This window comes from Pimephales promelas, chromosome 15 (assembly GCF_988280905.1).
Source record: "Pimephales promelas chromosome 15, fPimPro1.hap1.1, whole genome shotgun sequence".
NCBI lineage: Eukaryota > Metazoa > Chordata > Actinopteri > Cypriniformes > Leuciscidae > Pimephales > Pimephales promelas.
Genome location: NC_142783.1, coordinates 23344308 through 23584994, shown reverse-complemented (window position 1 = coordinate 23584994; position 240687 = coordinate 23344308). Strand labels below are relative to the sequence as shown.

At 37.5% G+C, this 240687-nt stretch overlaps 6 protein-coding genes and 1 long non-coding RNA gene across 18 annotated transcripts; 5 read left to right on the top strand and 2 right to left on the bottom strand.

Annotated features, from left to right (window-relative positions):
* Positions 1–7165: 7165 nt before the first annotated feature.
* msrab (methionine sulfoxide reductase Ab) lies at positions 7166–54298 on the top strand. Of its 5 annotated transcripts, none has more exons than XM_089120397.1 (8): positions 7166–7409; positions 15275–15343; positions 16402–16521; positions 20147–20251; positions 28966–29072; positions 38001–38099; positions 47474–47594; positions 54195–54298. In XM_089120397.1, the coding sequence occupies exons 1-8, from the start codon at positions 7181–7183 to the stop codon at positions 54212–54214; spliced, it is 870 nt and encodes a 289-aa protein (XP_088976523.1). In that variant the 5' UTR covers positions 7166–7180; the 3' UTR covers positions 54215–54298. The 5 variants fall into 5 exon arrangements, with proteins under 5 accessions (XP_088976523.1, XP_088976526.1, XP_088976524.1 ...); XM_089120400.1 differs by lacking the exon at positions 54195–54298 and adding an exon at positions 47132–47232 and having other exon boundaries at positions 47474–47558; XM_089120398.1 differs by lacking the exon at positions 54195–54298 and adding an exon at positions 47129–47232 and having other exon boundaries at positions 47474–47558.
* Positions 54221–80367, top strand: e2f2 (E2F transcription factor 2). Of its 2 annotated transcripts, none has more exons than XM_089120396.1 (7): positions 54221–54448; positions 77027–77129; positions 77389–77608; positions 77874–78037; positions 78286–78398; positions 78930–79110; positions 79368–80367. In XM_089120396.1, exons 1-7 carry the CDS (start codon positions 54221–54223, stop codon positions 79637–79639), a joined length of 1281 nt encoding a protein of 426 aa, XP_088976522.1. In that variant the 3' UTR covers positions 79640–80367. The 2 variants fall into 2 exon arrangements, with proteins under 2 accessions (XP_088976522.1, XP_088976521.1); XM_089120395.1 differs by lacking the exon at positions 54221–54448 and adding an exon at positions 70074–70951.
* Positions 64326–66357, top strand: id3 (inhibitor of DNA binding 3). The gene is made up of 3 exons (XM_039673365.2): positions 64326–64779; positions 64889–64967; positions 65648–66357. The coding sequence occupies exons 1-2, from the start codon at positions 64489–64491 to the stop codon at positions 64940–64942; spliced, it is 345 nt and encodes a 114-aa protein (XP_039529299.1). The 5' UTR covers positions 64326–64488; the 3' UTR covers positions 64943–64967; positions 65648–66357.
* Positions 80368–86085: 5718 nt separating the features above from the next.
* Positions 86086–118952, top strand: asap3 (ArfGAP with SH3 domain, ankyrin repeat and PH domain 3). Of its 3 annotated transcripts, none has more exons than XM_039673762.2 (26): positions 86086–86499; positions 92484–92556; positions 100019–100164; positions 102258–102332; positions 102879–102928; positions 103089–103212; positions 104163–104248; positions 104544–104619; positions 106760–106846; positions 106948–107057; positions 107866–107935; positions 108563–108650; positions 111621–111669; positions 111990–112156; positions 112717–112850; positions 113218–113309; positions 113433–113613; positions 114236–114321; positions 114411–114526; positions 114686–114753; positions 115076–115180; positions 115471–115675; positions 115870–116089; positions 116778–116988; positions 117272–117400; positions 117562–118952. In XM_039673762.2, the coding sequence occupies exons 1-26, from the start codon at positions 86374–86376 to the stop codon at positions 117634–117636; spliced, it is 2949 nt and encodes a 982-aa protein (XP_039529696.2). In that variant the 5' UTR covers positions 86086–86373; the 3' UTR covers positions 117637–118952. The 3 variants fall into 3 exon arrangements, with proteins under 3 accessions (XP_039529696.2, XP_039529695.2, XP_039529697.2); XM_039673761.2 differs by having other exon boundaries at positions 86087–86499; positions 115834–116089; XM_039673763.2 differs by lacking the exons at positions 86086–86499; positions 92484–92556; positions 100019–100164 and adding an exon at positions 100621–101337 and having other exon boundaries at positions 115834–116089.
* A 1690-nt stretch (positions 118953–120642) lies between these two features.
* On the bottom strand, positions 120643–128506 carry trnp1 (TMF1 regulated nuclear protein 1). The gene has a single exon (XM_089120394.1). The coding sequence runs from the start codon at positions 128245–128247 to the stop codon at positions 127567–127569; it is 681 nt and encodes a 226-aa protein (XP_088976520.1). The 5' UTR covers positions 128248–128506; the 3' UTR covers positions 120643–127566.
* Positions 128507–172054: 43548 nt separating this feature from the next.
* Positions 172055–173869, top strand: LOC120471905 (uncharacterized). Its single transcript, XR_016146603.1, has 4 exons — positions 172055–172633; positions 173175–173247; positions 173379–173468; positions 173555–173869. It is a non-coding gene; the product is annotated as an uncharacterized LOC120471905 (long non-coding RNA).
* Positions 173870–179151: 5282 nt separating this feature from the next.
* Positions 179152–238798, bottom strand: rps6ka1 (ribosomal protein S6 kinase a, polypeptide 1). Of its 5 annotated transcripts, XM_039682070.2 has the most exons (23): positions 238597–238798; positions 232139–232183; positions 195283–195336; positions 191331–191447; positions 190222–190303; positions 189353–189433; positions 188402–188481; positions 188213–188319; positions 187661–187698; positions 187432–187574; positions 187252–187322; positions 186418–186506; positions 186136–186200; positions 185917–186019; positions 184310–184440; positions 183325–183450; positions 182851–182940; positions 181665–181823; positions 180794–180955; positions 180426–180502; positions 179712–179829; positions 179486–179623; positions 179152–179405 (listed from the first exon to the last, which is right to left on the bottom strand). In XM_039682070.2, the coding sequence occupies exons 1-23, from the start codon at positions 238657–238659 to the stop codon at positions 179283–179285; spliced, it is 2262 nt and encodes a 753-aa protein (XP_039538004.1). In that variant the 5' UTR covers positions 238660–238798; the 3' UTR covers positions 179152–179282. The 5 variants fall into 5 exon arrangements, with proteins under 5 accessions (XP_039538004.1, XP_039538082.1, XP_039538156.1 ...); XM_039682148.2 differs by lacking the exon at positions 195283–195336; XM_039682222.2 differs by lacking the exons at positions 232139–232183; positions 238597–238798 and adding an exon at positions 196648–196802.
* Positions 238799–240687: the final 1889 nt, after the last annotated feature.

Here is a 240687-nt window from a genome sequence, read left to right as displayed (position 1 = left end):
GACATTTACAAGATTACAAAGACTAAAGCTAAATGAGTTTAAAACCTAAACCTGCAGTATTTAAGGGTGAAAGATCATTATTTTAAACTAATGCAAGCTACAGCATGCAAGTGGGAAAAAGAAGAGGAGTGCACGTTGAGTGTGTGTATTGTGTTTCTTCGTTTTTGTGTGTCCCTGCTTTAAAGGTATGGTTATAATGCTGAGTTGGCCATTATATGTGTCTCAGGAGTGTGTGTGCCTATGGGCAATGCACAGATGTGTATGTGAGCGAGCACTGATGCATGCGTGTCTGTACAGAATGCTTGCTACATTTGGTAAATCCGGCAGCTATTGTGTTCGCCTCTGCACTAAAATCCATGCACACATGAAAAGAAAGCATGAAATGCACAGATGAATACAACAAAAAGTACAATTTGTTGTTAAATCAATACAATAAAGGGATATCTCACCTGAAAATGAAAATCCCGTCGCCGTTTATTCACCCTCATTTTCCAAACCTGCATGACTTTAGTTCTTCTGTTGATCACAAAAGAAGCAAATGTTGCAACTGTCTTGCAAAAGGGATTTTTCTAAATAGCTGCAACAGAATGTACAATTTGTTGTTAAATCAACACATTATATGCATAGTATATACATATGAAGAGTTCAGAAGCAAAAGCCTCTAAATGCCATTTGAAATTTTCTTCTTTAATGATGATTTTTATCAAACTTGTATATTAAGTTCAGTAATTTCACTTAAATAACAATTAATAGGTAATTATCATTGCCATTTAAGTGAAATAACTGAACTTAAATATACAAGTTTGATAAAAATCATCGTTAAAGAAGAAAATTTCAAATGGCATTTAGAGGCTTTTGCATCTGAACTCTTCATATATACATCACTTAAAAATAAAAATTCTGTTGCCATTTATTCACCCTCATGTTGTTCCAAACCTGTATGACTTTCGTTCTTCTGCAGTCCATAGAAGAGATATTTCTAAGAATGTTGCAGCTGTTTTTCAAAATATCTTCTTATGTCTTCCACAGAAGAAAGAACGTTTTAGAACGACATGATGGTCCTGGAATTTGAATTGTATAGGTGAACTGTGCCTTTAACACAATAGCCACGCATATATCACAGTCAGGTGATGCTCAGTTATTTCTATAAAATAGTATCCCATAGATGCTGTTTTGCTGTTTTAATTTGTCATATGAATGTAGCACTCAAGGTGAATCGTTGGCATACAGTGCAGGATGTGATACTAGTTATGGCGGTGCGCAGTGCGGTCTCCAGTGTACAGCTGAAAGCGTGAGCTCTTGGTCATGAGCACTTCATTGTGGATGGATCGATGCCCTGCTCTCCCCCTGGGTCACTGGTATCCTCCAGTGCCCTTAATATTAGTGGCAATTTCATTAGCTCTGACCATATCACTCGGATAGAGAGGGTGGCTGATTAAGTAGAAGTGCATAATTGTTTTTGTCCCATTGAAATGACATCAAATGGTGCTCTATTTTGCATTTCTTTCATACCTCAGATCATTATTAGTTCTCTTTGTAGTCAAAACTCTGGAATACTGCATTTGGAATGGGATCTAGCATGAAATAATGATGCTCCTAGACCCTACAACATGGCTTATTCCCCCCCAACCCCAAAAAAATGGAAAAAAAAAAAGAAAGCAAGGATGGGAACTTCTCTTTCTGTCTCTCTCTCCCTCCCTTTTCTCAATACGCCCCAATAGTCAGCCCAGCAACAGCACCACAGAAGCTCCCAAATACAACCCCCCTCTAACCGCCTCTGCATCCAAGTGACCCAGTTTCCACCCCCTCTCTAAAACAAATCACTCCATGACCCACTTCTTCATTTCGCACCACTTTAGCGTGCGCATGTGCTTCGCAAAATTATGCATCTGTCTTCGCTCTGAGGTTCAGAGGCATTTCATCTGTGCGTTTGGTTACAGAAAAATCCTGCTGGCAGTATAAAATCCCCTACATTAATAATAAACGCACTGAAGACTGGAGATTTTTCTGCCTTCTGTATGTGGCATCAGTATTTGCTTGTGTTAAAGACAGTTCTTCAAGGTCAGCATTGCCTCCTGTCCTGACCATCTCTAAACAGGATTTTTGCAATCACAATTATTTTAATCTGCAGCTTTTTGTGGTTCCTCATTGGATAAGTGCGTGATTTGTAATTAAAGTACGCCATCAACGGCTGAATTCTTTTCTGATTAATGTATGTGATACTGCTCGTACTGCTGATAATAAGAACATGTCAGTGAGACTGTCAGAGGCAGCAACAGGAAGGCAAATCAATTTTGCGGCCTATTTAAGCAGAGAGACGAATGGTAATTTTTAATAATCAGCTACGCTCAGACGATAGGCCACACATACAAACAGGCTCGGTTTATAAAGATTAATAGGTAAACATTTGTAATATTTAATCGTAGTGTTTTTCTGTAATGACAGTTGCGCACTGTCAGACTGTGGGGTAGAATTGATTCAGGTTTATTTTTTAATGAGCAGTCTCTGACTCAAAGGTGCATCATTTAAAAAACATGTGGAAAATGTGCATTATTACGCATCTGCGTAAGTGTGAGCGTGCCCTGCAGTGAATTAAAGGCAGTGGGTTAGATTGACCCTAACTGACTGGTGACACCATTACAGCAATGAATGGTCCTTAGTTAACTTCCTCCACCCCTCTCTCTTTCTTTTTCTTCTGATTTCTTTGGCACTTCAGATATAGATTTAATGTACATCTTGCAACTAATGAGGGTATTTAAAGTCATTTAAGCATTTTCATGTTATAGCTACTATGTTCAAAGTTTATTAAATAATATTTATACCCAAATGATCAAAATAAATTATGTTTATCCCATCACATCACAGACTTTGCACTGGAATCGGCCTTTCATGAGCTGATGGGTAAATCTCCCATGACACAATCACATTATGCACAGATGAGACGAAAATACTGCGTCTATTGTTTTGGCTTGGTTTATAATCTCTTTCTGAGCTCAATGCATTCATTCAGGAAGTTGCATGTGGATTCTGAGATTGAAGATGGGTGGATTTTTTGTTGTTGGTATTTTCTGCATTTACATTATACGGTTTGTGTTTAATATTTGTATTATATTCAAAACATGTATGTAAAATACACGCATTTTAATATATATATTATATAATAGAATTTATTATAAAATGTAAAAAAAAAATAATCACAGTTTCCACAAAAAAAAACATTAAGCATTTAATATTTTTCAACATTAACATTTGATTTCACCAAATCAGCATATCAGAATGATTTCTGAAGGATCATGTGACACTAAAGGCTGTTGAAAATTTAGCTTTGCGATTACAGGAATAAATTACATTTGAAAATATATTAGAATAGATGACAGTTACCGTAACCCTCAATCGGGTGGGGTCTATACGACCTCAATCGACTTAACAAAAAAAAAAGGTTCCCTTCATCTCAGTGGAATAAGATTTTGTGACTTTTCATACATTATCTATCTATACACACAAAAAAAAACCTGGGCTTGATTCAGTTGTTCTGAAGGTATGTAAAAAAAAATGTTTACACTTCTGGTCTTCGGGGTCAATATGACCCCACATTGAAATGAATGGGAAATGTAAAAAAAAAACTATATAAAAATCCAGCATAAATCTGAATTTTTTACACAGAAATGAAGGCCTAGTACTAGAGCATAAATGCAATGTATCATAAAAAAATAACATTTCATATGCTAATGCTAAAGCTAATGGTGCAGTTGAGGAATTGTGTGGTATATGGATAAAAAGGTACTTTATATCTCCAAAAACAAAGCATTAATGAATAGATGAGAAGTAAACAAAAAAATGATATATTATTTGTATGATTAAAAATGTATATATTTTTGTACAATTACTCAATCAATTGTTGGGGTCGTATCGACCTGAAGCCCAGAAGGAAATGAAGACCATTTGAAGGTTAAATTGTTATAATATTTCACAAATATAACTGTTTTACTGTATTTTTTGATCAAATAAATACAACCTTTGTGATCATAAGATTTATTTTGTACAATACACATACATGTATTCAATTTAAGAAAGCAGATCATAAAAAAGCATGCCTGTGTGAATTTGGATATATTTTTATAAAGCACTCCCATAGCGCTTCCCCCTTTTTCCTAGTGAATTTAAGAGACACTAAAAGCCTACAGCCACAGATTTCTGCACAAGAGCGGGGTGGAAAAGAATGACTAGAAGGGGGAGGGGGAGGGAGGCCAGTGGCATGTTACCAGATTAAACATAATCCCAGCACAGGATGCCAAACAAGGCTTCAGGTGAGCGAGGAGCTCCAACGGGACGAGAGAAGGGTGGGAGGAAAGACAGGTGGCCGGCAAGACAAGACAAGAGAAAGAGAGGGGGAGCTGTGTGCATGGATTTAACTAACAATATAATAATGCCCAATAGAATTGTTGTTACTTGGGAGTTAGAATCTGTACATGTAATATTTAGCTTCTTGGTAGTGGGTAATATGGGAAAGAATGGGCATGAAAAAAATCAAATGAATAAACGAGGGAAAACAGAAGCTGTGTTGCAAAGGTCCCTGCAGTGTTCATCACACGCAATGAGCTGCGGACAGACACTTGATTAGGGCTTTCGAGCGTGATTATTATATATTTATGTCAAAGCTGAGTTTTCAGCAGCCATTACTCCAGTCTTAAGTGTCGCATTATCCTTCAGGAATCAATCTAATAGGCTGATTTGGTGCTCAAGAAACATTTAATAATATTATAACAGTTGTATTGCTTGAAACTTTTTTTTAGGAAACCATGGTTATTTTTTCAGGTTTTTTTGATAAATAGAAAGTTTAAAAGATTTCTTGTTAAAAGCAAAACATGTTTTTAAAGGTCTTTAATGCATTAAAAATATATTCTGAATTTAATATCATAATAGTGACATTCCAGACCCCTAAATTAAATTGAAACATCTCTTAATATGGTCGAAAAATGAAGCATAGCATTAGAGGCAGGTCACGTCAGTCAAGCTCGCATCAGCTGACTCTCAGCTGATCCATGTCTACCTATAGGAATGCGGCGTATAGTTCCATTCAGTATTAAAGCAGATTTATAACGTTCCTCAGGAGCTAATTACCCTCCACTATCCCCTGCTCCTCCTCTCGTCCAGTCAGGACTTGGCCTCTGATATTCGATATTCCTCTTCTAATCAGACTCATTTTTCGAATTATGTTGTACATTACATTTTTGAACATTAAATATATCTCCAATGGGGGGTATCACTGCTCTTGCTGCTCCTGTCCATGCTAGGCTGCATGGATGGGAATGCCCAGAGTGAGCTATTCCCTCGATTTCAAGGGGGGCCAATCCAAACTGTATGCTGCTAACTGTCAATCATCCTTGACAATAGTGGTCCTGGCAGAACCCTCTGTCTACTACATGCGACACTTTTGAGCAATGCAAGTGTATCCAGAGATAGAAACAGAGAGAGAAAGAGATGCAGAATGTGCATGCAGGATTATGGGGAAGCTGTAATCTGACCATCCCATGTGGGGTAAGAGTGTCTTACTCAAGGCTGCTCCGGGGTAAATACAGCAAGGGTGGTGGGGTAGGGGAGGATGATATCTGCTAACCAGTTAACGAGTTCACCAGCTAATCCTGAAGTGGGATTGGGTGGATGCGGGCGGCCCTGGATTGGACACAGTGGTTGCAGTGTGACCTTCACGGACACACTGACGATACATTTTGTGTGAGTGAGGGGGCAAAGAAAGAAAAAAAGGATTTCTTTAGTGGTGACGCAGAAGCGTGATTTATTATTTTAATTAAGCATCTCACTCGAGTGAGACCAGCAAAGACACAATTATGCTAAAACACCCAACAGTCGACTGCCTCTTTTCTTTTTCATGTTAATCAGAAATAGATGTGTGTGTGTATGCCGTTAGCAGTCAAAGCTTAACAACACTCTCAAAGTGTGACGTAAATGCCTTCACAAAACAACATAATGTTTAAAACTAACCCATCAAAACTGCTGCCAAAAACACTATAGGCCAAACCCTTTAGAGATGGTCGTAATTAATCTCTGATTAACTCATCCTGTAAATCCATGTATCACTTGCGCTCACCTTTTCTGTCTTTGGATGTATATTTGAACTTTTCTATTACTTAACCTTTAATTTATCATTAACAAAATCCATATATTCAGCCCTCCTGCATCATATCAGACTTCTTGGATCTGAACCTCCAAGTATGAGAAGCGTCTGCAAAAAGCATAAATGCTAACGCTAACGAACAGTGGTAAATGGCCCTCAAACGGTAAGAATCTTTGTCTTTGATTCATCCCTCCAGTTTGAGCATGTATGATGAAGCCTAATGTTTATTTACTTCAAAAAACCTGAATAATTCCACATCTTTTACAAATGTTCTTGATGCAATGTTTAGGCTACACTATGCATGTATGTAGGCCTATCTAATGTATCCATCCATCCATAATTAAAATGTGGTTGAAACAACCCTGTCTAGGAGTAGCCTATTCAAACACACAGAAAAGAAAGGCTACACTTGCAGACATTACAGCTACAAATCTTGAGCTTATGGGATTCTGTGGATCACTGGTGGTCTGTTAACATTGTTCAATATTTTAAAGCAGAGAATATACTGTATTTGGATTGAAGGTTTAAGCACAGCATACATTCAGTGAATTAAAAGGTTAGATGATGACCTAAATTGACAATTTCGTGTTATACTGCTTTTTTATGGCACTGTCTTGAATTAAACGAGGAATTGAATGTTTAAGAAAGGCATTGCATCCTTTCTTTGACAGGCTAGGTAGTGCCTTTATTTTGACAATGGTACTTGAATAAAGCAGCCACTGCAATGGAACGGATAATGCAAGTATATACATGCACAGAAATAGCAATAATCATGATGAATGGATTCCAGATGCTAATTTTAATGTATGCAGCCGCACTCCTCTACGACTACGACAGTAGCCTACACAGATGCTCAGTTTTGCTATGCTGGCAGTCAGACGTGTGACGCTCATTTGCACGCCGAACTGCTATCTTAATGTGGATATTTATTTTAATTCAATTTCTTACCCGCACATACCGCACGGGAGGCTTTTGTGGCAAAGTCACATTAACCTCTGGCTAGTTAATATTCATCGGGCGAAGTCAGCCATCACTTGATGAATATTCATGAGGTGGGCGAGGCTGTCCCCTCACTCCTCCTTCAGGTCCATGGCGGCCGCGCGGACATGTTTATTTCTGCAAGCAGGAGCGCACACGGTCGTCATCTTCACCGTCATCGTCCTGCTGCTCGATTTGCGCGTGACAGTCGCTCAGCAGCTCAATATGGCGAACAAGAGCGTTTTGGTTGCCAAAGAGCGCTCACTGAAGGGCAGGGAGGAGAAAATGGTCGTGGCAGGTAAATTCTGTCTTTCGTGAAATTCGGCTGCCACGCTGCGGGTCATGTCACATGTGAAGGGACACTGATGTAAAAGCAGGTGGATGAATGTGACACTCGAGCGTTTCTCATAGAATAATCTCTCCTGTGGCACATTACATCCGGGACATCAGTGCATTCAAACAAAAACCATAGTAACCGAAATTCCGAATAATGCCACAATTAAAGTTACTTAACAATAATTAATCAAATGTCCTTCAAACAGTGTAGTGAAGAATTATTCCTTGTTCTGTCATTTTAATGTATTTTTTTTTCTGATGGAAGAGATAGCAAGTTACCTAATAGAATACCTTACCCAAGCATGTAGCTAATGTTTTTTCATTTCCTTTTGGGTTTTGAAACTTGCAATTTAATGATTTATATTTTTTATATACCCTAATAGAATTATTATACTAAAATGTAGGCTACTTCTTCACTTTTACACTTTTTTTTTTTTTAATAATCAAGAGATACAGTAATGTGTCCTTCGATCTTATTTGATGCTACTTTTTTTTTAGATAACTGTTATTGCATAAATTGTCTATATCTTTAAATCTCCATACCATTAATGGGTATGGAAAACACCAAATTAACAGTAACAAATGGTATTTAAAGTTATTAGAATAACATTTGATCTCACTTCATTTTACATGACTTCCATCACATTAATGTCATTGTCTTAAAATATATTGTAGGGAAGTAAACCAAGTAAAATCTGCATACCACCTAAATCTATGTATCTATTTATTTATTTACAAGTATTTAGATTAACAAAGGAAGATGGACAGTAATTCAAAACTACTTCACTATTAGTATTAATATTGTAAATAACCAATTTTTTTGTTATTTAAATGGATAAAAAAAATAGTTTAGTCCAAAAGTGTGTAATATAAAAAGGTTTGTATTCATTTTAACCCATTGGAATTATAGTCTATTGACATTTAATATTATTAATGTCAATTTGTTTTGAGGACATAAAAAGTAGTAAATTGTTGAAATGACCCAGAAATAATAGTTGACCTGTTAAAAAACTATGGTTACCATTTTCTTTTTGTCAGCAAAAGCTTAGAGGCTAAAAACAGAATAATGAGAAAATGTCTCTTTTGGATATTTGATTGATTCTCAGTGACGTCAAACTCTCATTAGGCTGGGAGGATTTGATGATAACCAGCATTAAAATGCTTCAGAACTAAACATTTAGTGTGCTAGTGAAGCCCACATTTACTTATTTTACATATATGATACTCTGCTACATTTAGATGAAAGGGGTCATACAAAATTCATCAGTTCTTGGCTTACTTGGCAGGACTGAGTTCTTGTCTTTTTAGAGTAAAACTCGGCACAATTGAGTACTAGGCACTCTCTGCCCTTATTCTAAAAATGGTTGTGGAGTTCCTCACTGTAAATAATCAACGAAACTCTGTAATCACCAGCAAACAATAAATCGGGTGACTGTGCCTTCAGATATAACCATGACAGTTTTGCTGGCCTGGTGCATCCTGGGAGTTCTGGTGCCCTAGCAGTGTCCAGGGGCCCATCTGTGCATTATGCGCATGAAAGCTCCGCCCCCGTCACGCGTTCCCGGCCCTTCTGTCGAAGCAGCTCGCTGTCACGGCATGGCGGAAGCTTCCGGGCCTCTGCATCCATGGGGGGTGGAACAGGGTTTTGGGGAGGATGATCAAACCTTACCTGCTGTTGCCATGCTGGCACAGCCTGAGAAAATGTACTGATGTCATCGCCACAGTCACGCCTCTCCATTTAAATGTCTTTATTAGCAGTTTGTTTAAATCTGACGTCAAAATATCCATTTCATTTGATGTCATCGAATGAAATCTCTAAAAAAAAACATTTTTAGTAGTGTATGTAATCACTTTACTAGCATGACTTGTGATTCAAACAGGCCGTATTATTCTTTTATGGAGTGTATTTCCTTTGAAATAATGCACATTTCACATCAGTGCCATTAAAGAGCAATTTCACGTGACCTTGGCAACAAAACTATTTCTGTAAAGAGTGTCTGGATGACTGCTACTGCTTTTCCATCACCTCCAGATACTGTCTTAGAAGTATTAAGCACATGCTTTTTATCCAAAAGAGCATAGAATACACAAATAGGAGGCTCGGCCAGTTGTGAACAGGTTGTATTTAAAAGCTTTGCTCAAGGGCACAGTGGTGAAAGGAGTAAAACTGAAATCAAAGTAGCTCTCCCGATCCTCAGCTTTCCCTTCCTGAGATTGAAACCGTAACCTTTCAGTTAGTGGCCGAGATTCCAAACCCTTACTTTACAATACACTGACCTTTTAGTATAAATCATGAGCTTTGTCATTTAAAAAAAAAAAAAAAAACATCTGTAATATAGACTGTTATTGGAGTCTTCATGCTGAGTAAAGCAATCTGGGAACACTTTTATACAGGCATTACTTCAATTTAGCATCATCAAGTCATTCAGAAAGTTGACGTTTGTTTGCTTAGGTTCTGAATATATTGTTTTTTCTACAACTGCTTATGTTTTGTCACGGGCATCAGAATGCTGGAGGTGTTCCACAGATTAAGTGCACTATCTTGCAAACTGTAGTGATGAGGGGGGGCCATTCTTCACCATAGCAACCAGAAATGGTTGCTTGGATACAGGTTTGAATAGAAAGTATGGTATGAATGCATCAGCAGTCGCCTCCAGGGGACATACAGGCACTTGAACTTGTCGGTGACTCCAGTGTCTCAGCTGATTGAAGTTGACCCAGCATGAGGTGCTGTTGCGTTCCAACAGAAATGGTCTTGAATATGCCATGTTTAACAATAACGTGGAAACCAGTCCGTTAAGTCACTTTTAGACTGATATTGCTTTTCAGAGTCATAAACTCAGCAGGTAGGCCTCCACACACAATATAGACCTTTTCCCCACAATACATTTCTTTATATAGTCATACTTGAACCAGGAGACATGTTTTACCATCAAGAAAATGTGCTTGGACATGGAATCAGGCAAATCAATATTTCACTCAACTAGTTGCATGTATAATAGGATTTAAGTGGGTTTTTTGCTTGAAAACCTTGATTCTATTGATTCTTTTGTGACTTTGAGTTGTCTGAACCAAAGTCCTAGATCAAACACCAGTGATATGCATCCAACCAATCCCAATTTATCCATATGGCAATGTTACTTGGACAAGTATTCCTTTCAAAAGCATCCGTTGACCACAGAAACGTGCTGTTATAGTCCAGATTAACATTGGATCGTTGGGTTACGAGAAAGTTGCTGTGTAAGGGGTTGTGAAGGGTCATTCCAATGCCAGGATGATGGATGGGCAGACTTTGCAGGAAAAACATGTAATACCCTGAGAAATAGTGTTGCAATTCTGCACGATGTCTGATATTTGACAAGACAATTGCTATTTCTTCTGTTTGCCGGAACACAATTCACCCCAAATTAAGTCCGTTCTAATGAAAGTTTTGGAGAAGAAAGGTCCTTTTTCCAATCTTGCCGCTCCAATAAAAAAGTCCTCTTCTGGTTCTTTTGTCAGGCTCACCCGCCTTCCTTTGCCTCACTTTCTTTATTCCTCTTTTTCCCTTTTGTTTTCGCTGTCCTTTTTTCGGCAGAGCGGTTGGTAAGGTGGTGTGGTGTTGGCGAAGGCGTCTTTTGGCACAGTCACGGGGCACTGTTAAAGGAGGCAGACTGGCACCTCCTGGAGCCATGCCAGAGCTCCTCGGGAGAAATACCCACTGCTGTGGTTGGTGTGTGAGTGTGTGAAAGAGAGATAGATAGAACAGGGAGAGAGAAAGAGAAAGGCATTATGGGAAGGTGGAGGGAGGAGGTTGGAGAATGGTAGAGAGAGAAAACTCTAGGTTTGCGGTGCCAGAGCTTTTGTGGATGTTGGTTATGTTGGCGTGTTCTTGGCTAGGTTCACTTCATTCCAGTTTGTTTGTTACGTTATTTTTTTTTCTTCACTGGATTGAGTGGCTGTGTGTTCATCTGCTGCCAAAAGGAATGAAGGAATGAGAGACAAAAAACGTGTAGCTCCTTATTTCCGCTGCTCTAATCTGTTGCGCATCCCTCGCTTTTATTCCTGTGCCCATTCCTGTCGTTATCACTCACTCTGAAATTCATTTATCTTCCAATTCTCACCTTTTTTATTTGGAAAATGTGTTTTTTTTCCTCTTTTCTTTTCAGATCCTCCCTCGCAGAAATTAGAAATGGCATAATTGTACGCTTGGCTGGCAGGTCAGTGCCAGGTGGTCTGTTCGAACATAGTGAGATTTGGCAAATGTGACTGTAGAGGTGTGTAATGCACAAGTCCTCACTTCGACAAGAAGAAAAGAAAGCTTCACTTATCAAGGTGACAAAACAAGCAGCTCTTTTTATCTTGATTTTTCGTAGCATGGCTTTTGCCTGCCTGTCTTTGTCTCTCCATTGTTTGCTTGTCATCTCATTTCCTTATGTTAAACGGCGTTCTTTGTTTTTTAAATATGCTCAGTGTGCAAAACAGTTTAAAGTTTCGCAAAAGAAACCAAATACACTTTGTGCTTTAATTCTGGTTCTTATTTTATTTGTTATTATATATTTTTTTAGTGGCAATGCCCTATTTAATTAGCATGATCATTTTTGGGTGAACTATTCATGTAAGATTAGGGTGTAGGACGGGTATGGTTAGGGGTTAGTTGTTAGCATAGTGTTGGCAATCAGCTCTGTGATTGACATGACCAGTGACATATTTAAAATCAGCTGTGGAGTAGAGTTTGCGTTGAACTGGTTTAGGAGGAAAAATATCACAATGTTTAATTAGCATGCTGTGCTTATCTGCACAGGAAAACCCTCTAAGGGAGTGTTTTGCTTCTTTTAAGTCCCTTTAAAGCACTGGCGTAACAGACAGCAATATGTCTTTGGCCATTGCATCGCGTCTTACAGCATTTTTTTTTGGGGGGGGGGGGGGATTTTCTTACATGGATTACGTATAGAACGAATAGTAGTCCCATGTTATGTGGATTGTCAGATCAGGAAAGAAAGCTAATAAAATGGAAAACGAAAGTGCGTTTTTAAATGCAATTCATGTGTTTTAGCACAAGGCAGCAAAGTTTGAATTGCTCAGTGGGCTATCTTACACAATACGTCCCATCCAGTGTTGTGCCTGAATGCGTTCATGTTTATATTTTAGTCAAATGTGAACTGAACGTACAGTTTTACTGAACGTTACTGTGAACGTGTTCATTCTGGTGTCTGTGATAAATGCTTTGTCAGTTTAACTTTGTTCAATCGGGTGCCAGATTTGTATTGAGTCTTCCTGGCGAAAACCTGGCAGTCTTTAATATCTAGCAAAGAAAAACATCCAATCTGGCAACACCAGTGGCCGCCGCGGCCACCGCATGCGCCATCAAAACAAGAAGCAGCATACGTCGACAAAACATCGAGGAGACGTCATATATGATCAGTTTTAAGACAAGGCTGCATGGTGAGGATGGGAAAAATCTTACATTTCTGTGCAAACTTTGCCTGCCAATAAAATAATTGCTGTCTGTGGTTGTGGCAATAATTAAAAAAATAAAAAATAAATAGCTCGGAACGGAAAAAAAGAACTATGAACTAGTTCATTTTTTGGAACCGTGAACTTAGTTCAAAATTGTGAAGTAGGAACTATGAACTGAACTAGTTCATTTTAAAAATTGTGAACTGAACTCCCACAATACGTATTAGTTCAGTAGGCTAAGATAGTATGGCAGGCCATTTTAGCTTAAATTGTACCCTGCCTTACTCATCGTAATTTCATTTTTACGAGTAAGAATTCAATTAGAGAGCTTTACAATTCAATTCATACTACCAGTTACAATTAGAGAGCTCTCTAACTCAATTCTCTCTAGTGAAAATACAATTAGAGAGCTCTCTAACTCAATTCTTTCTAGTAACAATTACAATTAGAGAGCTCTACAAATGAATTCTTACTAGTCATGTCTTCATTGACTTGCATTCATTTTTAATTACAAGAATTACAATTAAAGAGCTCTCTAATCCAATTATGACTAGTAACAATTACAATTAGAGAACTATCTAATTCACTTCTTACTAGTAACAACTCAATTGCAGAGTTCTTTAATTCAATTAGAGAGCTCTCTATTTCAATTGTAACTAGTAATGCAATTAAAGAGCTCTGCAAAATGCATTCTTAGTAACAATTCATTTTGAGAGCTCTCTAATTCAGTTCTTACTAGTAAGAATGCCATTGCAGAGCACTTAAATTCAATTAGAGAGCTCTGTAATTGCATACTTGCTAGTAACAATTAAATTGTAGAGCTCTGTAATTAAAAATGAATGGAAGATGACTAGAAAGAATTCATTTGTGGAGCTCTCTAATTGTAATTGTTCCTAGTAAGAATTGAATTGTAGGGCTCTCTAATCGAATTCTTAATAGTAAAAATACAATTACGACAAGTAAGGCTGGATACAATTTAAGCTAAAACGGCTTGCCAGAGTAGTCTTTTGCCCTGTTTACACTTGTCATCCACTTGTAATCGGATCAACGAAAATGCATAATACCAGGCGTAAACAGGGCCTTCGTCAAAATTAAAAACTTTTTTTAAATGAAAAAGTCTGTTATATCCATTGCACTACATCTAGCTGTTATTGAATGCAAAAGCCTATAAATAAAGTGCCTAATCTACAACATTTAATTGTTCAGGGCTTCTGATTAGTTGACTAATCTTTTGACTAAACTCCCCTACTAGTGGATTTTGAGAATATAGTTTGTACCTCATAGATTCTCGATTTTTTTTTTTTTTTTTTTTTTTTTTTTTTTTTTAACAAAATGTGAGATGTTATTGTCCTTGCAAAATATCATTGCTAGCTGGTTGTTTACTGCCCTAAATCAAAGGTACCCACCCCTAAGTCTCTATTATGTTCTGGTTTCTAGAAATGGCTTGCTTTCCTTCCTCAATGCACATCTATAAGGGTTTGTTGTTTCACACGTTTATGTCCGTCAGGAGAAAATCTGAAATCTTAGAAAAGTAATATCACACCTTTCCTTACCAGGAGAACCCAACCACAAAATTTGGGGCATCATTCATGTCTGCAGCCAAAGTTTAATACTTAGGGATTTAGAGCAATGCTACGCTAGGCTAACATTCATACTAAGCTTTTGCAATCAGTAATGGACAGATTTTCAGTATTCAGGTCATAATAATGTATAGTCTAAACTTTAGGAAGATTAAAAGGGGAATGGGGTGCATGTTGCCCTAAATGCACTATTGTGTGTGTTTGTTTGTGGGGCCATGACACATCTCTTCATCCATATGCTAATATTAGTGCTCTGTGTGTAAACCACTATCCTTTGCTGCCTGGAGATTTAGGTGGTAAATCACTTCAGTCTTCTTAGCTCTAATCCTCCCCACATCTGTGCCCCTTTTTTCTTCCTCTTTACTGCTCTAATTCCAGTATGGCACAGTTGGCCTCATCCATCCAACTCAGCAAACATTTTGTTTGTCCACCCTCTTTTTCTCTCTCTCTGTGGCCTAATCCACTGCAGGTCGTTCTGTAGGGCTTTCAGAGAGCTGGTGTTGCCTCCTTCCGATGCGTTCACGTCACTCATGGTTTGTGACCTTCTCTGGATGGTTTAGAGGTGTGTGTGTGTGTGTGTTGGGTGGGGGAGGTACAGCAGTGTAATCGGCTAAGTGTCTCCCACTGCAGAAACAGCAGCACTGATTCAGCTTAGCCTGAGAAGACCAGGCAAATCTGCAATAATCCTCACCACAGAAACCATTCTGACAGTCCCACCATCTGGAACAGTGCCACCTTGTGCACACGTACACCCCATTGATAACAGAACATTTATATTGCTGTGTTTCTCTCGCCTATGTTTCTGCAGTAAAGCACACCGCCAATGGGAACCCCACAGTGGAACCATTTCCTGACCGCATGGAGATGATCATGTTTGGTGAGTTTGGAGAAGATCATATTCCAGACATCCTTGGGTGCAATTAATACATTGCTTCTTAGAGTACCACTTGTGTCAGAGTGGTGGCTCATGGGAAACCTGGGTTTGAGTCCAGGCTGGGTCATGTTCCTATCTAATTTCTCCCCCTCTCTCCTCTTGATTTCCCGAGCCAATAAAAATGTGGCTAAGAGCCAGTTTAAATGAACAGATTCAATTGATACAGAACAGTAGTTCTGCTCCAAGACCTAGTAAGTTGCCTGCAGACAGCATCTAAGACAGCATTTTAACTGAAAAGGAACCGCGTATACACTACTGTTCGAAAGGAAATATTTTCTATTTTAATATAAAATGTAAATGTAATTTATTTCAGTGATGGCTTAGCTAAGTCTTCAGTGTCATACGATCCTTCAGAAATCATTGTATTAGGCTGATTTGGTACTCAAGAAATATTTTTTTTATTAATATCAGTTAATAAAAAAATATATATTTTTGTGAAAGAAGGTGATATATTTTTTCAGGATTATTTGATAAATAGAATGTTTAATTTATTTGAAATGGAAATGTTTTGTAGTATTTTAAGTGTCTTTGCTCTCACATCTAAACAATTTAATGCATTCTTGCTGAATAAAAGTATTATTTTATTCTTTCAAAATCTTAACTTTTGAAATGTAGTGTAAGTGCTATACATTGGCCATAACAATGGTCACACACATGAAAAATTGCTTTTCACACAAAGCATCTAAAGCTCGCAGTTGATTCCATTTGAGATTGATATTAGCATGGGACTATGCTAAAAGGTTATACTCTAATAAGCATAAAAATATATTTTGTTAAAGTTATATGAAAATAATATTTTAAAAAATAATAAAATGCCATTTTCAGGTTTTATCTAGCATTTTTAATTTTTAACGGTATCCACGTCTGTTTTTGACTTTTGTTTAATGTCAAACAGCTGAAGTTAGGAAGGCTTTATTGTGGAACCAAAAAGACAATTTTGTCTCTTTTTAAGTGAATCCTATAATTATTTGCCGTTTAATGTCTGTCCCTTTTCTGTTCAGGTATGGGATGTTTCTGGGGAGCAGAGAGGCGCTTCTGGAGGCTTCCTGGTGTGTTTTCTACACAAGTGGGCTATGCTGGGGGCTTCACACCTAACCCCACCTACCATGAGGTGTGTTCAGGTGAGTCTAACTGTTTGTTCACCTTCCATTTCAAAGAGGTTTCCCAACCTTAAGGCCAGCAGCAGCTTCACTGTATCCAAATGAATGCTTTGCTGCAGCCTTCGCCAAAACATTCCCTTCATCCGCAGTGAACTACCCAGAGTGCACTGCTCTCTCCTAGATCCGCAGCCCTTCCCCCTTCCTCTGTATGACCTACTTGTAGCCAGACAGTTCAGAAGAGATGAAATGGAGGGAGGGATGCAGCTGTGATGTTGCAGTTTCTCAACTGGTCCCAATGAGAAGGTTCTGACTACAGCTCTGCAGAGGGTTGGCTTCACACACACATTCTCTTTAAGTGTGTTGTTTTGGAGAAAACCTGAGGATGTCAGAACTGTGTATGGGTTAATATGTAGACAGGCTTTGTTATTTGTAAGAGTAGCAAACGCATATGCAGATGCAGTAACCATTTGCACAGTAAGTGCATGGTGTTTGAGTATAAGTCAAAAGTTTGGATTCATTTGACAGAATGGTTCTCATAATCTTAAAAACATTTTAAAGGTTTATGCTTGTAAGCTTGAAAATATGGTTTTATTGTTATTTATTATTTTATGAAATTATAAAATTATCATTGTGCCTTTTTTGTGTGCCTAAAATGTAAAAGTTTAAGACTTTATGAGATCTGCTTTAGTACAGTTTAACAGCATCCCAGAATTCACATCATGAAGTTCATCGGTATCATAACCACAAGAAATACAATCAAATACACTTACTGTAGTCAATAATGTTAAAAATGTTAAAAATGAAAGAAGTCTCTTTTGTGACTGCATTTATTATCAAAAATAGTAATATTGAAATATGGAAGCCATGATGATTTTTTTTCAGGATTCTACTTGATTTGAAATATAAATATTTGTACATATTTCTTTACTGTCACTTATGCTCAGTTTAAAGGGATAGTTCACCCAAAAATGAAAATTGTACCATGATTTACTGATCCACAAGCCATCCTAGGTGTATATAAAATTCTTCTTTCAGATGATTACAATCAGAGTTATATTAAAAAATGTCCTGGCTCTTCCAAGCTTTATAATGGCAGTGAACGGCCGTTTATGTTTTGAAGTCCATCACAGTGCATCCATACATGATAAAAGTGCTCCACGCGGCCCTGGGGGGCAAATAAAGGCCTTCTGAACCGAAGCATGATGTAATGATGAACGCGGAAGTGCAGAGGACAGAGTAAAACAAAACACCAGTCACGAATTAAAAGTCTAAAATGAGAATTTTTAAAGAGAAATGTCTGAGCAGCTATAGTTTGTTGCCCAGAATGTAAGAAGAATGTCACAAAACCTATAGAAATTAAACAACTGAATATAAAAAAGACAGCCATAATCATCTTCATTTTTTTACACTCCTACCACCCAAACAAAAGAAGGTGGTACACATACACATCTATGTGTATCCATTCATGCACATTTGAATCGAATGGTCCGTAAATACAAAAAAAAAAAAAAAATACTATACAACCATAACTGTATAACTGCCCAACAGCAATACTGCTTTAACAAACAGCACAACATAAATACTTACCATAAAAACAAAACTTTCATAACATTACTTGTGACAACGATACGGTCTCTCACAGATCACTAGTAAAGAGAAGTCGTACTAAATCGTCAAACTTCCCGACACGTGACCCTAAAATAGTGATCACCGATTCGCTGTCTGTCAGCCGCAAAAAAAAAAAAAAAAAAAAAAAAAAAATCTCATTTTGGAGAAGGAAAAAATCATGCCATGACTAACATCACTATTTTCTACTCAAGGAATTTGACAGAATTGTAGTGGAGTAAAAAGTACGATATTTGTCTTTCAAATGTAGTGAAGTTAAATCAAGTATCAAGTTTCCAGAAAAAATAATACTCAAGTAGTACAGATACTCAAAAAATGTATTTAAGTACAGTACTCAAGTAAATGTTTGTTACTGTCCACCACTGAAGCTAGTTATTTTAGTCGCTAAAGTTTTAAATATGGATATTTTTATAACACAAACACATCACTTTGCTTCAGAAGGCCTTTATTTACCTTTTGGGGTGTGAGCAAATCAAATGGTGTCCTGTGCTTGTCTGTGCAGCCAACGACAGAGCAGTTTGCATGCTTTGCTCAAACTTTTGCCATTGTATTAGAACTTGTTACACTGTTGTCACTTGCAAATTATGCATAAACCACATGGCAGCTCTGTGGGTGGAAACTTGCAGATTGGTAATAGGGGTGGTAATATTATAATAAGATCCCCTTTAGGGCTGGGCGATATGGCCCAAAAAAATTATCACGATAATTTTTTTTATATCAGTCGATATCGATAATTATCACGATATATGTCAAATATTTTTATTTATTTATTTATAAGATTAATAAAAACATTTTTTTAAAATATTTTATTTATAAGTTTAAAGGCAGATTTTTGTAACTAAGTGAAAGTTGTATAAACCAGAGTGTTAATTGTGTTTTTAAACTACTCTTTAAATTTATGTTCATTAACAAAAACAGTAACATCTGTTTTTTTTTCGTTGTTTTTTTTCCTATGCAACAACCATATTTTTATGTGGTAAAAAGTAATATTCTGACTGTTTGAGTTGTATTCAAATTAACCATTGGTCATCCAGTATCATGCATTTAGATCATGATAACCACAGATAAAACCAGTTATAGCCTAACTTAGCTCCTCACTATAATGGCATAACTTTATGGTTTCTGTATTTTTTTGTATGAAAAACAATAGCCTAACAGTTAAATACATTATTAAATACTGTACTTATATTCCATTAGTCATAATACATTGTCTACATTAATAATATTATACAATATATATGTATATCCCACATTTCATGGTGCAGGTAATATTACCAGGCTAACCTTAGAGTAAATCCATGGTAGGCTAAATGGATTCAGTATCAATTCAGATTCTGACTGTATCGTTGTACACAGTGTTTCTCCTTTTGGTCAGCGGTGTTTCATCGGCCTTTAAACTGGTTCAAACTTGACATTTGTGTTCTTCGCTGAACTCAAGTGCTTCTCACTGGATCTCGTGAGCAAAACGATCAGAGGCGCGTCTGCGTGAGCTCGCCTCGCGCTGCACTTAGTGCGCTGCCATTTGGACTTTGACCGGAGCGGATAAATGCTCCGTGTGGCGCGCGCGGTTAAACGAGTTTCGTTCCGTTTTTGACGCATAAACATTATCGAACGTTTATCGACCTCTTGATATCGTTTTATCGAGGAAAATTATATCGCGATAATTATCGTTATCGTTTTATCGCCCAGCCCTAATCCCCTTTCTACATCAGAAGGGGAGCGAAATCTGATTGGCTTATTTTTTGACATACTTGCCGAGAAAGGCTTACCAAAACAACATTACTGGGTTGTCACTTTTCCCGCCCACTGGTGAGTCGATTATAGCACTTAAACATGGAAAAAGACATATTTTCATGAAAGGTCCCCTTTAAAATGTTCTGTAAAAAAACAGACAATAATAGAGTCATTAAAATACTCAACATCCTTTTCTATAGCCATAATTTAATATAGACTGCAAAATCACTCAACAATTGCATAGTTCTATTTGTGCGTTACTTCTTTTTCCTGCCATTTTCTTTAGGTCTAACGGGGCACACCGAAGTAGTGCGAGTGGTCTTCTCTCCTAAAGATATCAGCTTAGAGAAACTTCTCAAAGTCTTTTGGGAGAGCCATGACCCCACTCAAGGTAAACAAACACACCTATTCCCTCACATCTACAAACATTCACTCACACAGATGTCCATAGAAAGACCCCTGGGTGTGAGATGCAGTGGTCCAAAAGCAAACGGCCTCATGAGGTTAAAACATGGCTGCATCTGTCTGTTCACACTGCCCTGTGCATGTGTATGTGAGTGCTGGATGGTCAGGATGATCTTGCGGGAATTGGAACAGCCTCAGACTGGCTATGTTAATGTGTCTGAGACCAATTCAGCCATGAGAGGAAAAGAGACATTGTGCATGTGTGCATTAGTGCAAGCGTCACCTATTCCTCCAATCCACTGGAAACAGACCAAATCCTGAACACACAGCTGATATTTGCCGTCTGTGTTGTCCTTCAGGTCTTCGTTTGAGAATATATCAGCCTTGCTGTCTGTTTGAAATCCAGCGCAAAAGATGAGACTCCAAAACCCTGATATATAAATACACAAAAATGAATTCACTCCATTCAGTTAATTGGTTGAGCTGAGAGACTTGGTGATCCCAAACAGACACATAAATAGATTTAAAGTTCTGTCTGTCGTAACAGTGTGGCTGCAGCATGAAGCTGTTGTTTGGCGCTCTGTGTTCAGTCACCCTGAAACAGAGAGAGAAGAGAGGAAGAGACACTCTTCTGAAACATTCATAAAGCCTGACCCTGAGGACCTGAAGCACACACACATAACTCTTCGGCTCTCCTTCATCGCTGAACTGTGGGACTACAGTCTCCGCTTGAATAGTTTATATGACGTCTGTGGTTCGTTTAGTCAGACCCTGTAATAACGTTTTTTGTTTGTATTTTTTCTTCATGGAAGGTACACGTATTCCGTTTGAAGGTCAGTAATGCGTGCCTATATATCGACACGCCCCTAAAAGTCAGAGTATGGTTTTAAGGACCATGGAGTGGTTTTATGTCAAATCATCAGCTTGAGCCGACATGATTACTGTGTGTTCGGTTCTGTGCCAGCTCTCTAATTCACATCATGTTCTGAAGGTGTTTGAACTTTAAAAAGTCACTTAGAACACCGTCAACCTGTCAGCCAGAACGCCCCAGAAAGTAGAGCGCAGAAAATTACTGCTAGAAGCCAGGGTTAGTTGTCAGAAATGGACTTCAAATGTGATTAAACATCTACCTTGCTCTGTTTTCCTTTACCTATGAGAATACAAGGGATGTGCAGATAACATATTTTCAAAATCGATTAGTCTGTGGGTTGTCCGAGCAATTAAATGACCAGCTGATCTTAAAGGGATAGTCCCCCAAAAATGTAAATCTTTCATCATTTACTCACCCACTCATATTGTTTCAAACCTGTAGAACTTTCTTGTGCAGAACACAAACTAATATATTTATAAGAACATTTAAGTAAGAATATTTATAATATCCAAACAACAGACTTTCATTGTGTGGAAGAAAAAAAAATCATACAGATAAGGATGACAGACTTTTCATTTTTGAATTAACTATACCTTTATGGATGTCTTGTATAATTAGACTGGCTTAGGAAGATGTCTACCCAACCCGATCTGATGCGTTTCTTAGGGGGTGTTTGCATAAGATCCATTCTTGCGTTAACAGAATAAAACGCTGAGAAGAGGTCTCAAGGTCCGTTTCTTTTTTAAGCTGAACTGTTTGTCTTAGAGATACATAGCATTTTACAAACTAGTGTAGACCAAAAAAAAGAACTCGCTGCCTTTTATTCCGATTCCAAATAACAATTAAAATAATTAAATTCTATCATTATTCTTGTACACCAACGAATATACATGACTTTTATAGTCATTTACTCATGAATAGCAATTTCCACCCAATAAAAACTGTACAGCCTGACATAACTACAAAATGTATATTCATTATAAAAATTAATATTTATCATTTTATTGCATTGTCATAGGCTAGACTAGTCAACCATCGTGACCGCACATATGAACACACATATTCACAGTCATGTGAGAACATGTCTTCTGCTTGTATGAAACTTACTCACCTGGATTGACATTTAAATGTGCACTTAGGCTGTGTTTCATGACCCTGCAGGAGTTTGGGTTGGGAAGCAGGATGACGAGCATGGCCCATGTGCGTGACACAAGCATCAGATTGTGTTTTTTAGCACAGGCCGCTGCACTGCAATTGGCTGTTGAGATCGGGAACATCTCTGTAGGCTGTTCATCCATGAATGCTTAACGCACACTCCATTTGTCCGTACCCGAACCCTCACATCATATCAACTATGAATCTGTGCTTGCGTGTGTGTGCGTGTTCGTCATTACTCTGAATCACGGGTAGAGATCTATGTATGTTGTGAAACTTTAAATGTGTGAGGTTTCATAGGATACATACATGCACGGTTGTTCCCGTTGCGCACAAAGACCTGTGTATTCAGCTGCTGTCTCACAGTTCAAAGGGTTCTGCTTTCAGCAGCATGATTTGGAATCGTCCAATCACGGCTGGGATAGCAACATCTACAGCCAATCAAACTCTCCCAGCACGCTCCTCTTCGTACCCCCATATTATACCCAGCAACACTTGCTCTGGCAGAGTCTTTAGGTCATGGTATTGAAAACGTGTGGTGGCTTCCTTAAACCCTACGCTCATTTTCTAAAAATATAGGCTGCATTTCATGCCGTCATGCTACATCTCTGGCTGTGCTGACAAAGATGGTACTGGAAGCCGAGGGTGGGGTGAGGCGAGTCAGGAAAACTGGGTTCCTGGATGGATTTGACGAACAGGAAATGACTGAAGCCAGTGTAACAATTATATCGCCTGTGGCAAACTATAGAATGGAGAAGTGCAGCGCGAACACACACATGAGAGAAGCACATACACGCTTGATCGCCTCAGCAGTTTGTTACTTCCTTGTTTAAGAAAGACCCCCCTCCCTCCCTCCCTCCCCATTCCCAGCGGACCCCAGGGCTCTCAGTATGTCTACAGGATAACAGCATCTTATCTTTTCTCTTCTCCTCCCCCATCTCCTTCTCCTCCATCTTTCGCTCCCCCTCTCCATCATCCCACCCGCATTTCCGCAGTGACTCCTCATTCTTACCCTCCGCTTTTATCTCTTAGTCACTTTCTTCGTTCCGCCATCCCTCGTTCCGCTAACAGTGAGAGGCAAGAGGGCGGGTTTCTCTCCTTCTTTGTCCTCGTTTTTCTGTCTTGCCACTTTCATCTTTTATCGTGTCATGATTTTTTTCTTGATTTGCAGTATTTATGTAGCTGCTGCGTCAGAGAGATGCGTTAATGCACGCTTCAAGGGGTAGAGACAAGATGGCTGACGCAGGCGCTCCAAAGCTACAATGTTTCAGGCCTGTAAACGTTAAATCTTGTTTTCCACCTGCCTTCAGTGTGTAACCTGTGACTGACTGACACGTTTGCTATCTATATTGAACCTTGAAGAGCAAAACATCAATACACAAGCTAATTATGTGCCGAAGCTGTTTGGATCTCTATAATCCCTCAGCAACACTTTTGATTTGTCATTGAAAACGAAGGTTATTGGGTTCACGAACACCGTTTTGTGCACAAGCCACCAAATGTGACAAAAAGAAAAGACCCCCCCTTCTTTTTGGGGTTCAGTCTGCAACGGGCACGTGCCTCTCGGGGGGTGACCTCGACCCCTGCCTCCCCCCGACGAGGGGGGCTCATTACAGTTTGTCAATCAGCTATAGGGGGAGGGGCTGACAGAGGTCATTTATGGAGAGTAGACGAGAAACGGTTGAGATGCTTCTTTCTGTTTGATGGGGAAAAAGGGCTAGAATTTGCTGGAAGAAAACATTGTTTTCTTTAAATCAAGAAACTAAGCCTATTTTTCAGGCATATTGGACCGATTTGGATGTTTTGTTGTTGCTTTTCTGAAGGTGCTTGCAGTTGAAACCTTTTTACAAATAAAAACGTTCTATTCATCGAAAAGCACCAAATCAGCATATTGTGATGAAGGATCATGTGACTGACGACTGGAGTATTTACTGCTGAACATTCAGCTTTGTCATTACAGGAATTAATTAAAATAAAATAAATAAAAAATCATGATTTTGCTGGAGGGTTTTTTTTTTGTTTTGTTTTTTTTTAAATAAAATAAAGGCAGCCTTAGTGAACATAAGAGACCTTTCTCAAATACATATACGTACATATACACAAATGCATATTCCCAAATGCTTTTGGCCACTTTTACTCATGAAATTATGAATTTCTATTACATTATCACTGCAAGTATTTAATAGTTCCGCACAGCTAGTCTAAAGATGTCGGCCAGCACAACGTAACATAAACAAAAACTAAAACCGTAGCATTGCTGTTTTATTTTATTTTATTTTACAGGCTATTTGCCTTTAAAATTATGGCGAAAGGAAAGTGTAGGGAGGAAGATTAGATTGAGATTAGAATATGACCGCCTACATTCAAACCTGCATCTCTGTGTGGACAATGGCTCTCAGTGTCATGAGCATGTGCACTACCCACTGTGCCATAGCCTTCACACTTCAGTTTGGTTTTCAATTTTTCACTGTTAGGCCTTGAATACCAACAGCAACAACGTATGTTTGCCACAGAGTATTTTACAGTTACGGAGCTAGTGTTTCATTGATATATAATTCTTTTCTGGAAGAAAAATGAGAGCGAGAGAGCATTATTTGTGGTGTGTAATTAATTTAAAAAAACATTTTCATCAGTCAAATACTAGCGGCTAGCCGGCTACATGTTAAAAATAACAAACACACGCGTATTAACAAACCATTTTACATTTACTACACAATTTAAACATGTATTTTTATTCGCAAAGAGAATTTGTGTGTGTGCGAGAACAAGGTTGTGTGTATATGTGTGTTACATAAGAGGTGTAAAAATAGACCCGGCTCTGCACCATTCCTCTTAGTTGGCTGCTCTCGCACGCACACTGCTTCACCGTACCCAAAGGGCACACACAACAGTGCTCTGAACAACCCCTCACACACATGCACACTCACATATAAGCCTGCATCATACACACAAACATAAATGCACAAACATACACTCGCCAAAACCCTGCAAAAGCATCACACATGCACCATCACAAACACATTATGGACATTCTCCATCAGCTTAGTAAACAAACACACAATAGCCAAACTGTTTTTATGTCTTCTTGTTGGCTTACATTTGAGCCTCCTTAGTGGGTAGAGTACGTTGTTTTATCCGCAGACACTGAGAGGCACTTCGGTCGTCAAAACGCGTAAAGCAATAAACCCATTCGACTGAGATTTGGAGCCATCAGTATGACACATGATTGACATTTTTTATGACAGCGAAAATGTAGCTTTTGAAAGATGTGGAGAGATCTCTGGAGTCAGTCCACAGACTTCATAATCCAGCCAGGCAGCCACACTGCACACACATGAAATGTTCGCCTCAAAATAAAAAATAAAAATCTGTGATTTCTAACTCACCTTCTTGTTGTTTCAAACCACCATGTTATTTTTTTCCACGCAACAAGATTCACCATAAAGGTAAACCATGTAATTTGTGTTATTTTGATTACGGATAAACTGCCAATTTCAAAATTCTGTACTGCTTTGAAAAGTTAAATCTGTTGTTTTAAAATGCTACAAGTGAATTTAGACTTAACTCTCATTAACTATTTTTATTATGTTTTGATTGATACTGTGAAGCTGCTTTGATCCAATCTATACTGTGAAAAGCACTATATAAATATACTTGACTTGACTAACTCTAATTTTATGGAAAAGATCTATGTAAAGATTATTTTTTAAATTATATTTTATGGTAGATCACTCAGTAGGGAGGGGGGCAATTGTGTTAGTTTTGTTTGTATTGTTTGCGGATGTATGTGAGTGGGTGGGTGTGCGTATATAGTTTTTTGGTTGAGCGAGTGAGGGAATGAGGGTGTGTATAATGTATTTTTTGTATATGTACACTAACCTTAAGGATTAATAGGAACACCATACTAATACTGTGTTTGACCCCTTTTCGCCTTCAGAACTGCCTTAATTCTATGTGACATTGATTCTGAAAGCATTCTTTAGAAATGTTGTCCCATATTGATAGGATAGCATCTTGCAGTTGATGGAGATTTGTGGGATGCACATCCAGGGCACAAAGCTCCCGTTCCACCACATCCCAAAGATGCTCTATTGGGTTGAGATCTGGTGACTGTGGGGGCCATTTTAGTACAGTGAACTCATTGTCATGTTCGAGAAACCAATTTGAAATGATTTGAGCTTTGTGACATGGTGCATTAATCTTGCTGGAAGTAGCCATCAGAGGATGGGTACATGGTGGCCATAAAGGGATGGACATGGTCAGAAACAATGCTCAGGTAGGCTGTGGCATTTAAACGATGCCCAATTAGCACTAAGGGGCCTAAAAGCTGAAGCTTTATATTGGACCTTCCAACGGGACAGTGATCCCAAGAATACCTCAAATTCCACCAAGTCTTGTTTGCAGAAGAAGTCCTGGAAGACAGTGGTCATCAAAGTCACCGGACTTGAACCCCATATCCAGTGGGATTTGAAGGTGGTTGCAAGATTTTATTGAACTGGAGGCCATTGTTTATGAGGAATGGGCTAAGATTCCTCATAAATCCTACCAAAAGCTGGTGTCTGGTTATACCTTTTGTTTATATCAGGTCATAATAACTGCAAAATGGTGTTCTACTAAGTACTAAAGATGCTTACCATGAAGGGGTTGAATAGTTTTGAGACTGCAGAAGTCATTAAAAGTGGCTTTTTAAGTTGAATTTGGGGAAACCATTGGAAACATTTGTTGTGTTGAGCTATTTTAATAACTTTTGTTTGATTTGTTCATTGCAAACAGCTGAAAGTCTGTAAATTTTGCCAATAAATCTGATTTGCAATGGGGGTTGAATAATTGTGTGTGTGTGTGTGTGTGTGTATTTATATTTGGTAACCATTGACATCTATTGTGTGGAACAACATGAAGGTGAATAAACAATGACACATCCGTGTTTCTTACTTGTAACTTGCGAACTACTGCTACTGTCCTCAAGCCCTTTTCATCTTTTCCTTTTCATCCACCCTTCCAAATCTTTTTTTTCTCCCCTCCTTCCTCGTCATCCCACCTGGAGAAGCCACACAAGTGCTGATATTTGAAGTGTCTGGATTGATCCCTGTCAGGATGAGGCTGTGTTTTCTTGTGTGTGTGTGTGCACTTTCACGTGCATGTACAGCTTATTCACTCACAAGCACACATAGTAAATCTTTCCTTTTCCCCCTCCTTCTAAAGCAAAGGGTGAAGCTTCTTGACCTCTGCATTAACAGAAATAGTTTTCCTGCGGGAGAGCTGTGTTATGGGGAGACAGAGACTGTGTGTGACATTTATGGAGTCAGCTTCTGCCCAGCTCTCTGCTCTCACCCTGTTTGTGCGCTGACAACACATTTGCAGTGTTCTCCACTCGCGGTTCATGTGTGGTTTGTGTGTGTGTTGAGAGGAGAGATTCTGTATATTATTCAGCTTGAACATGGAGGATCATCAATAATAACTAAGCACTGAGATGGAGGCTGTAAAAGAAGTGCTTCACTGTCACGGGTGGAGTACATTGAGTGCTCGCTGTTTCCTTTTTGTTTTTAACTCTTTTTGTGAGGAGAGCAATTTTAAAAAAGGGTTTTGATATACAGTGTGGCTCTAAAAATATGAGGGCACTTAAACCTCACTTTAAAAATGTCTGAATTCCATGTCATTAAATAACAACATGTTTTTTGAGCACCAAATCAGCTTTTTGGAATAATTTCAATAAAGGGATCATGTGACTCTGAAGACCGTAGTAATGATACTGATTTTTCAGTTTGGATCACAGGAATATATTACATGAAATATATCATCATAGAACACAGCTATTGTAAATTGTAATAATATTTCACAATATTATTACTTGTATTTTTGAAAATGCTAAATGCCGCCTTTGTGAGGATAAGAGACTTCTTTGTCTTCTTCTGACTTTTGAACTAAAGGTAGGCTATGTGGTCTCTGGATATCAAACGTTAGTTGATTATTTCCATAGTTAATTCTGTGTACACATGTTAACTTGTGGGGAACTGACTGTGGATCTACTAGATGTTTAAAAGGTTTTGCAAAAATGTCTCATTTTTGCAAAAAATCTGATTGTAAATGTTTGATTTGATATTGGAGTCTGTGCAGTGGCATTCAGACATGTGTAAGTGCTAATTAAGTGTGCAAATAGTTCTTTCTAGAAACATTTTCTATAATTTGGCTCTGTGATGTGTTTGGCGGCATTGATGACACAGGCCTCAGGGTCACAAGGAAGGTCAGTGATTGTCGCTTTGGCTTTGTAGGACCAGCCAATCAGAATGCAGTGTGTTGGCCTTTGAAGAGAGAGAGAGAGAGAGAGCTACAGAAGGCACCACACGGTAGAGAGCGCACAACAAGATGTCCGACATCCAGTTCTACGGAAAGATGGATGAGAGAGTAAATTCACTGTGGAGGTTACATGACAGGAATGCGCTGAAACACAAATAGCTTCCCATATTTTACCAAGGGGCGAATGAATCCAAGATTGCTGTATTTCTTTCTTTCTTTCTTTCTGTAACATCACAGTAGAATCGAATGTTGCTTGATAATGTTAGAAACATCATTAAAAATATTGACATATTCAGTGTATCTTAAATAACTGCAAATTCTTGAGGTGTGAGATTTTAAATGGGTCTAAATTATGTGTATATGTGTGTGTATTTTTTTAGGAATGGCACAGGGGAATGACCATGGCACACAGTACCGTTCTGCCATCTACACCTACAGCCCAGAACAGCAAGAGCTGGCCATGATGAGCAAGCATATGTACCAGGAGGTGCAGTATCTCGAAACACACACAAACTTTACATTGTATCATGTCCCTTTTTTTAATAAGTTAATGATATTTCATAACACTTCCCACTTCCCCCTTACCCCTTCCTAGCCCCTTCAAACCCTTTATTACGATTCTGTTATTTATTTACTATGATTATTTAGATATTACTTAGCTAAAATAAGGACCTATCATAGACTTTTATTGTTTTTATGTAAAGTTAAATATAATGGCTGTACAAATGAAGTTTAATCCCTAGAAGATAACTTTTTGCATTTTTATAAAAAAAAATTATTTAATAATTATTTTTACATTTGAGAATGTCCCAAGGGATGTAATTTTTCTAAATGATGTATTAGAGGGGGGATTCATGAGCAATTAAGTACATTATCGTTCAAAATCGTATCGTTGGTGGCCAGTAAGATATAGTTTTCTATTTTTGAATGTACTTAATTTTTATATCAAGCAAGGATGGATTAAATTGTTCAGGAGTGACAGTAAAGACATTTGTATTGTTACAAATGATCTATATTTCAAATAAATGCAATGCAATTCTTTTGAACTATGCATTCATCAAAGAATCCTGAAAAAAAAAGTGTCATGATTTCCACAAAAATATTAAGCAGGACACCTGTTTTCAACATTGATAATAAGAAATGTATCTTGAGCAGCAAATCAGCATATTTAAATGATTTCTGAAGGATCATGTGACACACTCATGTGATCATGTGGCCGCACTAACACAAATAAAGAAAACTTTGGGTGCCAGACTGGGTAAAACCTGTCAAAATTTAAATCAACCCAGGATAGCCAAAATGTAACCACCTGTTACACACTAAAATTATAGTAATAATCCCAGAAAAATTCAGTTCACAATGGATTCGTAAATTATATACTGTTCATAATAATAATAATTATAACACAAAAAAGAGAAAATGGATATAAATGAACAAAAACAAAACAAAAAAAGAAAGTTCAACACTAGCTAGTTCATTAGTTTTTAAAATCCATGCAGAAAACCTTGTGTCATGCACATTTGCAGGCAAGAAGCGATTAGATCGCGTGTCATCTTCGACACCTAGATAAGGCGGATAAGCAGCTTTGGCTTGTCTTTAGAACAGTTAGTTAGATTAGAAATCAGTTAGTCTGGAAGTGCAACGAATTCCACTTTGAATTCCAGATTGGCAAGCGGCCGTCCTTCCCCATTAATCCATCCATCACGATCCCAACTGGCAAACTTCTCAATACACAAACAAATGGATGATGCATATTTTTCAGGTACAACACACTTCCTTATATTCAACTTTCATCCGTAATTAACATTAACATAAATACTCCATTCATGCAAAAAGGAAAGTGAAGGTCGTGATTTGTGACACAGATTCTCTTCACTGTCACAGCTGGAGTAATGATGCTGAAATTCAGCTTTGCCATCACAGGAATGAATTACATTGAATTACTGTACATGTGAATTACATTTTAAAATGTATAATAAAGTTATTTTAAATTATAATAATATTCCACAAAAACAAATTATTGTAGTTTTACTGTATTTTTGATCAAATAAATGGTGATAAACCAAAACTCAGCCTTGGTGAGAAATGTAAAAAAAAAAAAATAAAAACAAATACCAACCAAAACATGAATGCTTTAATAAATTTAGTGTAGAAAATATAACCACAGATTTAGCCAATGATTTGCTTTTTCTTCCCCACCACATCTTCAGAAGCACTTTTGTCCTCTCTTCTCTCAAACTGTCCACTGTCAAACACTGACCGCCCACACCTGTCAGAAAGATGCTCATCTGATTGCCTGGACTGTTAGCCTGTCGAACTAGCGTGATGATGCTTTGTTTTGTGAGATGCAGGAGCTTGGGTTAACATCACCGTGGTACGCTTTGCTCCTCATGTCATCCGCCTTGCTTCTAGGGCTCAGATGTGATTTGGGTGAGAGGGGAATGAGGCGGTGGCAGGGAGGTTGGGTGACCCCTCTTGGCCTTGGCCTTGTGCGCATCAGGGGTGAAAGGTCAGGCTTGCGGGAGGCAGCTGTGGTTAAAGGGACGCAATCAGATCAGGGGACCGAAACGGACATGCTGTTGATGGCCCTTGTGACCCCACAAGCTTAAAATGAACACACACACAGATGTAGTGAGGACCCCACAAATTGCATGTCAGCAGGGGTTAAAATGGACCAATAACATTTTATGTGTATTAAAGTGTTTAAATTTATAATGTTTTAAAGTGTTCTTGCTAAATAAAGATAGGAGAATACATAGATGATTTGGACAGACATGCACTTATATATATATATATATATATATATATATATTTGATCAAAAATACAGGGAAAATTGTAATGTTTTATTAATAGTTTACTCCTGTGATGGCAAAGCTGAATTTTCAGAAGTTATTACTTGAAGTCAGTGTTACATAATGTTCTTAAGATGCTGATTAGGTGATCAAGAAACATTTCTTATTATTATTAATGGAGAAAACAGTTGTGCTGCTTAATGTTTTTGGTTAAAACGGTGATACTTTTTTCAGGATTATTTTTTCAGGAAATTTATTTTAAATATTGTTTTCTTATTTTATTTCATTTATAAATTTAACGCATCCTTAATGAATAAAAAAAAAGAAAAACGTTGCCTAAATAATGATCAATATAAGATATATATATATATACGAGAACTGGTGTTGATAGGATAGAACTATTGTTTAAATAGTATTGCAAATAAACTGTTCTAGAAATTCTATACGGCACGTGAAGTTGTACAGTAGGTGATATGACCTGAAACCTGATGACCTTTTGAATGGAACGAATGGCTCCGGATTGCATGAAATCTATTTTAATTATGTTTATTAAAAGTGCGACAAATGAAGAGTTCAGATGCAAAGGCCTCTAAATGCCATTTGAAATTTTCTTCTTTAATGATGATTTTTATCAAGCTTGTATATTTAAGTTCAGTAATTTCACCTAAATGGCAATGATAATTACCTATTAATTTTTATTTAAGTGAAATTACTGAACTTAAATATACAAGTTTGATAAAAAATCATCATTAAAGAAGAAAATTTCAAATGGCATTTAGAGGCTTTTGCATCTGAACTCTTCAAATATACTCTACTTTATAGCTTTTCCCTGCAGTCGATGCTTGTGCTTCCCTCCTGATCCTTTTCTCTCCGAGGGCAGAGCAAATCTGAAGTGGTTTCGAAGAGCAGCTTGGTTACATAAGCAGCAGTGATGAGATTAGACATGTTAGCCCAGAGTCTTGTTAAAATATTGAGGAATGTGCGTTTGTGTTCACGTACTACGGAAAAGCAGCACAGATTGCCTCGCAGTGGATAGTGAAAATGTTGAAGAGGGACAGTGAAGTGAAAGACAGGCGTGATGAGTGTGAAGAGATTGATGAGGCCTTTTTGAGGACTCTTCCATCAGGTCAAACTCAGGTGATGAATCAGACACTGACATCACATGCAGACAGGAAATGAATTATTAGCACCCGTTGAGAGTTGCACTCCATCAGAGTCTCTCAAAACTCTGCCATCAGTGAGGGCAGTCAGGGAGAAGGAAAAGCAGGAGTGGGAGAGGAAGAAACGCTCTTTTAAATGCCGTGGATGAGGAGAGGATGGGACGGGAGGGGTGCTGTAATAAAATGTAGGAATTTGCAGAACATCAAAGAGTTTTTATTCAGTAGTCAAAGAGAGCGAGAGGAGAGAGAGAGTGGAGGTACAATTCTGCTGCAGTGAAGCACTTTCTCTGAGGAGTTATTTTGGGGATTTGAATGGAAGTTTATGAATTTTCTTTGTTTATCTGTGCGTGTTATGCTGCAGACACCAACATTTCATTCATTTATTTATTTATTATGGATATGTTATGTTCTTTTTATGCCCCATATCAAATAATGTGGAGAGATATGGGGGGGGGGGATGCAATGCACAAATGGGATAAAAACCATTTTAAGGTAAAAATGTACATTTATTTATTAGAATATTTATATTTTGCGTTTTTTGTGCAATGCTATTGTTATTCCCACTTCAAAGTGTTATCATAATATTTATCATCCAAATAAAATTTAGTAAAATGTAAGATTTTTATGTAAAAAAGGGTTTTTTTTTAATGAAATTAATAGACCGTATTGATGTAGCACCCATATGCATTTTTTTTTTTTTTTTACTTCATTATTACTTTAGTCATGTTTTTCTTTGTTCTCTTTATAACCCTTGTAAAAACAATAAAAAGTTTTATGTAAAATTCTTTTTAGCTGACATTAACCAGTTAAATTCACAATCTAGTCAATTTTTCCCTATTTTTTCTTCGGGTGAAATATCCTGTTTTATTGTGAAATATGTCAGTTTATGGAAACCAAATGTGATTTGAATGTTGTTTGGTTCTGACTTTAAGAATAAAGGAAAACGATTTAATTATTTCGACCATGCTAGCAGATTTTGATAATGAAAAGAACCATGTAATAATCATAAATATAGTAGTAATTGGCTTAAATAAATAAGTTTTTCTTCAAAAATGTTAATCGCTAGTGATGCCTAGCTCAGGTTCCCAAAAGCGCTCTACCTAAAAACAAAATCTCTCTCTCTCTGTTCCATGCCATGGAATCTTAAACATATAGATGCTCATGCTCTCGCACTTTGATCTGTCTCCTCTCACAGGTCACATGACCCTCCACTGTCTTATTCCCTCTCACAAAATGCAGGAACAGCCAAGTATGACAAAATGGATTCCTGACTATATCTCATGCACACAGACACACACACACACATGCTTACATGCAGACTAAACATGGGTGGAGATGCACAGAACAGCCTTGGCCTGCCCTTTACACTGTTGTTTTTTGTTCGTTTGTTTGTTTGTTTTTTACCATTATTCTATCATCCTTTTGAATGTTTGGCCTAAAGTGAATCACATTCTCATATATCTCAGCTTTTAGCAGAGATTATATAGTCTAAAGCAGAAACGATACGCAAGATAGCTAAGCTAAAACACTGTCGGTTTCCATATTCAGATATTTTGCAGCATAGCTTTTTAGTTCATAGAAAGAGCTGCATTAATATTCATTATTTATGTTAAAAGTAGGACAAGCAGTTGCAGTTAAACGCACACAGGGACTGTGTGTTAGTGCGCACATGTAGATTTGTGAGTGTGTGTGTAAATAGTCTTATAAGGTAAGTTTGTGCCCAGAGACACACAGAGAAACCCAAATTAAATTCAGTCTAATGGGAATATTAAGGGAATTCTGGTTGTGGAAAAGCTATAATGAAGACAGTATATACACCAGCAAATAGTTGGACTAATAATAACATGAGTGTGTTTAAGGATGCAGAACCCCTCTTGTGTTAGTGGCATTAGTTGATTCATCAGAGTCACATGAAGCATATTCAGATATGCAAATGCTTATGTAATATATCACGCTCTCCTTGCACCCCCCCCCCCCTCTCTCTCTCTCTCTCTCTCTCTCTCTCTCTCTCTCTCTCTCTCTCTCTCTCTCTACTTGACTTTCCAGAAAAATGTTCTCCTCCATCAGAGAGACACAGACCTTGAGCTTTGGCCACCAAGTTTCTGTCACCTTTTCCACACAAACATACAGTTTTCCCAAATTGACACTTCCTTTGCTTTTAGTGTAGGCCTACACTATTTTAAATAATGTGCACAATTTAAAGGGTTATAAAAAAGGCTCAACAATAAAATAAAATAGATCTGTTGGCCCATCCAGGCCTACCAATGTACACTCTAAAAAATGCTGGGTTGTTTTAACCCAACTTTGGGTCAAATATGGACTAACCCAGCCGTTGGGTTAAATTTTTACATTACATTTTTAACCCAACATTTCAGGTTTGTCCATATTTGACCCAAAATTGGGTTAAAACAACCCAGCATTTTTTAGAGTGTAGGCCTAGCCCCCATAAGAATAATAATAAAAAAAAATTAAAAAAAACATTACATATATTTTTTGTGAAAAATATTTTTTCATGTGCCAGATGAATTAATTAATTAATTCAAGGAAAGTAAACCAATGTGCTCTTTAGAACCACATAAAAAGGCCTAAATGAACTAAATTAATTCATTTATTTAATGTATTACTTTTTTACGGGATATTTTTTTTATATACTTTACCAAAAATAACAGCATTTTATTTATGAGTCATTGTGATGATAATAATTATTATTAAAAATGACATTATAATTAAATCATAATTTAATTAATAATTTATTTTTCTCATCAAGTGTTTGGTCCTCTCTTTACACTCATCTTCCTGTTCACTGTAGCAAGTGTGTAAACATGTAATAATCCAGTAAAATCATTCTCAACTTTTTGCCTTTTAAAAATGTTAATTTTCACAGGCAAGATTTTGACATACAGAGCATATGGGGAATGTTGGCTTTATGTTGTTGTAGGTATCTTTGTTTTGTTTATGTCCCGGCTGTTGTTAGGATGTCAGGATGTCTCTGGGATGTTATGGTGCACATACAGCCTCCTTTGTTAGCTATTAAATCAGAAGTGCAGTTAATGCAGCAGACTTATGTCGCCACCTAGTGACTGAGATCTGAACCAGCATGTGATGTGATGACTCAAAAACCAGCGCAATAATTCTTTCCTCTTTTTCTTTCAGTTCTAGAGACGTGAGCTTTAGAAATACTGTGATTGATGTTCAAAGGTGTTTTGTTCTCTATGTTTGTACTAGTACTACCTAAAGCAATTTTTTTTCTGCTGTTGGAGTTTACAGAAGTGACCCCTAGAGGGAGACAGAACTTCAACCATGTCCCTAGTTTTGGACACTAATGGCTTTAAAGGAGTAGTTCTCTTTAACCTCCTGAGACCCGAGAGTTTGCCTGGTGTGCATTTTATAATTTTTCTTGCTATTTGGGACAAGTAGGACCTAATAAGTATAATAACTAAAATTTGTTTTTGTACAGGAAGTAGTTTTTGCATAAAATGATGTCCTCATGCAAGGACAGTGGGTCTATCTTAACTACTTGAGACCTGAGTTTTGGTTTGGTGTGCTTTTAGATTTCTTAGCTTTTTGGGGTTAGGAGGGAGCAAGAAATATAACCAGATATTATATTTGAACATGAAGCACTTTTTGAAAAAACAAAAAACAAAAAATTGTCTGTATGCACAGAAAACAATCAATACACCATTGTGTAAAAAAGTGCAAATCTATTTTTTTTTTACAGCATGAGCATTGTGCCTGAACATTTTTCATTGTTACTCTTGCATGCATAACTTCTGAAAATTGATATGGAAAAACAAAATAAATATAATAATGAAATATAATATCCATAATAATATATAATATCCACATAAAAAAAACATATCCAAAACAAATTGAAAATTTGATTTCTTTTTTTGCAATGCTCCAAAATTTCTGCTTCTCCAAACTAGAAATGTTCTTTTTATCTGTGGGAACAGTGGATCACACTTAACCGGTGTGAAAGACTGTGTAACTGTTGCCCCTGAACCCTCCATAGGCTTTATTCGTGCCCAGGAGAGGTGCACCATTGGATGCGCAATTCTAAAAATCAGCCCATCTTTTCCAGGGGATTTTTTGATTTTCAGAGCTCCACCACGGTGGAGATCGAGCAAGAGAGAGCGTATGTGTGTGTGTGTGCGCGCGATCGCGAGTGAGTGATGTGTGTGTAAGCGATAGCGAGTGAGTGAGCGAGCGAGAGAGAGAGAGAGAGAGTGCGCGCGTGTGTGTGTGTGTGCGAGTGAGCAAGTGTGTGTATGTGTGCATGCGCGATCGTGAGTGAAGCCCCGCCCCGTTGAGTGTGTGTGTGTGTGTGCGCGCTCGAGTGTGTGAGCCTGCCACAAAGCTCAATGCAACTACAAATTTTCATTTTTTTTGCAAGTTTCAACGAAGCTTAGTCCCAATGTCCACATATGGGGACATCAACTTTAGCAGCTTGGTAAATCTTTATTTTTACAAAAGTTTGTCAAATGTGCATGCCGTTTCAAACATACAACACTATTATGCATAACTTAACAAGAATCAACAATGAAATGTTATTAGATTGTTTACCTTGTGGAAGTTTTGGTCTGGAGTGGCTGCGTGACATGTGACCTGTTTTCTCTGCCATCTTTAAATTATTTATGTTAATTTTTTTTCTCTTCTGACGCCACCAGATGGCAGTGTAAGTGTCCTCGTTTGTGAAAAACATGTTCCAGTCACACAGAATTAAGTATTATGCTGCACAGAACCAAAAATGTGATGTCCCCGTATGTGCACGCAGGGTCTCAGGAGGTTAAAAAAAAAAAAAAAAAAAAAACTTTTGCTGATAATTTACTCACCCTCGTGTCATCCAAGATATCCAAGATATTTATATCAAAATGAATTAATCTTTTTTTCATGTCATTTGGTTCATTCAACGAACGAAATGAACAAATTGACTCGGGAAAAGTTTCGTTCATTTTGATAAACGAGTTCGAACAGGAGAGTCACGAACGTGCATCACAGAACAGAGCAACGCGACCATTTGAGCTTATAAAACTTAAACTGTATTTTTTTTTTTTTAAATGAGCGATCGTTTCACTTGATAAGACCCTTATTCATCATCTGGAATCGTTTAAAGCCCTTTGAACAGTTTGCAGTTTGCACTGAAACTGTCTTTTGGACGTTGAATCGTTTGGTTACCAGTAAAGTCCATTATATGGGAAAAAAATCCTGGAATGTTTTCATCAAAAACCTTCATTTCATTTCGACTGAAGAAAGAAAGACATGGACATCTTGGATGGCATGGGGTTGAGTAAATTACCAGCAAAAGTTTTTTTTAAAGTGAACTACTCCTTTAACATCTCGCACACAAGAAAGTGTTGTTTCAGTTCAAATCGAATTGCTTCTCCCTGGACTGCAATCAATTTTATCCTCTTGATATCAAGAATGTGTCATCATTTACGTCTCTTTCTCTTCTCTTCTGCTAGGCGCTGGCGAGGAATGGCCTGGGTAAGATCACCACAGAGATCCGAGAGCACACCGAATTTTACTATGCTGAAGACTATCACCAGCAATATCTGCACAAGGTGCCTAAAGGATACTGTGGGTTAAAGGGCACAGGTGTCGCCTGTTCTTTTGGAGGAGAAAAAGAGGAACTCTGACTCAGGGCACAAAGACATAATTGTCTTCTATTTTAAAGGGATAGTTTACCCAAAAACTTTGTTATAATTTATTCACCCTGTCGTAGTTCCTTTTTTTCTTGAGGAAAGTCATATTTAATAATCTTCTGAATAGCTGGTTTATCGTAATCTAGATCTAAAACCATAACAAAACTTTTTTTCATCACAAAAAAACTTTTACTGAATTTTAATGAAATACTTTTATTTATTTTTTTATTTCAACTACTTACCCAGCAGTATTTCTCATTTTTGGTAAAATTCTTTTAGTTAACTTTGGCCTGGTTTCACAGACAGGGTTTAGATTAAGCCAGGATTAGGCCTTAGTTCAATCAGGAAATTTAAGTAGCTTTTATAAACGTGTAAAGCTTTTTATAAACTTAAAATAAAAAAGCTTACACCGACTTGTCTACAAGCCTGTGTTTATCACTCCATTTTCTGCTGAATCAGTTTCTGGTTCAAACATATGGCTGAATTTAACCAATATTTCCTCTCGCCATTGTGTAGCATTTACGAAAGTTGACTGAGTGGATCAGGTTGTCCGAGCTGTGAGTGAGTGGAGGCTGGGACTAATTTGCAAATTAATGGGTCCAGGTAAAATGAAGCAACTGTGTAGTCGCATTTGAGATATTTTAAGGCATGAAGAAAGTGTTTTCACAGGAAAAAGCATTGAAAAATGCCATTTTGATTATCAAAGATGAGTTTTAAGGGGTACGATTATTGACTGCAGGGAGACTTGAACAATATAATAAGAACAAAAACCAAAAATAACAAAACTACTAAATTTGAGAAAAAAAAATATATTAAAACTATGATCGCATATAAATGAAGCTAAAATAATACTGAAACACAGAAAATGATAGTCACTCTTTTTCATGCAGTTAAAATAGGCTATAGCTTTTAAGCTTTAAAAGGGAGCACACCATTTCTCACCCAAAACTATTGTATCGGATGACTTCAGAAGAATATAGTGCACTAATTATATGGACTATTTCACTGTTCTTTTGGGTTCTTTTTGTAAAGCTTGAAAAGATCGGTGTGAATTACTCTTTTAATACGTGAGAGGGCTGTTTTGTAAGTGTATGTGTGGATTTTCCTGTCAAAATGTCAGTAGTCTCAGTCCAAAGCTAGCAGCAACCTTCTGCCAGTGATATTTCCTGAAGCTAAATCTTTCATACTGTCTGCTCTAGAGCATCTGCTCTGTGGCCCATTGCTGATCTCTATGGACATTATTGTTCTGCAGCATTCTAATACATCACCCCCGGATTTAAAATACAAAGGACAAATTCTGCCTCATGGTAACATGCATCACAACGCTTGCTTTGTGAAATCCAGAGTTTTTACAACCACTCGGAAAGGTGTACATAAGACATTTGTAAAAATAGAATTTAGCTTTTAGCTTATCCCAGTGACCTAGACCGGGCAGAGAGACAACCTGGATGAATGGCCAGTCATTATTATAGTTATTATTATTATTCAGGGAAAATTCTTTTTATTTCTCTGTAATTTTCTTTGTTGCACATGTCATTTTTTACCACTAGGAGGCAGCACATGTAAATATAAAAGGCATATCTCTGAATAAGTTCGGGAAAATTGTCGAATGTGTCATTTTTGTGCCATTGGCATCACCAAACAAAAGCAGAAATTACTAGAAAAGAAAGATTTGTCATTGCTTTACAAAGGCTTGTGAAGGTCATTTTGGCATGGACCCAATTTAAATACGTGGGACGTTTGAGAGACTTGGAAGCTGGAAAAAATTGTGGTTGGATGGCAGTTGGTTTCTAGATGGTTGTTACGTTTTTCTGGGTTGTTGTGGGGCATTTAGGTGTTGTAGCCTTAAAACTTTAGGGTGAGTTAGAGCAGAAACGACCAGAAGACATTTTTTAAAATGTATTTTTCTGTATTCCACAACATATGTCATACAGGATTTGTATGAGATGAGGGTGGGAAAATGATGACAGAAGTTTCATTCTGGTGTGAACTATACAAACCTGCTTCAAGTGGGTTATTGTAAATATGCTGGTTTCACACCACAGCTGTGTAAAGTGCTACACATGAGTCAGCTGCTCATTTTAGAAAATGGAATAGACCTTGAGAATATGCTGAGTCTGCTGACTGGCCTGACCAGAGCCGCATAATTACAATGATTATATGTTGATCTGTCAGACGGTAACTGCCCTTGTTTACCTCATTAAGTTGAATACGAGGTACTGACTTTGTTTAAGTAATATCCTTGACATGGTTTAAAAACTGTGTCAAGGGCTTGTAGAACCGTCAGAATGGAGGATTCTGGGAGTCTTATGTGGTGTGTTGTCGTCTGCTCCTCAGCTGATGATGTCACTGTTATCTATCATCTCTGGCTGTGTATCTGGGATGAGACACACACATGATTCACACAGCACCTGTATATGAGCAGACAGATTTCTGGGAAATGATGCATTCATCTTCACACTCCCACGTGTGTGCTATATGCACCTACCTGTTTTCACCGCCAGACATGCATAGGAGTTACAAACACACATTTCTGCTATGTATGGTTCAACGCAAACATTGGCGAAGGTCAGATTACCAAGATTTGTTAAACAACTGCTTTCTTTTTTTCCCTATGTAAATTGATCTTCATACCGAGGTCACAAAAAGTCGTTTGTACACTTAAGTCACAATTAATGGCTAAATTACAGTAGACATTTTCTTAGAAGTAACGTGTATATATTGCTGTATTGTATGAATATTTCATTTTTATTCTATACATATCAAATGTATTTTAACTCTTCTTTCCAATCGAACTGAATTCACGAGACGTAGTTGGTGCTTTAACATGATTTTAGTGTTAAAAAACTGCTAAGCATTTATAAGTTGTGTCCAATGGTGTTGTAAAATTGGCATGATAACATAAGGCCTAAAAAAACACTATATTGACCATAAAAGATGATGTGAAAAACTTTACAGCTCAAATAATGCACATGGTTTAACAGAAGAATTAATGCGAGTGTGTTTATAAATTCTAAACTCCAAAAATTCTTAAAGTTCAAAACTCCAATAAATTCTAATGATCCAAAACCTGACCCTTTTTACTTTCATTTTTTAAGAAATCTAAGCATTTTGTGTGTGTGTGTGTGTGGGGGGGACTGCTGTATATTGCATGTCTTTAGTTGAATTACTATGTCCAGTACAGCCACAAATCTACCAACATACACACACAGGTGTGGTGGCATGTTCATTGAACCAGACACACACACACACACATGTACACACACCCTGACACACTGACAAATCTAGAAAAAGCTTTTTTGTTGACCGCAGTCTGATTTCCTCTGCTCTATTTTCTCTTTTCTTTTCTTTTTTCTCTTTGTGTCTATCTCTTCCTGACACCTGTGTGTAGGTGTGGACCGTGGTGCAGGTGCTCTCTCTCTCTTTTGCTTTCTCTGCCTGTCTCTCTCTCTCTCTCTCTCTCTCTCTTACTCCCATTTCCCCCCTTCATGAGGTTATTTTGGTATGATGGTGATATTTTTTGCATTTATGCACATGTTTCTCACTGGCTTGTCGCATCGCTATAAAAATCAGTTTGACTTTGGGTATGTCCCCTTGTGGTTACCGCTGCCTGCCTATCTGATTGATCAGCGGGTGAAAAAGTGTGTTGATGGAAAATGGCCTCACTTGTATCTCAATGAAATGAACTATATGTGGTTCAGCAGTTTTACTCTCTTTAACTCTTTATGTGGCTGTTAGTGAACAGACAAGCTCCAAAATTAAGAAAATTAACAAAAAAAATAGTTGTTACATTTTCTGTTGTGCGTTTTGTGATATTATGTGATATGTGTTAGGTTATGTTATGATTTGTAATTTTTTGTGTAATGTTCTGTTTTGTGTTATTGTGTTTTGTATGTTTATTTGATATAGCCTATGTTTTCATTTTATGTTTATGACTCACTTAAAGGATTATTAGGGACACCATATACTAATACTGTGTTTGACCCCCTTTCGCCTTCAGAACTGCCTTAATTCGACGTAATTCTTTAATTCTAGCATCAACAAGGCATTTTCGCCCCCAGAGGACTGCCGCATACTGGATGTTTTTCCCTTTTCACACCATTCTTTGTAAACCCTAGAAATGGTTGTGCATGAAAATCCCAGTAACTGAGCAGATGGTGAAATACTCAGAACCGGCCAGCCTTGCACCAACATCCATGCCACGCTCAAAATTGCTTAAATCACCTTTCTTTCCCATTCTGACATTCAGTTTGGAGTTCAGGAGATTGTCTTGACCAGGACCACACCCCTAAATGCATTGAAGCAACTGGCATGTGATTGGTTGATTAGATAATTGCATTAATGAGAAATTGAACAGGTGTTCCTAATAATCCTTTAGGTGAGTGTATTGTATGTTATATGTTATGTTTTGTTATATGTTATGTGTTATACATTATATGTTATACGCTATACGTTAAACAAATGCTGTATGTTAAACGCTATACGTTAAATGCTATAAACTGGGCCATTTTTGTGAGGCATATCCATGTCATAAAGTGGCCTAATTATTCAGAATTCACCCTATAATTATTGTTTTTATTGATTTCAAAATTATGTTGATGTCTTATTTATAACAAATATTAATAATAATTTATTAAAGTTTATCAAAGTTCACTTTGAAAGAATAAAATAAAAGAGGAAAGTCAACAATGTGCGGATGAATGTTCTTATTATTGTCATATATATATATATATATATGATAAATACACAAGGACTATAGAAATATATCTTAAAAATATATTTAGTAATATTTTTTTTAAGTCAATGCCAGGTGAGGCCAAAAGTTTAATTTTGGAGCTTGCTTACAAAAGATCAGCTACTCTTTCTGTTCTCTGTGTCTGTATTATTCCTCCCTCTGTCTCTGATCATATTGGTGACTTTGTGCAACAGTATGAAGGCAGTGAGTGTGACAGAGCCAAACTGTCCAGGTGCAAGTGTCTGACTCCTCCCTCTCACTTACACACACACTTCAGCACAGGATGAAGACACTCGGCAGTTATTTCTGTGTTTCCTTCCAATCTGATGGAGTTTTGGTTCCTTGCCACTGTCGCCTTGCTTTTGGCTTGCTTTGAGCTTGCTCAGTTGGGGTTATTTATTTAGTGTTTAGCAATGTTGTTGATCTGTGTTGTGCTACTTACATGTTATCACTGTGAAGCTGCTTTGATACAATCTGTATTGTGAAAAGCGCTATATAAATAAATGTGACTTGACTTGACTTGACTTTCCTGTCTTGGGTCTCTCTCACACACACACAGGTGCAGTGGAGAGTCACTCAGTGATGAGGCCACCAGCCAGTCACATGCACGTGTGTTTTGCGACCGGACACGATGACACACTTTGATATTTCCCTCCCACCCCCAGAGAGAGAGAGTGTGTGTGTGTGTGTAAGAGAGAGAGAGAGAGAGGGTGGGTGGTGCTGTTACTACAGGGGCAGAGGTCAGAAATCCCTATAAGGGAAGATGTCTAGAACAGAAGAAAAAAAATAAAGGCAGAGAGAATGTGAGAGAGGGAGAGACACCGGTGTTCCACACCGCCCACATCTCGCAGATGTGCTGCCCGGAGAACAGTGAAGCTTACTGGGCAGCACAGAGACAGCAGTGTGCCCTCAACACACACACACACACACACACACACACATACGCGCTCTCGCGACCAGGCGTGATTGCTCCATTAGAAGGTTTCTCAGCTGTGGCCGTTTCTCACACACTCGCATACAGCTGCGAACACACAATTATAGCCTACTTTGACCCTCACGCACAGACGCTCGCTCGCTTACGCACAGACGCACCTTTCAGTCTATAGTTCACATCCCCATCAGACCCCTGGGTATTTTGAGAAAGGCCACAGGCACATATAAAGCTTTTTGTAGTCATTTAGGTCAATGGAACGCTTCGTCCAATGCTGTCAACCCATCAACTGATGAGTAAACAGGAAGAAGAAATGTGAGAGTGATAGATAACAGGGTTTTCGTGTTCACGTCGACAAACTTAATCTCATTAGAACATCAGCAAACTCTTCAGATCGTAGATAAAACTCAGTACTGGACTTTTCAGAGTTGTCAACCTTTATCTTCTTTCTTGAGTTTCAATAACGCTCTTTTTGATAGTAGATAATTTTTTAACTGCTTACACCCATGGTTCTCAACCAGAGGGCCTCAGTATAACTTTAAAATAAAGAAAAACAAGAAGAAAATGAGCTAAAATAACAAAAAGAAAAAAAATTCTTTAAAGAATTATACAAGTGTGAGTTCTAGACTTGGAAAAGTCATGTAAACAAATAAAATCTTAATGTAATGTAATATAAAATGTAATATACATTTTTCCAGTTATGGCAAGTTTTAAAATATTTTATCAGGTATAAATTGTGAGTAATTTTTTTTTTTTTTTTACTTGAAAACCATGAATCGCTGGAAAAGTATTGGGGGGGGGGGGGCCTTTGAATATTTTTGTGGACAATGGGGGACCAATGGAGTCAAAAAGGTTGAGAACCACTGAACGTTTTATTGCTCAAAACTGACTAACTAACAAAAATTAATTTAACATGTTTATTCAGCGATAGTGTAATATCCTTTGGTGGAAACCACATCCACCGTTCTGGTGACTGATTCATGTATAGCCTACATGTTCAAACTGTCAGATCCTTCCAGAGAAAGATGTTCAATCAAAAGATAAAACAGTCATTCACTTTCACATGATTATGATGTTTCTTCTAAAATGAAAATGTCGCTTTAATAGAAGTGTAGGCTATTGTATTTCTTTCATGAGTGGCTCCCTTTCAATTCATGAGTGTGATAAGCTGAACGTCACATGACCAAACAGGAAAACAGATCTCGTTGCATCCGCTTGTCAGAGAAAGAGTTAACGTTAACGGCAGTACAAACTGACGGCAATATACTTTTTAGGAATCAGTCTGCATATGCAATAGACGATTTTTATGCTCATCTATGCTCGCTCCTTTGAAGATCTCTTAGAAAAATGGCTCAATATTCAAAAAAGCACATTTAATAAACCTGTATCAGAAGTGAAGTGACCCTTTTTTATTATTATCATTATTTTTTACAAAATACAGAAGTTTGTTGCACATAACCCCATTTGGATTCAATTGGCCACACCTGACAGGAAGTTGAACTGGACAGGAAGAGGAAGTTAATTTATCAATATAATGAAATCCCTATAGCCTTAAACCTTCAAACTTCAAGTTTTTTTTAAGGTTTGTCATGTCAGACTTTTCTTAGTTCGAAATTACATTTATAGTAATTTCAGTTCATTGTAATTCTACTTCTACTTTGAACATATTTGAACATTTGATCCTAAATTGGATGAAGTTTCTTATTGATCTCTCCTAATTTCCAGAAGAGACAAATGTGAGATTGCTGTCTTTTTCAGCAGATTGTTTTTCAGCAGATCTCAAACCTGGGCATCCTGTTGTTGTGCGATCCGCTCTAGCCCTGTAAAAGGTATCTAGATGTTAATATCAGCACAAAGAAGTGATGTTGTTTTTACTGCGGTTAAACAGGGCTCTTTCACTGCACACACACACTCACTGCAGCAGGCCACAGAGCGCAGAATGCAATACTGCGTGGGCGAACATCACTGTAGCTTTCAACTGCGTGGGACAGACAAATGTGTTTGTATCTATACGTGTACATGTATGTGTGTGTGTGTGTGTGTGTGTGTGGGTTTCTGTGCGAAGGACAGGTTGAGAACGGGTGCAGAAAGTGTATTTCTCCAAAACAGCATCTTAGTTTGCCCCGCAGTGACTCATTTCCATTTGCTTTTACTCTGCACCTTGCTACCTCTATGCACGCACACACACACACAGTTAATGGGCATGTATAGTTTTTGTTTACGTAAACCTAACTATAATTACTTTAGATTAACCCATCCCTAAATGCTAATCTTTATCCATGAATCGTTGTTTTTCCAAATATTAGTCCCCAAATGATTATTTTCATTAAACCCACAATCATGCAACAGAGTCACATATACTGACTTTTAATCTCTAGTTCTCACACACTCTACATACAATAATAGCCACAGACAATCAGTCATTGCTAACACTTTACCTTAAGGTTCAGTTTGTTAACATTATGCCTTTATCATAAACTAACAACGGACAGATTTTTTACGGTACTTATAATGTTACAATAATGTACAAATAGATTTTAGTTTGTTAATCCATGTTCATATTAATAATGTCAATTTTTACTACTTAAGGTTAAAAAATAAGAGACTTATTGTAAAGTGCCTCATCTTGATTCTGTGTGTACTCAATTAAAAAACACACACACATTAGCAATTACAGGCAAAGAATCGCAAGATTGGTCTCTGAAGAACTAGGGAATTTATTTATAACATATTTTACATAGTAAAATATTATAAACAAGCTACAGTTCTGTCCTCTTGTAGGTCAGAAGGCATGCTGAAAGCATTATCAGATTAGCCAAAATAATTGAAAGGGAACATTTACTGGGGATGTAGAAATTTGTGAATGATGAGTATTTGGAAATGAATGAGCCTGCTGATGAGGGACCTTCCTTACTGTGTCATATGATGCTTGCAGGGAAAACCCATCTATGACCTTTGCAATTTCTGTTACAACAACTCAACAAGGATCATAAGGTTTGAATGAAGGGTATATATATATATTTCTGAACTGAAAATTATAATGTTAATTATATATATCACGTAAAATGATGTCACCGTCCAGCTCAGTTCAGTTCTCATCCAATAGTGTCAGTGTAGTAAAATCAGTAACATTGCTGAATTTTAAGTGTGCCCAACTAAGCAAGCCAGAGGTGACAGTGAGCACAAATGGAGAAAAAAAAAATCAGATGAACAAACGTGTGTTTATTTACATGATTTAACTCCAGGCTGCATCACAATTCAGATTGTGGATTTATCTTTCAGAAGATCTCATCCAGTTCCTTCTGCATCACACCAGAATCTGAAGGTGGGAGGAGTTGAAGCTGTGCAGAGGACTTGTGTGGTGTCCATCTTGAGACAAAACAATGGTACTTACATACTTTAAGATATGTCAGTGCAAGTTGCTTTGAGCTGAAACAGCTTAAACTTGCATTTTAGTTTGGGACTGCTTAAACCTTGTCTGTGAAACCAGAAGATAATTTTCTCTGTGTTATGTCTGTCTGTCTCTCTCTCTGTTTCTTTAGGAGCTCTCCTATGGAGGCTCAGCTGTGTTTATTTCTCAGACAGAGATCTCACTGATGAATGTTTCTAACCTGGTTACTTTTATAGACTGATAAGAGGCAAGGAGGATCGGTTTTTTGGGAGGAAACCACATTCGACATCTCTCCCATGCAGCTGCTCCCAGACACCCACTCTTCCTGCAGGAGTGCATGTGTTCAACAAAGAGCTTGTAAGTCTACATTTTCAATTTAGTCTTTAAAAAAAGGCACAGTTTCACAGACAGGCCTAAGTCTAAGCCAGGATAAGGCCTTAGTTCAATTAGCTTTTATAAACGTGCCTTTAAAGAAAACGTTGCTGATGTGCATCTTGAGACAAAACAACGGCACCGACATTTTAAGATATTTCAGTCCAAGTTTCTTTCAGTTAAAAAAAGCTCAAACATGCATTTTAGTCTGGGTCTTAAGCCTTGTCTGTGGAATCGGACAAGGCTTAAGTAAATGTTTGTCCCTTAAAGCCCATTTTACTAAAAAAAAAAAAAAAAACTGTGGTCATGTCATCAGAACAATTTTCTTACAGTATAGAAATTTAAAGGTGCATTCAATAATTATTTGCCTATTAAAATTTTACAAAGAATAATAATATTGATGAGAAATTTCTTTCTAAAATATGAGGTATGTAATGTACATCTATATGACTTTAAGACATTTAGTAGCTTGATAAAAGCTGTTTTATTTTACATTGATCTTGCATCTTATGTAGGCCACTAGAGATTACATGATTATTGACACTTTTGCTCAGCTAATAAATGAAGGCACTGTGTAAGGACTTACATATACATCCATACCACTAGGTGTCACTATATACGTATAAAGATGTGGCAGAACAGTAAGAGTGGTATGCTAGTATGCACTTCAAATTCAGGCTGGTGCATTTGTCATAAAACCCTGATTCGGAGTTCACCTTTAAACATCATCTTATACATTTTAAATAAGCCTTTTTTACTTTAAAGTAGAAACTACATCAATCAAGATACCATATCAATATGAATGAAGCCTCTTAATACATTCATCAAACCCTAAAGATGACTAAAAGGCAACATTAAAACCACAGGCACAAATAGCAGTACCCAGAAGGCCACACGAGTCTGCTGGACAGGCTCCAGGTCTGCAGGTGCACAGCGAGATGGAAAGACAGACAGATCAGAGACAGGGCATCTATTTTTTTTAAACCCTGACCTTGAAAAACATCCGGTGACAAAATACTGGCCTGACATCTTGTGGATGGAAAACTTAGAGGTGAGTGTGTGACCGCACTCAATGTGAGGTTTTGAGAAGGCATCATGCTGTTTACACACATACTCGCAGGGTGTCTCTGTTGTGGTGGGCCGCACTAAAGTTTCCATTCCGACGAAGCATAATTTCCTGGGCAACAATTCTTCCGACCACGTGATCCATCACGTCCGATTGACTTGTGTTGTACACCTGTAACCTTAGCTTGAAAAGTCTTGAGCAGATCTGATTCCAGAGCAGATATGATACCAGCACACATAAGCAAAATCTTTTGCTTGCGTTTCATTTATCAACATCGAACCTTTCCTATATGCGTACGTGTTTCTGTTTTGTGTTTGTGCATGCTTATGTCTTCTTTCTTAACTCCTACGTGATGAGTGAGTAAGTATGAGCGGTACAGCGTCAATAGTGTGGTAAGCCACAGACAGAAATAGCTGATGTACTTTTTTGGTGTACTCTGGCCTGGGTCTCACCTGTGGGAGAGAGAACAGGAGGTAGAGGAGCTTTACTTTAAATGAAAATAAATAAATAAATAAAAAATAATAAAAAAAGTATTTTACCTGGTTGCCAGGACAAAGATTTCTCATTTTCATTTTGTTTAACTTGACGCACTAAAAATTAAATAAATTTTTTTTTAAAAATAATAAAAACACGAAATTAGTAATATTAAAAACTAAGTTGAAATAATAATTAAATGAATAGTATCTCAATTATATTAAAATAACAGTAGCACATACCTTATCATAAAATAACCCCATCACATTTAGAGTTAGTTTAGTAAAAAAAAGAAATGATCCTATTGTGGAGAAAGTTTCAAACTTAAGGCATTGTAGATACACTACAATTCTAGGTTAATTGTTTTAACCCAATTTTGGGTAAAATATGGACAAACTCAAAAATGTAATTTAAAAATGTAACCAAATGGCTGTGTTTTTCCATATTTGACTGCATTTTTTTTAGTTTACTGACATGTAATCATACTTTATCTCTTGGTACACTAAGAGATAAAGACCCTGACATGTAACTAAATGTGATGGGTAAAATGAAAGATTTGACATTGATTTGTTATTTATTTATACTGTTTAAATATTGTATGTTAAAAGCTGGCATGCACAAATGACAAAGAGCATTGCACATGGGAAAGCACCGGTTAAACTGATATATTCACATATTATCCTCTCATATAAGTGATATAAATGTGAACATCACCATATATGTCAATAGTGTGTCTTATTGATCTAATCCAAATGGTCAGCTGGAATAGTATGAGATTTACAGAGAACACCCCAGAGAAATTAAAAGTAAAAAAAAAAAGAGAGATGAAATGTAAAGTCCACTGAACATTAGTGCCACAACCAGCAGATATCAGACTTTCCACTAAAGGTCCCCAGGCGCTGGTACCCACAAGGGAACGTGAGTGAGTGCAAGCACCTTCTCCTGCCGGCATATAGTGGCATCATTCTAAAACTGGTATTAGGCATTTCCTGCTGGGTTCGTTGGCGGGTGGAAGTGTGTGAGTGAGTGTGTGTGTGTTGGAGTAGATAGCACCTGGCTTGCGCAGCTGTGGGTCTCCTACTAGCGGGGAGCAGGAGGAGGGGAATGAGGTCCTGCACTGTCACAAACTGTGTGTGTGTGTGTTTCATATGTGCATCTGCTCAATTCGATATCAGTTGCCAAGCGCTGAATTAATTGTAAAATAAACCTGAAGAATCTATTTCAATATCTTGAAAATAAAAAAAAATATATGTTTTATATTCAGCAAACTTGCTTTGTTTCTCTTGTGGTTAACACAATAAAAGAGCAAACTTGTTATTTAGTTACTAGTTTCTTCCAAAGGTGTCAAAGTTTACCTTGTGATTCAGTTTGCCCCTGCTGGTAGATGCAGTAACTGCATGCTCTGCGAGCAAAAAGCAGCTTTCTCCATTGACGGCCTTTCAAGTACTGCCGTGTATTTGACAAAAAAATTATTTTTATTTGCTATAATTAATTTTTGAAGGTCTACAGTATTTGAAATTGTGGTCTCGTGTTTTCCCCTGTTTGCTGCATTCAATGGCACAGCTTATAGTTGCTATTGAAGACTGTTTATCTATAAATGGGAATTCTAACTGATAGCTTTCTCCAGGTGTTATAGAGATCCTTGGTTATAAAGACAGACACAACGAGATTATGATGGTATTTAGTGTTCCCTCAAGGCTACATCCCCCATTTGGTTCCTCTTTAGGACAGAAAAGACGTTATTTCATCACCAGAGAATTTGTTTGAGTTGTGCACATCTCTACAGGCATTTCCCAAGTGTGCTAGGTGGGTATTTAAACGGTTTCTTGCTTTAAGATCCATGTTGAAGCTATATGCAGCACAAACAGGGAAAGTGATTTGTTGTTGGCATGAAGAGAAACTGTATTTTTTCCCTCTCTGTATGAGTCTGTAGGAGTGCTACAACCTTGACTGAGACACTCAGCATCTGTTCAGTGTCCTTGACTCAGATTATCTCCCAATAAGTGCCTTGAGCTTTTAATGATATAGTCTGATTCTCTTTCACAGTTTTTTGTTTTTGGTTTTCATACATCATTATTATTTATGAACTGCTTTTAATCATATAGCTTCAAACGCAATGTGTATAACATGTATTTGTGTCACTGGAATTCTGGATGAAAACTGAAATGTTTGTTGATGCATCTGTTTACATGAATAATGTGCAATCTGTGAATGTTTGACAGCTCTGCATGTATTGGACTGCCAATAGAAATCCACTAGTCACCTGTAGGGGGCACTTTGGATCTTGGAAAAGTTGTTTGGAATGCTGCGGAGAGCAGAGAACATGATTTCTTGTGTGGTATGTATGTGGAAACCAATCAGTATTAAGATATTCTGAGGGATTTCTTGGTTGGTTGCTTCAGAAAACAAAGGCTGAGTCTATTTAAATGGTTTGTAGAAATTGAGAACCCCATTTTACTAATATATCATGCAAATGGACAATCAGTTATATAAGAAAACTAAAGTGATGAATCATTTGTCGAAAATTGCAAACACACCAAGTGGAAGTGACTTTTAGAGTTATAGCATATAGCTCTCACAGACTGCAGTGTCAGGATGGTGTTGTCCTGTCGCGTCTCTTCTGTTTAGTTTATATATCACAGTTCAGAGGAGCAGCTACAAAAATCCATCAGGAGTAGGTCACATGACAGGTTAAAGGTGAGAGGTTGGGTTTGACCAGTAGGGTAAAGAGGTCACACTTACAACACGACTGTGGCCTCAGGATATTCTGAAACCTGTGACGGACCTAGCATGTAAAATGAGCTCATACAAAAACAGAACCACCAGTTAAAGATTAAGTGTAAACTATGGGGAAATAGCTATGCTTCAGTCAAGACAAATGTGTGTTAGCTCGCAATGTCTCTCAAGTGGTAAACAGTTATTTAGCTTTTTTGTTCAACTGTATTCATCAAATATTTGGAATATAATTTATGGATGCATTTGAGAATTTTGCAAATGTAGGTATATGGGAGAAGCTGTTAAGTTTATTTGTTTGTTTGTTTGTTTTTTTACAACAAAAAATTACCCAGGAAAAAGATTAAGTTCATTAAACACATTTTCTTCAGGGTTGTCTTAATGGGAAGCTGCCATTATGGCTTATAGTTTTTCTATATATATATATATACAAATTATATAAAAGCAATTTAATGTAAAATGGTTTGGAAAAATAGCTTTATATATAATTGTCTCTTGCCTGCATTTAGACTAGTGTGGTTTTATTACATTCATTTGATCAACAATGACCAAGCTAACGAAATGATTTCTAAGGACATGTTGCTATAAAATTCCCATTAAGATATAAAAAAAAAATGTTGTTTCTCAATGTTTTCTGAATGCTCAAAAGTAAATTTACATTTAAGTACATCTAAAAAAGTAAAAAATAAACGTTTGTCTTGGTCATGGGCAGTGTTGGGTAAGTTACTCTAAAAAAGTAATTGATTACTAGTTACTAATTACCTCTTCAACAGTGTAATTAGATTACTGTACTAATTACTCTCTCTAAAAAGTATTTAATTACTTTTAATTACTAATTACTTACAAAATCCCATATTAATCTCAACCAGCTGAATAATACAAGGATAGACATGAATCTGTTTTAAATCTTTCAAATAAATACTATAAAATTGCATGAATTATCCTTAAACTGACCAAGGTGGAGAAGGTTATAAAAACATACTTTTTAACATCAGACAATACATTTTGATGTTAAACCCACTATTGTTTTATGTCTGATCTCATGACATTTCACACTTTTTTCATACATATTTTACAATAATTCATACAAATTTGTACGAGTGCGGTCGTAATATTTAGACGGCTCATAAAATGCATACGAATCGCTGTGAGATCGGATTGATCCATACACAATATTTCCCTCAATTACATCAGAAGTAACTGTAATTAAATTACAGATAAATGAAGAGTAATCCCTTACTTTACATTATCAAGGGAAAAGTAATTAAATTACAGTAACTAATTACTTAGTATTTAGTTACACCCAACACTGGTCATGGGGAACGTTCTGAAAAAAGTAGCAAGTAGTGACATTTAAAAATGTTAAGACAACGTCCAACAATGTTTCAAAAGGAAAAATCCCACGCATGATGATGTATAAATAATTTTTGGTGCGTCTTAAAGACATCGATAACTTAAACAAATGTTCTATTAACATAACTGAAATCAACATGCAAAACTAGCATTTGTGTAATTTGACTTTGGTCTTTGCTACTATATTACCATGGGACTGCCCTATGTGTCAAATAATCTTTCATTTAGTCTAAAATATCTTGTCAGTGGAGAGAGTCAGTTGCGTGTTTCTATTGCTATTAGTTACTTTCGTAAGTTACTGACAGCCAGATTTGCAAGCTTTACCTCCTCTTTGCTTTCAGTAGATTTACCAATTTTTAACAGAAACACTAATTCATCTGTCGTCCAAAAAAGCAGTGTAGCATGTCAGACAAACAAGATAAGGTCTCATCTTGACCAATGAACGACCTGACGGGAGGAGACAGGGAGGGAGAGTTCCCGAACACAAGGACTGTTTAAGATATATTGACATTTCAGGAGAACATTAGTTCAAATTTGAGCTTAGCTCAGTGAAGGACAAGTTTAACTCAGTTTTGTTTTTTCCCCCAAAAGCTATCCCACCACCGTTGGCACAGAACTGAAAATGTATTGATGTGATTTTTTTTTATATAGATTAACTGTATCTATCTATTTATCTATCTGTTTGTCTGTCCGTCCATCCGATATAACTTTTAACTTAACTTAAAGACGCTCTGCTTGTTTTTGCTGCAACATCATGTTGTGACCTTCGCAGCTTGTGGAAAAGATTCTATGATATTAGGTTGGTTTATTATTAAATCAGGTAATTAAATATGTTTTGTACTGTAAATTTAATTTAAATCTGTAAAACCTAAAATGTTGCTACCACAATCTACTGTAAATGTTCTGTTCTGGCAGCCACAGCTTTTTACTGTAAATTTCATGGATTTTTTCTTTTACAGTTGCGACAGACACTTTTTGAGCTCTCATGGCTGGGTCCCGTTTCCCCTTATCAGTAAGAAACGTGGAAATCCAACACCTCACAGCTCCCCAACAGCCACTTGCGACTTCTGATCATCCATGCCCGAGGGCCAATTTCACAGCTGGCGATCACAACGACCAAATGACTCCAATTCATCTTCTGATCTCCTCGGTGGGAGCAGATGAGGCGAGACATGGAGGAAGGAAAGTCTACGGGATTACGATGATGTTTGTGGTATTTAGAATTTTCTGTTTTCCTGACACAACTAATTTTGACCTTTCTTTGGGTCATTGGAACAAACTATACTGGTCTATAACTTATAGCATGTACACTTAGCATCTCATTTTGACCTCATTTTTAGTCTCACTTCTGCTTTCTAGTTTAGACCTCAAGTCTAAACATTGTCTCATATAAAAAGCACACACATGTTTTGAGAAACAGAAAAGGAGACTACAATAGACAACTGGGGGCAGTTGACTATAAGTCGACAAACACTATAAGTCTCATTTTTCACTTTCACTCACACATCTTAGGAAGTACTACTACAACAAATGCTGTTCATTCATATTACCAAGAACAAGCACAATAGGGCAGCAGTGGTAATTCAGGGCCACACTTGGTGCATAAAAATAACATATAATATAGATGTATATATTATTAAACCAAGCAAAAATTACATTTCTTTGTATGAAAAGGACATCCTTGACCATTTGATATTGATTTGTGCATGCCGTGTTCCGTTAATTCTATTTAAATTCATTAATTTTTTTAAACCTAATATTGTTTTGACCTAATATTGTTTAATCAAAATGTCAAAAACTGGATCTTCAGTAAAAAAAAACAACAACAGACACCTCAATGGTGATGTATGCCTCCATTTTTGAATGCAACACAAATCTCTAAATTTGGGCTAATCAACAACTAATGCATAGATACAAGTCCTCGCCTCAAAAAGTTTTTCTTTTTTGTTTATCCGTTACACTCAATTGTCTAAAATCTAAGATTTTATATATTACCTTTAATTTCTATTGTACAGATAAAAAGTGAAGTGAAAAAAAAAAGGTTTTAGGGAAAATAATTTAGTTTGAATGAGCTTTTGTTTATGTTACACTTGAGCTGATTTTGCTCATTTTGTTCAGCTTAAAAAAAAAAGAAACTCCGAACTTTATACTAAACAACATATATGCCTGCATGCGTGCAAGTGTGCGTGTGTGGTGTGACTTTTTGGTAATGCAGTTGCCTGTAAAACAAAGATGGAAAATCTTAGAGAGACAGAACTTGCAGCTGAGGTTAAAAGAAGTGTGTGTGAGTGCGGATGAGTGTGTTATTAATGCCCTGGGTGCTGCAGTGAGAGCAGATACTGGTTAGCTGCTGTGGTTGCGCTCTTGCAGTGGCAGGAAACAACCCAACCTGTGATCTTTGCAGACTCTAATGGAAAATTCACTCAAACAGAAAAAAAAAACGTGTGTACGTTAAAGTGCCTGTGTATGTGACGGAGAGTGAGAACATGCTGCTGTCACCTAAAAATAAAGGTGTTATTTATTTGTTTGATTGTAAAATATGCTAGAGTGCTATTTAAAAGCCATTGAAGCCTGCATTCATTAACGCTTCTTGCAGTTTCGCTTTTTTCTGGGGTCTTGTGATGTCTGCTTTTACGGTTCCTAGAATTATGTATTTTGTAATCACAGCCATTAACAGGCTGATAGAGATCATCTACTTCATCTGGAATTACGCAAAATTATATGCGCACACCTGACCTGTGTGTTTGTCTTTTGTTCTTATATTGTCTGATTTAAGTGGTAATGCTTGACTGTTTTGGGGTGTTGTCTTGCTGAGGAAGGGCAGAAAAATACGCGTGTGTGTGTGTGTGTGTGTATGTGAAGTGTGTCTTTAATATGACATCTCCAACAGCTGTGTATAATCTCCCAACACACTCACTCACACTCTTCCCATTCCATCTCCTGTACAATGGAACAAAAGAGCAGGAACTGCCACTCTCTCCCCACCGTCCAATCAAAGCCGTTATTATTTCTCGGCGGAACACTCCCTCAGGAAGTGCCATCTCCAAAACACACCAGCTGTGCATCTGTGCTATTATGGGCCATTATAAGAGACAGAGACACAATAACACCACAACATACAAAATACCATATCTGGGCCATTGTGCGTACATGCTGCATTAAGGTCCCCGTTGCGCGAGAACGCTTCCCTATGGTTCCGTCGAGAGCAACGCACCCGGCTCTGAGACGACATCTTGCACCGCTCATGACTTCAGCTCAAATTGCCGCACAAAGCCTGGGCCAGGTGACGGATAACCTCTTCCAGATGTTAGTTAGATGTCATTTAGAGGTTACGGTAATACAGAAGCTGCAGCGAGGCATAAGAATCACAAATCATATGGTGCTGTTTTATGGGGTGAAAGTGGGTGTCTTATTCTCTGTCTTCAACCTTAAACAATCTTTCGTCTACCACCCACCTTCCCAAAGACCACAGATGAGATTACGGCAACCCTCACTGGACAGGCACTGCTGAATATGGAATATGTAGCCAACGGCCATTGCTTCATAAGCAGGTGCAAAACTCCATAAACGTCTGAAACAATTGACTGTTCTCATATGTTGTATTTTGAAGAGCCCGTTAGCTATTCAATCGCATCTCTACAACAGCCACCTTTTTGGGCGGGAAAAATGTGCCTGTTGTGACATTTCGGCAAAAATATGTTGTTTTTTTAATATTTCGCGTCAGTAAAATGCTCCATTTACATTTATTCATTTAGCTGATGCTTTTATCCAAAGCGACTTACAATTGCTGTATATGTCAGAGGTTGCACGCCTATGGAGCCACTAGGGGTTAAGTGTCTTGCTCAGGGACACATTGGTGTCTCACAGTAGATTCAAACCCTGGTCTCTCACACAAAAGGCTTGTGTCTTATCCACTGCGCCATGTTCCGTGAGAGGTTCAGTTTTATTCGCAACAGATGAATGTGAATCTGGCCATGTTTTTTTGTTTTTTTTACATTGGGTGTTTTATGTATTGTGGCAGTTCAGAAATGTAATCTCTGATGAGTAGCAATAAACTCTATTGTGTTTGTAAAGAACGTACTACAAATAGTGTTACACTAACTGATAGTGATATAAAGTCTGAGAAAATGCATTTGCTGAAGCAACCATTTAATTTTAGCTTGCTTCTACAAGTCGATGAACTCTTTTAAAAGCATTTCATCATGGGAATAGTATCCAAGCGTTCCAGAAATGCCTTTCGAAATGTCGATGTAAAAGTCAAATATTAGTTTACAAATCATGCACTATGGTAAAAGTGTTTTTCTAGAACCATGCAGAAATAAGTCTTTATCCATAATCTGAACCTATAATAACAATTTGTTTAGAAACGTTTTACCTCCACTTTAGTGGTCATTTCAGCTGTATGCACAGGTACATTTTGGGAGTTTTGCAAGATATATAGGGCACATTTTTTCCTATGAGCCGGATGTAATTTACACACATTTCATTTATCTATCCATTTATCTATGTCTTTTTTAGTTTATTTCAGGTCGGGTCACCTTTAAGACTTCAGAATATCAGGCCCCTGAATTCAATTACACATTTATTTTGTTCCAAAATCTACTGTACCAAGAGGCAACATTTTAAGGCATCCTATTTAAAGGCTCATGAAACAAAGGCTGTTAAAAAGTTCTTAATTATGCTGCATAAAATACCTTGTTATGACTAAAATGCATTCCTAGAATGGGGAGATACCAATCACATAAATCCTTGACATCAGCCTTTCAATACAGCATAGAAATTATGAGAAGTGCCATAAACTGAATTTTTATTTGTTTACGACTTTGTTTTTGCACTAAAATTGAATGCTCACCTTAAAGCAAGTCAAATATGAATTATAATCTTACATATAAACTTTAAGTACGGAAAGGTATCTATTGATAGATTCAGTGTAATTCAAATGTATATTTTTATGCTTAAGATTATCGGTTACCTTAGCAACACCAATTGAAATAAACTGTGCCAATTGAGTAGAGCCTTCTAATTGGTCACTTATATGACAGATGACAGCAAGAATCCCCCACAATGCAGTAGAGAGCAACATAACTAATTTCACACATTTTTCTAAACTAATAAATAAACATTTTAATGTTCACATGTAAATTCTGCATGATTACAGCGTTTGCCTGCTTTTCATGCTCTGTCTCTCCATCGTTGCTGATGGTCAGACCTATGTAGACGTCTGAAAGCTGATAATTAACTCAATCCGTTGACACAGGTGAGCATGGTTATTTAACACCCATTACAGAACAAACAACTCACACACAATCCTGCAATTAAACATGCCTCTTTATCACACAAACTAAATCCACACACCCAAACACATGATCACATTTACACATTATCACACCCCAAAACACCCATAATCGGCCGATCTAAAACTCATAATGCAAATGATTGTTTGTTTATTTGACATGTTTCACACTGAGACATTGCGGGAGAGTTTGTTTACTGGAGTCGTTTCTCACTGTGAATCTTATCTTAATTACTCTGTCCTATACGGCCTCTTCGCGAGTCAAAGGTCATCAGCTCTCTATCTTAAGCACCCCCCCACACCACCACAACTTCAGACAGGGAATGCTGAATCGACGTAAGCTTAGCTTTACCACATCCCCCATAATCTCGTCCGGTCACCCTGACATTAGCTAGAACACAGCCACGTCAAGTGCTGATGACCTCTTGAGCTTTGCTGTTGTTTCTGTGTTAGCTGCTCTATTGTCTCACAATTATTAACTAATTAATGCAGTGACCTTGAATAATTATATCATTTATCTTCTGTTCTTATCTAAAGAGTTTAAACAGTGGTTTGAAGGTTAAAATGAGCAAATTTGTATTTTTGTGAAAGGATTTGAAAGAAAGAATCTAAAAGCATATATATATATATATATATATATATATATATAAGGTCAGTGTTCTTGAAGGGTTGTTCCAATGGACTATTAGTTTACCCAAAAAAAATTTCATTCTGTTGAACACAAAAGAAGATATTTTGAAGAACGTTGGAAACCAGACAGTTGATGTTAGCTTTTTACTTCCATAGTATTTTTTTCTTAGTATGGAAGTCAATGGAAGTCAAAGTTCTTCAAAATATCTTCTTATGTGCTCAACAGAAAGAAACTCTTTCAGGTTTGGAAAACCTGAGCGTGAGTAAATGATGAACTATCCCTTTACGTCATTACAGTAATTAATATACACTGGTTAATAATAAGAAAAAAATGTTTATGAGCACCAAATCAGCATTTTATAAGTGATTTCTGAAGGAAATCATGTGACGACAGAAGTAATGATGCTGACAATTCAGCTTAACATCACAGGAAGAAATTACATTTTAAAATATATTAAAAAAGAAAACAGTTGCCTTGGCGAGCATAAAACTTATTTCAAAACATTTTTAAAAAACTTCTCCTCTGCTATTACTATTAAAGCCAATCAAATTTATGCATATTCAGATAAGTAGGTTTGACATTCTGAAAAATACATTTTCAAAAATTAAAAAAAATAAAGTTCATTTGGATTCCAAAGAAAGAAATAAAAGCATGAGTTTGACTGAATGACGGTCGATCAGTTTTTTTTTTTTTTTTGTGATAAACTCCTTTAAACATGTTTTAAATATATTTCTGTATGCACCCTCATCACTGATCTTTGTTCACAAATCAAAGCCCTTTAGCAACAAGCTTTCTTGACATCTCAGAGGATGAGAGGTTAGTTTTGTCTGATTAGTCGACTGTCTATTCTCCATCAGTGTTGAAATCAGGTCAGTTATTGTGTGTGTGTGTGTGTGTGTGTGTGTGTGTGTGTGTGTAGCATCTTGAGGAACATGGAGAGGCAGTGACCTGGATTGGAATAGCAAAAGGAGGGAGACCATGTGTCAAGAAATCAGCTGTTTGTTTCTCAATGACTCTTTCACATCATCTGTTCATGGATCTCAAATGAACGTGTGAATGTGTACATAATATATGTGTGCGTACACATACTTTGAGGTTCAAACCCAAAACAACTCTATGACATCAAAGCATCATTGACCCAGAAAGAAATGTGTGCACATTGGATCTAATTTACATGCAGATACTCACGGTAAAACTGTCTGCAAAGGACATGAGGGCTTTTGGCCTCGGTTTATCTCCCCGAGTTCTGTCTCGCTGTCTTGCCTTCTTTTATCCTTCTTTCATCCCTTCTCTTTTTCCCTTGTTCCTGTCATACATCCAACTCCTGTCTCAATCTGTTTTTGTAGTCGGTGCATATGCTGTGTGATACTCATGCGTTTAACCCCAGGATAAGTCCCTACTGTGTAGCCCTACTTAACCTTGGAATTACAAACATAACTCGTTATATATATTTTAAGCACTCTTTCACTGGTTTATGGCTTAAACACTGTGCATTGTCCATGAGACAATTCTTTCTCTCTTCAAGAGATCTCAAAACATTAGGATCGTCAGGCAGCATGGTCATGGTCCTGCATAAGATAGATAGATAGATAGATAGATAGATAGATAGATAGATAGATAGATAGATAGATAGATAGATAGATAGATAGATAGATAGATAGATAGATAGATAGATAGATAGATAGATAGATAGATAGATAGATAGATAGATAGATAGATAGATAGATAGATAGATAGATAGATAGATAGATAGATAGATAGATAGAAACTTAATAATTTTTTTTAATTATTAATTAATCAGAGAAGGTCGAAATTTCTCAAATAAAAACTCTAAAAACTTAAAAATAAAAAAAAACAGGGGAACTTTTCCAGTTTTGACAATGTCATAGGCCTACTACAGGATATATCCAAAATGTGTTCTTTATTTTTATTTTTTCACATCAGTGACGGAGTTCTGTTCATATGTCATTCATTCTGTAGTTTTATACACTCGATATCACGCAAAAGAAGTCGCCACTCTTTTTTTCTGTGGAGAATTCTCGCGGTTTTCGTCTTCCCTCCGTGATCCCTTATTGCCATTGGACAAATAGAGAGGCTTTGTCGACGAAGAGGGGAAAAACGCCTTGAAAGATTTTCTTTGGGAGTGATGAGGGTGGAGGGGGTGGAGGGTTGCGCTAATTATGCACGGCGATTGTTGATGGCTTGATTGTGTGCGTCCAGCTGCACAGAGGCGCGGGGGCGAGCAGAGGGCGGGGACGCGGAGCAGGGCAGACTCACTGACGCCAGTCGCCACATTCTCCCATGCGCTGAAAAACAGACCCGATTTTACCAGACCTGATCTGTAGACTGTAGACACCGCGCAGTCACGCATTACTAAACAGAATGAGAATGAAATACATCCACTTGAGTCCTGTTGAATCATTCAATAGGCTACATGGAGTGCTTAATGTAGTTTACATTTTGGTCTAAATGCTGCTGTGATGATAAGTGATCAAACGGCACGTCAGGTCAGTGCACGAGGTATGTGGTGCATCACGTGATTAGGGCATAATAAGGGGCTTCATTCCAGTTTAATGTGCTTTATTGGTATGACATAACTGCATATTTGTATTGCCAAAGCAGTGCAAAATAAGTCAAATTAAACTAATAAAAAATTGCAAATGGAGTAAAAAAATAGGCATTTTATCAACAAATAAGATAAAATAATGGTGTGAAATGAAATAAAATGTATATTTAAATTTAAATTGTACATTATTTGTTTTATTTAGAAACCAATAAAAATGGTTACAACAAAAGCCAAAGTATCAAGGTTTGCAGAAAGACATGTCTGGAACATGCAGTGAAGCAGATATATAGCCTTCTTATACATAAGTAACCTAACCGAATTTGATTATAATATTGGTTATAGCCTAATATTACTTAGGCTATAAAAAACACAAGGAGGACAATAAAATGTTAAACCCAAGGCAGTTCACTCACTGTCCTTGTCCATATTAGGCAGCAGACACATGTAGGCTATATTATCGCACTACATAATGCTCAGGACAAAACAGTGGCTTCTCCAAATCAAACATTTAGGGAGTTGCTCAATATCAGCAGAGATGATGATGGTCTGTTTTCAAACTTGTTTAAAAAAAAACACTGTTTGGGGGGGCGGGGGTCATACTTCCACTTTTTGCTCTCACACCCACATATTTTTTTTTTCATTCTTTATTGAAATTAATTTGTTGAACCCAACCTTCAGATGCCTGCAAGAAAGGAAAAGGCTGAATTTGTTGCATTTGTGCAACAAGGCCAGCATCAAACCCGCAAAGAAGCACATCTATCCGGTTGCTTGCATGCATATAGCTAAAATAAAAGGTGTGAATAGGTCAGTCACCACTAATAGACCGGCGATTTTACGCCATATTCAGTTTTTCACAATCATGCTGTCATGCTGTAATGTTATAGCATTGCTGTCAATCATTTAAGTATTGCAACCTTAGACCCGATATTGGACCTTATACTTATTAACGTAACCGACTGAAGCTCACTAGGCCTATCTGTTCCTCAAAGCCTTGTTTTCATTTATAAACTTGTCTCATTTTTAAAACTGGTTTGAACATGACAAAATATGTGCTACAATTCAAGCAAAACAATGTTTTATTTAAAAACTTTTATTTCAGTCAGAGAAAACAGAGCTGCTCTTTGTATTAGTTTAACTAATCTAGCCAGACTAAAAAGCTTTACACACGGAAAAACTCTTCGCTGAATGTAAGTCCAGGTGTGCGCAAATAAATTGTTCGGACAAGTCTTGTGCGAGCGTTTGGGGTGGGTTTTTATAGCTTGATTGACAGCTGGACTGACCAATGAGAGCGGCTCGTCGGCCGAGACTAGTCTTTTGCAGATGGGGTGCGCGCTGGTGCGCGTGAATGGATGACGTCGGGAGCCCGGCGCCAGGCTGTCTGGGACTCGCGCGTTAGATCAACACAGCTGGAGCGGCACAGGACACACAGCTGGCCCGCCAGCGCATTCCTTCACAAAAACAGCACTGTGAGAAAAGAGGGGACACATTTTGATGTAAACTAAAAATGCGCTGGGTTATAACTGGAACGAGAGTCAGGCTATAGTTTGATTTTAGCTTGCGAAGCTTCCTTTTCATACAAACAAGAGTAATGAGAGCTAGTTATGATCTATTTATAGATAACAAGTAACACTTTTAGAATGCATGAAAACCGCGCGCACATTGGTTTGTTCCAGAGTTTCCTGAGTTGGTTATTAATATTCTGTGATCGTGAGAATATTAGGAGATGTTTTATTTTTATTTTCAAGATTGGGGGATGAACAATGAACTCGTTTCTGCATGGTTTGACTTTGGTTGATTTTACATAGAATACATTTAAAGTTTTTATTTTTATTTTAAGATTAACATGCAATTCAGATTTTAATTTTAGGAGGTTGTTTTTTGTACGCGGGCCTTAAAATGTGTCTTGTGTCGATATTTAATCTCATTGCATGTGTCTCCTATGGGAATGAATTGCCGACGCCAGTTTGTCTGCAGGTCACGGGAGTTGCAGATTTAGCCTATGGATTTTCTCCATATCATGCCTGACAGAATGGTCATTAGATAATTATTATTTTCCTCCTATTTTGTCCTTTATGTTAAAGATTAAGAGTGTCCACTGGCCTATATATAGCCTATTTATAAGCTTTAGCCGGTTATCTCATTCTTATCATTTGTATAACAAAATTGAATTCTGAAAGTAATTTCAATTTCTATTTTCTTAACCTACAAAGAATCAGTAGCCTATACACACAAGCAGAATAATAGCATAGCCTAATAATAATAACGTATAGGCTATAGCTTATAACATATGTGAACTTTAAAATAAGTTATTATATTTAATCTAGGCTACTGATCCAGCTGCGTTTAGGTTCACTGACCCTAAATTTTGAATCAAATCCATCACTGCAAATATATAGCCTATTTTTTAGGTATTCTGACAGCTCTTCCTTATTCCACCATTTTGATGATTGACGTGCCAACGCTTCCAATGACAAGTTAGTCATTTACATAGGGCGGAGCCTTTATGTTCATACACCTTTACTATTGGCTGAGCGGCGCATGAGGGTTTGTTTATCTCTGGAGGGGGCGGAGCTACAAGAAGCAGCTCTTTAAATGCGCTGGCTGCTCGTCCACACGTCGTTCAATGAGCGCGAGACGTGAAAGGAGTCAAACATTGGATAACTATCAAGCTGGAGACATAGTTCATCTCACTATCCAGACGAAGAACATCTTCAGACATCTCTACAGTTGGATTCTACCTGCAATTCAGACGTGAGATCCAGAATGAAGGCTATCAGTCCCGTTCGCTCACTCAGAAGCTGTTATGAAGCGGTGTGCTGTATCTCGGAGCAGAGTCTCGCGATCAACCGCTGCAAGAGTCCCATTGAGGAGCTGTCAGACATGAATGACTGTTACTCTAAACTCAAGGAGCTGGTGCCCAGTATCCCTCAGAACAAGTCCGTGAGCCAGGTGGAGATTCTTCAGCATGTAATAGATTACATCTTCGACTTACAGATAGCGCTGGAAAACGAGACGGACACACAAAACACGCCTGACATGTTCATGTCAATGAAGGTGCGCGCCACATCATTTATTGTCTATCCATTATTATGCCTTAGCTATATTAACCAGTTAAAAGTGCATTTGAATAAATATAAACTTTGCTTGTGTTTTCCCCCTGTAGAACTCAGAGATGACCCGTAATTTCTCCAAAGAGGATGGAGCTATGTGCCATTAGGACAGAGTACTGACCACGGTCAATGGTACGCTTCTGTTTCTTTATTCTATTATAATTTCACTTAAATAAATTAATCAGATGATGTTAGGTTGTAATTCACACTCCAATGGAAACAAAACTAAATGAAAATTCAATCAAGAAACGGTCTTGATCTGAACAACCTATTGAAAAATCAAAAACCAAATTAATCTTTGGAGATTGAACAAGGTCTTACTGTTTCATTATAGGTTCTTCAGACCAGCATTGTAGTTCTGAGTTCTTTAAAGATCAAGTTCATTGATGGTTTTCCAAAATAACACAAATAAAAAGTTCTTTTTGGAACCTAAACAGCATCTCCTATGGCATTCAACTGGAAAATCCTTTATGGTTTTAAATGGAACCTTTATTTTAAAGAGGAAGTAAATCGTTAAAGTTGGTTAATTTTTAAGTTAAAACTCATGTTTTTGGAAAATATTATAAAGGACAACATATTTTGTCAGACAACTCTCAGTGTCAGGTGTTCTAATTTCTTTTGGTCATTGTGCCAATGAGCAAACAAGCTTGGATTCCCCTATCAGCTCTAGCAAACCAAAGTTTTCCCTTTGGCGCCAGACTGTCTGCAGTCCGCCTGAATCCACAATGTGTGTGTGTGTGAGAGAGAGAGAGAGAGAGAGAGAGAGAGAAAGAGCTCTGAGTTAACTTTTCTCCCTCTCATCTATGCTGCAGGTGCGGGATAGAAACTTTTCTCCTCCACTTATGGAAGAAAAGAGAGTGAAGGGGTGAGCCGGGTGAAGGAGTGAGGCTCTATTCAGAGTGTGGGAAAGCAATCTGCGCCCCTCTCAAGCTGTCTATTCTTTGGTCACTGGACACTTGAACAAACCAAAGCTGAGGAGTTTTGAAGATCACAAAAAAGAAAAGCCCTCCAATTTTTTTCGTTAATCATTCCTGTTTTTTTTTTTTTTTTTTTTTTTTTTTTTGTGTGGCAACAATCAAGCATTGTATATTTTGAACTGGCTACATTCCTGACTATTTGGACCAACTAATATCTCTTCACACACCCTTCCTTCCCAGCCATTCTTGGATATACCCCCTCCCTTTCTTTTTTCCTGAAAACTTTTCCACATTTCAGCATGATCACAGTTTGGTCTCAGTGAGCTTCTCGATCACTGGGATGATGTACATATTATGCTTGACGGGAGTTTTTGTTTTATAGGGTGGGAAGGGCCTTGGGCAGTGGGAATACAGACGTGGATTAGAATTTGAACTCTATAATATAGAGTGGATTGTATATGTTTGTGGGGATTGTCTATTTCTACAGACTGTCAGATCAATGAGTTTCATAAACTCATTTAAGAGTTGTTGTTTTTTTGTTTTGTTTTTTGTTGCTTTGTACTCACTTTTTACACAAAAATAAATCATATATGAAAGTGAGCAAATATGTTGTTCTGTATTTTTTCTTAACTAAATGGCGACTTTTTTGCTGTCTTAAAAGCTTCAGGTATATCACATCTCATCTCAAATATACTGAAAACACACAAAAAAGTTTTCTTTAAAAAAAAAACAAGAGTTAAAGTGATTCCCTCCACTCCATCTCCCCTATAGCTGTTTATATGGTTTATATATTATTGATATGAAATCACTGTCACTTTAAAGACTTCTGATGAAATAAGCTAAAGAGAAAGTTTTTATAAAACTACATACAGGTAAATGCAAGATAAAGTGAATAATAGTGGTTAAAAAGGTCAAAGTACAGTGCATCTGTCAAAAATCTTTCCAGATAGAGTCACTGTGGACTTTTTTTGTGTTAGCATATGAACTGTTACAGGCCTACACAACAATGTCTAAATGTGAGTCACTTGTATTTAAATTTAGCACAACTGTCATCTTGAGTGTCTGTAGTCTCTTTTAAAAAGACCTTTGCCCACAGAACTACAGTTCAGTGCAATAGTGCCCTTTTGTCAAACTTTGATAAGCACTATTCATTTAATTTAATCTGGCCTCCAAGACAGAGTGATTATGGTCTTGAGCGTCCACACTTACGATTTGTGTGTTGAGTAAGCGATCTATAATGCGATTTGTAGGACGCTTTCAACCATAATAGTTCATATAGCGACATCCAGTGCTCAAAGTGATAATCACATAGGCCTACATATGCGTTGTTGGCACCGCAAAAAATGAACTGGCGCCATCGTGTGGCTTGTATGTAAATGAATAATAGGTCTGCACGTGAATGAAGTATAACTATATTGGCTAGAGGCTATAGTTGTTGCACTTTTAATTCTATACAGTAGATCATTTCACCTGTTGCTCCCTTTCAAAGCACATTTCGTGTTGACCACGTGCCCAATCACAGGGTCACACTTACTGCCATATTCAATCTAAATTTAACCGTCAATAATTTTTACCCATCTGTGAATGTATGTCATCAGCACAGTTTACAGTGTTCACGTTTGCCCAACCGGGCTATAACATAAATACGATAATGTATAGATAGACCGCTTTTCTTTACTTATTTGGAAACAAAATACGTACAAAACGCTGCTAGCAACATTTGACCCCAAACTGAGATAGGCTAGCCTACGTATATGTTTAGTAGCCTAACATTTCAGAAGTATTCAGTGATGCTTCATTATTATGTCAGGAAAAGCTGCTAATAAGGCAGGCCTACAAACAGGCAAAGCTCTGCACTTAATTTCTGTAATACTGTATTCTATCGTTCAACTGTGTGTGTTTTCTTTTGTTCAAATAAGTATATATGTGACCCTAAATCAGAAATTTATTTTTTAACCCCTGTCTCTTATTTCAGAAGTTTTATTTTATTTTTTTTTATTTTTTTTTTTCAGAAGTTTATGGTTCTTGTTATAATTTGTTGAGTGCCACAGTGATGACGTATTTTTGTACGCCAACCCGGAAGTTATCATCAGCCAGTTATCCATTGGCTTTTGGATTAGTGCCTAAATGTTCTCACACGTTTCACAAATTAACAGAACTTTTATGAATTGTTTTATGAAACGTGTGGGCAATAAATGAATGCCTATCATTAACCTTCTGCCAACTTTCAGACGTTTTTTTTTTCTTTTCTTTTTTTCATATTTCCTAAAAGTTTGATTTAATAGTTTAGAATAGCTCTTATCACGATGAGGCCCATGGAAGTGATTAGATGAGTTTTAGCCTGCCTCTCCATTGCCCCAAAAACCAAGAGTATTAGCAATTTGTTAGCAATCGCCCTTTTCAAGACAAAATATATCTATTTTAAATCACAAGGGGATTTTACTGATTTCACTTTACTGCTATGTCCATGTCTCTCCAGAAGAGGGCGCACTAGAGCAAATGTCACGAACCTTCTCAACACAATTTTGTGTTCATTGAGTGGTGTGTCACATGCTTAGTCCGAAGTTTTGCGAACATATGAACGAATATAAATAATCATTTACTTTCAAGAACTCATATTATAGACGTATCTTACAGTTTAATAGTTTGAAACATTAGTTTTCTAAATAATACATGGCATCTGATGTCTAATCTTTTTACTTAGCTTGTATCCTTAAAAGAAAATTTGGAAAAGAAAATGGGCCCCAGCATATTGCCCTCCCTTTTAAGTTGGTTTGATAATACAGCATTCACATAAAAATAAAAAACATTTCCCTTTGAATGTGATTATGTGAGGCCTTTAAGACATTTTAGAGCATTTTCTTCTGAATTACAAAAAAATGACCCAAGTCATTAATTTATGTCAAATAATACACATTAATGAATTAACTGAAATAAATTCTCAGTTTGAACAATTCTGACTGTTACCAATGAAATCAGTTTCAAAGGCCACAATAAACAATGCATAAGTAGCCTAGGCTACCACAATAAATGCTCTGTTAAAATATTTAAAGTCTGCTCCTACTCCTACTAGACTGAGACTTAGTCAATGGGGCCCATTAAACGTTCTCTAAAATATCTTCTTTTGATGGCATTTTCATTATTCAACAGGGTGATTAATTACCATGTGTACCTTTTGTTGGCTCATTGTAAAACATTTTTCATTGTGAAGGGTCATATTCATCCACAAAGTCACGGAACAAGCAAAACAATGTTTTTTTCACAAAATTCATGCTGTTTTTTTTGTTTGTTTTTTTTTTTTTACACTTAGCCTACATTTACATTTAGTCAATTTGCAGGCACTTTTATCCAAAGCGACTTACAAATTAGGACTAAATTAAAGAGAGTCATTGTGAAGAGGCAAAAACAACACAAGAAGTGCTCAAAATATAAAGAACAGGTTGGTGCTTGCAACGCCAAGATCATGGGTTTGATTCCCAGGGAAAGTAAGAACTGATAAGAATGAAGGCTAAATGTGTACCTTGAAATGCAATGTAAATCGCTTTGGATAAAAGTGTCTGCCAAATGCACAAATGTAAAAATATATCTTTCTATATATTGAACCATATGATTAATATATTGAATTTGATCATTTATCTCTTGTTATGTGTATGTGCGGTTATTAGCCTATATGTTGGTTCAGTATGTCATATTTATTTTGTACTTTTATTTTGTAAGAGCTAGGAATGCCATTGCTTTGCCAAAGGTTATTTGCCTCTCCTAAACTACGGCCATGATTGGGCAAATGGCCGGGTGGGAGAGTCTCAACAATCATCTGAAGCATGGTGGGGGGTTCACTCTTTGTGCCAGACGATAAGATCCTTTCAAATGTTAAGGTTCTTTTCTGTGGGGTTGTTTAGGGCTTTAAATCTCTTGTCACCTTTCATGGAGTCAGGCCACGCCAGAGTCAACTATTTTCCATTTTGTTGTTAAAAAAACATTGACATTTAAGATTAAACGATGAGAGTGATTCATTTGGAAACCATGGAAATACAAAGGGCATGCTGTAAAGTCATCTTTCAACGTTATTATGTGTGTAAATAAATGCTGATGATTGTTGTATGTGCTATTTTTCATAGAACAAAAGTGTATTTTAAGTGATACGAGTTCATTTGTGAGCAAACCGTTCGTTTTTTCTATAAAATGAAATGTATTTATATGAATTATATCTATGCTAAATCCAAAAATGACTAGGATATGTTTGATAACGCTGTTATTGTAATGTCAAGACCCTTCACAAGAGATTAAAAAATACGCTGTCTCTTTAAGAGGAAGAACGCCAGCCACCAACTGTTACATGTAAATATATTCAGAATCCGAACGAGTGAGGCGTGCCAGCAGCCAATCGCTGAGCGTCTCCAACCGCGGGAGATCCAAATTTCGCGGGACGTAATTTGGCGCTAAAATACCACTCCTCTGTTGAGCTGATGTCAAAGCAAAGCTTCTCTGCCGGAGAGGGATTACACACACACAGGGACGTTTCCCACCACTGCCGGCTTTACGCAACAACAACGAAAGGAACATTTTCCAAGCTTTGCTTACCTTTTAAAGGTAGATTTATAAAACTGAATGACCCGGGTACGTTTATATGTTTGACTTAAGTTATTTGCAGTATATTAAGACAGTAGTCTCTCCACTTCCACTACAACAAAGGACCCCTGTGAGTGAGTTTTGTGTACATCGGATTTTATATTTGTGTTATTTTCCACGCATCATTTATTTACAACTTTAACAGGATTTATTATCCTGAAGTGCATATCGTCTGTAGCATTTGCAGTCTTTAAAAATATAATTACATAATCATTTTGACGTTTGACTCCAGTAAGCTAGAGACGCGATTTGCCTCATACAATAGTTTATTTTGCGTCACTTTCGCGGGTTTTCGTGCGCAAAATGATGCGGATACCCAGAGGGATTTCTCCTGCTTCTGGGAGAGGTGCAGTCTCTGGACTCTCGTGCCCGCAGAAGAAAATGTTCTCCGCGGTGAGGACGGATTTTTTCAACACTGGACTTGCAAGCCCACCGTCGAATCTGGTACCGACTGGATACTTCACTCAGATCGGGAACACAGCAGCTGCGGAGCAGAGAGCCAACTGTTTGTACGCGACCCCCCACGGGCCCGAACCTAAGCCGACGCGGATCTCTTCCGGGCGGCTGCCGGTAAGCCTCTTTCCATCGACACTCCAATTCTTGCTATTACCTTATGAATGCGCATGCATGCTTCCTGTTTCATGTCCTAGTTCAATCATGAGATGTACTAAAACGCGGCTACAGTCACAGTGTGAAATTCACGTTCTACAGCATTAAAAACTTCCCGGCCGTGTCTGGCCTCGGCAGGGAGTTTTATTTGTAAGTTACCGTCATCTCTAATGTATACTGAAAATCTGTCTTTTCCTCATGAATGAATAAAGCAGGCCAGTAATGTGAGAACATAACAACTTATGTATATTTCAGTCATGGCATTAGGATAGGACCTTTAGCTAAGAGTGTGGCAAGCCATTTGATTACAAAGCCATTAGCCATTTGACAAGCCACTTTCTTAAACTTTTACTTTAAAATAAGTTCTTATCGTTTTGCTATTAGTCACAATATAAACCTTAGTCTACTTAATTTTTGATAGGAAGAATGAATACAAGGAGGAATATAAGTACAGTGAGTTCAAATGCCTTAGCATACTGTTTAACAACTTCCCATTTGTTTAGCTGATGAAATATCTTGACAAAAATTCAGTTGACAAAACTATATAATGCTGTGTTTTGAATTTACATATGACATAGGTCTTTTATACAGTCAAATCAATCACTCTGAACCCTGTTTTTAAATGTGTACAATTCAGTATACAATACTATCTACCCTGACAAGGCCTAGGCCTATATTCCCTGGTTCCATTTAAAGAAAATTGCTAATTTATGTAATTTTAATTCTGTAGAAGTCTGTTGTTCAAATATCAACATTACGAATACTCTCTACTGTTTAATAAATTGATGGTGTCTATGAAAACGAATAAATACTAGTAGCTAGCAGCTAAAGTATCAGTACTGGTGCCTAATTAATCAGTATTAAAGCTGAGATCTAAACCTACAACAATCAGAATGCACAAGTCAAAAGATAATCATTTATATCTGAAACACTGATCACCAATTACAAAAAATGTGCAATTTGTTGGCTGTGGGAAGCGCATAGTTGCCTTGGTTGGCAGTTATTGGGAAAATTGCTAGTAGTAGGAAAAGTATTTTTTACCAGAATTTAATGAATAGCTACTAGTGAAATTGAGGGGAAAAGGCTTTTTCCTATTGCATTACTTACTTGTAAATGCAAATAAGTACTAGTTACATCAAATTAGACAGTTTAATTATTTTTATGGAGTAATTGTTTAAGTGGCTTGCCATAAAAGGGTTTTTTCAGGGGGGGAGGTGGTAGATTGATGGGGGAAGGGTGCTTTACAGCTTCTGGACTGGACATTATATTATATGGTTCATGCCTAATAGTAAAGCGGGGGAAGGGTCCTCAAAGCTAAAGCCAAATGTTTAAATGACCCAGGTTCATTAGACTGATCCGCAAACTGGTCATGTATTTGTTTGTGTTAACTCTTGAATTCTATTGCTTTTATTATGTAGCTGTATTTGTATTTATCACTCGATTTCCCCCACCCCCGTGGCCTTGCACACCTGTCTCACCATTCATCCTCACAGAAGCCCAACCTGAAAAGGTCAAAAAGGTCAGAGTAATTGTTCCAGGAACTGCCTGTGTCGAACTTCTCTCTGTGTTGCTTGCTGCTTCCAGCTGATAAACAAAAGGGATGATCACAGACTCACACTGCAAAATATGGGTTAGGGCTGATAACAGACTGGGCGACGCCATCTACATTGGAGGACTGATATACATGCCTCATAAACTCTGACTTTCTATTATAATAAGCCTGTCTCAGACTGCTTCTCTAGGTTTGAATTAATCCGTTGATCAACCTAACCATAACCTCATCACTTACGTTAACAAATCAGGCCTTGTCCCAGTGCTTTCCCTGATTCCATTTTTTTTTTTTTAATCATTCCAATTTCTTTTACCTCTTTTCTGGAAGCTCCATATATGGCATCGTTAACTACTTCCAATTTCCTTGTTTCAGTTTTTCACACAAATGTGCAACAGTTATATCTCTTGCTGTAAAGAGTTTCACTTTTGTTCTCTGCCCCTTCTTCAGTTTGACGTAAAGGACACACCTGAAGCTCCCATTACTGTCCTTAGACCTTTTTGAACGTTTACTCTAAAAACTAAAATTGTGAATTCCATTTAACAAATTTTGTAGAAACTTATAGAACCCTTGAGCCTCAATTCTTTAAAATGACTTGGTCAACATTAAGTTATAATTTACCCATCCAAATATAATTGACCTATCCTCTCCAAAAACACATTTGTGGACTTATTGTAAATGAGTTCTGATCAATGTTGCATTTTATTCCAAAGAACAACAAAAAATAGTTTGTCTTCATAATTAATCATTGTGTAAAGGATGTTTATCCACCTTTTTTTTCAATGTGGAAGTAAGCCAGTTCCTGTGTAAAACACTTAAGACACATTACAAATTACACTGTAGTGTTCACTGTATAAATGACATGTAGATTAATCTTTGTTAAATTTCGGCAAGCTCCAAAGAATGAAAAATAAGGATTAGAGAACTATACAATAGAGCCAAACTTTGAGGATTGAAATAAGGTCATGGAGATCACTAGGTCTCTGGTTCACTCCAAATCTCACGTGTCCGAGATCAAATGATCAACCAGTGGTCTGTGATCACCATGTTAACGAACACATGATTTGGCTTTGTTTCCTGAGATCCTTGTGAAGCCCTCCCTCTCTTCCACCCCCACCGCTTCCCAGAGTCCCTCAAGCCATTTTATCTCATTTCATTCTCTTAATTTACCTATTTCACCCTGTGGGGCCTCCGGTAGCCAGGTGTTGCATCAACAAGGTGGGTGATGGGCCTCAAGCTGTTTAAATTGTGTAATTTAGATTGCACTGCATAGACCCATCTGCCCATGTTTTGCATTTCAAAGTATCATCCTCTTACGCCCTTTTCATCTGGACTTCCCCTTTAGCCTTTACCTGTGTCTCCCTTTCGTTTTGACACCTCGAAATACCTCACTGACGCAGAAGGACTTTTATCGCTCTTACAGTTTGAGTAATAGTGCCTGTGTGTTTGGGAGTGGCACAGTTTGCAGGTCATTTTTCTCACTTGTGTCTGCCGGCGTACAGAAACCTGTTCTTTTCAGGCAGATTGTGTTCGTTAAAAACCCCTCTAAGATTAGTTGTAAAGTTACTCAATAACACTGTTTAGGAATCTTGATTTCAGTTAAAACATAAGTTAGTTTAGCAATAATGAGTTATATGAGCGTATAAAGAGAGATCAACCAATATTGTTTTTATGACTTCATACTGATAACTGATCATATTTTTATACTTAAGTATCTGATAGCAATTGCTGTAATGAGCAAATTATGGTTGGATTTTTTTAAAACTATGATAACTAAATATAAGCATTATAAATATTTCAATTATATTAAGTTATTTTTCTTAACCTATTGAGTTGCTAAGATCACATACAGACCATAATGGTCACCGCATGCTGCTATCAATTTAAATTCTTGAAAAGCATTCAAGGTACACACAGATACAATGTGCAGGAAGATATTGATTCTGTATGCAACACACACACACACACACACACTCTCTTGTGCTATCCTCTGTATATACACTGCGGTGTGTGATGTTGGCTTACTCAGTGGATTTGCATATCTTTAGGAAACTGAGCTTGGAGCGGTCCCACCAATTTCTGATATAAATCAGTTTATTAGCTAGTGGTTAATTTTTTTTTTAGTAGGTACATTAAGGCTAAGCCTGCTCCCAGATCAGTGCTTTATAAGTGAATGATTTGGCTTCCACCCCATCCGCTCTGAGCCAGCATTTCTCACTTCTCATTTCCCACTGACACAGGAAATGGGCAGAACCAACCACAAACTCTTACAGACATGAGATGCTGCTGTTCTGAGAAACAGAACCACACAAAGTATATTTATTATACACAAATATATAAGTATTAGTCATTACAACAACAAAAAAGAGAGAAAGAAAAGTAAAAAGAATGGAAGGGGGAAACCAAAAAAACCAAAAGATTGCGCTCCTCCTCTCCCTCAACCACATGCTCGGCTGCTCCAGATGTCAGTGACAGGTGTATATGTTGTTCAGGTCAGGACAGTGCAAACATTTTAGCAGATGCTCGTGCACGCAGGATAAGTGAACTGTTCTCAGCACGTGCTTAGTGTCTATTGCAGAAGTGTTCTGTCTTGGGTGATCTGCAGCCCTGAATGGCATTGGAAAACAAACAGGAATGTGTGGAGGCAGGTTTACCCGTCAGTTGGCTTCTCTAAACCAGTTCTTTGTGGAGTTGGGTTGCTGAAACAAGCCCTTCTGCCCGGTGTGGAATGCTAAAGATTTTAGAAATGTGTTATGCTCAGATTATTCGCTCCATAAAGGTTTTAATGGTAAAAGGTTTGAATTATTACAGATGGTCGTGTCAGGCTCAAAGATAAATTTAAAACCGTACTAACCAGAGGTTCACAATATCAGGTTTTTTGTTAATGTGGTTATGTATGTTAGACTCTGTTTAAATTTGATTGAGATCCTTTTTGGGGTGATTCAATCATAAATGGAGGTATAGTCCAAGACACTTTGCAACCTGATCAATGAAGCCACACTCAAAAGTTGTTAAAAACATGATCACTTCTTATTTTTAGTACAAATGCTTGCATTCTGACTTGTTCCAGACAAAGGGCTGCCTACTTGCCTTGAAACCAAACATGAGGGGTTCAAAACGGAGTGGACTACCAGCTATACACAGCGTGCTAACCGCGAAAATCCGCTGTATTCTAACAATAACTTAGCTCTCCTTATTAGCTAGGCTCCTTGCATGCTGGCTAATAACATTTTTTAAAGCTGGGTCTCCAACATTAACAGCCCTATGTTGGTGAGAGAGAGTGTGAGAGAGGTAGTGCTGTGGCAATGCCCCTGGGTGATCTGCAAAAAAAAAAATCGAAAATCAATGTGTGGCGATCAGCGTTGATATTGTGGCGGGCCGCCACAAATAAATGAATGTATGGGAAACTCTGCCCTCTAATTTAACTGTCAACTTCCTCGGGAATGATTTATGTTGTGTTCAGTTCTATATTGGAAGTTTCCAGGTCTTTTATTTTCACTTCTACCTTTCTCAGACGTGAGAAATTTACATTCTCAGGAAAATAGCCGTTTATCAGTTGATCGTTAATCGATCGATAAGGAATAACGAATTAATAAAAAAAATTGCGTACCTAGTTTTGTTAAATCCGTCCCTTTCTCAGACTGATCTCATGGAGTAGCGTGTGTATGACACGCCAATTCGTATTTCCATTTTTGGCGCGCTATCAAGACGCATAATCGCCTTTCAGCGTGTTTATGAACGCCGTTGACTTAACGTTATATAAATATATGACTTACCTCAACCCCATCCCTAAACCTAACCGTCACTGGGGTTAATGGCATTTATGACTGGAGATTTGACTGCGTGTACAGACACGCGGAATGACGCAGACGTTAATGGCGTAGACATATACGCATACACGCGGATACACGCGGATAGCTCAAAATGCGTAGAGATAACACGCCACCTGACTCGAAAGTGGCGTATATGTTTACGCAAAAGTCATGATGTCATGTTGCCTTTCTTATAATCGACGGCAAGCTCTCATTCCAGTCTGCCTCCATCTAATCAACAACCAATGGATTGAACCAAGTCTTCCCCCTACGTTTATTTTCCGATAATCCGTTTTATTCGGATGTATGGCACAATACGTGAGCACTTCCATTGCATTGCAACTTTGCCAGTTACACGTTTGCTGATATGTTCAAAAATTGACTTTGTGTGAATTGCATTAGTCGTCATTGCATTAGGTGATCATCTCAAGGAAGAGAGGACTTTTTTTTTTATTATTATTATTATTATTTTTTTTTTAGGATGGGAACACACTTCTTCCTTAAAACTGAAAAAAAGTTTAGTTTAGCAAATGTAATTTCACCTTCTTAGAAACCAAGTAGACAATGCTAAACTCAGAGCTATGTTCATTCAGATGATTTAGTGAAACTACTTTTTGAAACTTTAAGTTTTAAGGCAGATATAATGAACATTCTCTTGTTTTCGGTCTTTCTCAGGCCAAGAGGAGACTAGATCTGGAAGAGCCACTTTATCTCCCAGAGTTCTGCACACCAAAAGGGAAGGGAAACTCTGCATGTGCGAGGGCACCAAGCCCTAAAAGTGAGTACAACATAATGATCTACAACTAAGCACTGTTTAGACAAATGGAGATTTGTTGATTCCAAGACCACTGTTTCCATATGTTGACTGAGGGACCGGACGTTTCTACCTGTTTTAGGGCCTCTCATCATAATTGGTTTGAAAAGTAAACACACCTGTTTAATGATCTCTTGCTTTTCTAGTAGGAAGTGCAGCTGGTAATACTCCAACTCTAACTACAAACTAAAAGAATGGCTCTATTGTATCTCTCTCTCTCTAGCTCCCAAGTCTCCAGGGGAACGTACCCGTTATGACACTTCCCTCGGTCTGCTGACTAAGAAATTTGTGGGCTTGCTGAGCGAATCGGCTGACGGGGTTCTGGATCTGAACTGGGCCACAGAGGTTCTAGAGGTTCAGAAGAGACGCATCTATGACATCACCAACGTTCTGGAGGGAGTTCAGCTCATCCGCAAGAAATCCAAAAACAACATCCAGTGGATGTGAGTGTGTTAGATGTTCTGTAAATCAGAGTGATAAATGCTCAAATTTGATTTGACTGATTAAATGCATGACATGAACTCTAAGATGGTGTTGTATTCCATTCTAAATGGTCCCAATTTCCGGTTTGACAACTTGATTTCTGAAGGACATTGTGAAAATTATCAGGAATAAATTGCCTATTAAAAATGAAAAACGCTAATTTATATAATTATCATGGTTTCTTCAGTTTCAAACAGTATGTTCTCTGTATGTTGTGTGCTTTAGGGTCAGTGGTGTGTTTGAGGGCTCGTCCTGCAATTCAGAGAAGACCAGTGCTCTCAAGAAAGAGCTTTCTGAGCTGGACAGGCAGGAGAAAGCTCTGGACGACCTCATTCAGTCTAGCTCAACACGGCTACGAGAACTGACAGAGAACAAGGACAACCAAAGATATCCTTTCATTGTGTGTGTTTGTGTTTGTTCTCTGAAGAACTGAGGAGTGGTTTGTCGACTTCACGTTTGTGTGCTTGTTCATACATGCTGTTCAAACAGCCAAACACTACAAGGCTTAGATATCGTCCTCTTTTTTTCTCTATTGTGTGTCATTTATAGTTCAGTTAATTTGTAATGCAATAACTGTCAGTCATTTTAAAACCAGTATTAGATGTCAAAGCTGTTTGTCCTTAACTCAAACTCACATTAGGATATGTGACCCATCAGGACATTCGTACCATAACCAGCTTGAAAGATCAAACTGTTATAGCTGTGAAGGCACCGTCTGAAACCAAACTGGAAGTTCCGGAAGCATCTGAGGTCCGTATTCGTCTTTCGTTTCACACTGGACACATAAGCAGTGCATATTTTTTTTCAGGGGGACATGTTAACGAAGCATTCACAGTGCACAAACAATCGTTTCCCCGCTGAGTCTATTTTTGGTGCGCCACTTATGCTGAAAAAGTTAACATGTAAAATAACAAATTTCACTATAAATCATACAAGTGAAGTGATCCATGTTTCACAATATGACATTGAGCGCTATTCAAAGGCTTGTTTAAATGATCAAAACTTTAATATTATTACATGTATTTATAATGTATACAGCATGTTATACACGTGTGTGGGACAGTAGGAGAGGAACACTTTTTTAAAAAAATTTTATTTATCTGCTGATGTGATTTTTGTTCTAACCCAAACAGAATCATTTAATATTGTATTATTAAATTCTTAGAGTTAGAATTCAAATTTCGTAACCAAGAATTGATGATTTATGACCCACCAGATGTTTAAAACTTTGTTAATACTGCCTACAGGAAAATCTCATCATTTTATTTTTTTCTTCACTAGGGCTCGCTGCAGATTTACTTGAAGAGCAAGAACGGTCCAATTGAGGTGTACTTGTGTCCTGAAGAATGTTTGGAGGACGCTAGTCCCATCAAAAATGCCACTCCCAGAAAAGATTACCCACAATCCCCCTGTGCCTCCACACCCTCCATCTTCCCACCTACCAAACCCCTGGCAGTTGAAGGTGAGACAATTACCAGGAACTTATTACTACTTATCACTTTCAAAGCAAAACAAAAAGTGTTAAAGTATTTTGGAGCCAATAACAACAGTTTACTTTTAATGTTTGAGTTGAATAAGATCTAGTGGGGGACAGATGTGTGCAAGAGTTTAAGAATAAAGAGCTGTGTATCTAAACCCATCTACAAAACCTTGCTACTAGCTTTTTGATAATCCTAGCTATCAAAACACAAGCTGAATGGAGTCCGTTTCGTTGTTCAGGTTTGCCGTCAAAGCCTCAGCAATCAATGACGGGCACAAGCGAAAGCACGTCCCAGCTCGATGTGGAGGGGATTCTGGATCTTCCTCCCAGCCTTCTGCAAATCACCGAAGACCAGCTACCCGGGTTGGCCTTCACATCCGACACCTCTGGGCCTTTTGTTAGCTTCTCTCCTCAGCTCAGCCACGACGACTACCTCTGGGGTCTGGAGGATGGAGAAGGCGTATCTGACTTTTTTGACACGTATGATTTGGGAGATTTGCTTAAAACATGAGGCATCCGGTGGAACAGAACAACTGACGGCATGCATGTTCAATTGTAATTAGTTTAATTCAGATTCAGATCCTATGAAGTTTTAAAACACTCCTTCACATTATGACAGATTGAAGTTCATATAAAATGCACTACTGAATTGGCTTAATTGGTTCTCTTTCTACTAGACAGTAAATTTGGGATGAGGCGGTGTTTTAATATTTTAATACTGTAGTTATTAGAACCAGACAATATTGTCAACAAGCACCCACTAGAGGAGATTCATGTGTTAGGTTTAGTAGACTATGAAGCCATTTTTTTTTTTTTTTTTCTGTCAGCCATATTATGCCTAGAGTAGGGTGTTTGAGAAAACAAAAATCAATTTGTCTTGTGGTTTAATTATTTAAATTTAAGTTAAATGTTCACCTGTTAGCATTGTTTTTAGTCATCGTTACTTAATTATTTACCTAAACGAAAAAAAGGCCTATGTATTTGCCTTGTCTAAGTATGAGCTAGTAATTCTTGAAAGAGATGTATGAAACTCAGGTCGTTTTAAAGCTTTTCTAAAGCTTTAATTATTGTAGTACTGTCAAACATTACCAGCAGGGGGCGGTGTGGTCATTTTTTTTCTTCATCTGTCACCAAACAAAGGTGCTTCTGCAGATATGTAGACTAGTGAATATTATAGACTAAAGATTTGAGAGCTTGTATGTAGTGCGCCTGCTTCATCGTCAGACTCAACTTGAACCAGAGATCTGAAAAACTCAGTCATTCAAATCATTTCAGTTAAGAAACAAGTGCTCAGATTTTAAGAAATGGGTGCTTGTCTGTTCATTCTACCTCCATCTTTTTAGTTTTAGACTCTGGTAATGCCTTGATCTTGTAACTGTGGGCTTTCCAATGGCACTGAATAATGATTATGTAGAACTACATAATGCCTCAAGAAACAGGATTGTACCCCTGACACGTCTGTGTATTAAAACCTCAGGGAATGTCCAGATTTGGCAGCTGATTTCCAAATCATTAATTCAAAGTGATTTAAACTGGTATTTTTTCAGGTCTGTTTGATGGCTGTAGAATCAGTTTTTCCTGAAATTATGGTAATGGAGTTCTCAGGGTTCACTTCTCCACTCTGTGTAGTTTAGGGGCCTTTAATATGATCTGGCAGAAACCTTTGATACTGTTTGAAGGCTGAACTGCTGGGAATACAAAGCGAACTTTGTTTCCAGGATTTTTTTTTTCTTCCCCTTTTGGAGTTGGAACTCTTGCCACACCTGAATGGTAGGTTTTATAGCTCCAGAGACATAGCAGAATTGTATCTGGTTAGTGTAGAAAAACACTTACTGAAAACACCCATCTTAAATGCAGAGCACATTTGAGTTGGGAAAACAATATGGAAAAGGTTGATTTTTACAACTATATAACCATACCCAGTTCTGCAGTGAAATTATTCTTCTGCCCCAGACTAAAACTTGTATTTAGCATCATTCTAGAAAACATTTGTTTAGGGGTTGGGGTGGGTTTAAGAGAAGTTGTTAATCAGATTTGATTAACTTGTATATGCCTTTTGAATTGTGTACAAAAGTTTTAGCTGGGGTTTGCTTCATGCAACTGTCCCAAATGTGGACAACTGTCCTGTCCTAACAAACTTGAAAAATGTGCGTCTGTATATGCATGAGTGTATTGAAGTGTGTACTTAAAGTTTGCAGTTTTGTGCATTTGATTGTAGTTTATAGTGGGGGGTTTTCTCGTTGTTTGGGATGTTTTTAAATAAGCATTATGTTTTTTTTAAATTGTACAGAATGATAATTTTGTATTTATAGGTTTTGTATTTGAAGGAAAATGGTAATTGTCTCAGGATATGTCATTTTTATAAATACCGTCTGTTAACTGGCAGCACTTAATATTTGGTATTGTGTGTGTGTGTGTGTGTGTGTTTAAATTAATAAAGTACTGGTATAAAGTTCAAAGTGGTATTTTATGTATACAAGCATTTTCTGTTAAAAGTGACAGTTTTGCTCTTGTTACGTGCAAACAAACGTCCACATGGATGTATGCAGGTGCAGTAACACTATTTTAGCTGGGACTGCTTTTTTCACAAGACGGTGAGCTGCAGGGTTCACCTGCACAGAGGAACTGCCATGAAGATGAGTCAGTGAAAATTGACACATCCAGACGGACACGACACAGACTGATAAATATGATGGATTAACGACAGCAGAAATTCTTCATTCCAAGTTTAAAAATATGATGTTACACAAACGCAACCAGTGCCATCACAAAACATTGTTATAGTTTTAAAATCCTTGCTTCTGGTTAGTAAATAAATAGCTTTTAGAATATATTCTACTGTTCAAAAGTTTAGGGTCACTATGATTAATACTTCTTAATATAAAATTTATAAATAAATAAAAAATCAGCAAGAAAATGTTTATTTGATGTGATAAAAGGTTTTATTTTCAAATAGATACTTTTTGTTTTACCATCAGGAATATATTGCATTAAAAAAAAAAAAAAAACCTTGGTGAGCATACTTCTTGAGGAAATGTTTTATTTTATTGTCACATTTGGGACTATTTCACATTCATGTGTCACAGCCTGTTGCTTAAGCATAGATTCGTTTGAAGCCATTTATGTGTTATGAGGCGATGACAGTCAAATCTCTTGCCAGTTTCATTTAGGTACATTCTGACCTGCCTCTGCTTTTCTAATTCACTTAAGCTGCATCATGGGAGACCACAGAGATTTTATATTAACACAATTGATTTTTGTGCTCACTTTTTATAGATATTGGCCTCTTTTTATTTGCCCCAAAACAACTGTGTAATCTAATATTTTAGCTTATCCAAAATAAGTAACCATAAGTGACTGAACATATTACTGAAATCAAATGTTTAAATCTAATTTACATTTAAAATATGTACAATTTTGCTAATCTCAAATATGGCTCCTCTTCTCAAAGACATTGTAATATTGTGGTTCAAAATATGAATGACATTTCCCTTAAAGGGATAGTTCACTTTCACTCAAATTAATTTTTGATATGTTTTAGCTTACCTCAAGGGCATCCAAGATGGTGTCTTTATTTCCATAGTATTTTCAATTTAGATTTTTTTTTTAGGTCAAACCGTTCTTGTTTGTCAGTCATTTAATGGAGGTATATGGGGTCCAACTCAAAGAGCATGCACAGAGAACTTATTTATCAAAAATTGATTTCAAAGTGAACTATCCCTTTAATTATTCAGTGAAAGCTTTTTCAAAACAAAAATAGATGGATATTTGTTTATAGGGCAGAACTATGTAATTGTAATAATAAAATTCCTGTCGAGTCAGCACAACCTTAATTAAATTGCAAGCATCACACAAGATTTCCAGAGGAGGATTTCGAATTTCCCCAGACAAACTGTCACACCCTCACAGAAAACACATTTATATCCTTGAAGTAAAACAGTAACCGTCTGTAACACCAGACCAGTCTGTCATTAAATACAAGAATTGCTACTAAACTGGTTTATAAACAAACTGTGATGAAATGAGACTTTTAGGGAGGATCTATGTCATTTTATGACTAGGCTGGGTGGTAATTCTGTGTATAGGGAGTGTTATAGTTGTTTTTATGTCTTCATCACATTTTAGTTTGAACTGTTAGCCATGCTAGCTTAAGTCTTGCTCTAGTTATGTGTAGAATCCCACTATCTAATTCCCTCTAAGATATAATTTGCTATCTTCTCTCTTTTGCAGTTTTAATGTAAACGTGGCCTCCCTGGGCTGACAAGGCAGGATAAATGATCCTTCTCCTGTCCTAGAGTCAACAGAACTTGGCAGTGTGGATGGGAGGGGCTGCTGTCTGCTGGGAATCCTTCTGGTCTGAGCTGTAACCTTTCCTGGAACACGCCTCAATGCTAGATCCAGCCCCCAGACACATGCTATTGGCTGATGGAGAAGAAACATTACAATGGTGGACAGACAAAGCCCAGTAAACATGCAGCACATTGTGGCCACAGCAATTTTAATGGTAGTGAGGTGGACAAGATGAGAAGATAAATAGAAAGGGTGGCCCAGAGGGCAGACTAGACCTCGCATAATGAAGCTACTGAGAAGTTTTTCATAAATGGCTTTTTCAAACTTTCTCTCATACACTGTAAAAAATTTGGAGTAGGATTTACTTGAAAAAACCTTGCTAAACGATCTCACTCAGAAAATGCTAGTAAATTTACAAAGATTTGCCAAGTAAAAACCTAAACATATTTATCAGTAGCTTTAATTAGAAATCTTTAAGTTAAATTTACTTGGAATGTGGAATTAAGTAAACTTTACAAAAAACAAGTAATTTTAACTCGGCTTGTAAAAGGTTGATTAATACTGATTTCCTTTGCCTTTGTATTACATTTCACTAAAACAATTTAAATCTTGAATTTTATTAGTCATTAATAGTATGTTCTTTACTTAGATCATCTAAGTAATTTATATATACATCATGTCAGACTTTAAGCCTTATGTGAATGCAAACACCTCAATACTTGGTAGACAATACACAATGGTGGTAACATTTGATGGATCGTTTTTGTGTTTGAATGTGTCGTTTTAAGCAAAAAAATTATTTGAAATGTCACAAAATGGCAATTTACTAATACTGAAAACAAAAATCAATGATAAAACAGTGTAAATACAGCTGGAAACTAGTGAAAAATGAGCCTCATTAATTATTCAAGGTCCAGTGCATGATGGGAACCCCAGTATCAGAAAAGTTGAGTAATTTTTACTTAATTTTATTGAGTTGATATTACACTTTCATTTATACTCGCTTGAAATAAGTACTGATATGGAATTTACTTAGTTTTTTAAATTCTTGCCTGAACTAACTTTTTCAAGTAAATTACATTGGGTTTCTTCACTAGTATTTACTTAACCAAAAAATCATTTTTTACAGTGTACTTCCTTTCTCTCTTTCACCCACTTTCCTTCTTCTCCCCCAGAGTGACGTCCACGCAGTTAAATGCAACATCTCTGCTCAGACCCTTTCTCAAAGAGAGGCCATAGCCAGGGGGAGAAAGAGAGCATTGTTTGGCCACAAAACCACCATTACATCAACAATAACTCATGACAGAAAGAAAACACTGTGTGAGTGAGGGAACGCTTTGGGTTTGGGGGGATGGGGTGTACTTTGCAGAAATTAAGGTTACTAAACCAAGTTAACTTCATTAGTTTGGGTTTAGTTATTTTATATTTTGAATGTTTAGTAATTTGCATGTCTGAAGTCAGCCCAAACAGTATCAACCCTTGTTCATTGTAAAATGACTCCATTTAAAAAGAGACATGGATTCATTTAACTTAATTGATTTAAAATTTTGTCTAAATTCTTAAGGAAAAATAAGAAGAAATCAAAAAAACAAGATAGCAATGCTATCTTCATGCAGACAGAGTCTGATGTAACTGGCCTTATGACTCTTTAAACGGTCTGGGGTGTCTTTACATGCTTTTATTTGCAACTATGAGGAACAAAATGCATTATGCACTATGAAATTCTTGTACATTCCAAGGGGGATAAAGTCAGAGCTGATACCTGTCCAGCACATTACATCAGATGTAATAGTATACTGTATTGTTAGAGGCTGATGGGGTGTATACAGCTTTTCAAAGGCTAAAGGAAGAACCAGTAAGCCTCCATCATAAAGGTGGATGAAACATTTCTCAATATCTGTCTTATAAAGAATGCGTGTTATTCAGGACACCATGGAACATAAGCACAAAGCACTGCTGCTCTGGAGCAACAAAATGCACTATTCAATCTGTCTTTTCAAATATTAAGGCTGCAAATGATTGGATAGGGTGCCAATTAGTGAAGCAATCTTTTGATGTTGTTTCAGGGGTGGGTTTCATTTAAACTTTTGACTGCAACAGATGAAGCGTGTTTATTCTTGCACACGTAGTGTGTATAAGGAAATGGCTTATCTGCATTGTCACCTGAATAAGAGGGAAAGTGCGCGCTCAATCCCTTTCAATGGCACCACCATTTAAGGTCTGCTGATTGAAGTGCACAATGCACTAAACAACTTTATATAGGCTACAACCAGATTACAAATACAGGAAAGCAATTAAAACATGTCCAGACAGAGTTACTGTATTTGCATATAATGTATTAATATGTACACTCACTAACCAGATTTCAAAGACAATATTTCATGTGAAATTACATATAGAGGTGTAGCTACTTAGCTACCTCGTACTTAAATGGGTCAATTAGCACTCTTTAATTCAAGTAGCCTTTTTGCATTTAATATAAATTTAAACTATAATACATGTGAATTTCATTGTAATTAACATAAGTGTCCAAAACATTACATTCATTGATGTATGTTGTTTCATTCTACCAGCCACAAAATGAATCTTCTATTCATTTCGTCAGTAAACACAAACATTCCCACGTGATGATGGAATGACTCCCGTCCCTCCCCTCTCGCTCACAAGCTGGACGCGGCACGCGCTATTGAACGCTCGCGCGGCACCAACAGAAAAAAAGTAGACCGAGTGCGCGCAGTGAAACTTTACCGACTCTCTCACACGGCGGAACACAGAGAAGATCCACGTTTTCGCCCTTGGTTGCAGCTATGAAACGTTTATTTCCCCATCTTTGGCAATCACGCTTACTTGTGGATATAAAGCATTTAATGGAGAGGCACTTTGCTTGATACTTTGCACTTTGTTTTGCTGGGATTTTTCTGGGATTTTAAGTTCATCGGTTGTTTCAGTTAAAACATGCCGGAGAAGATAAGTATCTCGGATTTTGTTTCTTTGGCGAAAGAGGACCTATCGTCCCCGGGAAGCTCTGGATTTCAGTCTAAAATGAGCGACTGTCGGAGCACCGTGGCCACACTCGAAGAGGTAAGGGTGTTTACCTGTGTGTGTGCAGGTGGTGGAGGAGGACGACACCTGCGTGAATCCCTGTTCTTCAATCTATGTGAAAATCTCTTGACACAGGAAACGTTTTACTAGTACTGATTTCAAGATCTTCTAATATGAGAAAGATGGTATTATTTTGAATTTAGCCAAACTTAATGAAAGTTTTGTTAGTCTGCAGTTACTTCGGAGGACAATAAAACCTGTCATCTTTTTAAAATAATGAAATTGTTTTCAGTCAGGGCGACCTTTTGAGACGTGTTGTCTCTTTTAGGACACCTGTGTGAACAACAGAACTGACCTTTTGCCTTTTAGTAACCTGTTGCTAGTGAATTTTTTTCTAAACACTAGTGGTTTGAATGCATCATTGCACGTATGGGCTCGTGTTGTGGTTAGGAGTCAGGGGATGGCACAGGAGTCACAACAAGGAAAACAAAGATTGTTTTAAGAGCTTAACTTGCTTAGGACTTGTTGCAGTGAATAACACAGAATAACCCCACAGTTCTTAACAGCTGCATCATTCATTCATTGAGGAATATTGTTAATATAGAGTATTAAAGAGAGGTTGGACTGAGAACAGTACAGGTCTTATAAGCCTAATGTGGGTCTTTTGCTGCCAGCTCATCTTTAGGCATTTGTGTGGAAATTAATAGAGAATAGAGAAACTCTGCAAGTAATAACACTGGGCATGTCCGAACAGTGGAAGCCTTTCTTTTATTTCCGCCTTTTTCATGGGAAATGCTTTAGGAACTGCAGTTCTCTAGAGCAGTGGTTCTCAACCAGGGAGCCGGGACCCACTAGGGGCCTACTTTTTTTCAAGGAACTAGTAAAGTAACACATTACTTTTAAATTTACAGTAAATTTTCTAATTAGTAACGCAAATTACTTTTTCACATTTTTTGCCTGACAGCTCTCCTGTCCTCAAGTTGAGAAAAATTGTAAGTGCAGAGACGTTGTGTGTGATGGTCATTCTAGACTAAATGTGAGCATGCATTTATTCATCTCACTTGTACAAAAAAGATTCAGTATTCGTCCATTATTGTCTTTAATTTTAGCCCTAGGAAAAATAAGGTTTTACAGTTGTCATATTGGGTTAGCACCTCTTACAGTCCTGGGATTTTAAGTATCCCCAACACCGCTTTCATTATGAATTTATTTAGACTAGTTATTTAGATTTTTGCACATTACTATGCCAAAACACAGTGATAAAAACTACAGCATGGATTGTGGGACAAAAAATTGGTTATTTACAGGGTTTTATTGTTGTGCAATATAATAATATAATTTTCATTTTGACCCCCCTCTACAAAATAGTGGATTACTCAGTAAATATACATCCATGACATTTAATATTTTGACTTTCTTTTTCATTTATGTATTTCTTTCATCAGACTCATCAATTATCAAAATCAAATTTTTTATCTGGGGACCTTTGGTTGAGTCAACCCTGAATGACCCATATTAAAATGATCTAACTGTAATCTTAAAAAAAAATGCTAAAAAAAATCACAAAATCAAGCTGTAAATTAAAAATCTTAGTTATTTTTCCCTCTCAATAACTTTTTATTGAAGAACATAAAGTTCTTAAAACTTCTGGAATTACAAAATTAGTTGTGGTTAAATAATTTAATGTCAATACTCTCAGCAGAAACCACTCATTTAGAGAGATCACTTTAGCCTCGTTCAGATCCAATTTTTGTGCATATCCGATTGAAATTTATTCCATATTTATGAGTTGCGTGATATACAACCGGTATTTGCGTGTCATAAAGTCAGAATTGTGACTGTGAGATAAACTCATAATTGTGGGAAATCTGTCAGAATTGTTTGATAAACATATATGTACTGGCGACGGCCCCGGGGACAATCACGATTACCTTTCAATTTCATTGTTTGGGAAAAAAGCAGCTTGGACATCCTGTCAGATGAAAGTTAACCAATTGTGTCAAACTAGTTTGGAATGACATGATGATGAGTAGACTTAGTTTGGATGTAATGATGCAGATTTGTATAGAATTATGCCTTTAAGCAGCAATTGGTTATTGTAAAAATATTTTTTGTTATTTTTTTATGATTAGCACAGTAAGAGAAGACTGGAAGTAAACTTCATCTTTCCTTAAATAAGGCAGAGATGTGTGGTAGGGTTTTTTTTTTTTCAGGATTATAAATTCAGTCCTCAGATCCTGCTGGTGCGGATATGTCCAGATTACTTGTGCAAATATATCAAGTTGTGATTGTGTTACAGTCTTTTTTCTACAGCTTTAAAGTGGTGCTTAATGCCTAGGTTCAACATATGTTTGTGTAACTGAGTGTGTTTTCAGGAAGGTCAGTGTCTGAAGGCTTGTTTGGCATTGAGAGACAAAGTTTGTTTATGTTTCCATTTGCTGAAATCCTGGCTAAGGCTGGCAGTATGTTGAGTGATCTGGAGGAGGAGGCCACTGATAGAATAGAAACCCCTGGAATTAAATAGAATTGATACTTGAATTAAAATATAAAACTTTGTTTATGTTTTTATTTATATACATGTGTGTGTGCATGCAGATATGATGTGTCAGACTAATACATTTATTTATAGCTGTCCTCACTCCCTTTGAGCGTAGTACAGATGACTTTCTCGGCTGCTAACAGAATCACATATCTAGTGTCATCAGTTCACTGGGGCTACAGTGACGGGTGCTAAAGAGTTTTGGCTATAGGGCAGGGCTGTCCAATCCTGCTTCAGGACTCAGGAGGGTCACTGTCCTGCAGAGTTCAGCTCCAACCCCAATGAACCACACCTGAACCAGCTAATCAAGGTCTTACTAGGCGTACTAGAAACTTCCAGGCGTGTGTAGAGGCAAGTTGGAGCTAAACTCTGCTGGACAGTGGCCCTCCAGGACCAAGTTTAGACACCCCTAGGCTAGGCATTGTGTTTAAGGGGCAGTGAAGTCTACAAAGTGCCCTAAATGTTGCCATTCTGCTGCCTCTCTGGAGCTCATAAGGTTCCTAATTATGATGTCAGTATTTATTGTTCCATTAATGCAGACGTATGGAATATTTTTGTACTGATGTTCATAATAACATTATTTATAAGAATTGGCGGAAAATACTGGATTATGATCGAGCTTCTCATTGTAAAACATTGTTCACTACATTACAAGGCACTAAAGAACAGTATACGAGTACTAAAGTTATCTAAGGAGACAATACATTTTTAAGAGCATTACAATCAGATGATTTAATATTTTTTTATTGGTTTTTAGCTGGCATTATCTGGCACAAAAACAGTTAGGAGCAGGTTTGGAGTTACAGGATAAAACGCAAATTCACTAAATTTGCTAAATTGTGTACCCAATTCAAAAATTGTGATGTACAACAGCGTTTCACTAGATATGTAACTACAAAAAAAAGTCAAATGCTTCACTGGGCCTTAAAGCCTTAAAAAAAAACAGTGAATCGTTTTAGTGATCAGTTTGTTCTGATGGTGAATCAAAGCAATTTTTTTTTTGTTTCATGAAACAATTTGTAAAAACAAGTCCTCTATTTATCATTTAACATCCAATCATGTGGTTTAACTCATCCCCAAACCCACACACAATTTTTGAAGTCTAGATATAATGGTCATGAAACTTTTTTTAGGACACTTTCAAATGTGTTTATTACGTAGTTAAAATGCATACCTTCTTTTTGGATGGCACTAGATGTGTATGTGGGAAGTGTCCTTTGAAATGTTTTGTCCTTCTTCTGTTTCATCAATGTTGTTTAGAGAACACTTGATGAATCGTTTTGCCAAAAAAAGAAGAAGCACAGCTCTGCTCTGGGTTTTCCTCATACTAGGAAACTAACTCGTAAGTAAACTGGAGAAAATAACACAAGGAAGTAAAATAGCACCAGGAAGAAAAAAAATACATATTAGCAGAACATAATGTTTCTTTGGAAGAACCTACATGCCCAGACACCTTTGGGTATGCACAAAAAAGCTTTTTCTTAAAAAAAGAAGAAGAATTTAGATGTATTCTGATAGTAATGTAAACAAGATGTCAATTGTGCCATCTGTCTAAAAGCATTTACCTAGCTAATGTTTAGTGTGTGAGATTCTGTTATACATCACTGCATCCCATAAGTCCATGTGTCTGGAATGTTGCCCAGAAAAAACTACAGACAGAAATAAAACGGAACAGAACCAAAGAATGCTTTGTCTTGACATTGATTTATTAAGCACTGATCAGAGATCAGACTAAACAATCTCTTACAGACAGCAGCAGACGTCAGTATGTAAACTCAAGATGGTTTAAAACTCCTTCATTGTGGGGTTACACCTAGTCACTTCATGCGTTTTCTGTGGTCGGGTGGCTGAAACGACCAGGTGAAAAAATCCGATCACTCAAACCACTTCATGATGTTTAAGAGCATTCCAAACGAAACTGGACAAGTGTGTAAATGCATCTGGTTGTTGAAAACAAATATGTAAATTTAGTTCTCCTCCCAAAATGTAAAAAAATAAATAAATGTGTGAAAGCTATTTAAGGGCGTTTTCACACTTGAAAGTCCGCACCAAGGTTCGAACCAAAGTTCATGTTTTGATACATTTTATACTTTCAGAAAGTTTTAGTTTGGTTTCACACTGTTATAATGCGAGCGAACTTTACGTGACATACTTGGGTCCTGTCTATGTGGGCTGCATCTTGACATTGATTGGTTTGTAAATGGACGTGCGTCTGACGTCAGTGTGTTGTCAATTCGGCGGGTAACTTTGACAACATGAATGAATAGACGCATATCGTTGCAACTATATTGTCATTTTTATGGCATAATTACCTGCGGCACCAACTATACACAAGGCTAGTTCAAATTCGCAAAATGAACGTCCTTGTCGTGCGAACATTTTATCGTCGCTGGCAGGAATTGAGGAAAAGACTGCAAGTTGACTTCTTATTGTCATCAGACCATACTTTAATTAAAAACCTGGTCTCCTCATCTCCCCATGTGCAACACGGCTCATTTTTCCTGCCACTTTCTTTTTTTTCGGCTTTTTGGGAACCACCAGAACTTCCTGGAAAAAGTCTGAAAGTCTGAACCATACATAAATGCTTTCACACTATAAACGAACCAAACCTTTTTTCAGTTTTATCCAGACCTAGACTACCTCTTTTTGTCGGACTAAATTTCATCTGTTTGGTCCGAACCGTGGTCAGGGGGAGGTTTCACACCTAAAATTTTGATTTAGACCAAACTGAAAAGTCCGTGAAAGTGTGAAAGGTGCCCTAAGACATAGCCAGATATGAATCATCAAACAATCTAAAAGCAGTGAGACTAGATAATGTGACCAGTCTCGCCTATTGCGGTCTTTGATCTTGGAATTGGCTGATGATAAATAAAATGACGTTCATATCTGTTGCTTTCGTTGATGTAAACTAAAAAAATAGAAGATCTGATTTATATCCGTTTTGTGGAGACACATAAATGGAACCGTTTTAACAAATCAGATAGCTATCCCATCAGTATAAACACATGAAGTGACCAGGTGTAAACAAGCCCTATGATACATTCAAGTTTTATGTTTACATTCTGAGAAGACTCTTTCTGACCAAAGAGGTAAAACAACTGATGTGATCCTAGTAGACCAAATCCCTCAATAAACCACTGATATTTGAAATCAGACAAAATTCCCACGGAGGTGTGCCTGTCTCCTGCACTAATTCTTTACTGTAAATAGTGTCTGTTCTGAGTCATTAGGAGATTGTATTTCGTAACGCTTAATTCACCTGTGCCTCACAGCTCTCGGTTCTGACATCATCACAGCAGCCTGACACGTGATAGAAAGACTGCTTGACAACTATTCTGATGTTTTTCCTGTAAGAAAAGTCGAGTGTTGCCCCGCAACAAGATAAACATGTTTGTGTTTTTGTCAATGATTAATTTGAAGAGTGTATTTGGTGTTGATGCCAGTGATGAATTTCTTTTTTCTTTTCTCTGTTGTTTTACCCCAGTCTCTAGAGCAGGACCAGATGTCTCTACAGAGGATGAAGAAAATTGTGAAGGCCATCCACAACTCTGGACTCAGTGAGTGCAGTCTTATATTGTTGGCGTTTCTTTGTTTAATTGTTTTGTCTAGTACAGTGATTCTTTACTCTTTTGACTCCAAGGCCCCCATTGTCCACAACAATATGTGAAGGCCCAAAACCATCTCTTAGTTTCTGTCAATTGAATTGAGGATTCCAGAAGTTTTAAGAGCTCAGCTGAATGTTCTTCAGGGATCCCATTCTTTTTTTTATCCAATGAATTTAATTTATTGTTCATAATTTACTGGATAAAGATTAAGGGTAATAATTTTTATAAAAAAAAAATTTACACACAATTTCTTCTCGATTTTAGATTTGATTAATTTACGTGACTTTTCCATGTCTGGAAATCACTGATGATGCTGATGCCAACCAGAGAACCACTAAAAATAAGTAGGAAACTTTAGGAAGTCTGGTTCACTATCACTCAGTATTTAAGCCTCTCAGACTGTTGCATCACCGTCAGCTCGTGATGGTATAAACATGCTTAATTAAATTACGTCAGATGTTGAAGTATTTTAAAGCTAGCAATATTTGTGAGAAAAAAAAATTAACTAATTTCCCTAAAAATGCAGTGAAGTCATTCTTAGTCTCTCTCTCACTCTCTCTGTCACACAAATGAAAGATGACAGAAGTTGGGGCCCAGACTTGCATTGACTTTGACAAAACTACTAATCTCGATAAAAAGAGCAGGGGCCTCATGCATAAAACTTTGCGTAGATTTCATCCTTAAAGTGTGCGTACGCACATAAGGCAGAATTTGCGTACGCACAAAAGTTTTCAGATTTATAAAACCGTTCGTACGCCAGAACCTGCGCAGAATTCACTTTATAAATCCCAGTCAGCGGGAGATTATGCGCACGTGCGTCTCCTCCCCGAAATAACCATATATGGAGATTACAACGCCTAGTTTTACTATGCATATCCTCATCTGCATATCATTTGCATATGATTATTCATCCACGTGATACCAAGTTTAACGGTACAAGACGTTAGGAAAATATGAAATGCGGATGTGCCGTCACATTATTACAAACATTTTTTTTTTGTAGCCTATATCCTTGCCTTGTTTTTGAATGAATAAATCAAATAGTGTTAAATACATTTCAGAGAAAGTTTTTCTCAATCTTTTCCACTGGCCAAATAGTATTTTTAATTGATTTATATTTTAATGGATAATGGAAGAGATTTTAATGGAAGAGATAGACATGGTTGTGCATTATTTGCACGAAACAGTTTTCTCAGACAATCTGTAGTTAAAACATTAAAACACAGCATGCCAGAAGAAAAGTGTTCAAAAGCAATGTATCCACAACAAATAGGTCTATTTCTATTTATTGAATATATATATATATATATATATATTGTAACTTCTCAGTAGGCTAATGATTTCATGTAGTTTAAGAGTTTAACTCCATTAATGAGAATGGCATATTTAATCTAAATGTTTATATCAGAAGTAAAACATAGTACCATTCTTTTATTTATTTAAACTATTATTGTGAATATGGACTGTATTTATGATTTGGACTCATAATGAAGATTTACGGTTTTACTCCATCTGCCGTTAGATTATAGGCTATATGTGCGTCAGTTTCACTAAACGGAACGCGCGTGCTGGCGCGGTCATTTAAGAAGGGATGGATGTTTGCTTCAAGTGATAGGTTTGTGAAATTATATTTGTATTATCTTTCTGTAGATGTATAATTTTCTTTAGATTCTCTGTCTAATAGTGAGCAAAAAGACATTTGACTCCAGCTCACCATCGGTGTCGCCAAAACCCATAATCTTCTAAAAGAGTGCGTACGCACGGTCAAGAGCATCCTTACGGTGCGCACTTATTTACGCCAAGTTTATTTTTTATAAATCCCGATGTGCACGTGGAAAAATGCGTACGCATATTTCTATGCCCATTTTGTGCGTACGCAACGTTTATACATGAGGCCCCAGATTTCCTGTTTTTTACACCGAGTCAGGGTGTAGAAAATAACATCCATTGAAACTTTGCTTCACTGTTATTTAACCTTAGAGTTTTCTTTTGGTCTTATAATGACCCTACGCTGTGTTAAACATTCAGTTTCGCAGCCTTTCTGTCCATCCTGCAGAATGACGCGTGTGGCTACAGGTTACACCTCTGTTGTCACATGATTTGATTGTTCAGTGTCTTTACCAAACATTGAATGCAGGTGAATATCTGTGTTTACATCTGCTCCTTATATCTTAAAAAGGAAATTGCTCCACACAAACCTGGCCAGTATGCCATTTATAATGTTGGTGCTTAAAAAAAATCCTGACTGGAATGGTCATGGTTTCTGGGAAGCATGTCTCAGATCTGCCTGCTTCTTATTTTTGAGGGTGCGTGCCCCATTTCTCAATTCTATGAGTCACAGCTTAGTTAAACACAAAGGAGACCCCACATGTTTTATCATCTCCCCCATCATGGTCTCTTTCACTCTTTCTCTTTCTTTTAAGTGAAGTCAGATGTCTCATTCCGGTAACATTACTGTTGAGGGGGCTCAATTTCCTGCCCCTGTGTTTTTGCGGTATAACTAAACTTACTAGTTTTGGAGTGAGTCCTAAACTGAACCTGATGATTCACCCCATCCCTCTCGTTGAGCCAAGATATCGTTGTTTGTGTGAGAGAAGTTGTGAATGCTGTTTTCATATCAGTGATTCAGAATTAGTGGGTTTATCGGTTCTGCATCAAGCAGGTTTTACTCTTTACTCATCCTGGTTAGAAACCAGTGTTTGAGTCCAGAATCTGTGGAGATTTTTGGGCCGAAAACATCTGTTTTATTAGTAATGTTAATAAGGTCACTGTTATATTTGGGGATATAAACCAGAATAATTTGAATTTCCTTGTTGTTATTATTAATAAAGTCATTGTTATTATTCGTTTAATTTAGTGTGATACAATTTTCCTTATTTTGTTTTTAAATTGTCTTTTTGATTTAGTTACGTTTTCAGTAGGTTTCACTCTATTATTGTTTCAATGTTGTTTTTTAGTTTTCAAGGAACTGTTTTTTTCTCTTTAGGTTTAGTATTTTAGAGTTGCCAACATCATTGCACTAAATAATTTTAAAATGTTTAATGGCGTAAAATTTCTCTGCATTCTGGTGTTCTAGCTATTGTGTGAAATTTTCATGTTTAATTCAGGTGGTTTGTAAAGGTTTGATTTTAAAATATACCATGCCCTACCATAGCCATTGATATTTAGTTAATTTTCCGTTAGTTTGTTTTTCTAAGTTATGTATTTGCTCCAGAAATCCCCTAAACGGAGTGATTTTTATGAACGATTTCACTGCAGGAATGACAGGAGACTCCCTACAGGTAATTTAGAGAGCTGTATTTAGTATATACATGCATCTGTCTGTAACCTAACAGTGTCACAGTTTAAAACAGAGCTGTTGGCCGTGGACTAAATGTTACACACACTAACACAGATGTGGCAGGTGCTTTAAAGTCTTGATCTAAGGGTAAATTTTCTAAAATCCTACCATTTCTGGAACCGATCAGGGTCTTATACAAGAAATGAATTAACAATACAAATTAAAATTGTGTGTCTGAAAGTGCTCACAGATGCCTGTTTAGAGAGAGTTAAACTGTTTCCAGATCAGGTAAGGTATGTCCCCTGAGTGTTGGCGGCTGCAAGTAAAGTGCAGTATTGTTGAGTCAGACTTATTCACTGGAAAAACACTTGCTGATTAGTCCACAGAAGAGGAAGTGTCAGCTAGACATTCGATTAACCAACTACAGAAAAAAAAATCCCCTTGGTTTTTGTCATTTTTCGGAAAGTGCTGCTAAATTTATCCAGTTGTTTTTCTCCTGTCTAGTCTTGAAGAAAACATTTTTATTCCAACCCAGATTAAACCAGATCATGCAAGTGTATTTATTAAGGAAATTATATTAAATTCCCAGACTATTTATAGAGTGTGATTTCATGAAATCAATAGGCTGGCATGCCGATTTGTCCTGTTTGTTTTTTGTGGTGTCCTTTTGTACAGTAGAAAGGAAATTATTCAGATGAAATAGGATCAGGATCCAACACAGGCCTGATTGAACCTGCATCTCCCACTTTAGCATTTAACCATCATGTCTGGAGCATGTGCGCTAACTACACAGCCATTGCTCAAACCTCTACTGTAGGATTTAAATAAAGTAAAAAAAAAATGTCTTTTTCCATTATTCTACAGAAATAATGCGATGTACACAAGTGGGACGGTTTTCTGGATCAACATTCTTTATTTTTCATGGAACGACTTTCCTATTACAAATCAAAGCCCTGACCAACCCCTAGAATGCGAGGGTAAAATAGCTAAAATGTCATGTTTAGCTGTAGCGCAGTATGCTAATTTCAGGGACGTTCCCTTTGAAAGCACAGCATGTGTTCCCACAAATACTTGTGATCATCGTTTTGGCTTTGCTTTGGCTCTTATCTAAGTGTAGGATCTGCCCTCAGTGTCGCTCTACCTGTTTATTTTATAGCAGTAGAGCTGAGAGCTCCTTGATCTGTAGTGCAGTCGGAGCATGTGGTGTGTTTTTAGTATTTTTGCCAGGAGCTCACTGTGCTTCAGCTGGTATTATTTTCACTGCTCTTTATATCAAAATCCTGTTTTCCTCTATTCATTTGATCATGCGGTGAGGTTTGTAAGGTCACACGCTTTCAAAACATTGATAAAGGTTAAAAATTCATGACAAAAAATTCAAGAGTATAGAAATTAGTGTTTGTGCTTGCATTAAATTGATCAAAAGTGACAGTGACAAAAATGATGTACAGTTATACTTTAAAGGTGTCATATGTAACTTTTCTTCTAAAATGAATGTTTTTTTTTTTATTGCCTGAGTGTGAAGAGGTTGTAATCACACATTACAACCAACTTGTCGGGTTTTGCTATTACCTCTGAAGGCCAGTATTCCTACTTCTATGGGAAGTCTCCGGGTCGGATTTTCTGCGAAATCCATCGGATGTGACGTGCATGTGTGCTCCCGAGCCTCTCTCCTTTTTATATACCGTCTATGCAAAGGCACTGTAGCGAATGACATGAAGTCTGATAACACATTCTCCATCACAAACTCCACAAAAATATAAAAAACAAAACAAAAAAAGTATCTGCTGAAGCTCGTCAGGCCAAACGTGAATTGGATCGACTAGGACGAAAACACGGATCAACATCGGCAGAGCGTTTGAATTATGGAGAGACCTCCGCTATTTTTATTGTGATAAATTACAAGTTTTCAGATATGCTGAAATAATTGTAAACTGTAATGAAATAGCAAGGTAAAGTACAACATTTACTTCATAAACTACAACACTAGATCTACTGTCTAACGTCACTTATCCCACTACTATCATATTGTTTATAATACTCATTTCTAGACACGTTCAGTACAGTAATGTTACTTCCTACGATCTTACTGTAACACAGAAATGGTTCAGCCTAGTTCACTAACCGTTTTCGTGATCATATTATACATTCATCTATGTTGACATTGCTGCTTGATTGTGAAAGATACACCAATAGTTAGTGAAAAGCCTTATGCTAGATAACACCCATAGACTGTAAAAAAGGATAATACCACATGCAAGGTTATTATAGTTTTGCATTTTTCATTAGTTTTTATTTTTATTTCGTTTTGAATTTTTGTTTTCAAATTCAGTTTAGTTTTAATTAGTTTTAAAAGTGAGTTTACTAGTTTAGTTTAGTTTCTATTTTTTGAAAATGCTTAGTTTTAGTTTAGTTTTTATTAGTTTTAGTGTTAGTTTTAGTTTTTTTTTTGTAATTTGGGTTATTTGTCAGGGGCAAGGTTGAAAAAGGTCAGAAAAAGAATTGTGTAATAATAACTCAACACAAACATACATTTTTAGAAATATCTATTCACCATTAAAACCAAATGTATAGCCTACAATGTGAAATTCCTTTACTGTACCAACAATCTATTACAATTTCGGTTACACTTTATTTCGATCACTTTAGACATTCTACTAATTATAAGTAACTTTTCAACTACATTTCAAGCAACTCTCATTAGAGTATTAGTATATTATAGTAGACTGTCAGTAGACTGTTAGATTATGGTTATTGTTAGGATTTGGGTTAGGAGAATAAGTTTACTTGTAGTAGACAAGTTACTTATAGTCAGTTGAATGTCTAAAGTGGACTATCAAAATAAAGTGTTACCGAGTAGAATAATGACATAACATTATTTAATATTTGAATCACAGCTTATAGAGTTTTGACATCGACAACCCAGCAGCATTTTACCTCAAAACTGCAACTAAGTCAGTTAACTTTTTCTAACGAAGGCTGAATCGCTTCTCGGGTCGACATTAACACACTGACAGAATTGTATTAAGAATTTATATTATTTGTACACCACCTTTTAATGTGTGATTGTGTAAAGATGTTCATGATGAGATACCAACCTTTCACAAACTTGCTTTCAACATTGATCGAACCCTCGTTGGCTCGTTTTCACGGAGACGCGGTGTGTACTGCATGGAGGGGGAGGGGCTGTGTGTGTAGGTGTGTGTGCGCGCGCGTGCATGTGAGAGAGACGGAGGGAGAGCGTTACAGGGAAATGAAATGCAGTTGAACAAATACACTGCGTGTTTTAAATAACGTTAAAATTAAATGGCATTGACAAAGACGAAAACTAAGGACATTTGCTCTATAATTTTATTTTATTTTAGTTAGTTTTGCAAACAGACATTACAGTTTTAGTTAGTTATAGTTTTTTTGTAATGGCTCGTTTTTATTTTTATTTCAGTTAACGACAATGTTTTTTCCCATCTAGTTTTCGTTTTTTCGTTAGTTTTCGTTAACGATTATAACCTTGACCACATGTCGGCTACATGCAGTCAATGCAATGTTATCATGGTTCGAGCATGGAGCATTAGTTCAACGTCAAGCTGATAGTAGCTTATTATTAACATTGCAGTGGGAGTTTACGTGAGTTTCCAGCATGTTGTCTGATGCTTTCATGTGTTTCGATGTGTTGAAACTCTCAGTGTGGCCGTGTACCGTCCATGAGGGCTCACTCTTGTGTTCGAGCATGCACAAGATCACGAGCACTCTTGTAAAAATTGGTTGCATTCTGAAACATCACAGATAGATGCTGCTTAAAAATACATATAGCACCTTTAAAATATTTTTATACTGTATTTTTGTTCAAATAAATGCAGTCTTGGTGAGAATTAAAGACTTTCAAATTCATAAAAAAAATCGTATTGACCTCAAATTGTCAATGGTAGTGTCCCCCAGTCAATTCCTGATGGATAAAATCAAGTCCCACCCTACATTTGTTTTTTATTCAATATCCTGTTTCACATGGAAATGTCACATTATGGAGAAGAAGTGGGCTGCAAATGCAGTTTCGTTTTGACTTCTAATATATCCTGTTATCTGTATTACGGTCAGTGACATGATTGACTTGATGCTGATTGTGTGATGTTGTGTTCCCAGATCATGTGGAGAATAAGGAGCAGTACATAGAAGTTCTGGAGAATCTAGGGAACAGTCACCTGACACAGGATAATAACGAGATCTCCACAGGCTTCCTGAACCTGGCTGTGTTCACGCGAGAGATCACTGCACTCTTCAAGAACCTGGTGAGCAGGATGCCATCTTGAGTTAAAACTACAAAAACACAATAAAAGGGGCATAATACTGAATATTTTTTATCCTATTTTTTTAAAGGCCAGTACTGTACAGCAGAGAAAACAGTTATACTGCATTTTTTTGTGTATATATATATAAAAAAACTTTCAGACACTCAAAACACTGAAATCCCAAAATACTGAAATCCCTTTTAGTTTATTGCTTGTCATGTTTATTTGTTCCCCTATATTACTTTTTATTTGCTTGTATGTTTTAAAGCAGGGGTGCCCAATCCTGCTCCTGGCGATCGACTGTCCTGCACAGTTCATCTCAAACCCTAATCAAACACACCTCAAGTAGCCAATTAAGGTCTTTAGGATCACATTCAGCTGTGTTTGATTAGGGTTGGAGATGAACTGTGCAGGACAGTCGATCGCCAGGAGCAGGATTGGGCACCCCTGTTTTAAAGCAATATTTACTGTAGTTAGTTAATAATTCTTAACAAACAATTTTCTTTGATTTATTAGTCATTTGGAATTATTGTAAAAAGTACTTGTACAAGTAATTTAATGAAAATGCACAAAAACGTTTTATATTTGAAGCTGGTAAACTCGAAACAATACGAAATAAATGTAGATCAATAATGTTTTAAAACTGATTCTCAGAAACAGAATCAGATCAGATTGTGAGGTGCCTAAAAATTCCCACATCCAAACATCATCCATCCTGCTCTCTAAATATCAATATTGGTCAGTGAAAACCACATTGGTCATTGACAACCACATTGGTTGACCACAAATTTAGTTATTTAAGAAACATCTTTCAGTTGCAGCAGAAAGTTCAGTGAAGCGTAGATGGGTAATCACCTGTATAATTCAAGGCCAACATGAAGAGTTTCCACCTTATTTGAGAGAAAAATATTCAAGTACTGTCTGACTTGCCAGTATTATTCAAAAAGCGCCTTGTGTGTGTCTGTGCGGCTTGTCATCTCGATATATTTCTGAATAAGAAACAGACTTCCAGCTGTACAAAGTACACAGGGGACCGGGAGAGGTAGTTTTGTGTTTGTGTGTGCATGCACGTGTGTGTGTGTGTGTGTGTCAGCAGGGGTTCAACAGCTGCAGGCAAGGGCCTCTCAAACCACAGAGCCCGGAACCCTCCCACTGATAGTTTCCATGGAGATGGTAATTTATACCAGACCTGAGAGCATGAGTGGACAGCGTCTGACCACTGAGCTGTCAATCAAACAATCACCAGAGACATGAACCTAAGCTTAAAAAATAAAACAGAAACTCTGCTAAGAAAATAAACTCCATTTGATTTAGCACCCTTGTGTGGGGGCCATAACTTTCCCTCAGTCAAGCCCATTTTTCATATTCATGAAGATTTATATGTATAACATCCATTTTGCAAGGTTATAAATCCATATCCTGCACCATTATGGAGTTACTTTTTTTTACATTCATGTATGTAGCATAATATGTCTTTAATCTTTAATGTTGAGTGTAAAAGTGTGTGGCCGATATACTATATATATATATATATATATATATATATATACACACACACACACACACACACACACACAGTGTATAGAAAGGTCAGTCTGTGGCTATCAGATCTCTTTGTGGCTTAAAAATCTATTATTGTCCCATCAAGTACATGTGCAAAATGTTTCATATGTCCAAAAAGGCTTTCCTTGGTTTGAAATGAATCATCTGATTCTTCTCTCGTCCTGGTGTGGGTTTTCTCACACATTCTTTCCTAAGGAAGATTTATACTTGCACAGCACTTTAATGTGGTTGGCCAAGGAGAAATCCCAAACACAAGTTTTAACTTTAGCTTTTTTTGGTTTGCGAGCATTTGTTCCTACAGACTGGATTTTATAGAGAGGGTTATGACTTGCCAGGTGAAAATGTGAGCACTCACTATTGAGAAGGGAGTCAGTGTTTACATTAACATTTAGACTACATACTGATCGACTTTCAAATGTTAACGTAAGTTTCTTTTTGGTTTCTGTCTCAGTTCCATTATTTTTGCAAATCTGATTGCTCTTGAGTGTGTGACTGCCTGATTTTATGTGTTCTTTCTGTGTGTTCTGTAGGTGCAAAACCTAAACAACATAATTTCCTTCCCTCTGGAGAATGTGTTGAAGACAGAGCTGAGAGACAGCAGGCTGGTGAGTGAAACAGACACCTGCGTCACGCAGCATCATCATACTGGACCAAATGTGTCAAAAACGTCACCTTATACCCCAGCTTAGTATAATTGAAATCATTTAAATGGCTTCATTCCTTTGAAGAGACCACAATAATGTGTTATGTTGTTTTGTTCATTGGATGAAGTGTTGTAGCTATCTTTGGCATATGGCTTGTTTTTATTGTGTTTTCTAATGTCAGATACGTAATAGCTGCACCACACCTTTCTTTATGTTTAACCTGTATGCTGAGTGGAGATGTACCGCAGCACTCTGGGATCAAGTTTTGATACACACCCTCATATTATTGCTTTCACAATATTAATTTTCCACAATGAGGAGGAGTGGCCTTTGCTATTGCGTGAAGTTTTTAGGGTGACACAAAGTAAACGTTATCATGAGTGTGATTATATATCCAAAAGCACTGGGTGTTTGTGTGTGGTGTATATATATATATATATATACTTATATAGATGTATATAAATATATATATATATTAACATTGCCTTCCACTTTTTTCTCTTTCAGGAGCTGAAAAAACAGATGGAGAAAAGCTGGAAGGATTATGATGCAAAAATGTTAGTTTTAGAGTCAGATTTTTCTCCTGTTAGTACACAACTTCCTATAACATTTAGTACAAGACCACCACTTGGTTTTGTTTGAAAGACAAATCCAGCTGCTAAACTTGAGTTTCATTGCGTTCTTTTCCGTTTTTCCTTATTCATTTTGTCTTTTCAGGGGGAAGATGGAGAGAGAAAAGAGGGAAAAACAGAAACAGTATGGGATGATCCGATTGGAATCGTCAGACAGCGTGGAGGACATGGAAAGAGAAAGAAGGAACTTCCAGCTACAGATGTGTGAGGTATATGAGTCTGTAGGAGCGTGGCCAGTTAACAGACTATGAAACGTGTGCAAAATGAACCTGATCAAGACCACATTGTGTGCACGTCTCAGGGAGAATAAGTGCGGTTAGTACAGATGTATGAGTGTGCCTTAGCAGGTCATTCCTGGGTTACCTCAGCTTGTTAACCTCTCTGTTGTGTTAAACACATTCTTTGCAAATTTTGTAAGTGTGTGGCTGTGTCTGAAGTCACCTAAAACCAAGAAGCTTTGGGGTGTTTTTTTGAGAGGCAGTCTAGTTTGAGACCACAATGTGATCATGTGTGTGTATCTGTGGCTATTGATGACCTCACTCCACATGTCTCGGTGGCAACATGTCCTAGTTCCATATACTGTGTGTGTGGCAGTTAGCGGGAAATTTGTGCTACGCTGTTTGAACCCATCTGTGGTAACAGAAAGAATAAGGAAAGAAGTGAAGTGGAGGAATAATAAAAAGAGGGGGATTTTCAGTGTCCTGCAGCACTCCCTTTCCCAGCCACAGAGCTCCAGATGTCTCCACTTTGCTCTCTTTTTATAATGGAAACATGCGTTATTTCTTCCAAAACTGACTGACCATGTGACAGTCATTAACTCTATATGCATAGAGTAAAATTTCATCTATTTGAATGGACTGCTTAGACACAGAAAACGCAGGAGTTTTTGCCTTTTCCACCTCTGCAATGTGTGTACTAAAACCTCTCAAAATATCAAATATGTTTAAAAATCTCTGACTCGATTGAATCATAGTCTGAAGCTAAAAAGTGGTTTATACACTGTGATTTTTTTTTTTTTTTTTTGTTTTTTTGTTATATTTGTATATTTTCACAATTTATAGACTGAGTCACAATGTTGGGAAACAAGAGTGGAACTAACCTTTGCTTGCTGACAAATGACTTGCTTTTTTTTTTTTTTTGCTCTTTCTCTGTTTGACAGTATTTACTGAAGATTCAGGAACTGAAAGTTCGTCAGGGTCCTGATCTGCTGCAGAGCCTGATAAAGTACTTTCAAGCCCAAATTAAGTACGTCTGAAACTAATTCACATCCTACAGGAGCACCAGCTTTCTTTTCAGATGCAAATTTACTCTAAATTGGCTTTGGTACAAAACTAGGCTTTTTACACTATGCTTAACCATGTCTTAAGTCCCCTTGTAATACTAGGTTCAGTAAATGAATCACAGACTAATATGAATAACTGTACTGTAAAGACTTAATCCTGCTCCTCACTCAACAGTTGAATTGCTGTGGCTTTGTGGGTGTGTGTATTGATGTCATTGAAATTTGAGATGGCTAAACACTGCTATTGTGTGTTCTCAGTTTTTTTCAGGATGGACTGAAGGCTGCAGAGAATCTTGGTCCATTTGTGGAGAAGTTAGCTGCCTCCGTACACACGGTAATAGACTTGTCAATCCCATTATCTGACAGATTCAGATTTCCAAACCTAAATATTTACAATGGGTGTTTCAGGAATATCTCATTGTATTTTAAAATGTTAGTAAATTTTTGACTCAAGTTTTCACTCATGAAAAGCAGCTCTAACTAGGTTGTTTGTTTTGTTTTCCTCTTAGATTTAGAGAGGTGATGAGTAGATATAATGGCTTATCTTGTTTGTTTTTTTGGATGATGCAGAAAGACAGATCATTTTGGTCAGACACATACACACCTCCCATGTTTTGAAACGGATCTCACTTCTCATGTTAGTCATGACCCGGTATAGACGTAGCATAGAATAAGAATCTTTAAATTCCTTCCAAGGAAGATTATCACTTCACCATTGAGTTTGAAAGTTTCTTTGTTTCATAAATTTCTTTCTACTTAAAGGGATACTCTACTTTTTTTGGAAATAGGCTCATTTTACCACTCCCCCAGAGTTAAACAGTTGGGTTTTACCATTTTCGAATCCTTTCAGCCGATTTTCTGATATTTAGAAAAATATCAGTAACCAGATAGTTTCTGGTCTCATTGACTTCCATAGTAGGAAAAAAAATATACTATGGAAGTCAATGAGACCAGAAACTGTCTGGTTACTGATATTCTTCTAAAAATCGTTAAAAAAACGGTAAAACACGAGTGTTTAACTCTGGGGGAGTGGTAAAATGACCCTATTTCCAAAAAAAGTGGAGTATCCCTTCAATATCAGGTAACTTTTTTTTTGTTAGTGCTAATACATTAGCTTTGTTTTTAAAAAAAAAAAATCATTTTCATTAAAAAGCAGCCCATCTCAACAGTATTTTAAGACATCATAGACTGTTTCAAAAGTAAGCAACATTTTTCGTCTTTAAAAATTGTCATTGTATCTTCTATAGAGAAATTTCAATGAGTACTGAAAAATGTTGATAAAACATTAAAAGTTCATTATTTTCTCTTTACATTATGTATTTTTATGGGTTTCACTTTATTTTATTGTGACAGTTACATTGCACTTACAGTTAGGGTTTGGTTTAGGGTTAGTTACTTTTAATTATGCACAATTTTCTGTTACTGAAGTAAGTACATGTACTAACTTGTAACTATATCACCTAAATTTAAAGTTTAACATTTTTATGCTAATTGGACTATAGCACTAACAAGCTAATGTTGCTTAAATGAGTCACTTTGCACTACACAGAAGTATGACACACAAAGTGCGGTTTCATGACAGTTCGGATACTCCCTTAGAAACCAGCTGCCTATGTAGACACTAGGCAGTCGATGGCAAGGAAAGTCAAAGTTCTGAAGACCAGCTATTATATTAATTGCATCCAGACTGTTTAGATTTTACTCATTTTAATCTCCCTAAAGAATACACCAAAAATCTGTTGTAAAACAAACGTTATATTCAGTATTAATCAGTTGATGTTTCCCTGCTGCATCATGGACCCTGTTCTGCAAGTCTTGTCTGGTCATGGTTGTAAAGAGATATGATCCGGTCTAAAGTGAATATCACACAACAATCACAGCATTCATTAAATTATATTTCCTGTATTAAAGTTTGTCATTTTGTTGTTATTATGTGGAGAAGAAGGCAGGATAGGGCATGTGGAAATGATTTTAAGATGATCTTGTTTAATAGCAGATCTGGTTTGGGTAACTTTTCTGAAGGGACATTTCTCCCGTTTCAACTTGTCCTCCTTTGATCATAACAAATCACATGAAAGGAAGTGGAACTCAAACAACCACAAGCATGCTTTCCGAGAGGAATTATTTCCTTTAAAAAAAGAAGTATTTAATGGAAATTGGTAGAAGAAATTGCTTGAATTTTGTTCTGGGGGCCAAAGCCATCATTTCAACAGGACCAAAAATCCAGGACTAAACCAACACGGTCTGAAAGCAATGCAGAATTTCTGGCTGTGTTGGTTTGGTTCTGGATTTCATTACAAAATGGAGGGATGTATTCCAGTGTAAGCCTGTAGTCCGTGTCATCTATAACTTCTCCGTTATCAAATGTGTTTTTGTTTGTGTATAATGTGTTTGTGTATTAATTTATACCGATACCAAGACTGGTTACATTGCAATACACAAAAGCAAGCCACTTTTCTGATATTGGTTCACAGGTTCGTCATGAGCAGGACGAAGAAGTAAAGCAGCTCTCTCAATTGCGCGACTCACTCAGAACACAATTACAGGTGGACGGCAAAGAGGTAACTTTTAAAATAAACTCCCTGAATTCATTACTTCTTAGTTTTAAAGACTATATTTCAGTTATTGATGATGATAATTATGTTGTTCTGTGTCATTACAGGATTTTCTAAATAGGAAGAACTCTGGGCATGGATATAGCATCCACCAGCCTCAAGGCAATAAGAAATATGGCACAGAGAAATCTGGATTCCTTCTTAAGAAGAGCGATGGGTGAGTTAAACGTTACTGTCTACTTCCCAAAGTTAAGAAGGTCACAAACTCTCCCCCAAAACAACAACAGTTGGAACTATTTATTTTTTATTACTTGAACTTATTCAAGTTTTTCCAGACATGATGCAGTTTTCAGCTCCTGTTTGCATTTAGTCACATGGGGTTGAGTTGTATGTTCCTCAGGAAACAGTCTCCACACAGCTTTCAGTGTGTGTAATGATATATATGCCCCTATTTTTAAGCTGAGAGCAAAATAAATGAAGGAATGACTTATAATATCCTGAGAGAGTCACAGATAGTTAGCAGCATAAAGCATCAGTTTGAGCTTTTGGACTTCAGGCCCACAGCTGTGTGTGTGTGTGTTTATCTCAGTGTTCCTCTCACACAGATGTTGTCAATTAATGTGGTTTAGTTTCTTGCTGCTCTACAGTCTTACTTACACTCTCACAACACACACATGCCCACATCCACCCAGAATACTTGCAACTTTACTAGTGGGCTGCTGAGCCAATAGAATTAATTTACTACTAGTTATTTCTGCTTTCATGATTTTTATGGTAGTCTACCTTATACATTTTTTTTCGATGCCATGTGCACCCAAATTAGATTATTTCTGTGTGAGCTTTTATATTGGTATAAAATATTGAAAATTCACATTAATACATTTTCTGTTGACTCCAATTACCCCATTGTTATTTCAAAGCATATTTTTAATGTTTATTTGTACTAAACCTTTGATATGGAGGTATGAAGGCAATATTGATGTTAATGTAAATTGTAAAAGGGATTCATGATCGTTGTGTTTCAGGATCAGAAAGGTTTGGCAGAAGAGGAAGTGTGGGGTTAAATACGGCTGCCTCACCATTTCTCACAGCACGGTGAGATTTAAGAGAGACAAACACACAGCTCAACACCTTCCAGTTATACATACTACTTTTTATAATACATCAGTCTTTGAATCTGATTGGCTGCGGGGCATTACAAAGTACTCTAGATTAACTTTTTGTTTACAACCCTTCTCTATAAAATCCTATGGCTGAATCATTCTAAACGGTAATCATGGCCACGCCACGGTACTCTTGCTTGTGTGATTATTGTGTAATTAGCACAAATAGTACACCAACATTAGTTATAAAACACTTTGTTCCGAGAGTCTCTAAAGTGGTTTTTGAGATTCAGGACATGCTATCAAATTTTCCCATGCTGGGACAAGTGATTTACTATCAGAAGCACAAACTACAGGCCAAATCGCATATAGGAGTTTCATCTGGTATCATCCACATCCATAAAAACAAAACTTTTGTCTGTGTGTGTGCTTCCAACTTCAGTGATTTAGCAACCGTAAACTTTGTAAGCTTTTACTCACATCTCTAGCATTAGTCCTGCACACACCACAATTGCAAGTGAGATTTGTTTGCATTTGATTTAGTGAGTGACCACATACAGTATTCACTATGTAGTGAGAATGCCTTTCGAGCATGTTATAACTCTTCTTTCTTTCTCAGATCAATAGACCACCCGCGAAGCTCAACCTCCTGACATGTCAGGTGCGACCCAACCCTGAGGAAAAAAGAACGTTTGATTTAGTTACACGTAAGTTGATCTCTGATCTTTGACCTTTTTAAAGACTGTAAAACTTGGGAATTGAAAACTAGCTTACTATTTAATAAATAGTGTGCAGTATACAGTGTATACTCTAAATTGTAAATGAAGCTGTAGACATTGTTCCATGATCCTTTTTTATAACAGTAGTAGGGATGGGTACCGAAACCCGGTATTAAACGGGCCCCGGTACTGAATTTTGAAAGACCGCTGTATCGATAAGCTCGGACGTTATCGGTTCTGCTGTCGGTACTGGAAAAATTATTTATCATTCCTAAAGACGTTATCTTGAACATGTTTATATCGCCAGCCTTTTCTATATATAAACTATATTTTAATTAAACCATTTGTCTGTGATGCAAATTTGAAATTCGCAGTTCAGAAGAGAGAGAGAGAGCGATCTCTCACGCAAAGCCACAGCACGCGCAACACGACAGCCCTTGCTTAATGAGTGACAATGAGGACAGAACTAAACATTCAACGTGGTTACACTTTAGATTTGGGATATTATTCTAATATATTTTGTATTTCGGCTTCCAAAGATTATAAAAAGAAGATATTTGAGATGAAACCGTTAAAAAACAAGACGCATGATCTGTCCAGCTTAACTTCCTTTAGCCTACTTCACAGCACTGCGGAGCGCTGTCAGTTCTTCCTATTAGGAAGTTCCCAAAACCCAAACGTACCGTCAGAATCAGCACGATTGGCGATTGTTGCAAAATGCTGTCTTCTACTGTTGAAAGATCAAAAAATGGCTATTAAAAACACAAAAGCCTGCGCAAGAGACGCTGTTCACGACTGCAACGAGACAAGAAAAGTAGCCTACACTTTGGGCTTCGTGTGTCCTTAACTATCAAATATACATAAAAATGTCAAAATGACCAGCTCTGAGATTCACTTAAACAAAGTTTATTCACTTAAACACAATTATGTCTTAAATGGACGTAAATAATAGGGAGAAAATGATGGTGCTTCAGTTACCGATTAGATTTGCTCTCGGTCTTAAAGGGGCAGCAGTCTAATAGCCTAAACCTGCTGACGATTCAGCCATTAATGCAAATCAAACAACAAAAGGCAGAGAAAATCACTCACAGCTTTTGAATGAGTAACTTTAGATTTAATAAGCATTAATCTCTCTATGATAAACTATACAGTGCTATTTTATATTTGATTACTAAATTAGGTTTCTTTTCAGACAGAAACAATTACCTGAAAAGATATGTTAGTACACCTTCCTGAAATTAAAGCACTTTGTATATAATTTGTATCTTTGATTAATTGTATTCTTGTGTTTGTACTTGTTTTTTTTTTCTTATGTGTCCTTTTTGTATATAAAACAAAAAAAGCCTGCACACTGCTGCATAACAAAAATATATTTTTCTTCGTTTTGCTTTTTCTATTTTACATTTCAAAATATAGAGTTTAATTATGTTCTTAATTCTTAAAAAAAAAAAAAAAAAAAAAACACCAAAAAGAACCGATAAGAATACCGTTAAAGTACCGGATCGATAAGCGGTATCGGTAAGAGTAGTAATACCGATAAAACCTTAACGATACCCATCCCTAAACAGTAGTTTGCTATGTTGCTCTCACACAGCTTTATCGGATACACTAGTAAATACAAATTTTAATTAGAATTTTAATTTAATTTTAAATTATTATAAAATTACTTATTTTTTTAAAATTCTGAGTGTCTATTTACACTGAGTGGTAGTGTTGGGAATAATGCATTACAAGTAATGCAAGCTGCATAATCGGATTTCTTTTTCAAGTAACTTAACTAATGCATTACTTTTAGATTTACATCGAGTTTTTTCAAGCAAGTAACACAAGTTACTTTGTTTTCTTATTTATTGACTGTCATCTCTCCTGTCCCAATGCTGAGAGAAATTGGACGTGAGATGCAGAGGCGCTGTGTGAACATGATGGTTATTGTAGTTCTAGACTAATTGTGAGCATGCATTTAGTTAACTCATCTCACTTGGACTAAAACAGATGCAGTATTCATCTAAATTAATAAAAACAGTAACATGTAAACTTAAAATATTACGCAAACCTGCAATAATTAAATATTATAGTACAAATAAACTTTTTGTATTTAATCTCACTTTGTTAACCAAAGTTTTTGCTGTTGACCTTTAGATAATTCAATTCAACCATACTTATAACTTAAGCAAAATGGCTTTAGACAAACGTCGCATTTGTGTTTAAAATTTTTTGGGTTAAAAAACAAACAAGTAAACCCAGCCCAGGTATGAAAAATTAACATGTTACTTTCAATAAAAAGTTACTAACGCAGTTAGTTTTTGAAAGTAACTTTCCCCAATACTGCTGAGTGCAAATAGCCCGCCTTGTTGGCAAAGAGTAAATGGGCTAAGTAGCATCAAACTACTATTTACACTGCAAAGAAATTACTGCTATTTTCACTTAATTGCAGATACAATTACATCTTTATTCACTTCACTGGAAATCACATTGCATTGTGGGATGTGGAGTGTGTTTTATACTTGTACTATACTAGTTTGTTTGCTTAATATGTACAGTGTGTACACATACAGTAGGAATAATAAGAATAGTATGCTGTTCTGAAGGTATCCAAGGACTAGCCACGTATGAAATGAACATGCATGGCTGGAAATAATTCAGTGCTGATGGCTTAACCGACCTGGATGTGATGCATTCATGGAAATCTGATATGAAATATAGTATGCTAAACCTGACGAGGCGTTTCATGCATGTAGGTGTTCAGTAGAATGTAAATAGTTTTGAGAAAATAGGTGTGTAGGTGTGTGTAGATCATGAAAAGCAAGTGTATTGAGTGCCTAGTGCTGACCATTTTTTTTCTCTGTTTATTTCCTGTTGATAAGGATGTTTTTCCATGGTTTCCTTACTGCGTCAGAGGTCCACCTAATGCAAAACTCTATATATCTCTTTTTTTTTTTCCCTTTGTTTTTCTTACAGACAATCGTACATACCATTTCCAGGCTGAGGACGAGCAAGAATGCATGATGTAAGTCAGTGCAGACACACATACACATACCCGTGCACAGAGAAATCTCTACTGCGTACCGCAGAGCAGCATGTACAGACATGCTGGATCAAAACCTGCTCCTCAAGACGAGAGATAGAATAAAAAAGAAAAAGATAAAGACAATGAAATGTTAAAGACACAACGGATGTATCTGAAAGGTCAATATTTGTTAGGCAGACATCTGAATATATTTTTTGTGATCTCTCCATCAGTCTTCCTGTTATCACTGTAAAGCTGCTTTGTAATAAGCTGTATTGTATAAAGTGCTATATAAATAAAGGTGACTTGGCTTCCTCCAGATGGGTGTCTGTGCTGCAGAACAGTAAGGAGGAGGCCTTGAACACGGCTCTAGGTGGAGATCAGCTCCAGTTTCAGGACAGCGGTCTGCAGGAACTCGTCCGAGCTGTCATCTCAGGCCTGAGAAACCTGCCCGGCAATGAGTCCTGCTGTGACTGCGGAGCCCCAGGTCTCGACTAGAGGATCCTAATGCCTTTATATACTGCTTGATTTTGGCCATTCACACCAAACAAGTTTTTGCATTCCATTGCATTGCATTTCCATAGTTTTTCTATCTAAACATGCTAGACGTGCATGCTTGATAGTTGCACTCACGTCTTTTGTAGAATCTTGCGCATGACACAGCATTTTAAAGATGCGGCACTCAAGTTAAAATATGTTCTAATCTATACCTAGTTTTTTCATTCCTCTGCCCTGTGCCTCACATTTTTAAACATGAGATGCCACTTACAGTTTTACTTACAGTTTTTCTATATCAAATCAAAATGATGATTAGAGAGAGAGAAAGACCTTTAAGCCGTATTTATGTTTGCATATGTATTTTTTATTTGATTTAGTAATTTGTTTAGTTAAATATTTAGGTAATGTATAATTATTTTCAGCAGAATTACTGCATCATCATTATGAAGAGCTCTTGGGGAAAAAAAACAACAACATTTTATTAGTCTGCAAAAGGTCTTCAAGATTGACAAAGACATGTTTTGAATAAAGTGTAATGTGCTGTTTTAGATCCCACCTGGCTCTCCACTAACCTGGGCATCCTCACCTGTATCGAGTGTTCAGGAATCCATCGTGAGCTCGGAGTTCATCATTCACGAATTCAGTCTCTCACTCTCGACGTGCTGAGCACCTCTGAGCTTCTGGTACACACATACACACACATATATATTTATACATTTCATATATTTGAAGAGATTATTTAGCTCAGTTTTCTCTCTGAGTCCATTATTGACTTACTAGCTGCGCTTTTACTGTTGTAAAAATCTAATTTTTTACCCATAATCCTCTGGGACTGAGTCAGGAGTTACTCTTCATTCTCATCTGCACATTTGTACAGTATTAACATTTTACCTCTGACAGTAAAGCAAAATAATACAATTTACAATTATAGATAATGCAAACTACCAAACATCAAGCTGGATGCAATGTATGCAATGTTCAAATTTCTGTTTGTTAGTTTTTTATGTTTGCTGCAAACATCAGTTTATTAATTTGTGCTTTGGTTCACAGTTGGCAGTGAGTATCGGAAATGCCAAGTTTAATGACATCATGGAAGTCAACCTACCCAATGATGCGATCAAGCCCCTCCCAAAAAGTGACATGTGAGTCCTAGTGTGCTGTTCGGATATATTGCTTCATATTATTCATAAAAAAAAATATTTTGTCACTTTACCAGTAGCTCAGCCTTGTCTTAAACATATTTTGCTTTTGTTTGTGCATCTCAGGACTGCGAGGAAGGAGTACATTGTAGCGAAGTACGCAGAGCGCCGCTACGTCCTCCCAAAAGAACACTCTGAAGTGTACCATGTGTATGACACTGTGAGGAGCAAAGACCTCACATCACTGCTGCAGCTCTATTCAGAGGGAGAGGACCTGTCTAAACCAGTGGCCACACCTGACGGACAGGTGAGACCACTCAATCCCACCATACACACACATACACCGCAAAATCATCATGTTTAGAAACATGCTCTTGAGATGTTTTGAACTTTCACAAATGTCCATTTGTCATATAAGACTCCCTGTGATAAAGTTGAATAGATGTTCATTTCTTAATCAGTTTGAACTGTATAAACAGAAACAAGACATCTGTGTGGTTTGATGTCATTAATCACACATCATTCACACTCTCTCTCTCTCTCTCTCTCTCTCTCTCTCTCTCTCTCTCTGTAATTCTGTATTCCATCTCCTTTTTCCGTCTCTAATCAGATTTCCCCTCTCCTCGGCCCACTCAGGAAGTGAACACAAGCCGTGTAATGACTGCTGTGCTTGTGTTTGAGTTTGTTTTGTGAATGTGTGTGTGTTTTTTGGCTGAAGTCTCTTTTCTAAAACAGAATTTGACTTGAATGATTCAGTGACTGAATCACCAACGTTTTAATTTAGCACACACATGTACTCACAATTAGAAAATTGCAGTACACCAACTCACCGTCTAATTCATTAATCTTCTCCATCGCTCCTCATCCAACAGCACACGTTTAGCTGAACAGCAGCCAGTTACTTTATCTTGTTCTCTTCTGTCTCGCAGGACTTGAAGGAGACTGGTCTTCACTTAGCTGTGCGCATGTCTGAGAAGACTTCTCTGGCTCTGGTGGATTTTCTAGCTCAGAACTGGTGAGAGAAATCTGCTAATGTCACACAGATCTGTCAACACACAGTAGGATTTCCATCAGCTGACCACTCTATGTGTGTGTGTTTCTCAGTGGCTGTCTGGAAAAGAAGACGGCAGAAGGAAACACAGCTCTTCATTACTGTACATTATATAACAAAACTGAGTGTTTGAAACTTCTCCTCAAAGCAAAGGCTACTTTGCACACAGGTATAAAATAATATATACACACAAACTCAACTATAAACATGATGGATGGATGAAAGCATGAATGGATGGGGAGGTGGATGGATAGATAAACAGACATATAGAAAGGTTAGACCAACAGACATTTGATTGGACCCTTCCATTGTTCTTATTGTCCTGTAGTGAACTCGGCAGGTGAGACGGCTCTTGACATTGCCAAGAGATTGCAGAACATGCAGTGTATCGAACTGGTAAGTATCATATATTGTATGTGAGCGTGTGTTTGTAGAGATATTATCTCTAGGTTGATTTTTATCCTGTTTAATATCCTGAAGTCTCATATGACAATGTTTTCACAAGAAACTCCCCCAATCCTGCATATAATAGTATCATCACGTAAAGCAAATACAATGTTGGCTAATGAAGTACCGGGTTCAGGAAACTGACAATAAATAGAGAGCTGTATTTGAATTTTTGGATTTGCTCTCTCTAATAGGACACTAGTGTGAAATATCAGTCTTGTAAAAAGTGAGTCTCTGGAATTTCTTACATTTTCTCTGTGTGTATGTTTAGCTGGAATTGGCCCACAATGGGAAGTTTAACTCTCAGATCCATGTTGAATACCCATGGGAGACACCACAGGACATGTATGACAGTGAAGATGATCTGGACGAAAGGGTCTGTAATGACATTAACTATTTCATACAATATGCATTCTTCACTATAGTATGTACAGTGGAATTTTTTTTTATTTTGCATTTTTCAAATTTAAAGATAAAATAATTGAAGTCATAATATTTCTTTGTTTTAAAATGTACAGAATCCTAATGAAAAAGCCATGTTCAGGTTCAGCAATATGACAAATAATTAACATTATGAATATATGAGTGAATCAGTAGATGATAATAAATAAAGTTAGATCTTAGTCTTCTTTGTGTTTTATAATAATGTTCATTAACTTTGTTTAGGTGAGTCCCCATCCTAAGGGCTCACGGTCTTTGCTGCCTCCTACTGGCAGTAATGGGCACTGCTCGTCTGCATGGATTCTAAATAAAAGCAGTCCAGCCCGGACCTATGAGAACATTGAATTCCTATATGAAAATCCACCCAACAACAGCGCCCCCACTGGTGGCTCCATGCCACCTCCTTTGCCAGTAAAAGCAATACAGAGAGGTGAGATAGTGCTTATCTTTTGAAACCTCCATTTTGGAATTAGATGTTCTCTGAGAAGCTGAATTGTACCTCAAATGCATATAAGAAATGTATAGAAACGCTGCAAGTTTATTCCAGACAAACCACAGCAAGGTCAAAGATAAATTGTGTCCCCACAGGTCGTTCAGATCCTCAGATCTCGGTTTCCATTCCAGAGACTCACTCCCCCTACCGCCAGAGTTCCCACCCCACAGGCTGCTTTCAGAGAATCAGCACCCAGTCGCCTGTGACCGAGTCCTCTGGACTGACATCAACACGCTCTCACACCATTGGACCGTCAAAAGGAACGAGACAGACGGTGTTCTGGGAGGGGCCTTTCTCGGGGGCAGAGGGCAAAAATTCCACCTCACCACAGTGTCAGAGAGGACCCGTCAGGTTAGTCACTCGCTATGTCTGAGTAGGTAATATATTTGAATTTGAATTTACTATGCGACCGAAGAGTACGCTCTATATAATATGAATACAGGTAGTATGAATGAAATTTGGACATACTACATCCTCCATGTTACTTTCGTGTGACCTACCAGTTTGGACATAATACTCTTTTGGCGTACTGTTTAGTAGGGAAGTATTCAATTTTGGACGAAGCAACTGTAATCCTATACTACATTTATATTATAGGGCAAGGAGTTTCCTCATTATTGTATTACTTTTTTTGTATGCAATTACATATAACAACTTAAACACTAGTTAGAAGTTGCTGAAAAAAAAATTATGTCATATAAAATGTTAATGAAATATAATGATAGTGAGAATTCATATGATTTACATATGAACATCTACTAAAATCAGTGTAGCATCTAGTAAAATCTGTATTTGTTTATGAGTGTGGGTGGTGATGGCGCAGTGGATAATACACATGCCTTTGGTGTGAGAGACCTGGGTTCGAATCCACTGTGATACACCAATGTGTCCCTGAGCAAGACACTTAACCCCTAGTTGCTCCAGAGGCGACATATATAGCAATTGTAAGTTGCTTTGGATAAAAGCCGCATCAGCTAAATGTAAATGTATGTGTGTAGTATTCTGATTTGTCAAATATAATTCAAATGTTTATCTGCAGCTCTGAGAAGACGACCTCGTATCGCCGCACGAGTAGCGGGAGTCAAGGGAAGAGTTCAGCTCCATCTCCTGGGAGTGCAGGCAGTCAGGAGGAACTCTACTGCAGTCCAGTGGGCGGAGCTCCCAACCATTCACCTCCACCAGCTAATGCTAACAACAGCGCCACGGTGCCAGTCATACTGCCGCCACCTCGCTCACGCAAAAATGCCATGGTAATGTTTACATATTATTTTTCCTTGTATTTGTTTGTTATCCCTTCATTTGTGAACATGAATTTGTAAAAGCTGGAATCCACCACATGACTTTTGCCCAGATTCCACAACCCGAGTTGATTGATTTCACAGCATAGTGCGCACAGACTTATAGCTTAAGACTATGATTCCATCCAGTCATTTGTCATGCATCTTCTAGCAATGAGGTGCATGTTTCTACATGAAATGGTTGTGTTTGAAAGTTAGTAAGGTTCTCTATGCTGATATTTTCTCTGTGTGTTAGATCTCATTAAGGGAGAGACCCAAGAAGGTCAGAGCGTTGGTTGACTGCAGATCAGTTGGTGCCAATCAGCTGGCTTTCTTTAAGAATGAAGTCATCATAGTGACAGCAACTGATGACCCACACTGGTGGGTAAGTATACATACTACCTCACACTGACACGCACACACACACACACACACACTCTGTGTTTACCTGGCATGCTTTTAACAGCCTTTACGGTAACTGTGAATACATTTTCCATAAATGGTTCAAATTGATGTTGAGACATCACTGCACTCTTTTCCTCCTAGATGGGCCATATCGAGGGAGAACCTTCTAGAAGTGGCTCCTTTCCAGTCAACTATGTACATAAATTAGGAGAATGAGGTAAACCTCCATGAACACTCACATTACACCATGTGGAACTAGTCTAGACTGTTGCTTTTACCTTCAGAAGCACTAGACCTAGAAACTGTGGAGGCCTGAAATGCACTTAGAAGATGAAAGACTGGAGAACGGCATTAGTATGAAGTGCTGTAAGATGATCCACTGATCATTTCAGTGCTGCTCATAACGTATCTGAGCTGATTATCTGGACTGAAGGTTTGGCAGGTACATCATGACTCAAGAATGAATGGCAGAAAAGGGATGAAAGCCATCCAGGTTTTGAAACTCCTCTTGGCTTTAGTTGTTTAAACTAACGACAGCACTTGTTCTTATTGATATTGAGGCATTGAATGTGTTCTTGGCGTTTGAGGTCTCGCCCAGAGAGATTGTCGCCCAGACTCGGAGGCACTGGACTCATTTTCTGAAGCTCATCTCTGGATATTAATTTATACCATCATGCATTATGAAATGCCATTAGTTCTGGCCAGACACCAGGTCTACCAGACAGTGAGTTAAAGGATGATGTATTTGGTTTCGTCTGTCGTCTCTGCACCGACGTCTCCTATTGCTGCTGATTCCCGGACATCCAGCCCTGCACTGGGAGATAAAGCAACTAGTATCATCAGTTGAAAACCTTTAGACTCCTCGCATAGAAGATCAGGATGTTATCCGAGTGTTAAATGACAACACATGTTCAATACGTTTTGACTGCAGAAAGTTTAAATTGGTTATTTTTCAATCTCAGCACGCAAACAGTGTGTATTGTATTTCATTCATGTGCTTTTCGAGTTTCCATATTTCATGCTAATGTTCAAAAATCAAGCTTTGCCTATACAAAACAGAAAAAAAGTTGTACTTGTCTCTCACATTTAAGGTTTTTTCTGTGTTTGTATTGTTATCGGACAGCATTATTATTATTATTTTAATGGGGTCTCCCTCCAGCCCGAGGTGGTTCATTGCAGATTTGGGACGTGTCTCGACCCAGCAGACTGTATAAATGTTTGATAAGCTGAGAGCACACAACAGATGTTTTCCCTTCTGCCATCTCATTGACTTCTGTGAAGCATTTTTCAGGCAGAGATGAACGTACGTATGTTAGAGGTCCAAAACGGTTCAGCTCACTTTGTGTTTTAGGAAAGCAAAAGGTAACGTTGTGTAAATACACTTGTTTAACTCAACCGTTTTGTATCATTGTAACTATATTATTGTGTCACGCTCAGTCTGTTTAGGACAATTTTTTTGTTTCCTCTGAGATGTTGTTAAGCATCTGTTTCTAAGAACTGAAAATGACAATTAAATGTTTGAAAACTGTAAACATGTGTTTTCTCTGGGTTAAACATACACTGGATTGCTAAACCTTTGATATGACTGGTTGTTCGTCTAGATAGAAGAATGAAGTGCTTTATTACAGAACATAAAACAGTACATTTTCTGAGAGTAGATGGCATAACTTTTTTGTAGAATTTAAAAGCCCTCTACAGTGTCAAACACATGGAGACTTACTCCTCTGCGTTTAAAAAAAAACAACCCTGGATTAAGAATGGCATCTTGTTGCAAAAGGATTATGCAAACACATTAAGTGTGTGTGTGCATGTGTGTGATCCATATTAGTACCTGTCTATCCTGGATGGGCCTAATGGATGATTGCCAGCACTCTTTACAGATTAAAAATCATTAGGTAGTATCTGACTAAACTGTTGCATAATTGACTGGTGTTACGTCATGGTCAGTGCGGAGTGATGCATAAAGTTTTCAGGTCAGTCTAAAGATGTTCACTGCGATGGCTTGTGAATGAGGACCACACTTGTTGAATGCTAGAGTAATCTGTCATTTGTCCCACTGCCTCCAGTAATATGAGGTTTTACATAGAATTCAAAACAAAAGTGTTTATAAAAAAAACCCCGTAACAATTCAGCTGTTCCAATGTTGCTTCAGTGATGTGCTCTCTAATAAGAGCGGGCGGCAGTGGCTCAGTGGTTCATGTGGATTGTCTACGAACCAAAAGGTTGGTGGTTCAATCCTCGGTTCCACCTGACCAAGTGTCGAGGTGTCCGTGAGCAAGACACCTAACCCCAGCTGCTCCCGACGAGCTGGCTGGCGCCTTGCATGGCTGACACCGCCGTCGGTGTATGAATGTGTGTGTGAATGGGTGAATGTGAGGCAAATGTAAAGCGCTTTGGTGGCCATTAGGTCTATGAAGGCGCTATATAAATGCAGTCCATTTACCATTTAAGACAATATGGTCGGGCCCTCTGAAATAATATATATATATATATATATATATATATATATATGCATTCATTAATGTGATATAAAATCAGATTCTTTTTTTTTTTACTGATACATCAGGGCTATTATAAAGTCATAGTTTTTGCCATTATAGGTTAAAAACATTATATGCAAGGCCTAATGTTATGTTGTTATGCAACAACATTATGAGTGCTTTACTAATCTTTACATAATACTTCAAATTAGGTACAGATGAGTGCTCTTTTACTTTTCAGAGCTTTAATCTTGATCACTAATGTTGTATATAAAAGATCTTGAATCTCTTATGCAATTTCTGACCTTTTTTTTAAGGATATTTTTACTTGTACATTATAAATTATTACTGCAGATTTCTCAAGCGTGAGGTTTAGATTCTGACTCTGATCACACCGAGGAAAACAAACCGTATGAAACCTCAATGCGGTTTTTAATGGGTCATATGCCTAATATGTAAAGGTCAAATGCTTCTGTCAGATGAACTGACATTAGCAGTCTGTGTTTCCTCTAATGCTGATGTCTGTCAGATTGCCAGATGGCTCATGGAAAGAAATGAGGCCGTTGGTACTGATTTCAGCAGAAATCGTTCCAAGCTGTGCTGAATCAAATGTTTCTTCCGGTCCTGTTGTCCTATCAAATTCTGCTGAGAGACTGAGTGTTTAAAATAGTCACAGGCATATAATTAGTTTCTCTTCTTTTGGCGTAAGATGAGAATTTTCCTAGGCAAATGGACTCATTAAAACAGTCAGCAAAAACGTTTTTAATATTAAATATATCATCAGCAAATGTACAGAAGCATGTGGAATAGTTTCCATTTCCATTCATTTTTTTCATCAGCAAATACAATGGAGCAAAAATCCAATGAGATACTTCAGCATACAGTGACAATAAAAGTATTCTGTTAGACAATAGTCAAGGGTTTTAGAACTGTTGGAACTTGTTCTGTGAAACAACATTAAATAACAATAATTAGCCTACAGAATAGGCCATTTTTAAAGATTGCAATAGAACTGCAAAATAGGCTAGATAAAATCAAAGCGTGATACATTCTTATGATGTTCTAACGTCTTCAAAAGAATACAGTCAAAGGTTAAATTTGTGAACCCACTTTATTCATTTATACTGTAGCTCAGTAACGGCCTTTGCTATGTTTGACTCGTTTCAATTGAAATTGACCTTATGCACAGCAGCATGCACTACTTCCTGAACTTAAGCCAGCTCCTTGTTTCCTGTCTGCCATTATTGGCCGAACTTGATTAATTCAAGTGTGTCTGATTATTGTTGCCATGACTACTGAGGTCAGGCACACCTGGATTAATCAATTTGTCCAATAATGACAGACAGGAAACAAGGAGCTGGCTTAAGTTCAGGATGTAGTGCAACTGTGCATAAAGCCAATTGTCCCCGCGAGTCACGACTCGAAAAGAGCCCAGCCACTCGCCGTGCACACCCCAGGGTTGGAAATTAACGGGGCTTTGGGACAAAAATGGAAGCACTTTGTTTTTGCTCTAATTCGCTAAAGAAAATAGTTCCAAACAAATCCACAAGAGATTCATTGCGATTGCGCATCTCAGAGCAACACAGTGGCTGCATCCGAAAGAGAGTTTGCAATGATTCGTTAGAATGAATCCCCATTTTTTAGTGTATCAGTAAAAATCATGAAAACAGTGGCTGCATCTGAACACGCATACTTCCCTATATAGTAGCTAACTTAGCCTAAGTAAAAAAAAAAAAAAAAAATCACAGGGGAGAGCAGGGCACAACCTAACGCTTTTAAAGTTTCTCAGTTTGTGTAAATCTTCTTGTGGTTCAGAGTATTTTTTTTTTCCCACATTAATTTCCCACGTCTAGTACAATTATGTGGTTTTGTTTTATTAATACTATATACTTTTTTTCTTGATATACCCAGAAAGAATGGAAGTGAAATGCGACAACATGCCTCATAGATGGGGTAAATTGTAACGACTATGACAGCTTAAAATGCTATCTAATCTAATAAAAATATATAAAAGACAATCTAAAATATTTTCTCAATAAAATACATTTATTAACTTTTTCATTTAAAATAATGGTATTTTTTTAATAATTAAAAATAAAATCATTTTTGAGTTTGACAACAAACGCACCAGAAAACAGTTCAAAACATAATAATAATTAATAATTTCCGAACATTGACTCTCAGTCTTTATGCACCTTTTTTCCATGTTTTCTCAATAGAATTCATAAAAGTATAGAATAGCAGTTAATAGTCCATTCCCCACGTGTGCAACTGGGATTTAAACCCCCTGCTAGCAAGAACCATATCAACTGTTAAATAAATTGCCAAAAAGTATACCCAGATGAACTACTACTTCCGGCGAGATTCTAAAGTGTGCACATTACTATCCCATGAGGCATGGAAGTGAAGTGACGTAACTGACACTTGATAATTACAACATGGCAAATGTAGAACTTCTATTGCCATGTAGAAGGCTAAGCAGATTACATTCATACTAGAACATACGTTTTTAAGTGGCCATAAAGTAATTGCTTATTCAAAATAATTTCCTACTCAAGAGAGCATGCGATTTCAGACGCAGCCAGTCTCTTTTCTCGCTTTGTCTCTGAATGAATCCGCCATTTTGAATGAATTGTTAAACTGAATGATTCAATGACTCAATTGTTAAGACAATGATTTGTCAGCACCTATTGACAGTTTTAGTTTTATGTTAATATTTATATCCCGTAGGGTATAATGTCACATATAATTGATTTTTTCAATATATATATATCGTGCACCTGTGGCTGATAAAATCATACCTGAAGTTCTCCAAGGTGTTCGCTGAGGAGCTGTGAGTGACAAGGTTTGAAAGCTGTTTTTGTTTTCGGTCGTGATTGTTCATGCGATTCTGGGGCTAGTTGCATAAAAATAGCCATTAAGCCATGACTATGTTGTTAAGAACTACAAAGACCAACTAGCAACTGACTTAAAAAAGTTACAAATTGGATGACTAACTTGTAAGACTAGCGATTTGTGCAACCGGCCCCTGGTTAAGAAGAGAGAATGTGTGGATAGGGATAGATAGAATGCGTTTATAAATAAACTATTTAGTGTGAAATATGAGATAGCATTGTTAAATATAACAGAGATAATGTCTTTTTTCCCCCTCATGGGGCTGGGGGGCCTACAACTGTTTCTTTGAAATGGGTCTCCTAATTGCAAAGGCCGCTGTGAGCATTACGATTTCATTAGCTTTAAGTAATTTTACAGCTGAGAGAAGGAATAATGAATCGGCTTATCTAAATAAGTACAGTAGATGTGACAACAAAAGCTTGATATCCAACAAAACTATTTTTTACAAAGATTAGTGATACCAACCTGATGAAAGCCTGTAAGGATGGGATCATAACTGTAGACATGGACACAATACTTTACATTCATTCTGCAAGTGGGTCAAGATCTTTGGGAAAGCTTTTCTTTTAACATTTGTCATAGCAAAACTCATAAAAGGTGCAGTGCAAAAAACAGCTTGTGAGAGAGACTTCGGCTGAGGTGTCTTTTAACCACACTGTGTAAATGAACTTCATATGTACAGTCAAGATAAGGCATTAGATGAATGTTTAAATCTATATAGCTTTTGAGAACATACAGCCTACAATTCACGAATACCCGTGAGAAATTATTCAACTGGTCATCTGGTAATATTGCTGGATTTTCTACAAACTAGAAACCCTTACAAAAACTGACCATGGTAGTGGAGACTGTGAATGACCAACACAATCTCACGACAATTCGTAACTATATTTTACATTGGTGGCTATTCGTACAATCTCATTCGTACATTTTCGTACATCGCGGTTTAGGGGCGTGATTACAGGTGGTCCTTAATAATGAGATTTGTTTGAAAATCGTACGTTTTTGCACAAATCAAATTGTACAAATTCATACGAAATCGCCCCCTCGTAGATCGGATTGGAATGTTCTTGATTTAATGATTTAATTTGCAATGCTTTATGGGATTGTAGTTCTTTCCCTCATTAAAGTCTTTAAGTACACAGTTTTCTTAGTTTGTGTTTTTGTCCAATTTTCATATACGTTTTTCCTTCAAATTAAAGTTTGTGGTTCACCTCGATAAGCTGGTGTGGTTTATGGCTTATAACTCTTACATTTTCAAAATTGTCAAATTTTGTCAAAAAAAAAAGTGTCAAAAAAAAAAAAACAGAATGAAAAAAAAAAATTCCAGAGCCAACACCACTGAAAAAAATGTCGACAGCCACTGTTGCACTCTATATTAGGAAATATCAGACCGCTGAATAACGCATTTGACCAATCAGAATCAAGCATTCCAGAGATCCTTATGAAAAAAAATGCTTTTAAAACATTTCTACACTGTTCAAAACAGATTCCATTTTTTTAAACTAGGTTTTTTAAACTGGTTACCATGGTAAATGTTTGTATAGGGGAACTCATTAGGATGGGTTCATAACATCTTAGATCTCCATAGATATATACACTAGATGTCGCCTTGAAGTTCTAAACATTCGTCAAAACCGCCGCCATCTTGGCGGAACAGGGGTCTTGTCATATAGGAAGTAGTTAGGTTTTTCTCTGGACTCAATGATAAATACATGTCTGACCGTTGGAATGAACCAAAAATACTAATCACATTCATGACAATTTATGGTCAATTTATTTCCGTTAGGCCTTTGCCTACATTGACGCTTATGAATTAAAGAGGAGAGGCTCACCTGTTCCATGATGGCGACTCTATTAATGCATTCCTTCCAATGAACTGCCGTAGCCAAGGCGTAATCTAGTGTATTATGTCTATGACATCTTTCCAACAGTGATCGCTAACATGTCCTCACAACAGAGGCTTTCATCACAACAACTTAGTTTGGTTAGCAGTTGATATGTCGCTGAAGAACATTACATGCATTTTCATAATCTACAGCAGCCAACCTTGTGTCCTAAATCTAGTATAATGTACAGCTGCCTAAATCAATGCCCTCCAAAAATAAGGGAGATCAGCGGAACCATTAAGGACACCCAGATGTTCTTTCATTAAAGAAATGCAAGTAGCCCTTGAACTGAGATTCAGTCACCTCTATAATGTTTGCTTCACACCTGATCAAACTGAATAGACTGGTCTGACTGCAGGCCCGTCAAATGACATAGGCAAAATCGAACTGCATCACACACAGATGCGTAGGTCAGGTGTCACGCAGAGAAACAAAAAGCAACATTCATGCAGTACTATTTATAGAAGACGAGTGTTTTGCAAATGGACCCTGTTAAAAGACATTGTAATAATTGTAATCACAGCTTTTCAATTGAATAATTAGTGTTACAAAAGAGTAAATAAATGCTTAAAATCTTACTTATAGATTTCGGCAGAACGCTATCTCATAATACAGAGTCAATTTAATGTAAAATATTGTGACTAATGAACACGATTATTACTAACCTTTTTGTTATGTTTATTTAATAATTATTAAAAATAATTATATACTGATATATTAATATGCAATAATTCCTGTATTTTCCTGATATGATGCAGCGAGTAGAGTGACTGTTGAGGCAAGATGCCAGGTGCAGACTACATTCTCAGTGGTGATGGAGTCCTGCTGGCTTACCCTGCAGTATAGCATACATCTCTCCGCTGAAGGAAAGCTCATTCCACTCACTAAAGAGCTACAAGGTTAGCCAGCATCACATCATTTTTTTCTCTATAGCCCAGAATCGTCCAGCCTTAACTGGTTCAAGCCAAGAATAGCAGTCTCCTGTGTTTTGCTGAAGTCCCTGAACGCACTCTGCTCAAACAAGGCTGAGCAAGAGCCATTTGCTCAGAGAGAGCGAGAGAGAGAGAGATGAAACGCAAAAGAGACAGGAAGTTTCCATAAGGACAGTTGCACCAAATAACTAGCCAACTTGATTATAGCAACCTACATGTAGAACTGCTTTTAGTTTGTATTCATTATCAAAGGAGTGATAAATGGCTGTGTCTGAAACCTGAAAAAAGCAGCATTTGCATGTAGCATACGGAGGTAGGAAGGCATCATCAAGATGCCTTCATCTGGGTGGTTTTTGAATGTCTTCGCTTCCTATGATAATTCACAGTTCTGCGTGTGTGGTTCGGGGATTGGTGGAAAGACTGAAAATGGTCTCTGATGGAGTGGTTAATAATCTATGAAGGTACATTCATAACGTATGACTTTTCTGGCAAGCAATAGGCATTTGTAGACATTAAATATTTGTTTGGTTATCTCTCACAAGATCACAAGAATTTGTTCTTGATCATTTCATATGAAATGATGCTTTAGACTGAAACCCTTGGCATGTCCCGTTATATATATATATATATATATATATATATAAAAACACTGCCTATGATGTCACTGACTTCGGACACATCCAGAATCTTTCTGCTCACATATTTGAATTAATTCTAATTAGCGTTCTGCAGAGAATGTAATCACACAGCAAGTATCTCAAAATGTCCTCCGCCAGTCATTCATGAGCTGTAGTTTTGTATGATCAGTTGATGTCAAATACATTCTGAAGGTAATGAAAGTCAGGTCCTGGTTGCTAGGCGACAAAAGGACCAGAGAGGCCACAGATGCAATGCTGACAGAGAATAGAAAGAGAAATCACTGCTCTTCTCCATCCACACAAGCCCAGTGGGCACCCTAGACGTAAAAGACGAGAACACTGGAGGACCAAAGCGCATGTCCCCAGTATCTGTGCACAAATCAGACACGTACAATTCATCTGTCCCTTGGCACTTTAAGAACTGTTCACACCAAGGATGATAAAATAACTATAGCAATGAAGTCCACACCAAAGCTAAAACGATAACATCACACAGGAACAATATAGTTGGAATCACCTTAAGAGTGATTTTTTTTCAGCAAATCCGAATCCAGACGACTTTAAAGAGCTCTTTATGTGCTTATCATAAACAAGATATTATTTAGTAAGCGATTTCTGAGAAACACTGATATTTGAAATCACCAAAACAAATACACCCTTACCCAAAAGGACACACCCCTATCTTGATAGCTTCACCACCAAATCCCTGAACACGTTTATGCGACACAGGCACCTCCCCCCTAATGAGTGTATACGCCCCCTGCTGATTGGCTACAAGCTGCTCTTTCCACTCTCAACAGCACTTCTCAGAAATCGCTTACTGTACCTTTAACATCCATTGGTGTGGGCACATATATAGTTAGTTGTAGGTATTGTTATTGGTGTGAACAGACCTTTAGCCTAAACGCTTCACCTTACTGCAGTTGGAAGAAGTGAGTTCTTCTGGATGAATAGCACTCTTGTGTCTCCTCTCTGACATTCTCACGTTCACGCACAGCAAGCGACATGAAGTGTAACGCATGCACAGAGCTCTAAACATCAGCAAAGTTCACACACATTAAAGCAAATCCCCAGCGTCTTGGTTGTTTCAAGCAGCAAATACGAGGCCAGCGTCATTTCGATGGGCTCAAATTAAGCACCACCTAAGATCCCAGTTAACAATATTTACAGACAGCAGACGTTTCAGCATTTCCTGACTAACAGGGAGTAGAAAAAAGAGAATTGGACATCCTTGTATCTGGAGATAGCGTTTGAGTTGTGACGTGTGAGCAGTGAAGGACCATCTTGCAAGTAAGCCGCGGCTGTTTAGTCGCTATTTTAGTTTGACAGGCCAAGGGAGGCACGTTCTTAGCCCCAGCATGGAGGAGAAGACAATGGTGGGTTTGTGCCGTTTAAACCGCAATCCTTTTTTCAGCCGCTGTCCGTTTTCCGCCACGTATAGTTCGCCCTGCTGGGCGGCAGCAGTAATGCGCGCCACCAGCTCCCCGTGTTCCACCGCCTCCTGCTCGGAGCGCACAAACACCTCCCTCAGCTCTTCCAGTCGTCTCTCCATCTCTCTGATGACACGCTGGCGCTCCTCCACCTCCAGGAGGCGTCGACGAGCTGCCTCGAACTCCATACTTGAGCTGGGGGTAACCAGCTTGGACGAGGGTGCCGTGGCACTTGCAGAGGGGGGCTCGGAGCCTGTCTGTCCAGCAGGGAGTCTCCGAAAGTCCCCCATGGAGATGGATCTCCGCTGAGAAGATGAGGGCAGGAGGAGGTTGGATGAGGAAGAAGAAGGGTGGACATCCATCGTAGACGGTAGAGAAGAATCCTGCTCCGCATCGCTGTCCGAGTTCTCATCCTCATGCTGGTGCTTGTTCATATTTGCGCACGGCTGCTGCAGTTGTTTTCTGTCGAGGTGCGAAATGCTCTTACTATTCTGTTTGTGCTGCCTTCTCCGTCGAGGGAGAGAGAGCTCAAGCACCGTTTTGCTGCAAGTGAGACGCTCCATTCATTAATAAGACACCAGCCACCAGCGCTGTTAGCTCACACTGGAGGAGCCTCGTCACACTCTATTGGACAAAGACACGCTGACTTTGCCGCAGCCGATTGGATGCTCGCCCTCTGTATTCCTGCCCACTCAGCATCCTCTCTTTCCCCCTCTCTGTCGTGACGTCCCTACAGATGTCTATGTCAGCTCAGGCAATGAAATTTTTTTTTTAACCATCACTGCTTAATCATTCCCTGTTCCCTCCCTCTGTGTGTTGCCTGTAGCAACACAGCTTGATCCATCAGATAGTTTGTAGGAAAGCAGAGTTGACTGCCTGCCCCACACACACTCATACACATTTCCGTCTCTTGTTCTCTTTGAAGTTATTCTATCTTTCTGCATCTCTGTCGCAATTTTCTTCCCCCGCTGAGGTCATAAAAAGCCAGAAATGCAAGATCCTTCGCAAATGCAACATTTCATGAGCTGCTGTTGCCAAGCAACAGATTTTGGCACTCATGAATCATGAGTTTTATGTATACTAGTGTAATGGCCGTGCAAAATCTGTTTTTGTTTGTTTTTGGTAATTGTTGGTTTGGTATGTTTGAGTTGCTGAATAGTCTAGGCTACTGTTACACTGAAGCCTAAACTCTGAGAAAACGATAAGCGCACCAGAATAAAATATAATATTCAGAATTAAACAGTGTAGCTGTTTTCCACAAATTAATCGCTACTTTTTCAAAAAGAATCGCTACTTTTTCAAAAAGACTAATTTAACAAAATAATAATCCAACAAATGTATAATAATAATAATTTTACAAATGTATAATAACACTGTAATAAATGTTGATATACATTGTAATAAATAACACTAAAATATTACATTTTTATAAATGTATAACACTGTAATAATTGTAAAATTACATTGTATCAAACATAATTATATTGTAAAAATGTATAATTATTACATTGTAATAAGTGTATAATCACATAGTAAAAAAATATAATTACATTGTAATGTTTAATAAGACTAACAAATGTATAATTACATTTTTGTTTACAATATTTTTTTTCAAAAATTGCTACTTTTTGTAAAAGAATCAAAAAGTAGCAATTTTTACATTGTAATGTTTAATTAAACAATTGTAATGTTTAATTGTAATTAAACATTACAATTACATTGTAATGTTTAATAAGACTAACAAATGTATAATTACATTTTTGTTTACAATAATTTTTTTCAAAAATTGCTACTTTTTGTAAAAGAATCAGTACTTTAAAAAAAAAAAAAAAAAAAAAAAGAATTGCTACTTTTGCTCAAGACCCGGCCTTCTTTTCCATTTATCAGCGTTGCGGCTCTGCAGTAGCGTATATTAAAGCTGCAGTCCGGCATTCTTCCTCTTAGTCGCCATCTCTGTTCGAAATCTGCAATTGCAGTAATTTGCGTAATTATCAACTTTACGTGAGTTCTACTTCAACACCCTCGACACGGCACAGCGCGGACGAACACAATGTTTGAGGAGACTGTGAGGCTGTCTGTCACCGATGTGGTTTCTGTCATTCAGACTCACAGATTCTTTTTGGAAGTATGAGACACATGAGAATTTTCACCAGGAAAAAAATTGTCGTTTGAACCTTTCTGGATCCGCCATCAAATTGATAAGTTTAATTATATCAAGTGCTGTGAGAAAAGGTGTAAATCTCCACCTCCAACATCCTCACACACAATAGCCTACTAGCCGAGACTCCAGAGCTGAGATATTGAGATACCACGTAGCATTTATGCCATTATAAATATCCCAATATCTCAGCTCTGGAAGGGTCTAGAGCCTACATTTTTGCACTCAGGTCTAAGTCCCATGGCCCTCTATCAGAATCCAGAGTTTCAAGAAGATCAGAGAAACTCTAAATTTTGACTCCGAAAAAAAAACGACAGTGTTACTTACCCCTTTCGTTTTTTTTTTTTTTTTTTTTTTTTTGCGAAAAAATAAGTTTCTCCAATCTTCTTGAAACTCTGGATTCTGATAGAGGGCCATGGGACTTTTACCTGAGTGCAAAAATGGAGGCTCTAGACCCTTCCAGAGCTGAGATATTGAGATCCCACGTATAAGCTCTGGAAGGGTCTAGAGCCTCCATTTTTGCACTCAGGTCTAAGTCCCATGGCCCTCTATCAGAATCCAGAGTTTCAAGAAGATTGGAGAAACTTATTTTTTCGCGCAAAAAAAAAAAACCCAGGGGTAACACTGTCGTTTTTTTTTCGGGTCGAAATTTTGAATTTTGATATCTCAGTTCTGGAAGGGTCTAGAGCCTCCATTTTTGCACTCAGGTCAAAGTCTCACAGCCCTCTATCATAATCCAGAGTTTTGAGAAGATTGGAGAAACTTAATTTTTCGCCCGAAAACGGAAAAAAACGAAAGGGGTAACACTGTCGTTTTTTTTTCGGGTCGAAATTTTGAATTTTGATATCTCAGCTCTGGAAGGGTCTAGATCCTCAATTTTTGCACTCAGGTCAAAGTCTCACAGCCCTCTATCATAATCCAGACTTTTGAGAAGATTGGAGAAACGTAATTTTTCGCCCGAAAATGAAAAAAAACAAAAAACGAAAGGGGTAACACTGTCGTTTTTTTTTTTCGGGTCGAAATTTTGAATTTTGATATCTCAGCTCTGGAAGGGTCTAGATCCTCCATTTTTGCACTCAGGTCAAAGTCTCACAGCCCTCTATCATAATCCAGAGTTTTGAGAAGATTGGAGAAACTTAATTTTTCGCCCGAAAATGAAAAAAAACGAAAGGGGTAACACTGTCGTTTTTTTTTTCGGGTCGAAATTTTGAATTTTGATCTCTCAGCTCTGGAAGGGTCTAGATCCTCCATTTTTGCACTCAGGTCAAAGTCTCACAGCCCTCTATCATAATTCAGAGTTTTGAGAAGATTGGAGAAACTTAATTTTTCGCCCGAAAACGGAAAAAAACGAAAGGGGTAACACTGTCTTTTTTTTTTTCAGGTCGAAATTTTGAATTTTGATATCTCAGCTCTGGAAGGGTCTAGAGCCTCAATTTTTGCATTCAGGTCAAAGTCTCGTGGCCCTCTATCATAATCCAGAGTTTTGAGAAGATTGGAGAAACTTAATTTTTCGCCCGAAAATGAAAAAAAACAAAAGGGGTAACACTGTCGTTTTTTTTTTCGGGTCGAAATTTTGAATTTCGATATCTCAGCCCTGGAAGGGTCTAGAGCCTCCATTTTTGCACTCAGGTCAAAGTCTCACAGCCCTCTATCATAATCCAGAGTTTTGAGAAGATTGGAGAAACTTAATTTTTCGCCCGAAAATGAAAAAAAACGAAAGGGGTAACACTGTCGTTTTTTTTTCGGGTCGAAATTTTGAATTTTGATATCTCAGCTCTGGAAGGGTCTAGAGCCTCCATTTTTGCACTCAGGTCAAAGTCTCACAGCCCTCTATCATAATCCAGAGTTTTGAGAAGATTGGAGAAACTTAATTTTTCGCCCGAAAACGGAAAAAAACGAAAGGGGTAACACTGTCGTTTTTTTTTCGGGTCGAAATTTAGAATTTTGATATCTCAGCTCTGGAAGGGTCTAGAGCCTCCATTTTTGCACTCAGGTCAAAGTCTCACAGCCCTCTATCATAATCCAGAGTTTTGAGAAGATTGGAGAAACTTAATTTTTCGCCCGAAAATGAAAAAAAAACAAAAGGGGTAACACTGTCGTTTTTTTTTTTCGGGTCGAAATTTTGAATTTCGATATCTCAGCCCTGGAAGGGTCTAGAGCCTCCATTTTTGCACTCAGGTCAAAGTATCGTGGCCCTCTATCATAATCCAGAGTTTTGAGAAGATTGGAGAAACTTCATTTTTCGCCCGAAAACGGAAAAAAACGAAAGGGGTAACACTCTCGGGTTTTTTTCGGGTCGAAATTTTGAATTTCGATATCTCAGCTCTGGAAGGGTCTAGATCCTTCATTTTTGCACTCAGGTCAAAGTCTCACAGCCCTCTATCATAATCCAGAGTTTTGAGAAGATTGGAGAAACTTAATTTTTCGCCCGAAAATGAAAAAAAACAAAAGGGGTAACACTGTTGTTTCTTTTTTCGGGTCGAAATTTTGAATTTCGATATCTCAGCCCTGGAAGGGTCTAGAGCCTCCATTTTTGCACTCAGGTCAAAGTCTCGTGGCCCTCTATCATAATCCAGAGTTTTGAGAAGATTGGAGAAACTTAATTTTTCGCCCAAAAATGAAAAAAAACAAAAGGGGTAACACTGTCGTTTTTTTTTTCGGGTTGAAATTTTGAATTTCGATATCTCAGCCCTGGAAGGGTATAGAGCCTCCATTTTTGCACTCAGGTCAAAGTCTCGTGGCCCTCTATCATAATCCAGAGTTTTGAGAAGATAGGAGAAACTTAATTTTTCGCCCGAAAATGAAAAAAAACAAAAGGGGTAACACTGTCGTTTTTTTTTCGGGTCGAAATTTTGAATTTCGATATCTCAGCCCTGGAAGGGTCTAGAGCCTCCATTTTTGCACTCAGGTCAAAGTCTCGTGGCCCTCTATCATAATCCAGAGTTTTGAGAAGATTGGAGAAACTTAATTTTTTGCCCGAAAATGGAAAAAAACAAAAGGGGTAACACTGTCGTTTTTTTTTTCGGGTCGAAATTTTGAATTTTGATATCTCAGCCCTGGAAGGGTCTAGAGCCTCCATTTTTGCACTCAGGTCAAAGTCTCACAGCCCTCTATCATAAACCAGAGTTTTGAGAAGATTGGAGAAACTTAATTTTTCGCCCGAAAATGAAAAAAAAACGAAAGGGGTAACACTGTCGTTTTTTTTTCGGGTCGAAATTTTGAATTTTGATATCTCAGCTCTGGAAGGGTCTAGAGCCTCCATTTTTGCACTCAGGTCAAAGTCTCACAGCCCTCTATCATAATCCAGAGTTTTGAGAAGATTGGAGAAACTTAATTTTTCGCCCGAAAATGAAAAAAAACGAAAGGGGTAACACTGTCGTTTTTTTTTCGGGTCGAAATTTTGAATTTTGATATCTCAGCTCTGGAAGGGTCTAGAGCCTCCATTTTTGCACTCAGGTCAAAGTCTCACAGCCCTCTATCATAATCCAGAGTTTTGAGAAGATTGGAGAAACTTAATTTTTGCCCGAAAATGAAAAAAAACAAAAGGGGTAACACTGTCGTTTTTTTTTTTCGGGTCGAAATTTTGAATTTCGATATTTCAGCCCTGGAAGGGTCTAGAGCCTCCATTTTTGCACTCAGGTCAAAGTCTCGTGGCCCTCTATCATAATCCAGAGTTTTGAGAAGATTGGAGAAACTTCATTTTTCGCCCGAAAACGGAAAAAAAAAAAAACGAAAGGGGTAACACTGTCGTTTTTTTTTTTCGGGTCGAAATTTTGAATTTTGATATCTCAGCTCTGGAAGGGTCTAGATCCTCCATTTTTGCACTCAGGTCAAAGTCTCACAGCCCTCTATCATAATCCAGAGTTTTGAGAAGATTGGAGAAACTTAATTTTTCGCCCGAAAACGGAAAAAAAACGAAAGGGGTAACACTGTCGTTTTTTTTTTCGGGTCGAAATTTTGAATTTTGATCTCTCAGCTCTGGAAGGGTCTAGATCCTCCATTTTTGCACTCAGGTCAAAGTCTCACAGCCCTCTATCATAATTCAGAGTTTTGAGAAGATTGGAGAAACTTAATTTTTCGCCCGAAAACGGAAAAAAACGAAAGGGGTAACACTGTCTTTTTTTTTCAGGTCGAAATTTTGAATTTTGATATCTCAGCTCTGGAAGGGTCTAGAGCCTCCATTTTTGCACTCAGGTCAAAGTCTCACAGCCCTCTATCATAATCCAGAGTTTTGAGAAGATTGGAGAGACTTAATTTTTCGCCCGAAAATGAAAAAAAACGAAAGGGGTAACACTGTCGTTTTTTTTTCGGGTCGAAATTTTGAATTTTGATATCTCAGCTCTGGAAGGGTCTAGAGCCTCCATTTTTGCACTCAGGTCAAAGTCTCACAGCCCTCTATCATAATCCAGAGTTTTGAGAAGATTGGAGAAACTTAATTTTTCGCCCGAAAACGGAAAAAAACGAAAGGGGTAACACTGTCGTTTTTTTTTTCGGGTCGAAATTTAGAATTTTGATATCTCAGCTCTGGAAGGGTCTAGAGCCTCCATTTTTGCACTCAGGTCAAAGTCTCACAGCCCTCTATCATAATCCAGAGTTTTGAGAAGATTGGAGAAACTTAATTTTTCGCCCGAAAATGAAAAAAAACAAAAGGGGTAACACTGTCGTTTTTTTTTTCGGGTCGAAATTTTGAATTTCGATATCTCAGCCCTGGAAGGGTCTAGAGCCTCCATTTTTGCACTCAGGTCAAAGTATCGTGGCCCTCTATCATAATCCAGAGTTTTGAGAAGATTGGAGAAACTTCATTTTTCGCCCGAAAACGGAAAAAAACGAAAGGGGTAACACTCTCGGGTTTTTTTTCGGGTCGAAATTTTGAATTTCGATATCTCAGCTCTGGAAGGGTCTAGATCCTTCATTTTTGCACTCAGGTCAAAGTCTCACAGCCCTCTATCATAATCCAAAGTTTTGAGAAGATTGGAGAAACTTAATTTTTCGCCCGAAAACGGAAAAAAACGAAAGGGGTAACACTGTCGTTTTTTTTTTCGGGTCGAAATTTTGAATTTCGATATCTCAGCTCTGGAAGGGTCTAGAGCCTCCATTTTTGCACTCAGGTCAAAGTCTCACAGCCCTCTATCATAATCCAGAGTTTTGAGAAGATTGGAGAAACTTAATTTTTTGCCCGAAAATGGAAAAAAAACGAAAGGGGTAACACTGTCGTTTTTTTTTTCGGGTCGAAATTTTGAATTTCGATATCTCAGCTCTGGAAGGGTCTAGAGCCTCCATTTTTGCACTCAGGTCAAAGTCTCACAGCCCTCTATCTTAATCCAGAGTTTTGAGAAGATTGGAGAAACTTAATTTTTCGCCCGAAAATGAAAAAAAACGAAAGGGGTAACACTGTCGTTTTTTTTTCGGGTCGAAATTTTGAATTTTGATATCTCAGCTCTGGAAGGGTCTAGAGCCTCCATTTTTGCACTCAGGTCAAAGTCTCGTGGCCCTCTATCATAATCCAGAGTTTTGAGAAGATTGGAGAAACTTAATTTTTCGCCCGAAAATGGAAAAAAACAAAAGGGGTAACACTGTCGTTTTTTTTTCGGGTCGAAATTTTGAATTTTGATATCTCAGCCCTGGAAGGGTCTAGAGCCTCCATTTTTGCACTCAGGTCAAAGTCTCACAGCCCTCTATCATAATCCAGAGTTTTGAGAAGATTGGAGAAACTTAATTTTTCGCCCGAAAATGAAAAAAAACGAAAGGGGTAACACTGTCGTTTTTTTTTCGGGTCGAAATTTTGAATTTTGATATCTCAGCTCTGGAAGGGTCTAGAGCCTCCATTTTTGCCGAAAATGAAAAAAAAAACAAAAGGGGTAACACTGTCGTTTTTTTTTTCGGGTCGAAATTTTGAATTTCGATATCTCAGCCCTGGAAGGGTCTAGAGCCTCCATTTTTGCACTCAGGTCAAAGTCTCGTGGCCCTCTATCATAATCCAGAGTTTTGAGAAGATTGGAGAAACTTCATTTTTCGCCCGAAAACGGAAAAAAACGAAAGGGGTAACAGTGTCGGGTTTTTTTTCGGGTCGAAATTTTGAATTTCGATATCTCAGCTCTGGAAGGGTCTAGAGCCTCCATTTTTGCACTCAGGTCAAAGTATCGTGGCCCTCTATCATAATCCAGAGTTTTGAGAAGATTGGAGAAACTTCATTTTTCGCCCGAAAACGGAAAAAAACGAAAGGGGTAACACTCTCGGGGTTTTTTTCGGGTCGAAATTTTGAATTTCGATATCTCAGCTCTGGAAGGGTCTAGATCCTTCATTTTTGCACTCAGGTCAAAGTCTCACAGCCCTCTATCATAATCCAAAGTTTTGAGAAGATTGGAGAAACTTAATTTTTCGCCCGAAAACGGAAAAAAACGAAAGGGGTAACACTGTCGGTTTTTTTTCGGGTCAAAATTTTGAATTTCGATATCTCAGCTCTGGAAGGGTCTAGAGCCTCCATTTTTGCACTCAGGTCAAAGTCTCACGGCCCTCTATCATAATCCAGAGTTTTGAGAAGATTGGAGAAACTTAATTTTTCGCCCGAAAATGGAAAAAAACGAAAGGGGTAACACTGTCGTTTTTTTTTCGGGTCGAAATTTTGAATTTTGATATCTCAGCTCTGGAAGGGTCTAGAGCCTCCATTTTTGCACTCAGGTCAAAGTCTCACAGCCCTCTATCATAATCCAGAGTTTTGAGAAGATTGGAGAAACTTAATTTTTCGCCCGAAAATGAAAAAAAACGAAAGGGGTAACAGTGTCGGGTTTTTTTTCGGGTCGAAATTTTGAATTTTGATATCTCAGCCCTGGAAGGGTCTAGAGCCTCCATTTTTGCACTCAGGTCAAAGTCTCACAGCCCTCTTTCATAATCCAGAGTTTTGAGAAGATTGGAGAAACTTAATTTTTCGCCCGAAAATGAAAAAAAACGAAAGGGGTAACACTGCCGTTTTTTTTTCGGGTCGAAATTTTGAATTTTGATATCTCAAATCTGGAAGGGTCTAGAGCCTCCATTTTTGCACTCAGGTCAAAGTCTCACAGCCCTCTATCATAATCCAGAGTTTTGAGAAGATTGGAGAAACTTAATTTTTCGCCCGAAAATGAAAAAAAACGAAAGGGGTAACACTGTCGTTTTTTTTTCGGGTCGAAATTTTGAATTTCGATATCTCAGCCCTGGAAGGGTCTAGAGCCTCCATTTTTGCACTCAGGTCAAAGTCTCGTGGCCCTCTATCATAATCCAGAGTTTTGAGAAGATTGGAGAAACTTAATTTTTCGCCCGAAAATGGAAAAAAACAAAAGGGGTAACACTGTCGTTTTTTTTTTCGGGTCGAAATTTTGAATTTTGATATCTCAGCCCTGGAAGGGTCTAGAGCCTCCATTTTTGCACTCAGGTCAAAGTCTCACAGCCCTCTATCATAATCCAGAGTTTTGAGAAGATTGGAGAAACTTAATTTTTCGCCCGAAAATGAAAAAAAACGAAAGGGGTAACACTGTCGTTTTTTTTTCGGGTCGAAATTTTGAATTTTGATATCTCAGCTCTGGAAGGGTCTAGAGCCTCCATTTTTGCACTCAGGTCAAAGTCTCACAGCCCTCTATCATAACCCAGAGTTTTGAGAAGATTGGAGAAACTTAATTTTTCACCCAAAAATGAAAAAAAAACAAAAGGGGTAACACTGTCGTTTTTTTTTCGGGTTGAAATTTTGAATTTCGATATCTCAGCCCTGGAAGGGTCTAGAGCCTCCATTTTTGCACTCAGGTCAAAGTCTCACAGCCCTCTATCATAATCCAGAGTTTTGAGAAGATTGGAGAAACTTAATTTTTCGCCCGAAAATGAAAAAAAACGAAAGGGGTAACACTGTCGTTTTTTTTTTCGGGTCGAAATTTTGAATTTCGATATCTCATCCCTGGAAGGGTCTAGAGCCTCCATTTTTGCACTCAGGTCAAAGTCTCGTGGCCCTCTATCATAATCCAGAGTTTTGAGAAGATTGGAGAAACTTAATTTTTCGCCCGAAAATGAAAAAAAACGAAAGGGGTAACACTGTCGTTTTTTTTCCGGGTCGAAATTTTGAATTTTGATATCTCAGCTCTGGAAGGGTCTAGAGCCTCCATTTTTGCACTCAGGTCAAAGTCTCACAGCCCTCTATCATAATCCAGAGTTTTGAGAAGATTGGAGAAACTTAATTTTTCGCCCGAAAATGAAAAAAAACAAAAGGGGTAACACTGTCGTTTTTTTTTCGGGTTGAAATTTTGAATTTCGATATCTCAGCCCTGGAAGGGTCTAGAGCCTCAATTTTTGCACTCAGGTCAAAGTCTCGTGGCCCTCTATCATAATCCAGTTTTGAGAAGATAGGAGAAACTTAATTTTTCGCCCGAAAATGAAAAAAAACAAAAGGGGTAACACTGTCGTTTTTTTTTTCGGGTCGAAATTTTGAATTTCGATATCTCAGCCCTGGAAGGTACTAGAGCCTCCATTTTTGCACTCAGGTCAAAGTCTCGTGGCCCTCTATCATAATCCAGAGTTTTGAGAAGATTGGAGAAACTTAATTTTTCGCCTGAAAATGGAAAAAAACAAAAGGGGTAACACTGTCGTTTTTTTTTCGGGTCGAAATTTTGAATTTTGATATCTCAGCCCTGGAAGGGTCTAGAGCCTCCATTTTTGCACTCAGGTCAAAGTCTCACAGCCCTCTATCATAATCCAGAGTTTTGAGAAGATTGGAGAAACTTAATTTTTCACCCAAAAATGAAAAAAAAACAAAAGGGGTAACACTGTCGTTTTTTTTTGGGTTGAAATTTTGAATTTCGATATCTCAGCCCTGGAAGGGTCTAGAGCCTCCATTTTTGCACTCAGGTCAAAGTCTCGTGGCCCTCTATCATAATCCAGAGTTTTGAGAAGGTAGGAGAAACTTAATTTTTCGCCCGAAAATGAAAAAAAACAAAAGGGGTAACACTGTCGTTTTTTTTTCGGGTCGAAATTTTGAATTTCGATATCTCAGCCCTGGAAGGGTCTAGAGCCTCCATTTTTGCACTCAGGTCAAAGTCTCGTGGCCCTCTATCATAATCCAGAGTTTTGAGAAGATTGGAGAAACTTAATTTTTCGCCCGAAAATGGAAAAAAACAAAAGGGGTAACACTGTCGTTTTTTTTTGGGTTGAAATTTTGAATTTCGATATCTCAGCCCTGGAAGGGTCTAGAGCCTCCATTTTTGCACTCAGGTCAAAGTCTCGTGGCCCTCTATCATAATCCAGAGTTTTGAGAAGGTAGGAGAAACTTAATTTTTCGCCCGAAAATGAAAAAAAACAAAAGGGGTAACACTGTCGTTTTTTTTTCGGGTCGAAATTTTGAATTTCGATATCTCATCCCTGGAAGGGTCTAGAGCCTCCATTTTTGCACTCAGGTCAAAGTCTCGTGGCCCTCTATCATAATCCAGAGTTTTGAGAAGATTGGAGAAACTTAATTTTTCGCCCGAAAATGGAAAAAAACAAAAGGGGTAACACTGTCGTTTTTTTTTCGGGTCGAAATTTTGAATTTTGATATCTTAGCCCTGGAAGGGTCTAGAGCCTCCATTTTTGCACTCAGGTCAAAGTCTCACAGCCCTCTATCATAATCCAGAGTTTTGAGAAGATTGGAGAAACTTAATTTTTCGCCCGAAAATGAAAAAAAACGAAAGGGGTAACACTGTCGTTTTTTTTTCGGATCGAAATTTTGAATTTTGATATCTCAGCTCTGGAAGGGTCTAGAGCCTCCATTTTTGCACTCAGGTCAAAGTCTCACAGCCCTCTATCATAATCCAGAGTTTTGAGAAGATTGGAGAAACTTAATTTTTCGCCCGAAAATGAAAAAAAACAAAAGGGGTAACACTGTCGTTTTTTTTTTCGGGTCGAAATTTTGAATTTCGATATCTCAGCCCTGGAAGGGTCTAGAGCCTCCATTTTTGCACTCAGGTCAAAGTCTCGTGGCCCTCTATCATAATCCAGAGTTTTGAGAAGATTGGAGAAACTTCATTTTTCGCCCGAAAACGGAAAAAAACGAAAGGGGTAACAGTGTCGGGTTTTTTTTTCGGGTCGAAATTTTGAATTTCGATATCTCAGCTCTGGAAGGGTCTAGATCCTCCATTTTTGCACTCAGGTCAAAGTCTCACAGCCCTCTATCATAATCCAAAGTTTTGAGAAGATTGGAGAAACTTAATTTTTCGCCCGAAAACGGAAAAAAACGAAAGGGGTAAGTAACACTGTCGGGTTTTTTTTCGGGTCGAAATTTTTAATTTCGATATCTCAGCCCTGGAAGGGTCTAGAGCCTCCATTTTTGCACTCAGGTCAAAGTCTCGTGGCCCTCTATCATAATCCAGAGTTTTGAGAATATAGGAGAAACTTAATTTTTCGCCCGAAAATGAAAAAAAAAACAAAAGGGGTAACAGTGTCGTTTTTTTTTCGGGTCGAAATTTTGAATTTCGATATCTCAGCCCTGGAAGGGTCTAGAGCCTCCATTTTTGCACTCAGGTCAAAGTCTCGTGGCCCTCTATCATAATCCAGAGTTTTGAGAAGATTGGAGAAACTTAATTTTTTGCCCGAAAATGAAAAAAACAAAAGGGGTAACACTGTCGTTTTTTTTTTCGGGTCGAAATTTTGAATTTCGATATCTCAGCCCTGGAAGGGTCTAGAGCCTCCATTTTTGCACTCAGGTCAAAGTCTCGTGGCCCTCTATCATAATCCAGAGTTTTGAGAAGATTGGAGAAACTTTTTTTTTCGCCCGAAAATGGAAAAAAACAAAAGGGGTAACACTGTCGTTTTTTTTTTCGGGTCGAAATTTTGAATTTCGATATCTCAGCCCTGGAAGGGTCTAGAGCCTCCATTTTTGCACTCAGGTCAAAGTCTCGTGGCCCTCTATCATAATCCAGAGTTTTGAGAAGATTGGAGAAACTTAATTTTTCGCCCGAAAATGAAAAAAAAACGAAAGGGGTAACACTGTCATTTTTTTTTCGGGTCGAAATTTTGAATTTTGATATCTCAGCTCTGGAAGGGTCTAGAGCCTCCATTTTTGCACTCAGGTCAAAGTCTCGTGGCCCTCTATCATAATCCAGAGTTTTGAGAAGATTGGAGAAACTTAATTTTTCGCCCAAAAATGAAAAAAAACAAAAGGGGTAACACTGTCGTTTTTTTTTCGGGTCGAAATTTTGAATTTCGATATCTCAGCCCTGGAAGGGTCTAGAGCCTCCATTTTTGCACTCAGGTCAAAGTCTTGTGGCCCTCTATCATAATCCAGAGTTTTGAGAAGATTGGAGAAACTTAATTTTTCGCCCGAAAATGGAAAAAAACAAAAGGGGTAACACTGTCGTTTTTTTTTCGGGTCGAAATTTTGAATTTTGATATCTCAGCCCTGGAAGGGTCTAGAGCCTCCATTTTTGCACTCAGGTCAAAGTCTCACAGCCCTCTATCATAATCCAGAGTTTTGAGAAGATTGGAGAAACTTAATTTTTCGCCCGAAAATGAAAAAAAAACGAAAGGGGTAACACTGTCGTTTTTTTTTCGGGTCGAAATTTTGAATTTTGATATCTCTGCTCTGGAAGGGTCTAGAGCCTCCATTTTTGCACTCAGGTCAAAGTCTCACAGCCCTCTATCATAATCCAGAGTTTTGAGAAGATTGGAGAAACTTAATTTTTCGCCCGAAAATGAAAAAAAAAACGAAAGGGGTAACACTGTCGTTTTTTTTTTGTGTCGAAATTTTGAATTTCGATATCTCAGCCCTGGAAGGGTCTAGAGCCTCCATTTTTGCACTCAGGTCAAAGTCTCGTGGCCCTCTATCATAATCCAGAGTTTTGAGAAGATTGGAGAAACTTAATTTTTCGCCCGAAAATGGAAAAAAACAAAAGGGGTAACACTGTCGTTTTTTTTTTCGGGTCGAAATTTTGAATTTTGATATCTCAGCCCTGGAAGGGTCTAGAGCCTCCATTTTTGCACTCAGGTCAAAGTCTCACAGCCCTCTATCATAATCCAGAGTTTTGAGAAGATTGGAGAAACTTAATTTTTCGCCCGAAAATGAAAAAAAACGAAAGGGGTAACACTGTCGTTTTTTTTTCGGGTCGAAATTTTGAATTTTGATATCTCAGCTCTGGAAGGGTCTAGAGCCTCCATTTTTGCACTCAGGTCAAAGTCTCACAGCCCTCTATCATAACCCAGAGTTTTGAGAAGATTGGAGAAACTTAATTTTTTGCCCGAAAATGAAAAAAAACAAAAGGGGTAACACTGTCGGGTTTTTTTTTTGGGTCGAAATTTTGAATTTCGATATCTCAGCCCTGGAAGGGTCTAGAGCCTCCATTTTTGCACTCAGGTCAAAGTCTCGTGGCCCTCTATCATAATCCAGAGTTTTGAGAAGATTGGAGAAACTTAATTTTTCGCCCGAAAATGGAAAAAAACAAAAGGGGTAACACTGTCGTTTTTTTTTCGGGTCGAAATTTTGAATTTTGATATCTCAGCCCTGGAAGGGTCTAGAGCCTCCCTTTTTGCACTCAGGTCAAAGTCTCACAGCCCTCTATCATAATCCAGAGTTTTGAGAAGATTGGAGAAACTTAATTTTTCGCCCGAAAATGAAAAAAAAAAACGAAAGGGGTAACACTGTCGTTTTTTTTTTCAGGTCGAAATTTTGAATTTTGATATCTCAGCTCTGGAAGGGTCTAGAGCCTCCATTTTTGCACTCAGGTCAAAGTCTCACAGCCCTCTATCATAATCCAGAGTTTTGAGAAGATTGGAGAAACTTAATTTTTCGCCCGAAAATGAAAAAAAACGAAAGGGGTAACACTGTCGTTTTTTTTTCGGGTCGAAATTTTGAATTTCGATATCTCAGCCCTGGAAGGGTCTAGAGCCTCCATTTTTGCACTCAGGTCAAAGTCTCGTGGCCCTCTATCATAATCCAGAGTTTTGAGAAGATTGGAGAAACTTAATTTTTCGCCCGAAAATGAAAAAAAACGAAAGGGGTAACACTGTCGTTTTTTTTTCGGGTCGAAATTTTGAATTTCGATATCTCAGCCCTGGAAGGGTCTAGAGCCTCCATTTTTGCACTCAGGTCAAAGTCTCGTGGCCCTCTATCATAATCCAGAGTTTTGAGAAGATTGGAGAAACTTAATTTTTCGCCCGAAAATGAAAAAAAACGAAAGGGGTAACACTGTCGTTTTTTTTTCGGGTCGAAATTTTGAATTTTGATATCTCAGCTCTGGAAGGGTCTAGAGCCTCCATTTTTGCACTCAGGTCAAAGTCTCACAGCCCTCTATCATAATCCAGAGTTTTGAGAAGATTGGAGAAACTTAATTTTTCGCCCGAAAATGAAAAAAAACGAAAGGGGTAACACTGTCGTTTTTTTTTCGGGTCGAAATTTTGAATTTCGATATCTCAGCCCTGGAAGGGTCTAGAGCCTCCATTTTTGCACTCAGGTCAAAGTCTCGTGGCCCTCTATCATAATCCAGAGTTTTGAGAAGATTGGAGAAACTTAATTTTTCGCCCGAAAATGGAAAAAAACAAAAGGGGTAACACTGTCGTTTTTTTTTCGGGTCGAAATTTTGAATTTTGATATCTCAGCCCTGGAAGGGTCAAGAGCCTCCATTTTTGCACTCAGGTCAAAGTCTCACAGCCCTCTATCATAATCCAGAGTTTTGAGAAGATTGGAGAAACTTAATTTTTCACCCAAAAATGAAAAAAAACAAAAGGGGTAACACTGTTGTTTTTTTTTCGGGTTGAAATTTTGAATTTCGATATCTCAGCCCTGGAAGGGTCTAGAGCCTCCATTTTTGCACTCAGGTCAAAGTCTCACAGCCCTCTATCATAATCCAGAGTTTTGAGAAGATTGGAGAAACTTAATTTTTCGCCCGAAAATGAAAAAAAACGAAAGGGGTAACACTGTCGTTTTTTTTTTCGGGTCGAAATTTTGAATTTCGATATCTCATCCCTGGAAGGGTCTAGAGCCTCCATTTTTGCACTCAGGTCAAAGTCTCGTGGCCCTCTATCATAATCCAGAGTTTTGAGAAGATTGGAGAAACTTAATTTTTCGCCCGAAAATGAAAAAAAACGAAAGGGGTAACACTGTCGTTTTTTTTTCGGGTCGAAATTTTGAATTTTGATATCTCAGCTCTGGAAGGGTCTAGAGCCTCCATTTTTGCACTCAGGTCAAAGTCTCACAGCCCTCTATCATAATCCAGAGTTTTGAGAAGATTGGAGAAACTTAATTTTTCGCCCGAAAATGAAAAAAAACAAAAGGGGTAACACTGTCGTTTTTTTTTCGGGTTGAAATTTTGAATTTCGATATCTCAGCCCTGGAAGGGTCTAGAGCCTCAATTTTTGCACTCAGGTCAAAGTCTCGTGGCCCTCTATCATAATCCAGAGTTTTGAGAAGATAGGAGAAACTTAATTTTTCGCCCGAAAATGAAAAAAAACAAAAGGGGTAACACTGTCGTTTTTTTTTTCGGGTCGAAATTTTGAATTTCGATATCTCAGCCCTGGAAGGGTCTAGAGCCTCCATTTTTGCACTCAGGTCAAAGTCTCGTGGCCCTCTATCATAATCCAGAGTTTTGAGAAGATTGGAGAAACTTAATTTTTCGCCCGAAAATGGAAAAAAACAAAAGGGGTAACACTGTCGTTTTTTTTTCGGGTCGAAATTTTGAATTTTGATATCTCAGCCCTGGAAGGGTCTAGAGCCTCCATTTTTGCACTCAGGTCAAAGTCTCACAGCCCTCTATCATAATCCAGAGTTTTGAGAAGATTGGAGAAACTTAATTTTTCACCCGAAAATGAAAAAAAAACAAAAGGGGTAACACTGTCGTTTTTTTTTGGGTTGAAATTTTGAATTTCGATATCTCAGCCCTGGAAGGGTCTAGAGCCTCCATTTTTGCACTCAGGTCAAAGTCTCGTGGCCCTCTATCATAATCCAGAGTTTTGAGAAGGTAGGAGAAACTTAATTTTTCGCCCGAAAATGAAAAAAAACAAAAGGGGTAACACTGTCGTTTTTTTTTCGGGTCGAAATTTTGAATTTCGATATCTCAGCCCTGGAAGGGTCTAGAGCCTCCATTTTTGCACTCAGGTCAAAGTCTCGTGGCCCTCTATCATAATCCAGAGTTTTGAGAAGATTGGAGAAACTTAATTTTTCGCCCGAAAATGGAAAAAAACAAAAGGGGTAACACTGTCGTTTTTTTTTCGGGTCGAAATTTTGAATTTTGATATCTTAGCCCTGGAAGGGTCTAGAGCCTCCATTTTTGCACTCAGGTCAAAGTCTCACAGCCCTCTATCATAATCCAGAGTTTTGAGAAGATTGGAGAAACTTAATTTTTCGCCCGAAAATGAAAAAAAAACGAAAGGGGTAACACTGTCGTTTTTTTTTTCGGGTCGAAAATTTGAATTTCGATATCTCAGCTCTGGAAGGGTCTAGAGCCTCCATTTTTGCACTCAGGTCAAAGTCTCACAGCCCTCTATCATAATCCAGAGTTTTGAGAAGATTGGAGAAACTTAATTTTTCGCCCGAAAATGAAAAAAAACGAAAGGGGTAACACTGTCGTTTTTTTTTCGGGTCGAAATTTTGAATTTCGATATCTCAGCCCTGGAAGGGTCTAGAGCCTCCATTTTTGCACTCAGGTCAAAGTCTCGTGGCCCTCTATCATAATCCAGAGTTTTGAGAAGATTGGAGAAACTTAATTTTTCGCCCGAAAATGGAAAAAAACAAAAGGGGTAACACTGTCGTTTTTTTTTCGGGTCGAAATTTTGAATTTTGATATCTCAGCCCTGGAAGGGTCTAGAGCCTCCATTTTTGCTCTCAGGTCAAAGTCTCACAGCCCTCTATCATAATCCAGAGTTTTGAGAAGATTGGAGAAACTTAATTTTTCGCCCGAAAATGAAAAAAAACGAAAGGGGTAACACTGTCGTTTTTTTTTCGGATCGAAATTTTGAATTTTGATATCTCAGCTCTGGAAGGGTCTAGAGCCTCCATTTTTGCACTCAGGTCAAAGTCTCACAGCCCTCTATCATAATCCAGAGTTTTGAGAAGATTGGAGAAACTTAATTTTTCGCCCGAAAATGAAAAAAAACAAAAGGGGTAACACTGTCGTTTTTTTTTTCGGGTCGAAATTTTGAATTTCGATATCTCAGCCCTGGAAGGGTCTAGAGCCTCCATTTTTGCACTCAGGTCAAAGTCTCGTGGCCCTCTATCATAATCCAGAGTTTTGAGAAGATTGGAGAAACTTAATTTTTTGCCCGAAAACGGAAAAAAACGAAAGGGGTAAGTAACACTGTCGGTTTTTTTTTCGGGTCGAAATTTTTAATTTCGATATCTCAGCCCTGGAAGGGTCTAGAGCCTCCATTTTTGCACTCAGGTCAAAGTCTCGTGGCCCTCTATCATAATCCAGAGTTTTGAGACGATTGGAGAAACTTAATTTTTCGCCCGAAAATGGAAAAAAACAAAAGGGGTAACACTGTCGTTTTTTTTTCGGGTCGAAATTTTGAATTTTGATATCTCATCTCTGGAAGGGTCTAGAGCCTCCATTTTTGCACTCAGGTCAAAGTCTCACAGCCCTCTATCATAATCCAGAGTTTTGAGAAGATTGGAGAAACTTAATTTTTTGCCCGAAAATGAAAAAAACAAAAGGGGTAACACTGTCGTTTTTTTTTTCGGGTCGAAATTTTGAATTTCGATATCTCAGCCCTGGAAGGGTCTAGAGCCTCCATTTTTGCACCCAGGTCAAAGTCTCGTGGCCCTCTATCATAATCCAGAGTTTTGAGAAGATTGGAGAAACTTTTTTTTTCGCCCGAAAATGGAAAAAAACAAAAGGGGTAACACTGTCGTTTTTTTTTCGGGTCGAAATTTTGAATTTTGATATCTCAGCCCTGGAAGGGTCTAGAGCCTCAATTTTTGCACTCAGGTCAAAGTCTCACAGCCCTCTATCATAATCCAGAGTTTTGAGAAGATTGGAGAAACTTAATTTTTCGCCCGAAAATGAACAAAAACGAAAGGGGTAACACTGTCGTTTTTTTTTCGGGTCGAAATTTTGAATTTTGATATCTCAGCTCTGGAAGGGTCTAGAGCCTCCATTTTTGCACTCAGGTCAAAGTCTCACAGCCCTCTATCATAATCCAGAGTTTTGAGAAGATTGGAGAAACTTAATTTTTCGCCCGAAAATGAAAAAAAAACAAAAGGGGTAACATTGTCGTTTTTTTTTTTCGGGTCGAAATTTTGAATTTCGATATCTCAGCCCTGGAAGGGTCTAGAGCCTCCATTTTTGCACTCAGGTCAAAGTCTCGTGGCCCTCTATCATAATCCAGAGTTTTGAGAAGATTGGAGAAACTTAATTTTTCGCCCGAAAATGGAAAAAAACAAAAGGGGTAACACTGTCGTTTTTTTTTTCGGGTCGAAATTTTGAATTTTGATATCTCAGCCCTGGAAAGGTCTAGAGCCTCCATTTTTGCACTCAGGTCAAAGTCTCACAGCCCTCTATCATAATCCAGAGTTTTGAGAAGATTGGAGAAACTTAATTTTTCGCCCGAAAATGAAAAAAAAACGAAAGGGGTAACACTGTCGTTTTTTTTTCGGGTCGAAATTTTGAATTTTGATATCTCAGCTCTGGAAGGGTCTAGAGCCTCCATTTTTGCACTCAGGTCAAAGTCTCACAGCCCTCTATCATAATCCAGAGTTTTGAGAAGATTGGAGAAACTTAATTTTTCGCCCGAAAATGAAAAAAAAACAAAAGGGGTAACATTGTCGTTTTTTTTTTCGGGTCGAAATTTTGAATTTCGATATCTCAGCCCTGGAAGGGTCTAGAGCCTCCATTTTTGCACTCAGGTCAAAGTCTCGTGGCCCTCTATCATAATCCAGAGTTTTGAGAAGATTGGAGAAACTTAATTTTTCGCCCGAAAATGGAAAAAAACAAAAGGGGTAACACTGTCGTTTTTTTTTTCGGGTCGAAATTTTGAATTTTGATATCTCAGCCCTGGAAAGGTCTAGAGCCTCCATTTTTGCACTCAGGTCAAAGTCTCACAGCCCTCTATCATAATCCAGAGTTTTGAGAAGATTGGAGAAACTTAATTTTTCGCCCGAAAATGAAAAAAAACGAAAGGGGTAACACTGTCGTTTTTTTTTCGGGTCGAAATTTTGAATTTCGATATCTCAGCCCTGGAAGGGTCTAGAGCCTCCATTTTTGCACTCAGGTCAAAGTCTCGTGGCCCTCTATCATAATCCAGAGTTTTGAGAAGATTGGAGAAACTTAATTTTTCGCCCGAAAATGAACAAAAACGAAAGGGGTAACACTGTCGTTTTTTTTTCGGGTCGAAATTTTGAATTTTGATATCTCAGCTCTGGAAGGGTCTAGAGCCTCCATTTTTGCACTCAGGTCAAAGTCTCACAGCCCTCTATCATAATCCAGAGTTTTGAGAAGATTGGAGAAACTTAATTTTTCGCCCGAAAATGAAAAAAAAACAAAAGGGATAACATTGTCGTTTTTTTTTTCGGGTCGAAATTTTGAATTTCGATATCTCAGCCCTGGAAGGGTCTAGAGCCTCCATTTTTGCACTCAGGTCAAAGTCTCGTGGCCCTCTATCATAATCCAGAGTTTTGAGAAGATTGGAGAAACTTAATTTTTCGCCCGAAAATGGAAAAAAACAAAAGGGGTAACACTGTCGTTTTTTTTTTCGGGTCGAAATTTTGAATTTTGATATCTCAGCCCTGGAAAGGTCTAGAGCCTCCATTTTTGCACTCAGGTCAAAGTCTCACAGCCCTCTATCATAATCCAGAGTTTTGAGAAGATTGGAGAAACTTAATTTTTCGCCCGAAAATGAAAAAAAACGAAAGGGGTAACACTGTCGTTTTTTTTTCGGGTCGAAATTTTGAATTTCGATATCTCAGCCCTGGAAGGGTCTAGAGCCTCCATTTTTGCACTCAGGTCAAAGTCTCGTGGCCCTCTATCATAATCCAGAGTTTTGAGAAGATTGGAGAAACTTAATTTTTCGCCCGAAAATGAAAAAAAACGAAAGGGGTAACACTGTCGGTTTTTTTTTCGGGTCGAAAATTTGAATTTCGATATCTCAGCTCTGGAAGGGTCTAGAGCCTCCATTTTTGCACTCAGGTCAAAGTCTCACAGCCCTCTATCATAATCCAGAGTTTTGAGAAGATTGGAGAAACTTAATTTTTCGCCCGAAAATGAAAAAAAACGAAAGGGGTAACACTGTCGTTTTTTTTTCGGGTCGAAATTTTGAATTTCGATATCTCAGCCCTGGAAGGGTCTAGAGCCTCCATTTTTGCACTCAGGTCAAAGTCTCGTGGCCCTCTATCATAATCCAGAGTTTTGAGAAGATTGGAGAAACTTAATTTTTCGCCCGAAAATGGAAAAAAACAAAAGGGGTAACACTGTCGTTTTTTTTTCGGGTCGAAATTTTGAATTTTGATATCTCAGCCCTGGAAGGGTCAAGAGCCTCCATTTTTGCACTCAGGTCAAAGTCTCACAGCCCTCTATCATAATCCAGAGTTTTGAGAAGATTGGAGAAACTTAATTTTTCACCCAAAAATGAAAAAAAACAAAAGGGGTAACACTGTTGTTTTTTTTTCGGGTTGAAATTTTGAATTTCGATATCTCAGCCCTGGAAGGGTCTAGAGCCTCCATTTTTGCACTCAGGTCAAAGTCTCACAGCCCTCTATCATAATCCAGAGTTTTGAGAAGATTGGAGAAACTTAATTTTTCGCCCGAAAATGAAAAAAAACGAAAGGGGTAACACTGTCGTTTTTTTTTTCGGGTCGAAATTTTGAATTTCGATATCTCATCCCTGGAAGGGTCTAGAGCCTCCATTTTTGCACTCAGGTCAAAGTCTCGTGGCCCTCTATCATAATCCAGAGTTTTGAGAAGATTGGAGAAACTTAATTTTTCGCCCGAAAATGAAAAAAAACGAAAGGGGTAACACTGTCGTTTTTTTTTCGGGTCGAAATTTTGAATTTTGATATCTCAGCTCTGGAAGGGTCTAGAGCCTCCATTTTTGCACTCAGGTCAAAGTCTCACAGCCCTCTATCATAATCCAGAGTTTTGAGAAGATTGGAGAAACTTAATTTTTCGCCCGAAAATGAAAAAAAACAAAAGGGGTAACACTGTCGTTTTTTTTTCGGGTTGAAATTTTGAATTTCGATATCTCAGCCCTGGAAGGGTCTAGAGCCTCAATTTTTGCACTCAGGTCAAAGTCTCGTGGCCCTCTATCATAATCCAGAGTTTTGAGAAGATAGGAGAAACTTAATTTTTCGCCCGAAAATGAAAAAAAACAAAAGGGGTAACACTGTCGTTTTTTTTTCGGGTTGAAATTTTGAATTTCGATATCTCAGCCCTGGAAGGGTCTAGAGCCTCAATTTTTGCACTCAGGTCAAAGTCTCGTGGCCCTCTATCATAATCCAGAGTTTTGAGAAGATAGGAGAAACTTAATTTTTCGCCCGAAAATGAAAAAAAACAAAAGGGGTAACACTGTCGTTTTTTTTTTCGGGTCGAAATTTTGAATTTCGATATCTCAGCCCTGGAAGGGTCTAGAGCCTCCATTTTTGCACTCAGGTCAAAGTCTCGTGGCCCTCTATCATAATCCAGAGTTTTGAGAAGATTGGAGAAACTTAATTTTTCGCCCGAAAATGGAAAAAAACAAAAGGGGTAACACTGTCGTTTTTTTTTCGGGTCGAAATTTTGAATTTTGATATCTCAGCCCTGGAAGGGTCTAGAGCCTCCATTTTTGCACTCAGGTCAAAGTCTCACAGCCCTCTATCATAATCCAGAGTTTTGAGAAGATTGGAGAAACTTAATTTTTCACCCGAAAATGAAAAAAAAAACAAAAGGGGTAACACTGTCGTTTTTTTTTGGGTTGAAATTTTGAATTTCGATATCTCAGCCCTGGAAGGGTCTAGAGCCTCCATTTTTGCACTCAGGTCAAAGTCTCGTGGCCCTCTATCATAATCCAGAGTTTTGAGAAGGTAGGAGAAACTTAATTTTTCGCCCGAAAATGAAAAAAAACAAAAGGGGTAACACTGTCGTTTTTTTTTCGGGTCGAAATTTTGAATTTCGATATCTCAGCCCTGGAAGGGTCTAGAGCCTCCATTTTTGCACTCAGGTCAAAGTCTCGTGGCCCTCTATCATAATCCAGAGTTTTGAGAAGATTGGAGAAACTTAATTTTTCGCCCGAAAATGGAAAAAAACAAAAGGGGTAACACTGTCGTTTTTTTTTCGGGTCGAAATTTTGAATTTTGATATCTTAGCCCTGGAAGGGTCTAGAGCCTCCATTTTTGCACTCAGGTCAAAGTCTCACAGCCCTCTATCATAATCCAGAGTTTTGAGAAGATTGGAGAAACTTAATTTTTCGCCCGAAAATGAAAAAAAAACGAAAGGGGTAACACTGTCGTTTTTTTTTTCGGGTCGAAAATTTGAATTTCGATATCTCAGCTCTGGAAGGGTCTAGAGCCTCCATTTTTGCACTCAGGTCAAAGTCTCACAGCCCTCTATCATAATCCAGAGTTTTGAGAAGATTGGAGAAACTTAATTTTTCGCCCGAAAATGAAAAAAAACGAAAGGGGTAACACTGTCGTTTTTTTTTCGGGTCGAAATTTTGAATTTCGATATCTCAGCCCTGGAAGGGTCTAGAGCCTCCATTTTTGCACTCAGGTCAAAGTCTCGTGGCCCTCTATCATAATCCAGAGTTTTGAGAAGATTGGAGAAACTTAATTTTTCGCCCGAAAATGGAAAAAAACAAAAGGGGTAACACTGTCGTTTTTTTTTCGGGTCGAAATTTTGAATTTTGATATCTCAGCCCTGGAAGGGTCTAGAGCCTCCATTTTTGCTCTCAGGTCAAAGTCTCACAGCCCTCTATCATAATCCAGAGTTTTGAGAAGATTGGAGAAACTTAATTTTTCGCCCGAAAATGAAAAAAAACGAAAGGGGTAACACTGTCGTTTTTTTTTCGGATCGAAATTTTGAATTTTGATATCTCAGCTCTGGAAGGGTCTAGAGCCTCCATTTTTGCACTCAGGTCAAAGTCTCACAGCCCTCTATCATAATCCAGAGTTTTGAGAAGATTGGAGAAACTTAATTTTTCGCCCGAAAATGAAAAAAAACAAAAGGGGTAACACTGTCGTTTTTTTTTTCGGGTCGAAATTTTGAATTTCGATATCTCAGCCCTGGAAGGGTCTAGAGCCTCCATTTTTGCACTCAGGTCAAAGTCTCGTGGCCCTCTATCATAATCCAGAGTTTTGAGAAGATTGGAGAAACTTAATTTTTTGCCCGAAAACGGAAAAAAACGAAAGGGGTAAGTAACACTGTCGGTTTTTTTTTCGGGTCGAAATTTTTAATTTCGATATCTCAGCCCTGGAAGGGTCTAGAGCCTCCATTTTTGCACTCAGGTCAAAGTCTCGTGGCCCTCTATCATAATCCAGAGTTTTGAGACGATTGGAGAAACTTAATTTTTCGCCCGAAAATGGAAAAAAACAAAAGGGGTAACACTGTCGTTTTTTTTTCGGGTCGAAATTTTGAATTTTGATATCTCATCTCTGGAAGGGTCTAGAGCCTCCATTTTTGCACTCAGGTCAAAGTCTCACAGCCCTCTATCATAATCCAGAGTTTTGAGAAGATTGGAGAAACTTAATTTTTTGCCCGAAAATGAAAAAAACAAAAGGGGTAACACTGTCGTTTTTTTTTTCGGGTCGAAATTTTGAATTTCGATATCTCAGCCCTGGAAGGGTCTAGAGCCTCCATTTTTGCACCCAGGTCAAAGTCTCGTGGCCCTCTATCATAATCCAGAGTTTTGAGAAGATTGGAGAAACTTTTTTTTTCGCCCGAAAATGGAAAAAAACAAAAGGGGTAACACTGTCGTTTTTTTTTCGGGTCGAAATTTTGAATTTTGATATCTCAGCCCTGGAAGGGTCTAGAGCCTCAATTTTTGCACTCAGGTCAAAGTCTCACAGCCCTCTATCATAATCCAGAGTTTTGAGAAGATTGGAGAAACTTAATTTTTCGCCCGAAAATGAACAAAAACGAAAGGGGTAACACTGTCGTTTTTTTTTCGGGTCGAAATTTTGAATTTTGATATCTCAGCTCTGGAAGGGTCTAGAGCCTCCATTTTTGCACTCAGGTCAAAGTCTCACAGCCCTCTATCATAATCCAGAGTTTTGAGAAGATTGGAGAAACTTAATTTTTCGCCCGAAAATGAAAAAAAAACAAAAGGGGTAACATTGTCGTTTTTTTTTTCGGGTCGAAATTTTGAATTTCGATATCTCAGCCCTGGAAGGGTCTAGAGCCTCCATTTTTGCACTCAGGTCAAAGTCTCGTAGCCCTCTATCATAATCCAGAGTTTTGAGAAGATTGGAGAAACTTAATTTTTCGCCCGAAAATGGAAAAAAACAAAAGGGGTAACACTGTCGTTTTTTTTTTCGGGTCGAAATTTTGAATTTTGATATCTCAGCCCTGGAAAGGTCTAGAGCCTCCATTTTTGCACTCAGGTCAAAGTCTCACAGCCCTCTATCATAATCCAGAGTTTTGAGAAGATTGGAGAAACTTAATTTTTCGCCCGAAAATGAAAAAAAAACAAAAGGGGTAACATTGTCGTTTTTTTTTTCGGGTCGAAATTTTGAATTTCGATATCTCAGCCCTGGAAGGGTCTAGAGCCTCCATTTTTGCACTCAGGTCAAAGTCTCGTGGCCCTCTATCATAATCCAGAGTTTTGAGAAGATTGGAGAAACTTAATTTTTCGCCCGAAAATGGAAAAAAACAAAAGGGGTAACACTGTCGTTTTTTTTTTCGGGTCGAAATTTTGAATTTTGATATCTCAGCCCTGGAAAGGTCTAGAGCCTCCATTTTTGCACTCAGGTCAAAGTCTCACAGCCCTCTATCATAATCCAGAGTTTTGAGAAGATTGGAGAAACTTAATTTTTCGCCCGAAAATGAAAAAAAACGAAAGGGGTAACACTGTCGTTTTTTTTTCGGGTCGAAATTTTGAATTTCGATATCTCAGCCCTGGAAGGGTCTAGAGCCTCCATTTTTGCACTCAGGTCAAAGTCTCGTGGCCCTCTATCATAATCCAGAGTTTTGAGAAGATTGGAGAAACTTAATTTTTCGCCCGAAAATGAACAAAAACGAAAGGGGTAACACTGTCGTTTTTTTTTCGGGTCGAAATTTTGAATTTTGATATCTCAGCTCTGGAAGGGTCTAGAGCCTCCATTTTTGCACTCAGGTCAAAGTCTCACAGCCCTCTATCATAATCCAGAGTTTTGAGAAGATTGGAGAAACTTAATTTTTCGCCCGAAAATGAAAAAAAAACAAAAGGGATAACATTGTCGTTTTTTTTTTCGGGTCGAAATTTTGAATTTCGATATCTCAGCCCTGGAAGGGTCTAGAGCCTCCATTTTTGCACTCAGGTCAAAGTCTCGTGGCCCTCTATCATAATCCAGAGTTTTGAGAAGATTGGAGAAACTTAATTTTTCGCCCGAAAATGGAAAAAAACAAAAGGGGTAACACTGTCGTTTTTTTTTTCGGGTCGAAATTTTGAATTTTGATATCTCAGCCCTGGAAAGGTCTAGAGCCTCCATTTTTGCACTCAGGTCAAAGTCTCACAGCCCTCTATCATAATCCAGAGTTTTGAGAAGATTGGAGAAACTTAATTTTTCGCCCGAAAATGAAAAAAAACGAAAGGGGTAACACTGTCGTTTTTTTTTCGGGTCGAAATTTTGAATTTCGATATCTCAGCCCTGGAAGGGTCTAGAGCCTCCATTTTTGCACTCAGGTCAAAGTCTCGTGGCCCTCTATCATAATCCAGAGTTTTGAGAAGATTGGAGAAACTTAATTTTTCGCCCGAAAATGAAAAAAAACGAAAGGGGTAACACTGTCGTTTTTTTTTCGGGTCGAAATTTTGAATTTTGATATCTCAGCTCTGGAAGGGTCTAGAGCCTCCATTTTTGCACTCAGGTCAAAGTCTCGTGGCCCTCTATCATAATCCAGAGTTTTGAGAAGATTGGAGAAACTTAATTTTTCGCCCAAAAATGAAAAAAAACTAAAGGGGTAACACTGTCGTTTTTTTTTTCGGGGTGGAATTTTGAATTTCGATATCTCAGCCCTGTAAGGGTCTAGAGCCTCCATTTTTGCACTCAGGTCAAAGTCTCGTGACCCTCTATCATAATCCAGAGTTTTGAGAAGATTGGAGAAACTTAATTTTTCGCCCGAAAATGGAAAAAAACAAAAGGGGTAACACTGTCGTTTTTTTTTCGGGTCGAAATTTTGAATTTTGATATCTCAGCCCTGGAAAGGTCTAGAGCCTCCATTTTTGCACTCAGGTCAAAGTCTCACAGCCCTCTATCATAATCCAGAGTTTTGAGAAGATTGGAGAAACTTAATTTTTCGCCCGAAAATGAAAAAAAACGAAAGTGGTAACACTGTCGTTTTTTTTTCGGGTCGAAATTTTGAATTTCGATATCTCAGCCCTGGAAGGGTCTAGAGCCTCCATTTTTGCACTCAGGTCAAAGTCTCGTGGCCCTCTATCATAATCCAGAGTTTTGAGAAGATTGGAGAAACTTAATTTTTCTCCCGAAAATGAAAAAAAACGAAAGGGGTAACACTGTCGTTTTTTTTTCGGGTCGAAATTTTGAATTTTGATATCTCAGCTCTGGAAGGGTCTAGAGCCTCCATTTTTGCACTCAGGTCAAAGTCTCGTGGCCCTCTATCATAATCCAGAGTTTTGAGAAGATTGGAGAAACTTAATTTTTCGCCCAAAAATGAAAAAAAACAAAAGGGGTAACACTGTCGTTTTTTTTTCGGGTCGAAATTTTGAATTTCGATATCTCAGCCCTGGAAGGGTCTAGAGCCTCCATTTTTGCACTCAGGTCAAAGTCTTGTGGCCCTCTATCATAATCCAGAGTTTTGAGAAGATTGGAGAAACTTAATTTTTCGCCCGAAAATGGAAAAAAACAAAAGGGGTAACACTGTCGTTTTTTTTTCGGGTCGAAATTTTGAATTTTGATATCTCAGCCCTGGAAGGGTCTAGAGCCTCCATTTTTGCACTCAGGTCAAAGTCTCACAGCCCTCTATCATAATCCAGAGTTTTGAGAAGATTGGAGAAACTTAATTTTTCGCCCGAAAATGAAAAAAAAACGAAAGGGGTAACACTGTCGTTTTTTTTTCGGGTCGAAATTTTGAATTTTGATATCTCTGCTCTGGAAGGGTCTAGAGCCTCCATTTTTGCACTCAGGTCAAAGTCTCACAGCCCTCTATCATAATCCAGAGTTTTGAGAAGATTGGAGAAACTTAATTTTTCGCCCGAAAATGAAAAAAAAAACGAAAGGGGTAACACTGTCGTTTTTTTTTCGTGTCGAAATTTTGAATTTCGATATCTCAGCCCTGGAAGGGTCTAGAGCCTCCATTTTTGCACTCAGGTCAAAGTCTCGTGGCCCTCTATCATAATCCAGAGTTTTGAGAAGATTGGAGAAACTTAATTTTTCGCCCGAAAATGGAAAAAAACAAAAGGGGTAACACTGTCGTTTTTTTTTCGGGTCGAAATTTTGAATTTTGATATCTCAGCCCTGGAAGGGTCTAGAGCCTCCATTTTTGCACTCAGGTCAAAGTCTCACAGCCCTCTATCATAATCCAGAGTTTTGAGAAGATTGGAGAAACTTAATTTTTCGCCCGAAAATGAAAAAAAACGAAAGGGGTAACACTGTCGTTTTTTTTTTCGGGTCGAAATTTTGAATTTCGATATCTCAGCCCTGGAAGGGTCTAGAGCCTCCATTTTTGCACTCAGGTCAAAGTCTCGTGGCCCTCTATCATAATCCAGAGTTTTGAGAAGATTGGAGAAACTTAATTTTTCGCCCGAAAATGAAAAAAAACGAAAGGGGTAACACTGTCGTTTTTTTTTCGGGTCGAAATTTTGAATTTTGATATCTCAGCTCTGGAAGGGTCTAGAGCCTCCATTTTTGCACTCAGGTCAAAGTCTCGTGGCCCTCTATCATAATCCAGAGTTTTGAGAAGATTGGAAACTTAATTTTTCGCCCAAAAATGAAAAAAAACAAAAGGGGTAACACTGTCGTTTTTTTTTCGGGTTGAAATTTTGAATTTCGATATCTCAGCCCTGGAAGGGTCTAGAGCCTCCATTTTTGCACTCAGGTCAAAGTCTCGTGGCCCTCTATCATAATCCAGAGTTTTGAGAAGATAGGAGAAACTTAATTTTTCGCCCGAAAATGAAAAAAAACAAAAGGGGTAACACTGTCGTTTTTTTTTCGGGTCGAAATTTTGAATTTCGATATCTCAGCCCTGGAAGGGTCTAGAGCCTCCATTTTTGCACTCAGGTCAAAGTCTCGTGGCCCTCTATCATAATCCAGAGTTTTGAGAAGATTGGAGAAACTTAATTTTTCGCCCAAAAATGAAAAAAAACAAAAGGGGTAACACTGTCGTTTTTTTTTCGGGTCGAAATTTTGAATTTCGATATCTCAGCCCTGGAAGGGTCTAGAGCCTCCATTTTTGCACTCAGGTCAAAGTCTTGTGGCCCTCTATCATAATCCAGAGTTTTGAGAAGATTGGAGAAACTTAATTTTTCGCCCGAAAATGGAAAAAAACAAAAGGGGTAACACTGTCGTTTTTTTTCGGGTCGAAATTTTGAATTTTGATATCTCAGCCCTGGAAGGGTCTAGAGCCTCCATTTTTGCACTCAGGTCAAAGTCTCACAGCCCTCTATCATAATCCAGAGTTTTGAGAAGATTGGAGAAACTTAATTTTTCGCCCGAAAATGAAAAAAAAACGAAAGGGGTAACACTGTCGTTTTTTTTTCGGGTCGAAATTTTGAATTTTGATATCTCTGCTCTGGAAGGGTCTAGAGCCTCCATTTTTGCACTCAGGTCAAAGTCTCGTGGCCCTCTATCATAATCCAGAGTTTTGAGAAGATTGGAGAAACTTAATTTTTCGCCCGAAAATGAAAAAAAACGAAAGGGGTAACACTGTCGTTTTTTTTTCGGGGTGGAATTTTGAATTTCGATATCTCAGCCCTGTAAGGGTCTAGAGCCTCCATTTTTGCACTCAGGTCAAAGTCTCGTGGCCCTCTATCATAATCCAGAGTTTTGAGAAGATTGGAGAAACTTAATTTTTCGCCCGAAAATGGAAAAAAACAAAAGGGGTAACACTGTCGTTTTTTTTTTCGGGTCGAAATTTTGAGTTTTGATATCTCAGCCCTGGAAAGGTCTAGAGCCTCCATTTTTGCACTCAGGTCAAAGTCTCACAGCCCTCTATCATAATCCAGAGTTTTGAGAAGATTGGAGAAACTTAATTTTTCGCCCGAAAATGAAAAAAAACGAAAGGGGTAACACTGTCGTTTTTTTTTGGGTCGAAATTTTGAATTTCGATATCTCAGCCCTGGAAGGGTCTAGAGCCTCCATTTTTGCACTCAGGTCAAAGTCTCGTGGCCCTCTATCATAATCCAGAGTTTTGAGAAGATTGGAGAAACTTAATTTTTCGCCCGAGAATAAAAAAAAACCGAAAGGGGTAACACTGTCGTTTTTTTTTCGGGTCGAAATTTTGAATTTCGATATCTCAGCCCTGGAAGGGTCTAGAGCCTCCATTTTTGCACTCAGGTCAAAGTCTTGTGGCCCTCTATCATAATCCAGAGTTTTGAGAAGATTGGAGAAACTTAATTTTTCGCCCGAAAATGGAAAAAAACAAAAGGGGTAACACTGTCGTTTTTTTTCGGGTCGAAATTTTGAATTTTGATATCTCAGCCCTGGAAGGGTCTAGAGCCTCCATTTTTGCACTCAGGTCAAAGTCTCACAGCCCTCTATCATAATCCAGAGTTTTGAGAAGATTGGAGAAACTTAATTTTTCGCCCGAAAATGAAAAAAAAACGAAAGGGGTAACACTGTCGTTTTTTTTTCGGGTCGAAATTTTGAATTTTGATATCTCTGCTCTGGAAGGGTCTAGAGCCTCCATTTTTGCACTCAGGTCAAAGTCTCACAGCCCTCTATCATAATCCAGAGTTTTGAGAAGATTGGAGAAACTTAATTTTTCGCCCGAAAATGAAAAAAAAACGAAAGGGGTAACACTGTCGTTTTTTTTTCGGGTCGAAATTTTGAATTTCGATATCTCAGCCCTGGAAGGGTCTAGAGCCTCCATTTTTGCACTCAGGTCAAAGTCTCGTGGCCCTCTATCATAATCCAGAGTTTTGAGAAGATTGGAGAAACTTAATTTTTCGCCCGAAAATGGAAAAAAACAAAAGGGGTAACACTGTCGTTTTTTTTTCGGGTCGAAATTTTGAATTTCGATATCTCAGCCCTGGAAGGGTCTAGAGCCTCCATTTTTGCACTCAGGTCAAAGTCTCACAGCCCTCTATCATAATCCAGAGTTTTGAGAAGATTGGAGAAACTTAATTTTTCGCCCGAAAATGAAAAAAAACGAAAGGGGTAACACTGTCGTTTTTTTTTTCGGGTCGAAATTTTGAATTTTGATATCTCAGCTCTGGAAGGGTCTAGAGCCTCCATTTTTGCACTCAGGTCAAAGTCTCACAGCCCTCTATCATAATCCAGAGTTTTGAGAAGATTGGAGAAACTTAATTTTTCGCCCGAAAATGGAAAAAAACAAAAGGGGTAACACTGTCGTTTTTTTTTCGGGTCGAAATTTTGAATTTTGATATCTCAGCCCTGGAAAGGTCTAGAGCCTCCATTTTTGCACTCAGGTCAAAGTCTCGTGGCCCTCTATCATAATCCAGAGTTTTGAGAAGATTGGAGAAACTTAATTTTTCGCCCGAAAATGAAAAAAAACGAAAGGGGTAACACTGTCGTTTTTTTTTCGGGGTGGAATTTTGAATTTCGATATCTCAGCCCTGTAAGGGTCTAGAGCCTCCATTTTTGCACTCAGGTCAAAGTCTCGTGGCCCTCTATCATAATCCAGAGTTTTGAGAAGATTGGAGAAACCCAATTTTTTTTGCCCAAAAATGAAAAAAAACAAAAGGGGTAACACTGTCGTTTTTTTTTTCGGGTCGAAATTTTGAATTTCGATATCTCAGCCCTGGAAGGGTCTAGAGCCTCCATTTTTGCACTCAGGTCAAAGTCTTGTGGCCCTCTATCATAATCCAGAGTTTTGAGAAGATTGGAGAAACTTAATTTTTCGCCCGAAAATGGAAAAAAACAAAAGGGGTAACACTGTCGTTTTTTTTCGGGTCGAAATTTTGAATTTTGATATCTCAGCCCTGGAAGGGTCTAGAGCCTCCATTTTTGCACTCAGGTCAAAGTCTCACAGCCCTCTATCATAATCCAGAGTTTTGAGAAGATTGGAGAAACTTAATTTTTCGCCCGAAAATGAAAAACAAACGAAAGGGGTAACACTGTCGTTTTTTTTTCGGGTCGAAATTTTGAATTTTGATATCTCTGCTCTGGAAGGGTCTAGAGCCTCCATTTTTGCACTCAGGTCAAAGTCTCGTGGCCCTCTATCATAATCCAGAGTTTTGAGAAGATTGGAGAAACTTAATTTTTCGCCCGAAAATGAAAAAAAACGAAAGGGGTAACACTGTCGTTTTTTTTTTCGGGGTGGAATTTTGAATTTCGATATCTCAGCCCTGTAAGGGTCTAGAGCCTCCATTTTTGCACTCAGGTCAAAGTCTCGTGGCCCTCTATCATAATCCAGAGTTTTGAGAAGATTGGAGAAACTTAATTTTTCGCCCGAAAATGGAAAAAAACAAAAGGGGTAACACTGTCGTTTTTTTTTTCGGGTCGAAATTTTGAATTTTGATATCTCAGCCCTGGAAAGGTCTAGAGCCTCCATTTTTGCACTCAGGTCAAAGTCTCACAGCCCTCTATCATAATCCAGAGTTTTGAGAAGATTGGAGAAACTTAATTTTTCGCCCGAAAATGAAAAAAAACGAAAGGGGTAACACTGTCGTTTTTTTTTCGGGTCGAAATTTTGAATTTCGATATCTCAGCCCTGGAAGGGTCTAGAGCCTCCATTTTTGCACTCAGGTCAAAGTCTCGTGGCCCTCTATCATAATCCAGAGTTTTGAGAAGATTGGAGAAACTTAATTTTTCGCCCGAAAATAAAAAAAAAACGAAAGGGGTAACACTGTCGTTTTTTTTTCGGGTCGAAATTTTGAATTTTGATATCTCAGCTCTGGAAGGGTCTAGAGCCTCCATTTTTGCACTCAGGTCAAAGTCTCGTGGCCCTCTATCATAATCCAGAGTTTTGAGAAGATTGGAGAAACTTAATTTTTCGCCCGAAAATGAAAAAAAACGAAAGGGGTAACACTGTCGTTTTTTTTTCGGGTCGAAATTTTGAATTTCGATATCTCAGCCCTGGAAGGGTCTAGAGCCTCCATTTTTGCACTCAGGTCAAAGTCTCGTGGCCCTCTATCATAATCCAGAGTTTTGAGAAGATTGGAGAAACTTAATTTTTCGCCCGAAAATAAAAAAAAAACGAAAGGGGTAACACTGTCGTTTTTTTTTCGGGTCGAAATTTTGAATTTTGATATCTCAGCTCTGGAAGGGTCTAGAGCCTCCATTTTTGCACTCAGGTCAAAGTCTCGTGGCCCTCTATCATAATCCAGAGTTTTGAGAAGATTGGAGAAACTTAATTTTTCGCCCAAAAATGAAAAAAAACAAAAGGGGTAACACTGTCGTTTTTTTTTCGGGTCGAAATTTTGAATTTCGATATCTCAGCCCTGGAAGGGTCTAGAGCCTCCATTTTTGCACTCAGGTCAAAGTCTTGTGGCCCTCTATCATAATCCAGAGTTTTGAGAAGATTGGAGAAACTTAATTTTTCGCCCGAAAATGGAAAAAAACAAAAGGGGTAACACTGTCGTTTTTTTTCGGGTCGAAATTTTGAATTTTGATATCTCAGCCCTGGAAGGGTCTAGAGCCTCCATTTTTGCACTCAGGTCAAAGTCTCACAGCCCTCTATCATAATCCAGAGTTTTGAGAAGATTGGAGAAACTTAATTTTTCGCCCGAAAATGAAAAAAAAACGAAAGGGGTAACACTGTCGTTTTTTTTTCGGGTCGAAATTTTGAATTTTGATATCTCTGCTCTGGAAGGGTCTAGAGCCTCCATTTTTGCACTCAGGTCAAAGTCTCACAGCCCTCTATCATAATCCAGAGTTTTGAGAAGATTGGAGAAACTTAATTTTTCGCCCGAAAATGAAAAAAAACGAAAGGGGTAACACTGTCGTTTTTTTTTCGGGTCGAAATTTTGAATTTCGATATCTCAGCCCTGGAAGGGTCTAGAGCCTCCATTTTTGCACTCAGGTCAAAGTCTCGTGGCCCTCTATCATAATCCAGAGTTTTGAGAAGATTGGAGAAACTTAATTTTTCGCCCGAAAATGGAAAAAAACAAAAGGGGTAACACTGTCGTTTTTTTTTCGGGTCGAAATTTTGAATTTCGATATCTCAGCCCTGGAAGGGTCTAGAGCCTCCATTTTTGCACTCAGGTCAAAGTCTCACAGCCCTCTATCATAATCCAGAGTTTTGAGAAGATTGGAGAAACTTAATTTTTCGCCCGAAAATGAAAAAAAACGAAAGGGGTAACACTGTCGTTTTTTTTTTCGGGTCGAAATTTTGAATTTTGATATCTCAGCTCTGGAAGGGTCTAGAGCCTCCATTTTTACACTCAGGTCAAAGTCTCACAGCCCTCTATCATAATCCAGAGTTTTGAGAAGATTGGAGAAACTTAATTTTTCGCCCGAAAATGGAAAAAAACAAAAGGGGTAACACTGTCGTTTTTTTTTCGGGTCGAAATTTTGAATTTTGATATCTCAGCCCTGGAAGGGTCTAGAGCCTCCCTTTTTGCACTCAGGTCAAAGTCTCACAGCCCTCTATCATAATCCAGAGTTTTGAGAAGATTGGAGAAACTTAATTTTTCGCCCGAAAATGAAAAAAAAAAACGAAAGGGGTAACACTGTCGTTTTTTTTTTCAGGTCGAAATTTTGAATTTTGATATCTCAGCTCTGGAAGGGTCTAGAGCCTCCATTTTTGCACTCAGGTCAAAGTCTCACAGCCCTCTATCATAATCCAGAGTTTTGAGAAGATTGGAGAAACTTAATTTTTCGCCCAAAAATGAAAAAAAACAAAAGGGGTAACACTGTCGTTTTTTTTTCGGTTGAAATTTTGAATTTCGATATCTCAGCCCTGTAAGGGTCTAGAGCCTCCATTTTTGCACTCAGGTCAAAGTCTCGTGGCCCTCTATCATAATCCAGAGTTTTGAGAAGATTGGAGAAACTTAATTTTTCGCCCGAAAATGAAAAAAAACAAAAGGGGTAACACTGTCGTTTTTTTTTTCGGGTCGAAATTTTGAATTTCGATATCTCAGCCCTGGAAGGGTCTAGAGCCTCCATTTTTGCACTCAGGTCAAAGTCTCGTGGCCCTCTATCATAATCCAGAGTTTTGAGAAGATTGGAGAAACTTAATTTTTCGCCCGAAAATGGAAAAAAACAAAAGGGGTAACACTGTCGTTTTTTTTTTCGGGTCGAAATTTTGAATTTTGATGTCTCAGCTCTGGAAGGGTCTAGAGCCTCCATTTTTGCACTCAGGTCAAAGTCTCACAGCCCTCTATCATAATCCAGAGTTTTGAGAAGATTGGAGAAACTTAATTTTTCGCCCAAAAATGAAAAAAAACAAAAGGGGTAACACTGTCGTTTTTTTTTCGGGTTGAAATTTTGAATTTCGATATCTCAGCCCTGTAAGGGTCTAGAGCCTCCATTTTTGCACTCAGGTCAAAGTCTCACAGCCCTCTATCATAATCCAGAGTTTTGAGAAGATTGGAGAAACTTAATTTTTCGCCCGAAAATGAAAAAAAACAAAAGGGGTAACACTGTCGTTTTTTTTTCGGGTCGAAATTTTGAATTTCGATATCTCAGCCCTGGAAGGGTCTAGAGCCTCCATTTTTGCACTCAGGTCAAAGTCTCGTGGCCCTCTATCATAATCCAGAGTTTTAAGAAGATTGGAGAAACTTAATTTTTCGCCCGAAAATGAAAAAAAACGAAAGGGGTAACACTGTCGTTTTTTTTTCGGGTCGAAATTTTGAATTTCGATATCTCAGCCCTGGAAGGGTCTAGAGCCTCCATTTTTGCACTCAGGTCAAAGTCTCGTGGCCCTCTATCATAATCCAGAGTTTTGAGAAGATTGGAGAAACTTAATTTTTCGCCCGAAAATGAAAAAAAACGAAAGGGGTAACACTGTCGTTTTTTTTTTCGGGTCGGAATTTTGAATTTTGATATCTCAGCCCTGGAAGGGTCTAGAGCCTCCATTTTTGCACTCAGGTCAAAGTCTCGTGGCCCTCTATCATAATCCAGAGTTTTGAGAAGATTGGAGAAACTTAATTTTTCGCCCAAAAATGAAAAAAAAACAAAAGGGGTAACACTGTCGTTTTTTTTTCGGGTTGAAATTTTGAATTTCGATATCTCAGCCCTGTAAGGGTCTAGAGCCTCCATTTTTGCACTCAGGTCAAAGTCTCGTGGCCCTCTATCATAATCCAGAGTTTTGAGAAGATTGGAGAAACTTAATTTTTCGCCCGAAAATGGAAAAAAACAAAAGGGGTAACACTGTCGTTTTTTTTTCGGGTCGAAATTTTGAATTTTGATATCTCAGCCCTGGAAAGGTCTAGAGCCTCCATTTTTGCACTCAGGTCAAAGTCTCACAGCCCTCTATCATAATCCAGAGTTTTGAGAAGATTGGAGAAACTTAATTTTTCGCCCGAAAATGAAAAAAAACGAAAGGGGTAACACTGTCGTTTTTTTTTCGGGTCGAAATTTTGAATTTTGATATCTCAGCCCTGGAAGGGTCTAGAGCCTCCATTTTTGCACTCAGGTCAAAGTCTCGTGGCCCTCTATCATAATCCAGAGTTTTGAGAAGATTGAAGAAACTTAATTTTTCGCCCGAAAATGAAAAAAAACGAAAGGGGTAACACTGTCGTATTTTTTTCGGGTCGAAATTTTGAATTTTGATATCTCAGCTCTGGAAGGGTCTAGAGCCTCCATTTTTGCACTCAGGTCAAAGTCTCGTGGCCCTCTATCATAATCCAGAGTTTTGAGAACATTGGAGAAACTTAATTTTTCGCCCGAAAATGAAAAAAAACAAAAGGGGTAACACTGTCGTTTTTTTTTTCGGGTCGAAATTTTGAATTTCGATATCTCAGCCCTGGAAGGGTCTAGAGCCTCCATTTTTGCACTCAGGTCAAAGTCTCGTGGCCCTCTATCATAATCCAGAGTTTTGAGAAGATTGGAGAAACTTAATTTTTCGCCCAAAAATGAAAAAAAACAAAAGGGGTAACACTGTCGTTTTTTTTTCGGGTTGAAATTTTGAATTTCGATATCTCAGCCCTGTAAGGGTCTAGAGCCTCCATTTTTGCACTCAGGTCAAAGTCTCACAGCCCTCTATCATAATCCAGAGTTTTGAGAAGATTGGAGAAACTTAATTTTTCGCCCGAAAATGAAAAAAAACAAAAGGGGTAACACTGTCGTTTTTTTTTCGGGTCGAAATTTTGAATTTCGATATCTCAGCCCTGGAAGGGTCTAGAGCCTCCATTTTTGCACTCAGGTCAAAGTCTCGTGGCCCTCTATCATAATCCAGAGTTTTAAGAAGATTGGAGAAACTTAATTTTTCGCCCGAAAATGGAAAAAAACAAAAGGGGTAACACTGTCGTTTTTTTTTCGGGTCGAAATTTTGAATTTTGATATCTCAGCCCTGGAAAGGTCTAGAGTCTCCATTTTTGCACTCAGGTCAAAGTCTCACAGCCCTCTATCATAATCCAGAGTTTTGAGAAGATTGGAGAAACTTAATTTTTCGCCCGAAAATGAAAAAAAACGAAAGGGGTAACACTGTCGTTTTTTTTTCGGGTCGAAATTTTGAATTTCGATATCTCAGCCCTGGAAGGGTCTAGAGCCTCCATTTTTGCACTCAGGTCAAAGTCTCGTGGCCCTCTATCATAATCCAGAGTTTTGAGAAGATTGGAGAAACTTAATTTTTCGCCCGAAAATGAAAAAAAACGAAAGGGGTAACACTGTCGTTTTTTTTTTCGGGTCGGAATTTTTTTAATTTTGATATCTCAGCCCTGGAAGGGTCTAGAGCCTCCATTTTTGCACTCAGGTCAAAGTCTCGTGGCCCTCTATCATAATCCAGAGTTTTGAGAAGATTGGAGAAACTTAATTTTTCGCCCAAAAATGAAAAAAAAACAAAAGGGGTAACACTGTCGTTTTTTTTTCGGGTTGAAATTTTGAATTTCGATATCTCAGCCCTGTAAGGGTCTAGAGCCTCCATTTTTGCACTCAGGTCAAAGTCTCGTGGCCCTCTATCATAATCCAGAGTTTTGAGAAGATTGGAGAAACTTAATTTTTCGCCCGAAAATGGAAAAAAACAAAAGGGGTAACACTGTCGTTTTTTTTTCGGGTCGAAATTTTGAATTTTGATATCTCAGCCCTGGAAAGGTCTAGAGCCTCCATTTTTGCACTCAGGTCAAAGTCTCACAGCCCTCTATCATAATCCAGAGTTTTGAGAAGATTGGAGAAACTTAATTTTTCGCCCGAAAATGAAAAAAAACGAAAGGGGTAACACTGTCGTTTTTTTTTCGGGTCGAAATTTTGAATTTTGATATCTCAGCCCTGGAAGGGTCTAGAGCCTCCATTTTTGCACTCAGGTCAAAGTCTCGTGGCCCTCTATCATAATCCAGAGTTTTGAGAAGATTGAAGAAACTTAATTTTTCGCCCGAAAATGAAAAAAAACGAAAGGGGTAACACTGTCGTATTTTTTTCGGGTCGAAATTTTGAATTTTGATATCTCAGCTCTGGAAGGGTCTAGAGCCTCCATTTTTGCACTCAGGTCAAAGTCTCGTGGCCCTCTATCATAATCCAGAGTTTTGAGAACATTGGAGAAACTTAATTTTTCGCCCGAAAATGGAAAAAAACAAAAGGGGTAACACTGTCGTTTTTTTTTTCGGGTCGAAATTTTGAATTTTGATATCTCAGCCCTGGAAGGGTCTAGAGCCTCCATTTTTGCACTCAGGTCAAAGTCTCACAGCCCTCTATCATAATCCAGAGTTTTGAGAAGATTGGAGAAACTTAATTTTTCGCCCGAAAATGAAAAAAAACGAAAGGGGTAACACTGTCGTTTTTTTTTCGGGTCGAAATTTTGAATTTTGATATCTCAGCTCTGGAAGGGTCTAGAGCCTCCATTTTTGCACTCAGGTCAAAGTCTCACAGCCCTCTATCATAACCCAGAGTTTTGAGAAGATTGGAGAAACTTAATTTTTCACCCAAAAATGAAAAAAAAACAAAAGGGGTAACACTGTCGTTTTTTTTTCGGGTTGAAATTTTGAATTTCGATATCTCAGCCCTGGAAGGGTCTAGAGCCTCCATTTTTGCACTCAGGTCAAAGTCTCACAGCCCTCTATCATAATCCAGAGTTTTGAGAAGATTGGAGAAACTTAATTTTTCGCCCGAAAATGAAAAAAAACGAAAGGGGTAACACTGTCGTTTTTTTTTTCGGGTCGAAATTTTGAATTTCGATATCTCATCCCTGGAAGGGTCTAGAGCCTCCATTTTTGCACTCAGGTCAAAGTCTCGTGGCCCTCTATCATAATCCAGAGTTTTGAGAAGATTGGAGAAACTTAATTTTTCGCCCGAAAATGAAAAAAAACGAAAGGGGTAACACTGTCGTTTTTTTTCCGGGTCGAAATTTTGAATTTTGATATCTCAGCTCTGGAAGGGTCTAGAGCCTCCATTTTTGCACTCAGGTCAAAGTCTCACAGCCCTCTATCATAATCCAGAGTTTTGAGAAGATTGGAGAAACTTAATTTTTCGCCCGAAAATGAAAAAAAACAAAAGGGGTAACACTGTCGTTTTTTTTTCGGGTTGAAATTTTGAATTTCGATATCTCAGCCCTGGAAGGGTCTAGAGCCTCAATTTTTGCACTCAGGTCAAAGTCTCGTGGCCCTCTATCATAATCCAGTTTTGAGAAGATAGGAGAAACTTAATTTTTCGCCCGAAAATGAAAAAAAACAAAAGGGGTAACACTGTCGTTTTTTTTTTCGGGTCGAAATTTTGAATTTCGATATCTCAGCCCTGGAAGGGTCTAGAGCCTCCATTTTTGCACTCAGGTCAAAGTCTCGTGGCCCTCTATCATAATCCAGAGTTTTGAGAAGATTGGAGAAACTTAATTTTTCGCCTGAAAATGGAAAAAAACAAAAGGGGTAACACTGTCGTTTTTTTTTCGGGTCGAAATTTTGAATTTTGATATCTCAGCCCTGGAAGGGTCTAGAGCCTCCATTTTTGCACTCAGGTCAAAGTCTCACAGCCCTCTATCATAATCCAGAGTTTTGAGAAGATTGGAGAAACTTAATTTTTCACCCAAAAATGAAAAAAAAACAAAAGGGGTAACACTGTCGTTTTTTTTTGGGTTGAAATTTTGAATTTCGATATCTCAGCCCTGGAAGGGTCTAGAGCCTCCATTTTTGCACTCAGGTCAAAGTCTCGTGGCCCTCTATCATAATCCAGAGTTTTGAGAAGGTAGGAGAAACTTAATTTTTCGCCCGAAAATGAAAAAAAACAAAAGGGGTAACACTGTTGTTTTTTTTTCGGGTCGAAATTTTGAATTTCGATATCTCAGCCCTGGAAGGGTCTAGAGCCTCCATTTTTGCACTCAGGTCAAAGTCTCGTGGCCCTCTATCATAATCCAGAGTTTTGAGAAGATTGGAGAAACGTAATTTTTCGCCCGAAAATGAAAAAAAACGAAAGGGGTAACACTGTCGTTTTTTTTTCGGGTCGAAATTTTGAATTTTGATATCTCAGCTCTGGAAGGGTCTAGAGCCTCCATTTTTGCACTCAGGTCAAAGTCTCGTGGCCCTCTATCATAATCCAGAGTTTTGAGAAGATTGGAGAAACTTAATTTTTCGCCCAAAAATGAAAAAAAACAAAAGGGGTAACACTGTCGTTTTTTTTTTCGGGTTGAAATTTTGAATTTCGATATCTCAGCCCTGGAAGGGTCTAGAGCCTCCATTTTTGCACTCAGGTCAAAGTCTCACAGCCCTCTATCATAATCCAGAGTTTTGAGAAGATTGGAGAAACTTAATTTTTCGCCCGAAAATGAAAAAAAACGAAAGGGGTAACACTGTGGTTTTTTTTTCGGGTCGAAATTTTGAATTTCGATATCTCAGCCCTGGAAGGGTCTAGAGCCTCCATTTTTGCACTCAGGTCAAAGTCTCGTGGCCCTCTATCATAATCCAGAGTTTTGAGAAGATTGGAGAAACTTAATTTTTCGCCCGAAAATGGAAAAAAACAAAAGGGGTAACACTGTCGTTTTTTTTTCGGGTTGAAATTTTGAATTTTGATATCTCAGCCTTGGAAGGGTCTAGAGCCTCCATTTTTGCACTCAGGTCAAAGTCTCACAGCCCTCTATCATAATCCAGAGTTTTGAGAAGATTGGAGAAACTTAATTTTTCGCCCGAAAATGAAAAAAAACGAAAGGGGTAACACTGTCGATTTTTTTCGGGTCGAAATTTTGAATTTTGATATCTCAGCTCTGGAAGGGACAAGAGCCTCCATTTTTGCACTCAGGTCAAAGTCTCACAGCCCTCTATCACAATCCACAGTTTTGAGAAGATTGGAGAAACTTAATTTTTCGCCCGAAAATGAAAAAAAACAAAAGGGGTAACACTGTCGGTTTTTTTTCGGGTCGAAATTTTGAATTTTGATATCTCAGCCCTGGAAGGGTCTAGAGCCTCCATTTTTGCACTCAGGTCAAAGTCTCGTGGCCCTCTATCATAATCCAGAGTTTTGAGAAGATTGGAGAAACTTAATTTTTCGCCCGAAAATGGAAAAAAACAAAAGGGGTAACACTGTCGTTTTTTTTTCGGGTCGAAATTTTGAATTTTGATGTCTCAGCTCTGGAAGGGTCTAGAGCCTCCATTTTTGCACTCAGGTCAAAGTCTCACAGCCCTCTATCATAATCCAGAGTTTTGAGAAGATTGGAGAAACTTAATTTTTTGCCCGAAAATGAAAAAAAAAACAAAAGGGGTAACACTGTCGTTTTTTTTTTCGGGTCGAAATTTTGAATTTTGATATCTCAGCCCTGGAAAGGTCTAGAGCCTCCATTTTTGCACTCAGGTCAAAGTCTCACAGCCCTCTATCATAATCCAGAGTTTTGAGAAGATTGGAGAAACTTAATTTTTCGCCCGAAAATGAAAAAAAACGAAAGGGGTAACACTGTCGTTTTTTTTTCGGGTCGAAATTTTGAATTTCGATATCTCAGCTCTGGAAGGGTCTAGAGCCTCCATTCTTGCACTCAGGTCAAAGTCTCGTGGCCCTCTATCATAATCCAGAGTTTTGAGAAGATTGGAGAAACTTAATTTTTCGCCCAAAAATGAAAAAAAAACAAAAGGGGTAACACTGTCGTTTTTTTTTCGGGTCGAAATTTTGAATTTCGATATCTCAGCCCTGGAAGGGTCTAGAGCCTCCATTTTTGCACTCAGGTCAAAGTCTCGTGGCCCTCTATCATAATCCAGAGTTTTGAGAAGATAGGAGAAACTTAATTTTTCGCCCGAAAATGAAAAAAAACAAAAGGGGTAACACTGTCGTTTTTTTTTCGGGTCGAAATTTTGAATTTCGATATCTCAGCCCTGGAAGGGTCTAGAGCCTCCATTTTTGCACTCAGGTCAAAGTCTTGTGGCCCTCTATCATAATCCAAAGTTTTGAGAAGATTGGAGAAACTTAATTTTTCGCCCGAAAATGGAAAAAAACAAAAGGGGTAACACTGTCGTTTTTTTTTCGGGTCGAAATTTTGAATTTTGATATCTCAGCCCTGGAAGGGTCTAGAGCCTCCATTTTTGCACTCAGGTCAAAGTCTCACAGCCCTCTATCATAATCCAGAGTTTTGAGAAGATTGGAGAAACTTAATTTTTCGCCCGAAAATGAAAAAAAAAACGAAAGGGGTAACACTGTCGTTTTTTTTTCGGGTCGAAATTTTGAATTTTGATATCTCAGCTCTGGAAGGGTCTAGAGCCTCCATTTTTGCACTCAGGTCAAAGTCTCACAGCCCTCTATCATAATCCAGAGTTTTGAGAAGATTGGAGAAACTTAATTTTTCGCCCGAAAATGAAAAAAACGAAAGGGGTAACACTGTCGTTTTTTTTTCGGGTCGAAATTTTGAATTTCGATATCTCAGCCCTGGAAGGGTCTAGAGCCTCCATTTTTGCACTCAGGTCAAAGTCTCGTGGCCCTCTATCATAATCCAGAGTTTTGAGAAGATTGGAGAAACTTAATTTTTCGCCCGAAAATGGAAAAAAACAAAAGGGGTAACACTGTCGTTTTTTTTTCGGGTCGAAATTTTGAATTTTGATATCTCAGCTCTGGAAGGGTCTAGAGCCTCCATTTTTGCACTCAGGTCAAAGTCTCACAGCCCTCTATCATAATCCAGAGTTTTGAGAAGATTGGAGAAACTTAATTTTTTGCCCGAAAATGAAAAAAAACAAAAGGGGTAACACTGTCGTTTTTTTTTCGGGTCGAAATTTTGAATTTTGATATCTCAGCCCTGGAAGGGTCTAGAGCCTCCAATTTTTGCACTCAGGTCAAAGTCTCGTGGCCCTCTATCATAATCTAGAGTTTTGAGAAGATTGGAGAAACTTAATTTTTCGCCCGAAAATGGAAAAAAACAAAAGGGGTAACACTGTCGTTTTTTTTCGGGTCGAAATTTTGAATTTTGATATCTCAGCCCTGGAAGGGTCTAGAGCCTCCATTTTTGCACTCAGGTCAAAGTCTCACAGCCCTCTATCATAATCCAGAGTTTTGAGAAGATTGGAGAAACTTAATTTTTCGCCCGAAAATGAAAAAAAAACGAAAGGGGTAACACTGTCGTTTTTTTTTTCAGGTCGAAATTTTGAATTTTGATATCTCAGCTCTGGAAGGGTCTAGAGCCTCCATTTTTGCACTCAGGTCAAAGTCTCACAGCCCTCTATCATAATCCAGAGTTTTGAGAAGATTGGAGAAACTTAATTTTTCGCCCGAAAATGAAAAAAAACGAAAGGGGTAACACTGTCGTTTTTTTTTCGGGTCGAAATTTTGAATTTTGATATCTCAGCTCTGGAAGGGTCTAGAGCCTCCATTTTTGCACTCAGGTCAAAGTCTCACAGCCCTCTATCATAATCCAGAGTTTTGAGAAGATTGGAGAAACTTAATTTTTCGCCCGAAAATGAAAAAAAACGAAAGGGGTAACACTGTCGTTTTTTTTTTTTCGGGTCGAAATTTTGAATTTCGATATCTCAGCTCTGGAAGGGTCTAGATCCTCCATTTTTGCACTCAGGTCAAAGTCTCGTGGCCCTCTATCATAATCCAGAGTTTTGAGAAGATTGCAGAAACTTAATTTTTTGCCGGAAAACGAAAAAAAAAACGAAAGGGGTAACACTGTCGGTTTTTTTTCGGGTCGAAATTTTGAATTTTGATATCTCAGCTCTGGAAGGGTCTAGAGCCTCCATTTTTGCACTCAGGTCTAAGTCCCATGACCCTCTATCAGAATCCAGAGTTTCAAGAAGATTGGAGAAACTTATTTTTTCGCAAAAAAAAAAAAAAAAACGACAGGGGTAACACTGTCGTTTTTTTTGTTTGTTTTTTTGGGTCGAAATTTTGAGTTTTAGCAATACGTTCGAAACATCAGTTTTCATAAAAGAGTAGGCGAGAAGTTCCCGGATGGCTTACTCTATCCACCCAGATTTTTGAGTGCTGTCCAATGGGTATTCATGATACTCATTTATCCCAGGAGGCCACGCGAGAGGATACGTCAATATCAACATCGCGGAGATCAGCGACGCGGTGGTTTTCAAATGTGAGTAAACACGGGTCCATTGTGTTTAAATCGGATGTGTTAAACTACTTTAGAGTAAACATTTTAACTGTTGAAGGTCTAAAGGAGTTAGACAGAATAGTATAGTTGTGATTTTGCTGTAAACACATGTTTTATTATGTATAGGTAACAGGGGAGCTCCAGTAACCGTAAAGTTACTTTTCCAAAGTGGATTTACATAACCATACATCTTAAACACACTTATTTAAAATGTCTATTTACATCAGGAAGGAAAATATTGTATAAGTATTGCAGTTGAGCACATCCCAACATGAAAAATACATGTGTGTGCTATTATGTAGGATTATTCACTGTTGTCAACACTGCTTACATTAGACAAATAATGTGCTGTAAATAAACCCATCTATAAAGTAACTAAACATGATATATATTTAATTTGTCCCTTATTAGTGTTGATATATTGAGGAACATTTAAGTTGGATTAAAAGTGAGTTAACACATCAACCTCAGCATGTAAATTCAGTGTTGAGCTCATAATGTGAATCTTGTCTGTATGTTACAGGGACAGAAGAACACGCGTGTTTATCCGGTGGAGAGAGGCTCATGATGCTGAATGCTGTCATCAATGGCTCTGAGTGAATATACTACAGAAATGGATAACAAAATCTATTAAATGTTAAGTTGTAGTTTATTTGAATGATTGTAATTTCAAACTGACAAATTACAACAATACCTTTCTGAGTCTTGATTTCTGCATTTGCTGCAGAACTTTTGTGGTGGAGCAGGACCTGCAAGGAAAGATGATGGCAGCATTTGTTGGGGAAAAAAGGTTTCAGGGATTTTACTCAAATATAAAGTAAGGCTATTTTTAATACATAAATCAAATGACATTGTGTTGTTAAAATGACTACTTTTGTGTAATGTTTGTGAGCATTTTTGTAGGATCTGAAAAGTCTGCAGACTGGTGTGAGCACTGAGGATGAGGAGCCCAGACCTGCATCCTGGAAGTGGTGCCATGGATGAGTCCCTCCATCTGTCCACCTGCCCTTATGAGTTCCTCCATCACTCCACCTGCCCTTATTGCCTCAGATTGTGAAGCGCAGCAACAAGCTCCGGCACGAAGGCACAGTCCCTTCTGGTGAATTCATCAGAATAAAGCCGCAGAATGGGAACCACTGTGTTGAGTCAGCAGTAGGATGTGGTGTTCAGCGGCAGTAAATACATGCTTGTAGTTTGAATAAAGCTTTGTTTCATGTGTTGTTGACTTGTATATGCATTTGTTTATTGTGATGGTTACTTTTATTTGTTCTTGTACTCATTTATTCATGTTTCTTATTGTTGTCAGTATATAAAATTTAATTAATGTATGCATTAATTCATCGATTGACTGACAATTGAGATGTTTCACTGCATTTAGCAATATAAATGAATTCATGCATAACTGTCATATGACAAAACAAATTACATTTTGCTTGTTTTATTAAATTATATTTTTATTATATAAAAAAGTTATATAATTAAGTATTGGTCAGCATTTAATATTATTATTTTGTTTAGGTTTTGGGGTGGGCTAACAATGCAATTCATTCTGAGGTAATATTAATTTTTAAGGAGTGATACTTACATTTTTTGAGTATAAAATCAACAGTTTTCTCCAAAAGAGATCTTCGAGCAGCTGCCGGTCTCCTTTGCAGACATTACTCCTCTTGGCCATGGGACTTGGACCTGAGTGCAAAAACAGAGGCTCTACACCCTTCCAGAGCTGAGATATTGAGATCCCACGTAGCATTTATGCCATTATAAATATCTCAATATCTCAGCTCTGGAAGGGTCTAGAGCCTCCATTTTTGCACTCAGGTCTAAGTCCCATGGCCAGAGTTTCAAGAAGATTGGAGAAACTTATTTTTTTGCACAAAAAAAAAAAAACGAACGTGTTACCCCTGTCGTTTTTTTTTTTTTGTGCGAAAAAATAAGTTTCTCCAATCTTCTTGAAACTCTGGATTCTGATAGAGGGCCATGGGACTTAGACCTGAGTGCAAAAATGGAGGCTCTAGATAAATATCTCAATATCTCAGCTCTGGAAGGGTCTAGAGCCTCCATTTTTGCACTCAGGTCTAAGTCCCATGGCCCTCTATCAGAATCCAGAGTTTTGAGGAGATTGGAGAAACTTATTTTTTCGCACAAAAAAAAAAAAACCGACAGGGGTAACACTGTCGTTTTTTTTTTCGGGGTCGAAATTTGGAGTTTCTCTAATCTTCTTGAAACTCTGGATTCTAATAGAGGGCCATGGGACTTAGACCTGAGTGCAAAAATGGAGGCTCTAGACCCTTCCAGGGCTGAGATATTGAGATACCATGTAGCATTTATGCCATCATAAATATCTCAATATCTCAGCTCTGGAAGGGTCCAGAGCCTCCATTTTTGCACTCAGGTCTAAGTCCCATGGCCCTCTATCAGAATCCAGAGTTTCAAGAAGATTGGAGAAACTTATTTTTTCACACACAAAAAAAAAAACCCGACAGGGGTAACACTGTCGTTTTTTTTCGGGGTCGAAATTTTCAGTTTCTCTGATCTTCTTGAAACTCTGGATTCTGATAGAGGGCCATGGGACTTGGACCTGAGTGCAAAAACAGAGGCTCTAGACCCTTCCAGAGCTGAGACATTGAGATCCCACGTAGCATTTATGCCATTATAAATATCTCAATATCTCAGCTCTGGAAGGGTCTACAGCCTCCATTTTTGCACTCAGGTCCAAGTCCCATGGCCCTCTATCAGAATCCAGAGTTTCAAGAAGATTGGAGAAACTTATTTTTTCGCACAAAAAAAAACAAAAAACAACAGGGGTAACACTTTCGTTTTTTTTTCAGGGGGTCGAAATTTTGAGTTTCTCTGCTCTTTTTGAAACTCTGGATTCTGATAGAGGGCCATGGGACTTGGACCTGAGTGCAAAAATGGAGGCTCTAGACCCTTCCAGAGCCGAGATATTGAGATACCACATAGCATTTATGCCATCATAAATATCTCAGCTCTGGAAGGGTCTACAGCCTCCATTTTTGCACTCAGGTCCAAGTCCCATGGCCCTCTATCAGAATCCAGAGTTTCAAGAAGATTGGAGAAACTTATTTTTTCATACAAAAAAAAACAAAAAACGACAGGGGTAACACTGTATGCACTTGATTGTGCATGTATGTATCCAATCAAGTGCATTGATGAAACATACATGGTGCAGAATAACATCAAAACACATGCCAAAGGAAATTAGACATGTTTCTTGTGCACTTAATGATGCACATGAATTAGCATGACATTTTATAGGCCAAAAATGTGTATACTGGTTTAATTTACTTTTGTGCACAATTGTCAACTTTTATGAAAATGACATGTAAATGAAACCATGCAAGTTCAGTGGACTTCTCACAAAATGTTATACCATGTTAAAGGAATATTCAGAGTTTATAGAAATCAGCACTGATGACATGATTTTCTTCCTAAGCCATTTGTCTCAAAATGACAAAAGTTTATCCAATAACCAAGCCAGTGTAACTAGCAATGTTATCTTTCTGTATTTTGATGTGTGAAAGATGCTTAATACTATATTAACACCTGAATATCATGCATCACTATCAGACTGAATAGAGGCAGGCAGAATAGTTTGTAGACTGTTCATCAGAAAAACTCTATCCATTTCCACAGACCACCCTCAATCTGACACCAAGTCTAACCAAGCTTAATGTGAAACCAGCCCAAATCATTACAGTGATGCTGGGAAGAGACTGCAGTGGTGGCTCAGATCTCAAGGACACTATATAAGTAAGGTGAAAATCCAACATCTCCAGCTCAATAACATGCTTCAAAACCCACTGCAAATTAATAATTCAAAAATCCAAGGAAGGATTTATAAGGAGCAATAACTGACATTGTGCATTTGAACGTCTTTAGATACTGTCTAGTTTCAAATACAAGAGAAAAATCACTGAAAGATATTAGTGTTATCTGAGCAGGAGATACTTTAAAATGTGCAAGTCTGCAGAACAGATAACAGCTGTGATAAATAAGGAGCAAAATCGACATGATAAGCCCCCCTTTTTGTGGTCTGGCCAGTGAAAAATAATCTGGGACAGTACAAAGTGAGAATCACTCAGCAATGCTTAAAATAACTTTTTAAAAGCCCCATCCATCTGAGATTAGAGCAGTTACTGGTAGGAGAGGGAGGGACGGGGGCTCTCAATGTTGGATTAATAATGGATTTGTTTCAGTAATGTTCAGAGAAGTGCTACAGATGTTACTTTAGTGATTACATACAATGAGAGGAGAAAGCAAGCATGAATGTGGATTAAAAATGATGCTTTTAAAAATCTATCACTAAGTAGGAGTTTTGGAGTTATTGATAAATATACAATACTTGAGAGATTACTGGGGGAAAAGGGGAAAACAGGAGAGGAGAAATATGTTAGAGAGAGAGAACGAGGACAGTAAATAGACAGGTGAACAGACTGAGATACTGTATGCACAAGAGCTGTGTCATTCATTCATTGTGGATTTAGACTCAAATAATCCCACTTCATGGCCTAAATTCTGATTTACAAAGCTTTTATGTTCTTTGACTTGTACTACATTAATCCAACGAGCAGATTAAAAATATATAATACGCCAAGACTGACAAATACATTGAGGTGGAGACACGGTCACATGGTCCTAATGATTAAGTCACTGAAAAAGTAAAAAGTCAAGACGAAAAAGAAAGATAGGAAAGAGAGACAGGACAAGTCGTTTTTTTTTCTTTCTTTTTTCTTTTAATAGAAAGGCATCAGGATGAAGGTTTTAGAATTCAGGCCCTTAACTGTAAAAGTAAAGGGTGATCATTTACACCCCATTACCACAAACAGCACCCAGCCCATCCACCCCAACATCAGGCAGGAGAAACAAACACATTTACACAGTAATACGACCGAATGCTGTGACTCCCAGTAAATTAAGCATTTTTTTCTTCAAGTAAAGACAAATAAATCACAATTGATTTTTTTTTTTAAGATTAAGCAAGAATAATCCCAAATACCACACAAAGAACAAATAATATTTGGGAGAAACAGAATGCACACTTACAGAGACGAACTCTATGTTTTTTAAGCAGTTTGGGTATAATTCCAAATTCTGTTCCACTCACTTTTTAAAGTGACTTTAAAGGAATGATTCAACGAATAATAAATATTCTTGTCAGCATTTATTCAGCCTCGCATCATTCCACACCGGTATCACTTCATGTTTATACCAGAATGCCCATGCTTTTCTTTTCAATAGGGTGAAAGTGGATTCCCTGTCCCTATTCTTCTTTTGTGGAATATAGAAAGTCATACATGTTTGGAAAGACATGAGGATGAGTAAACGTTACAATTTTCATTTTGGAGTGAAATATCCCTGGTAAAACCAATAATCAGACCTAGATCCTTTTCTGATTCATTATGTGATATTTATAGTTCTTAATTAAAAAATTCTGAATCAATGCAAAACAATACTGCAAGGTGTAAGCACGTCTTAAAACTAAAAAGACGTTTGATTGGAAAAGGGTGCAATACTTGAGCAAAGTTTGATGAATCTGCAAAGCATCGCTAATAACAGCCTTAGCACGCTCTGCTTCTGAACGCACGGCGAACACGGAATAGGAAAGACAAGATACAAAATATACACAATCATTAAATCGTTTTCTCAGCTGTCATATTTATACATTTTGTGCTCAACGTGCCTTTATAAAATAACTTCTCTTTAAGCAACAGCATCAACAACAAAGTCAAACACAGGAGACGGAAGTCAATATCCAGAAAAAAAGCACGGGTCTAACAAGAGCAACATTTTTTCCATGCCACAAGCTTCAGATGTCATCTCACATTCAGACTTTTTCATTCTTTTCTTTGTTTAATAAACACACAAGGAGACATTTTCTGAACAGTCTTCACCAGTGCTGACAGGCTCACCAAGCAAAAGTGCCGAGAAAGAAACAAGACAGCATAGTAAAAATCCATGCAGAAAGCACTTCCATTCTCCACAATGTTTAGGTTGATAGTCGTGTGCACATGCTCACCGGATCATTATGGAAGATACATTTAACAATTACTCATTCATCTGGGTGAAAAATTGTACTGGAACTAGCTTTCAGGAAGAGACGGACAAAGAAAACTACTGCTGAAGAGCTTCCAAGAACAGACAAATCTTAAGCAGATCAACATGAAAATTCAGTTGAACAAACTACAGATATGAAAAAGAAACAAAAAGCAAAACAAACAAAAACTGAGAAATAAAAAAGAAAATCAAAAACTCAGTGTTGATATTTAAGAATTACAGTACGAAGACATAAATGCACTGGGAATATCATCTTTTTTTATAACAGTATCCTTTACCCGGTTTTGAAATCTCAGACACACAAACAAACACACACGCACCCCTAACTCCTTATTGAGTACAAAACTCACTGGCCACGCCCCTCAAATTTCATCAGCCAATCACCTGCCTTGCCTAGCACGCTTGACAGCCTCACTCCAGTGCTGATGTCATGGGCAGGTTCAAGAGACCGTCTTTAGTCTGTAGAGCTTCAGTGTGGTTCTTTTATCCATTCATCCATCCTTTCCACAACTGCATCCAGTCAGGAATACATATCAATTTCACCTCTCCTCGTCCTCTACAGAGAAGTGGAAGGGAGCTTCTTCACCCGTCTCTGCGCCAGGAATGAGGACTCGATGGGCTTCAGCTCAGGGGGTGGTTGGGAACTCTTCAGCGCTGAGTATGTGGCGGCCATCGCCCCCTGTGAGGATAGAGTTGGTGAAGTAACAGACCAACAATTTATGTTATATAATAAGAGTAAGAGCCTCATGGCATTGGTACCTTGACAAGCTTGGCATCTTGGTGTTGTAGCTGGCTGTTGGGAAGTTTGTCTCTCTGAACAATCCACGGATGCTTCAGGACCTGCATGGCTGTGAGCCGCTGGTGAGGGTCAACATGGAGCATCTTAGAGACCAAGTCCTGTATGGAAAAGCATGTGTGTGAGAAAATAAAATCCTGTCAGAGAGGTTTGAATGGCTGCATTGATAAGGGTGGGATCATGGCCTACTTTGGCAGCATCAGACACCGCATCCCAGTTGCCTCCCGTCAGAGTAAAACGACCGCTCCCTATTCGACTCAGAATATCTTCTGGTGTGTCTTCTGGTCCGTTGGCAAATGGTGTAAAACTGGAACAATTAAGAATCAAAAGGAAAAATGATTGTGGGTGTGTTTTCAGTTTTTATGTGTTGACATTGAGTCCTTGTCCACACAGACTTTGGTATTTTTGGGAGTTTGTCCTCCTGCGTTTCCAAAAAATCCCATCCACACATGCTCGGTTTAAAAAAAAAATGTCTGTCTACATGAAAACACAAAAACACGCTATCAAGAGCATGCCACACCAGCAGGCAGTGATATAACCCTAACTCTAAAGCCATGTTGGCCAATCAGAAGCCTAACAAAAAGTTATGACCGGTCCCGGTAGGCGGATAGCGGCGCATAATCTGACGTCAAACAGCAGATAACGGCACACACTCTGACAAAACCCCCGGTTTTACTGTCTAGACGAGACGACAACACTAACCGGTGTTTCTGAAAATCCTCACCCTGGCAGGGGTTTTCAAAAAAGTTCGGTTTCAGTGACCTGATACTTGTGTTTCCATGTGGACGAACGGCCGAGCCGTGTAGAAAAAGTCCTGGTTATAAAAATACCCGTTTCCGTGTGGGCAAGGCCTGGGAGTACAATATTTATTAATAATGGAAGTTAATGTGTGTGTGTTATTACCCAGCAAGCATAGTGTAAAGCAATACTCCAAGACTCCAAATGTCACAGCCCTCATCATAGCCCTGTCTCTTCAGAACCTGCAACACAAAACAATGTCAGAAGAGATAGAAGTGATATGGAAAACTCCATATCATAAACACATTACACTGATCCCAGATCATTTAAATTCACATATTACAAACGGCCGTTTGCTACCGATAATTCCTGTAGAGAAGCTCACATTGTTCATTTCAATATGTTTCAATGACACTGAAGTTTAAAACATTGGACAGACTTGTGTGTGTGTGAAATTTCAAAGAACCAGGTAAAGTTTACTGTTTATTGGTCTATACAGCATTCCCCATTCTGTTGTGAGTACAACCACTCACCTCAGGTGCTACAAAGTTGGCAGTATAGCAGGGTGTCATGAGGAGACCGTTGTCTGCCCTTAGCTGCTTGGCAAAGCCGAAATCACAGATGCGCAAAGATTCTGGATTTCCAGACTCATCGACATACAGAATATTACTGGGCTTCAGGTCTCTGTGCACAACCTGTAGGAAAACCAGAAAACAGGGGATAAAACACATACATTTTCCTGCATAACTCGCAGACAACTACAAATCTACCTGCCATCTTTAGGTGCAAAATGTACCTGTACACTTTTAATAGTACAGTAGTTATGAAAAGACTACATTATAATATCAAATTTCAAGGGGACATTTTAAAGTAATAATATTGTTTTAATATTACTCAATAGTTTATATGGTACTAAATCTTTTAGCTGTTGTCAATGAGTTTAAATAACACATTGCCAACATAAATTAACTATGTGGGATCTATATTATAACTATATGAAATACTGTGATAAAAGATATTTAGTGTTACAATTTTCCCCAATTTCTTAAATTTTAAGGATGAGTGGTTTAACTGAATTTATTTGAGTCAGTTTGTTATTTCTTAGTCTTCATGCGCTGCTATAATGCATGCTTTAAAAAGCTACACTATAATATTAGTCCTAAGCACACTATTTATGTGGTTCAACTGGGCAGGACATCAATATAAATACGATTAAATGTTGACAACAGAGGAGGGGAGTGGAACAGAAGAGGGCTAAAGGAAGAGCCTTGGGGAACACCCTTAGAGGAGGGGGAAAGCTAGGCTCTATCACAAGCTATGAATCATAATGACAGATTCTGTGTTAGTGGCAAGTTTTATCTACAAGCTAAATGCGATTAAGTTTGTCCATGCATGTTTTCTCACCCCTTGAGAGTGCAGGTATTCCACGGTCTTTGTGATAGTGTGCAGCACAGCACTAGCCTCTCTCTCAGAGAAAAACTTCTGCTTAAGGATTCTGTCCAGCAGCTCACCTCCTCGCATCAGCTCAGTGACCAGGTACACCTGCTTCCCGTTATCATAGACCTTCAATACAGAAGTTTTATTTCATCAAATATGGAGTTATAGTATTTATATATAGTTTTGTTCTCAGTATTGTACATATCAAATTTTAAAAATGCAGATGATTTCTGCAGATTAGTTAATTGTAGGGGTGTCACGGTACATGTATTCGTCCCGAACCTTACGGTACAGACGTCATGGTTCGATGCATGCAGTCACACAACGAATACGTTCAGTCACAAGTGATCCACACTCCAAAACAGGAAGGTGGAGTTGTATGGTAATGTAATGCTATTTGCTACCAGTAAAACGTGCAGAAGTAGAGGAAGATGGATCAATCAGTATGTTTACATCTCTCAACCAGTGTTTTTACTTTTTTAAATATATCAGTAAAACAGCTTGAGAATAATATCTCATGTAGAATTACATTTATCTCAGGCATTTAGTGTTGACAACAGGTTAGCAAGAGAAATGAACTCTAGACAGAGGCATTTTGTATTTATGCACTATTAGTCTATTCATTATATTATTTAATGTATGTTTAAATAAATTTGTCATGAAAACAAGTTATAACAGTAACTGATAATAAATTATGATTATATTTCAAAGTAAATGATTATATTTCAAAAATGAATTGGAGTACAAAATTAACTTATAATTAGATTTAGAAGTTAATGCAAAACCTGCATTTTGAGCAATTTTCAGTACCTTTTTTTGAGTGTTGATTATTAGATCTCAAAATAAGTAGCAACTCAATTTAATAAATTGGGCTGTTGTTAATTGTAACCTTTAATATTATAGTGATATGTAATTAAGTGCTCCCCATATAGTTTACAGCATTAGCTAGGATAGATTTTTCTATTTCTATTTATGTTTTTTTTATAATAAAATTTATGTTAATTATAATATAATTTATTAAAACACATATATACTTTTGTTTAATAAAACAGTTTAATAAAAAAACAAATGATATTGGAATGTACCGAACTGTCATGTTTGTGTACCAGTACACCCCTGGTTAATTGTGATTTTTTTTTATTGTTGTACTTACATCTTTGAGAGTGATGATGTTGGGGTGCTGGCCATATCTGAGCAGGATCTCAATCTCTTCGGATGGGTCGGTGCTTGTTTTATCAATCACCTATTAACATTATACAGTAAATGATAACATTATAAAGTAATTAGTCACCCGAGGACAACATGTATCTAAAAACCCTTTAAGTGAATGTAATTATCTATTAATGATGACATTTAGTCAGTAAAAAAAGAAATATGGATTTATATTATCTGAAAGACAGACCTTCAGATGAATCAATTATTTTCCACAAAGCATCAAAATATATTTGGAAAAACCAAAGGAATTGACTGTAAAATGCAGTATCCTCAAAAATGAAGTCACAAATGGTAAACCTAATCTAACCTAACCAAAAATTCTGATGTCAAAGAAAGAAATGATAATTCAAAGACACTTCTATGACTTGAATTCACAATATTAAAAGACAAGTTTAGGGAGTGAGGCTCTAACCTTAACTGCATACTCTGTGTTGGTTGCTTTGTGTATGCAGCGTTTGCAGACAGAGAAAGAGCCCATGCCAATATCCTCTTTCAGCATGTATCCGTCACTGAACAAGATGTTCTTACCGTGAAGCTGCTGCTTGGGGACAGGAACAGGTACACAACAGAGAAGAGATAATTATAACAGCAATACAAATGCATGCGCACACACAAACTGCACTGATAGTAAAATCTAATAATTACAAAAAAGACAAAATAATTACATTCTTCCACACACAGACACAAACACTAGTCTCATTAATAGTTTGAACTCAGTAAAGAGAATGCTGGATAACACAGAATGATATCACTAAAACAGAATAAAGCCATTTACTTTTTTACAGAACTACTACACTGCACTTATGACTGAGGAAATCATTTTCCAGAATTCGCACTGATGGAGTTTGCGTAGTCCACCTTCGGTGTTAGTAAGGGAGGCAGGTTTTTAGTGTTCATTTGTATTTCATGTCATCATATAGGTTCTTTTACTTTATATAACAGTGTAAACAGCTGTCAAACATTGTCAAAAATAATGTCAAAAATGTCCTGGTGTGTTTGTCGTTTTGCACACAGCACCCCCAACCTAAAACATCTTCCCGCAACCCTGTTATCATCTCCATTAAACACTATTACTCACTCTTACATAAATCAATTGAAAAATGGAAGAAATACTGCTCTCTAGTGGTCAGACAAATTCACTTAATCATAACTCACAGGATGTAAACAGTCCTTGAAGATAATGTCACATCTCTTTTCTGTTTTCTTTATGAGCATCACATGAAAGTTACAGTATTTATTTTGGCACAACATTTTTTTTATTATTTTCTGTGGTAATTGACAGCATGAATTGGATAAACTAGTAAAGCCTAACCTTGAACCCTTTACCATTGTCATTCAGCATCTAAAAGCTGAACGTTCAATTAACCACCACAGCGAAATGCAAAGAGTTAGTTTACCTGTACCACAGGGTGTGGAGGGGGTTGAGAGGGCTCCTCTTTGCCCTCCTCCTCTAGCATTGCTGTGGCAACAAAGCTGAAGCCCCGGAAGAGCTGATGAGCCCCTGCGCTGGGAGGAACGCCTGGGGAATCTGAGACAGGATAAGAACAGAGAAACCTTGAAGCCCACACTCATAATCCATTTTAGCTGCTGATGCCATTTGAAAAACACACCCAAAGCTCCAAATCTACTGCAGTGAGCTCAGCTTGAAGATCAGAAAGAGAACATAGCCATCTGTTCATATAAGAATCTTCATTCAGCTATTTTTCATAAAATGTAAGTGAATGGGGACCATGTCTAATTAGCACATTTTTTTACTGTATAAAAATCTTGCAAGACTATTTCTGAATAATTATTTAAAATTTGGAATGTCCCATACTCAGAGCTATTGTGCAGAACCAGAAGAATAGCTTCTACATTTATTTATTTATTGACATTTTTGGAGTTTGACAGCCCCTAGTCTACAACATGTATTATATACAATATATAAAAGACCAACTTTCATCTAAACTCCTCCTTTTGTCTTTTACAGAAACTTAAGGCGAGACACTGCAGGTGAATAGGATAAATATATTAACTTACAGATGTCACTATGAAACTTTACCAGTTGATTACTCGCATAAATAGGAGAAAAAAAGCATTGCAAGTTTTCGGTATCCTGCTAACCAGGCTTTATCTAATTAAATATGTGCTAATTTGAGTATATTTTGAAGTGACAAATCTGACCATTAAAAAAAACAAGGTTCAAAATGATGTTTGCATTTTGTTTATATATTCAATGAAAATACATTTTCAAAGAGGATTATGAATATCTCCTTTTGTTACCCTGAAAATCAAAAAATACTGCCAATAGCCTTAAAAAAATAGATTTCCGCCCTATTTTTAGGCATAAAATATCATATAAATCAGGCCAAGAATGATATATCAACAAATCCCTCTGAACCTTCACAATATAGTTAGAAATACAGCTGTAATGTTTGGTGTATGTAGGTGCTGCAGAAGTAGAAAATCGTCACTCATTTTGAGAAAACGACCTTTAAAGATTTTTATGGGATTGCACATTTCAAGTTAAATGGCCCATTTTACTTTCATGATTGGTTACTGATAAACAGGAAATGACCATATTTGGATCCGACAGCATTGAAGAGGAGAGAGAGAGCTTAACGGTGTGTGCGATGACAGGGTGCGGATTGCGATCACAGAGCAGCAGGATGATTTAGAATGCCAACTTTTGAGGAATTTAGGCGAAATCTACACACGCAAACAGACAAAGTGTAGTAAAATAAAGACCTAAATGTGTATTTTTGGACTTTTTTCAGCACAAGTCTGAAAGACGACATCTTATTGAATACAAATAGCCCAAAATCTCTAAACTGACCAGTGAAAAAAAAAAAAAACCTTTTTGCCTGCCGTGTCTCGCCTTAAGATGAACTACCCCTTTAAAATTCCCTTATGGTTTGATTTAAATGCCAGTTTGTAGGCTCAAACTACTCTCGCCATGGTCCAAAAAGAAACTGACCACAAGACCTACTGAAACTGTTCACAGTTCATAGATGTGACCTCTCACCTTTTGGGGTACGAGAAGTGAACTCCGAGTCAAAGTAAAAGGTGTCATCAGGTCTGGCCACTGCTGGCTGGAATGGGGGTTTTATCTCTCGCCTGAAGAGTTTCTGAAAATGATTATACATTTTTATTTGTTGCATTCAGCTTTTAACGGTGGGGAGGATGAGTCTGTAATGGAACTACTTTAGATGTGCACGTGCATTCATTTAAAATATGATCTTACATTCCAATCAATTGTCACGAAGAATAAATGGCGTTTGACTTCCTCGGCTCCATCTGGTCCAGATGCTGGTAACAGTTAAAGTATAAATAAATCACTCCTTACTATGAAAACATAGCACATTTAAATAAATAAAAAATCATTTCAATGACTTTAATGTCAAAAACATCAATATAATTGACTTGATTTGAGATTAACACAAGATTAAAAGGCTATTAATGCTGTTTGAAGAGGTTACAATAAATCACAAAGAATGTATAAAACATCTGCCTGTGTATACATTACCCAGTCTGTTAGTGGGGTTCCTCTTGAACAGAGCTCTCAGTAAACTCTGAGCTTCAGTGCTCAGGAACTGAGGCATCCCCAGCCTTGCTCTAAAGAGATAACCAAACAATGATCACGACTCAGGCACTGAATAATGCTCACAACACGTACATTACTATTCACAAGTTTGAAGTGAATAAGACATTCTAAGTCATTTTGTGGAATATTATTACAATTTGAAGTACCTGTTTTCTGTTTTAATATATTATGGCAAATGTGTGATGGCAAAGCTAAATTTTCATTTGACATTAGTCTAACATAATCCTTCAGAAGTCATTCTAATATGCTGATTTGATGCTCAAAATATATTTCTTCTAATTATCAATCTTTACACGATGTTGTTTTCTGCTTAATATTTGTGTAGAAACTGTGATACATCTGTTTTATTTGAAAATTAGAAAGTATTTATTTGAAATATACATTTTTGTAACAGTGCCAATGTCTTTACTGGCACTTTTGATCAATTTAATGCATCCTTGCTGAATAAAAGTTAATTTAGTGTAGGCAAAATCAACAACAATACATAATAGAGAGAAACTGTTGTTTAACAGTTTAAATTGCTGTTCTTTTAACAGCTTTCTAGTAGCAAATGAAACAAACCAGTGAAATGGAAAGTGTCTGATTAATTTCTTTGATTAATTTCCTAGCACAAAAAAAAATTAATTGTTTAATTTCCTAGCACAAAAAATAAGCCCAATCATAATGTAAAACACATTATCCTAAATGCTTCATTTAAAACAACAATTTTACTAGGCTTCATTTCTATAAAAAGATCAAAACTAAATGGATTCTCACTTCAGGATGAGATTCATTGTTTCTTTTCTGTCTTTTCCCTGGAACGGCAGTGACCCGGTAAGCATTTCAAACTGTAAGAAAGAGAAGCAGAAAGCAAATTTTAAAGCCAAATAAATCAGACAGACAATCTAAATGACATCAAAGCAGATTTCCTCAATTTCTACATGGATCTGCACATACCATTAGTACCCCAAATGACCACCAGTCAGCGCTGTGGGTGTGTCCCTGCCGGTTAACCACTTCTGGAGCCATGTACTCCACCGTCCCGCAGAAGGAGTAAGCTTTCTTCTCATTGTCGATAGCTTCCTTACACAGTCCAAAATCTGAGAGAAATAACAAGACCAATAACACCAGTTAAATCAAACATTTCATCTCTATTCTTTGACAAACCACAGTGCTTGTATTGTACCTGTGAGTTTGATATGGCCCTCTTCATCCAGGAGGATGCTAGAACATAGAAATGTATTTGTTATGCCATATACAAATCAACAGTAACTGATATCTAATCCAGTACAGGTTACAGAATTCATGGTGTGTACATGTATTTGTTAAGACCGGGACACAACAAGCTGACGTCAAAGAACTATGTTGGACTGTGTTGGCTGTGTCTCGGCCAAAAAGGAGACTGTCTAAAGGCGACTGTTAACTAGGATGTGCATTCTGCAAGTAATATCGGTCTATCAACAGCCTTCTGTCTGTTCCGTCTTGACTTCTTTGCTCGCTTTTATCACTTTCGCTTTTATTCTCGTGCACTGACTCATTTGCTAAGCTGAACAGCTAGAGCGCTCTCTCTCACAGATGGTTTGACACCAATGGTGAGTAGGACCAAAAAAACCTGATGGCATCTGACTAGACCAAAAAACAAAAATGGCCCGACGGCCAAACGCCAGCTTGATGTGTCGCGGTCAAGTATCTCCTCAATGAGTTTATGTTGAATGTGTCTGTGTGTGTATATAAGTACTTCTCAGGTTTGAGATCTCTGTAGATAATGCCAAGACCGTGTAGATGATCTAGACCCAGAGCCAGCTCAGCCAGATAAAACTTCACATCTTCTTCCGTGAACATCACCTGAACACCGAAGAGACTGAGTGAATACAAAGAAGTAAAAGGAGAGGATATTGTGCTCATTGTTATCATGAGTATTATATACCTCTTTTGACAGCCTGGTGAATAGGTCGCCCCCTCTGAGGAAGTCCAGAATCAGATAGAGTTTACCCTCGGTCTGAAAGGCTGAACACATATACACACAGTGCGCTTATGACCAGTGTATTAACAATTCAGTTTATCTGATCTGTTAGTCATTAATGATAAGCTCCCACAGCTTCCTGGCCTTCATCAAGCAAGTAAATAACATGATTGCAACGTTAAATGTAATGACTTCTGAACTGTAAAACTTTACTCTTCAAATTAATTAAGGGACCAGAATCATACAGGAACACTGAATTGAAGTCATTTAAGAATTCCTGCTTAACAAAATCACACTTCAACAACCGTCTGTATGATCACTGACTTCCACTCAAAGTTCCTTATGCGACATTTAAAGGGACAGTTCATCCAAAAATGATAATCTTGTCATAATTTACTCACCAAGTATCAAAGAGGATGCAAAATCCAAAAAACCAAACCAAAGTTGTTCACTCAACAGTCAGTGAGTTGAATCAGAGTAGTCCGATTTTTGACAGAATCATTGAATCAGTTGGTTAATTGAAATGATCCAGCTTAATCAAACTTCACTAATTCTTTCATAAACTTGTCAATGAGAGTAAGGGTGGATGGCAAGGTTTTTAGTGAATAATTTATTTTTGTTGTGCTCGCCACACAAAGCTATAGTGTGACTTTTTGAGTCTTGGAATGGGCTGCTTTTGGGATACTTTAATGGTGCTTCTGCAGTCCACATTCACTGAAATTACATGGGAAAGAAGGGACCAGTTCAGCCCTCAGAATCTCTCCTTTTGTGTTCCAGTGAGTCATATGGATTTGGAATGACATGACAGTGAAAAAAATATCATTTAAATTTTGGGGTAAACTTTTTTTTAAAGAAGGGAAAATTGAATGACAAAATATTACAATGTACCATGAAACAAACATCACACTTACTCACCATAATGGAGTTTAACCACAAATGGATGGTTGACATCTGCCAGGATGTCTCTCTCCATTTTAGTCCTCACACGATCCCTCACTGTGACGAGAACAATTTCACACAGGTTTTAAAATTAAATATCTGGCCACAACCAACATAAAGTCAAACTTCACTGAGTAGTTTTACTTCATGGATAATGGTCAACACATCAGTAAAACAACTTGGCAAAATCACAACTATACAATTCATATATTCAAAATGGTAATAAAAGCCAAGCATGAAAACATTTTCTACTTTCAGTGACCAATGAATCAGCAGATTCAGCTTAACAGATATCTGAAGCAGAAGTTTACCAGAAAGCATTTGTTTGTAGGAAGTGATGTTATCACCTCTCATGAAAACCCAATTTGCATACTTGGAAGATAGAAAGAGGGCACAACCAAGATCTCAGTGAACAGATATCTGAATCTAAAACTTTAGGTTTGCAAGTACTGTATTGTGGGATTTGCTGTCATTGGGGTACACAGAAAAAAAAACAGGAAGTGAGTGTACCCACAGAAGAGTTACTGCTAACCTGCAACCAAATTTGCAGTTGAGAGAATATGCTAACATATTATATATACAGATATTGCAAATACTTTCTGAGAGGTTTGACAGAGTATACATAAAACTAGTAAATTCAAGAAGACTGTCACTATTGAGAACTATTAAATGCATGGTTGGTGTTTGTCACTGTGGTTACACAGAAACTAGACAATTGAGTAAAGAAAAATAAACAGCCCAGGAGAAAAAATGTAAAATGAAAGTAGCTGTTGTTGAAGCACTGTTTATGTCAGCAAAGGAAGCTTGTGTGGTTTGTGGTGTGTGTGTTTACACTGATGCTGTACCTTTGAGTGTAGCCTTTCTCAGGACCTTCATGGCATACAGTTGGTTACTGTCAGGAGGGGTTACCTTTCGAACCAAAAACACCTGTGCACACATAAAAAAACATGTTTTCACTACACAATACAGTTACATTGTCTGAATGCAATCTGAATGAGCTTTTAAATGAATGTGCTATAAAGGACATGATAAAAAATTCACTCATGTCCTAATAATGAGTGATAACAAATCAGGGCTGAAAAAACAAACAAACTCTTTTCTAATTCACAAGTTAAAAAACTTCCCACAAGTAATTGAATTTTAATTGAATGACAGGAAGTGATATTTAATGAACAATCAACCTAGGTAAATGTAATTATTTACATATTCAACAAGTCATTGCTAGATGTTCTTACATTTACTTAGCAAAAAGGTCCTTAAATGTCTTGTCACTGAGATTTGATTTCAGTACTGAACAATAACATAACTTGTTAAAACCATAGTACGATGCATTAACTTGCTAGTCAATTTAAAAGTTAATTAGTTTGAGATCAAATTTATGTCAGATTACTGCTTTAAATATTAAGAATGGCTTGACTGGCAATGCCAATTTGGCATCTGAGGGCTACTTTGCTATTTTTGTTTGGCTCGAGGTACTAGAGTAAATACGCAGTCTTGAAAAATAGCATTCTCTCAAACTAAAAGACATAAAATGAATTTGGAATATAGGGATAGAAAAATAGGCCTATAGATTGTACTGCAAGTTAGTTTGCTTATTTTGCTAAAATACTTGATCTATTCGAATCCACGTCTTAATGTTTGTTGGTTATGATGGTATTTGCGAGTACAGCTGGCTAAAGATGTATTTGGAAAACGCACCACAAGATGGAATATCTTTCCAGATCAATTGGAGCACTTTGGGAAATTATTCGTTCTTCTAACCTGGCTCATAAAATGAAAGTTTTTTTTTTTTAATTATATAATATGATGTATAACTATAAAACTCTGTTTGCTCTGGTCTACAGCAGTGGTCAGCATCTCATAAGCTAAGTAACAGGAACACACATCAAAGCTAAAACACAAGACATATGAACAGATGCAGTCTAGAAGTTTGTGCATATGAGAGTATCTTTACCTTTCCAAAGGAGCCCTGCCCCAGAACTTTGAGCAGCTCAAACTGTGAGGGGTCTGCTTTCTCTGCCCCCTCCTTAACCACATGTGTGATGTTGATCTCCTTGATGTCACCATCGTCCTACAACACAAGAGACAGAAATGGATCTCAACCACAGAAATATCAGGGAAGTAAAATATGCAATATCAAGACCAGGAAGACAAGCTTGATTATTACAGCTTAAAGCTGGGTTAAGAGGATATAATATCCCATTGCAGGGAAGCACTGAGCGATGAGCAATTTGCTTTAATCGTTTCACAGCAACTGCTTTAATGAATTCTCATGTATGTCACAGACCAATGCACGCTATTTCAACATTTCATCAATACCATTGTTAATGACATATCTCCAGTGGCCTAAACAACATTATCAGATCTGAGTGCAGCTCAGAGGGTAATTCCACTTTCCACAAAGCGCCCCCGATAGGAGATAAAGTGTATTAAAAATGTATACATCATTTTTTATTTCTGGGATCAGTTGTACATACTTCGAATTAAAACAGCAACTTTAGTGTTATAATCCAAGAACATTAAGGTATCAACACCACTTGTTATGCAACACTGATTTTGCACATTTCAGCAGGAGGGATGCGGGAGAGAAGCTCAAGCGATTTAAAGCCACAAAGCACTTAGATCATCAGAATGTGTTGTTAGTTATTATTCTTAAAGTTAGTATATGCTAGAAATGTAGACTCTGCTTGAAACTGAGTGCTGTATGTCACATTTCCCCTGTGACAAGAGAGAAAGAGAAAGGGGGGAACATGTTTGAGAGGAAATGGCTAATGAAATACAATTAAACTCACAACGCACACAAACAGTATATATATAATATAAATATATAAATTACCAATTTATATTACCAACCAAATTTTAAAATAAATACATTTTAACAAAATGTCTCATCGTTTTGTTACAATGGAAGTCAATGGTCATCAAAACGGTTTGGTTAACATTCTTCAAAACACCAACTTTTTGTTCCACAGAAGATTTTTGGTTTTTGGGTGACCTGTCACTTTATCCTTGAGGCAGATGCAGCAGATGATATGTTTGGTACAGTTTTATGGTTTATATACACATTATCTCTAAAAAATAAGCTAAATTAATATTTATCTAAACACAAAATGTAAATCTACAAAATGGAAATCTACAGCGTGTAATAAATGCTAGTCTAGGTGGATGCTAGGAATTCAGTTTATATTCACCAACTACTTTGTACATAAATCAACAAGGCCCTGAGCTAGTCCTGGTTCAGTCAGATTAATTTGTTCATTTCTGTATGGTTTGAATACTATCACATTATTTTTATTATTCTCAATATTTATTTATTTATTTATTTTTTGCATTTGACAGGTTTTAGGGTGTTGCTGACACTAGCAACATGAGAGAGAGAGAGAGAGAGAGAGAGAGAGAGAGAGAGAGAGAGAGAGAGAGAGAGAGAGAGAGAGAGAGAGAGAGAGAGAGAGAGAGAGAGAGAGAAATGTCACAAAGATCTAAAACATTTTATAGCTATTTTTCTGCAGATATACCACAGGAAGCACTTGATGTCTTGTCTAACGTTGACTTCTAGCTGTGTTAAATATTAAAGGCAACTGATTTCAGAAGAGTATGATTACATAAACTTGTTTTTATCTGACAAACAGAGTAACATTTCCTCTCAACAAAACAAAAACAAAAAAAACACCACCACCACCACCACCACAACAACCCATCTACAAATTAATCTGTGAATATAATACTGAGTGTGCAAACTGACCGGCCTCCATGTTGTATGTTCATCGGTTAAAGCTGCACTAGACGGAGTCGAGTTCGCGGTGCTGTTCGTCTCCTCTCTGGACTGAGTGGCATTCGCTAAAGTCTTACTGTGCTGCCGCTTGAACAGGTAGAGTGTCAATAACTGACTGACTTTAAACTTCCTCTTTTCTTTCTCCATCTCTTCATCCCTCCTCTAGCCTGGGCATTCCACCGTTACCCCCATCCGCCTGAAGTCGGGGCAGCCATAGACAACAAACTCATCCCAGAGAGGGAAGCGAGCAGGGTCTGGCTGTGTGTGTGAATGTGTGTATGGGACTGAGGTTGCGTGCTCTGCCCTGTTCAACAACTAAACTAAAGTAGGCAGGAAGAGGAAGGAAGACACTGAGACCTCAAAACAGAACTGGTGAGAGAAAAAAAACAGAGTGAGAGAGAGATAGAAATGAAGAGAGTGAGAGGGAGGATCAGACAAAGTAAAGCGTGTCAGAACAGTGAAATAGATAGATAGATAGATAGATAGATAGATAGATAGATAGATAGATAGATAGATAGATAGATAGATAGATAGATAGATAGATAGATAGATAGATAGATAGATAGATAGATAGATAGATAGATAGATATTGAGAGAGAGGAAAGAGAATATTTTGACCTTTTTATTATATATGAAACTTTTTTTAACAATTATATTTAATCATTCAGAAGATATATTATTTATCTTACTAACACATTTATTTTATCTTTGTGTGTGTATATAACACAATTTAAAAAAAATATTATTGTTCTTATTCAATCAGTTTATTATCATTTTATAACAAAAAAAAAAACTATTTTAACATTACTGGTAACTTGTTTAATATTCTTTTCTGTTAACATTTTTACTGTTGACCATATAAAAAAATACAAAAAGAACCAATTTTAAAAAAGAAAATCTGTCTGGGACTATGTTTAAACCTTCTCCTGATGCTCTATTCTGTCTGTTTTTCTCTAGCTAGAGCTTCTGCCCATTTTGCCGACGAATGAAAAAAAAAGAAAAAGAAATAACAAAATGTACATCTATTTTCATCATAAAGCTGCACTCTGTAGTTTTTCCTCTTTGTTGCCATCTCTGTTCGAAATCTGCAACTGCAGCTTTAATTGATTGCACAGCTTCAGAGTTAGTTGTACCCTCTGGGTAGAATTTGCCGTCATTTGGCACGTGTCCTCATGTTGTCTATGGCTATATTCAGACAGGCAGCAACATTTTTTGGCATATCCAGATGGGTTTTTTAAGGTCTGGACAGCAAAAAAAAAAAAAAAACACATGAAATCTTATTTTAAAAAAAAAATCTGATTCAAACCACATATGGAGGAGGTTTGAAATGCAATTCCAATCAGATTTTTTCAGCTCAGTCTGGATGCTTTGGCGGCTCAAATCAGATTTCAAACAGTCTTTTACACAAAAAACACTCTTAACTTTGCAAGGCATCTACGAATGGAAACTTTTGCTAGCATAGTCTATAGCTGTTTAGTACAAAGTTTGATGAAGATCAGAAGAACAGCCAATAGGAGAAGTTTGAAAAGTAGTTGAAAAGTAGTAAGTTTCAGGTAAATTGAAAATAGTAAAAAAAAAGACGAGAAATTAAATGCTTATATTTAGCTTTTATAGTTCCAGAGAAATAAACCAAAAAAAACAATGACGTTACTATAGAGCCACCTAATGTCTGATGCGTGTCTGGCCGCCTGAGTAATGGGGACAATCCCACCAAGTTTGGTGTCTCTACTAAAAATATTATGAAAACTGCAACAGTACAACAAGGTTACAAACTACAATATTGGACTCCTAATAGCACAAACAAATGAGAAAAAGAACACACAAAAAATCTGTTTCCGTCGGGTGGACACTTAAATGCTCATCCTGTCCCATTATGCTTTGCTGATTTCCCCTCTCGGTGTTCTCCTACCTCACCACCAACTGAGCTAAAAATACAGTGGTGCTTTAAAACACACAGGTTCTTCCTCTGACTATACAAAGAGGAAGTTATAATCAGAAGAAACAACCACCGACTGCGACTGGCGGACAGTGCAGAGTTTGTGGCATGCCCTAGCACTCCTCTTCCTTTACTGACAGACAGGGATAGTAGAGCTCAGAGGAAAGCAGGTGGCAGCAGAAAAAACAGGGATCTTACCTTCACGCTAATATCAGCAAACTCTCGCTCTACCCAGGTGATCTGTGACTTGAACTGTGTGTGGGGTTGGGAGGAAGAAGTGAACAGAGTAAATCAAACTGAGACTAAAATTAATCTTTTCTTTACACTTACAGTACACTCCTGTGCACTGATGAACCAACTAAAAATGCAAGACGCTTCACTCCACCAAAGTTTTGATAGTGGACCCAAAAAGATCATGTTATATGAAAGCTTTCTGTGACACGAAAAGACAGTCGGGGAGTTGAACTCGAGAACTACAGTAGATCAGTCAGGTTAGCAAATGAATTGTTCAGACCAGGACTAATTCAAAAGTTCCCAATAAAAAGAAAGATTTGTTTACAGTTAAAGTTCAGATTCAGATTTCAATTCGGCCTGTTTGTCACACAAAGCTATCATACAACTTTAGAAGACTTCTACTATATTCAGACTTAATATAAAGTAGTAAATGAGAATGAAGAGCGAGTCTTATGGACCTAATAAGTCAGTCCAAACAGATTTGGAACAACTTAATGGTAAATAAATGGTAAATAAATAAATAAATAAAGAACTTAATATGGTCGTTCAGTGTTGAAACAAACTGTATCAGTCGAAACTTCCTGTTTCATCTGAGGTTGAGAGAAAGAGGGAGAAACTTCTCTAATAATCTTTTTCAGTCAACAATGACCTTTAACACCTTTAACAGCTATGCACTCTGAAACTTCTTATTTGATCTTTCACTTTATTTTCACTCTGCTTCAAAATGACCAGTACCACAACACAAATGGCAAAAGGGAAAACAGAGGCACAAATAGCACTTCCGCTGCTGTCATTAGACCAACATCTTATTTTGTAATAGCAGTGAGCACATCCATCTCTGTAAGCTCTCCAGTGCGGTGTGCGCTAAAAAGATTCAGGTTTTCAACAAGATTTTATAACTAAACGATTCATATTAAAGTGAAACCACACAGGATTTAACACCCAATATATTTCTCGCAACACTGAACAACCCACGAGGCTTCAGGCTGCAGCTTTTTGCTTCGTAAACCAGACGTTTCCTGTCGCAGAAATTTTCAAACCAGAGTTTGGTCACACAAGAGAGTCATACTGAAACGGCTTACAAATGAGGGATGCGCCCACAAAGAAAAAAAAATCTTGTTGAAAAAAAAAACAACACCTGTAGAATTTTAAACAAGAAAACTTCAAGCTGCAGTCAACAAAAACACAACAGACCCCTCGTTCCCAACCACAACTGAAAGGAGCGGGTAACAGGCGAGAATGTGTTTCCTGTCCCTCTCATCTCATGCCAAACAAACCTCTCTACTCTACATCTCTCTATCCCTCCAGCTAAAGGAAGAGTACACTTGCCTGTTGCATGCGTGGCTTGGTGCGAAAGATATGCCTCCACATCTCCACCCTGACCCATGTCACCGAGGCTGTCCGTCACAAAGCTCTCTGTCTCTCTCTCTTGCTGTCACACACAGACCTCTTGAGTCATGAGAAATGGGGAAATGTCAAAAAACACAAGGGACGGAAAGGAATGGTCATGTGTATTTAGATGAGGGTACAAAGCAGGAAATGGTGAAACTGAGAAAAACCACACGTCAACCTGAGTCACCTCACTGAAAATCCTTTCTTAGTAATGACACAGACATGTTTCCACACTAAGACGGCTTTAGCTGAGTAAGTAGTCGGGCATATCCCCACAAATTCTTGCCATAACCAATATTGTCCACACCACTAGTGCAATCTATGAGCATCTCCATTATTGTTGAAGGGTTTTCATTTCATTTCTGAAGGTACGTTTACATGACAACGATGTTCTAAAAATGGAAACGTTTTTCCTATGTACAGAAGACGTTATTACCGAGCCTTGTTATGAATCAACATTCAAATCAAGTTAGGCAATGTAAGATTTTTTTTTTATGTTCTTGAAAGAATTCCCACCAAGGCTGCATTTATTAGATCAAAAATACTGTAAAATAATATTGTGAAATATTATTACAATCTAAAATAACTGTTTTCTATTTTAACTATATAGTCTATTAACTCCTTAACTGTCACCGTGTCGGTACCGGGACGCCTAACTTTACTTCACTATATTTCTATTAAATCTAATCTAATTATGACAAATGATCTATCATTGGAAAGGTCTAAGACTTCTAAATAGATAGTATGCCCCTGTTTTGTGTTAGAAATTATGTAGGAAGAGTAATTGATGAATTTATGACAAGAGTGCACCTAAAAAAAATCTGCATCATAACAGGAGTTCTGACCTTTATCACAAAAAGTCGATGCACCCAATTTTAATCATTGCAACTTCTGTTTTTATGCTAAAAGTTCATAATAAAACAAATAATCTAGTATTTTACAATAAAAAAAATAAATTATAGTATAATTTTATCCTCTAAAAATTAGAATATGTATATTATTCTCTAAAATATAATATAATTTTTTTAATCGGCTTTTTTATTATATCACATATTTTAGTAGTTACTAGTTATCATAAATTAGGTATCATTTGAAGACTTATAAACTCAGAATTTATCCTGTGAAAACCGTTTTATAATTGAACGTTGCGGTACTATAGAAACGGCACTTATTTTATCAGGGTCCTCCCCTTTTGGGCATCATTATATTTCATAATTTATGATCAAAACCTTTTCTAATCTTGACAAAACACATTGTCAGAAAGGTCTGAGTCTGAAGGTTCCAAATTTTGTGACAGAACTGATATTTGGACAGATAATTACTAATTTGTTAAGGCAGAATGTATACAACTAACTTCAATGGAATTCAATGGCACCCGGTGGCTATTTTTGGTACTACGCCTAAACAAAATCTCATGGGAACTTCAATTTTTGTGATATCAACTTCAAATTTGGAACATAACTTGGTTAGATTTATGGCTTTGATTTTATAGTAATTTTAGAGTAAAAAATATTTTGTAAAATATATATTTTATATAAAATAAAAAAATATATAGTAAAATATATTTGATTTACTGTAATTTTAAACTTCCATAACTGTTTCATACTTTCATTTTTTGAAGTGTTTTCACTCCAGCAATAATCTGCTGAGTGTTTTCTGCAAAACAAGACCAAACTTGGGGATATATTGAATAGTGCATTTTAACCCCCATTCTCAAAAAGGGGGTGACAGCTAAGGGGTTAAACATTTATTATGTCTATTACTCCAGTCTTCAGTCACATAATCCTTCAAAAAATATTCTATGTTAATGTGCTGCTCAAGAAAATATTTCTTATTATCACAGTTGATGGGTTTCTTCGATGAATAAGCAGTTCAAAATATATTTATATTTACAAAAAGATGCTCTCGACCCAATTAATATTCATGAGCCTTTAGCAGCAAACTGAGAATATCGTGACCTCCCCAACCACCATGTCTATACCTTCCCTACTCACCCGCCAGTTTTAAACAAAATAAAAATAACGCCCATGTTCAAGCAGTCCCCACTGCCCAACAACACGCCCAGACAAACTTGACAACCGAGTCTTCAATCAAAACCATCTGAATCCAACAGTCACAGCTCCGAGTGTGTTGCTAAGCAGCGAGTTGCCGCACACGACTCGTCTCTTTGTATGGCCACCTGTTGCACTGGATTTACAGAACCGCTCATTCCCAATAAAGACGCGCGTGCAGCTGGTGTGTGTGAGCGGAAATTACACGCACTGGTCACGCCAATAAACCTGGCAAAAGGGTTTGGATAGGCTAAAGAATTAATTGGCAGAGATGTTTGAAGTTTGAGCCTCTTTGATAAGTGAAAGGTGTTTATGAATATGTATGCCACACTCATTAACTGAGTGAATAAACATGAGCTTCTAATAGTCTGGTTGAGCCAGTGGTAAGTGGATGAGCACTTCATAGTTTAAGAGTCTCTGAGAGGCACGCATTGTTCTAGCCGTGTCTCTCTTTTGAACGAGCAAATGCTGCATTGCGGTTACAGGCCCCTAGAGGGCAGCGCGGGTCTGTTCAATTATATTCAAAAGGCTGTAATTTAAAAATCAATTGTAAATGTTTGAACATGTTTAATACAAAAAGAGTCATACAACAAAAAAGAGCTTCTGTAATAAAAAAAAAATTGTTAAAGAAGCATTTTTTGAATGACCTCAGAAATGTCACAGCAGCACAATCCAAAACCAGTCCAAACACAGAAAACACAACCACACTGATAAAAGGTAACAATGCATAACTTGACGCCTTAAGTCCTTCTTTTTAACTCCAAGTACTTAACTTTATTTGCCACCACCTTATAAAGACTTATAATGTATTTTATAAATTGTTGCCAAATGTATATGTCACGAGTTATTTTTCAAAATCAGAAGTTTTTAAAACAATTTCACACATGTAATGGCATTGAAAATTATTTTAATAGGAAAAACTGTTATCCAATCATAGCAGTGGGCATTTACTTTCAACCAAGTCTTGAATGCAGTATGCCATCAAGTGTTCAAAAGATAAGGTCAAAAGCCGGACAGAAAATAGCTTATTACTTCTAAAGAAGGATGTTTTTTTTATGTAAAAATCTTGAAAATATAAGTGGACCTCAGAGAACAAATTAAAAAAATGAACCCTATAATGTTTCATCTATCCACTAAAAATATTTACTGCCAAAGTATACAGTACTGGGAATCAAACGAACCTTAAAGTTGCTCTGAACCCACTGGAGTGACTCATCCAATTCAGATTACTGTTTCATGTTATTCTATGATTCTGGTTCCATTCCAACACACACAACAGTGCTTATAGTATTAAACTACATAACTCAGAGGTTAAAAATGCAGTTATTTAGATTTATGACATTTATGAATACTCCCCTCCCTCTGCAATTTTTATTCTTTCCATTTCTGCAGTGTTGCGCTGAGAAGCGCAGAGAAAAGTGAGTGTTGACAGACAGGTATGGCTAAACTGAGATGATTTTTTTTTCTTACACAACTCTCATTCTTGAGTCGCATTCTGTCTAATAATTATAATAAAAAAAACTTTTTATGCATGAAGGAAGAAGTAATTGAGTGGCAACATCATACAAATCAGATAAGTGAGAGAACAAGAAAGAGCGGATGAAGCAAACCTCACTGATTAAGTGAACAGGCTTGTCTAACACAGAAACTGAAACATAATATGCTGTTAAAATGCAAATAAATTCAGAGAGTTTGGAGTGAGTCATGGCAAGTCTGGGGCTAAATATATGCTGTTTCTAACAGAAGTCGAGAGGAGATTCCTCAACTAGGTTATCTTCATCCAAATATTGTTTTGCTTCTGCCTCAATGTCTGCAGTGGTTGCGAGTCTGCAACACATTGGGTTTCCATTTGCTCTATATTCATACTCGGTAAATATTCATACTGGGGAAAGATTGTGCCAGATTATCAGATCAAAATATTCAGACAGTTCTGTAACTGGGTCACATTTCATATGCCCTTTTTTAAACTCATTAATTTATGCACTACTTTCTAATTGAAAGAAAATCAAACTTCCAGCATCCCATTATTCATTACATTTCTATGAGCCAATGGGGAGAAAACGAAAGACCCCTGTAAGCTGTTCAAAGTCTGATAGCTTTTCAGGAAAAGAGAGAGAAAAAAAGAAACTCTAAAGAATTCTTCTCTCAGTTACACTTAAGCCTTGTTCACACTGGATTAGTATTATCTAACTCGTGTGATTTAGAAATTACCAGTGTTGTAGTACTCGAGACTCGGACTCGTCTCGGACTCGGTCTCGAGTCCATATTTTAATGGTCTTGGTCTTGTCATGGACTCGTGTCCATTTGGACTCGGAATTGACTTGTACTCGAGCATTTTTTTTTTTTAGGACTTATTCCCGACTTATTTTTAAGAATTATTCCCGAGTCCACTCGTGTTCAATTAAAAATATTTTTCATGATTATTAATGTATGTTAATAAAATATTTCTTTAAATTGATTGACACGCCCAGTGATTGGTGATTTTCTAGTGCGCAACTGCGCATGACAAATTGTAATAAAATTACTTTTAACAGCACCTACTATGTGGCCTTTTTACCCTAAACTGATCATATTTTTTAAACTCTAAGTAAATTCAGTATAAAAAAAGGATTTCTCTAATTAAATAAAAGTAAATTAGGTAATCAACCCTCACTGGTCTCGGTCTCGACTCGGACTCGACCGTCTCTGGTCTCGGACTCGACTCTCTCTGGTCTCGGTGTCGACTCGGACTCGAGTGAGGTGGTCTCGACTACAACACTGGAAATTACCCACCCACATCTGAATTTCGCAAAAGATAAGCGAAGCCATGTGATTTTACTGACTTATCTTCCGGATATGATGCCTATAGGCTATTGCTTGGAAATGTCCTGTCGTTATAGGTCTAGCTGTATGATATATCATAAACAGAAGAATGTTCTTTACCTCATGCTGCTAATAATACATGTCATTCATCTCCATCTAATCATTCTTTTTGTTTTCGCTCTTCTGATGATTTTCAGCTTTCTCTTTCTGCAAATTGTGTAGTATAGGCCTAGTTGTATTTTGTATAGCGATATGACCCAGTGCCCAAAGTACTATCAAAAACACTCCAACGCAGCCTCCATTCTTTGCAAATGATGGATAAAAAAAAGCGCACAGGAAACAAAAACCTTGAAAAAAAATGTATGTATGTATGCATGTATGCATGCATGTATGTATGTATATAATACATAATTAAAATAATTAACTTTCCAGAAAACTTGAGAAAACGTTGAAATGAGACTGTGAATATGGGAAAAAAGACATTTTTTCACAAACTATTGCTTCAAGCAACAAATTCCAGAATAATTTTTCATTTTCTCTGAGACATGATTCATTACATCGGAGAGGAGGTGCAAAGGGTGTTTAATTAGTGAATCAGTAATTGCACCACTGCTGGCAGTGGCAATGACAGAAGCCCATTTGTAGAGTCTATAGTGTCTGAAATTTGTGAATAAGTTACACATGGTCAGGTGTGAATGGAAGATTAGGGTTGTGGGGGGTGTCAGAAAATAATGGGAGTCATCGTAAAGATGAGGACAAGCAGAGTAACCATGGAAACTGCTGTCAGGATGAAGAGCGGTTTGAAGACTAGAGCTATGGGAGGAGCACCACAAGGCTCTATATAACGATCTGCATGTATAGTCATTTAATTACACACATACACATTCAGTCCGTTTCCAACAGAAGAACATAGAATCAGAACAAGCTGGACTTAGTAAGGCTGGTTAGACTCCTTTTGTAAGAATACAAGGAGTTGGTGTCCGTACACCTGTGCAAAAGAAAAAAACAGATGACCTTAATACTTGCGTCACACACTGACTCTGGACACATGTTTGAAGATGTGACATGTTTTATGTGCATACAAAACTGATTAAACGCACACACACACTGAGATTATTGTTGTCCATCAGCACAAGGTCACAGTTCATTAATTCATAAAGGATATTCTGTGGAGGCCTGTTCAACCTTACACCACGTGCACAGACCTCTAACACAAAATCACTCCCTCCTTTATACAGTTGCATCATGTTTTTCTTAAGGGCACCAAATAACTGTCTGCCCCAGCTGGACAATTAAACAATAAAACAAGACCAGGGCTCATGAATCATGGTACACAGGGAAGGAGACCAGAGGACTTTTATTTAAAATGGATGTCAATGTAGGAGAGGCTTCACTACACTGAATAAACTGCTTTTTGGGATCCCCTGTAGTCAATCATTTTATCCCTTAAAGGGATTCTCCACTTTTTTTGGAAATAGGCTCATTTTACCACTCCCCCAGAGTTAAACAGTTGGGTTTTACCGTTTTCAAATCCATTCAGCCGATTTTCTGATATTTAGAAGAATATCAGTACCAGTAACTGATATTCTTCTAAATATCAAAAAACAAAACAAAAAAAAACGACTGAATACATTCGAAAACGATAAAACCCAACTGTTTAACTCTGGGGAGTAAAATGAGCCTACTTCCTAAAAAAGAGCCTAAAAAAGTGGAGTATCCCTTTAAAACTCATCTTTGATCACCAAAATGACATTTAAACTTTTTTCCAGTCATGAAAATTCTTCATGCCTTAGAATAGCTTGAATGTAACCCTATACGATCCCAGTGGGATCCCTGAAAAACAGTGGAAACTTGTATGAATATAATTGTAGTTATAATTATTTAAGGTACCTTTTTTCCATTTACAAAAGCTAGGAGTATCTAGGTTTCAAATCGCAAAACTAGGGCTAGGGAACCTTCGAATACTGTTGTGGATAATGGAAGCCTCGGAGTCAAAAAAGGTTGAGAAACACTGCTTAAAAGGATGGAAATTCTGTCATTGTTTACTTAAACCTCAAGTCATTTCAAACCTTTATGACTTTCTTTTATTAGTGGAACACTAAAGAATAAACGCTGAAAAATGTCTTCATACAATGACAATCAATCGAGTCCAATGTTGTTTTGAACCCAATAGAGAATAGACTCATTGTATGGACAAAAAGAGTTGAACTACCTTCTTTTTCTGGTCCCCAGAACCCTAAAAATGTGGATAGATTCTTGCTTGAAGGGCTAAATATGCTTTGATCGTAATCAGGAGAACAGGGCGGACGGGGTGATCGGGCATAGGTGAGGGGGCGCTGCATTCAGAGTCTGTAAGGATTTTTGGATCAATACTACCATTCTTCTAGCCTTTTATGTTTTGCGTGAGGTGAATGAGATTTACGCATGTGTGAAAGCATACAGACACATCAGTGTTGATTCTGTGACTCACTGCTATATTGACTTTAGTTGAATCAACACAGCTAGCACAGCAAGTCATTGTTGACATAGGCACAACCTTAAAACAATCACCAATAATTCAAACAATATCTGGTGTGATCACACTTTCAGCATGTCGAACACACCTGAGCATAGAGAGCAGCAATAAAAGGGTAATGATTAATCCACTCAAAACCTTGACCAGGGCTCAGGTAGAGTTAAACCTGCAACTGCTACATCTTCACACCTGAAATGAGTGTCTGAAGGTCAGCCAGAAGCAGCGTCTTGAGCAGTTAAACAACTGATGGATGTGAAGTACAGAAGGGCATCTTCAAGCCTGGCTGACTTTTCTCATTTCTCCAGGGCTGATGATAAATCGAACAGAGTTGTGTGTAATTTAAAACACTGCCGCATTACAGTGCGTTTGTCACTTTAAAATGACAAGTAAACAGTGTGTGGTAGAGCCAGAGAGGAAATCTTAAAAGAACAGTTCCCCCAAAAATTGAATGTCATCATTTACCGTACTCAAAAGAAGCCATACAGGTTTGGATAGAAATGGGTCGTTGTTGACACAAGTGGACATTTTGTGAGAATTTGGATTTGTGAAGCAATTTTCTATAAATACGTGCGGTGTGAAAAGTGCAACAATACTTCCTTTACTAATAAATATACAAAAACATGCTGCATCTATGAATGAGGTGATTACTTTAAATTCACTTGTTTTTAATTTTTACAAAAATATTCAGTAAAAATGCTATAATAAAAACCTGTAATTTGGTCCTTGTCCATTAGGGTTCTATATCCGTTCTTTTATAAATGCAATTATAAAATTATCATGTGTTTGAGTAAATTGGTAGATTAACATTATACTATAATATATAGCATCCTATAATACATTGTCACAGTGTTATATTTAATGTTGCATAAATGATAGCTAAAATAATGGACAAAATGAATGAATCAAAGGGGATTGTACCATGTATTAAAACATACTACTTATTTTGGCATGCTGTTTTGTTTTGCATACTATGGGACGTATTCGATTTCAGACGCAGAGGATTTTTCTGCACAAGTGTTCTGCCTCTGCCCTCTCTCCCAAAGAGAATGAACTGGAATCTCGCAGCAACCACGAACAGCATCAAACGACCCTAACATTTCCCACGAAACATCTCAAAAATAAACATTTCCGTACAGCATTCTATTGACTGAACTGAACCTCTATGCGCTCGAGACGCACAGCAGGAATCCGTAAGCCTCTGAGCAGAGTTCAGTTTGCTGTTTTTGTCCAATAGTGACAGCAGGGACACAAGGAAGTTCAACCTTCGGGCCAAACAGCTGTGAAAAAAAAAAACAGCTTCAACACCTACAGATTTCTGAATCTATTTCTGCTTCCACATACAATCTGTTCTGCATGAATCTGATCACATGGAGCACCGCAGCCAAATTAGAAAAATAAACAGTCATCTAATATCTAACAGCACAACCTAATGAACAAAACAAGCCTCTCGCATTAAAAGCGTTCAACTGTCATTTTTGAGATTTTGGGCTTTTTGGCTTTCCATAAAGTGTTTTTTCAGAATGGGCTCTATGCACGGCGTTATTTCCGGTGAAGGATTAAGGATGCTCGATAACTTCAGCCGATCATAGAGTCCAATGCAATACCGAGAATTTATATTGAATTTTATACTCCATGGTTATACTAATGAAACGTTAGTCACAAAAACAGATAAAACAGACTCCCCTCGTTGTGTTTATGCTTCTTTTTAAAATTATATTAAATAAACATAACTATATATAAAATTACATCTAAACGTACGTACGTTTCGTTTCAAAGACGGGAGGACAGTAAATATTGAAGACTCTGCCATAATCCCGTTTTCTCCGGTTTTCCTCCGCTTTAATCTACACAACCGGAAATGGACGAGCATCCTTACGTCAAATGCGGAACTTATGTGTGCATATAGTGTTGTCACGGTACCAATATTTCAGTATTCGGTACCAATACCAGTTAAAATTCACGGCTCTCGGTACCAATTTCGGTACCAAAGCTTAGTTTAAATTTACATATATTTAAGTGTTTATCACGGTTACAAGTATGGAAACTGTACATTTGTATTATAAACAAAAGATTAGATAAAATGACCTAAAATAAACAATAGTATACACTAACACATTTTTAAAGTTGTTTGTAAAGTTTTAATCCATTATTTATTTAATGCACAATGAATTAAGTGAACAAACATGAACAATCAGGTGTTTGTAATAAATAACATTTTCAAACATTAATTAATGTTGTAAAAATATATTGTTCACTCAATGTGTTGATAACTAAGTAATGTTGATGAATGGTATCTTTGTAGCATTACCATAAAACATGTTTTATTTGACTTGACTGTCCTTTTATTTAATCTAAAACTGCATTCATATTTAATTTTAAAAAAGGCTTTTTAAACCTGCTGAGTTATAAAGGCAAGAATACGCCTAGAACTGGCACTGACATTAAATGACAATACTAATACCAGTAGCCTACTCTGGTGTCGGGTGGATACTACTGTGCTCATTTACCCGTAAAACTACCCCGAAAGCACTTTAGAGGCCGTTCACATGTCGCGCGTGTTTTTTAATTATATTTTTGCGCGTGCTTATTCTTTCCAAAGCGCGTGCTTATTCTTTCCAAAGCGCTTGCTCTCACGCGGCGTCTGTCGTTGCTATGCAACGCCAACGAGTTTTTATTATGAGCGCGCTTGAATCGCGCCTATATTTGAAATTGCGAATTTGCATGTAATCGGCCTCTTATGGCAACGTGACATTAGCCTAATCCAAAATATTTCCATATGTGGCTCTTTCCTCCTTTCGTTTCAACAAGTGGATTCAGAGAGAGAGAGAGCCATATCAGTGTTATAAAGAGGACGCAACTGTGCACGTTTCAGACATCGCGTCTAGAACAGAACTGGATTAACCTGGTACTCGGTACCTAGAAAAGCTGGTACCGTAACATTTTTTTTTTTTTAGTACCGACTTGGTACCGAAGTACCGAGTTTTTTGACAACACTATGTGCATATAGCCCATAGTGGACAGAAAACATCCAAAATACTCTTTTAACTGTAGCTTTTAGAGCAATTTATCTATTTGCATCTGTAGATTCAATTACAGTATATATCTTTAAAGGCTGTTTTCTCAAAATCTCAACACTTACATAGACCAAACTTTACAGTTTTATTCTTCTTGGCGAAAGCCTAGTACAAATCAGCATGAAGTTTTAACATCTACTCTAATGGAAATCTTATCTATATTATGAAGGTTCTGACTAAAGGGTTTGTTCATATATAATGTTACTGATTTTATACAACATTTTATTCCTAAAAAAAAATGCAAAAATTTTATTATTTTTGGCTGTTGACAGTATTTTCCGATTTGTGGAGTGATAGAGATATCCCAAATCCCCTCTATAAAAACCTTTGGCTCTAATATATCAAATAAATGAAACAATACTTTTTAACCTGACTTCATCCAGTGTTCAGATTTTAGATGTAGAAATGTATGCAAATTAGTGCATATTTAATTAGACAATGCCTCATTTGCATATTTAAACATTACATTTCAGAAAACCTGTAATACAATAAATGTTTGCTATTATTAATGTAATCAATTAACTGGTGAAGTACGGTTTTATTTCTTAGTTGTTGTTTTTTTTTTTCACCCCTATTCCCCTGGGGTGTCTCGCCTTAAAGACAGAAACCGTTATAAACATGTGGACAGTCAGTCAGGAAAGAAAATAGAGAAGTACTGGATCGAATACAAGCAGGGATGTTACTAGAGCTGAAATCACTAGACTATGGCTGTATTCTGGCCATGTTATAGGTGAAAACTCACTAGAGAAGTCAGTAATTTTGGGAATGGAAAGTGGAATCAGAAGAAGGGAATGACAATGGAACTCACTGATGCCACATCATTAAAATGGATACCATTTATGAACATTAAACAGTTGAAAGAAGCAGTGCTCAACAGGATAACATCGAGAATGCTAAGGTCTGGGGTTGGACTCGGATATGACTGAATGGATAAATCATCGATATTTACATAATTTTAATTTTCAAACGCTGTCCCGTTAAGCTTTTATTTTGACGGGTTGCTTGCAAATCAGTAAATGCACTGCGGTATCAGAGTGAAGGCACTGTGTGTGCACTTACACGCCTGCAGATCACAGCATCTGGAACGACTTGATTCTGAGACTCTGAAATACTGTATCAAAAAATAAAATGCATGTGTAAAAGAAAAGCTTCACCAGTAGCACATATATTTTACTTTTATTATTTCTGTCTGGAGCTAGGAAACTACTCTTTAAAGGGAGACCATATGGATTCAATCCCTGGCCTGCAAACTTGACCAGACCATCAGCAGTTATGCCAGATCAGTCAGATTAAATGGATAATCAACATGAAATCTATTTAAGGTCTATTAGTTTAAAACCACTGCAAGCTGAGCCATCATAAGCTGATGAGGCTGCAAGTGTTTCTCCCCCTGCAGTGCTTCAGTTGAGAACAAATTTACACAAGAAATCTTAGCATAAACAAATTAATATTTTATCAAGAAAATATCCACAGCTGTGATATTGAGTCATATAAAACTAATAACACGGAACAACCCTGAAAGAGAATATTTAAAGAGAGCAAGATGAGGAAAAAATATAACTATGCTGCTACTGGAGAGAGACATCAATAACGGGAAGATTCTCTTTATTTTACCGACTCAACTGTCTGTGTAAATCACCACCACAAATTGTGAACAATAGTCACAAAAAAAAACACACTGTTCTCTCCTTCAACATCGAAAGAGATTTTTATTCAAATGTAGAAAATAATTTAGTATGAGATGCTGGTAAATGAAGCACCGAACACTAGAGGTTTCCTGTTAGTGATCTCATGAGTCATGCAAGTCATGTTGAACTTCTAAAGAATAAGTAGTCACAGCATTAAAAGCAGACACCTGCGCTGTTTCTTTTATATGTATTCAGTTGAACTCGACAGCTATTTTATCTACAGTGATTTAAACTTCTGTTCAAAAGTTTGGGGACAGATGATTTTTTTAAAAAAAATGAATTTTTATTCAGCAAGAATGCATCCAATTAAACAAAAGTGAAAGTCTTTTTAAACACTTTTGCATTGTTACCAAAAACCTTGATTACAAATAAATGCTGTTCTTTTGAAATTCATATTCATCAAAGAATCTTGGGAAAAAATGTATTATGGTATAATACACCAAATGTATACCATAAAATTAGTCTCTACACTGATTATATACTAATATATTTGCAAGACCCCTCATCGTCATAAGAAACAATCAAACGCAAGAATTCATTCTCAAATATCTCTGAATACTCAATCAATTGGAGTAAATCTGCTATCCTTTCATTACATTCAAACAACTTGGATGTGACATCCCAGACATTACCTATTCCTCTGTGCACCAAATAAATCACATATTTAGAACCACACATTTCCCCCAGGTTGTCAGAGCTGTTTGGACTCAACTTTACCCCATTACTTAAAACAATAGATGATGATCTTCAACACTGGATGAACTTACAACTATCCATTATGGGTAGAATATCAATAATTAAGATGACTATACTTCCAAAATTAACCTATTTACAATGATTTCATTTATTTACAAACATTTCAGAATTGGCCTATGGCTCAGCCATGCCCCGTCCTCTCACCCGGACAAACAGTCAACGTTCGGGGACAGGCGCTATGGCAGCTGTCACAGTAGGAGACATTTCACAGGAGGCAATTGGTGATTTTTGGAGACAGAAAGATTATATATAATCTCAAAGTCACCTAAAGGGCCTTAACTCTGCATTGGAGGGTTATATTAATTATTTTATTGTTGAGAAGGTTGATGACAAGCTTCAGTTCCAGGCAAAAATCTACAGGACACAGTGTAAACGAGATAAACCGCATATCGTTGCCATCACCGTTTGTTGCTACAGTATTTACATGAATCATTCAGCACAACACTGTTAACATTTACTATCTCGTTATTTACAGATACATTAATGACGCTAAGTGACATGATGTAAAACGCAGCTAGAAGCTAACGTTAACGTTTTCTAAGGTTCGGCTAACGTTTGCCTAACGTTATGTAAGAGCTTTTAAAGATAACGTTCAAATACGTTGTTGACTTAACGTAGAACAGATGTAGACATCCTTGTTTAATTTATCCACATTTAGTTGGTCTACCGCATAACTTAAATCGCATAACTTAATCCAGAGCCGACACTTATTTCAGTTGAGATGTGGCTTGGGAAAGGGTAAAAAATTACACACCGTCGCCCAGTCTCTCGGGAACCTAGTGTCGGAGTTGAATGTACCCCATACACACCGTTTGACCATTTTAAACTTAAAATGACAAGAAAAAACGAATGAAAACTGACTAACTGCAATGCATTTCAATGGACGTGGAAGCAGAGAATGTCCGAATGTATTGGGTTAGCTGCGCACTGTGATTGGCTCATCACGTTTCAGGGCGTGGCTTAGCCATAGGTCAATTACCATTCTATGGTCAGGCAATAAAATAAAAAAAACACCAACAATAGCAACGACTCTGACAACCTGGTGGAAATTCCATCTGGAATAACACAGATTTTATAGTTAACAAGAAGTCACTTAACTTTCGCACATGGGCAGAAAAGGGTATCACACAACTTCAGCATATCTTTCATAATGACAACATAGCATCATTTCCTCACTTAGTCCAGAAATATGGCATTGGGAGTAATTGTTTTTTTGGAATACTTGCAAATCAAATCAATTCAACCAAGAATGGACACTCGGACAACTAACCTTGACCTTCCACCCTCAAATTCAGAGTTGATTAATTTATCTTCTTCAAAAAAAAAAACATACTCTCCAAAATATACAGAATTATATTAAAATCAGACAAAACTTTAAGTCCATCAACTGCTAAATGGGAATCAGATTTATCAATTACTCCCGATGCAGCTTTCTGGACACAAATCTACAAAAATATCTTCCTCATGACATAAAATGCCAATCTACAACTCATCCAATAGAAAGTACTTCACAGATGTCACCTAACAGGATACAAATTATTTAAAGTCCCCGTGAAATCAAAATTGAACCCATTTACTTTGTTAGTGCATATTACTAGTCTTGTGGTGAACAATTAATCCGTGCAAGTAAAAATATATTTAAAAAATGTTTTACCTTGGTAATCTTTAATCAAAATCTGAAAAGTTACTTCCGGTCTGGAACGGTTTCTTTTTCTGATGACGTAGGTTTCACAACTTGGGTGGGGAAACGCTTAACCACTCCCCTCAAACCGTTAGTTTGCTATGAGCGAGAGATGGAGAGGAGGAGCGCTAGAGTAAAACCCTGCCCTCTGTTCAATATTCCGTTTCACTTGGAAATACGTCACAGCACTGGAGAAAAATTGTTTGCAACTTCCGGTTCACGGGGACTTTAAAATGGGATTTACTTTTGAAACCTGCTCACATTGTACACAAAATAGCCCAGACACCCATGTTCACGCCATTTGACATTGCACCTCAATTACAAGATTTTGGGAAAGCGTTATTGACTCACTATCCATCCTTATGGGATGTCACATTCCAGTGTCCCTCTGTATATTAGGAGACACAACCGTAATTAATTTAAATAATACAAATAGTCAATTACTCCTAGTGGCTGTAGCTATCGACAAGAAAACTATCCTCGTGAACTGGAAATCAAGGAACACCATACATATTTTATCTTGAAAAACATCACCATGGAAAACCTGTGAACCTCCATTCAAGAAAATACACTAGAATTACATCCCTCTTGGTCATCTCTTTTAAACTCCTAACATGCTGTATACGTGATATGCTTATGTGTGTCTATGCATGCTCTGCACGTATGTATATAAGTGTGTATACTGTTTCTGGACCAGGGTTGGCCGTGGCATCCCAATCCTGGTCCTATGCGTTTGGCATTAGTTCTGGGCAAGTGTGGGGCCTGGGGCCTTGAGATTGTACGTTCACGCCGTCTGTCTATACTCGTTTGCCCTGGATTTCTTGCATCTGGCTGGGTCAGTACTACATGCCTTTTTTTTTCTTTTTCTTTTTCCTGCAGTACATATTAGTTGAGATATATGCACATTTAATTGGTCGCTTAAGGCAAAGAAAAGGTCACATTCGCAGGATAAGCGAGGCATGTGCGTGGGAACCTAGGCTTTGCACAAGGCTGGTTCCACGCTAAACGTCTCGTTTTTTTTTTTAAATGCAACACACAACAAAACAACAAAAACAGGGTAAGCATGGCATGTGTCTGACGGCCGGAGGCGGGGAGTGTTCTTGGTGATGAGTGATGGGGAAGGTCGTTGGGCCAGTTAGTGGTCTTCTTGGTGGCCAATGGAAGTGTGTCGTGGTCATTGGAGATCAGAGGCCTTTTTTTGTTTATAGGGACTTTAAGCAACAGCCTCTGGTGGAACGGCAACGGCATTCTGGCGTTCTATTGCGCATGCGCGACATTAACTGCTACTTCTTGACGTTCTACTGTAACCGTCTACTACGGGAGAACAGCTGATTTGCCGTAGTCGTTACTACGTGACAGATTAAGACAGTTAATGTTATGTTTTAGGTTATGTGGCATTGAAATCGTTTCTGTATATCATTAAGTGTTAAAATCAACCCTTCTCTTTCTTTTTAAAACCACTTTCTTTTTGTATTTTGTCTGATGATTAAATTATTCCCTATGCCGTCCTCTTTACTGTTGCTTAGTGATTTTTGCGCTCTTTAACTACGGCAGTTAACTGTTTATTTCCGGCTGCCGTCGCCGTTCTATCAGCAGCTGTTGCTTAAAGTCCCTATTATTTGTCCTCCAACCTCCCACTCATTCCTGATGAAAGTTAGTTGTCCTGATTACTTATTATTAACATTTTTACTTTTATTACATTATCATATCTTCCTCATCCACCGGTTAATACTTTTTTTCTTTTTTTTTTGTTCCTCTTTTAAATTATTTCAACTCGTACGCCCAGGAATACATGCACACACGCACATATACACTTTTATGTATGTTATGTACATGTTTAAGTGTTGATGTTTATGTTTATGTATTGATTTAGCCGTGATGTTTTTTTTTGTTGTATCAGTCACCTGAAAGTATTGGATTGCGTAATAAAAATAAATAAAAAAACACAAAGAAAATGTGCTAACATGAGAAACAAAAAGTGTTAATGATACAGCAAGAGTGAGAAATCTGTTTAGTTTAGGCATCGGATTAGTTCACTCAAGCATTCTGCACTGCAGTCAGACACATTAACTGAAGCTCACGCAACAAAACACACTGGCGTGATGTCACACAAGATGATGTCATCCTGCTGGGAGAGAGGGAGAAGTCCTCACTCCACGTTGACGACATGGGAAAAATGTGCCAGCAATTTGCTGCAGTGCACAAGAGGGGAAAAGATACCCGTCTATTAAAAGAACTCCAAAGAGTGAGAAACGGATGGTTCAAATAACCTGACAGACTGAGATAGAAAGAACAGGAAAAAACATAAGAGTAAAGAGCAGGTTATATATTCCCTGTGTTTGCAATGCTGAGTAAGACCACAGAAGTCTCTTGTGCCGAAACGTGTCTGAAATGACTCACATGTGCAGGTGTCAGCACAGCACTTCTGGCATCCTGGATTATCAACAATATGAATGGACACCGAGCCAAGAAAAGAAAACAAGCTAGTGCAAGTATACTAGATGGGTATTTCCTCAACTACAGGCCCTTTTAGACCCGTGTACTTGGTGCATTTTAAGTTTATTTTCTAACTCTCACTAGTTCATTTCATTTGTCTACTAACAATATCCAATGGTGTACAATTAACAGTATTTATCCTATAGAGAGGGGACTAAAGACAATTGTCATACTATTTGCACAATTTGGAAACGACATGGAAAAAGAGTAATATTTGGTTTGATTTTTCTTTTTCTCCACATAATCGCATCTCATATATCATACAGTATATCATGACTGTGTTGTAAATTACTTGATTTTACATACTGATTTTATTAATTTTACATTCTTGGATATGTGTATTGTAATGTTAGCCTGGTTCAACCAGACTCTCATACATTTTATTTGTACAGAGAGTCTGGCATCTCTCCATTGAGAAACGTTTCTTTGTTAAAGTTCAAAACTATTGGATCTGCCCAGAGTCACTCAGGATCTGCCATAGCCAATCGCTAGAAAATAAATGTTTGTGTGTGCTGTAAAGTGGTTAGAAAAAATGAAATCGGAAACGGCTAAAATCGGTAGGTCAAACTTTGAATAATGAGAAATCGGAACAGGCCTAGAAAATGGTAATCGGTGCATCCCCATCAGCGCAATGAATCTGAGCTCTTTAAGTTGTTTTTGTTCATTAGGGCCCAAGCCCTGAAAGGGCGAAGGCCCTATTGTTTTCCTTGCGATTATTTTTCTTCTCTATTATTATAATAATTATTATTTTACTACCTTTTGGGCACTTTTGGGGCCCTTAACGTGCTCGAAAACTCTTGAAACTTTGCACACGGGTCAGAACCCGCGGCCATCAGAGCCGGGCTGAAGCTGGTACCTGGGCGTGGCAGGGGGGCTCGTCAGCGCCCCCTGGAACGGGGTCCGAACACTCGGTCCATAACTCAAACACGCTTGCATGTAATAATATGAAACTCGGTACACATGTTGATCTCATCGTTTCATCTATACCTCGCGCTCTTACTTTTTACCCCAGCCCAACAGGAAGTCGGCTATTGAGGTTTGTTTGTAAAACGCTCGCAATGGTATTTGAAATACTCCTCCTAGAGCTTTGATCCACATTCGACGAAACTCGGTCAGCGTGAAGTCAAGACATTGAGGATGAAAGTTTGCGAGGGGATTTTTGATATCTCGAACGGTTTGTCCGTGGCGAGGAAACGAAATCATGGCGAGAAACGTGAAACAGGAAGTGTGTTATAACTTCAGCATACATTAACTGATCTTGATGAAACTTCAGCAGTGTGCTCGCTGTAAGAGGACGATCACATGGATGTGACTATTGTGAGTAAAAGTTATAGCGCCACCAACTGGCAGCAGGAAGTGTGTCACTTTCAAAATGCTTTGAAATCACCCTTTTATTTTTACCCGATTTGCTTCAAACTTCATCTGTATAATGTAAACATACGGCAGATGTAGACCTGTGAATGGATTCTTGATATCTTTGATACTGTTGCCGTGGCAACGCATCAAACTTTACCCTTCTTTTAGGATGCTTTTAGGATGCTTTTGAGACCCTTAGCATGCTTCAAATTGCATGAAACTCGACAGACACATAACATTTATTAGCCAGTAGACATGTGCAAAGTTGCAGAAACGGGCGTGGTGAGGGCTCAGTAGCGCCACCTTTTGACAAAAGTGGGGTGGTTAGTTTTAACTAGAGTTACAAAAATTGGTATGTATATTGTACTCCTCGAGCCGGACAACTTTCTAATTGACACTTATTAGCTAGGACCCACAGAAAGTCAGATATTTTTGTTTGAATATGGCCACTCTGAGCCTACATGTCTCTGTGTCTCTGTGTCTTTGGCTGGCTGGCTGGCTGGCTGTCTGTGTGTGTGTGTGTGTGTGTGTGCAGGGGGAGGGGGCTTAACCATTTCACTGCTGTGTGTATGACCTGCATAAAGAAAATACATTTCTCAAGCCTGGTATTTTTTAATTAAGTTTTTATTTTTATTTTTTATAAGTAAAGGCATATAACCAGTTTAATTGTAGTGAATTGACAATAGTTTTATATAATTAGTTTATTAATCAGATTAACTTGGTCAATAAACTTGGTCTGAAAATTTGGTCCATAAATCAAACACACTTGTATGTAATAATATGAAACTTGGTACACATATAGATCTCATCGTTTCATATATACTTCACACTCTTACTTTTTACCCCAGCCCAACAGGAAGTTGGCTATTTAGGGTTGTGTTTAAAACACATGCAATGGAATTTAAATTATTGCTCCTAGAGCACTGAACCAAATTCGCCGAAACTCGATCAGCGTGAAGTCAAGACATTAAGGATGAAAAAGTGCCACGGGATTTTTGATATCTCGAACGGCTTGGCCGTGGCGAGGAAACGAAATTATGGCGAGAAACATGAAACAGGATGTGTGTTATAACTTCAGCATACATTAACTGATCTTGATGAAACTTCAGCAGTGTTTTCGCTGTAAGAGACCGATCACATGGATGTGACTATTGTGAGTCAAAGTTATAGCGCCACCAACTGGCAGCAGGAAGTGTGTCACTTTCAAAATGCTTTGAAATCACTCTCTTATTTTTAACCGATTTGCTTCAAACTTCATCTGTATAATGTAAATACATGGCAGATGTAGACCTGTGAATGAATTTTTGATATCTTTGATACTGTTGCCGTGGCAAAGAAACAAACTTTAACATTCTTTTTTGATGCTTTTGGGACTCTTAGCATGCTTGAAATTGCTTGAAACTCAACAGATACATCACATTTATTAGCCAGTAGACATATGCAACTATGGCAAAAGATTAAAGTAATGTCAAAAAAGTAAACACTAAAAGCCTCATATCTTCTAAAAATGTAATTATACATCATTTGTTTCTAAATTAAATTATACAAATATTATAACTTCCCCAATTTTTCCTTTTTTTCATTTAAGAATTATGTTTACGTTCAAAAACAGCCAGAATTGTTGTAAAATTCAGAAAAAAATAATAATCTGAGTCATACGTAGTGCTATACTGCCCTCTTGTGTTCAATATCAGGTAGGCCTATTGTGCATTCCCACCGGTTAATCAACGTGTGACTCCGCTGGGACTTGGGAGCTTTTAAATCGCTTACTTAAAACCGAAAGTCAAAATACGGATGTCCGCACAAGACATTAATGGTGTGGAGTAGAGCGAGCATTTTAAATAAATTCCTATTAAGTAGGATTGAACTACACAGAAAGAATGTTCACTCTGTTCTGCTGGTTCCTCGCTGGTGGATCATATGATTACTTTGTCATAATCTATGACAAAAATGCTATTATAAACTATATTAATAATAGATAATACACATTGCTCTTATTTTTGAAAAATACATTCATGAAAAACAAGATAACAAAAATCATACAAGAATATAGCCATGGCTGCTATAAATGTTTGAAATGCATAGGACAGATGTTTAATGACGCAGCAACATATAATTGAAAGGCAATTAATAATCTGTCATTACGTCACTGCATTATGATATTACGGCTCCAATACGGTGCAGCACAAAGCACTTATGTGCATCCCGAGCGGAGAATGATGTGCTTGAAGCCACATGAAGTTACAGCGCAGTGAGTCCGTATTGAAAAGTTCAAAGCACAAAGGAAATACATATTTATGAACAGTGTATTATACATTATCTATCTATGCAATAGTTTATTGAGCCTTTTCCTTTAAAGGTTTTAAATTTCAGTTACTGTGTGCGTGAAGAACAATTATAGTGCTCTGACTCTAGTGTTGTGATCTAACCGACAGCGTCCGACACCCGGTAGAAAGTAACACGGTTAAGTTACAGCAATAAAGTCCAGCAAGAAAAAGTTTCTTCATTCGAAAATATAGACCTTTAGACCTTTATCTTAAAGATCCAGTATAATAGGATTAACATTCAATCATCTTGAAGATCGTTTCATCATTGACTGTAACCGAATGTGACGTGCTGTTTGAATGCTGAATGGAGAATGACTGACAGGCGCAGAGAGGGAAAAGTTTGTGTTCTTGAATTTAATGACTTAAATATTAATTTCTATATCACATAATAGCTTCAGAACACTAATAATACAGTACACAAAAACTTTATGGTACTTTAGAAAGTTTTTGTGCCTTTGTGCCTAACATAGAATAGTATATATATGCACAATATAGAATTTGAATCAGCCTCGTCAAAGATGGCAGTGTCAGAGCCGATACCGATCCTGAGTATCTAATCGGCGCACTTCTTTTCAACAGTCAAATTGAAATTGAAATTGAAATTGCTTGAAACTCAAAAGATACATCACATTTATTAGCCAGTAGACATGTGCAAAGTTTCAGAAACGGGCATAGTGCAAGGACTAAATAGCACCACCTTTTGACAAAAGTGGGGTTGTTAGTTTTATCTACAGTTACAAAAATCGCTATATACATTGTACTCCTCAAGCCGGACAACTTTCTAATACATAGTCATTATCTCGGACCAAGAGGAAGTCAGATATTTTGGTTTGAATATGGTGAGCCTCTCTCTGAGCCTACGTCCCTGTATGGCAAGCCCTTTTAACATTTAAAAGCTAAGTTTGCCTGTCCGGAATTAACATTGTAGATATCAACAACGTCTTTCTGTCTATTCGTAATTACATTTTGGATAGTTTGTATTATCATTTAAGATATCTGTAACATAATTGTGACTAGTCGAAATGACAGAGTATGGCAAGCCGTTTTAACATTTAATCATAAAAGGGCCAAAGCCTTCGGCACCGCCACCCGGGTGCATTTAGGTAACTAAAGGAACCGGGGTTGCGGTGCCACCGGCTTGGGCCCGCCATCGCTGCTCGCAGCTATATTTATTATTGTTATGTTATACGCTTTGAGACATGAGGTAATTTAACACCGTCAATTCAGGTGTTTTGAAGGAGGCGTGGCTTTGGAAAGTGCTCTGAAGGGAGTCTTAGGGCCTTTCTCAATCTGTGTTCTGTCAGTATTTGTGTCCTTGTGTTCTTGTGAAACGTCATCTTTTGTGGCCCAAGTACAGTCCCAAAACACACGTTTGCATTTTGGCAAGAACAGTTAAAAGATGTGTTCTTGACAAGCCCATTTTACAGAGGATGCATCGGTAGGTAACTTGTGTGAACTTGCGGCAGAAATATCCCAGCATTCAATTCGGGATTCGAGGAAGGAGATGCAGGTCAATACAGTAATTCGTTTTTCTACAATTACTTGCACTATTTCATCACTAAATTCACTTCTGAGAACATTTGATGCAAGAAATCAACTGTGAAGATTTCAAATATTGGCATTTTTACGAAAATGCATGGCGAATCGAAAATGCGCTCAAATGTTTTCGGAAGTGAGAATCTCCACAAGCGCCTGTGGGTGTTAAGTTAGCTAGCGAGCCAACCGGCCAGTTTACTCAGAGACTCATTTTCCCCACAGTTTATAGACCATTGCAGCATGGCAGTCATCATCAATAACTCTTGTTATTTTGGGCACTGCAGACGGTATCTGTGCGGGAGTATTATTGCGCAATACCAGCAAGAACACATTGTCTCAAACTGTCAGCAGCGTTCTGTGTGCTCATCACCTTGTGAGTTCATTCTTCCAAGAACAACTGGCAAGAGCGTTCTCCCCAAGATCACAAGTCCGTTCTTTGCATTCTTGGTTTTGTGAAACACCCTTATACTTTCAAAGCTAGCTTGCTAAATCATGCGACACTGAAGACTGGATTAAAGGCTGTTGAAAATTATGCTTTAAATCATATTAAATGTAATAATATTTCACAATATAATAATTTTTACTGTATTTTTGAACAAATAAATGCAGCCTTGGTAACCACACACTTCTTTCAAAAACATAAAAAAAAATATTATTGCATAATTGCATATTAGCCAATTCTGCAGCAGTAATTAACATCTAAATGCATCATGTATGCCACCTCGTGCAACATTAAGAGGTAAGATTTATGCTATATATGTGCTGTATTACTGTATTTGGAGTGTAAAGATGACATTAGACACACAGTTACATTTTAGTTAAAAAATTCTATAGATTAGAAGGTAGAAATAACACATGAAAAAACCTACTTAAACTTGACATGTTAACAGAGGTTACCGCCCTGTCTAAAAGATGGAAATCTGTACCTGACGGCATCTCTCTACTGTTCAAATCCTTTACTTTCATCTTTAAATTCTATTAAAGACCAAACCCAGTTCTGTTCATGTCTTTCCTTGTCTCAAATTGTCTTTTGGAGTGGGACCTGTGTGTTCGCAGTCCTTGGAAGCAGCAGATGATTCAGGAATGTAAAATATCTCCTCCCAAAGGCAAGTCCGAGCAGGATACACGCTCAGATTCTGTTAAACAGAGCATGATCACATACACACAAAGACTATCCTGGAGTCACAGCACAGGATATGAACACAGACTGCTTGAAGGTCCTTTCAAAGTGGATAATTTCATAAATGCAGAAGGAACACACTTGCAACACAAGCTTGCACACACAGACACACACACTCTCTATGTTAGGATGATAGGCAAAAATTTTTTTATATTTTCAAGGGAGCGATTACTAAGAGTGAGCGAGTGTGACCTGTGCTCACAGTGAACATTCAAACACACACACACACACACACACACACACACAGAGCATTAACTTACTCTACTGAACCCCTGCTTGCCTGCCTTGTCACCATGGTTACACATCACCATGCTAACACAACATATACATACATTGTGTCAGATCCAAACCAAAAGTACATCAAATGCTCTGCTTATATACCAGCTTGACTCCAATATGTAGGGTCTATTTAAACAATAAGGTACTCAAGGCTAGTGCTGTATTGTGAATAAATCATGACTGAAGGGCATTGTTAGGCACGACGTGAAGCGGAGTAAAATCAACAAATATGATTATTGATTAGTCACAACTGTGTGCTGTGCATGGAAACCATCCACCAGTCATGTCGCTTTACAGTAGTTTAGTCATTTTAACAACTGCACTAAGGAATCTTTTTTTTTTGAATAGCATAGCCAACATACACAGACATTCACTATATTTGTTTTCATAGCCTTTATATGAAAAAACACGCGTACAAAATCATTTTCACATTAAACGTGTAGTGAACGATTTCTGGTAAACGCTGATATTTGAAATCACCAAAATGAATGCGCCTTGTTTGTTTTGGTATTTTGGTCTGATCCACTTTTCAACCATATTTTTCAAAAATAGCTTACTCTACCTTAAATGCAGAATCTACTGTAACTTTTAGGTTAAAAGTGAAAATTAAGTTCTCTGAGACCTTTTCCAATTATCCCCAAATACCTGGGCCCCTTGAACCCCCCCTTCTCCACACGTACACAGTTTTTCCTCCATATTAAGAAAAAAAAAATTGCGTCCACACAAGCACAGTCATAAAAAAAATCTCAATCCACATGAAAACGCAAAATCACGCTATGAAGTGCTGTCAAGAGAGCATGCCAAACCAACAGGTGTCTGTATAACCCTAATTGTAAAGCCATGTTGGCCAATCAGAAGCCTGAAAAAAAAAAAAAAAGAGTAATTACTGGTTCGGGTAGGCCAACAACATTGTAGTACACAACAACATAGTTTTGCATTTTGACGCCTCTGTTCAGCAATATAATGGGTAAACTGTTCCTTTTATCTGTACACATATTATAAGCCCTGTTAGAATGGTGATTAGCAGGAATATTTTGGCTAAGTCCACCATTGCACAGACTCACCTCATGTAAACAAAGGAGATGGCACAGTCTGACGTCAAACAAAGGAGATAACAGAGCGCACTCCAACATCACAAGCCAAAGTCTCCGGTTTCTCAGTCTACACAACAACAACTGCATCCAGTTTCTAAAAATCTTTACCCTGACAGGAGTTTTCAAAAAAGTTTGGTTTCAGAGACCAGATAATGCGTTTGCATAAGGACTAATGGCAAAAAATACTTCATGTTTCTTAGCTACTCAGACTAACATGTTTGTGGAAATCGCACTCTGCACTTCGATCGCACGCAGTAACATAGAGTAACCTTAGTTCAAGAAATAACAGATTACCCCCCTAAAATTTGAACAAATGTTTAGAAAATACTAAATTAATCTCTCTGAAGGAAACTGACTGTTTAAAAAGTCTGTGTAAAGCATAATAAAGTAGTGTTTGTAAGCGCAGGGAAACAGCTCCATATAAAGAACCACCTACTGTCAGAGAGTGGATTTACATTTATTTGGGCTGTCTAATGTCTACCACTTTTGTTCAGACCAATGCGGAAAGTGGGAATTATGCAAAGTTGCACTTATTTAACCAGTAAATGGATTTCAACCAATACGCTAATGTGTATTCTAAAAATCTGAATTCAGATGAGATTTATATTATTTCTAATAATCTACAAATATTCACAGAGCAGATAAAATACCTATAATCATTCATTTTGACTCATCCCTTTTCATAAAAAAAATGTTTAAAGGTTGAAATTAGCAGTTTATCATTTTATAAAACTTTTTTTCCAACTGAAATTTTCATACCGTTTTATCTCTAGCACAGAAATATCTACAGTATGAACTCCTGCTTTAAATGGGCCGTGTGAAAGATTATTTTCACGGAAGAAGATATTGCTCTGGCACCTGAACATTTTAAACGTTAAAGTTGTATTTCATAGTAGCTGGTTAAATGTCAATTATAACTAAGCTGACCTTACATGACCTTACAATAATTTGTGTTGCATCTTAGTTTTGAAAATCAGAAGAAATGACTCAATGTCAAATACACAATTTGCATTTAGGTGGCATTTCAAGCTTGAATTCCTCTATTATTAAATGTACTTACAGGTGATTAAATGCATTATTTTTTCCTGAGGCATACATTTGAATTAATTACGTTTTAAAAAAAAAAAACATGTTACAGTTTGTGTTTTAGTAATGAAATCAATTCATAGAGGCAACTTTACACATGGCACATTTTACCCATAAAGTGCAATAACCTCAGACTTCTAATGCTGTTCCTTAATGCTCTACTTAAGTCAGCATGGTTTTACAAGGTTCCAAGGTTCATTCCAAGTGAAAACACACTGGTTAAAGAGCCCAGACACTCATGTTGAGTGTGATCGGTTTGGTTAGGTTAACTGAAGGATTGTATGGAGAGGACAGGAAGTCAGAGAGCAAAGCTCTGTAATCCTCAAAGCTCAAATCATTTCAAATTGGTTTCTTGAACATGACAATGAGTTCACTGTACTAAAATGGCCCCCACAGTCACCAGATCTCAACCCAATAGAGCATCTTTGGGATGTGGTGGAACGGGAGCTTTGTGCCCTGGATGTGTTCCCACAAATCTCCATCAACTGCAAGATGCTATCCTATCAATATGGGCCAACATTTCTAAAGAATGCTTTCAGCACCTTGTTGAATCAATGCCACATAATATTAAGGCAGTTCTGAAGGCAAAAGGGGGTCAAACACAGTATTAGCATGCTATGATGTTCCTAATAATTCTTTAGGTGAGTGTAGGTCTTAGGTTTGGAATCACATGAGGGTGAGTAATTAATGACGATTTTTTATTTTTGGGAGAACTAACCCTATTGTAAAGCCTGTGATTCGCAAGAAATTAGACAGATCACGAGAAACACGCTCTCATCCACAGACCAGGGGTTCAAACACACTTCAGGCTAAGGGCATCAGATAACTTCAGTGCCGGGGAGCGCCACAAAGCGGTCGAGACTGCTGAAAAATTGATGAGCAAGCACAAGAGTTCCTCTTTAGGGAGGATGACCTCAAAGAGATTTCACTCAGATGCTGAAAGTGATATCGCAACCTCTCTTTAAACACACACACACACACACAGAGAGATTTCAAAAACACACAGACTTCTATAACACTAACTCAATGTGTGCACAGATTAAACACAGATACATACACACTCACGCTATGGTAAGGCACACCAGCTGTGCTGATCGAACCTAAAAGGCCATTATCGAACATAAGAGTGCACACTAATCAAATTCACACCAATGGAAAAGACATTATTACCCAACCCTCCCTTTCCAATGGGAATACAACACACACACACACACACTCAGTTTCAGATTAAAATTCCCCTCCCCCTTTCACACTGTAGTGTTGCATTTAAAAGGTCCCAAGTTAAAATCCCACCAACTTTCGAACTTTCACAGCGCTAGGAGATAGTTCACCCAAAAATTAATATTCTGCCATAATTTTCTCAACCTCATGTTGTTTTAAAAGCACATGACTTTCTTCAGCTGAATGCAAAACTGGTTGTTTGGTAGAAATGTCCAAGTTTCTTACATGGAATACAAAGAAAAATAGACAGTGGATGTAAGTCTCTAAAAATTATGAAAAAAGCAACATTAAAATATTACAATAAAATATTCAATGAAAGTCATTAATGCCGTTTAATTAAAATCTGAAGAAAACAAAAAAAATTGATCATGGTTTCTAATATATAAAGTTATTATATATTATTCTAATATATTATATAAAATATTGAGCAGCACAACTGCTTTCAGTATTGATAATAAATGTTTCCTGAGCATATTAAAATAATTTCTGATTTTCATGTGACAGTGAAGACTGGAGTAATGGCTCCTGAATATTCAGCTTTACCATCACAGGAATTATTTAAATTGTAAAATTAGTACTATTTTTACTGACTTTTTTATCAAATAAATGCAACCTTGGTGAGCAGGAGACCTTTCAGAAATAAAATACCAAAACCAAACTTTTGAGTTTATGCACAAATAAACATGGACAAATAAATAATGAATGTATTGACAGTGACGTTAGATCTGCTTAGAGAATATGTGTAAGTTTAAATGACAGTTAGTGGTGCGTAATTAAGAGCCCAAAATCTCTTCTGCCATGTAAGCAAAAGAGCTTCTATCAAATATTGAAGTCTTCAAACAGGCACAGAGCTCAGACAAGGTTCAGTAGAAAAACAAAAACCCCACAACATATGTTTTCAACAAACACAAGAACAAGTCTGTGTGAACAGCCATATTTCACTTCACAGAGACTGCATTGCATTACATTGGATTCTTTGCCTTCAGCGTGCAAACATATTGTTAGAGTTTGAAAACGATTATACTGTAAATGATTGTTGATATCATGGTGCACATTGTGCATGTTTCTACATCCATCAACCTCTCTCATTTTAACACAAACACCTCTCTCTCAAAAACAATTTTTATGGCAAGACTCCATTCTCTCATTAGCACCAATAGTCAGTATTTATGAACAAGCGTTCATTAAAAACCTTTTACTCTAACTCTGACTACTGACAATGAGCCACAGTGTTTCAACATGCTTGTTTCTCTCTCCATCTCTTTTTAATGCATCGAAACATCATGCTGTTGCCATGCCGATTTTAAAACGCCATGACAACAAGGTCAATATAGTCAGCAAAGCGGAACACAGCAAAAACACAACAGGGGCAACATTCATCAATTTAACAACATTTTCTAACAAACAGGACAACACATCACGTGAACATCAATTATGGAGGAAGCAAGAATCAACCGCATGAATGTGTCGAGGGATTTTAAAATCCAGTGAAATAGCAGAAGTAGGACTCTAGTGAAGGAATGTTATGCAGGAATTAATAAAGAAACAAGGGTCTAAATGTGCACTGTGTGTACTATGTACTGTAATGATAATTTTATTGGCCCGTTTATATTTATGCAACAAAAAAAATGGAGTCACACAAAACAATTGCTTGTTTTTAAACTAATTAAAATTAATTTGAATGTTTTTTAGGGCTATAAAGTTAAAAATGTCAGGTTGATACAACAATCCTGATATCATCATACAGAAAAAAGCCACATTAAAATAATGAAATAATTCGCTGATAAGTAGATTGGCATAATCTTTTATTATTATTATTATTAACAATAAATTGGAAAATTTGTTTGCCAATAATTACATAACACTCTCAGCTCAATTTAAAAGTCCCTGCAGGCTGGTCAACAAAAGAATAGATGTAACTTTGCAAAAATGTTAAAAATTACAGTTACTGTAACAGGTGAGATCTCTCACTTAATTCCTGAATCACGTGAAAAGAGATTTTAAAACAATTGGATAATCATGGAACAGATCTGAAAACGGTTACTTCAAAATTAAAATTTGGATATACTCCAATTTCCAGCTTTTATGCGTCAAACCACATCTGTGGTATAAATAGTTTATTTTACTCCTGGCTCTCTAAAGAATGAGCAGAGGTTCTGACAGCACTTTATAAACAGAAGAAATTATTCGACTTCTCCCAGAGGGGCGTTCCAAGCACTTGGAACCCTCAGCTCTGAGAGAAACAGAACAGAAGACAGCTTGGACTTTCAGCATACACTCACAGAAAGTGGAGCCAAGAGGACTGAACTGTACCACAAGGCCAAATACATCCATCATTCGGAATTGACTCATAGTTTAGTACTTCTGCTGCTCTCTAGAGCTGAACTGTCTCGTACAGGACCAATTTCTCGCTTTCAATTTTCACACAAGCCTTTGATTTTGTTCCAATCTCTGCAATGGCTTTGTAAATTACTCCTTAAATTGTCCAAAGTCACTAGCGGAAATCGGAGTGATGGCTGAGAAGAGGTCAGTCTTTCATCACCGGAGAAGTGAAGATGAAAACGGAAAAAATAGATACTTTGAGGGCTCTACGCTACAGATTTTTCCGACTGGCCCACTGGTACAGAGATTGAATAATGTAAATCACATGTAAAATAACACAAAGTCTTCACTATAAATTGTATATAATAGATAGATTAATCCTTATTATAGTTACATAAATTCCTCATTCAAGAGCAAGAGCTCATTCAAGTTTTTTTTTTTTGTCCTTTGTTGTTTGATTAACTTTATGACACAGACAGCTGCAGGAATATTAGGCTGCGGTCACTTTAATGACCAAATGTAGTTACACGTGCGATTTCTTTCATAAACTTTTACGTTCAAAACATAACCAAAAGACATAAGACATAACCAACTGTTTTCATGAGGATATTCGCCATGACGGTCGTTTTGACATCATTTTGGTAGCAAAACGGACAAAATGATCACAGAAGTTGGAGCATGTTTTGACTACAGGGCGAAGGCACAAATAATAGAAAATATTCCGCACTCCCAGCATAATTCACAAATTACAAGAAATGAGTTAAAGATTCGTCAGATTAGCTGATTTGAAAATCCTATATATAACCATTCTGCTAAAATGATCACACTTGTATACACAGCAACAGTCAGAGTCATTGCCATTAATTGTCTGTCCGCTTTCAAGCTAATGGAAGACGACCATAATCTTCCACTTTACTTCAGAATGACGATTTAATGGAGCCAATATGTACAGCATGTGCTTAGAGAAATGACGCAGGTGTCATAACTGTTGTGAACTTTTTTCTTCTAAATTTTAGGAACTCCGAAGCGAAGACCAGGAGACTTAGTTGTATCTACAGCAGGATTCTTCATTGAGAAACACAAGATGTTGGTAGTTGCGGTCCTCGAAAATGATTTAATCTTAAATAATTTATTGAAATGACTCATCTATGTTTACATGGACAGATTTTTTTTGTCAGTCTGAATCAATCTTATATACGGTTTATTGTATAGCGGTTCTTTTTGTTACTATATTCTCAAAAACAGATATTTTACATTTTAGGTTTTTCATTCTGTTAGTAAAATGACAAACTTAATGTAAAATTAATTTAATAGAAATACTAATACTAGAGTAAAAATGTATTCTACACAAATAAGATTTGGCGCTAGAAATTACAAAATCAAATGGCTTGAGTAAAACCCAAAACTTTCAGAAACTGCCTAACTTTAACTTGGGGAAAGAAGAAAAAAAAATCCTTGGGAAGGAGGAGGCTCACCTTATGTGAAGATGAGATCTGACAGTCACCACAGCCAATTTATACAGAGGCTCAAACTGGAAACTGACGCAAGATTTCAAACTCAGTGTGCACTTGGTTCAAAGGAAAAGTCCTCAAACTTTTTATCCTTTGTCCCCTGCCAAACTATCAATGCCAAACGAAGCCACTAAATAAATAAAAAGTTACAAGTGTAATCAAATAATGTTTCTCATTAAAATTAAGGATATTTATAACAACATTAAACGTCCAAGATGACTGCCATATCAGCCAGGATCTTAATTTCTGACACTGTGTGAAATCATGAACCAAAAAATGGACATATAAAAAGAGAGGAAGTAAGAGATGATGATGAAAGTGAGAGGTTGAAAAATTACATGAAACAGAGATGATAAGGTCTCATTAAATTCTCTGTTCTTGTCACCCAAGACTGTCTCTTGTGGCTCAGACATGTTACTCATGACTCTCAACTCAAGACCCAGGCTGACAGAGATTCCTGGACAAGCAGCTATTTATTCCTCCCTGCTCTCTCCCGGGAAGAGTATTATTAGCAGCGTTCATGCACAATATTGATCCTTAAGCCTGGGTCCAACAGCTGAAGACAAAATAGAGCTCTAGATCCGTGTCAAGATGGCCCTCTTGAAAAACTCGTTCGGACAGAGTTTTTCATTTTTAAAATAATTTTTTTTTTATGTTTTATATGTTTTTTATTTATAATTTTATATTGAGAAATTAACATTTAAAGGTGGAAGTGCATTATGTTTGCACCATATTCCCAAAAAACACGTTTCCCCAAACACTCCATTTATAGCCCTGTCCCTAAAAGCATACTATTGGTTGAGCCATTGTTGCTGTGTCAGGCTGGTCAGGATGCTCAAACAAGCAGAGCAATTGTTTTTATTGTTTGATATATCTCTACACAAATTAAACTGGGAAAGGAGGAGAAAGTATTTTAACACTGCAGATTTAACAAGACCAAATAATATCAAAGCATTAAGGAGAAAAAAAAATAAAGGGACTAAAGACTTCACCTCATTAGCAGTTTCTGTTCTTTTTTTTATAACTTATCTCACATCCATCGGTTCAGCACTCGTTCCCCTGCATCAACCATTCTATTAGTCCTAGACATGATGTTCCCTTAACAAAGATGCTTCAAAATAACAGCATAGATTGGAGAGACTAAAGTCGAGGCAGAAATCCATCCATTTATCTACACATCTCAACACTCTAAGGGATTTTGAAGTATTCACAGTAAATTTGTCATTTGTCTGCTTTTGTGTGTGTGTGGCCTTGTTTTGCTTCAGATTAGCTGCAATCCATAGCTGGATTTTTTGTCGGCTCTGTCCTTCCAAACAGATTGACTTCTCTGTATTTATGACGACCATAGATCACATCTAAGTTCATCACCGGTTAAACGACCCTCACCAATGACTCCTTGCTGACATAAAATAAAATAAAAACATGTGTGATTTATGTTGAGTGTTCCCACAACAACAACCAATCAGCATGTATCAAAGGGACCAGTGACAGATCGTGAGTTGGTGGATTGGCCATCAGTAATGGCCTCATGAATCACAGGCTCGGCCTGTTATCACGGTGTCTGCTGTGCCGTGCTAGATCTGTTAATACGTTTCAGGATTAGAAAACATGTCCAGGTCAAATGTCAACCCTAAAATCTAAATAAATAAGACATATTTTGAGTTGAACATTGTTGGACAATATTTTCCTGACAGTTATAGACAACCCCAAATTTTCATTACTGTAATGTGAAAATGATAAAATAAATGATGGAACAACAAAGTAAGTATATTTTAATGAAATACAAAAAAATATTCTTATATTTAGTTTACCAGCCATTTGTAGATGTGACAGACAGTTCACTTTGTACAGTGATTTTCTATATATTTTAATTCAGTGTATTACAGTCACGAAACTCTAATGCCAATCACCACTCAAAATAATGAGAATTACTAAATAGATACTACAAGCAAATCTCAGGACACATACAGTAATACGAATTTAAAAGAAATTCAGTAAAAAGAAAAATGTAAAGCTGCGGTCCCTAACTTTTTTGGGTAAAAATTATCCCAAATAAATTTAAGCGAATACCTAACCAGCCATTGTTCAAAACTATCTGCTTGCTATAAATCACGCTGATTAAATCCAATGATCGCTTAACATATCACATTAAGCCTGTAATCAGAATTAAATTAATATTATTTCTGCAAAAATTGCTAAATAATTAATATGTTGAATTTGTTGACATTGCCAGTCTGTTAAACACACTTGAAAAGAAATAAACAAAAAGGATTGTGCATTTTTCTCTCACTACTATTTTTTAATTAGTTGTTTTAATCATTTTTAATAGGAACCATAACCTTGAATCGTTTGGCGGAACCTGAAAATTTCACAAACCTAACTTCACCATGATAAGCCAACAAACATAAATTATAATAATGCAATCATGGTCAAGAAACATCAGGAAATACAAACACTTAAAGATTTAATCACTGATTGATTATTTTCATAATCAATAATTAACCAGTTGTTGAATGGCTATAGTCTTGACTAATTAGATGCTATGCATAGTATTTATAATACACATTAATATATTATCATTCGCAGATAAAGACTCAAAGGCTATTAAAACTATTGCTCAAGTGAGGTAATTTTGTCTTTGGACAGGCTAAATTAAAGGCCCAAAAATATCTGGCTGCAGTCTCTGGGGTCTAAACCATTACAGGACCTTGACTGGGTTTCACTGAAGTTATGAGGTGAGCTCACCATTCAGAAAGACAGAGAAAAGCACATTTTGAAGGAGGAGACAGACTGTCTTCTCTGTCCATCACATCAGGCTCATGTTACACATAAAAACACAACAAATGCAGGGACTCATGAGGGAAAGAGAAGCTTTCCCCAAGCAGTAAGACAGACAGGCTGCAAAAAGTCAAGATGGACCCTGGAACAGATAGGCTACGAGTAATTCAACCCCTTATGTCACACAAAGAGGCCTCTGAGTCTCTGAGCCAGAACTCCAGACTGAATTCTTTTAGCACTTGTTCCATTGATTGATTCAGAAAGCTGCCAATATACCCTAGACACTCCTGTGAGACAGAAGCGGCTCTGAGGTCTCTTAAACATGGCACACAACAATTGGCTCAAACATGAGATCACAAATGATATCTATTTTTACCAACAAATTTCCTCATTTCATCAGAACAAGAGACAATTTGATTTGTGAAAAAGTGATTTTTATTAAAAAAAATCAGAAAAAAGGCAAAAACCTCGGATCTCATTTTCATTTCATATATAAAAAAAAATCTTTTTTAGCATGGTTATGCTTTACATCTTTCTATGGGTGATGTAAATATTTAACGAATAAAATTGCAAATATTTAACCAATAAAAAGCATTTTATTTAAAAAGCATCTGACTAAAGCTTGTAACTCTAGTGGATCCTCAAACTGTCTATATAATACAAGGCTGTATATGGTAATATAGAAGGCTAACGTTTTATGTATTTGAGAAGCGGAGAAGAGTCTTAAGGCCCCAATATACTTGCGAAATTAAAGAATAAACTTGTAACAAAACCAGGCCAAAGGAAAGATAGTTTGGTGTTCATTTCTGGAGTTCGAAACGGATTGCCAATAAACACCTTCAAATTACCATTAGTGGAGATTATGTAATAGGTAAGTGTGCTCTGAATTTAACATGGACATTTTCTCTGGTTAATTTCTTCTGTTTAGGGAGTAAAAACATGAACACACTGGAAAGTCACTTTATATTAGAACTTTGTAATTCTAATTGAAAGAGACACTGTGACTGCGAGTTCTCTCACCACTGTCATTTTTGTTGTTTATTTTGTTATTGAAAGGAAAGTGTTCAGCATAGTCATTAAATCATCACTGTATGGGTAACATAAGGATGTTCGCTAACAGAATACCGCTTCTCACACAAGCTTTTCTACCCTAAACGAAGAACAAAAAGAACTTTGCCGTAAGTATATTGGGGCCGTTAATCTGGCATTTACTCTAGTCTATTGCTTGTGTGTGCAAGCACACTTGGCAATAATGCTCTCATAGCAGTCATAGCAAGTACATTTTTTGTACCATGAGATTTTGGCCAAATAGCTTTCACATAGTTTTAAACTTTATAACCTGTTAATACCTCAGATGTGGCCAGTCTAATGACGGACAAATAATAATAAAAAAATTATAATTTATGCCACACCTAAAATATATTAAATATGATAAAAGTACTAGTGCAGGTGAATATATTGCTGGTAGATCAAGTAAAAATCTGAACTACCCACTTGACTGGCAGAAAAAAAGTATCTATTGTGAAGCCCAGAAATGAAAGATGGATGAGCATCTGAAACTGATTTTGGAATTGTTGGAGAACATGAAGTTCTTCTAGATGTTTTTGAGGAAAGGTATAAGTGTTATAACTGTCCAGATCAACTGCATTTGTGTACTTGGTCAGCTGGGTCCTACCTTAACATCTGCAGTGACTCCATCCTCAGTGGTGCTCTGTCCATTCTAAAAGAGAACAGAAAGAGATTTATTAATACATATGCAGTACTCCTTTGGACAATACTACTCTTCTTAATACTTTCCATATATTATAATAATAGCACTAGCTATCAAAACATGTGTGCATGCATGTTCTAGAAGGCTGACAGCTGTAATGTCAAAATCATTAATGCATGTTAAGTCTATATAGATGACATAATCAATGGCTCCCGAGCATTTATACAGGCTTGGCTGCTTATATAGACTCACATACACAATCTCTTTCTGTCAATGTGTGAACATCTGTTCTGCCCATAATTCAATGTACAACATTAATAAAGGACATTTACATTTTTTTCAGATTGGTTGACTGTTGATAAACAACATGCAGTACAAATCTTGCACTGCACAATTTTTGCCAGGACTAAAACAGGCTTTAACCAAGGGTTTAAATGGGTCCAGAGTTAAGAACAGTGTAAAAAGGCTTACAGAGGACCAGGAAAAAGACAAGAGTACATCTGGGAACATTCTAATGTTAGACAACCAACATTGAGGCCCAATAATACAAATTCAGATGAGATGAGTGCAATCCACAACCCAATAAGAATTCAAACATATTTAAAATAAATACAAATCCTGTAAAACATGTAGACAAGCCTCCCTTGTGTGCATATCCCCTTCATTTCCCCCTTAGGAGAAGAATTTACCTGACTTTAATTGATCTTGGTTAAACACAAACAGTTTTTTCATTTATTTAATAAAGTAAATTTTATTTAATAAAGGTCTCTACCTCACAAACAAACTATTCATACATGTAAAGGCAAAGAGAGTTTTTTTTCCTGCAGAATTAACAGCATGATTTCAACTGATTTCTGCAGTCCTAACGTTGAACTCTCTAAAGAACTATTAGAAAAACACAATTACATCCTGCACAGGCGATTGCTTTCAATTTCATTCAATATATAACCTTGAGCAAGTAGAGAAGGAAATGAAAGAGACAAAAATAAAAAATAAAAGAATTGTAAGGAAAAAAATCAATTCTGCCTGCTCAGAGAAAAACAAAAAAACCAGACAAAGATGAAGAATTCATCACATGCAAAGTCAGAGCTTGACTTCAGATCAATTCACTGAAGTGCTCTGAAGTTAAGACGACTTGTCTCCAGTTTACCGTCAATGTCAATTTTGGTGACAATAAATTTAAAAAATAAGGAAATAAATTTCTGTGGTAACTGCAAAGACCTTCAGATATTATCTCCATTTTTTTTACGACAAAAACAACAAATATAACAGCCCGTTCTCATCCCAAGGCGTCATATACTGACGCTTTTGCCAATGCGTAGACATCCAACACACTTTAGGGTCAAGATGCAGATATGTATGGAGCAGAAGGCACCTCCTAGTGGTCTAACCCTAACCCTACCCCATACCTAAACCTACCCATACTCTGTGCGTGTTATATTGAAGCTAAAGGGTGCCATGTGCGTTGGATGTCAACGCATTGGCAAAAGTGTCGTATATGACGCCTTGGGATGAGAATGCGTTGAATGTAATTCAATGTGAATGCATTTCTTGAACACAAAATCTGATATTTTGAAGAAAATGGGTAATCAAGCAGTTAATGGACCATATTGACTTCCATAGTATGAAAAAAAAAGTAAATACTGTGGAAGTCAATGGGCCTATCAACTGTTTGATTACCAATATTCTTCAAAATATATCTTTTGTGTTTAACAGAAGAAAGAAATTCATACAGGCTTGGAAGAACTTTAGGGTGAGTAAATGATGGAGCACTTTGACCAATAGCGAGAGTTTGGGGCGGGACTATCTACCAAACAATAGAAGATGGGTTTAAAGACAGCCATTATTTTTGCAATTTTGTATCATTATGCTAGCAGCACAGAAATAACACATCTGCTTATATAACTCAGTTCATACAAGAACTGATATGTTGCTTACGTAAATCATTAACGGACTGTTAAAGTGATCTGTGAACACCAGATACATTTTAATCAATCCAGCTTATTGAAATATTATACGAGATGTACATTTAATATTGATGGCAGCTCAACAAAGAGAATAAAAGAAAGAAATTCATAGCTAATTTACTTATCAATTTGTTTGACTTTTTTGTGGATCTCTCTGACCTTTCATATGAAACAGAAACATAAAATATCAGCTGCATGCGTTTTCCTTTCAGGATATTATCTCATGAGGTTAAAAAGACAAATGGAATAGAGCTTCAGAGCAACTTCTGGTTTTCTAGAAAAAACAAACTATTATTCACATAATAAACAATAAAACACACACACAGAGAGCAAGGAGTTTGAGTGTAGGCTATGTATGTAAAATGCACTTAAGTAAAAACACAACATAACAGCCTCTTGATCAGGGCCACTGATCACACATGAACCTGAAGCTCTTTTCCTGAAAACACGATGCAAATGAAAGTGATAAAAGAGCTGTCATCAAAAAATTTACATCATCTCTCTCATAACGTGACCCTGTTACAGAAATAGTATGCGAGTAATTGGGACCAAACTGTTCCTCGGAGAGGTCAGAGAAAGTAAGTGTTAGTGTGCATTTCTGATATTCCCTTTGTTATGGGGACAAAATGTCCCCCAAAAAGATGGCAATATGCAAAATCCTTGTGGGGGCATTTTTTGGTTATCCTTGGGGGGCATTTATATAATAAGTGATGTTTTTTTGAAAAAGTAAAAATACAGAAAGTTTTCTGTGATGGGTAGGTTTAGGGTTAGGAGATAGAATAAAAATCATTATGTCTATGGAATGTCTCCATAAAACATGAAAACACAACACGTGCATGTGTGCGTGTGTGCATGAGAAAAAAAGGAAAAAGAGAAAGGCTTGAATTTCAAGTGACTTGGCATTCATGAAACAAGTGCATGACAGGAGAGAAAAGACAGTTGCAGGAAAAAAAAAGAGGGAAAGGAAATGCCTCTTGTTGTGGAGATCAAAAATTGAATGATTAAACTAGCTTTGAGTTTGGTTGGACAGACAGATGGTAACCATGAACCAAAAACCATGAACAAAACTACATTTGAATAAAGGTTCCCTTGAAAGGATTATGTGTTTTGTTGAGCACAATGTGTTTTGTGATTTAATTACTGGCTATTATGAGCACAAAAAAAAAAGACATTTAGAAATGCCAATTTTCCTATTCAGTCTGTCATGTTAATGGTTATGGAGTGAAAACAGTCTCAAAACCTTCTACAAATGCACACGAGAGATCCACATGCACATCTACTAATCCACAAATGCATGCGAGAGATCCACATGCGCGAGCGGACCAATTCACAGATGCACACGAAAGATACACACATGCAAATCAATCGAAAACCTATAGTGTTTGATCAAGCCCCGACAACTTTTCCGGCAATCCATGTTTCAGTGTCTGTATCTGACATACCGTAAACTACGTTTCTCACAGAGAGAGAGAGTCAGTCTTGTATACCACACAAAATCAACACGCCACATGTAAACAATATTCTTGTTTTTATTTTCCTGTCAAAATAATGGAGTTCATCTGGAATTATTCAGCTTTTAAGTGCTACAAAAATGCATGCTACACACACACACACACAGTTTAGATGTGTCTGTGGTTGATGGCCAACCAACCACCCATAGCCAGAGTCTAGGCCTATAGCACTATTGCGGGGAAAGATATGCAACGCCCTGGAACTGTTGCTCATCTACTGTGCAATATCACAGTTTGACATGTCTGTCATTGGAAAGATCCGCGTGGTGTCATGAATAGGATGAGAAAACTCAGTCTCATGAATAATTTTGAGACACTGATGGGTCATCAAGGCACTCGGTGACACGATGAAGATTTTAAACCCGGAAGACAAAAATAGCACAAAAAAAAAAAAAAAAAAAAAAAAACCTAAAATGTTTCCCCCCTACTATTAAATCTAACAGATTCTAACATTGTCTTTTAATGGTGTTCAACACACTCTGTTAAAATCTCAGAAAATTGGGTTTAGGGTTTCATGACCCTGTAAAACTCTCTAATGAATTAAAGATAAACGTTCAATACTTTCAAAGAGTGAGACTTTAGAAGAGTGGGATTTAAAAAATAGATGACAAAAAGAAATTCGACTTTTAGTTCAGAGATCCGGATCACATCATCTCCATTCCCAGCCATCATGCGCCGCTGTGGCTTCTCACGTTTCAGACCACTGCACAAACCGACAGCCGAGACCGGAAACACAAATCTTAAACATCTGATTGTCCTGACGGTACATATGCTGAAAGGATTTGGCGTTGTGTGTGTGTGTGGTATTTACAAAGAAGTTGCAAGAACAAGAAAGCAAGGGGAAAGAAATATGACTGAATTTAATGAATATTCTATTAGAATATTCTCTTAGAAGTGAAAGTGAGAGCATCTAGAGCGGAGAACATCTGATCAACGTACATGATGTTTGAATTCTGTTGTGGATCCATCTCAGTTCAAAGATAACCTCGTAAAACACAGTCAAACTGCCTCTTCCGAGTGAAACATAAACCCTCCCTGTTGGACAGATACACTGTGATATATACCGTCAAACAGGTTCCAGCAAATCTGGGAGGCTCCCGGGTTCACAGGAAGACATTTCCAGTGATGGATTGAGAACAGAACTCGTGACTCCTGGAGCTCACAGAACGCCTGTCCTTTAATGGAAGAATACAACCTCAAATGTTTTCTGTTGATCTCCACCATCTAACCTCCAAAACTTTGGAGGAAGTTCTTGTTGAACAGGCTCCAGGTTCCATGTAGCTGCAGGGTATTATAATAATAATTATAATCCCTTTTCATTATGTGTAAGTATGATTACAAACACACATCACTGCTGAAACCCAGACAGCACACAGCCACCAAAGACGTGAACAGCAGGTGCTCTGAGAAAAACCCTCAACAAAATATTAGGACAGCCCAGACAAAAGATTTTTCATTCAAGCACACGTCAACTAGTCACACGAATATGATATCGATTTAATTAGGCTACTTAAATATAGCTACTGTCTGGGCGGTTAGGGTTAGGGTTAGGTAAGGTTGAAAAGTCTGTTGAAAATGACTGGTTTGACATCCTGTGCATTTTTTGGTCTAGTCTGCATCAGGAAGTACTTGCTGATACGCTGTAGTAAGATTCTAATCAGTACAGTTATTCTGCAAAAATGTATAGACATAGATTAATTTCTCCTCTCTTTTTCATCTGCAGAAAGAATTTCATTCAAAGTACTGAGAAGAATTCAGAATGTTTCTGCAGCGAACCGCCTGTCCCTTGATTGGTGAACCTTTTACAGTGGTGAGCCGCCAGAAGGCAAGGAAAGCTAATTTAAGATCTAAATTGCACAGATTACAACGACAGGAACAAAAGACTAAATACCATGTCTCATATTGCCATTCTCAAAAGAAATCAGCATTATTCTGAGAGCAAGATAAGAAATGAAATCTTCCTTCCATTCTCATTAATCATGGACCTCACAGCCCATATTGTCTCTGCTTGCATTGTAGTTATAAGATTGGTATCTAGCCAAAGCTGGTGGAGAAAATTCCAGTGCTGTACAATGCAAGGGCCTGAAAGGTTACTGTGGTACTGTACAACACTGACATTAACTAGGGGGTTTTAGCACACTGTGGTCTATGATCAAAAGATATGATTCCTCAAACCAACGTATCTGAATGTAACATGCAAACGAAAAGGAAATGAAAAGAGCTCACTGTGTGAAAGCTAAGCATAACAGGAGAGCATTTTTTATACATAATATAGAAAAATACATTACTGGTGTGCATCTTCAGACAAAACAATGGCAGACATATTTTAAGATGAAACATATTCTAATGACATAGTTTATGAATATGAAGGCATATTCTAAGATTTACAAAAAAAACATGTATTTTAGTCTGGAACCAGCTTAAGCCTTGTCTGTGAAAGTGTGAAAGCAGGGGTTATAATAAAAGGGTAGATAGGCATGACAATTTTGCAATTCATTTATCCTTTTTATTCAAAATCAAAATGTGCATGTATGCATTAAGCAAACAGAAGTTGGAAACAGTGCCTGGCCAAAACATGCATGCATCTATAAATAAAGGATTGTCTATTGCAAAATGTCTATTATACGTTATAGTAAAAGTTAGTGACAGCTTTGTATTGTTAAAAACATTGATCTAGGCACCTTTTCGAGGAATGACCCTTCCGCGTTACAAAACATCTCACCTGCGCTACTTCAGCGCAAATACCTGCAGAACTCTGTCTGCAACAGTGTTTAGTGATTTTTCTTCTCCTCAATTCATAATAAAGTTTCGCATTTTTATACGATTGCTGTAATTCTCGTGAACTCCCCACGATAAACACGTGGACCTCTAGCACGGATAGAGGAACCTTGAGAGGACTCATTAAATCAGTTAATTTTAGTGCTGTGATTTCACCACCTCTCACCTCTGTCTCCAACTGCACCAGCTCCATTTTGGGCCATGGTTCTGCAAGTTGAGCAAGTGGCATTTTGCGCTTCTTCTGTCTTTCCCCAAGTACTCAAATTTGGACGGGAATTTCTTCCGAACCCGCGTATTCCCTGCTGGAACGAGCAGACCAGTCTCTTTGGATCAGGACCAAACGTGTGACTAAGTTCCTCTCTTATAATCCGCACAGGACGCGCATAATAATCACTCCGTCGAAAAACCAAAGCCGTTATTCCCGTAGATGACTTGGACGGATTCTCCTCGCGGTCCTGTGTGGGAGAAGGCTTGCACAGCCCGGTTCCTGGAAATGAACAAATCTCTCCCCCTCACTCACATATACACACAGGTGGACTCGGGTTTAGAGGGACATGCGCTGTGCGTCTGCAGCGATGGAACGCGTCTCCTCCGAGGAAATGAGATTAGATATGTTTTTGCAATGCGGAGGAAAGTGTCTACTGACACTGACTATCGGCTTGCACACCGACGCAGAAAGAGGAGCCGATGCTGTCAGCGTGTTCCGCTCTTAACGGGATCCACGGTGTAAAAGCTCACGAGCTTCAACCGATCAAGACAGTTCTCGTCCAGCCCCTTTCTCCTACTACTCCTCTACTGACGCCCCTCTCTGGACGCTTACTGATACTGCAAGCTTTCAGTTGCATGGATATCTTGACACAGGGACGCTTATGTAACTTTTTTAATACCTACAACAAAATGTTATTACTGAAAAGGTGCAAAGAAAAATCCATCTTTACTTTACCCAAATACACGACAATATCCCCCGGTTTCACGAAGTTTAAGTTTAAGCTAGTCCTAGACATATTGTGTTCTGACATATCTTAAAAATATGTCAGTGCCATTGTTTTGTCTAAAAATGGACACCAGTAATGTTTTTTTTTTTTCAAAGGTACATTTTCAGAAGCTATTCAAATGTACTAATTTACCAAATGCCTTATCCTGGCTCAATCTAAACCCTGTCTGTGAAACCAGGCCTGTCTTCTACCTTTAAAACAAAAGTAGCCTATACATTGAAACATGGTATTAACACTGACACATCATTATACAGTATAGCTAATGAATACTGTATTAATGTAAAATGGTATTTATTTCAAAGAATATCATACAATTTAGTTTCCAAAATACATGGTGTAGGTAAGGTACGTTTACAATTGTAATGCAATTGTGAGTTTGGTAATTCAAGGGCTTTCGATCACTGTTAGGCTGCATTCAAATCAAATAGGCCTATGCATACTTCCCTGTATAAAGTAGGGTAAAAAAATATGTGTGTGAAAAGAGTAGTGTGTCGAATTCGTATTCCTAAATGAGAAAATGTAACTTGCAGTGATGTGTGTATACACACACACACATTTTCAAATTCAAATGAATTTATTCAATTTTATTATTTTTGTTGTTGTTGTCTTTTTTTCATTTTTTTTTTAATTTTTCCTTTTTATGAATCTTTTATTTATAAATTCTAGTCATTTGTATCTATCAGTTTATGTTCTATTGTTGTACATTTCTTATATGATGCATGATTACTCTTTTGCATATTATTGATTTCCTTAATCTTTTACATATATTCTACTATATCTAATATGTTTGTCTCTTCTATTCTGTAAGATCGAGTGGATATTATTTATATATATATATATATATATTTCAGACTTAATTATGTAATATACCTTGGTATCAAATCATGTTTCCATCTCTCAGTCATGCAAGATCTGCGATATTCTTTTAAAGGTGTTAAAACCACGATTGCTCATTAACTAATTCTGTGTGCCTTACAAAGAATATGATGACCTGATAAGACCTGCCAGGGTATGTTTTATCCTGAGTGCATCATTAAGTTGCATCATTAGTTGCAAGAGAAGTAAAAAGAACTTGAATAGGTACTTTCCCCAGTCCCTTCCTGCAGTCACACTCACAACAAACAAAATGTTTAGTTTCAGGGCTTCTTTTTCTGCTACTTTTTCTCTTTTTAGTCTTCTTTCATTATGCAAATATCTAATGGGCTACATACTTTCTCTATCTTCACAAACTTAATCTGTTAGATACAATACTTTGGATATTA

Coding starts and splice junctions, on each gene's coding strand:
- msrab (XM_089120397.1), top strand. CDS start 7,181: ATGAGGTGGGCGAGGCTGTCCCCTCACTCCTCCTTCAGGTCCATGGCG. Junction 16,522..20,146: donor CTACCATGAGGTGTGTTCAG/GTGAGTCTAACT, acceptor CATTTTCTTTAG/GTCTAACGGGGCACACCGAA. Junction 20,252..28,965: donor GAGCCATGACCCCACTCAAG/GTAAACAAACAC, acceptor GTATTTTTTTAG/GAATGGCACAGGGGAATGAC.
- id3 (XM_039673365.2), top strand. CDS start 64,489: ATGAAGGCTATCAGTCCCGTTCGCTCACTCAGAAGCTGTTATGAAGCG. Junction 64,780..64,888: donor ACATGTTCATGTCAATGAAG/GTGCGCGCCACA, acceptor TTCCCCCTGTAG/AACTCAGAGATGACCCGTAA.
- e2f2 (XM_089120395.1), top strand. CDS start 70,685: ATGATGCGGATACCCAGAGGGATTTCTCCTGCTTCTGGGAGAGGTGCA. Junction 78,399..78,929: donor AAGTTCCGGAAGCATCTGAG/GTCCGTATTCGT, acceptor TTTCTTCACTAG/GGCTCGCTGCAGATTTACTT. Junction 79,111..79,367: donor CAAACCCCTGGCAGTTGAAG/GTGAGACAATTA, acceptor TTCGTTGTTCAG/GTTTGCCGTCAAAGCCTCAG.
- asap3 (XM_039673761.2), top strand. CDS start 86,374: ATGCCGGAGAAGATAAGTATCTCGGATTTTGTTTCTTTGGCGAAAGAG. Junction 102,929..103,088: donor AAGGATTATGATGCAAAAAT/GTTAGTTTTAGA, acceptor TTGTCTTTTCAG/GGGGAAGATGGAGAGAGAAA. Junction 112,157..112,716: donor CTGTGACTGCGGAGCCCCAG/GTCTCGACTAGA, acceptor GTGCTGTTTTAG/ATCCCACCTGGCTCTCCACT.
- trnp1 (XM_089120394.1), bottom strand. CDS start 128,247: ATGGAGCGTCTCACTTGCAGCAAAACGGTGCTTGAGCTCTCTCTCCCT.
- rps6ka1 (XM_039682001.2), bottom strand. CDS start 193,295: ATGGAGAAAGAAAAGAGGAAGTTTAAAGTCAGTCAGTTATTGACACTC. Junction 190,304..191,330: donor GGCAGGGCTCCTTTGGAAAG/GTAAAGATACTC, acceptor ATGTGTGCACAG/GTGTTTTTGGTTCGAAAGGT. Junction 186,020..186,135: donor TCGTGACAATTGATTGGAAT/GTAAGATCATAT, acceptor AATCATTTTCAG/AAACTCTTCAGGCGAGAGAT.